General features: G+C 48.0%; 3 protein-coding genes across 3 annotated transcripts; 1 reads left to right on the plus strand and 2 right to left on the minus strand.

The window, feature by feature from the left end:
• Window positions 1-7,234: 7,234 nt before the first annotated feature.
• SLC7A5 (solute carrier family 7 member 5) lies at window positions 7,235-36,593 on the minus strand (the record flags this gene model as incomplete). The annotated part of the gene is made up of 10 exons (XM_082289822.1): window positions 7,235-7,591; window positions 9,276-9,453; window positions 10,320-10,469; window positions 10,924-11,020; window positions 11,642-11,745; window positions 12,914-13,037; window positions 14,482-14,526; window positions 14,859-14,964; window positions 24,507-24,632; window positions 36,011-36,593. 10 exons carry the CDS (start codon window positions 36,591-36,593, stop codon window positions 7,536-7,538), a joined length of 1,569 nt encoding a protein of 522 aa, XP_082145948.1. The 3' UTR covers window positions 7,235-7,535.
• Window positions 36,594-48,027: 11,434 nt separating this feature from the next.
• On the minus strand, window positions 48,028-57,861 carry CA5A (carbonic anhydrase 5A). The gene is made up of 7 exons (XM_082289778.1): window positions 57,703-57,861; window positions 56,416-56,613; window positions 52,463-52,581; window positions 51,355-51,450; window positions 50,839-50,901; window positions 49,370-49,525; window positions 48,028-48,416 (listed from the first exon to the last, which is right to left on the minus strand). The coding sequence occupies exons 1-7, from the start codon at window positions 57,818-57,820 to the stop codon at window positions 48,243-48,245; spliced, it is 924 nt and encodes a 307-aa protein (XP_082145904.1). The 5' UTR covers window positions 57,821-57,861; the 3' UTR covers window positions 48,028-48,242.
• Window positions 57,862-71,569: 13,708 nt separating this feature from the next.
• BANP (BTG3 associated nuclear protein) lies at window positions 71,570-186,531 on the plus strand. The gene is made up of 13 exons (XM_082289773.1): window positions 71,570-71,650; window positions 82,647-82,790; window positions 83,638-83,732; window positions 84,957-85,156; window positions 97,869-97,991; window positions 98,698-98,873; window positions 107,465-107,704; window positions 121,725-121,892; window positions 129,479-129,609; window positions 131,643-131,705; window positions 133,578-133,622; window positions 182,350-182,493; window positions 185,851-186,531. Exons 2-13 carry the CDS (start codon window positions 82,721-82,723, stop codon window positions 185,920-185,922), a joined length of 1,527 nt encoding a protein of 508 aa, XP_082145899.1. The 5' UTR covers window positions 71,570-71,650; window positions 82,647-82,720; the 3' UTR covers window positions 185,923-186,531.
• The last annotated feature ends 94,837 nt before the right edge of the window (window positions 186,532-281,368 follow it).

The raw sequence follows: 281,368 nt of genomic DNA on the forward strand, positions 1-281,368 counted from the left end.
TGAAGCTGCTCCCGGTCCGTGTCACACCCCACCCTTCAGTGGCTTCTTCCCAACCCAAACAGATTTAGGGCTTTTCATCTTCCACACAAATCTTCAAAGAAACAACAGTTTTATGGCTTTTGCAATTCCCTCCAGTCCTGGGACATTCCCACCTGCTGCTCCAAGGGCTCACCCTTCCTTGGTGGCATTCCCACACAGGAGGAGAAGAAAAATTTGAGGAGAAAAATGTCCTGGTTTTGGTCGAAGGGTGGGAAAATGTCAGCCTTGCTCCATGTGTGTTTTCCAGAGGGATGTGCTCCCACGCCTGCCCTCTCCCACCACCTCCAGCCCCCAGGACAAAGCCCAGCAGCCACAAGAGTGGAGCTGGGGACGTGTCTAGACAGTGCTGCGGCCACATGTGGCTCCCATTCCAGGAGTCCTTCTCAGGAAAAGCCCACCAGGAGGCTCCCTCGGCCACGGTGGCACCGTTGTGAATCGATGTCCATTCTCTGGAGGAGTTTCCCAGAGAAGATGTGGCTGCCCCATCCCTGGAAATGTTTAAGGCCAGTTTGGACGGAACTTAGAGCAACCTGGGATAGCTGGAAGGAGATGAGCTTTAAGGTCACTTCCAACCCAAAGCATTCCACGATTCTGTGAGGGCACAGTGGCACCAAGGAAAGGTCAGCTGGGGGGGAGCCAAGAGCCAGAAGGCCCCGTCTGCAGCAGCCAACAATGGTGATCTTCAGGGAATGCATGGAACAGGAGGTGAGATCCCTTCCCAGCTTTGCCCTGGGCTCACAGAGTGTCCTCGGGGCTCCTGCAGTCAGCAACAACCCCTTTTATCTGCGCTGTTTGAACTCTAAGGCACAAAGCAAAGCGGTCTGAGCACGTCCCCTGCCCCAGCCCCTGGTCAGCCCCAGGCCGTGCAGACACTTCCTGCCTTTGTTGGGTGTCCAGCTCCTCTCCTGCTTCCCTCCCAGAGCCCTGGAGGGGTCCCCGGCCGGGCTGGGGCAGGCACACAGAGCAGCACTGCACAGATCCATGGGGATTTCCCTCGCTGCCTTTGTGTTCATGGGCCTGCTCTCCAGCCTTTGCCACCCCGTCCATCTCCTCTTCCAGGCCCTGTGTGCTCAGGTGGCCCAAAGCAGGAGATGACCCCCAGGAGAGCTCTTCAGACCACCTCCCTCTGTTATTAACTACTTCTATCAGTGTACTTACCACCTCCCTCTCTCCCAAACAATAAAACTGTGGCCAAAGAAGGAAACCAGGGGAAAGAATAAACTGGCAACTTAAATATAAATAAATATAAAACCTCACTAAGACAATCCATTGGGACATTGACCAGTGGGACATGGAAGAGCAGGGCTGGGATGCTCCAGGATGCCTGGAAGGGGCACAGAGGCTGCAAACTCCAGGCAGGTAAGGCAGGAGCACAGAGATGAGTTATTCACATCCCTGTGTGCTCCAGGCTTGCTTGGAAAAGTTCCCATGCTGGAGCATTTCTTTCCAAGGAGAAAGCCCCAGGAATTGCTGCCACACAAAGCATTGTGTTTGGGAGCTCCAGCTGTGGGATCTGAGGCCTCCAGAAAAATTAACTACCTCAGGAAAATTAACTACAATTTAAAGGAGGAGGATGGACATGGAGGTATGGATGCTGTCATTGCTCTTAAACCCAGCTGCAACAGGAATACTTGGAAACCAAGGGCCCAGGTGCTGATGGATGTGGGATCATCACAGAGAAAGAAAAATTTCCAAGGCAAAGACCAGCAACGAGAGTGTTGTAATTCAGCTTTCTTTGTTAAAAAAAAAACGAACAAAACAAAACAACCCAAAACATGGAACAACCCAAACATTGAACAGATCTGTTAAACCACAGACATAAAAGAATCGAGAATACATTGCAAGAGACATCTTGTTGTCCAAGGCCATTGGATTCAGGAGCTACTGGCTGACTAGCCCTCAGTCAGTGGAATTCTGTGTTGCCAGGAACACAAACGTTGGGAATACACAGCACTTACTGGAGAAGAATTAAGACTAAAAGATATTTACCCCTTTCAAATAAATAGTGTCATCTACTGCAATATTTAAATTAGTAAAATAGGTTTTTTTAAAGCAACCAAATATAACAAAATTGTAACTCAGGTCTAGGTTTTCTTGTGTGTGTTAAGAGGATTTTTTTTCTGTGTTTTTAAAATAAAAAACAACAAAAATACAAAGCGAAGTGTTTCTGAAAAGTCAGATTCTTCACCAGGAGTGAAGGTCACCCTCCCTTTGTTCTGAGGGTCGGAGCGAGGTCTGGGAACCACTCAAGATCCTCCCTCTCCAAGGATTTTGGTGGGACATGGACCTCCCCCTGTCCCCTGAACAAATAGGGAATTCTTTCCCTGTGTTTGACGTTGATCCCAGCGCAGCCAGAGCCTGGCACATCCCACAGGCCGGGATGAGGGAGAGCCCCTGCACCGGGCTGAACGTCAGCCCTCGGGAAGAACTCCGGTGTAGCTATAAAGTCTCTTTTAGGCAGTTCAGAAATTAATTCAGTGTTTAAAAAAATACTTTTGTTTTTACTCATTACCACTCCCACAGCTGGAGGAAGCAACACTCCTGCTCAGGCAAGGAATGGGGGGTGAAAAGCATGAAATTATCCTCTGGGTATCGGATCCTTTGGGATCACCAACCCCAAGCCACCTTTCCTACCCTGCATCATCAAACTGGGAGCTCTTGGTTGCACCAGCAGCACCCCCCACACGTTCCCAAGCCAGCTCCAGTTCCAACTGGGAAGAACTTGAGCCCAGGCAAACCCAGCACAATCCTGGCTGTATCTCCTCAAGGAGCCACCTGGAATGAGGAACCCCTGGAACATCCCTCAGCACCGAGCTCCCCTGGGATGTCCTGGCAGGGATGAGGGAGCAGATTCCCATCCCTGCAGGATCTCCCTGCTTGGCAGCCAAGCGTGGCTGGCTCTGGCTCATCCCAGAGCCAGGGATGCTCCCAGGGCCAGCACAAGGCTGGGATTCAATCCCTGGGGTCACGGCCAGAGCTCGGCACCAGCCCGGAGCTGCCTCACCCTAGGGCTGCCCTTTCCCAAGCTCCAGGAGCTGCCTTGTTCCAGCCCTTTCCCAATCGCCCTCCCCTTTCATGTCATGAGCACTGGGGTTGCACAACGGATGCTGGAAAAGCTGGCATCCCATGGGAACAACCCCAAGCAGCCGGAGCGTTGTGCAATGACAACATTTGGCAGTTTCCTTACGGGTTTGGTTTGGAATTTTATTTCTTGTTAAAGCCCGAGAGCACCGCGGCCTTGGCTGAAGGCACAGGTACCTTCCCAGACCGAGTGGAAACACTCCCTGGGATTCCCTGCAGCCAGCCCAGGACCCTGCCACTGGGCACATCTCTCCAGGGTTGGGAAGGCACAGCTCAGGGAGCAGCTCTGCTGCAACCCCACTGCCCCTGCCCAGACCCAGCATGGAGCAGCCCCTGCAGAAGCCCAACTGATTCCCATGCCTGAGACACCCACTGGGAGAGGACTTGGAGAACAGCAAAGCCACTTCCCAGGAGTTTCAATCCAGCTGAAGGGCCTTCAAAGTTTGTTCAACTGTGCCAGAGTCCCTTTGAACTCTGTGGCCACCGAGGGGGCTGTTCCAAACAAAAGCCTGTTTACCAGAACACGGTGTCTGAGATGGGAAACACTGCAAATTCGGCAGGAAGTTTAAAAAAAAAAAATCATTTAAAATCCACCAAGATGACATAGATCCCCCTGATTTTTGCAAGGCTGAGCAGGGCTGGCTCCCCTCCCAGCTGGAGGAAGGGTTCATTTAGAAAGAGGAACCCAACGGGCACGGAAGTGCCTGGCCAGCAGCTCCTGCTCTGTTTAGCAATCCCTGCAGGATGCAACTCTGTGAACACCCCAAACAACTGCCAGCCTGGGAGCCTGAACTCGAAAACAACTGGAGAGGAGCAATAATTGAAAGCTGGGGTCAGTCAAGGAGCACGGGATCGCTGCGGCACAGCCAAGGCGCCGCCCATGGGTTCTGTGACCTTCAAGGTCTTTTCCAACCTGAATTCCATGGACACAACAGCCCAGGCCATACTTGCAGGAAGCTGTCAATGCAAGAGATTCCCATGGAACCTCGTTTAGGTCACTGTGGTGGCAGGGTCCTTGTGGGGATGGTTCATCTCCCTCCATGGGTGCAGGAGCTGTGACCGACCACGGGCTCCAAAGACAATGGAGAAACAACAGGAAAAATCCCACCTCCAGTGCTGGGAATGATGGCAAACTCTGGGAACTCTGTCGCTCTCCCTGCCCTCCCTGACACATCTCACTCTGGGGTTGAAGATAACAAGCAGCAAGGAGATCTTTCCCAGGGATGTGTTCTCCCTTTTCCACACCCAAATCCATGGGAACAGCGCAAGCCGAGGGCGGACAGCCGCTGATCCAAGGGAAAAGCTGCCACGCAGGACAGCAGAGGCTGTGGCAGCTGTTTCCCTGATGGCAGGAACGACTTCACTGTCTTTTCTACATTAAATGAAATTCAGTTGTACCCCCTCCCTCATCATCTCCCAAACCTCCAGGGAAAACCAACCCAAGCTCTTCCAGCCGTGTCACCAAGCTCTGGTGGAGGAAAACTATGGGGGATCAACAACTCCAGGGTGAAAGAAATCAGCTTTTTGGCAGATAAATTTGAGATGTGAGCTGTGGCTGACCAAACTCAGCCTTTTTGTGGCCCTGTGCTGGTACCTGGTTCAGTTTCTTCCTAAACCTCTATTGCTAAGGAGATGCTGGCGAGATCCCCACAAATGTGGGATCAGTGCCAGAGCCTCAGGTTAGTACAAGAGAAAGATCTTCAGCAGCAAGTGAGAAACCATGAAAATCCACAAAAAGCAAAGCGAGCGAGTTAAGGATTTAATTCAAATCCATTAATTGATAAAAAAATATTTTTTAGTGTGACAGCTCCTCTTTCAAACCAGTGTCAAAGAGTCACCAGGAGGACACTGTGATGGCCAGCACCTGATGGACAAAGTGGCCATCCCTTGGGAGCTCCGGCCCCAATCCTGAGCTCTCTGTGGAGGGCCCTTGGTGCCAACTGACTTTGGGTTGAGGTGGCTGAGATTCCAATGCCTTTGCTTTGCATCCCAAGGGATTCTGCTGGTGGGTTTTGGCACTGAGAGCCCCCACGCTGAACCCAGGCCCTGCAGGAGCTGCCCTGAGACCCTCACAGCCAAAAAAACCTGCAGCCTGAGTGGCAGGTGACAGACTGAGGTCCCCTCTCCATGGAACAGCTCCAGCAGGAGCTGTGATTTCCCATCACTGCTCAAAACCATCTCAGCCTTCAGCTGGAAGAAGCCAAAAATCCAGTTGAGGTTTTGTGATTCATGACCTTATTTATGCCAAAGCCTCTCCACAGGCATCGGATCCGAGATGCACCAGCTCATTGCATGTAGGTCCCTGCACAGCCAGGCACTGGCCAAAAGCTTTGGGTTCTGCCCTCTGGATATTCCCAAACCAGCTGCAAATCCTCATGGATTAACTCAGCTCCCGGAGAGCTGGATTGGGAATCTCCACGCCGTCACTGAGCTGGTTTGGGAATCTCCACCCCAGCTGCCAGGGAATAAAGAGCTGATTGTCTCCCCTATTCCTGCCTCGGAGCAGGACACAGGGCTGGCAAAGCCGGAGCGTGGAGCTGCACCTGGACACGGCCACACAGCTGGGCAGGAGCTGCCCCTCCCCTGACACCCCTGGAGTGCTGCAGAACTTCCCAGGACAAGGCCTGAGCGAGTACCATGGTGTCCTTAATGCCCCTTCATCCCAAAGAACTCTACGCTGCGAGGAGAATCCAGCGGGAAGCGACAGCTCCCGAAGCATCCCAGCTTCCCAACGGCCAAGTTTACCAAAAAAAATGGGAAATAGTTCACCAAGCCACCTGCACAAAGCACGAGCACAAAGATCTGCAACACAGACAGCAAAGCAGCTCCAGTGGGGAAAAGATCAGAATTCCAAGTGATGTCGGAGCGCAGAGGCACAAGGAGCAAATGGTTCAGGAACTGCAGCTTTCCCAAAGGTGACATTTTGGACCAGAGGAAGCAACGTGTCCCTAAGGGGACAATGCTGACTACTCGGGAACTACAGGAATTCTGGGAGTGCTCAGGGATGGGACAGCACCACCCACGACAGCAAACCAGGATTTCACATGTGGATCACGGATTGTGCTCCAGGATCGCTCCTGAACGGGAGGGTGGTGCTGGGATCTCGTCAGGCCAGACCTGATGCACGAGGGAGGATCAGGCCCAGGCCCTGCTCCTAAGAGCAGAACTCACTTTCATTTCTCACAGGGTGGGGAGGCCCTGGCACAGGGTGCCCAGAGCAGCTGTGGCTGCCCCTGGATCCCTGGCAGTGTCCACGGCAAGGCTGGACAGGGCTTGGAGCAACCTGGGATGGTGGAAGGTGTCCCTGCCCAAGAGCTTTAAGGTCTCTTTCCACTCTATTCCATGATCTCCAGCAGCCCGAGGTGGCTCCAGCCAGCCAGGACATCTGCCCTTCTCCACACCGCAGAGCCGGTTGGTCCCATCTCCATGGCACATTCCAGAGGAGACACACACAGCAGGACAAAGGGAACAGCGCCAGGCAGCGCATGGAGAGACCCCAGGGAATGTGCCAGGGGAATCCCACCCTTTATGGCTCTCTGCAGATGGTTTAGGGGCAAACACGGCTCCCTGAGCAGGGCTGTGAGGAGAGCACGAGGCTGCTCATCCCACACTGGATGAAAGCCTGGCACAGAAAAGCAGGGAATGAGCAAGCCAAGGACTTGGCCTTCTGCTGAGTGCAGTTCCTGGGCTTCTCAGCAGGAACTCCCCCCTCAGTGCTCATTCCCAGGGCCATGGGATGGGCATTGTGGGGAAGAGCATCCTGGAGGACTGGCTCAGCAGCAGGGAGCTGGCTTGGATCTGGGAGTGGTGATCCAAATCCAAAGGGTGGCAGGGCTCTAGGGAGGAACACAGTGACACTCAGATGAGGCCCCCCCACGTCACTGGTCCTGCTCTGCCTTGTCCCGCTGCCAGGTGGGGTCCTGCAGCACGTGGGGGTTTTAGTTTGGGGGGGGATGAGGCAACATCAGCAAAGCTCCGCTTCCCAACCCCACCCCTGGGCCAGGCCAAGGTCCCCCCCAGGGCTCTGTGGCAGCCCCAGCCCCCCCCCAGGCGCTCAGACCACTCCAACCAGGCTCCAGCAGATCCCAGAGGCAAAGCAAAGGAGCCCCCCAGAGCCAAGCACAGCCCTCACACACACAGAGGGCACAGGCAGCACCTCTCTGGAATTGCCCTTTGGAATTCATCCTCCTGGCTCGTGCTCGTACCAAGAACTTCTCCTCACTGGGCTGCAAGGCTGGGCGGGGCAGGAGGGGCTGCAGGAGGCGAAGCAGAGCCTTGGGGCCGTGGCGGCAGCAGGAAGCAGCTCCCGCGGGGCGCTCCGGTGCCTGGGATTCGGGAGTGAGGGGTCGGATCCTTGTGTCATCTCAAAATCACGTTGTGCGTTTCCTCGAGCTCAGTGTCCCTGCTTTTCCTGCCTAGGATTCCTGAGGAACCACTTCCATCAGTTTCTGGCACAGGACTGTGGCGGAGACTGCGGAGAAAGCAAAGGAAAGGTCACGGATTACCAACAGAAATCTGGGTCCATGAGGGAAGGGCTGAGCCCACTGCCTCCCCACCCTGAGTCCAAGTACAATTTAAGGCTTGTAATATTCCATGGATACTCCCTACTCCATTCCCAAAATGTAAACCTCACACCAGCAGCCCTGCTCCTGCAGCGAGGACTCCGCACTGCCCCACCACTCCTGGGCACAGCTTCTCCCTGCCTGCTGATACGGGACCTAATTCTGGATGCTCTGAGTGTGAGCAGCCAAAACTGAGTCAGGAATGGGCATGGAAAATCCAAGGTGAAGCTTTTGCTTCTGATTCTGAAAGCCATGTGAGCCCACAGCCTCTTCTGAAGGACAAACCCACCCAAAGCCCCCTGGCCTGCACACAGGGCAGAGGCCACTGCCTGGCCCAGGGCAGGTGGGAACCAAGGGACATTCCAGGTGCAGACTTCCCAGGAAAAGATGCTCAACTGAAGTCATTTTATTATCCCACCCATCCAAACCCTCCTCTGCTCCCTGCTGCTCCACTCTGGTTGGAGATCACAAAATATTCCTGCCTGGCCAAACTAATTCTAAGCACAACCAAGTGAGGCTCAGATCAGTGGGAGGTGATCAAATTATCTGCAGTGGATTAATAAGTCACATTTAAAGTTCCTGTGCTTCTCAGTGGACGTTTGCAGGATTATCATTGTCTGTTCCCAGAATATTTTCAATATTCTCCTTACAATCCTTTGGTGGAAGAAAACAATGAATATGGTAATTTACCACCCAGGCATCGCAAAAATGGCTTTTCCAGGAACTGAGCCTAAACTCAGGATAAAAAAGTGAGTGTGGGGGAGAGGGAGAGGGAGACAGGGGGAAAAGAAGAACAACGAGTGCTGAGTGCTGCTGAAAGCCTTTTTCTTCCTCATAAAACACCCAGCTAAGGCTGGGCACTTCTCCTTGTCTGCTTTTCTAGGTCAGCCCCTTGCAGGAGAGCGGGGAGGAGCCGCTGGGTTCAGTTACTTGGACAGCAGGGATTGACTTTGTGGGCTCGGTGGTTGAGGCAGAGGTTCCGTGTGCCAAGCACGGCCTCTCCATCCCTCCAAACACACCCTGGCCTTGTGGCAGCTGGTGGGAAACCTTGGAGCAGATCCCTGAAAAATAAACCTGAGAGAACACATCGAGGGACCTTCCCTTCCCTCTGCTCCACGGCCACAGGGGGATGCCAGGGCAAGCTTTGCCTGGATCCCAAATATTAGCACTGGCTAAGCCGTGGATCGGGACTAATTGTGGATTTTCAGCAGTCAAATGGAGGCCAGCTGTCCTCAATCCTTCCTCCACCACTGGGAAGGGATTCTCTGCTGAGCAAAGGCTTGGCCCTGGACTTTTCCAGGAGCAGGGAATTATGCTCTGCTCCTAACAATCTGTTTGCCAAGATTAAAAACCCCAAAAAACATGGTATTGGTACCAAACTTTGCCATAATTGCAAATCAGGATGCATTTTGGGTGCTTGGTACACATGGCATTCATCAGGATAAACTTGTTACGGTGAAAGAAAAATGGATCAGAGCCAGGAGTTTGGAAGCTCCTCCACTTCCACAGGGAGGAGAGCCAGCACTGCCAGCTGCAGCACAGCACTGGGAAACTTCTTGGGAGCCAAAGCTGCTCCTCACTGCAGATACTCACAGATGCCTTGGAGAACCCACTTGGGCTTGTTTTGCCACCAGACCCCGAAGAAGTAAATGGGGATCCCACTGAGGATGATGGCAAAGCCGATCCCACATTCCTTGGGCGTCATCCAGAAGGAAACGGCGATGAGGAACAGGCAGGCCAGGATGAAGAAGATGGGCAGGCAGATGTTCACCTGAGCAGGGAGCAAGGGACAAGTCAGGAGATGTGTCAGGGGAGCAGGGGAGGCTCTCCAGGAGTTTATCCAGCCTGGGGAGGGATGGAATGATTGTTCCACCATGGCCAAGAGCCTTTCTCAGCACCGTTTTGGACCGCAGCTCCCTAATCCCGTAATTCCTTATCCAAGTCATCTGCACCAACAGCACCAAACCCCACAGAGGCACAGCACAAGTTTCCCAGGGGACTCCAAGCAGGGCACCCACGAGAGCAGCCCAGCTTTGAGAAGAAAACCCCAAAACCTAAGGGAACCCCCACCAAAGATTCCCTTTGGGAAGGCGCCAGTCCTGGCCCGTGGATTTGCTTCCCTGTGGGTGCTGCTGCCTGGCACGGACCCGAGTGTGCTGTGGGATGAGGGAAAAGCAGCCTCTGGGGGAGAAGCATGGGGGGCTGACAGGATCTTGGCCTCCTCCCAGATGGGACACGGGGCTGCCAAGCTGGCCAAGGACGCCAGGGACAGAGCTTGGCACGGGGCCAGCTGCTTTAGCAGGAAACTATTTTAGGGGAATTCCATGGGGGTACAGAGTGTTACACTGAGAGCCACAGCCTGGGATCGGGCCTGGGGAGTGTGTTACTCATGGAAAACGATGCCACCACAGCACCCTGGCCCTGTCACCCAGAGCTCCCTCACTGTGCTGTCCCCAAGGCAGCTCTTTGTGCTCCTGCAGAGGTTCAGCAGCAGGAACACCTCCTTTAGTGGCACACAGCAATTCCCTGCAATCCCAGCCCCTTTTCCATGCAGGACCAGCAGCTGGGCCTCCCCTGGTGCTGGGAGGGGATCTGGGAAGGACCCACCCACCCTGGCAGTGCCCACCCCACTCTCACCTTGATGGGCCTCTCCAGCTCTGGCTTCTTGTACCGCAGCCACATCATCCCGATGATGGCCAGGGCCACGCACAGCCAGTTGAAGAAGCTGAAGAAGTTGATGACTGAGAAGATGTTGTTGGAGAAGGCATAGAGCAGGGTCATGACACACTGAATCCAGGGAAAAGGCCATTAGGAAAGGAAGCAGGCAAAACCACCTATGTTACAGCACTAAACAGGGGGATTTAGAGAAAATAGCTGCCAGGAGAGGGATCCCATTGACTATTTTTTAGTTATTTAACTCATTTTTAATTGGTGCCTGGAACCATTTCATAGGATCATGGAATGGTTTGGGTTGGAAGGACCCCTCAAAGCTTAAGGGACCTCTAGTTCCAACCCCCTGCCACAGGCAGGGACACCTTCCACTATCCCAGGCTGCTCCAAGCCCCGTCCAACCTGGCCTTGGACACTTCCAGGGATGGGGAGAATTCAAGACGGAAGTGGACAATGAGGACATGAAGAGGAGGGTCCATCTCCTGTAGGCACATGCAGGAATGGCTGTGGCTCCATTCCAATGGGATCCCAGCCCTGATCCATCCCCCCCAGCCCGGCCCCAGGGCCTCACCGTGAACACGAGGGACGGGACAGGGGTGAGGAGCCGGGGATGGATCATGGACAGGATGGAAGGCAGGTGCCCCTCTCGGGATCCCACGAAGAACAGCCTGGGAGGGGACACAGAGAGGGAACACAGAGCAGTCACACCCCTGCAGGGCTCTGTGCTCAAGAGTGGGGCCAGCCTGAGCTCAGCCCTGGCAGCCTCGAGGCAGGACTGGAACACCAGGACTGGAACTCTGGCCCCTGACTCACAGGGGAGGCTGGAGATGGCCAAGGAATGCAGGAAGGATGGATTTACATCCTGCTCTCCAGGGACAGCAATTCAGTGACTCCCCAGACACAAGGATGTGTCAGAACCGGAACCATCTCAGTCCTGCCCCTGCCCAGCCTTTCTCCCCTTCCCGAGGGATTCTCATCCCATCCCTGAAGTCTCCCAACTTTCTGCTTTTCATTAAAGCCACTTTCTCATCAGCCCTGAACGCTGTGTCTGGTTCTGGTTTACTGACCTCACTAGAACTTTGCCTGAGGAACAGCAGATTAAGAGCACTGAAAGGTTGCCTTTAATCTGGTTTTAAAGCCTGACTTTGTCTTCTTGCATTCCCCACATGGCCTCCAGGCCCTCCAGACTTTGTGTCTGCCCACAGCCACTCTCTGGAGGAGAACTCCAAAGGAAGAGGAACTAAGCACAGCTTGTAAACAAAACCCACAGGATTGAGCAAGGAACCTACCGGGAAGAAGTGAAGAGAGATCCATTGACAGACCCAAAGCACGAGAGGCCAACAAAGACAGGGATGATCCAGGACATGACACCGAGGTGGTAGTTCCCAAAATCCTAAATGGGGGACAACGAGACACATTTCACACCCACAATGTCCCAAAAAACTCAGAGCTACCTACAAAGAATATCTGGAGAAATCTCAACAAAAGAGATTTCAAATAGCTCAGTGCTGAAGCTGTGATGGAATTTCCCATATTCCCATGTGCTGCTCCTCTTTCCTGAAAAAGCAGATTGTGGAATTGAATTGCTAAAACCCATCAGCAGCCAGCCCTTCCTTCGGGGCCAGGACACAACATTTGTCCAACAGCTATCAGAAAGTTCAAGACCAAACGGAAACCGTGAGGAAACTCAGACAGCAGCTGCTGCCAAGTGCTGAGTCAGGAGCTGGGACACAGCCCTGGGGACATGCAGGGACCTGGCCCTGCAGCTTTTTGTCGCAGGCTGAGCCTGTGCTGCTCCACTGCGGCGTTGCACCAACAAGATGGGATTGATTTCCAGCCTCTGCTGCTCCAGGCCAGGACGGACAGGGCTTGGAGAAACATGGGATAGTGGAAGGTGTCCCTGCCCACAGCAGGGGATGGAATGGGATGGACTTTCAGGTCGCTTCCCACCCAAACCATTCCAGGATTCCCTGCAGCACAGACTGAGGCTGGAGCAGGGCCTCGGTCCCAACCCAAAGGATGGAGCAGTGTCACCTGAGGGGCTCAGCTCATCCTGGGCTGGCAGATTCCCCCCGAAGCCCTGAACAATCCTGGTCAGGCTCAGTCTGCAAGGTCTGTTCCCTTCTGAAGCTATCAGGGTTCCTGACCACACTGGCATTTTAATTAATAGAAGTATTATTTTTCTCTCTTAATTAAAACAAGGGAGACACAGAGAGAGAACAATCCAGTTCAGTGTTGACTGAGTGACCTTTCCCCATAAATATCGAGCTCTGGTAAGTGATGGGCAGTCACTGGGAAGTCACAAGGCCTGCAGCAACCTTCCCTAGCTCAGAATGAAGAGCAGCACCGAGTGCCACCCTCCCTGCTGCCCGGGATAATCCCCTCGGGATCATGCTGTTCTTCCCTGCTCCCGTCACGGCTGCTCTTTATCTCCAGCTCAGCATCAGAGTTTCTGTAACAGCCCTGACCAGTCTGGAACAAAGCAGGAGATGTGTGCAGTGATTCCAAGGCTGATTTCACCTGCCCTGGGATGAGTCAGGCTGGAGCAGCGAGGATCTTACCACAGCCACGGCCTCGGACATCAGCATCTGCTCCGTGCTCAGCGTGGTGAAGTAAGCCAAGTTGGTCAGCACATACACCAGAGTGACGACAGGCAGGGAGATGATGATAGCCAGAGGCAGGTTTCTAGGAAAAAAACATCCATTGTCCTGGAGCAGCTGGGAGCAGGGAGCTGCTGATCCCAGGGATCGCCACCCCCTGCGCTCGCTCGCTTTGTTCAAGCTGCTCTGTTCTCCGGCTTTTCCGTGTGGCCGGTGGCCCAGGCACACGCTGCTCCCGTGGGAGAGGGGATATCCACACAGGAACAGGCTACCCAAGGCCTGGTGGAGTCCCCATCCCTCAGACAACACGAGGATGTGGCACCTGAGGACATGGTTCACAGTGCCCATGCTGGTGGGGCTGGTTCATGGTCTCAAGGTCTTTTCCAACCTTAACGACTCCATGATTCCCTGAACAGCCTGGAGGCTGCAGCTGGAGAGGGAAGGATTAGGGCAGAAGGGACTTTTTTCATGGAGAGGTTCCATGCAGGAGCACGAATTCAGGATCCCTGCAGAGGCGATTAATTAAAATACCCAGTGGCACCAGCACAGGGATTCTCTCTGGGCAAAGGAGCTCCCTTGTGCTGGGGGGATTCCTGTGGGAGATGGGAACCTCAGGGGTGCAGGGGGCAGTTTTAGGCTCTAACTCTGTGCAGCTGGCTGGGCTGAGGAACTCAAAGAAAAGGGGTTCAGGCACAGCTGAGTGGGTCTGTGACCAGCCTGTGTTGGTACAAATTTGCCTTTCCCAACAGTTTAACTTCATTTGAGAATGGAACGTGAAAAAGGAAACCCTGCTTGGTGCCACTCTAATTGGTCCAGCAGAGCTCCAAGCTGCAGGAGTGGAGTCAAATACCACAACTGCATCCAGCAGACATGAAAATAATTGCAAAATGCAGCCCCTTTTTGATGTTTCTCTGGGAAGAGGCAGATCCAACCCTGTGCTTCCCAGCAGGCACAAAGCACCCCCAGGGTCAGCCAGGACCGGCTCTTGCACAAGTGGCCCCAAGCCTCAGCTCTCAGCAGCTCCCAGGCACCTTCCCAGGAGCCGAAGGGACTTCTCAGCACCATCCTGCTCTGCTGAGGGCCCCAAATAACCCCGAGAGGCACGAGCAGAGCAGGAAGCAGCTCTCACTCAACAGGATGGGAAGAGCACGGGACAAATACACGGAGAGCAGCACAAACACATGGAGAGCAGCACAAATGCTCGGTGGGAGTTTAACCAAGGCAGCAATAAAGCCCTGAGTGCTCTTTCCTGGCCCATAACTCACAGAGGTGTCAGGCCAAGGAAGCAGAGATTTCTCCCAGCGCTGATAACACGGCATGGGAGAGCAGAGAAAACAACAGCTCTGCTCCTACAGGCATTAATGTTCCCTTTCCCTGATTCCAGGGAGGTGGAAGGTCATTAATCCATCTTGTTTTCTCTTTTTCCAGATAAAGACCTTGGCTTCCTCCTCTGTTAAACACACAAGGAAGGGGCTTCCCCAAAACAACAGCTTTTCCCCCAGGGAAGTCATCCCTGCACTCACACCTACCTGTAGGGATTTATCATCTCTTCTGTCACAAAATTCAAGTAATTCCTGCAATTTCAAAGGGACAGGGGTTAATTCTGGTTAGTCCATGGCTGAAATAAGTGCCATTCAGTTAAATTCATCTGCACAGGGATTCCAGGAGGGGCACAGGGACTGATCCTGTGGGGAAAATTAGGATGACTGACATCCTAAAAGGCCAGGCTGGACAGGGCTTGGAGCAACCTGGGATAGTGGGAGGTGTCCTTGCCCATTGGACTGGATGATCCTGAAGGTTCCTTCCAACCCAAAACATTCCATGATTGCATGATCAGGAGCTCCAGTTTGGAACTGGAGTTGGAACTGAGTTCAGTGTGGAAGGAAGAGAGAGGGCTGTGCCTTACCATCCTCCGTAGGCAAAGAGGCCGCTGTACAGAGCCAGCACGATGTTCCCAACGCCCACCTTGGTGCCCTCGAAGGATTTTTCAGGGGTCAGGTTTTCCACATCACCTGCAGGACACAAACCCCGCTCAGTGCCACGGGCTCTGAACCCCAAAGGCATCCAGAGAAACCTGGAGGCAAGAGCTGCTTTAGGATTAATTATCTTAATTATCACCCTGCTGCTCTTCGGGTTATGCTGAGCACGGGCACGTTTTCCCTCCAGTTTTTCAGGGATCAGTCCAGCTGGGTTCATCCCCAAATGATGACCCCCAAAAACACATCTCAAGCAAGGACTGACTCCTCCAAACTTTCTCACACTGCAACGTGCTGTCACCAAGGTGATGTCCCAGAGACATCCTGGGGACCTTCCTGCTGGAAGATGCTTTGCAAACAGAGATTGTCACATTGTCCTCTCAACTCGAGGCTGCTGGCCTTCGATAAAGCCCCAGGATTTCCTGCACTTCCACCAGCCACCCAAACCCCCAGAAACCCAGGATTTCCTCCAGTTCCACCAGCCACCTGATAAAGCAGAGGCCCGTGGCAATCCCTTTGATTGAGGGAAGTCAGGTTCTGGGGGTTTGGATATCAGAAGTCACCTTCTTTAGGGCCTGATGATCAAAAGTTCCTGTTGTGGATCTGCTTTTGAAAGAAAACGCCCGAAATAGAAGATTTGATTGTCCCTCTTGTCCCAGCTCTCCCTGAGCAGCCCCAGGTTTATTTATTTTGCTTTTAAGCGCTCTGCAGTTGTTTTGTTCCCTGTCTTTGATGCAGGGGTCTGGCTGTGGGACAGGGATGGCAGAGCCACGCTCCCAGCCTGGAGCGCAGGGAATGTGGTGGGAAGCAGAGGGGCACCTCTGCACCCAGCGAGCCCTGGGGGAGCCCATGTGATTCCTCTTAGGGCACAGATCTCTCCTAATCACCCCAGCAGCTGCATCACAAGGCAGTCAGCAGGGGCTGGAGCTTAAACCTTCATCCCTCTTCACAGGGCACCCAGGAGGTGCTGCTGGAAAAGCACAGGGATGCTCCAGCAGCAGGAGTTTTCCCTCTGGATGGCCTTTCTTCTCGCCTCACTCTGGAAATTCTCCCTCCCCTGTGCCACTGCTGCAGAGGCTGGGTGACAAATGTGGATGCACCGGCCCTGGAACACCTCCCACTCATCTTCCCAGTGCTGGGAAAGAGGGATTTTTCCCAGCAGCACCATCGGCCTCCCGGAGTATCTGTCACTCATGGGGCTGCTCCAGACCTCTGCCAGTGCCATGGAGCTGCCCTGTGTGTGTGGGAGAGCCCCATCTCCTCTTTCCTCCTCCTTCCCTGACCCATCCTCATCCTTTCCTTGCAGGGGGATGCTGTGGCTGTGAGCAGCAGGCCCACGGCAGCAGCTCATCCACAGCCTGGGAATCCATCCAGAGTGGGAAACCCAAAGCTCCTCCTGCTCAGATCCCGATCCCAATCCCAACTGCTGCTCTCTGCTGGAGTCACCTCTTTCCCAGCAGCTCCTTGCACCAGGAAGGTCTTTCCTGCATCTCCCTTGGGATGTGCTGGATGTTTTTGATGCCCTGGAGCCCGTGATCCTCCTCAGCAAAATGCACCAATCCTTTGTAAAAACACACCCCAGTGCAACAGCAGAGCCAGGAAATGCAGAGACTGGTAACAGGCTGAGTTTAACTTCAATTTCTGCCTTGCAGGTTCTGCCCAGAATCCCAGTTTAGCCCAGGTGAATCAAAGGGCTGAGCAGGAGGGGCATGCAGGGGATCACATTCCGCTGCATCCCTCGGGCTCAGCTTTCCCCACCTCATTCTCTGCCCTTCCTGAATAATTACCAGCCTGGTTCTTTCCAGGCCTTTTGTTCTGGGAATAAGAGACACTTTTCGTTCACAGTGCCTGTAATTAGCTACTGGAACAGCACAGTATGGGATGGACTGGGAGAGCAGGAGGCTCTCCAGGCATTTCAAACACTCCTCGGGATGTCTCTTCTCAAAGGTTTCAGGCTCTCCATGCTCCCACCCCGATCCATGGATCATCACCTTCACCACCCAGGAGAATGCTCCCATGTGGGAGCAGCACAAGCACCGCTCCATTTTTTTGTCCACAGCTGGACACCAGCTCTCCCCAAATCCTCCTTCTGTCTGTCACAGGCAAAATCCTCTCAAGCCAAACATTCCTTTCCCTGAGGCAGCCAACACCTCACTGCCCTTCCCACCTCACCTTTAGAAAGTTGGATCTCCCCAAAACCTCCCAGTGAGTTGTTGAACTTCCCATTTCTGTGCCCCAGGGTAAAATGGATTTAGCAACATGTCAGAACACAACTGAATAACCAGGAATGTCCATATCTCACCACCATCATAATAAAAAAAGTCTTCCTTGTATCTCATCTAAACCTGCCCTCTTCCAGTTTAAAACCATTACCCCTCAAGCCATCAACAGGCCCTGCTAAAAATTCCCAGAATTATTTAGGTTTGATCCTAATTTGGATCTTTGATCCAACCCCACCTTGTCAACCAGACCAGGGTGTGCTGGACCATCTGCAAAACTTCCCAGACACTCCATCCTTCAAGCCTCGACAATTCCAGCCCCCAGGCTTTTAGATCTGCAGCCTTTAGATCTAACCAAGGGTTACAAATGTGCAGGTGAGGCTGCCAAGCACGGCCTCCGGGGCACCCCAAGCTCATCCTGAGCTCTGCCCGCCCTGGCTCCCACCCGCTCTCCCCAGGCCCTGCCCGTGCCCGGCACCCCGGAGAGCCTGAGCCTGGTTTGAACCGGCTGTTCCACCGCACTCTGCTCTACAATTAACCAAATTAAGGTAACGAGCTGTGACACAAAGCCCATTTGCTGCTCCTCCAGCTGCCAAGACTTCGGTAATTGTGCCGGGTCAGCCGGGGCCCTGCTGCGGGAGGGACCCGTGTGAGGCGCTGCGTGTTCAGGCCCTTCCTTCAAAAATGTTCATTTGCTCCCCAGTCATGCCTGGTCTGGTTTTAATAGCACAGCAATCTTCTCCTGCACAAAGCATGGCAGGGTAATTAAATATTTTCAACTTGCCCCAACAGCGAGGAGAGGGAACACAGCCATGGAGAGATGGGGCCCTCAGCACAGGGTGTCTGTACCCAGAACCCCAGAGGAGGAGATGCACTCGGCTGCTGAGCCATTTCCTGGGAAAAGCAACGAGAATTCAGGGGGCTGAGTCCGGAGAAGAAGAGAGAGACAGGGGCCAGGGTTGGGAGAGCATCCCTGGGGACTCGGAGCTCCTGGAAAGCACAGCTGGGCACCCACAGGAGCTGCTGGGTTCTTCCTTTCTGGCTGCTCCTCTCCGGGACCAGGCCAGCTTGGGGCAGCCCCTGAGCAGCAGCCCCTGAGCAGCAGAGGAGTTTCTGGGCTGTAACCCTGGAGCAGGGAGGGAATCCAAGGAGCAGCCGCAGCTCCCGGCTGTGTCCCTTCCCCTGTTCCACGGAAAAGATCCTCTGCTCCCAGGGGTGGAGAGCTCTGCCAGAGACATTTGTGACATTTTTCTCCTCAGGGTGACCCCAAGGCTCCTGGGCTCACCCCTCATGACTCCAACTTCACAACTGCGTTTCCAGGGCTCCCCCAGGACACTACTCAGGCCACACAACGTGCTGTCACCTTTCCCACCTCCTCTGCATCCTGCTGAGCCACCAAAAAACCTCCCAAACAAACACCTCCTGATTTTCACACCCTCTGTGCTGGCAGAACATCTGCTTAGGGGAAATAAGGCAGCAGAGTCAGAGGCAGCATTGGGAGCTCTGGAGTGAGGCCTCTCCAGGAGCCACTCCAGTCACTGCAGAACCCCTGGATGGACAAAAAGGGTCCTTTTGATCCTTGGAATGAAGTGGAAAAGGCAATTCTAAAATGCCCCCTTGTCTATCCCCATCCAGGCAGAGGAACAGCAAGGTGTAGGCCCTGAACAAAGCACCCAGGGGTTTTCCAACCACTTCCATAAGTTTGTTTTTCCTTTTCAAGTCTGCACAAGAGGTTCAGTCCACATTCATAAAAACCTGTGATGGATCTGAATGAGCCACCGGAGGGGCTAATGGAGGCACCAAGCTGGATGTGCAGGAATATTTGGGGAGGGCAGATGCTCCTGCCTGTCCCTCCAGCACCACAGGCACACTAATCCCAACCCAGCAGCCAAAGGCAGTGGGAAAGGATGGATTTAAAGTGCCAGGAGAAGTCCATGTCTACACAGAGGCATGGAGATAACAACTGCCTGGATCCACCTCTGGCACAATGAGTGCTCCTGCTGCCACCAGAGACTGGAAGGACATACAGAGGCAAAGGGACAAATACCAAAGCATTAACTGCTCTCCCTTAAATCCGTCTGCATTGCTGGATAGCTGCACCCAGAAAAATGAGCAGCCAACAGAGCCTCCTGGGTCAGCTGCCTTAAAACCCACCCTGGGCAAGCAGAGTCCTCTCTGCTCTCTCACCCTGATCCAGCTCAGCACCTGGAATTTCACCCAGGATCCCCAAAATGAACACACTACAACACACAACTCCTTGGCTTAAACAGCTTTGGGAACATCCAGGCACATCCCCACCCTGAGGAGTTAAGGCAGCGCTGAGCCTCCATCCCCAGTGTCCAGCAAATATCCTTAACACTGGTATTAAACAAACAACAGCTCCCACCATCCTTAAAGGCCAAGCCTCCAGGTCAGAGTTATCAAAACAGGCAGTACAGGTCACTGCCCCACAGCTTCTGTATTTTTGGGCTGGTGTTCTTTCAGTTTGGTTCTTTGCTTGGTTTGGGGTTTTTTTGTTGCTGTTTTATTTCTTTTTGGACAGCAGCTCCACACTTGTCCAAAGCAAAAGCCCAAACAGGCTCAAATCTGCCCTTGAACCTGCAATTGCCAAAACTTTTCTGGGCAGAGAGGGAGAGGAAACAACTGTGTGAGCAGAACTGAGCTCTGCTCCAGCAGAGCTCCTCCATCCCCTCGGGCTGGAGAACTCCAGGATTAGGGAGTGAGGCCCATAAAACACAACTGTGTGGGATCAGCCCGGCAGCGTTTGACACCTGACGAATCTGCAGCACGAGGCTGCTGTGAGTTGGAGGGGCAGGGTGTGGCAGCTGTCCCAGCTGCCCTGGCCCTTCCCTGTCCCTGCTGCCACGCTCCGGGAACGGGAGGATGAGGAAGGAGCCTCCCTGCGAAGCTCCCCGCTGGAGAAGCACTCCCGGCGGTGGCATTTGGGATGGCAGGGGGCCGGGCAGCAGCAGCGGCGGCTGCAGGGAGTGCTGTCCCTGCACGCCCTTGTGCCCCAGGGACACACCGGGAGGGATGCTCCCTATCCCTGGACTGGGCTCCAGCTGCCAGGGAGGATGCAGGGCGGGAGTCAGGATGGGCTGGGTGGGGAACACCCCCCTGCTCTGGGCTCCGGACTCCTCTCACAGCTCCAGCCCCGTGTCCCAGGCTGTGGCCAGGCCCTTGGCTGACCACGGAATCTTGGAATGGTTTGGGTGGGAAGGGACCTCAAATTTCATCCCATCCCACCCTCTGCCATAGGCAGGGACACCTTCCACCATCCCAGGGTACTCCAAGCCCCATCCAACCTGGCCTTGGACACTTCCAGGGATCCAGGGGCAGCCACAGCTTCCCTGGACACCCCTGTCCAGGGTCTGTCCCAGGGCACAATCCCAGCCAGCTCTGCCACCCCCACCCCAACACTGTAAAAAGCTGTTTAAAGGTGATGTTGTGGCTGGAAATCCTGAACTCTGCTGGGAGGGTTCTGGAAGTACCAGAAGGAAGATTCAGACCTTCAGAGTGCAGAGTTTGGCTCTTAAAATGCCATTTTTAGAACTCCAGGTGCAAGACAACGTCTGGCACTGTGGGGTTGAGACATCTGGGTGCTGCTTTCATTTATCAGATCCCTTTTGCTAGAAAGTGCCCCTTTGGCCTCTGGCTTTCTCCCTGGTGGTTATTTTGGTAGTTTCCTGTCCATATATTTTTCCCCTGCCTTTTTTTTTTTTCTTTGGTGACGAATCCCATTTTTGAGAAAGAAGGAGGGAAAATCGACTCCGTCTTCCTTTCCTCCCAGGCTTGGAGCAGCCTGGGATAGTGGAAGGTGTCCTTCCCCATGGCAGGAGTGGCACTGGATGGGTTTTAAGTCCCTTCCCACCCAAACAATTTCATGATTCTCAGAAAAAAAAAAAAAAAAGCCCAAATTAAACCCAAACCTCCTGCCCCGTCTAAGCTCTGCTCTGGAGTTAAACCTGCCTGCTCTGTCCTTAACTGACCTCACGCTGCTCTGGCAGATGCAGCTCTGCATCCCTGACAGCCCAAAGGAGTCAGGGAGAAAAATGCTGCTGCCACCAAACAGCTGCTGGAGGCACCACACACCAGGAATTTCACATCAGGAATCAGCCAGGGAAAGGGACAATAAATTCAGCAAAAGCAATTCAATAAAATCAGTGTTAAATTCTATTTCTCTAAATCCCAAAGGCCCAATTCCAGGTTTTCAAGCAGAGCTGCTGGTGAGGGATCACAGCAAGGGCTGGAGCTGCACCTCCCTGCTCCAGCTGCACAAGGACAGAAACACTCCAGAAACCCCAAGGCATCATTCACAGGGAAAAAAAATACATGTAAAACATCTGTGATGTTTTTTTCTAATTCTTTGACATCAAAACCTTTCCTCAACTTCCTCACTTGTAAAAAGCATGAGGCTGTCCTTAATACCCGAATTTTTTGACCATCCCACACCTCAGTCAGTTTTTAAGGGGCAGGTATGGAGAGGACATACCCACAGACCTCTGTATCACATCCAGGGCAGAAATACCCCTCAGACCTGCTGTCCAACCCTTCTCCATGATCCAGTCCCAGATATCCCAGGAATATGGCCAAAAAATACCCAGTTGGACAGAAAGCAAATTGAGAGAGCTGGTAAAGTAAGAAAATCAAAATAAACCTTGTTTTTATAATACTGGAGTAAAAAAACTCTGATCCTATGTTTTAAGTTATTTCTATTATGTAAGTTATTTCTAGAAGTATTTAAATAAGTTATTATTTATTTAATTGATTTATTTCTATTATTTCCAAGCTGTAATCTGGGGGCCACATAGAAGGTTTTACACACCAACACCCAAATCCAGGACTTTTCAAACCACTCATCTCCAGCCCCATAAAGGCTTTTAAAAGTTTCATTTTTGTATTAATAAAATAACTGCACCCCAAGCAGCTCAGTTCCACTGAGCCAACCTTCAAGCACTTAAAAAGGCTGAGTAGGAAAGCAGCTTCCAGCCTCCTCCTTTGGAAAGGGCATGGAAGGAGTGATGGGAAGCAGCTGCTGACAGGGAAATGCTCTTTCCAGTGGGGCAAAATTGCCACAGAGTCCTTTGGCCTTGAGAGATTCCTGCTCTTCTGCAAATCAGGAAAAGAGCCAAGGAAAGGATAAAAAGAAAAAAAGCCAAGAGCTGAAGGTGGGAGGTCAATGCAGAGGGATTTCTGTGAAATCACAAAAATTTCCCCATTTCAGCAAGAAATGTGGTGTTGCTTCTCTGGTCTGTTTATGGATACAGGGAACACAAACCAGCAGTGGGACAGGAACCAGTAAAACCAGTTCATTGTCCAGATCATCCTGGGAATATACAGCCCCATCCCCCCTGAAAGGGCAGCCCCAGACAAACCAGCACCCCAAAACCAGCTGCCAGCTTGGCTGGATTCACCCAGCTGTGGTGGGAAGAGTCCTCTTTGTCCAAAAACAACATTGGAATGGGCACAGCAGAACACAAGGGCATGGAAATGTGGTTCTGTGTGGGACAAAGCAGTGTTTTCCCATGGTCAATGAAAATGGAAGCTTTTGTGTTTTCCTTGAATTAAAAAAAAAAAAGAAGAAAAGAGACAATTTCTTGCTGTATCCCTGCTAAAAGCATGGAGTCACCTGGAATGACTGAAAGGAAAATGGAGCAAGGTGCAAACTGCAGGTGGGAGCTGAGGAAGGGCCAGGAAAGGAGCTTGCATGTTCTTAAGGACTTAGCAGAGAGCCTGGAACTTCCCTAAGGAGATTAATGAAATCCATGTTGGAGGCCAGGCAGAATCCCAGCTGTGGCACAGGGACTCAGACAAGCAGGAATGTTTCACTTGGGACAACAACCCAGGATCTGCTCTGGATCCCAAGGATCCCACTGTGGTTTGAGTGTTGGGTGCTCAGACAGGGAGAAAAGGTCTTTGCCTACAGGTGTTACTGTCCAGGAACTGTTTTCCATCTCCCTGCCAGGTGGTTCAGCAGGAAAATAAATCCCATGGAATTCCCTGCCCTGCAAGGTCTGCACAGCCACAAACACCTGAAACTGCAACAAACTTCAAGGGAAGTAAAACAACTCCTGGGACACGGGAGGGGAGGAGGGATTTTTATTGTACACAGGGCAGAAATCCCTTCTCAGTTACAGACAGGAGTCAAGGGAAACCTCGTGGATTTCCACCTGAAGAAGCAGGGCAGAAAGAGGCTCAGCCTCCCCCAAAAAGGCCAAAAGAACAGCACATTCTGAAGATGCAAATTAAGATTATATCTGCAAACAAAGCCCAGTTGTAAAGATCTTCATGGTAAAATGTTAACCAACTAAAAGAGATTTACAGTGATTTATCCTTCTCCTCCTGGGAGAGAATCAAAAGGTTCAGCAGAGCAGGCTGGGGAGCTGGGCAGAGGGAGGAAGTGTATTTTGTGATAAGCCTCGAACAATGTCCCTGTTGAGTGTCTGCACTGAGCTGGAAGAAAATAAAATCTCTGACAAAGCAAGAAATTCTGCAAAGACAGCACTGGCTCCCAGAGCTGGGACAGGAATTAGAGACCCACGAGCACACACAGACACACCCCCTGTGCAGGGACAGGATTCCCTGGAGATTTTATCCCCTTTTGAACCAAAAATAAGGACTGGACTGTTTCCCAAGAAATGTTTATTTCCACAAAACTTGCATGAAAAAACCACACTTGGTTTAACTGTGAGTTAATCAGGTTTGGAACAAACTCAAATGGGTTTGGAACAAACCATCTCCCTGCTTTGAGAGGATTTTATGTGCTCATGAAGCAAACCAGCAGAACCACCAGAAAATCTGCTTTATCTTCCCATTTTTATCTCCTTTTCCAGGTGCCAGCGCCAGCTGAGAGCTCCAATCTCTCTGCTCCTCGTGGGCTCTGCAGCCCTGCCTGACCCAGGTGTCCCTGGGTGACCCAGAGCTGGCCTGAGCCACTCCACACCTGGAACAGGATGAAGGGAAATGTGCAGGGGGAGTTTGTGGAAGGATTAGGATGACTGGAAGTGGTTTGCACATGCAGATAATTCTCTGTGAGCAAAGAGATTTCCCAGTGCAGCAGCACCAACATTTTCACTCCCTGCAATCCCAAAGGGAGAAGCCACAGTCTCTGTCCAAGTAGGAAAGACTTTAAGTGGTTTCAGTAGCATGAAATGAAGCCTGACAGTGACAGAAATACAAAATCCCACAAATAAAATGCAAAACCTCAGCCCTTGGCAAAGCTGGAAGCATCCCCCAAGCATCTGAGAGAACAGAGGAGGTTTGCAAAGCTCTGAAACACCTGGGGTTGGATTCCTGGGCTTTGTCCCTCATCCTGCTTTACCTGCACGGTCCCAAAAGGAGAAAAGGAACAGCACTCACCCTTTGCCAGCTGCACGAAGCCCAGGATGATGATGAGAGCCAGCGCCAGCAGCTTGGCCGCAGCAAAGGCGTCCTGCACACGGGTGGCAGCCTTGACACTGTAGCAGTTCACAGCTGTGAGCAGCACTGAGGGGACACACAGGGACAACGTCAGCACCCAGGGAGACACTCCAGATGCACCAAAAATCACAAGGAATCTTTAGATGGGATATTGGGAAGGAATTCCTCCCCGTGAAGGTGGGGAGGGCCTGGCACAGGGTGCCCAGAGAAGCTGTGGCTGCCCATGGAGCCCAGGTTGGATGGGACTTGGAGCATCCTGGGCTATGGAAGGTGTCCCTGCCCATGGCAGAGGATGGAATGAGATGATCTCCAAGGTCCCTTCCAACCCAAACCATTCTGTGATTCCTTTTTGCTAAAGCAACCAACCAGAGCCTCTTCCCAGAAGAGAAACTCATGGAAAGCTCTGCAGCCTCACACATCTCAGTTCCACCCTTTATTTTGGCAGTAAGTGGTGTGAACAGTGCCTGTGGCCCTCGGGACATGGAATGGCACTGCTGCATTGGAAAACACTTCTGAGGGCTTGGAAATATCAGCCCTGACTGCACCCCCAGCACCAATGGCCACAGCCCCTGTCCCATCGATCCCATTCAGTGCTGCTGGTGTGTGGAAACACTCCAGGGATGTCAGACCGAGCCTCCAGGACTGATCCATGGGGATTTTGTAACAACAGCACCCCAAAGGCTCTCGAGGCCACACCACATGACCCTGCTGAAGGGAAGGGAGCCAGCCCTGCCCTGACCCCGGGCTGGACACAAGCAACACCTGCAGGTCACTGGGGCAGGGGGGAAGGGAAGCTGGAGCTGCGGAAAGCCCCGGTGCCAGGGACAGCTGTGGGCCTGTGCCAGGGCTCCTGGGCATGGAGGAGAGGACTTCCCAGCACGGCATTGCCTCCCCAGCAGTATTTGTTTGCTGAGAAGCTCCCGCAGCCCACAAGCTACCCTTTGGTTAATGCAACTACTGGGGTTTATCTCCGACCTTTTTTTGCCATATCCCTCCCCCTTTCTCCTCTGTATCCCTCTCCTGCCAGCATGCCATTCCTGCCAGGCAGGGCACAGCTTGAACCAGGCCTTGTCTGAAGCCCCAGAGCTGCTCCTGGCTGAGCTTCACCTGCTGCAGAGCAAATAATGGCCAAGCTCTGCTGCCCTCACGAATCATTGACTATTTTGGTGCCTTGCTTCCCCCCCACACCCTCCTGCTTGTTATGGACACAGGCAAATGTCACACCGAGGGTGACTGCCCACGTGCTGGATGCCCCTTCTCCAGCCCGGTGACCCCCTGGCTGTGCCCTGGCCAGCCCCAGCCCTGAGCACTCACCGGCAGCTCAGGGAGGAGTAGATCCCAAATCTCCTCCCGGAGCTGGAGGCTTTTCCCCGCAGGATTCTTTCCCCACTGGCCTCTGCCCTCACACAAAGGGTCTTTCCCAGAGCCTGCAGCTCTTTTTCACAGGAGCCCAAGGCCTCGACCAGAACCAAACAGCTGCTCCCCAAAACATCCCAGTCCCACTCTCCTGAGGGTATGAGCTGGATGTGCACTCCCAGCTTAGAGCCCAGAGCATCTGATCCCAGAATCACAGAAGAGTTTGGGTTGGAAGGACCTTAAAGATCCAGTTCCACCCCTGCCATGGGAAGGGACACCTTCCACTATCCCAGGGTGCTCCAAGCCCCATCCAAGCAGGCCTTGGGCACTGCCAGGAATGGGGCAGCCTGTGCCAGTGTCCCAGGACCCGATGGCTTTCAGGATCACTGGCTCCTTCCCCCACCCTGCCATCTCCAGGATCCGCTGCCATTTCAACACAAGAGCATTTAAAGTGCGGAGAAGCGAGAGCTGGATGTGTCAGGAAGGAAAGCGCATGATCCAACCCAACCCACAAGAGTGACAGCCACAAGTAAACAAGGATTGGAGATGGATTTTGTATTGTGCCCTTGGAGCCCCTTTGGGAGTGTGGCTGAGACTGAAATGACCCTGAGCTGTTTTTGAGGAAGCAGAGCCGTGCTGGAGTCACAGGACAGCACGAGCTGGGCTCTGGCCAGCAGCGGGGGTGAGTGATTGTGGTGACAGATGTGCCACACCACTGTCCCCGTGCCAGGGCCCTGCGCTGCTCTGGGAGATAAGGGACAGGGACAGACACACCATGGCCAGGCCTGAGGGTTCTCAGCCCCTAGAGCAGCGCTGTGCTTGTGGGGTCACAGCTCTGTCACCACACAGGGACACTGGGACATGTCTGCCTCCAGGGACAGGGCAAGGGACATGGTCAGACAGCAGGGAGGAGGAAACACAGCTTAACCAAGTGACCTTACAGTGCTACAAGGGACAAGGAAACACAGGGAATGTCACCCAGCAGAACTCCCACCTCATCCCTGAAGGCACCTCCAGTGAATCCTCACGGTCAGGGAGCTTTGGGGCCAGGATTCCCTTTGACCAGCAATTATGCTAAAAATAAATCTGCCCTTGTTTACAGAGGGATATTTAAAGGATGTGCTCACACGTCTAAAACCACGCTGCTGCTGCTGCTGCTGCTGCTCCTGTGGTGAGGACAGCCCTGAGAGGTGTGACAGTGACATTCCCTGCCCCATTTAGGCATTCTGGGTCTGTGACAGTAACTGCTTCACCCCTACTTCAACACTGATTTTTAGGGGCTGTTTGCCATGTCCTGGTTCTGTACAGAGTCCCCTGGAGGGTGGTGGTGAAAATAAAAGGAAAAAATATCCTACACTGTCCAAGTATCCATGTTCAGCCCCAAAACCCCATCAGTGCCAGATAAACAGGCTTCCTAAAAATGAGAAAACACTTTGGGATCAGAGAGTAAACACGGCTGGAAGTTTCTGCCATGGTTGTGAGTCAGAGCCCTTGTATCACATTTCCCTCTGTTTTGCTTTTCCCACTTCAGAGTAATATTTGTCTTTCCTAAAGGAGCACGGTGGAGTTACTCCACTTCAATACTTCCAACATAGGAATGGCCAAAAATCCCCCAGTCTTGCCCATCAGGAAGAATCCTGCAGATGGCAAACAGGACGAGAGCCTTCTCCGTAAAACTCCAGGATAAATTCCAGTGGCTGCTGAGCTTCTCAGGAGGCTGGGATTTCTGAAAGCAGTGAGTTTGATTGCTTTGATCCCAGATGCTGCCCCACCACGCAGGGGCTGCGGGATCCTCCTGGCAGCGCTCCCTCACCTCGGCTGAACCACTCCAGGAAAAACACAGCAAAGCTGCACAGCTCCACCACAAATCAGGGCAGTGATACAGAGATCAGGCTGTGCTGCCCTAATTCCTGCAGTGTTTTCCTAAGGCTCCAGTCCTGTCAGACAGCAGCCAGGCAGAGCTTTGGAGTGACCCATCAGGAATCATTCTAGGAACAAGGATTTCAGCATGACCTGACGTGCCACGGCCGGGCTGAGCCAGCAGCCCCTCTCCAAAGCTTTACATAATTGGGATAATAAGTGTTAGAAAGCTGAAGGGATGGCAGATAGATGGGGGGGGACTTTTCATAGAATCCCAGACTGGTTTGGGTTGGAAGGAACATTAAAGCTCATCTTGTTCCAGTCCCATGGGCAGGGACACCTTCTACTCTCCCAGGGTGCTCCAAGTCCATTCCAGCCTGGCCTTGGGCACTTGCAAGGATCCAGGGGCAGCCACAGCTGCTCTGGGCACCCTGTGCCAGGGCCTGCCCACCCTCACAATAACAAATGTTTCCCTTACATCTCATCTAGCTTGACTTACTTATCACTTACCACTCTGGCAGGAGAGATCCTGGTTTTTGCTCTCCAGGTGCATCCCTTCATCCCTTCACCCCTCCAAGGACTGCTCCAGCCCAGCCTCATTCCAAGATTAACTCAAGCCACAAGGGAAGCCAGAGGCTTTCAGAGGGAAATCTGGCTTTCTAAAGACAACAGGCTTCAATATTTCCTCTGTCCTGCACTGGCTTCAGGCATCTCACTGAACCTGCTCCACTGGCACTCACCTGCACAGCCAGGGAATTCCCCATTCCTGACAGGAACAAGGACAAACATCAGTCCCAGGACTTTACCCCCCCCCCAATTCTCATTTTATGGCTGTGTCCCTTTGAAGTTGCCTCCCAAGTTCCTTCCCAGACACCATTCCCAGATGACAACAGGAAAAAATGCCTGCGAAGCAGCCAGAGAAACGGCTCAATCCCACCTAGAACACATCCAAGAACAACAGCTCCTGTGTGTTCAGGGGAAAGGCAGGATGGGGGAGAGCTGAGGCTCTGCCCAGAGCAAACAGTGGGAATGGAGCTGGGCACAGGAAAACCTGGGCCGGCCACTTCTGATGCAACAGCCTTGGCAAGATTCCTGTCAAACAGGCAGGGCTGCAGCTTTCCCGGGATAACCGAGGGGAGATGGAGCAAAGCTCCAATCCCAGCCCCACGTGGAACTGCCTGGGGGTGACAGGAGCTTGCTCAACCCAAGATCCTCAGCAGCTCTGCAGGTGAAATGATCCTGGAATGAGCACAGGAATTCCTGAGGTACTGGCATGGCTGCATCGTGCTGCCTGTGGGGTCACACACACTTGCACAATGTCCCTTCTGTCCTTAATTTCACCTCCTGTAGGGTTCCCTGGGCCTGACCTGTGGGGCTGCCTGTGTAATTCCACGTACACCTCTGGAACAGGGATAAAGGTCTGGAAGTAGCTGCCTTTAGAGGACTAAACTCATTAACTTGCTCTGAATTCCCCAGAGACTCCTGTTTGTGGTATTACAGGACCCAGTGAAAACGCACGGCAGGTTGGGAAGTTGTGGAAAATAAAGGGAAAATGAAGGGAAATCCCCTCCATCAGCTTTCCTGCCAGGAAAACAAGGAATGTGAACTGTTCTACCATGCATAACTGTGTCTGTAACTCACATTTCCCAAGTGCCTGGCCCTTGCCACTGTAAGATGATGCTCTCCCATTTACCACCTGCCACTGGCTGACGTTGATTTTCCCTCACAATTACTCCCAGAATCCAGCTCCTTTCCCTTCCTCATCCCACAGAAAAGGCTGCTCCTTTCCCTCCCCATGAAGGGCAGGTGACAGACCAGCAGTTTTCTCTCCTACCAACCGTGCTGAAAGCAGGTTTCAGGCATAGACAGGCCAAGCTGAGCCTGTGGGACCAAGGAACAAATCCCAGGGATGGCAGAGCACATGGAACAGGCACAGAACATCCCATGGCTTTTAGGGAATTGCTGCCTGAGCCCACCAGAGGTTGGAAGAAAGTTAATCCACATAGGACAAAGGAAAAATTAAGTTATACTGACTAGAGTGGGTTAAACCCATGGGAAAATCAATTCACCAAGGCAAGAAACCCATAGTAGTTTTATATTCCAGTGGTTGGGATGCCACAGTGCCTCCCAAAAGTCTCAGGTGTTTCCAGCTGCACAGTCCAACATGAGACAGGCAAGGTCACAGGCAGAAAATGCATCAGGAATTTCAAGCTGACAGGTATTGATTGAAGGCTTTGTGCCCTGCAAGGTGGGGAAGGGTAAAAGCAGAGGGAAAAACTTTGCAGATATTTCTGCAAGGACAAATCTCTGGAGAAACTTAACACCAAGGGCAATCAGTCAGGAAAGGCAGAGGCCTGGGGGCACACGAGGCTGTTGGAAAGCATTTGGCCCCAGAACAAACGTGTCTATATTAAAATCTCCTTATAATAATCAACACAGCTGGCAACGCTTTCCAATTCCCTTTTTGTTCCTCTTCCCAAAACAGCAATCAGGGAATGGTGCATCAACAAAGAAGAAAGCAAAGGAGAAGGCAAACTGCCCTACCAAGGAGTTTAAGAAAAGGGATCATCTCCAAATCTACCCCGAAACCAGGAGCTCTGGATGTCCCAACAAACAACCCCGGACACCTTGAACACGTCAAATCTGTGCAACACCCCTATTCCTGTGGTACCAACATCCCATAATGACAGTGGGACACTCCGACACAGGAAAACTCCAAAGAATTCCCCAGTGTTGGGCCAGGTGGCTCCTACCTAGAGGCAGGAGTTGCTATTTTGTCTCCTTAGGAAGAAGCTTGTGATTTCCTGCCAAGGTTTCCAGAGGACATGACACAGCAGTTCCACAAACAGGACATTTTACAACAGGAAGACAAACAAAATATAGAGAGAAAAGATATGGAAAAGCTCTTTCTCCCTATTTCTTCCATTCCCAGCAAATTACCCATCCCAAGCTAAACATCTCCTCCATGCTCACCTCACCTTCCCAACACTGAGCAGCACTTGCTGGTATTTTATGTGCACAGAATTCAGCTCTGCATCCTGGCTGGAAAAAGTGGCTTTCCCACCCTTTGGATTGGCCATCTCTGGACCTTGGGACTATGAGACTCTTGGAATACTCCAAACAAGTGATGCTGCTTTGAATGAGGCTGACCCTGGAGGGGTTTTCCACACAAACCTTCCCAATTTGTTCATGCCAGAGGAGAAAGGCTCTGAATGATCTCAGTGATAACATAAATCATCCAAACACAGGAACATTTAATGGGATAATTGTTGTGAGAGCCAGGAGAGGGGTGCTGGAATTGCAGTGGCTGCTCACTGTGTGTTTCAAGAGCCCTCCAAGCCCTCATTGATTTCTGGAGAGTCCTGCGAGTGTCAGAGCCTGTTTTCATTAATGCTGCTCTAATTAAACACAGATTAAAAAAGCAACCTCAGCCTTGCAGGCCCTGCCATCCAGCAGGGATTCCACAGACCCCTTCCTTCCACTCCACTCCAACGAGGGCAATTTGCTGATGGAGCTTTAGTCTCTTAATCCCCCCTTTCTGGAGGAGAAACAATAAATCTTCAAAGCTTCACACCCAGCTTGTCCCGACTGATGAATTAAAAGCAGCAATGCTGCAGCATGAACCCATCTCAGACAGACAGGCCCTGGGTGTGTTTTGGGGTTACTTTTCACCAGTTAACACCTGATGAGGTGAAAATCCACCTCCTCTGCCCTGCACACACCTGGACAAAGAGCCGAGCCTGGCAAGCTTGGAAGCAAAACCTTAATGTCAAATAAAGACATTCCTGCTTCCCACGGAATCCGTGATTCCTGGGTGGAATGCTGCCACTGGATATTCCCTTCCAGAGAACTTGGCAGCTACCCTGGGCTGGATTCCTTCTCCTGACTCCCAGGTTCCTCAGAGGAGTGTCAGGCACTTCCACAGGACAAGGGCTCTTAGACCTGGCTCAGCTCTGCCCTGGCTGCTGCTCACTCTTCCACTCTCCAGCTGCTCAAAACAAGAGAGACAAATGAGGAATTCATCAGCATTCCCCTGGAATTCCATGCCTGCAGGAGTGCCCAACAGCAGAGTTCAGAAGCAGTGAAGAAAGTTCAGATAAATTTTGAGGAAGATTAAAAATTCTCTGGCTTTGGAAGCAGCAAATATTGCTGGGCTGGGGTGATTAGTGCCAGATTTGCATACCCAATTAACAAGTGAGACAAGAATTCAGAAGCAAACTGAAACTGCTGACTTGACACTGAAGAGCAAGAATAAAATGATACACAACAGAATATTCTGCTGGAAGGGATCCACAGGGATTATCGAGCCCAATCCCAGTTTTCCACTGCAGAGCAGATCTTACTGTCAGGAAATCAGGGAATTCTGGAAGCTGTGTGGGGCACTCGGGCTGTGAGGATGTGTGGGATGAACAGCTCAGGCACTTGTGGAACACCAAGAACCAGCTCAGAGCTGGGAGCAGCTTCATCCCTTGTCTCCCTGATCCAATTTACTGTGCCACAGCCCAAACAGCTGGGAAGGTGCCTCTGTGCAAGCAGGAAATCTGCAAATTACCAGGGGGAAATGAGGAATAGCCAGGGTATCTTTAACAGATCAGTTTAACCCTTTCCATCCCTGAGCCCACTCTGGAACACACACGGTGCATTGGTGAGTTTTAATGATTTTTGTTAGGGTTTATCAGTTTGAATTGAAGAAATGTTCACATCCTGGTAGCAGGATGGGAAAGACAGCCTGATCCCCTCACACCTGAGACAGAGCACGGAATCCACGGTTTAATTCTTTGCCACGTCCAATACTGACATTGTAATACAGACCTTCAAATATGCAAATTCAAGATCTAATAACTGTCCCTCCACCCACTATAGGAGGGGAAAACTAGTTTAGATGAGATCAGAAGTGAGAGAATTCAAATTATTGCTGGATTTTCACGCAAATGCACAAACTCTGCTTCCCGAATTTTCAATCCTTGCGTTCCAAACACTTGGATGGATTTTGTGTTTGCTGTCCCTTGGCATTTGCTGCTCTGACTGATCAGTTTTAAAGTACCAAGCATCCAATCTCACAGGTAAAAAACATGTTCCAGTTTCTGAATCACCCAAGTAACCTACAGCCTGGAAAGCCTTCAGCCAAATCTTTGGGGAGCATAAAATGAGCCAGGCTAAGGATGAACAGCCTGACCCATCCTGCTCCAGGAACACTTCCCTGTAGTGGATTCCCAGCCTTTATTTGGCAAACACCACAGGCACTCCCGGTGCCCATGAAAGAAGCCCTGCATACCAACTGTGTGTAGATTACAATCTCCAGAGCAGAAAATACTTATTTGTAGTTAAATTCTCCTTACCACCCACCTTGTTTTCCTCAGCACCTTTCAGGGCAACTAAATTCCCTCTTCCAGCCATTTTTTCCTTTCACTCAAGCCTGTGATTTAGATTCTTTTAATGCATTAATTACGTCTCTGAAGTTCATGGTGGCAAACACTGAACAACACATGATTTATTCAACTGTTCAACAGCAGCAAAGTGGAAACAAATAACTTGTTATTCCTCCTCTTACTACAAAAAACTGTGCAGCCAAGTGCATTTGGTGTGGAGATACAAACTTTGCAAGGAATAGAGCTGGGACTGTTCTGCAAGGCTGGATTTTGGCTACTGTATTCCAGCCCCAGGTCCCAAATTACTCTGCTGCTTCCCAAGCTGCTCTCCCCCATTCTGAGGTAACTCAATGTATGTGCTACAGCCTATGCACAAATAGGTCATTTTTTTCTACTCTAGAGCTTTTGAAAGGAATAAAGTCTCACCCAGGGCAGTTAGTGTTTGAACAAAGCTGTTTGTTAGTCCCCACAAGTGTTGTGTGACTCCCTGAGCCCTTGGAGCAGATTTACTTCATTTATTGTTCCTGGGCCACGGTGTGGTTTTGGCACCGGGGAGATGAAAAGCTGATTCCAAAAATCCAAGTTCCAAAAATCAAAGTTCCCGAGAGCTGCCTTGCTGAAGGCGCTGCAGGATGAACAAACCTCTTGGAGCAAAGGAGACAACCCCAAATTTAACCCAAAGCATAAACAAAGCAAGACCCAGCGGTGCAGGGGGGAGCAGAGTTTAAAGGAGAAACACATGGGAATGATGCAAATCTGGAGAACTCCAAACTCTTGCCTTGGCATTTCAGGATAAAAGTTCAAGAACAAATTCTGCCGCAGGCAAACTCCTAATTGCTACCAAAGGAAGGCTGGAGACACTTCTTGGAGAAGGATAAATGGGAATGGGACCTGGCTTCAAGGAGTTTCATGCTGCAAATCCCCCATCAGTGCCCAGATCCCAACATGGGCAGGTCTGTTTAACCTTGCACTGGGTTTTGATCAGTAAAATGGGAACAGAGACCAGTTTTGGGAATGATCCTGCAGATGAAAAGTCACAGCTAGGAACACGTCCTCAAAGGCTTTGCCAGCTCCAATCTGTGCTTGCACAGCAAAACTTTGAAAATCCTAAATTATGCCCCAATTCCTTGGTTTTTCAGCAAGGAACACAAATGCCACGTGAATCCATGCCCCTCTCCTGTGTGCCCCTGAGGAAACCACAGTGCACACTGGCAGGAAAGCTTGAAAATCAGATTTTCAAAAGGCAAGACACCCATGAGCAGCACTATTCCCTGACCACGTTACAGCTTTCTTAGTTAAATGAGTGCATTTCCCTAATAAACACCCTCCACGCTGTAAGAAACTTGGATGGAAATGCACGTGCCTGCCTAGGTATCTTTATATTCCTAAAAATTCAGCCGGGGACTGAGAAATTTCAGTGTTTGCCTGAAGAAAGCACAACCCACTGCCCTGCCTGCTATCAATCCTATAATTAGCCATATAATTTACCTCCCAAAGCCTGGGTCAGGTCGGCTATGAGACATTTCCAGACAATATATCTTCCCATAACGACCATGTGCTGCAGCTTTGGGATGCCTGAGATCCTCAGAGAGGGAAGGAATCTCACACAATCCCCTGGGAAAGGGCAGCACGAACGAGCAGCCTCCTCTTCATCACCCAAAATGCAGAAGTATGGAGATCACCTGGCTGTGGTTTTGCACAGTGAATAAATGCTTTATAAATCCTTCACAAAATTATATCCTCTCCCAATGAACATCTTTATAAAGGCATTACATTCCAGCGGAGCAGAACGGATTGAACGGGAAATGAGGAGGGAAAGGCAGGACACGGACCTGTATTTAAAGGATTGAGAATTTCAACGGGGTGACTTTGCAGTCACCACAGGAACGAAAAATAGGATTTGAGTGACAAAACTGCAGAGCCCAAAATACCAGAGAGGTGATAAAAGCTGCAGCAGGAGCTGTGTGCCCTGGCAGGGCTCTGTGTGCCCAGGTTGGCACCCCTGGTCCTGAATTCATCCCACCGTGACTGAACTGGTCTGCACGGCAACGCTTCAGAGACAGAAGGGTTGCTAGCGAAAAGAAACCCCACCAAAGCAGGTTTTGAGCTCGGTGTCAGTGCACACACGGCCGGGAAATATCTCCTCTCGCAAGTGGTGCTGAAAGCAGCTCAGGGGCGTGTTCAGCACCGGCTGCTGGTGAGAGATAATTGTCCCCCTCGCCCAAACCCGCACATCAACGCCCATCCCGGCCCTGCAGAGCCTCGGCACAAGGGGCTTTTACCCTGCCCGGGCACAGTCCTGATGGAGAGCACAAGAAATCCTATCCCAGCTCCCAGGAAAAAAAGCACGCTGTGTTTATCACACGCTGCTCGCTGCGCTGTCGGGAATCAGAGAGCCTCACTAGCTCACAGCTGGCATTTGGGGAATTTTTTGCTCAATTTTATACGGATGGGGCCATATTTTCTGCTGTGGCTATTCAAAACAGCCAAAAAAATGGAGGCAGCATGCAGCCACAGTATCACAGGAGAGATGGTGCAGATCTGCTGGGGAGGTGATGGTGAATGAGGAACCACGTGGAGCAGGGCAGCAGGAACCTGCAGCGGGTCATCGAATCACGGAATGACTTGGGTAGGAAGGGAATTTAAAGCCCATCCCGTTCCATGGGGCAGGGTCACCTTCCACTAGACCAGGATGCTCCAAGCCCTGGCCAAGCTGGACACTTCCAGGGATGCAGGGGCAGCCACAGCTCCTCAGAGAAACATGTGCCAGGCCCTCCCTACCCTCACAGGGAGGAATTTCCTTCCAATATCCCATCTAACCCATCCCCTGTCAGCTGAATGCCACGAGCGGCTACTTACGGACACACAGACAGGCCACCAGCTTGGCAGCCTCATCGGGCACGGGGCACGTGGGGAAGATGGGCTTGAGCAGGTACGTGGCGAACACCAGAGCCACGATGTACTGCGAGGAGGGCCGGATGATGAGCAGCTCTATCCAGAGCTTCAGGAAGGCGGGCAGGGAGCCGTACACCTCCAGCATATAGGCGTAGTCTCCGCCGGACTTGGTGATGGTGGTGCCGAGCTCGGCGTAGCACAGCGCGCCCACGATGGAGAAGGCGCCGCACACGGCCCAGACCACGAGTGACAGCCCCGGCGAGCCGGCCTCCCGCAGCACGCCCGTGGGGGTGACGAAGATGCCGGAGCCGATGATGGTGCCCACGATGATGGCCACGCCGTTCAGCAGGGTGATGTTCCGCTGCAGGGTTACCCCCTCCGCCGAGCCGCAGGGCGATGGCGAGCGGGCACAGCCGTTTTCCTGCGCCCCTTCCAGCATCTTCTCCATCGCCTGCTTCTCATCTTCCTGCGCCAGCGAGGCGGCCGAGCCGGCGGGGCTCCGCTTCTTCACGGCATTGCCGGGGGAGCTGCCTCCGCTGGCAGACATGGTGGCGGAGCAGAGGAGCGGCGGAGCGGCCACGCCGCCACCTTCGGCCGCCCCTTTTGTTCCGGCGGCGGTGGGCCGGGCTCCGTTCCGGGGGGAGGAGGAGGAGGAGGAGGGCAGGAGCTCGGGGGGGATGGTGCAGCCCCCGGCTTACGCTCGGCCCCGCTCTCAGCCCGGCCCCCTCTGACCGTCCCCGCGCCCCAAAAGGGGACGGCAGGAGCCAAGCGGCCCCCCCGCAGCTATGGCCCAGCGCCGGGTGCAGCGTGCTGCTCGCTCCCCGCAGCGGCCCTTCTCCTCCCTGCATGAGCGCTGTGTTCTTACCGGCAAGGGCGGTGTGTTCTGTGTGATCGTGTAAACGAGAACGGGTCCCTCTGTGTGTGTCCAAACCCGCAGATCCTGCCTCTCCCAGCTCCCCCCCAGCCCCATCCTGCTGGGCTTTTCCATCCAAATACACAAGCACAGGGCAAGGCCCCGGCGCTGCATCCCCTGCACCTCTGCAGAGGCGCTGCAGGAATCAGCTCCTCCTGTCAGACACTAAAATCGCCAAAAGGGCTTGTCTGCAAAATAAATAATTCACCAATCTCAAATCTGACAGATGCCAAAGTCACCAAAAATGCTTGTTTGCAAAACGAAAATATAAAATAATTCACCAATCTGGCAGTCGTGCAGGCAAAAAGGGCAGTGCCTGCTCACTGAAGGCAGAGGTGCATCCACGGAGAATCACTTGGATGCTACAATAATGCCCAAGGAGCCAATCCTTCAGCAAATTCATACTCCCTCTAGGAGAGAAGCTCGGAGGCTCCAGCCTGGAAGCTCTGATTCCAAGCGTTCCCTCTGAGAGTGGAAGTGGTACCTGCGAGGAGCTGCTTCCCAGCGAGTGCTGCACACGAGGAGTGGAGCCCAAGCTCCAAACCCCAAGGTTGGTGTCCCTCCTCCCGGAGTACCCTCCTCTGTGCACGTTTCAGACAGGCAGGAGATGGGGTGGAAGATTTTATCCAAGAGAACTCCAGGGAAACGTGAGATCGACATTCTGGGGAAAAAGGGCACATTTCAGTTACATTTCATTTCCATCACGACCGCTTCCCGCCATTCCAGGAATCCCAACCAGCCCAAGCCTCGGAGCACTAATCCGAACCTGACATCTAGTGGCTGCTCAGGGGCTCAAAAACCTGCGGCTGACTTTATGTAAACATCCAGGTTTAGGAAGAGAGCAAAGACAGAAATTACCTTGGCACCGAGCACGTTCTTCCAGTTTTCAAGGAGAAATGGGACCTGAAGAGACTGGAAAGACTCTGACAATTAATTAAAAACAAACAACAAAACATTTATCATGGTTTTTCTGTAACCCCAAAAGCCTTTATTTGACCTTACCGGTTTACCATTACAGGCAATTTTTAGAACTGCATTTCATGATTTATCCCAGGTAAAATGTTCACAGGACCACGAAGTCAGGAAAAGAAGCACGTACTTACAACATTTAGGATTATCCCTGTGTCAGCCTTGTTACATCAGGATCCAGCACACAGGATTGGGATTGAAATTAAGTATTTGCTTCAGGTGTTTTCAGAGGAATGCTCAAACTCAGTTATGTATTGGGGGAATAAAATCATTCATCAAGGGATTCACTTCAGGGCTCCAGGCCAAGCTCCTCAAGGCCAATAATGACCTAGAACCGGATCTCCCGATTTGGAAGAGCCCCACAGGGATCAAGTCCAACTCCTGGCCCCAAGAATCCTACCATGGGTATTTCACGCCTGACATGAACCCACACAGGCATTTCCATGAACTCTCACAAGCATGGGACAGAGTTATCCTGTTCTTATTCTTCCAGAAGGGAATTTCTTACTGGACTCACAGCCAAGAACCCAGAAATCCCAGGCTCCAGAGGCAGTGGAGCAGCAGCCACTGAACTGCCCTGTTCCAAGCCCAGCACATACTTGACTCTCTTGCAACTTAATCCATGGAAGTTAATTCTGCAATTGTTTTTCCATTTGTACTCCTGAGAAAACACCAGCCTGGCATCGGGGTGTGTTCCCAGAGTGCTTGATATCTTCAAAGCACTTCCCAAATGCTGAGTGTTGTTATCAGCCCGGCCACGAACATTACCTCTCCTCAGGCCCCCAAGTTATTCCGCAGGATCTTTGAAGACTATTTGATTATCCAATCAGTTCTCCATGTGCTAACACTCAGGCACTCGGAGTTTGGCACATCAAAAAGGAGGAGGGAAGGAATGATTTGTCAGGAGGACAAACAATGAGCAGGAGCAGGAGCAAATTGGCCATTTGTGAGGAGCGATGGGGATGTTTTTAACCAGTTCTTTGGAAAAGCTGCCTTGATCCAGCCACCCTGCTGGCAGCAAATCCCCCATTTCTTCAGCAAACACCTCGGCTGTGCTGATAAAGAGCTCAGAGCTGGTTTTCCTGGGTAAATGGAAGTGGTGGCAGCTTCTAGAACCATTAAGTGGTCACAAGAGCAGAGCTGGCCTCACTCCTGACCTGTGCCACTCTTTCTCCAGAAGAAAATGGGCTGCCCACCCCACAGCAGAGTTGGGGAGCCTTCTGTAAACATAATCTACAATTATTTTAGGGGGATTCCTTAACCAGGAATAGAATCTCCTGGGTTTTCCTATCAAAAGAAACTTCTTTGGATTAATCCAGCTAAACAAAACCTGTCTGTGTGACAGCTGGACTCCAAGCGTGGCTCAGCTGGGAGACAGAGAAATTAATGCTTATTTCACCCAATTTTCATAGAATCATGGAATGGTTTGGGACGAAGGGACATTAAAGCTCATCCAGTTCCAACCCTGACACCTTCCACTGTCCCAGGTTGCTCCAAACCCCATCCAGCCTGGCCTTGGACAGTTCCAGGGATGGGGAATCCACAGCTTCTCTGGGCACCCTGTGCCAGGGCCTCCCCACCCTCACAGTGAAGGATTCCTTCCCAATATCTCACCTAAATCCACTCTTACATCAACTTTTAATTGATATCAGTAATTTAATTTATTTAAAGGGGTATTTTAGGGTTATTTGAGAGCATTTTTGTAGCCACAAGCACTGAGTCACACCACACGTGGGCTCAAGGCTCAGTTTTGCCAAGGCCTTTGACAGGACAGAGGAAGGAGCTCAGCTGACAGGTCCAGTTTAATGGGCAGTGTCCAGTGAAGGAGTTCAGCAGAGATCCTGAAACCCTGGGATCCTGCTGGAGATGGCCTGTGGCATCTAGCTGGATGTGGTCAATCATGAGATACCCTTCAGCAGCACAGAGAGCTCATTGTGCTTTCATTCTAACACAGTTCAGCAGAGTCTTTCAGAGCTTGGAATTATCACAGAACATCTGAGAGCTGATCAGACTCCACTCCTAATGAACTGGGGCATTCCCAAAGAGGAATTTGAGTATATTCTTTCACAGGAGATCTGATTGGTTTTTTTTTTTACTTGAAAAGCTTAATTACACAACAAGATACAGGCACGGGTTTCTCTGTTCCTTTATTGTAGTTGCACACTAATGTAACAGTGTAAAATGCAGCAGCTGAAAGGTTCTATACATCAGGGGAAAACTCAGGGAAAGGGCCTGTATCCCAGGAAAAGAAAGCATTCCCTGTTCCAGGTGTTGTCTGCAGAGACAGTGATTTCAGTCACTTATGATCAGGCAGGTACCAGACATTAAATACACAATGTAATAAAGGCCACAGAAACGAGATGCACCAAGGAAAAAAAGCCAAGATGTGCCAGGAAATAAAAGTTAAAACATCCCAGATTAAGGCATGGAGGGACCCTTCCTCCAAAGCCGAATTCCAGTCCTCTAAAAACCTGTGGAGATCAAAGCAAACTCCAATTCTCAAGCTTTCAAAACGAGGGGAGACCCCTCTGTGCTGACAGAAGGCAGCACAAAAGTGGTCAGGAACAGCTGAAGAGTGAAAGTTCTGGAATGTAGGAACAGGGCTCAAACATTCCAACACCAGAGGAAGTTGTCCCAACTATGAAGTCACCAAGGACAAGGTAAGAGCAGCATTTCAGAGAAAGATTGAAAGGCAGCTGGAAGTCAGGCCAGCGCAGACACAGCTTTGTGCTCCAAACCTTCTCCTCCCTTTCCAGGGAGTTGTCCCAGAATTATCCCTGTAACAGCCTTTAATTCCTAGGATTTGCTGCCCCAGGAATCCCTCCCAGGGCAGTATTTAGTAATAAAGTGACTCTTCTGCAAGGAAAACACAAATATATGCTTTGACCCTTTCGTATTGTGCCACCCAAAAGAGCCCAAAGATTCCTCTTTAATTTAGTTGTGCAAAATCATCACAAAAATCAGCTCTAACCCAACCATCAAATCATTTTTCCACACAGAAATTCCTGAGAATTCCTGAGAGAATAAGGCACAGGGATTCCATCCCATCTCTTGCCTTACACACATGTGCAGGCACACAATTATTTTCCCCAAGTTAAAATTCACAAGGTCAATAAAATCATTGTAACAGAAAAGTTAAAACTGAAAAAAAACCCCCCACCCAAAAAAACCCCTTTGTGTTCATTTCCAGATTAATTCCAACAATCTGCCCTGCAGCTGAGCTCAGCCTGCCTTAAGGAGATGCTAAAACACTACACATAAATGCAGGACTCCAGAAACAGCAAAATAAATGTAACAAAACCCCTGTAAATTTCTTTTTGTAGCACAGCAGAGTTATTTTTTTTTATCTACATTAAGCCTGTTTCCAAGTATTTGAAGTGATCAGTGCTGAAATTGGAATTTATTCATTTTATGTCAGTACAAATAGGTGTGATGTAAATATGGATACAGCTTAACTGTGTGAGTGGATAATTCACTGTTCTCTAACAAAGCTTCCATGCCAATACTTGACCAAAGTAAATCTCTGTGAGAACTTTAAATAAATTCTATGAGAACTTTAACTGGATTGCTGGGAAGGGAATATCCCACATCCCTTTTGGTGAATAAAGGGTGGTGAGTGTGTTCAAAAGGGATTTACACATCCAGGAACAAAATCTGATTGAGTGGAGCAAAGCATGGAGAACTCAGTGGGTGTGAGGCTGCTACAGAGCAGCTGAAGTTGAACAGTTACACCCTGGCAGTTCCCTAAGAAAATCTGAATTTGGTGTTTGTTGGGAAAGCTGGATTAACTGGTGATTCTTCCAAACTCAGTGGGAATAGCAAAGGCAATTAAAAAACTGAGAAGTTACAAAAGCTTTCTAAAAGATCCATTCATAAATGATAAGGAGATTGATGTACCTACAGCCCAGTGCTGCTGAGGCAGTTCTATTTTTAATTAAAAGGCAACATTAAGATGTCTTTGTATTACTTTTTTTTCTTTCAATGAGTAGAAAATATCTGAGCTGCTGCCGTCTTTCTCCAGGGTCCTCCTCAGAAAAGCGTCTGCAAGGACAGCACTGAACAAAAATCTCAAACTTAATGACTGGACCATTTTTATTATTATTATATATTCAAGCAAAAGGTAGAAGAATCCTTTTCCTGTTGCCAGAACTGTAGATATTCCTTCCAGCTTTATTTTGGAATATATCATTCTCCAGCAAAATCATCACTGATGTGTTTTTGTGGCTAAGAGTCTGTGTGATGATGGCAAAGACTGCAGAGTTTGACTGAGATCATGGAATCATAAAATCATGGAATGGTTCGGGTGGGAAAGGACCTTAAAGCTCATCCAGTCCCACCCCTGCCATGGCAGGGACACCTTCCAGTATCCCAGGCTGCTCCCAGCCCCATGGGAAGAGAGATGGCACAACCGAGATGGAAATGTTCCCCCAGGCAGGGAGGGCTTGGGGGAAGTGGTGAAACCAAAGAGCTCCACTGCCACTGAATTCCCTACAGGAAAAATATCCTACACTGGGATAAAAGGAGATTTCCTTCCTTTTACCACCCAGAGTCACTCCAATTGAAGTGGCCACAGTTTCAGGGGACAAAGGCACAACTGTTGCACCTTAACAACAGCCTGAGGTACAGTTATTGAGGAAGGAAAGGCAGGATCTGGGCACTTAACTGGTTCAACAAGATTATCTCAAACCCTTAAAATCATCAAGGTCACACTAAAAAGTGTTAAGGTGCTTCGAAACAGAACACTTGGACTTTAAAAAAACAAAAGTACCTATTGGAAAGGTCTGAATTTAGCATTGCCAAGCCAACTTGGGATCAATTGGACATTTTCACCTAATTTGCTGCGCTTTCCAGCCTTGAGATACTGGTGAATTCTCTTCTCCTCCCTTCTCCTGATATATTATTAACACAGGACAACAAAAGCAGCCAAAGCCAAAAGCTTCTACATTTGTTAAAAGGTTTTAGAAAAAGTCTTCTGGCTCATGGTATAGTTACAGTGGGCGTTCTGTGGCACCCACATCAAACACGGAATGTGGAGCCAACAGAATGGAAAGAGATCCTGGAACTCACTTTTGTCCTCTTGTCGTCCAAGGAAAAAGGAAGAAGGTAAAATGTCTCTGAGACGAGCTAGTTCCCTTCCAGCTCTCTTCTCAGACATCAAACAATTCCCCCAAAGGACCTGATCAGTACTAATAGTTTTCATTTCTTCTCACTTCCTCCTTCCTATTTTTACCCGGGACTATTAATTCATGCAAAGTGTTACAAATGTACTGTGGTATTGGCTTCTCGCATGTTACATAATTGTTATCTTTTAGATGAAAAGGTGTGCCTCTGGCTCTCTGCCGAAGCACCCGCCGTAGCGCCCTTTTTGCTGTTGTCTCCTAATTTTATTAAACTTTTATTAAACTGTCCCTTTTCTTAAACTTTCCTTCAAATTCTACAAAGAATGAAGCTCGTTTTTCACGGCTGTGCGGTTGGTGCGGATTCAGCGCTGATCCCTCCGCGGGCAGGATCGCATCACAAATAGTCCCTCCAGCGGATCCCTCCGCGACCGGGCCGCATCATCGCTAATACAAGTATTGGTAAATTCAAAAGAACTCGTTAACACAGAAGAAAGCAAGTACGCTTCATGCTGGGTGGGAAACAGAGTCTAAGGGGATAAGAATTTTAAAGCTGTCCGAGACCCAAGGAAAGGAACAAAGGGAAAGCAAGAAAGAGAAGGGCTGGGAGCCCCTGGAAGCATCGCCCCCTCCACTCCCGCCTGCCTCGCCCCAAGCCCAGGCTCCTGTGGCGCCGCTCGCAGCCGCAGCGCCGCTCCCGGAGCCCGAGGTCGCGCCTGTGCCGGCTCTCAGGCACCGCCCGCGGCTCCACCGCTTGTCCCGGCGGCGGCGGCTCCGCCGGTAGCCCCGCTGTTCCCGCCGCCCCCTGCAGCCCCTGCGGCTCCAGCGGTAGCCCAGCCCCCCCTTACGGTGTCCCTGGGCCCGTCCCTAGCCCGGCTCTCCGCTCCACACCAGCCCAGCCCGCCGCTTTCGGTGTCCCCGTGCCCGTCCCCAGCCCGGCTCTCCGCTCCACACCAGCCCAGCCCGCCGCTTTCGGTGTCCCTGGGCCCGCCCAGCCCCGGCCCCGCCCCGGCCCCAGTCCCGGCTCCGGCCCCGCTCCCGATGTCCGCGGCCGTTCCAGCAGCCCCTGCCCCCGCTGCGTTCTCTGCCGCGGCTCCATTGAACCCGGCTTCGGCCCCGCGGGCCGCGCTGGGCCCGCCGGCAGCTCGGCCTCCTGGCGCCGTGGCTGCTGCGGACCCGTGCAGAGGCTCCACGCCAGCCTCTGGTACCGGCCCCAAGAGCTGCTGCCCTTGGCGGTGCCGGCAGCAGCCTCCGCCTTTGCTCCCCCGCTCCTGGAGGAATCGGCCTCCGAGAGGATCCCCACCTCCTACCCCCCCTCCCTCCCTCGCCTGCACCGTTCCCCTGGCAGCGACCGCTGCCGCTGCTCCTCTTGAAACGAGAAGCAAAACACCAAAGTTCCAGCTCGAGGAACGAGCCCTTGCAGAAGGAAATAATAGCTGTAGACGGTTCTTGCAGATGTGTCCAAGGAAAAAGAATGTCAGGGTAGGCTTTAGTTGATGGGGGGACTATGCACACTGGAATATTTAGCACACAAGAAGGGAAATAGATCTACAGATTCAAGGTACGCTTTTGGAAGGGTGCACGCCTTTAGGAAAATGTGGGAAGAAAGGGGATTGCTTGGTTCAGAGGGAGAGGGGCTGATGCATGGGAGATTTGTTTTGGAGGTTTTAGAGGCATTGGAATTGCCTGAAGAGAGAGCTGTGGTACAGATGGGGGGACAGCGGGGGGGATGGCCTCAGAGATGGGAGGAGGCAGTTTGGCAGATCAGGGGGGGCTGAGGATGCTGCAGAGAATGGGATAAAAAGGGTTGTGTTAATTTTGACCTCCAAGAGCAAAAAATTAGAGACTCCAAAATTCAGTGAAACAGGAAAAAGAATTAAGTAAGAAGGAGAGAAAGCCAGACGAATGTGGAAAATGGAAACTTCCTGACGGAAGGCAGTTACTTAATAAGTCACTCACCAGAAAAATATTAGAAAACATGCATCAAAAACTCATTGGGGTACTAAGGCTTTGTGTGATCACTTTCTAAGGAATTATGGGTGCATTGGAATCTATGGGTTGGCTAAACAAATAACTGAAAGATGTATGGTTTGCCAAAAAGTAAATAAGAAGGTGATGAGAAAAACAACTTCAGGAGGTCGTGAGTTGGCTCTCCGACCATTGCAAAGTATCCATGTGGACTTTACTGAACTCCCCCACGTGCAGAGGTGGAAATTCTTGTTAGTAATAACAGACCATCTTACCCATTGGGTGGAAGCTGTTCCCAGTGTCAGAGCCACAGCCAATGTAGAATGTAAAACCCTCTTAGAACACATTATTCCCAGGTATGGAATGATTAAGCAGATAGACACACTTTCCATCAAAAGTTTTACAGCAACTAACTCAAGCCTTAAGAATAAAATGAGAACTACATAGCCCATGGCACCCACAGAGCTCAGGACGGGTAGAGAGGATGAAACAAACTTTGAAGAGAACCTTAACTGAATTAATAATTGAAACTAGTAAATAAAGAGGCAAAGCCAGCACAACAATCTAACTCTGTATCGACCCCAATTGAGTATGTGAAACTCAAACAACAATTAAAAAACTGAAATCTCAAAATTGAGAAAAAAAAAATCTGTTTGTGGAATTAGGGGAAAGGACAGGTAAGGAGCTGAATGTAACCAACTGCTGGGTCTGTGGAGGGCCTCTGATGACAGAGGAATGGCCACGGAAAGGTAGGAGCTTGAGCCCAATAGAACTCCATACGTGTTTTTCACAGCTCCGCGGCCGGACCTCCAGCTCCAGGACACGGACAGGATCGCAGCCGCCTCTCCCACATCCCTCAACCAGATCCAGCCTGGAACACTCACCCGGCACCAGCACAGCGCCAGCCTCTTCCACGGGGTGTCCCTCAACGGAGATTTTTCACCCACAACCGGAGACTCTTTCCTTTGACCCTCCTAAAGGCCACCAAAGACACCGCGTGGCCCCCGGGACCCCCCCGGTCCAAGTCCCGACCCCAAAAGCGCTCCCGGGCCCCAAAAGCGCTCCCGGTTCCCGCGGCTCCTCTGCCCGGACCGAGGCCCCCTCACGGCCCCTGTGACGTCACCGCCGCCCCGCCGCCGGCCCTTGGTCGCTTCTGGCCCCGCGCCTGCGCACTGCGCGCCCGGAGCACCGCTGCTTCTGGGTTGCGGGGGGCCGGCCCCGCCGCTCCCGGTGCTCCCCGTGCCCGCGGTGTTCGCGGTGTTCCCGGTGCTCCCTGTGCCCGCGGTGCCGGCAGCCGGGAGGGTCGGGCTCTGCTCCCAGGGAACAGGGACAGGAGGAGAGGGAACGGCTTCAGGTTTGGCCAGGGGATGCTCAGGGTGGACAGCAGCAGGAATTTCCCCATGGAAAGGGCGCTCAGGCCTTGGAAGTGCCCAGGGAGGTTTGGAGTGGCCATCCCTGGAGGTGTCCCAGCAAGGCCTGGAGGTGGCTGGGGACAGGGCGGGGATGGGGCACAGGCTGGGTTCGATGGTCCCGAAGCGCTTCTCCAGCGCAGCGATCCCTCAGGGGATGTGAGGGGCCCGCGGGGTCCCGGGGCCGCTCCCGCCCCGCGCCTGACGGGCACCGACCGCGGCCGCCAGGGGGCGCCAGGAGCAGCGCCTCACGCACGCGCTGCGCCCGCTGCCGTGTTCTTTTGTTTTGTTTTTTCCTGAGTCCAATACAGAGATGGTTTCTCGGGGACCCACCAGGAAAAAGCTCCAGACCGGCAAAGCGGTCGCTGCCAGGGGAACGGTGCAGGCGAGGGAGGGAGGGGGGGTAGGAGGTGGGAATCCTCTCGGAGGCCGATTCCTGCAGGAGCGGGGGAGCAAAGGCGGAGGCTGTTGCCGGCACCGCCAAGGGCAGCAGCTCTTGGGGCCGGTACCAGAGGCTGGCGTGGAGCCTCTGCACGGGTCCGCAGCAGCCACGGCGCCAGGAGGCCGAGCTGCCGGCGGGCCCAGCGCGGCCCGCGGGGCCGAAACCGGGTTCAATGGAGCCGCGGCAGAGAACGCAGCGGGGGCAGGGGCTGCTGGAACGGCCGCGGACATCGGGAGCGGGGCCGGAGCCGGGACTGGGGCCGGGGCGGGCCCCAAAAGCGGCGGGCTGGGCTGGTGTGGAGCGGAGAGCCGGGCTAGGGACGGGCCCAGGGACACCGAAAGCGGCGGGCTGGGCTGGTGTGGAACGGAGAGCCGGGCTGGGGACGGGCCCAGGGGCACCGAAAGCGGCGGGCTGGGCTGGTGTGGAGCGGAGAGCCGGGCTAGGGACGGGCCCAGGGACACCGAAAGCGGCGGGCTGGGCTGGTGTGGAGCGGAGAGCCGGGCTAGGGACGGGCACAGGGACACCGAAAGCGCATCACCGCTGATCCCTCCGCGGCCAGGACCGCATCACCGCGGGTCCCTCCGGCGGTGCCTCTGTTATCAATGGTATTGTGATGTTGGCTTTTCGCATGTTACATAATCGTTATGAATGGATTGTGATGTTGGTTGTTTTCATACTCCTTAATGTTAGAAAAGCTTTGCCTGGGTTCTGTAATGTAGTGCTGTAGAAGGTTTGTAGTTTGTGTAAGTCAGTTTAGGGAGGATGGGGGGGGGGTCTTCACATTCCTGGAAAATCTTATCAAAAGAATCCGAAACCAGACGGAATGGAGCCAAGGAAAAAGATAAGACTGATAAGATGATACTCAGCAACTCCAAAGAATTAATGAATTCTGCATGACGGCTAATGAATACGAAATAAGCGATGTACTTTTTAAGACGATCTTTTGGATGTAGAGGTGTGCCTTTGGATCTTTGCCAAGCACCCGGCCGTAACGCCCTTTTTGCTGTTGTCTCCTAATTGTCCCTTTTATTAAACTTTCCTTCAAATTTTACAAAGAGTGAAGCTCGTTTTTCACAAAGGCACTGAAAGAGCATTTGAAGAGACACAGAACAATTCCGAGAAGGGGCAGGGGAGAAGCTCTCCTGTCCTTATATTTCCTTTAACTGTCAAAACATTTCCTCATATCAATCCCTGCCTTAGAGCAAGTCAATTTGTTACGGGTTAATATCATTTACTTCTTAAAAAAAAAAGCATAACTAAAACACCCCACAGCTTCTCTAGTGAAGGTCAAGGGGCACTGCCTGCGAGAGGGCTGCAGAGAAAGGACAAATCCTCCAGGCTGCTGTGCTGTGCAGCTGGACTGAGCGTGCTGGGCCATCTACGGCCCGAGCTGCTCAGCGCGGGGCCGGAGCGCGGGGTCGCGCCGGCGCTGCGGGCGGAAGGACGAGCGCACCGTGCGGTTCATCAGCGGCTGCAGCGGGCGGAAGTTATCCACCATTCTCTTCTCCTCCTCGCCGTCCGACGTGAACAACAGCATCCGAAAGGCCTCCAGCTGGGAACCACAAAGGGCCACTTGAGTCACTTCCCAGTTAATTCCCCAGGTTGGGAATTCATGGCAAAAGGCAAGCATTTATTCTTGGAGAAGAAAATAAAATCGAAGGTAGCGCTACGTTTGCATTCTGAGGGATTTTAGCACCAACACCTTTGGCACCTGCTGGTAAAGACTATCCCATTATCCACACCAGCATGGGAGAATTATCAGTCATCTGCCATCCTTAGGGAAATTAAACCCCAAATGTGGCACACCTAAGAGCCATTTCCATTCAAATACTTCATCCAACCTCTGTTTACACCCTCGCTGGCACCCAGAAAAGAGGGAACCCCAAAAAGCACCAAACCCCAGAGTTGTTCTCTCACTGGGATTAAAATAAAGTATGCAGCAGATCAGCTTTTAGTGCTCACAAGGCCATGCCAATGGTAAGTCACTGCTGTGCCATGAAAAAAGGAGAGTAAACAGCCAAGAAAAAAAGAAAAACTGAGAAAAATTTCAATTTAAAAGAATGCCACACTATGCCTGCAGTTCTCTGTTAACAATCTCCATTTCACAAAATCTTCTCTTTTTCCCTTCCCTCCACAAAAAAGGCTGCATCACACTAAGGAGAGCAAATTTACGCAGTATTCCAGTAAATTCCTAAAACCTCCCAAGTTTGCAAGGGGCAGGTTTCAGAATTGTGTATCACAGGTGAAGATAAAACTCTTGAGAATAGTCAGAAAAGTTCAATAAAGCTGCAAAAACATCTTGGAGAGGTCTTAGGTCTTTCAGTATTAGTGGCTGTTAATGCCAGGATTCCTCCCCAGATCCTGGGCTGAAGCAGTCATAAATCTCTGTGAAAACACAGTGAAATTTTGTGTTTTCACAGAGAATTGCTGGTAAAGAACTGGTTCTGTGCATCTTCCCCTCTGTGGCAGGAAGAGGGCTGTTCTGAAAGGAAAAGTGAGATTTACCTGGTCTTCATCCACCTCTATGGGCTTCTTCTTAATGATCCACGTGACTGATTCAGTGAGGGGGGGAGTGGTCAAAGAGCCAGCGTAGGTCCAGTAATCAGGGCAGGAAGGGATCAAACAGGAGGGATCAAAGACATCAAACTCGATCACAGTGTCCTAAACAGCAGGAAAAAGCATCTTTAAGGATGGTGTTTAGAGAAAAAAATGACAAAGTTGAAAAAGATCTTGACAATGAGATTAAAAACTGTGTTATGTGTGTGCACGGGAAATGAGGTGTTGGGAATATTAATAATGTAATAATTTTAAATCACATAAACTTGTATAAAACTGGGTTTGAGGTGTAAGGGGCAGCTGCTGAGCAGACAAAATTTAAGTATTTCTGCGGTCCCCACAAGGCATGAGGAATTCAGTGGAGGAAAAACAAGGAGTGAGAAGGATCCATGGCCTAAGGCTTTGTGGGAGCTGGATGCAGCCAGGAAAAAGAGGGAGTAAGTGGTGGAATAAGTTCAGGTAGCTGTGCCAGATCCTTAAAAGACTGCAAACAAAGTGTTTTACTTTTTACCACGTGATTTTAGGCAGCAGGAAGAGGACTAAAATTTTATTTAAATTAAATATTCCCATCTCCAAAATGTTCAATCCCACAAGTGGGATATCAGACAGAATGTAGGAGCTTCAGAACCCAGAACTTCCCACACAAACATTGCTCCTGGGGGATTTTCAGGATATACTGGCAGCTCTTGGCTTAGTTTCTTTTAAATTCACGTGCTGTAAATTATTATCGTTTCGTAATAGATGTATATTCATATTTGGGGAGGTCTTCTGGCACTGAACTGCCGTGTTTGGTGTTTATCTGGCAGAACTGTCACTGCTCTGACATAAAAACTATTTGGATTTTAGAAACTCCTTCCTGTGAGAAATAGTGGCACAGCGACTTCAGCTGGATGTGAAGAGCAGTTGAAAAGGTAGATGTGTTTTTTTTGTGGTTTTTTCAGAAGTGGTTTGTTCAGTCGATGTGGTTTTTCAGAAGGGAACTGGCACGGGGAGGAGCTGCTTCTGAGCACTGTCAGAGACTCAGCGCTCCCTCTCCTGGCAGGAGTCTGCTAGGAAAGATCCCGTTCACCCAGCAGAAACCCAGAAGTGTTTATAAAAAAGCAAACAATCTCCCCCTCAAAGAGCAGACAAAAATCAAAACGCCTTAATCCCACAGTAAATAAACCCCACTTCAAGCATGTCCTTGTAAAGGGAAACAATCTCAAGAGTAGCATTTCTTCAAGTGGTTTGGAAAGCTTAAAGTATCCAATTCCTCCTGAAAAATCAGCTTCCCCTCCCACTTCCCCTGTAATCAACAAGGTGTCAATCAGCCCTCCCCCTGGTAAAATATAAGGAAGAAAGCTTTTCTCGGTGTTTTGTTGTTCTCCAAGCGTTCTTTCTGTTGGGTGGCAATGGGTGGCACACCTCAGAGCACTGACCTTGTGTCTGACTGCTGGCAGGGCATCCACCAGGGTCTGCAGCCCTTCGTGCCGTGCTCCCAGCTGCAGGGACAGGGAGGGGTTGGACAGTCAATAAGCTGATCAATAATCAATCAGTTCTACTTATCAGCATTAGTGGTTTTTGATAACAACAATCACAGAATGTTTAGAAGGGAGCTCTGGAGATCATCTGGTCCAAGGCAGGGGACCTGGAGCAGGTGACACAGGAACACATCCAGGTGGGCTTGGAGTGTCACCAGACAAGGAGACTCCAGGTCCTTCCTGGGCAGCTGTTCCACTCTCAACATAAAGTTCTTCATTTTGAGGTGAAACAGGTTTTAGTTTCTGGCCATTGCTCCTCATCCTGTCACTGGCACCATCCTCTGACATCCCTTGGAGACATTTGTATGGATTGATGGGATCTCTTTCCAGCCCTCCCTTAATTGCCCTAAATCAGCTTTACCAGAGTGCAAACAGAAAGGCATCATTACAGCTGGTCATGCAGAACACAATTACCTTTAAGAACACTCCAATAACAGCCAAGCCATTCCCTTCCATCACAGCGTCCTCAAAACTCGGGTACTCCACAGCATTCCAGTGCACCAAATGCAGCTGAAAATGGAATGAGGGAGAGATCAACCCCTACTCAGAGCACAGACAGCACACCTGACTTCCAACCTTGGCTGCATTTGCTCCTTGGTAGTGTGAGGCACTGCAGTGAGCTGCCTCAGAAACCACACACCACAAAAACAAGGAACAAAGTGCTGTTGGTAAATAATGGTCCTTCCCTTCTTTATTTTTTTTTCCTTGAACAATAGCTAAAGACCCATCCACTGCATTTCCCATGTGTAAAAGGGATTTAGTCTGTGGGAGTCTGTCTGCAGGAATGCTGGACAAAGGCACAGACAAAGCTCAGTATTGCTGGAGCTAAAGGGCTCTTCCATCTCTTCCCAGGAAGAGCAGAGCACAGTGTCCTGAGGAACATCCTCCTGCACGTAGCAGTCTTCCTCTGCACTGCTGACAGCCAACACACTGAAGAGTTTTGTGTGGTAAATAAATACCCCAGCCCAAAAACTTAGTCAGTCTCGCTGTTAATGAGGATCTTGCCAAGCTGGCAGCACCACTATGAACACACCAACAGGAGATAAACGTCTCCCTAAAAATAAACCATCATCACTTGACAAATTCTCCTCCTTTGGCAAAGAACTGTGGTCAAAGCTGTCACACTTTCACATTTCCCCCCACCGACTCCATCCTTTTCATTGACATTTTCTTCCTTAGCAGTTACCTAAGCATCAAAGTTTTGCTATTTTAGTAACTGTTCAAGAGCTGCAAACAAAATGAAGTGATGGTTTTTTAGAGTACTTAGTGGATGCTTTGTTTCTCTGAAAGTTTAGTAACAATAAACAAAGTGATCTTTAACTTCCAGTAATGGGGCCAATGTCCAACTTTCAGGCTGTTCTTCTCCAGAAAACACAGTGAATTTTTATAGAATAAAACAGCAGATGAGCTGCAACACCCACCAGGTCTGATCCTTAAAAATAAACTGCAATTCCTCCATTTGGGAGTTTTCACAGACACACCTGAGACAAGTATTTGCATTGTTCAGCATTTCATCTCATACCTCTGCTGGGTAAAATTTACTGTCAACAGTGTGCTCTGAGCCCCAGTCGTTTATAGCTCCCCAGTGGAAGTGGAACTGCTTTAGCCTGTACTGGTTTTCCAAGGGCCCTCCAATGATGACTAGAAAAAAAAAACAAGACACACATGTTGATAAATATGAGTTAGAATCGGCCAGACAAGTAAATCCTTGGAAAAATTTTGCCCAGGAAAAAAGTATCAGGTGGAGCAACTCAAGGTTGCCCAGGAGAAAATTATCAAGTGGAGCCCTATTGCTTGGTTACTTCTACACTTTGCTATGACCAAATTATTCATGCAAACACATTCCTGGTTTTCCCTGCATCAAACTGGAGGTGAGCTGAAGAGTCTCCTCATCCATATCCCCTCAAGGGAATGTTGTCCCAGTTGACACCAAGTTTGGCACGGTCATGAGTTTCACACTCTCATCCCTCTGTCAGAGCAGGAGTGTGAGGACTGCCTGACCAGGAGACACTTGGCAGGTGACACAGCAGTGACACATCCATTGAATGGATTAAATGACATCCCTACAAGCCTCAGGATCTGTGAAAAATATTGACATTTCTCATGACAAGACTTCAAAAAGCAAATTTTGCCAGACAAATCAGTATATTGAGTCAAATGTCCAACTCCTCCAAGCTACAAAAATCCAAGCATCTCACCCTGCTTCAACACAGCTTTCAGACTGCACAACCAAAGGTCAGCCAGAAATATGTTTTATTGTGCCTACAAGCTGTGCATGAAGTATTTAACACCCAGTCTGCCTCTGGGCAAGTTTGTGGAAGCTTTAATGCCCTTTTTATCAATGAGTAAAGGTAAACCTCCAGTCTGTTCTCCTGGTTTCAGAAGGCCTCCCATCCCTTTGCAAACACATGAACGAAGAAGTCCATGCCCAGCTTTCTGCTTCCACTCATTCCCTCCTACCTGCACCAAAAACATCCTGCAAAGTCATCCTGCTAATTATTATATCAGAGCATCTGGTAAATGAGAAGCCATAATTACTTCCCGAGGGCTAATAACACTTACGGAATCAGAGAATCATTTAGGCTGGAAAGAGCTTTAAGATCCTCGAGTTCCACTGTTCATCCAGCACTAAACCATCAGCATCTGCTGGTTTTTACTGAACTGTAGGACATGGTGAAGTTTTACAGCAAGCCATGGTATAAAGCACCTAATCCCAACACTGCTTCTGAAAATAAGTTAATCACTTTCTTGCTAAGGAGAAAACAATGAGAGGAATTAAAAGATTTTCTTGTATTATTTTTTTTTCCTGAAAGCCAGCCAGCAGGTTTGAAATTCTAACCAGACAGGCCTGGCTGTGATAAAGGAATAAATTAAAACAAGCTGTGCAAAGTGACATTGAATTCATTTCATCCCCTGCTGCTGAGCTCTGGGCATGAATGCAACACTGACCATCGCTGGAGAATCACAATGCCCCATCCCTGGAGGTGCCCAAGGCCAGGATGGACGGGGCTTGGAGCAAGCTGGGATAGTGGAAGGTGTCCCTGCTCATGGCAGGGGGTGGAATGGGATGGGCTTTAATGTCCCTTCCCACCCAAACCATCCTGGGATTCTGTGATGGAGAAGGGGTGGGATGAAGATGTGGTTCACCCAGCCAAGCCTTTCAGAACTGAAGTTTCTGTGCTCCAACACGATCCACTCCTGATTATGTGATGGTGCAAACCCACAAGTGACTATATTTGTGTTAATAACTACATCCACTTAAATGTTTGCCTCACAAGTAACTTTAGGCACAGACACACATATGGAGAGACTCAGGTTCCCTTAGTGGCCACCAGAAAGTGACAGGAAACAAGTAGGAACTTCAGTCCCTTTAGAAGCATTTCTTCTCCAATTACAATCTGGATAATTTCAAAACAAAATAGAAGTTTAAGGGGCTCTAACAACAAGAATCACTGCACTGTTTATTGCAGCCCTGGCTCTGTTTCAGCCTCATTTCTGATGACACCACACACAGACAGACCACATGCTGTACATACCTTTCCCTCACCCTCTTCCTCCTCTCCTCCTGCTCTACCTTCAGCTTTAGCCCAAGTCTTGCAAACCCCATCTCAGGATTCAGGCCTTTTTGTCTATCCTGGGTGTCTTTCTCATCTTCTGTTTCAACTGTGGTGCTTTTGTTTGTTCCCAGGCTTTCTTCTCTGGATTTCTATGATTGTTAGACAGAAGCTGGCAGGGAGAAAAACCAGAAATAGCAAGAGTAAAGAAAGAAAGGTGGAGGAGAAAGGCAGGCACCTGAAAACTGGGTTATACAGCAACACCTCACTAGCTGTTGTTCCTCTGTCATTTTTCAGCCCTGTCACTGATTGTTTGATGCCATCCCATCATCTCATGGACTTTAATTCATTTGAGGAAGATGAGGATGATGGAAAGCCAGCAAATGCTCACAGGGAAAGATCTACCTTGAGAAAAGTCTTATAGACAAAGCAGGTAAGATCTTTCAGAGGTGAGCACCTGAGTCCTGGTGATTCCAGCCTACCCTGTCCCTGTACAGTTAATTATTGCGTACTTCTGAGCCCCCTAATGGCAATTCCCCTTTGCTACATCAATTCTTGCAGAAAAAAATCCGCCTTTGTTATCCACTAAACACTTTTCAGCATCATATCCTCAACAGATAGTGGAGTGTGGCTTATAAAGCAAGAGACTGTTAAATTAAAAGCAAAGCCAATCTAAAGTTAATAAATTAAAATCACTGATGAGGTAACAAGTGATGTCTCTCCCCTAAACCAACCTCACTAAAAAAACCAGAAACAGAAATGGATCTTCCCTCTTGGAAATGGATATTCCGAGTGAACAGCTAGAAACAACAAAAACAAAACAAGCCCCAAGCATCACACAAGCTCCCTGCATTCCACCACTACCATTTCTGCTGCACTGTTTTATCAGCCTCTTTCCAAACATCAACCGAAAATATTGGTGTTGTGAGGACAAAGTGTTTGTTTGTGTGCTGGAGGCTCCCTTCCCAAGGGCATTGCTAAATCCCTCAGGAATCTGGAGGATCTCTCATGGTGAGCAGCCACCTTAAACATCAATGACTCCAATCCAACAGGTTCCAACTTGCTCAGGGTCCCTCAGTTTTTCCCTGCAGGACAAGCTGGGCAATCATGTGCTTCACAACAGCCCTGACCAACTGCTACCAGCTCACCTGCCCTTATGAAATATCTTTAAATTCTGCAATATCCTTTGGTAAAGGCAGCTTTTAGCAGGAACAGTGAACAGAAAATCTGGAATTTGGGAGCAATATCTTGATTTTAAGTCAAATTTTTTACTCTATTAAGTTTTAAAAAGGTTGAGCTACTCAGGTCAGAGGCTCATTCACATGAAATTGCTGGAATGGTTGGATTTTCCATGCACTCCTGCTTCCCCTAAAACAACAGGGACACACACACACCTGCTCCCTAGGGCAGAGCTCAGTGCTATTTCATTCCCTAAAACCCCATGGAGATAAGCATGTGTGCCTTCCAGCTGCAACTCATGTGGCTGCTGATTATTTCAAGTGCATTAAATATCTCTATTAACACCACAGAAGATAAGTGGCAGATTACTTCAATAAAGAGCAGCGATGGAATCAGGTTTCAAATTGAGTAGGTACACATATAAATGACTGAGGATTGACTCACGTGGTCAAAGCTTATTACAAAACCTACAAGACAGGGCACCGAGGCTTGTGAAATGAGTTTCAACATCCAGCAGGGGATTTGTGCACAATGCCCATGGTAACAAAACCACTGTAAATGTGAAGTCTTTATAGAATTTCTTCTTTATGATTCCCACCACTGTAAACCCACATTTAACTCCAGCATTTTTTTTACTGTACATTCATTTTCAACATGAGGACTTACATCACACGAGTATTTCTCCTCTCTAAGCATTAATGAGACGTTAAATAGATTTTTTTTTTCCCCGAGTTTTGCTTACTTGATCTGTCAGTAGAATCATCAAACTCCACCAGGAAGGAGTAGCCATTGTTCCAGATGTGAAGACAGGTGGTTGGGTCATAGCTGATTTTCAGAGGCTTCAGGAAGGGATCATAAACACTGTCCCTCCACTGGATGTTGATGGGAGACTGCCGGGTGCCTCCAGGAATTGTCAGCGGGCTCTGCCACAGCGGATGCACTGGAAGATGAGGAGGAGAGTCAAGCTCTGAGGCAAGATACAGAACTTTCTGCCAAGGGAAGGTACTGTGTCACCAAAGGCTAATTCGAGTCAGCTGGTGCCCAGGAAAGTAGAAGAAAAATAAAACATTCCAGTTGCATGACTCAAAGCCATACGGGGGAAGCACAGTAATTTGACTTAGAACCAAGTCAGTACCTTCCTGCCTTTGCAGAATGCTCTGAAAAGAAACTGTCCCCCCATTTCCCAGAAAAAGAGAATGTTTTCCTATTATTGCCAGATTTTAAGGCGGCTTTGTTTTAGAGCTTTCATGACACACCACTGCCATGAGCTGAGCTGGGAGCGCTCCAGACATGGGATAATTCCCACTGGGAAGCAAAACATTCTCTAGAAGGCAACACAAGCACAAGGGTTACAACACAAAGGAGGATTCAGAGCTCCTGCAGCAGCCACACCAATCCTGACCAAAACTGCTTTGTGCAGACACATCCTGCTGATCCCACACCTGTAAAACCCAAACCCAGCAATTCTGGGGGCAGCTTGGGCACCTCAAACTGGCACAAGCTGGGTAGGTACATAAATAGTTTCCACAGAAATTTATTCTGCTTAAAACCAGAACAGAGGCCTGTGTGAACCTGTTCACCTGGTGACCCACACGCAGGTTTTGGTGTCCTGTCCCTCTGCTGAATCCTAAATCGTGATGCTTCGAGCATCACCTGACAGGCTACTTCACTGCATACGACCGTTCAGGGTCTTTTACAACGAGGAATTAAAAATAAGTTAAACCTTCAAACCACTCACGTGAGGGGTGGCTGAACAACTTTCCCCCCGTTTTCCCTCAGCGAGGAGCAAACTACGGAACTCCATAAGGTCAACTCAGGCACGGGCGCTGCAAAAACACTCCCTACATTTCAAGCACTGTCATTTCCTGCTGTTTCATCCGAGGACAAAAGCAGGCTGAGCTCGGCGTCCCTGCAGCTCTCACACAGACTTTGGCAGCGCGGGGGGCTGCAGGCGATGGCGGGGACAGGGCGGGGAGAGCCGGGGCGAGCGAGCCCCGCTCTGCTCGGGCTGAGGGGGAGCGGCACTCACGGGCGTCTCGCAGGCGGTAGGAGCAGCAAGCGCCGAGGCTGCACCGGCGGCTGCCCCGCCGTGAGGAGCAGGAGGAGGCGGCGGCGGCCGCCCAAGCGCGGCGGAGCAGCGGCAGCATCGCGGCGGAGATCGCGGAGCCGCTGCCGCCCAGCCCGGCCCGGCCCGGCCCGGCGCGGCCCCTTCCGGCACGGCCCCCCCGCCATGGCCCCGCCGCAGCGGCCTCGGGGGCGGGCCGGGTCTGCCCTCACGCTGTGACAGGCGGCTCCTCATGCTGTGATGGCCGGGGAGCAGCGGCAGCAGCTCTGTGCCGGGGAAAGTTCGCTATTTCCCGTGTTCAGGGTGGTCCCCTCACACCAAAGTGATTCCTTCGTACCGAGTACCTCACCTCAAAAAAGTATCGCCTCACGCAAAATAGTGTCCCCTCACACCAAAATAGCACTTATTCCCTCACACCGAAGCGTTTTTCCTCATATCAAGTATTTTCCCCTCACATCAAGAGAGTATTTATTGCATCATGTCAAAAGGGATTCCTTTGCCTCAAGTACATCCCCTCACAACAAATGAGTATCGCCTCACCCAAAAAGTGTCCCCTCACATCAAAAGTGCATCCCCTAACGCCAAAAAAATGTATTCCCTCACACCAAAAGTGATTTCTTTGCACTGAATACATCCTCTGATGCCAAAAGAGTATTGCCTCACCCCAAAAATTGTCCCCTCACACCAAAAGTGATCCCTTTGCACCAAAAAATGCACAGAGATGGGCGGTCCTGGCACAGCGTGATCCCCGCTCCAAGCCACATTTGGAAAAGTTATGAAAAGTTAATATGATGTTTACTTTTCTTGGCTATCACAAAGGCAGGAGGCCAAAATAGTCCCACCTTGGATGATGAAAGGGTCAACTCAACTCAACTGAACTGGGTATTCACCTGCCACTGCTTGAGGCAGTGAAACCTTGATGAAACTGGTTAAAAACCTTGGTCACTCCTCACACTTTTTTGCTGCTTCAGCTGCCAGTGAAGAACACATAGCAAAAAAAAAAAAAAAAAATTAAAAGGAAGGAAAGCCTGTAGAAATCTAAAAGTGTCAGTGAAAGCACAGAGATAAAGCAAGAGTTCATTTTTGCCAGTTCTCTTGGGCAGCTGGGAGAAGAACACCACCCTCAGCTCCTGACCTTCATCTTATGACCATGAACCATTAGTTACTCTCTTAAAATCCTTTTTCAAATCTGCATTTATCTTTTGGGGATTTTTTAATCTTGTTAGGATGACTTTTGCATTTTCACAAGGAACCTGACGTAACATTGAGAGTGTTTCACTGAAATGGAGACAGGAGCAGATACTCAACCAGCATCAGCCAAGAAGTGTTTGCTCTGTTTTACCGACATTGTGTAAGAAGTTTCCATTGCATTCAGGGTATAACATGTTTAAAGTACTCCTGAGTTGAGTAAGAGCAGGTTGAAATCTGGCAAACGATTTGCTTTGAGTGGCTACACGATCACAAGCAGATCATCAGGAGATGTTCAAACAGCTTGTGATGTCAGGATGTTAGACTGGGTTTAAATTTCACTTTACTTCACCCCTGCAGTCTTTTTTTGTGTACCAAGATTCAACTGCAAGCAAAATGAACTCTTGGTTTGATGCCCAACATTTTTTAGGATCACTAATTTACTATTCTCAACACAATTCTTTCTGTAGCTTAAAAAGAAGAGGTGAATAATCAATGAAATTGAAAAGACCTGCTGCCCATGAACATCATGATTCAGTCAGCCTTAATCACAGTTTAACAGCCTGTTGATCATCGTTAGGCAACTCTTTAGCACAGACCTGTCTTGCTGAAGCTACTGATGAACAACAGGGAGCTCCTGGTCATCAGGACAGCCCAGACAGGCTTCAGGTGTTTTATATTCAGCATAAACAAGAGACCCTGGGGGTTATTCTCATCTACAGACAAATTACTGGCATCCCTTCACCGTTCATCCTTGTTCCATTCTTCCAGGATGTGTCCTCTTAAGTACAACTGATAACCTTGGGCAGCTTAGAAATTACACCTACACCTGGTTCTGCAATTATAGAAAATCACAGAAAATTGCAACTATTTCTTTTCTGTACATTAAATGGATGAAATAAAAAGCCTCAAAGTCCACTGCTTTACACAGTGGAATTAGGACAACCCAACTCCAGGAAGCTTTTTGGAGGTTTGATCCTGCAAGATTGTGAGAAATATGAAGTTTTTTACAGAGTCACTAAGCTGAACAGAGTGAATCACTTCTTGTGGGCTGAGCAGCGCAACCCAAAGGAAAGTTTATGGCACGCTCTCAGAAATGATGGGCTGGTAAGGCACAAAACTAAAGAGAAATAACTTAGACCTGCAGTACTTTCATTTCTCTCCTGAATCATTCATGGAACCTCCATCCAGCTTTTTATGTGCACATGCTACTTCTTCCTGAGCATAAAGTTCAGTAGAACTCTAGCATTTAATTCAAAAAATCCTTCAAAGAAAACCCTTCAAAATATGAGCTCAGTGGCAGGGAGATGGTTTGGAAATTGCAGACAGAAAGACAAGAACTGCCTGTGCAAAAAGGAAACCTAAGCCCTAAACCTTGTTCCCAGCACTTCACCAATGTAGCCAAAATCTTATTTTCTGGACCATTCCAGAAACAGAATTTTCCCTTGGCCATGCCCCAGCTCGGAATGGTGATTTATGCAAGAGAGAGACATGACTCTCATGCAGCAAGAGCTGGAGAGAACAGCAGCCGCCAGAATCACAATATCCCTGTTGTTTCCCCCAAATTGTTACATTTCTGGGCCATCTGGGAGGTTGCAGCTGGGCACTCCCTTATTGCTGAACCCAGAGTGGTTTCCTCAACCAGAAAGAGAAGAGCCCAAGGGATGAGCTCAAGTCATGCAGAATCTGCGTGGAAAGAGAAACAGAAACCTCACCTATGAGTTTCGCAATGTCCAAAGTGAATTTTAAAAAAAGGGTGAGCATTGAGAAATAAATGTGCAGTTTGCAGCCTTGGCTCACTGAGGAAGGGCCTGGTCTGGCATTTGCCTTTGTCACACACCCATCTCTGGTACTGTCAGAGCAGTTAAACTAAATTTTATCATACAAAAAGCATCACCAAGATGTGAATCACCTGTGAAAAGGGATCTGCCACAAACAGCCCTAATCTGTGCCTGATGTATTTGATTTTTTTTTTTTTTAAACCTCCCCGACAGACACAGTGATGCTCCATTTAATTTTATGGTGTTTGGGTGCTTCTTACATTTGCACAATGGTTTTTTCCCCCACTTTTCCCAGATATATAGAGCCATCCAAATATTCAGAATTACTTTCTGTAATTAATTGGACCCTTTGAAGTATTTATTAAGAAGTCCATTTAGGATTGACACAAGTATCAAAATCTTCAGGGTGGGAGTTCAAGATCCAGATGAAACTACAGGTTTTAATCTTTGAAAAGAAAAAGACCTGTTGAATCAAGTGCTTTGATTTCTTTAGACATGGATTTTCGAATGAGATAAACCAGGATAGACACTGTGGTGGAAGGAGCTGAGAAACCACACCCAGGGGAAGGAAATAAGGCCCTGCTTGCCATAGCAACACATTCTGAATGAGAAAATAAAATACACACAGTCCTGAAACTCAGTAAAGAGCCGTTTTAAATTTAAAGGACCACGGCTCTGCTTCAGCCACTGGGATTGAATATTGCAGAGGAAATCCAAGATAGGTTGATTTCCTTGAAGCTTTTTTGTTCTGAATCAAGATTTTGGGGGATAACAGCACTGGTTGGCTCAGGCCCATAGTGACGAGGTGCTGAAAGTTGTGCTGAATTGATGTCAGATGGGGACTGTGATTCAGGCCAGTTTATTGATAAACGGCCCAGTGTTTTTTATCAAATAGATGTAGCTGACAGGGTGCTCCCAGCTCGACAGGGGAGCAGCAGCAGATTGTGAAATGCTCAGCTTTTCTCTGCCTCCACAGTGTTTGGCTGAGATAGGAGCCTGGCTGAGGAGGCAGTGGCTGAGCCCAGATAAGGGGGAGGTAATTCCAGCTGGCAAGGTAAAGCAAACACAGGCTTTATCTTCTTCTGTATGAAAACATTTGCTGAAATTATGCATGCAGGCTTAGGAACTCAGCATGGAAAGGGCTTGAATGAGAACTCCTGGACAATTTGGGGAGGCACTGCAGTTTTATGTGCAGGCCTGGAGATGGCACACCTGGATTGTGTGCCACTGCTGGACTCATGTAATTCTTTGGGAAAAAACCCAAAAACTTGACAGATTCTGCTTTTCTTGTGACTGCTCTTAAAAGGATAAGAAAGGAAAAAGCCATTTAGGTCTGCTCTGGTAATTAGGCTTAAAAATCCCCATGGAGAGCATTTCTAGCAATTATTCTAAAAAATTTATGTCTGAGACCTCCACCTCCATGTGTTGTCACGAGGTACCTCAGAGCTCGGCACAGACACCCGCTGGGAATTTTGACATCCATGCCACAAGTCTCACCAATGTTTCTACAGTGCTTTTCCAGTGAAGTGCAGGAAAAGCCCTTTGTCCTTGCAGGGTCACAAGGGGAAGCCAAAAAGATCTAGAAATTGTCAGCCTTTGAGTTGTTTAACCTTGGTCTGAGTAACTGTGGAGTAACCCACAGGCTGCTCCTCAGAGCTCCTGTCCACTCCCTGCCTGCCAAAAACAGCCATTCCAAAGACAAGGTTTTCTTGATTCAGTTTGTTTTGGCATTTCCTGCATGAATGGCACAGAGAAGAGAAAGATTTAAGGAATAAACAGTAACTGTCTTAAATTGAAAAGAGGAATGTGAGTAAAAATAGATACCAATTGTAGTTCATTTAATCAGCAGTGGTCCTTGGATGAAACTACCTGGTCTGATCTCTTCTTGGAATGGGATCCCCTCTTACCCTGGGTAACCATAAAACAATTCCTGTGTCCATCTCACGTGGAAATCCAGAGCTCAGCTCTTCTCCAATTTAACTTCTCACTCCACTGAACAACTTCAAATCATTTTCCCAGAGTGACACCTCCTCTGATAAAACAGAAACAGAGCACTCAATTCCAACACACTCTATCCCAGAAGTTTCTAATTCTATGGACCATAAATTTTGGTGGTGCATTAATACTGAACAAGCAGAAAAATTGGGATTGCCTGGAAGGATTCTGTGCTGCTGTTCCATGGATTTCATTACTTTGTAACAATTTAGACTGTGCTTTCCAAACTGGAAGTTGTTGGACTCGCCATAAATATTCCCTTGCAATCCTGGTTCATGTCTTCAGATGGAAAAATAATGAATAAAAATACAGACTAATGGCAGAGCTTTTTAACCACAATTCCAGTGGATTCTCTGGATTTCCCCTTGGAAGCAGTAACTCCTGTCAGTGCTCACCATGAGCAGTTGGTGCGAGCCCAGTGCTGCTCTTCCTGGCACAGGGTTGGGGTTTAGCTGTTCAACCTCTCCTGAATTGCAAAAGTTTGCTGATAAAACGGAGAAAAAAGAGTGATTTAGGCAGTGCTTGGGAATAAATCCTCTCTCGTGTGCACCCACCCATCTGTGGAGTGGGTGTACACACAGTTGGACAGATTAATTAACATCTAATTAATACAAATTCATTAGGAAAACTACTATTACATGCACCTAATTGATACTAATTTAATGGAAAGGCTATTATTTTATAAGGTTGAATCACTGTTTTTCTAAACGTTACAGTAGTGCTTTTCTTTGAAGTACAAGGTCTTTTTCCTTGTTTTAATGGGAAAAATGAAGTTCCTGAGAGTGCCTGTAGAGGACAAACTGGGAGCTAATGAATATTTCGTGGAGTTTCCATATAAAAGCCGTGTGCTCATCTCCACTCTGCCTTGGTTTATATCACAAAATGATCTGGTTTTCATAATTAAGTAAATATAAAATTTGCCATTTGCTAATTTAAATAGAAGGGAATCACACCTCACTGTTCATGGAAGAACCTGGCTCTGTTCTTTGGGAGAAGTTATTATGCTGAATAAATTTACAGAGGAAAAAATAGGAAACAAAAGGTTTTTCTAGCTATAAAAATTACTCTTTACTATTCTCCAGCTAACATTATCTGCACAGCAGCAAGTAGACAATCTCTGGCTGGACCCATCTTATCTGTAAGTAAATTAATCAGTATTTTTAATAACTAAATCTTTAACATCTTCCAGGAGTATCTTGCACCTCAAAGTGATTTATTGGAGGTAATTTATGGAGCACATTTGGAGGGGGTTGTGGCTTGTACTAGGCCTCATTTTCCAAATCAAACATTGCAGTGGCTACAAAATTCTGAGTCAGAATCAATTTGTGCTAAATGCATTTTGAATTATGCTCCTAAATGCAGTTTTCACTGAAAGCCTCCCAAGTAATGATTGCATTTTGTTACGGGTTGGAGTCACAAACAACCCAGTGCCACTGACACAGAAGAAATAAATAACAAGTTTGAACCCAGAAATTCCATAAGTATTTCCATTTCTTTCGTTCTATTCACTTGTTTCTTCAATCTCTCAGCCACATTCTCCAACTCCCTTATTATTTAATTCGCTAATAAATAAGAACAACACTCAACCGGCCCCAGCTCTCTTCCCACCTCAGCATCTCCCGTTTTCCACCTATTTGGATGAAATGAAGTGACTTACAGGCAGCATTCCTGGCTTTTTTCTGGGAGCAGGCAGCCAGGCTGCAGGGCCGTGCTGGCACAGCTCGGAGGCTTTGCAGCTGCTTGGAGAGACGCACCAGGGCTGGTACCTTCGCACCATTCATCACTGCCACCCGGGCACTCCAAACCTTCACTGCCTCCCTCAGCAGAGCCTTCCACAGCCTAACAACCCATCAACATAATGGAGAACACAAAATCCTGTGGCTATAGAGCTCCACGGGAACTGAGGGGTCACCAAGCTTATTTAGAAATCATTTTGAGAGCACCTTTTGCTGGTTAAGAGGTGGAGCCAACCCAGGAGTTAATTTTCAACTCGCCCCTGCTCTGTCTTCCTCATTGGCTCTCCATTCCCAACGAGGGGCTGGCTGGTTGATGATTATTCCACATGTGCTTTCCAGGGGAGTTTTTCCCCCCCTCATCTGGCTCCAAGAACACCAAAGGGTTGCAGAAAACTCCTCTTTGGTATGCAAGGAGAGAGTTCTTATCACTCCTTTGTGCACGCACACTTTGAATTTGAAGAGTTGCATATCTGAATACTGATAGCCAAGAGGTGCTGTCAGAACAGCTGAATTGCCCCGAGCTGGGGCTCAAACTGAGAAATTCCCAGAAATCCAGGAGCTATGCAGGGCTGGGCACAGGGGAACACAGAGAGAAGCATTTTAGCTCTGAGCAGTGACTTCAGCAGCATTGCAGCCTCCTGGTGGGTGAGGAGCTACAGAACAAGGCATGCCAACAACAAATTATTTGACAAAAACATCCCCTAGTTTTGTACAGACTAAAATTAGTAACATAAGGACCATTAATTATTCCTCTGCTCACACTTGGAGCCAGATAAAGTTTTTGTCTGGAAGAAAACAGATGGAGATATTTTCCTGACCCATATTTCTCAGAGATGAAAGCAAGAATGTTACTCTCTTGCTGTTTCCAGGGGCACCTCCCATAACTTAGTTACCTTATGTGAAAATGCTGTATAGAAATCCCACACTTTCATTTTCTCTGGGATGTTTGCTCTTCCTCCAGTGGGCAAAATCCACGTCGATGGTACGGGCACATCTAAGTCAGAGCTGCAGTATCTCAGGCCAAGCACAGAAACACAGGAAAGGAATTATTCCTATAAATTTTTCCCAATATTTCAGATTATTACAGGCCAAATGGGAATACAAATGGAAAGCCATTGAAGATGGAATCACCCTTCCCAAGGACAAACCAGCCCAGCAGTGCCTGAACCAAAGGGTCCCCTGGCATTCCCAGCCCCTGTGAGTGACCAAGCAACAAACCAGGCCCAAGGTCCAGCCCAGGAAGGAGCAAAAGGAAACAGGGCCAAAGCCAAACAGCAGAAAAGGTCCCAAGTCCTTCCTAGAGACAGGAATAAAGGCAAAGAAAAATTCCACCACCAGAGCTGAGGCTTAAATAGGCTCCTGGCTCATCTTGGTGGGTGGAGGCTGCAGGTGAGGATTATTTGGGGTCGTTAAAACTTAATTAAACAAAATGAAAATATTTACAAAACCCACGTGATTCTTCTTCTCCATTAAATACATAAGTGGGTATATTTTGAAAACTATAGAATCCATCAATGACAGAGCAAGAAGTGATGAATGATAAAACTATTAACATTCTGCTGTTTTTCAATAGTTTTGAAATGTGTTCTGGTTGTTCATTTTGTTTTGGGGTTTTTTTTATTGTTGGGTTATTTTTGGTTGGGTTTTTTTTGGTTTGGGGTTTTTTGTTTGTTTGGTTTTGGGGTTTTTTTTTTGTTTTGTTTTTGGGGTTTTTTTTAAACAAACTCTTGTTTTGAATTAGAAACTTCTTGGTGATGTTTTCATGAAACATCTGCCTGTCTATCATCTCTTATCACACAGGGTGTCAGTGCAGGGCTCAGGCTCAGGGAATCCTCTTTAGTATCCTAAAGTGGCCAGCTTAGCTGTGCTATTTATTATTCCATCTCCTCCTACTCAGCAGAGTCTTCCTTACTACTTGTCATTTATTCCCTGGGCTGCCAGCTCTGGAGTGAGAGCACAGCCTCCATTGTCAGCTCGGAGTTGTGCCCAAAAAACTGAAACATCAACCGTTCACAATTGGGGAATTTGGGTGAGGAGTGTGACTCTACACAGTGAAAATGGGCTTTTTTTTGGCTTCACAGAAATGAAACAAGTGAAAATCTAGCAATGTCTTGCCCTCACCCATCTGACTTTTGCTGTCAGATTGGGCAGAAAGGATCAATAATTGTTTGGGTTTTTTTACTGGAGCATTGCCAGTACCTACTTGTTTTTACATTACCATTGCTCATATTAATTGTGTTACTTGCAGAGGGAAAATCACCTCCTCCCTGCAGTGTGTCCAAGGAATCTGATTCCCCAGGCATCCTGCTTGGAAGGCTGTTCCTGCCCTAGTGCTGCCTCAGTTGCAAGTCACACCCAATAATTCAGCAAAAACACAGTGTTACAGCTTTACTGTAATTAGATATCATGAAAGTGATTCAATAAGGAATATTTTCCTCACCTAATTATTGTCTTATTGGCAGGACAATCAGTCAAGTCGTGGGAAGCTCCCTGGGAATTTTGCTGCTGAGGAGTGGAAGCCTCTATGGAGCGGCTGAAAATGTCACTTAGGGTAGGCTCAGCTCATTCCTGGGTGCCTTTGCCCCTCATTTCCCCATGGATTGGCTCTCCCTTCCCATGGCAGATTTTACTTGAGGGAAGCTTTTTTTTGATGTCCATGTTTTGCTGGGATGCTTCATCCAGCAGAGCTCAGCAGCCTGGGAATCACCTCTGCTTCTTCATTCTCTCTCTTGCATCGGGGTCCCCAAACAGGACAGAACATTCCAGCTGTGTTCCCATGAGTGCTGAGCAGGGGGAATTCCCGAGATGTGCTGGAATGCTCTGATACAGCCCAGGGACCTTCATCCCTGCCAGGGTGCACTCCAGGACCTACAGGAGAACACCTGGAATGGGAGAAAAACTCTGTCTGCAGAGCTTTGCAGTCCCCAGGTTGGAGTGAAGCACAGGATTACACCATCCCAAGGGGTTGGAATTTGCCTCTGTTGCCCTGGACAAGCTTCCGAGTGACCTGGGTTGCCCGGAGTGCCCCTAAGGGCAGCCTTGCCCTCCTGCCTCTGCCACGTGGAAACCTGCTCAGGGACATTCTGTCACCTCAGCCACAGCTGGACATCTACACTCGGTTGATTTTACCTCTCACACCTGAAACGTTTGGGTTACATTACAAATAATTTTGGACGTGTCTTAATGGATAGAGGTGCAGAATTAGGAGATGGTCAAATTCTGCTTAGAATCATAGAAGGACAAAATCCTCTAAAATCTGTAGGTGGAATGAGCTCCCCTTCAGGCTTTGATAATCCCCCCAAAAATAGTCAGATGATAACGGTATCTGGGAAGATCCCAGCCATGCAAACACAGGGCTTGTGCCCTGTGCACATTTCTCAGAAGGGAAAGAGCCTCACATCATTTTTTTTTTCCATGGAAGAGTCTGTAAATAAATAAGAGAACATTGAGATCGTGCCTGACCCTTCTCACCTCATTTCTCAGACTGGCAGAAATGACCCTACAGGACCATGGACTTTGACCAGCCAAATGGCAAAACGTGTTTTCTCTCTGCTGAGGGGATTCAAGGCCTTTCCTTCCATCCCTGTTCATGAAAATTAGGAGTATTCTCATTGAACAAAATGGAGTTTGCTCAGCATAAACCAGAATGAGATCAGGAGTAATGATACAGAGGTGGCTGAAGTAGGTTCAGGAGCAAAACCCACTCGATCCTGCCTTGTTTTCTGTTACAAATCACAATTCTGAGAGGTTTGAAAATGGTTGTGGTGTCTGAAAATAAATGCTGAGCTTCTCCTCATATGCTGCTACAGCACATTTACAAATAATATTAATATTCTCTTGGTTAAAGATGTATTTTATCTAACTTTTCCTTAAGCATCACTGTCACAATATAGGACATGCTGTGTTCATAGGGCTGGGTTTGTTTCCTTCTCCAGTTACAAGAGATATTACAGAGAAAATGAATAAACCCAAACAGAAAGAAATGCATCAACAGGGGAGCTCCAAGCACTCTTTTTCCTTGGACATGATTGAGGATTTTATCCTTAGGAAACAAAATTCTTCTTCCAGACTTCTTCCAGCAAATACTCTGGAGCGACTTCTGTGCCCTGCTCACATCTTCCCCATCCCTTTGTCCCTGTATCCTCATGCTCAGCAGTGAGGATAATTATGAATGTCTGTCACTTGTTTAAACAAATGCTTTGTTTGGCAACCTTTGTTTTCTTGCTGCTGCTGCTGCTGCAGCTGCAAAATTGTGTGCACAGTGTGTTAATTTTTTACCTTTGATGCTATGGGAAGGTTTTTTTTCCCCTAATAAAAAAAAAAAAAAAAGAAGCCAATGAATGAGATCCCAATCTCTCCTGATCCACACAAAACATGTGAGAGCAGCAACTTCCTTAGAAAACAATAGTAAATGAATGCTGATACCAGGGTGAAATAAGCTGGATACTTCCTGGAAGCAAATGATTCCTCAGAAAGTGGCAAAGCACAGACATAAAATGCAAGAGAGGGGCTGAAAAAAAAGAGCATGAAAAGGTGAGGAAATAAAGAAATCCTTTGTTTATTTGGGACAACAAACTAACAGGGCAGCAGGGGGTATTTTCTGCTACAAAATTAAAAGATTAAATTGATATATTGGCACCCTGAAGTTCTCAGTCATTTTTACATGGGGGAAGGAAATTAAGAATGGATTTGATGTAGGCACTTGAGCAAATTATCATGGTTTAAATCAGAATAAACCTTCCTGTGTATCAAGTTTTTCCTGGCATTTGCTCATAGGCAGACCCTTATCCCAGGGTAAAGCGAAGCCCTCATTCACTAAATGGGGATTACACTGAATTTCATTCAATTATTGCAGAAATAGTCATGGGAGCTCAGTTTTGGCAGCTCCTGAAGCTCAGGAGACTGTGAAGCACAGGAAGCAATTACCCTTTGGTCAGTCATTCATTGGTACTGGGAATCCAAGATTGAAAGCCAAATCTGGGCCTTCAGATTTAACAGAAAGATCCTTTTCCTCCTGCTGTTTCCCATTGTTTCCAGTCAGACTTTCTGCTGCATGAAGTGTTTGTCATATCTGGCTGTGCAGTCTCAAGGGAAAATGGGATAGGCCATGATAACGGAGTCCTTTCATGATTTATTGGTGTCATTCAGAATTTTAAAAGGAAATGCCTCCTGGTTTGGGAAAAAATCCAGAATCATTGCTCTGGTAAAGAGGGAAAAGCTCTTACAAGAGGTAAGGTAATTGTGGATTCTCAGCTGCTGGATCAGAGTGGACTGGCAGGAGAAGGTGCTGCAGCCTCCCTTGGTGATAAATGGTTTATTTGTTTATTCTGCTGTTATCTCTGATCAGACTTGCAGACATCACTTGGATCCTGACAGTATTTCCTGCAGTTGATTTGAGATAAATTAACTTTAGGTAAATACTGTAACTGGTTTATGACAATGACAATTTTTGTGTTTGTGTTGTGACGTGATTCATGGCTCTCCAGAGGAGCAGGAGCCTCCAGAAACAGGAGTTAATAGGCTTTGGGATGGGAATATGATGAAATTATGAGAAATCAGGGCAGCTTTCACACTGGGCTGCTTTAGGATGGCAAAAGCTTTTACCAGCAGCTCCCCACAGCAGGTGGAACATGGATATTTGTATCCCTGTTTTTCCACCTGGGACCTGCCATTGCTTGAGTCCAGCAGAAATTCTTTAGCAAAAGTGTTGCAGGGCGAATCCCTGCAGCAAAGTGTGAAATAATCCGGTGTGAAAAAGTCAGTTTCTAACTAGTTTAACCTTTGAACTGCCTAATCTGCTTGTGAAGAGGGAGAACACGGTAAATAAATCAACAGGCTCAGCTGAGCATTACAAACCTGGATGAGGGAGCAATTTCCAAACACACCAGGTTTGCAGCTGTCAGGACAACCAGTTCCAGCTGAGCCAGAGTGGATTCAGCTGTGTGACATGACACTGGAGAACCCCATTAAGCATCTTATTTAAGGAATATTTCAATGCAGAAGTCTGAAAGTCACTGCTGGCTATGCTGAAGCTGAAAAGTGAAGTGTGGTTGGTCTTTATTGGGCAACGCTGTGCTAAATAAAGACAAAATCGTCTAATCTTTGTCCTCTTTCAGAGCCATTTGCATACACTTCCTCCGTGCTGCTTTTCTGGGGCTTTTGCATATTTTTGTCATCCCCAGAAGGTTCACGGAGCGTTCCCCACCTTCACCCAGCCCTCCTGTTCTCACACCACACACAGGAGCACAAGTGACAGCAGAGTGAGGCTGATTAACTAATTTAGCAAATTCCCACTTGCTGCCTGCTGCTCAGCTGTGCTCTGGGCACCGCGACATTTCTCTCCTTAACATGACAGCTGACATCCAGCTCATCCTAGCTCAGCACTCGGGAGCTGACGGAAGGGGAGGAATCTGATGGAAGGAGCAGAGAAATGAGTAGGGGATGGGAATGGTGTGAATGACTCTCGAGGTGCAGATCCCCATTTAATGTGCGGGCTGACAGCTCTGCTGGCCGAGTGCTGTGGACATTGAGAGCCTGGAGCGTGTCCAGGGAAGGGGCTGGAGCACGAGGAGAGGCTGAGGGAGCTGGGAAGGGGCTCAGCCTGGAGCAAAGGAGGCTCAGGGGGGACCTTGTGGCTCTGCACAAGTCCCTGACAGGAGGGGGCAGCCGGGGGGGTCGGGCTCTGCTCCCAGGGAACAGGGACAGGAGGAGAGGGAACAGCCTCAGGGTGGACAGCAGCAGGAATTTCCCCCTGGAAAGGGAGCTCAGGCCTTGGAAGTGCCCAGGGAGGTTTGGAGTGCCCATCCCTGGAGGTGTGCCAGGAAGGGCTGGAGGTGGCGCTGAGTGCACTGGGCCGGGTGACGAGGTGGGGATTGGGCACAGGTGGGACTCGATGATCCCGGAGCTCTTTTCCACCCTCCCCGATCCCGGGATGCTGTGATTCCCTGACTACACTTCCCGGCACGCCCCGCGCCCCCCCCGCGCGTACTACAGGTCCCGGCGTGCTCCTGCGGGGGCGCGCGCGCTGCCCTCTGGGAGTCGTAGTCCGGTCCTCGCTGCGGCGCCTCGGCGGGGAAGGGCGGGGGCATCGCGCGGGCGCGGCGCGTGCGCGGCGCGGGGGCCCGGGCCCGGGCCGGATCTCTCGCGAGGAAGGACGCCATTATCGCAGCCGCCGCACAAAACACCACGAGAACTCGGCGCCCGCCTCACACGGTAACGCGGCGCCCCGCGGGCGGGAGCCTCCGCTGCGCGGCCACCCCCGGCCGCCCGCACGGCCCCGCACGGGGACACCGAGCACACACCGCGCACCCGCCGCGCTCCCGCCGGGCTCCCCGGGCCGCGAGCCGGCGGGGAGGGAGCGGCCGAGGCGGGGGGGCCGCGCGCCCCCCTCCGCCTCCCCCCATCACTCTCATGGGGGTCGCCCGTGATTCGATATCGGGGAGAAATTCCTCCCCTGTGAGGGTGCTGAGGCCCTGGCATAGGTTGCCCAGAGAAGCTGTGGCTGCCCCCATCCCTGGAAGTGCCCAAGGCCAGGTTGGACGGGGCTTGGAGCAGCCTGGGATGGTGGAAGGTGTCCCTGCCATGGCAGGAGTGGAGCGGGATGAGCTTTGCTGTCCCTTCCACGCAGAGGTTTGGCTCTTCCCCGCCCCGCTCCGGGGGCCATCCCCTTGCCGGGCTGCCCAGCGCTGGGCTCGGTGTCCCGCTGTCCCCCTGGGATGTGCTTGGAGCCGGGCGCTGCGGGCTCGGGCTGGGATGGGAGCGCTCCTCCATCCCCTGTCCTGGTGCAGCAGCGCCCGGGCTCGGGGCTGCCGCTGCTCGCGGGAGCGGGCACGGACAGGGAGCGGCCCCGGGATGTCTCCCGGCCCTGGGAGCTGCTGTGGTGTGCGGTCATTTAGTGCCAGACAGGGTTTTTCACACCCATGTTAGGAGTGGTGTTTTCTGTCCTCTTCCTACCAGTTTGACATAGGAGAGTGGGTTTAGATGGGATATTGGGAGGGGAATTCTTCCCTGTGCGGGTGGTGAGGCTCTGGCACAGGTTTCCCTGGATCTGCCCCATCCCTGGAAGTGTCCAAGGCCAGGCTGGACAGGGCTTGGAGCAAGCTGGGATAGTGGAAGGTGTCCCTGCCCATGGCAGAGGGTGGAATGAGATGAGTTTAATGTCCCTTCCCACCCGAACCATTCCAGGATTCCATGATTCCCTGAACACGCTCGGTATCCCTATGCCCTTATTTGCAATTCAAGTGTTGCCTCCTTTTTTTTTTTCTCCCCCCCCCCTTTTTTTTTTGTTTTATTTTTAAATCCATCAAAAGTGGCAAGTTGTGTACTTAACCAAATATAGTCATTTTATCCTGCCATGGCACGGATAGTTTATGGATCAGTTTATTTTTGGAGCTCTCCAGGGAAGACTTTTTGAAGTAAACAAGGGTTGTTAGCAACTGAGAGATTGCTTTGGTGGAAGCAGCTTTAAAATGATATTTTGGAGTGGGTTTTGGTACTTTTTTGCCTTCTGTGTGAGGTTACCTGAGGTGTGGTGCCCTGTCCATACCAAGATTTCAAGAAGGAAACCTGAAATTTGTATAGCTTTGAATACTTAAACCAAGATCTTGAAATATCAAGCAAAAAAGTGCATTTGAATTTCATAGCAGTGACTCTTGAAACAGAGGGTTTTCTCTGTTAGGAAGTATTTATGTATTTTTTAAATACAGGAATTTTATAGATGTGCACCTGAATAACAAAACTTTGATTCTGAAACCTGAACACCTTTTTCCATCCCTAAATGACACCTCGGCTGTAGTTCCATTTTCAGTAGGAGATGTTAGGAAGAAAGATTAATTAATTTGTTGAGAGCATAAAAAGATGGAGGTTGGATTTAGGAAACATTGCATCTTCTCCAGAGGACAAAAACATTTTACAACTTTGTTTTTTTGGTTTTTCATCTCTTTTACAGCACCTGGGTTTTCTGTCTGAATCACCCAGCCATGTGAAAGTTGTGTGGTTCCAGAGCAGGTGTTAATTAAGGTTCTTTTAAAGGACTAATGATTAATAACACGCAGAGTAATTGAATTAAACCATTAAGGGCGTGGTGCTAATTAGCAATGCTCACAGCTGCACGGCTTCCAGCAGCACCTGCTCCAATAAATAAGTTTGGAAAAGGCTCCTTTCCTGCCTGTGCTGGTTTTGGAGTCCTCTTTCTGCAATTTTGGGTGTTCAGGTGAGGAAAAATGAGCTTTTAGTCGCGGCTCAGTGTCACCAGAGCTGCCGATTCGGGATTTACCTTGGCCTGCCACGGAGCTGTGCTGTCCCATGGGATTCACACCCGCGGGAATTCCAGGAAGAGGCTCCCGTTTGCAAGGACTTGACTTTGTCTCTGGTTTTTCTCTCGAGCTTTCCCCTCAACTTGTTAAGCTTTGTTGGTGCAGGAACAACACGTGGCTTTATTTTGTCCAAATTCCAGGGTTTTCATCCCTTTCCTTGAAGGAACCCTGGAATTGGAATTGCTGGGATTGAACCACTTATAGGAGGAGACAGAGCAAGGCCAGTGGTTGGAATTAGAGCCACAAAATACCTTCGTATATGGAACTTTTCCAATAAAATTTTAGTCACAGGTTGATTTCCTTTAGTTTGAAATTTGATATTTAGTCATTAATAATTGAAGTAATCTTACTTTCTCTTTTACCCATACTCACTGAAAGGTTAATCAGCATAATTTTTCTTTTTTTTCCCCCAAGTAAAATAAAAGGAATAAAATGTTTTCACAGTCACATAAACCACTTGTTTCCTTGCAGGTTTAGGTTTTTAAAGGTGGTGTAAAATAGTGAATTTTGCAAACAGTTAGACTGAAAAATACACAAAAGGTTTAACTTCGTCACACCCTTGGTACGTGGGACTTGAAATAAAATAATTTGTGGTGTTGTCTGTTGAACAGAATCATTTTATGTTGTTTCCTGTTTGTGACCCCTGACTGAGAGCACTTAAGGGAAAAATATATTCAGTTCAAACCTGTGAAAACCTGACTTTTATCATGGAGAAGGATGGAGGGAATTGATGGCAGCTGGGGAGTCACCCTTTACATCCCTGCTTCTCAACTCTGGTGCCCTCTAAATTTATGGTTTGGGGAGTTTAAAGCTGAATTTAGTTGGGGTTTTTGTTTTAACTACAGGGAGGGGAGCTGACAAGCCAGGATCAGGTGGTATAAATGAAAATTCAAAACTCGGGAGGCAAGATCTGGGGGTTTGGGCTCTGCTGCCAGGGAACAGGGACAGGAGGAGAGGGAACAGCCTCAGGCTGGGCCAGGGCAGGCTCAGGGTGGACAGCAGCAGGAATTTCCCCATGGAAAGGGAGCTCAGGCCTTGGAAGTGCCCAGGGAGGTTTGGAGTGCCCATCCCTAGAGGTGTGCCAGGAGGGGCTGGAGGTGGCACTGAGTGCTCTGGGCTGGGGACAAGGTGGGGAGTGGGCACAGGGTGAACTCCATGATCCCATGGCTCTTTGCCAACCTAAATAATCCTATGAAAATAATTCAGAATTGAAAGAACTGCTCACTTAATGTTTCCCTGCTGAAGTGATGCTCTTCAGTTTATTTTTCATTAATATTTTTGGCAAGAATTTGAAAATCCTGGTATCTCTGTGTTACAAAGCAGGGCTGAGGTCTGGTTTGGCAGCTGGAATGGTTCCTTTTCCTTGATGGCTACAGCAGGAAAATCCATTAGAAGGCTTTGGAGTGAGCAGGTTACTTGTCTTTGGTGTTGGCTTTCCTGCTTTTTAGTAGTAGGAAAGTGCCAGCACTGGGGGCTGTCCTTGTCTCCTCTGGAATTGTTGGATCTGAAACTTTTGCCAGTGTATTGAGGCCTAGCAGTGCACATGTTAGGAAAAATATGAAATGAGAAGAAAATAGTAATTATTAATGTTGCTATTATTACTCTCTTGTTGCTAAAGGTAAGCTGACAGGCCGAGAGGGAATGGCCCTATGCTGCAGGTGGGCAGGGATAAGTGGGATTTTGGGAAGGAATTCCTGGCTGGGAGGGTGGGCAGGCCCTGGATCCCTGGCAGTGCCCAAGGCCAGGCTGGGCACTGGGGCTTGGAGCAGCCTGGGACAGTGGAAGGTGGATGAAACCAATCCTGGAAGTTTGTTCTTTGAATTTCCTGGAATAATGGAATACCCTGAGTAGGAAGGGATGCAGAGGCATCATCCACTCCAGCTCCTGGTCCTGCACAGGACATTCCCAACATCCCACTCTGGCCCTGGGAACGGTGTCCAAAGCTCCTGGAGCTCTGGCAGCCTCGGGCAGTGCCCAGCACCTTCTTCTGGGGGAAGAACCTTTCCCTGATCTCCAGTCTCACCCTCCCCTGGAAGTACTTGCAGGATTTTTGGAGGTGTTCCCAATAAAAATCCTCCATCTAGTGGCTGAAAACAAGAAAACAACGGGACAGAATTTGCTGTCTGGGCAGGTCTGGCCTCACATTTGCTGCTTTTCAGCAAACTGTACAAATTGTGCCTGGTGTGAATGATCCCTGTCTGGGATAATCCCACCAGGATACAGAATCCAGCCTCTGCCTCAAGGCCTGGGATCTGCAACCACTTAGATCCCTCCCCGGGGGTGGGCTGCTGGAGTTCAAGGGGATTAAGTGTCTGCAAATTGAATTCAGGCTTCTCTGTGTGTGCAAGCACCTGAAAGCGGAGCTGTGACACGTGTGAACATATCCTTCCCAGCTCCCCCGGGAATAATTACATCCAGGCTGGGCCAGAGGGGGGTTGGCACACGGCAGCAGCGTTTGTACAAGATCCACAGGGAATTTGGGCTGGAATTCCTGGGCTGTGTGACCACCCACTGCCATTCCCTGTGCCAGAGCGCGTTCAGCGCCTGGGAGGACACTGGGAAGCAGGGAAGGCATTCCTGGATTATTTGTTGGGTGTTGTGTTAGGATTGGTGCCAGGGTTAGAAGAGTTGGGAAAAGACATCCAAGCAAAACAGAGCCTTATACCAGGAATGAAATAATAATAATAATAAAAAAAACCCTAAAAAGTGAATATTTCTGAAAGCAAAACAATAAACCAACAATAGTAACGGGAGCTTTCGTGGTAATACTTGAGAATTTCTGCCTCCCTGGGAGGTTTTGTACTCCAGAAAGTTTCCTGCTCCTTTATTCCTGGAGCAACCATTTCCTTTTTTTTTGGTTGCTATCTGAATTTTACCACTTGCACTGGAGTCCATCACCACATTATCTCTGTGAGTGATATTTATTTGATATATCCATCTCCAGAATGCTGTGGCTGTTCTGGTTTTCGCAGATAAGGAATATTTCTGTCGGGTTTTTTGGGAGAATAGACGTTTTCCCCTGATCTTTAGCTGAACCAAAGCTGCTTGTCTATTATTACACTCATTTTTAAACAGTTAAACTGAAATGTTTGTGTGGTTTTACTATGAAATTTAATTGAACCCCATGTTTTCCCTTGCCTTTTAAAGCAGATTGAGAATAAGGGTGACAGCCAAACAGATGCTAAGAAAAAATATTCTCCTTTGTAGTTTTGGGTAGTAAGAAGGAAGTGTAAATCTGATCTCTTCCTCCCCAAAGGAGTTTTAACTCACGTTGTGATGGGCTGCAGAGAGCTGGGGCTCAAAGGAGGCTCTTGGATTTACAGTGCAGTGAGCCCTGCGTGCTCTCAAATCGTTGCTTTTTATTCTGTTACATTTGCACTGGTGTGGCTTGTCTGGGAATTGGGAATCAGTGCAGGAAGGCTCCGTTGCAGCTGCCAACCAAAGGGATTTTATCATAGAGGAGAAGCCAGGCTCAGGATTAGAAAATTGCTTCAAGTCACAGAGCAAGACTGAACAGAGAATTGTTGTGTCCTGAGCTTTGTAACTCCTGGGAATAAATTCATGTACCCACTTATCCCGACATTCCCAGTTGTGTCCCTGGAGCTGCTCCCAGAGGTTGTTCCCCAGGACACGCCAGAGGGGTCACAGCTGTGCCAGGTCAGCCGGGATGGGAGCCTCCAACAGGAGCTGGTTCTTCCTGAAGACCTTCACAGGGACAGTTCTGTGCTGTTCTTGGGGTGCTGCTTTGCTGGGATCCCATAGTTTGCTTCCCAAGTGGAGTTAAGCGTGGATTATTCCTTGCCCAGACACAGCTCAGTGCTCCTCTGGGCTGTTTCCCTGCAGGGATGAGACCTCAGGGATTTAAATAAAAACCCAATTAATGAGTGTTTTGTCCTCTGCATGTTCCCCGGGGAGGGTGGCTGATTCTTATACCATAATCCCTGTACAGCCTGGGGTCATCTCTCTCCTCATGGAGATCAGCCCTGGCCTGTGCTGGATTCATTCCTATCACTGGGCTGGGCTTTGTGTTCACTTGCTTTGGAAAACCTTGAGAAGTGTCACTAAATCAGAGTTTTTGCAAGATAAGGACCTTTGTCCCATTGGTTCAGGAAAAGGGGCTGCTGGGCTGCGTTCATCAGCTGAATTCATTCAAGGAGAATGGTTTTACATGGACAGAGGCAGGGAGAGGTGGGATTTTGGGAAGCAATGAGAGAGGTCAGGCCCTGGGATGGATTTCCCAGGGAAACTGTGGCTGCCCCTGGATCCCTGGAAGTGTCCAAGGCTGGGCTGGACACAGGGACTTGGAGCAACCTGGGATAGTGGAAGGTGTCCCTGGGATGGAATGGGATGATCCTCAAAGTCCCTTCCCACCCAAACAACTCCATGATTCCAAACGTGGTTGTATAAAGATTTTTGTAACAGAAATTCCATATTTGAGAATTGCCTTTAATCACTTTAAAGTGGAATGAAGAAGAGGAAGAACATTTGGGGCTCTTGGGTTGGGCAGAGGGAAATGGCATTTTCCAGCTTTTCCCACACAATCAGCAGGGAATATTTGCCATGGTGCAAGCTGGAATCGGAGGGAAGTTACTTAATTTATCCATAGCACTGGGAAATGTCCAAGAGAGCTCAGCTGCTCCAGCCAGAGCAGTGCAATTCCACACTCCAAGCAGAGCTTTGGAATATGTTTTGATTTTTTTAAAGATAATGTTTACCCTCACTAATTAATAGGAGAGAGAAGATTTATGTTTTGTGCATGTTTTCCTATGTTAACAAGGCGTTGGATAGGTTTGATTATCCACTTTGGAATGCTGCCCCGTGACTCGGGAAAGCCATCAGATATTTCAGTAAATAGCTTTGTTTACAAGGGACTGCTCGGAAGAATTATTCAGAATTAATGTTTTAAAATAGATTAATTAAATTACATTAAACTTGTGTGTGGAAAAGCTAATCTGGAATTCAAGTGAATTTAATTTAGTTGCTTACAAATATTAATTTACTTAATTAAACAAAGGCTGATTGAATTCTGTGCAAAGTGTATCAATTCTGAGTAAGAGTATTGGCAGAGATATTTAATGTAATTTATCTAATCAGCTTTAAATTTATATCTTTAGTTGTCTGTGATGAGTTTTTTTGAGTGTTCCAGTACTGGAGCCACTTCCAGGCAAGTGCTTACAGGGATGCTCAAGGTTTTTTGCTCCCCTTTTTGAGGGAAAATGAGATAATTTTTAGTTGCAGTTTCATTTATCCAGCAGGAGCAGGTGTCTGGTGGGATTATTGGATCAGGGCACAGTGGAAGAGCTGCTCTGGGAATAGGCTCCAAGAGCTCTGAGGAGTTAGAAATGTTTGGGGTAACCAGGATTTCACAGAATTGATCCTTGGAAAAGAGCTCCAGGATCACCAGCCTGTGCCCCATCCCCACCTTGTCCCCAGCCCAGAGCACTCAGTGCCACCTCCAGCCCTTCCTGGGACACCTCCAGGGATGGGCACTCCAAACCTCCCTGGGCACTTCCAAGGCCTGAGCTCCCTTTCCATGGGGAAATTCCTGCTGCTGTCCACCCTGAGCCTGCCCTGGCCCAGCCTGAGGCCGTTCCCTCTCCTCCTGTCCCTGTTCCCTGCGAGCAGGGCCCGACCCCCCCGGCTGCCCCCTCCTGTCAGGGACTTGTGCAGAGCCACAAGGTCCCCCCTGAGCCTCCTTTGCTCCAGGCTGAGCCCCTTCCCAGCTCCCTCAGCCTCTCCTCGTGCTCCAGCCCCTTCCCAGCTCCATTCCCTTCCCTGGACACGCTCCAGCCCCTCAGTGTCTGTCTTGGAGGGGCCCAAATCTGACCAGAAATCCAGGTGTGGCCTCAACCGTGCCCAGCACAGGGCACAATCCCTGTCCTGGGGCTGTGGTCACACCAGGGCTGGTGCCAGCCAGGTGCCAGTGGCCTCTTGCCCACCTGGGCACAGCTGGGCTCCTGTTCAGCCGCTGTCCCCAGCACCCCCAGTGCTTTCCCAGCTTTCCAGCCCCTGTGTCCCAAGCCTGGAGCCCCAGGGGTTGTTGTGACCCACGGACCCTGTGGAACCTCATGGATCCAGCCTGTCCCTCTGGAGGCACCCAGGGAACTGGGACTGGAGGTGGGAGGACATCCCTGCAAGACACACCACAACCTGTTCCTCAGCGTAGGAATTGAAGGAGGCACTTCCAGCCCCTGGAATTCTCCAGGAGATCCACCAAAAGCGCTGGGCTGGAATTGGTAGGAGCCTGGCTGGCCAGGACCTCCTTTAATGGGATATTTTCCATTGCCTGGCAGAACCTGTCTCGCCATCCCCTCCCCCAGATAGTGGCAAAGTGACTGTAAAATATTCCTGTGTTGATCCAACTTCCACGGGCTGCTTGGGGGAGAAGTGGGCACGTTCCTTGGTCCTGCTGTGGTTTATCCCCAGCTTCCCGGCTTTCTGTTAATATTTCTTTTTTATAACTTAATATTTGTTCCTGGGAATAGTTCAGCACTGGTGGCTCAATGCCAATGTACATACACTTAATTTAGATTTAATGGGGACTAGAGTTTCAGACAGGAGGTGGAAATTGGGGGGGGGGGGGGGGGGAGGGGGGAAAGGAGGGAATATAGAGCAAATTTCAAGAAAAAGAGTGTTTTATGTGAGGAAATGCTGGTAAATACTTCACCGAGTAAAGTACGTGGAAACTATCATGGAGAGTTATTCTGAATTTGTTGACTGAAGCTTTTGGAAGCTGATAAACTCCTCTAACTCTCATCCTGCTACATTTTATCAGGCTTTTCCCCTTGGTTCTGAAAGCAAGGTCAGCCCACCTGTAACATTTACTATTAGAAATGGAAATGGTGAATTTGGAAGAGGGGCACTTTATTCAGGGTGTGATAACTGCAGTGGCTGCAGCTTCCTTGGACGTTGCTTTCCTAATCCTCACACCCAGCGTTGATAAGGAATTTATTTGTTTTCTCCTTATGTTTTGATACAGGATGGCAGCAGAAGGGAATTTTGTCCTGGCTTTGGAAAGGCAGAATTGTGGCTGATTTCTCCCAAGCTGTGTCTGACTGGGTGAAATTGGAATAAAATTAGTTTGAATGGAAATAAATAGTGATGTCATGAACACACATTTCTCTCTGTGAGTTGTAGCTGCTCTACCAGTTGTAGGTTGGTGGTTGTGCCTTTGTTTCAAGGCTCTGGGACAGAATATTTGGGTATTCCTGAGGTGAAGTTGAACACTTTCAGCCTATGGCCTGTGAGAGGTGGAGAACAGGTGTTGGAAATGTGAAATTATTTTGTGTTGAAAAAAGGTTGAGTTTAGTGATGTTTTAATATTGAATTTTGAAGGCACGTGGTGAGATCGTCGGGGTGTCTGCGCAGGGCCAGGAGTTGGATGATCCACGTGGGTCCCTTCAAACTCAGAATTTTCTGTGCTAAATATGCAAAGCATTAAAGTGCATTTATACAAAATCATTGCAATTCCTTCAGATTGCTTTAAAAATCTGGAGAAATTTGTAGCTATGAGTGGTTTCAATGCAACACGTGCAGTGTCAGTGAGTCCTGTAAAGAACCAAGCGAATTACAGCGCATCCTGTCAATGAGAAACTGTTTAACAGTTGGGATTTGTTCTAATTTGGCCTTTTTTTAGTGCTTGGAGTGGTGGATGTCTCCTCTCAAGCTGAGGGCAGGGCCCTGCCTGTTCCAGGCAATGTGTGACACGATGGAACAGCGAGTGCAGCACAGCTGCTTTGTTCTGCTCAGCCTGGCTGGGCACCAGGACTTCTCAGAAATGGCAAATTTTGGTTGCCAAAATGGCATCCACAAGCACGGAAGGACTGCCAGGTTTTTTGGGCCTGCTGCCACAGTCTGTGCTGGCCCAAAAGCCTTTCACCATGAGCAGAATTTCAAGTGACTCAGTGCTGGCAGTGCTGGTATTTTGAGTAAACAGTTTGGAGATGTGGGGAGGTCTCCTGGATGGGCTTGCTCAGAGTTCTTCTCTAAGTTGTGTTGTTCTCCTAAAAGTTTATCCTCTCCACGTCTGGCTTAATGGATTTCTTGGGCTCAAGTGGAAGAGGAAAATCATTATGCATAGCTGGATTTGATTCCATGGCAGTGTTAATGGATGAATTACCATTTCCATCAGGAAGTCTTGGTTTATCTTGCCAGCGTTTTTTACTCCAGGTTAAAAAGGAAAAAAATCCACTGATGTCTTGGTATTCCTTGTCCAGCCCTTTGTAAATGGGGAGAAAGCACAGCTAGGAGAGATTGCAGTGATTTTTTTTCATTTTTACAGGTTGAAGGTTTCTCTTAAAACACTAATAAATAACCTGGACTGAGAATTCCAGGGGAGCAAGGCTGAGAGATATTTTGACTTTAAAATCAGGACCATATCATGAAAATGCTTTTGTCAGAGCTGAGCTGTAGAAAAACCAAGCAATTTCATCCTGAAGAAAAAAAGTCAAGTTTTGCTTTAGTTGTAATTAGATGTGAGGAAACTCCTCTTTCTTACTGAGTTTAGGAAGATTTTAGAGCCCTGTTAAGATTCAGAATTTGCAGTTCTTGCCAATCTGGTGTGGTTTGGAGCTTCGTGAGCCTTGTGAGTCTGCTCCCTTCCATCTCTGAACCTGAATGTTTTCATTATCCATTGGGAATGTGCAAGGGAAAGCAAGGAAAGCTTGAGCTGCTGTCTCAGTCCTGGGGCAGGAAGATTTACTTGTGGAGGTGCTGCAGGGCTCCATGAGGTGGCCAGTGAAGGAGCTGTGGATGCCACTGGATAATCCCTTTGTAGGATGATCATTCCTCTCAGAACTGAATCTTTCTGTAGATGCAGAATGAAAAATGAAAGGCACTGTTGCTGTATGAAATATTTCATGAATACCAACTCTGTCCTTGCTGCTGTTTTCCAGGGTTGCATGCCTTGGCCAGCCCCTGCCCTGGGGAGCTGCAGTGCTGCGTGAGGGGTTCTGCTGCCTGGTTCTGAATGATGTCAGAGCAGGATTTGGCAGATGTGGTTCAGATTGCTGTCGAGGACCTGACTCCAGATAATCCAGGTAGGAAGAGATTTACAGCAGTGCCCATTAACGAGCTGGAAAGTACTGCTGAGCTTTTCTTTAGAACACAAACCAGGCTTTTATTCCAAATGGTGCTTTTTAAGACTATATCCCATGTTTTCCATAGCTTCACTTGTGTATCTCCAAACCCTTTAGATCAGATTATTTTATTTATTTCACTTTTCTTTTAAAAGCTTTTTTGCCTGCTTGTTTTTTGTGCAGGGGTAGGGTAACCCCAAAAAACTGAATGAAATGTTCCTGCACTCTTGTTTTTCTCTAGACCAAACACGTGGTTTAGGCTTTCCCTCAAATGGAAACTGTCACCCATCTGTTAGGAATTGGTTTAGGTGTAAAATAGTTTATCTCAGCCATTATTAAAATTCTTTGGACAGTACAGTTGAAGAACACTTCTCAAAGCAAATATTGGGATATCCCTTGCTCAGAACTTGACCTCCTAAGTGAAAATATATTGAGATGTTGATCCTTTTTGGCCAGTGCAAGTCAGTGACTCAAAGAACAGTGATGGAAACGAGAGACACGGACCAAAAACTGCTTTTCTGATACAAAATGAAAAAGTTACCTCAGAAATGTTCCCAGAGAGTTGGGGGAGAAGCTGGGACCTGCCAGTCCTTCATAAGTCTTTGCTCAGCTTGGTAGAGGAACTCAAAGCTGGTCCCATCCCCACTGGTAGATATTTGAGAGAAACCCCAAAGAAGTGTAAAAGAACACGTGAAATATCTTAATTAAATACATTTGACATGCTTTTGTTTTCTCCACTTGAAGTGTTTTTAATCAGAGGTTTTTCCTCTTGGGTTCTAAACTCTGGCAATGCTCTTTTCCTTTGCAGTTGTGTTGGAGAACCATGAGGTGGCAGATGATGATGTGGAACCTGCCCTGAAACGTCAGAGGATAGAAATCAACTGCCAGGATCCCTCTATTAAGGTTATTTAATGCCCTTTCCTGGTTTTATTTCTAATTCCAATGAAGTTTAGGGAAAGTTATCACAAGAATGTAAAATGAACTGTTTATACCTAATACTGGAATTATTCTTGTAAATGCTTGTGCATTTTTAGGCATAAATCTTAAAATGTGGATGATTATCTAGATTTCCAGTGTAGAATTAGTAAAGCATTTAATATACAACATAAAATATCATCAGAATTCATTCCACTGACTCAAACCATGGGTATTGGTACATTTTTTGATAAAGTAAATGAAATTGACCAAGTAAATTATTGTAAAGTATGGTAAACTTGAGGAGGTATTTGTGTTACAATTTGTAGACACTTCCAGCATGTTTGAAGTTATTATTTGAAGCTATCAGCATTCTCCTGATAGATAATTCATATTTAATTCTGGCTCAGGAGCTCAGAACTCGCCCTGCTGTTCTCACTGCTGTGATTTAGGGTTGGTTTGTGCCCTGCAGTGTGAGTACCTGATGAATATTTTACTGCCATCTGTGTAATTCTGTCTTTTTGAGATGATCCCAGGAGCTGGAGCTCTGTGAAGGAGGGATTTGGGGTGCTCAGTGATTGCAGGGCCACAAGATGGCACAGCTGCTGTTTGCAAAGCACACAGGGTGGAACTCCTCCCTTTCATGGCCTGTTTTCCCAGGAGAACCCAAGTGGAATATGTTTTCTTTTCAAAAAGATTGCTTAGCAAAACAGATTTTATTTATTTGCTTTTCTTGATTTGCTGTTCAGCAGGAAGCCGAAGTGAGTGGCATTAATTGTCTCAGAGGTTTTTTGTGTTGATACAATTTCCACTGCAATCATCTGAATTTATCTGTTTGGGCAGGAAAAAAACTTACTAAACTTTATCCAGGAGGATGCATTCAGAGATTTATAATCCTTTTGTTTTCACATATGGAGTGCAAGGCTTTGGCAAGTCATTAGAAATGATTTTGTGGTGGATGAAATCATCCTGACAAAGTGCTTAGGTGAAAATGGCTTTGGCTGGGCTGCTTTTGGCTCCCAAAGAAAGATCTGGAAGAATCTGAGCTTGCTGAAACGCTCCTGGATGTCATCAGGGTTGGATTTTGTCACTAGACAGGCTGCAAGTTCCTTTAGGATGGGTTCCCAGTCACGTTTATGTGGAGCTTCTTTAGGAGCGAGGATGAACGGGATAAACGCCGCGTGTTTAATCCCAGTTCTTCTCCCTTCCCAGTCATTCCTGTATTCCATCAACCAGACCATATGCCTGAGGCTGGACAGCATCGAGGCCAAGCTGCTGGCACTGGAGGCCACCTGCAAATCCCTGGAGGAGAAGCTGGACCTCGTCATGAACAAGCAGCACAGCCCCATCCAGGTGCCCATGGTGGCCGGGTCCCCGCTGGGCGCCACGCAGACCTGCAATAAAGTGCGATGGTAAGGGCACAGCACTCCCCACTGCTCTAAAACCCCCCAAAGCCAGGCTTTGGCCATTTCCTTCTCTCTGCACAGCTGGCAAGAGGCTGTTGGTGCAGGTAGAATTGATTTCTCTGGAAGGTGATTTTTGTAGCAGTTTCATGATGTTACTCAGAAGCAGACACTGGTCCAGGGACACTTTGCAGCTATTTCCACATTTCATTTTAACTTAAGCCAGACTCGTTCGTCCATCCCCTGGAAAAGCCTCAGCTGCTCTTTCAGACGGGTTTTTGAGGCTTGCTCTGCTTTTATTCATAGCTGTTTTGACTTAATGAGTTCATCATCATTCTAATTGCTTCTCATTTTACTTTCCTTCACCAGCAGTACAATGGAGTATGTTTTACGAGCTTGTTTGCTAGAGAGTCCTGCTAGAAAAATATCTCTGCTTATTTTGGAGTTAAAAGCTGGAGATGGAAAATCTGTTGAATAATCTAATGGCCTTTGCTGAAAGAGCAGGCTTGACCTGCAGTCCCTTTGTGTCTCACTTCCCTAATGTGGTTTTAAATACCTAAATCTTGATGTGTCTGTCATCTTATCATCAAGGTGAGCCCAGCCAGAGAAATCTGCTTAACAAAAGACTCTTTTCTCCAACACTTCTTCCTCTTCTTTCATATTTTTAGAGCTGGAAAACACTTCATACTTCTCTAAATAACTACTTTTTATTCTCCATTACAAAGGTGTGCAGGCATTTTTAATTTTTCTTTTAAGTAGGTGCTGTGTCTGCTTTTACCTCTGCTTTTGAAGGCTTCATGCCTTGAAAAGATTAATGATGGCTGAGTTGTGTAATAACAGAAACAAAGTTCATGGAATAAGTACTCGGATCACAGAGCAGGTAACCCGAGTTTTACACCAGGGTTTTTGCTAAATACTCTTTTATCAGTAACTGTTTCTTAAAGAATCTTCTTTAAATCTGGGCTGATTTTTTTGGTCGTTATTTCAGAGATCTTCAAGTTCTTGTACACGAGCTGAACTTTTTACTGTGGTTTGTGCACAAAAAGCTTCAGAAACCTTTGCAGGAACCCGTGGCCCCTTTGGGACCCCTATTAATTCATGCTCAGTGAATGCTTTCCTCTGTAAATTGTACTATTTTGAGTTTCTGAAGGGATTTGTCAGACCTGAGCTGCTTTGGTTTGGTTTGAAATCTCTGCAATTATCAGAAATCTGTCTTGTGTGTTGATGCTGCTTCATCTTTTGGTTTGGGTTACAAATTTTTGCTGACAGCTTCTCAGCCAGTCTGACCATCGTTTAGATAGAGGTCTTGAAGACAGCAGCATTATCTGCCCCCAATATTTGTTGCTGTTGGTCTGAAGTTGCACATTATCAAAGGTGTGATGCCAGGAGAGCACTGAGGGCTTTTTGTTCTGGAGCACACTGTGGGACTTGAGAGAAAATAGGGCTGGATGTGTTTAATTTGGCATTGGGGATGCTCCAGTTGCACAGGGACAGAATGTTTCCCTGAATTCCCTGTCTCTCATCCATAAAACCCTTTATCACTTGTTGATTGTTTCCAGTTAAAGGCTGTTCCATGGTAGCAGCTCTGTGTCCTTCCCTCTCCCCTATCCATCACAGAAGGCAGAGCTTCCCAAAAGACTTTGGGATAGGGATTTTCAGATTCTCCATGGGAATGGGACTCTCCAGCCTCCTTCCCCTATTTCTGCCATCAGACCAAGGCTGGGTTTGCTGCTTTAACAAAAAGTTGTGGTTATTGGAGGCTGTTAGGGAAGGTGGTGCTGCACTGCCAGGAGAGCAGCTCCTGGGAAAGAATGGGAGTAAATCCAGTAAACCCCTCGGGATCCTGGCTAAGCCTGAGAATTGGGCCTGTGGGAATGCTGTGAGTTGGGGGTGCTGGTGGGGGGGAGGCTGGCCATGGTTCTGCCCCTCTGCCCCACTCAGGTGAGACCCCACCTGCAGAGCTGCCCCAGCCCCAGAAGGACCCGGAGCTGTGGAGAGTCCAGAGGAGGCACCAGGATGAGCAGAGGGATGGAGCAGCTCTGCTGGCAGGACAGGCTGGGAGAGCTGGGATTGTTCAGCCTGGAGAAGCTTCAGGGTGATCTTATTGCAGCCTTCCAGTGCCTGAAGGAGCCAACAAGAGAGATGGAGAGGGACTTTGGACAAGGCCTGGAGGGACAGGACACAGGGAATGGCCTCCCAGTGCCAGAGGGCAGGGATGGATGGGAGATTGGGAAGGAATTGTTCCCTGGGAGACTCTGGAATGGATTTCCCAGAGCAGCTGTGGCTGCCCCTGGGTCCCTGGAAGTGTCCAAGGCCAGGCTGGAGGTGTTCAGAGGTAAATGGAGTAAATCCAGAGGTGAATGGAGCTCAGGATTTTCCTTGGCCCATTTATATGATACAGGTGAAATACAGACCACAAACATCTGGTTCTGTACCAGTGGCTAACTGATAACAAGTGTAGAGATAAAAACGTTTATGTTTTCGTCTGTAATGAGAATGGGACAGTTAAATGGAACTGTAGATTAATTGCACTCAATTAATGAGCCCAAAATCCATCCTGGTGTCCTTGAACAAGACTTGTTGAGGGTTGAACATTGTCTTATTAACGTGGAGGTTCCTCAGATGCAGTTTTGTACCAGATGGGACATTTGAATTTGCTGTATTTTTGTAGGTGTGGATCATTAAAATGTTTCTTTTACCATTCAATTGAATCACCAGAACAATTTAATTGAATTTGCAGAACAAGACTTGTCCACCCACTTCGCAATGTGCCATTTGGCAAAACCTCCTGGCTCCAGATCCCCCAAATTCCAGAGCTGTGTTTCTGCTGTGGGATTGTTTCCTTGTTTACAAGTGGGTTTGGGGTCAAATAATGCAAAATTGAGAGTTGAGATGATTTTAAACGAGGTCATAAAGCAGGGAATGTGGTGTGGAATGAATTGTAGGGGACTGTTCTAGATGTAGCAAAAATATTGCTGCTCCTGCATGAAACCTTTAGGAAAACAAACAAACCTAAGAAATCTAATCAAGGTATTGGTGCAGAAAACCTAAAATAGCCGGAATTCTATTTTTTAAATTTATCAATATCTATATATTTATTTTTTCTGTGAGTTACAAATCCCTTGGCCAGCCTAATTGCATTTTTATCAGGAGGATTTTTACAGATTATAATAAACTATCCCACTATGCTAATCCAGAATTGTAGAAGGAATGATAATTCCTCAGCCCTTATCAGTGAGCAGTGGCTGCTGAGCCTCTTCCCTGTGTTCAGTGCCGTTGATATTATAACTCATTAGGGGATGTAAACCACTTCCTTTCCTTTTATTTCACTCAATGATAAATAAATTAACGCTGTGAAACCTTCAGGATTTTTGCTGGTTTTAACTTAATTCAAGAGCTAATTGTCCCTGCTTGGAATTGCTTCTGAAGACCCTGCATTTGCAGGAAGATTTGAATTGATTGGTTTGCAAACAAAGCATGGATTGAGGAGCAGAGGATCCTGCAGGCTGGAGGGTGAAGGGTTTGTTTTCAAGGTGCAGGTCTGTGAATCAGCCTGAGCTCACACACTGAATTCCAGGCCTGGAAAAAACATTTCCCTGGAAGCAGATTCAGCCCTGGAGACAACTCAGCAGTGGCTGGGCCGTGTTTGGGGGTGAGAGGGAGTCAGAGAACAGAGTCAGCAGTTTGGGGTGGAATCAGGGCGAGTTGTCAAGGTTTGATTTGGAGAAGCTTTGGAGTTCCCCAGATCCTCAGGAATTCCTGTCACTCCACAGCGATCCAGGTTTATTTATCCTTGGGTGGATCTGAGCCTTTCCTGAGGCCTCACCCAGCAGCCAAAGTGCAGACAGTGAATTCTGGGAGGCCTGGACACAACCACAGCTGGACTTTTGTCCTTGCTTTGGATGGACCCTCTGGGATCGATGAATTCCCAACCTTTTCCTTTCTGTCAGCAGCCGCTGGCACGGGGAGCAAACGTTTATTTTGAATTCCCAGTTCCAGTGTCCCACCTGGGGATTGTCCCAGGTGGAGTTCTGGGGCCTGGGCTGTTTTTCTGAAGGATTGAGGAGGAAGGGGCTGCAGGAAAATGCCACAATTGTCTGGGATCTGTTCTCACCAGGTTCGTTTTGGTTACACTCCCAGCTGGGGGACAAAGTCAATATTGACACAATGGAAAGATCATCATTAACACTTCATGAATTTCAAAAATCTGTTTAGAATCACAAGATTTTTAAAGAGCACAGAAGAAGTAGAAGCAAATTGGATATTTTTGAGAAAAATAATTTGGTAAAGGGGAATTTCAGTCAAGGGAGTCAGAATCCGAATGGCTGTTCATAATTTCGTGGATTGGGCCCCAGAAGTGTTACTTTTCAAGCCTTTTGAGGCCCCTGTTTTCAGTTCTGAGAAAGAGATCAAGGGCTTTTTACTCTGTTTTCAAGCTGAGTTTGTGAAGTATGTTTCGTATGGTTTTTACATGAGGGAGGTCAGTGTCTGTCACCTCAGTGCCAGCCCTGAGCACTGTCTCAGCCTGGAAGAGTCACTGTGCCTTGGAATATGTGATAAAAACCCCAAATTCCTTCTTGAGGTGCAGTAGAGAAGTTTCTCTGAAAATTACAGTTCTGCCCTGCATTCAGAAATTGGGTTTATAAACAGGACTAATGAAATAAAGGCATTATTAGATTATCTGTCAGCTCCTCTTTCTTTATCCAGGGTTCTGTTGTTTCTTTGGCTCTGGTATGGAAAAAAAAAAAGCCTCCCAAAACCTGACATCTTTAATTCCTTGCAAAGCATAACAATGCTTTCCAAAGTCTCCTAATTTGTCACCAAACTTGTCAGCCTCAACCTCTTGAGGTTTAATTTTATTTTGCCTTCCTGGCCACGTGGATTTCATGGAGAAGGCTCTGGATTTCTGTGATCCATTCTATTTGTGAGCAGCACAAGTTGATACTGAAAATAAGGGCTGGGATTTTTATTAATTCCAAATTCCCCCAGGATTAGGAGGAAGTGGCATCTTGCATTAAACAGCTCCCACAGCAGAGTTCTGGTGGAATTTCACATTCCATGGGCATTGCACTCGGATATGGGGGAGCCAAGTGTCCAGGAATCTGCTGGTGGGATTTGATAAATTGGGAAGCAATGTCTGACTTCCAGACAGCATTTCAGGGGAGAGAGAAAGGTCAGCTATGGAATTAAAGCAACAATTTACCAGCAGCGTTTCAGCTGCCTTCTGGAGAGTTCAATAATTCCTGCATGGATGGGATGGAATTAATCTCTGAAACTTTTCAAACTGACCAAGGTTTGAACTGTGGAGTCCTTCTCCCCAGTGCAGTTTTTCTACAGTTAATGGTTTCTGATGAAATATCATTTCTGAGAGTCCAGTAATTCAAGGGAGAGCAGGGCAGGTAGCAGCTGATGATTTAGGGCTGAGAAAAGGATGGAAAAAGCGTGGCTTGGATCTTTTTAATTGTGGTGGTGCTGTTTCAAATGTGCCTGTCAGGCTTAAAACACTCAGATGAACTTTTAGAAAGAGGTAGTTTTGAAGTCTTAAAAGAACTTACACTGAAAATCAAACTTTAGGTAATAAAGTTCCCTCAAGTTATAGACAAAGGTTTCAGATGTGTTACAAGGTTTGGTATTCTGCTTTTTTTTGCCAGGAAATTGTACATTTTCCCTGTTAACTTAGCCCAGGATAAATGTGAAATCCTTTAATTTGGGAGGTTTGCAAGATCCCTGTTCACTCCGAGCCATGTGTGGATAAACAGTTTATTTATTCCCACTGAGCTGAAACACTTGCTTTGGGTCAGAGACCTCAGGGAATCCTTTTAGTTTCATTTAGAATCAACATCCTTTAATTGCAAGGATTTCTGGGAAGGGAAAAAAGAGGAATACATGGAATCAAACAGGATTTGAGTTTAGACACAGATTAGGGGGATATTTACTGGTCTAATTAATGTCTAAGAACATTTAAAATCAATTATAACATATTAAAATGTGGGTTAACCTCCTCCCTTGCCAAATCCCATCAATGAGATGAATTCCAGGGAGAGCAGAACATTTAATTCCATGGCTCCATGAGCACAGCCAGCTCTTACATTCCAGGAATAAATGGAAAGGTGCATGACTTGGTTCAGGCCAAACGCCTTCTTAGGGTTCATGCTTTGCTTTCTGCCTAAAGAAACAATTAAAAAATGATTGTATTTAATAAAAGCAGGCAGTTTTTACCTCATGGACGTTGGAAAATGGGATAATAGTTCAATGAAACTAAACATCTCCACAGAGCAGAGCAGTGGGCTGTGAAAGCCTGTGTTACACACAATATATTTAATTTATTGAGCACACAATGAACAGAAGGGGGCAGAAAAGCCTTATTTATTCTTTTGGGTTCCAGCCTTGCAGAATTGAAATATTTTGAGTGGTACAGTCTCTGGGAATTTGAAAATCCAGCAGTAAAAGCACCCCCAGGAAGCTTTTCCTGTAGCTTGGGAAAGTAATTCTGCCAGGGCAAGAAAATGAATGAAGAGAGAGCAGGTAATGAGTCAGTGATTAAAGGAAGAAAGTTTGGGAATGACAGGGATTTAGGGGTTGTGTTCCAGAATAATCTGTGGACCAGTTAAGAGCAGATTAAAGTAGCAGCAGTTCTATTTTAAAAGCTGCAAAACCAACCAGTCTTGCTTTTGGAAAATAACACAATAATTGAAATTTAGAGTCATTTCAAACCCTCTGGTTTGAAAAAGGAATAATTTACAGTGGGTTTGGAGGGCCCCAGTTTCACTTGAAGCAGGAGGGAAAGGAGCAATAGATGGATTCCAAGCTTCCCAAGGATGAACCAGCCCAAAAGGATGGAATTGCTGATCCTGAAGGTCTTTTCCAACCTTTGTGGCTCTGTGACATCTTCCCAGGTCTGGGTGAGGTTGGAGCCCTCGTTCCATCTGCTTCCTTTGGCAGCAGCTGCCACTTAAACTGCTGCATTCCCAGCCCTAAAACCCCTCTGCTTGTACTTGGAATGTCTTTCCAAACAGCATTTTTCCCCCCTTTTTTTGGGAGCCGTACATTTTTGCATATCTTGAGCTCCATCTCTTTGTTCCATAAGCAGGAAATCTGCTCCCAATAACTCCAGAAATTGTGTTTTCCATACCAAGGGAAGAGTGGGATTTCTTTAACGTGCCCTCAGGGAATCTGGAAATTAGGGATTCAATCCCAGCTCTCCAAGAGCAGCATCCTTGGCCTGGCTGGAAAATGTCTGTGTGGTGGTGAGGGCACAGAGCTGGCTGGGGACTTGGGAAAAGCAGGAAAAGCAGAGCTACCTGGTGGAAATGATTTCCAAGCCCCTCAGAAAGAGCTCAGTGGTGGTTGCAGGAACCTGATGTTGTATTTCTTTGTTATCTGGTGATCACTGAGGCTTCACTTCCTGTAATTACTTCCTGTAATTAATACCTTGAAAGCCAATTTATAACCCTGCCTCCTCCACCCTCAAGATTTTAGTGCTTAAATCAGACTTATGCTGATACCAGAATTTGTCAGAAAATCAGGAAAACCATCTCAAAGTAACTAATTGTGTAACGAAGGATTCCAAGTCTTTGCTCCTGTTTCAAACTGTGTTCTCTAAACATCCAGAATTTCTATTTTAATCAATAATTTCACTCCTGGAACGTGCTCAGGATCAGTGCAGCTCCCTCATTTCACACTGAGCACAATCTCCACTTGCTGCAGTGCTGCTCCTTATCTGCCTCAGGAAGTTAAGGCTCAAAGAAGGGTAATAACTGTAAATTTCTATCCAGACTGGCTGGAAACAAGATATCTTTGCTGTTGTATTTTTATGAGTACATTTATCTTCCAAAAGGGTGGTATTGACTTGGTAAGTTATGGCACGACCCAGCCTTTTCTTGGCCATAATCAAAAGTAGAAGGCTGATAATTAATGTAATTTCTAGCACTTTTCAGTCCTGGTTATGTCACACGTGGGCTGGATGGGTTTTTTGCTATTGTTTTCTAATTTTTTTCCAATTTTTTTTCTATTAAAAAAAATTAAATTTTTTTTCTTTCCTCTTTTCTGATTTTTTCTATTCTAATTTTTCCCTCTTTTTTCTTTTAAAAATATTTTTTCTTCTTTTTTTCCTATTTTTCCCTATTATTTTGCTATATTTTTTGCTCTCTTTGCTGGGTTTGTGTATTTTGTTAAAGGCAAAAGGTTCCTTGGACCCTGTGTCACCACACTTAATTTTTCCTGTTTCTATTGTGTTCAAAATGAGAATTAAAAAAAAATTTTATTGTGGGGTTTTAAAAACCAAGATCTAAAATGGTTTTGTGTACCCACAGAGGTGCTGTAAAATCCCTGGAGGAACCAGCCTGGCTTGGGAAGGGGATGGTTTGGGGTCACCTGTGGCTCCTGGGGAGCTGATGAACTCCTTGGAAATGGGTGTTGTCATTTTGGAATGACTCCCCTTGGTTCTCCAGGTGGATTCAGCTTTCCTCAGAGCACAATAATCCCCAAAAGAGATGAAATGCTTTTAAATTTGATGGGTAAAATTAATCTTACAGTTGGTAATTGATGTCCTTCTGACTCCAGCCAACCAGAGGCTCCTCTGTAGGTGAGGATGGATTTTGTCATTTAGAAAATCTCTGATTTTACTTACTTGAGTTGAAAATTCGATGCTGACTGTTCTTAAATTGTTTGGATAAAGCCTCATGTGCTTTATCTTTATTATAAATTGATCCCAGCCCTCTCAGCTCCATGAGTTTTTCCAGCTGTGGCTGGGCTACTTTGGCTTGTCTTGTCCCAGGACCTCATCCCGGGGCTGTCTCTGTGGTGTCTGCTCTGGGGGATGTTCAGAATCCAAAGAGAATTTTTACTGCCTGAACTCTCACTGAAAATGATGGATGGCACTGCTGCTTCTTTGGCAATTGCCTGTGACTGGGCCATGAATTTGGGAGTTTAGATTCAATGCCTGAGGTGCCTGAGCAGCCTTGGCTGCCCACCTGCTCGGTGAACAGTGTGCTTGCTGACAGGTTTGTTCTCTGGAGGAGCTGTGTTAATTTGGGGGCATAAATCCAATGTAATTTCTTCTATTCTTTGCCAATTTGTGGTTTTGTTTCAGGGTGAGATCCTGGGTGGGTTTTCTCACTCCCTTTTGGATAGGGATCCTTAACTGTGGGAGCAGCAGGCAGAGGAAGCAGGTGGCCATCAGGAGGAAGGAGCATTTTGACATTATCTTCCTAAATAATGATGAAAAGATGCAAAGAGGGGCTGCTGTGAGGGATGAACACGAGTGTTAGTGGAAGATAAACTAGAAAAGAACTAAGGAAAACACCACATTGTAAAACAATATTTGTTATATTTAGATTTTCTCCCTGGTAGGGATAGTTGTGATATTCCTCCACACATGAACTGGACATTGAAATCTTCATCCCCAGCAGTAAACTGGGAAATACCAGAGTTTAAATTCTCTTTCCCAGACTTGCTTTCCTTAAGGCTGGAGAGTTTGCCAGCAGCAATTCCAGCTCCTCTTCCCATCAATGCCTCTCCATGAACTGATCCACGTGAGCGAGGACAAGGGGAACAACAAACCTGTCTGAAAATCTCACTCCAAGCTTGCTCTTCCATTTGGAGAAACACTTTTGGTCTCGTACCTCGTGGAAGAGACAAATATCAGTTAATTCCTTCTGCCTGATTGTTCTGTCTCTCCAAATGGAAAGCTCAGCTGGGAAGAGGAGGAGAGGTTGGTCCTGGCATTGCCAGAAGTTCTTTTCTGTCACTGGCTGCACTCTGGGTGATTGGCAGGTTATTGGCAATGGGACCCCAAGCGTTAAGATGAATGATCAGATCTGACTCACACGTTTTCCATACTGAAAATGACCTTTGGCAGCAATTTCCTCATGCAAAATATGGACTGGCCTCTTGTATTTAAGAAAAAGAAAATATCAGAGGCTAATCACGCACACTTGAAAATTATTAGTTGGTGTGTTTACTTTTCAGGAATATTTTCACCTGTAATTTGGCAGATTATTCAGTAAACTGCATTAAAAATAATTCCCCAAATATCCTAATAGCTGCAGGTTGCATGCATTCCCATTTTTTTAGAGAGTTGTGTCCAAGAATAGGCAAATTGCTGCTCCAGTCTCTCCAAGTCCTGATGCTTCTGGGGAAAGGAATATGTGAGCACAAGTGGAAACTTCTGGGGCCTGTGCAGGCACTCTGGGTTTGTGAAACTCCCCCTGAGCCCCGCAGTATTTTCCTTCCATCTTCCCCCTGAGTGCTGGCAGCACTCAGGAATTGCTTCCCTTGGGATCTGAGGGAATATCCAAAGCTTTCCTCCTCCTCCTCCTCCTCCTGCTTTGTGTTTTCTGTATTGTAGTACAGCAGGAATGGTTAAAGTTGTTTCAGCTTCAAAAAGAGATGGAGAAATTGAAGAAAGGAATTGGAATAATCCTGCATGAGGATGCACTTGGCTGTAATGAATTTTAATAGATTTTTGTTGGGGTGGCCCAGTATTTTGCTTTTATGTAGAATTCCATTTTAAATTTCGTGTCTATTCAGCAGATTTCTAAATCAATCTGAAAACAGGGACTGGAACATCTACAGGGAAGTGAATGGGAAGCTGTGAAGCTCCCTGCCAGGTGGGAATTGGGCTCTGCTCCCAGGGAACAGGGACAGGATGAGAGGGAATGGCCTGAAGCTGCTCCAAGGGAGATTCACTTTGGACATCAGGAGGAATTTCAAGCAAGTCCATAAAAATGAACATTCCTAAAACAAAGCAACCCCCCCCCCCCCCCAAATTCCTTAATGTATGCTAATTTTTAGTGCTAAAGCTTTTTTTTTTTTACCCCCCCCCCCCCCCCCCCAAAAATATAAACTTAATAAGAGCAAAATGCTAAGGACTTTCTAAATGTAATTTTATTACATTTATCTCTTGGGCTGAAATTAATTATTCAGAGTCTTCATTAAAAATAAGCTTTGGTAAATGACATTTTAACCAGGCCCTCAGAAGTGACTGCAAGGGGGGTGCTGATAAAGGACAGTGTCTAAAAGGAGGTGTAAAATACTTGATGTGACGACTTCCAGGGGAGTTGTTTTGGACAATTTGGGAAATGTAATGAGCACACACACGGTGCTGCTGGCCTGGGAGCTGCCAGCACTGTTTTATCGAGTGTTTGGTGGGGTTTTGAAATGTTTGGTGCAGAGAAAAGAGATGGAAGTTGTCTTTTTTAAAAATAAAAAGGTGTGGGTTTGAACAGGTGACTGTGGAAGTGCCCTAAACCCTGATTCTCCAGAGAATATCCAGGAAACCAACACATCCCCCCATTTCTTGATTTCTTTCTAAAATCTGAGCTCCACGTGCACAGGAGGAGCTCTGGCAGAGCTTGCACTTGTCTGGGATGAGCCAAACATCTTCCAGAGCCTCCCTAGGTTTGCACTCCAGTGAGATTCCATGAGGAATCCCGTATGTTGCAAGCAGCACATGCAGTCCCTGGAAGTGGGAGGCAGGGCATTGGAGCCTGGGGCTTTTGGAGCCAAAAAATCTGGGGTCAAGCATTTTATCTGTGCCAAAATTGGGATCCATTCATTGTTAGCTCCATGACAGGGCCTTATCTTTCCCTAATGAGGGATAATTTGGCACTTCAGCATTACCCAGACACGTGAACGTTCCAGTGTGTGCTCTGCTACAGCTGTAGAAACACTCTGGTTGTCACCAGCTTGGCCTAATTCGTGTTTCAGCAATTAGCCAAGGGGAAATAAATGAGCACCAGGCACGTTTGGGATGTTGGAGCAGTGCAAACAAGAGCGAGCTGTTTTTTCCTCCCCTAAAAAAACCCTTTTTTGGGTTTTGGGAAGCAAAGGGGAACACAACCAGAATTTCTCTCCTGAAGTTCTCAGTGAGCACAGCAGGAACAGTTTAACCATCAAACCCACACCTCAGAATATTGAGTGATGGTGTGGCAGTAATGTTAATGATCCCTGCAAACAGATCAAGTGCTAATCTGCATGTACAGACAGTTGTTTACTTCATATTTACTTTTGCAGTCCAGTGTAAACTTAGCACGTCTCGAGTTATTTCCTTCTCCATTGTCATCAGGAGTGATAAGAGGTTTTTCTGGTTTCTCACACACTAAATGCTTTTTGGTGTTTGGTTTTAGGTTTTTTTTTCATGTGTGAAATACACACAAGAAGTAGTTGGGTCTTGTTTTTATTTAAAGTTACAGTCTGGCCCCATTTGCTCTGATGCTTCTTGTGCTGTTCATCTCCCTGCCCTGGAGGACAACAGATGCTCTTTAACCAAACTCATCATCCACTTTTGCAATAAATCCTTTCAAATTCTTTTTTCCTGGGAATTACCCTACTGAAACTGGTGCATTACCATGTAAATTGGCCGCAGTACCTCTGCAAATGCTCCAATTCTCCCAGAAAGAATTTGGTGCAGCTGTGATTTACAGACTTCCCCCTGTGTGTCCTGAATTGATGAATTCCTTATTGCTTCCCCAGGGGTCATGGACCCTTATATAATTCCATTGGAGCCATCCATCCTCTGAAAAAGCTGGAGCACTCGAGGCGGTGCAGGTGTCAAACTCGATGGATTGCCGGCGTCAGCGCTTGATCCGCGCCCGCGATGTCGGGAGAGGGAGTGAGGCCTAGAGGCCTCCCCAGATTATTTAAACCAGAAACCTCTTCATGGATTATTTATCAGCTTTTCTCCTTTACATTTCCATTCCCTCTGTGATTTTTTTTGCAGTGTTGTCCCTCAGACCACAGTGATCCTCAACAACGACCGGCAGAATTCCATCGTGGCCAAGATGGTGGGGCAGGAGGAGCCGCTGAGCAGAGCAGCGGATTCCCTGGAGAACATCCTCAGCAAGTTAGTAGCATTCCCTGGAATCCTCCCTTCATTCCCTCCTTGGGCAGGTCCAGTTTCAAAGGCAATTTGATGGGAACAATGAGGAATGCTCGAGGTAACAATGAGGGGAAACATTGAACTTGGGCTTGGATTGTTTCTCTTGCTTCCCTTGTGATGGGAGAGAACATCCTGGAGGAGCTGGGATTTAAGGAAGGCTTTGCCCTAGCTGTGGATTTTTCCATGGATGCACAATCCCATGGATGCACGCACCAAAATCCTGTATTTAACCAGCTGAAGGAGGAATGTGCAGTTCAAGGAAAACTTGGACTATCTAAAGCAAATTTTAAGCAAGTGGTACTGCGAGTTCTGGGTAAAAAATGGCCTTAATTAAAATGCTTTCATAAATTACTTCAGTATTTCTTCTGTTTTGCACACAGGGCCTAGACTTTTCTATTGAGGCAGGTGTAGGAAGTTGATACCCAAGATCTTTTTTTCCTTCTGCTGTTTTTATTTTGCTGCATAGCTCCGAGTTACACAGGAGCAGAATGGTTTAAAGGAGCTGATTTGATAGAACACATTTGTTTTATGGATTAGTGCTTTTAATTCCCTCCTAACAACGCGCAGGGCCGCGAGTTGAACTCGCTAAGCCTGGAATTTGGATATTCCATGCTTGCATTCCTGCTTGAGGGGTTGTTTCCCCGAGGTCACCTCCGTTCCTTGCCCGCAGCGCGGTGCCCGGGCGCCGGCAGAACACCATCGTGGTGAAGGTGCCCGGCCACGACGACAGCCACAACGAGGACGGCGAGAGCGGCTCCGAGGCCAGCGACTCGGTGTCCAACAGTGGCCAGGTGGGCAGCCAGAGCATCGGCAACAACGTCACCCTCATCACCCTCAACTCCGAAGGTACGCGGGGATCGCCGGGAGGAGAATAAATGTGGGGAGGGAATGATCTGAGGGACACCTGGAAAATTGCTGCCTCATGTCGTGGGTCTAAGCTGGAGTTTTTAGGCAGTGATCAGGCAGGAGTGAGGATTTTTGAATTATTTGCTTGCTTTGCCTCCTGAAAATATTTTTGAAGGTATCTGAACCCAGGATTCTTCGATTTTTGTAGATGTTCATGCAACATAGGAGTTATTAGAAAGAGATTTTGGGTTCTGTCCTGTTTGTTTGGGGTTGTTTCCAAGGGTATTTATTTCTTCTGGGGTCACTGGGGAATTACAGCAGGCTGAGACGGTGAAATTAAATATCAAATGTGCTTTTTGTGGAGTCTGTTAATGTTCCTGTATCAGAAATAGTGTGGCCAGCAGGACTCGGGAGGGGATTGTGCTGGGCACGGCTGAGGCCACATCTGGAGTTCTGGGGTCAGATCTGAGCTCCTCCAAGACAGACACTGAGGGGCTGGAGCATGTCCAGGGAAGGGAATGGAGCTGGGAAGGGTCTGGAGCATGAGGAGAGGCTGAGGGAGCTGGGAAGGGGCTCAGCCTGGAGCAAAGGAGGCTCAGGGGGGACCTTGTGGCTCTGCACAAGTCCCTGACAGGAGGGGGCAGCCGGGGGGGTCGGGCTCTGCTGCCAGGGAACAGGGACAGGAGGAGAGGGAACGGCCTCAGGGTGGGCCAGGGCAGGCTCAGGGTGGACAGCAGCAGGAATTTCCCCATGGAAAGGGAGCTCAGGCCTTGGAAGTGCCCAGGGAGGTTTGGAGTGCCCATCCCTGGAGGTGTGCCAGGAAGGGCTGGAGGTGGCACTCAGTGCTCTGGGCTGGGGACAGGGTGGGAACTGGGCACAGGGTGGATCTGATCCGGAGCTCTTTTCCAACCTCAGTGATTCCAGAATTCTCACTGCTCTGTCAGCTGTGCCAGGAGCAAAGCTGCCAACATCAGGAGGATGTTTGCTGTATAATTCCCTTTCTGCCTTGGTCTGGCACAGCTTTGCATGACAAACATGATGTTTTACCCACTGCTGTGCATGTAAATTCTGAAGAAACACCTAATCCATTAATGTCTGCGGATCTGATTTCCCTCAGACCTTTGGAACAGTCATCCATTAAAAATCTCTGAGATTGATGAATGCTTTGAGGATCAGATCAGTGATGCCCCCTCCACCTGCCCTTGCCCTTGCCCGGGAGGGAATTGCTAAGTGACTTCACCTGCAGAATGGCACAAATTCAGTTATTAATAAAGAAGAGATGGAGAATAACAGGGCTGGTGTGCTGGGAGAGGCAAAGTCACAGCAGCCCTTGGCTTTCATCAGCTGGGACAGAATTCCAGGTGACTCTGAGGGGTGCAGAGGTAAAACCTGCAGGGCTGAGGATGAAGAAGCCAGCCCAGGACTGAGACCACACACCAGGTGTTCAGCACAGCTCCAATCTGTCCTCCTGGCTCTGGAAAGCAAAACTAAGCTGTGTTTATAGTTGGATTTATCTGACTTTGTGGCACTGAGCTGTGGATGTTTTCAGGATTTAGGGAATGGATTTCTGTGGAGGCACTGTTTGCTCTCTGCTGGGCTGCTTTCATGTAATCATGATAATTTAAAAATTAGTGTTATTGCCTTTCTACCCTTGAAAAATAATTGTACAGGAGCACTGAGGCCAGTTCCAGTAATGGTGTAGAACAAGGCTGGGTGTTTTGCTGACTGACCACTGTGACTTCATTCCATGTGTTTTTTTAAAGTCCAGTTAATTTTGGCATGAATGTGTTCTTATTGTGAGTTTTGGAGTGCAGCATCTTCTCACTTCAAACACAGCAGTGCATTTTATTTAATTGTGAACATTCTAATTAGCTGTAAAACCAGTGAGCTTTGTACAGTTCAGTGTCTTGTGCAAAACAACGAGCACAGGAAGAGCTTTTTTAGTTTCACTGATACAGCTTTGGAGTGGGAGAGCCATTAAGTTTTATACACTAAACATGAGGAAGTTTATTTTTATAATGGTTTATTTTATAATGGTTTGTTTTATAATGGTTTATTTTCTAATGGCTGCATGGGCTGGATGTGATGGCCCAATTTTCCTCTTCAGTTTTCACACACTGCACTTATACCTTCAGGGCGGCAAGAGAAGGAAAAGCTTGGTCTGTGCAGTTATTTTGAGACTATTTTCCTGTGCTTTCCAGAGTTCTTGTGCATTTATAAAGTTCTGAAGATTCTGAATTGGATTTCCCCACCCTAAAATGCTGCAGGTGGTCTTTAGTGTCCTTCTTGCACAGAACTTCTTTTGTGAATCAATTCTTTAGGCCTTCATAGCTCTGAAGATACTGAATCCTGGAATGGTTGGGGTGGGAAGGGACCTTAAAGCCCATCCAGTTCCAACCCTGACACCTTCCACCATCCCAGGGTGCTCCAAGCCCCAATGTCCAACCTGGCCTTGGACGCTTCCAGGGATCCAGGGGCAGCCACAGCTTCTCTGGGCACCCTGTGCCAGGGCCTGCCCACCCTCCCAGCCAGGAATTCCTTCCCAATATCCCATCTAACTCTGCCCTCTGTTAGTTTGAAACCATTCCTTGTCCCGTCCCTCCAGTTTCTGATGCAGAGAATCTCCAGTTGGGAATGTAAACATGTATTTTTTGAGCAGATAAGGGCAGACTGCTCTGCACTGTGTGCTAATTAAAGGATGACTGATATTTTTTCCAGAGAAAACTCCTCAGTCGCATTTTGTCTCTTCAACTTGGCATCTGAAGCAGTCATTTGATAATGGCAGCATTAAACAGCACTTAGGATTTGCTTTCCAAATGGGAATCCAAGCAGCTCTCTGTACGTGGCCCAGACTTATCTGTCCACAGGATTTTCCAGTCCAGGGCAGGATCAGATCTCACACATGGGATGAGCCCTTGGAGCACTTTCCTGCCAAGCTCCTCAGACAGGCACAGTGAGAAGGAACTGGAGCAGAGCAGGAGTGAACCTTTTGTCCCCTAAAACAAAATGATGTGGAGCTGATGTGAAGACACTGATGAGGCTTCAGGACTTGGTAAAGCCAAAGAAAATTATAACAATTGAATTGCTATGGGGTTTTTTTTTCAATTATTGGGAGCCAGCAGATGAACAAGAGTCTCTTGCAGGTGTCTGCCACAGTGATATTTGGAGTTATCACTGGCTCACCTCCACCCAAATAATACAACGAGGCTTTAAACAAAAAAAAGGGCAAAATCCAAACTAGAAATCTGATTTTCTGACATGAAACACATTTTCCAAGGTTTTAAAAAGCCCTCTGAGTCCATGGCTTTTAATTTTCTGAATTTTATTTGGATCTTTTTTTATCTGAACTTTTAATCTGATTGCATCCTTCCATGAGTCATAAAATAAGGGAATCTCCCTTGGATTTAACCAAAACTGAGGCTTATTCTTGACAAACAAGTGACCTCAGTGATGTTGTGCTGAGCCTGAAGAACCTGTGAGTGCAGGGGCTGTTTCCAGACTGTCTCCTGCTCCTGGATCCACAGGGTCCTGGGAGTGAGCTGGGATTGTGTCTCCATCAGCCACAGCCTTTGTGTGCTATGGAATATTTACCTGGAGCACCAGATTCTTCTGGATTTAAACTGAGATAGGGCAGGGAATCCATCCTGGAATGGATTTTCCAGAGCAGCTGTGGCTGCCCCATGATCCCTGGAAGTGTCCAAGGCCAGGTTGGATGGGGCTTGGAGCAACCTGGGATGGTGGAAGGTGTTGGGATTGGAATTGGATCATCTCCAATGTCCTTTCCAACCCAAACCATTCCATGATTCTGTGATTTTTCTTTGATATTCACAAGGAAATGAAACCTTTCTTTCCCCCCACAGAAGAACAGTCAAGTGAAAATCTCCATATCTGTGTCCAGGCCGTGTGTGTTGCTCCTTTTCCAGAATTCCCAGTGTCTGATCTGCATTTTGTGCTGGGAGGAGGTTTTGGGGAACGGCACTTTAAAGCTCTTTAACCTTTCTTTTAGCACAGCTTTCAATGCCACTGCTGCATCTGGAGCTGAATTTACAGCCTGCTTGTCCCTCCCTTCCACAGAATTAATGATTTCTAATTAATAAAGTCAGTGCTCTGGAGTCTCTGCCAATTAATTACAGCCCCCGTGAACTCTTGCTAATTGCCAGGAGCTCATTTAAAAGATCACAGAATCATGGAATGGTTTGGCTTGGAAGGGACCTTGAAGCTCATCTCGTTCCAACCCCCCACATGATGCTGATGTTGAATCTTCTATACATCAGCCAAAATATTACTTAATTTCTCTAGAAATGGAGGTTTATTTTTGTAGGTTAAGATTTATTTTTTGGGGGTTTATTTGAATTTTTTAAAGATTAATTCATCTTTCTGCCTCTCTGCACCTACCAGCCTTTTGCTGCCACTGCCAACTTTGCACCCAGCCTAGAGAGTAAAATAAACACAACTTGGAGTGATGGAATGTGTTAATTCAAGTGTTTCTGTGGGCAGGTGTTTCCTTTTGTTGTCCCTAGTTTTAAAGGAATGACTGACAGCTCCTAGGGAGAGAGCAGAGCCACCCTTTGCTTTTAGGCTCCCATGTCAGACCAGGGCAGCGTATCCCCATGGAAAAACGTAACAGCTCAGTGGCTGTCCCTTCCCTGGGTGGGAGAGCACATCCAGAGCAGCCCCTGTCTGGTTTTTGTTCTCTTGACAGGGCTTTTCTTGCTGCTGACCCCAGGCTGGCTCCTCCTGTTCCCAGAGAAATCCTCGTTTGCGTGGCAGCCCCCGGCACGTCCCCATGCAGGGGGGGATGGATGATCAGCTGTGCTGAAAGATAAATGCACTTAAATGCAGTGAAAAAGGGTCAAAAGCAGCACTGAAAAGCAAACTGGGTTCAGTAGAATGGAGATACAGGCAAATTTTGTGAGGTTGAAAAAAGAACATTGAAGAGGAACTAGAAATTAGTGTGGCGTGGAAAGGAGGCTGTGAGGGCACAGAGGGAATCTGATAAAGCTGCCAGGACTTTCTGCACTGGAAGTAGAAATGATCAAGAGCCACTTCTGTGATCTAATATTTGGTGTAAAAAAAGGCAAGGAAGCACCTCTCCTCTCAAAGGGCAGCAGGGTCCTCAGGAAAATTCCCAGGATCACAGAATGGCTGGGATTGGAAGGGAGCTCTGGAGATCACCCAGCCCAGGCAGGGCACCTGGAGCAGGTGGCACAGGGACCCATCCAGGTGGGTTTGGGATGTCTCCAGACAGGGACACTCCCCACCTTCCCTGGGCAGCTGCTCCAGGGCTCTGCCACCCTCCAGAGAATGAAGTTCTTCCTCAGGTGATTAAGGACAGAAAAACAGGGCAAAATGAGAAGGCGTGTGATGAACTGAGCTGCAGCTGAGTGTGTGCAGTTGTGCTTCACTGAGCTTAAGGGAAATGTGTTCCTTGACTCTGTTCTTCCTCCCCAGCTCAGATTTATGGATTTTTTGGGAAGTCTTTAAGGAACAGCAGCAGGTGGCTGTGGCTGTGCAGTGCTGGTGGGGTTGGAGTCTGGCTCTTACAGTGGATGCACTAAATAACCCACCTCCCCCAGATTCCATCCAGATACCACCTGTCAAGCCTGCTGCTGCACCCAAAGAACCATTCCAAATGCCTTAGAGGGTGTCTGAGTGCTGGGAGCCTCCAGTGATCCCTATTTAGTTGATAGTGTTTATGTATTTAATTGTTCAGAGAGAATTTCCATCCAATCCCCAACCTGATTTCTCCTTCCTTATCCATTCTCTCTCCTCCACACCACATCAGAGCTCGGGGCATTTGTGCCTCACCCAGAACTGGCCCTGGATTTCCTCTTTTCACCAGATTTTTGGGTGCCAGTCCTGTGTTTGCTCCCTGCAAAGTACCAGATGTGTTGGCAGCCTGGCAGGAATGATTTTGATATCAAATAAGGAATAATTCAGCTTTTGTGCCCTCACTGCAGTGAGGCAGTGGATTCATGGTTAACTTCAGTCATGCTTAATGCAAAATGGTTATAAAATAAATTCCCTTTCTGTTGAAACTTTGAAAGCAGGAGGAAAATGCAAGAGATAATTTAGTGGGGGGATTGTGGTCATAGGTCAGAATAACAAGATAATGTCTTTTTTTCCAGGCTGGGATCAATAAAAGAACAGTTGCATGTGGTAAAAACAGTATGTTCTGGACTCTGTGCCAGCAGAAAAAAAGAGAGGATTTTGCAAATTGAACAAAATCTTTGGTTCATGTAGGTTAACAACGTTTGTTAAAAAAGTCTGCAGGCAAAAGGTGTTCCATAAGGAAGAAAAATTCCTATATCCAGCAGCAATCCTGTGAGCTTTAGGGAAGTAAGGCTGTGATAGGCTGGAGGATAATTTATTCAGGCTTCCTAGAATTTCTTTGAAAAACGTACACATTGATCCAGAGATGTTTTTGCTTCGCCACATCTGCCCAAAGTTTTCTAACCCAGTCCATTTATCTTGAGGAACAGCCTGTTGTTTTCCCTGATAATGGTAACCAGACTTGTGGTAAGGCCAGACACAGTGGCATGCAAAACAAGGCACAATTCATCCAAACCACTTTATTTTTCAGATGGCACCTGGTACTGGGAGCAGAAAGCAGCCAGTGTGACCTGTCCTGGCTTGGGATAAAAAGAAAAGGATCAAATTAAAAAAAAAAAAAAAAACAACAACAATTTGCAAGTGTATAAAAAATATATTCAGGACAGGAAGTTCTGATTTCAGCAGAAAAAAGCTTGAGGGATGAATTGCTACATACAGCAATAATAAATATTTTTTCTTGCAATTACTAAATATAAGATAGAAATTCCTCTCTGTGAGGGTGGGCAGGCCCTGGCACAGGGTGCCCAGAGCAGCTGTGGCTGCCCCTGGATCCCTGGCAGTGCCCAAGGCCAGGCTGGACAGGGCTTGGAGCAGCCTGGGACAGTGGAAGATGTCCCTGCCCATGGCAGGGGTGGGAGGAGATGAGTTTTAAGGTCCCTTCCAGCCCAAGCCATTGCCTGGTTGTGTGTGTGGCTCTGTTGCAGCTGATAAAATGCTGTTGCAGTGATAAATCAGGATTGCACAATCCAACGTTTGCCTCATCCTGTCGTTATTCATCTCTATAAACTCGCCCCTGACATGTGGGGTGACTCAACCCAAAGGTCGTGGTGGAAAAGCAGTTTGGAGTGTTTTGAGCTGCTTTTATGTTATATTTTATTGAGTACTTCTGGCTTGTAGAGTGATAAACCCCAGTGCAGGATTTGGAAATCCAGATGGTGCTTGCTCTGGGTCCTGCTCGGTGTGAAAAGGAGATGCTGCTTGGCCTGAACTCTGTCACCTTCTTTGGGGACTGCAAGGGTTATGGAAAGCAGGAACTGGTGACTTTGTCTATACCACAGAGGTCTCCTTTAAGGTCATCTAATGAAAGAAAAGTCCTGTAATTGGATGTTGTTCACAATAAATGACTGTAAAGCTCTCCATGGAAGGGCTGAGCGACCCCTGAGTCAGAAAACCTTGTTTTACTCCACAAAGCTGAGCAAACATGGAAATCAAATCCAAATGGTCCGTGTCAGTGGACACTGAAATACTGCTGGAGTGCTTTCTGCCCAGCTCCTATTAGCAGTGTGAGGAATTCTGGAAGTTTGGTTTGTGTCTGGAATGGGAGTCTCATCCTCAGCCCTGTGTTCCATCCTCCACTTGAGTGAGGACTGGTCCTGAGCTCTGTTCCAGTTTCTGGTTAGTCTTGAATCCACTACTTTTGGCATTGCCTGCACAGGTTAATTGAAGTGAGGGCCTGGTATTCCTTTGAATTTGATTTATTTATTTCATTAGATCCCTAGTATTCCTTTTTTCCCCCTGACAATCTGACAAACTGGAAAGAAAGAAAAAAGCTTCTTAATATATTGAATGTGTGTGTAGGTGGGTATAGCTGTGCTGCTGATGATCTTATATTTGAATAAGAAGGAAGATGATTAGTGATTGATTAATTACCTTTCTGCTGGGTCTGGTCCTTGGTAAAGTGTTATCTAGAAAATAATGCAGCCAGTAAATATAAGGAATAACCCCAAATTCTGATTGGGATCTCTGGCTACATCCTAAATGATTCTCATTGCTTGATGGACTCCTTTTAAATGATTAAACAAGTTCCTGTTCACTATTGATTATCATTTCTTAACTCTGTAATCTTGCTTAGCCTTGTTTTAATCTCATGGGTTTGGGGTTGGGGAATAATAAGGTTCAAAGCTATTGGCTGCTTCAAATTTGCTGTGCTTTGAGAATATCCCAGAGGTGCAGTAATGTTCATTTTTAGGGGATGAGAACACTGGGCCTGGAGTGGTTTCTTAATAATAAGAGATCTCTGAGGGCAAATTGGCCATCTGGACTGGCTGCACCAGTTCCTGTGTCGGCCAGAACATGAATGACAATAATTTTTGGTCACTGTTGGGGTGAATTTGGGTTTCTTTCTCTCAGTAGCCGACATCACGAGCCCGCTGTGCTCAGCTGGGAAGCAAACTGGGGGAGATCCATGCAAACTTCAGGAATGCTGGCTGTCTCCTGAGCCTGCCTCTCTGCTCAGGCTGTCCCAATCTGTGTTTCAGAGGATTACCCCAACGGGACGTGGCTGGGCGACGAGAACAACCCCGAGATGCGGGTGCGCTGCCCCATCACGCCCGCGGACATGCTGCACATCAGCACCAACTGCCGCACGGCCGAGAAGATGGCCCTGACCCTGCTGGATTACCTCTTCCACAGGGAGATCCAGGCCATCTCCAACCTCTCGGGCCAGGGGAAGCACGGCAAGAAGCAGCTGGATCCTCTCATGATCTACGGGATTCGCTGTGAGTGAAGCGTGGGAGTTGGGAGGGCGCGGGTAAGGCAGAAAGCGACGCAGGAAATGGTGTTTGAAGAGTGTTTGATGTGTGTGGAGATGTTCTGCTGGCTTCTGCTTGTGAAGGAGGTTTAGGATTTTTAGGAAGAAATCCTAATGGGCTGGTTTGCTTCACTTGGTGGGTATTCACCAGAAATTCCTCAGCCTTTTATTCTGAGTTCTGACTTCTTTGCAACCGCCGTCTGTGAGCGCAGTAAATATTGTAGAAATAATACGTAACACAAATTTCGATGCTGTTCAGGTGCTCAGACCAGCAGGGTCCTGAACCTTCGTTTCTGACTTCCCATTTACGTCTCTTTTTTCAAAAGGCTTGCTCAGATTGTGATGGAAAAAGTTGGCAATGTCAGGATCATAAAATCTGTGGATTCACAGCAGGAGTGCACAGGGTGCTGATGGATTTCTGTCTGCTGCATGTGCACGAGTCTTTGGATGATTTAAGCTGTTAGGGAGCTCTGAACTGATATTACCTGTGTTAAAGGCACAATATTTGTTCATTTAAAAGGAATCAAATGTGGAACAAAGGCACAGCCACTGGTTTGAAATGAAAAGAGGAATCTGGACATGTGCATCGTGTTCTGGTGTGGCGACTTCTAGGGAGCACATTGAGGACAGCCAAGTCTGTTCCCTGTGCTTTATTTCTAGGAAATTAGGATAACCAGGATTTTGGGAGAAGGTTCTTCTGCCAGGTGGTGGTTGAGCACTGGAATCAGGGAATGGGCACGGCCCAGAGCTCCAGGAGCATTTGGACAGCACTCCCAGGGACAGGCTGGGATTGTTGGGGTGTCTGTGCAGGGCCAGGAGTGATCCTTGAACTGGATTCTAATAAGCCAGGAGGTCTCTTGTTGCTCTAAGATTCTTTATAGTCACATTTTATGTAGGTCACCAGTGGACCTGCAGCAGGAATAGTTTGTTCTCCTGGTGAGTTTTGTATGGAATTGGCAATTTGAAATGCCAGGTAAGGCTTAAAAGAATGTGTCAGCAAGGGAATATTTGGGGTGGTGTTTGAGGAACTGGCTGTGTGGTAGTTACAGGGAAGGGAGTGTGTGAATGGTGTTTGATGTTGGCAGGAAGCATCCTGTTGACCTGCTGTTGTTTCCAGTGGTTTTCAGGCTATTTTGGGGACATTGGAAACTAAATCTAACCCACTCAGGTGGCTGCATTAGGGCAATTTTTGCTTCATTATTTACCTGAAGCAGAGGACCTCAGGCTTCTTTTACAAGTACATTAAATATGTGTTTTTAAGAGAGATGGTAATTCAAATTAGTGCTGCTCTCCAAAGCCTTTTTGTCTGCTGATCTCATCAGCATCACTGATGCTGTTCCTGTGATTTTTTAAAACAGGGATTTTCGTTGGGAGCTTTTAGAAACACTAAGAAATGGATCTTGCTCCAGTGTTAAAGCAGTTCCCAGGTAGTTCTTTCCCCATCCCTTAAATGTGAGAGCACAAATCACATGGGTCAGTTTGTGACTGGTTGTGGAGGAAGATGAGATGTTTGCCAGTGTGAGCATGGGGAAGGAATGTGTCCATGTGACCAAGGGCTCAAGCTGGGGATTATGTCATTGCTGTGAGGCATTCTGACCGTGACGAAATCGGATTATGGAAGTGATCCCTGCAGCTGGAGAAGGTCTGGAATGGCACAGATGTGAGAGCAGGGGATCATGAGCAGCAGTCAGTGTCTGACTTGATGGCATGAGCACGGTTTGGGATCCAGGTATCTGAAACAACTTCATTCCTTCCTAATGTTGGCTGCTGTGTTGCTTTCTTTTGGGAGCCAGGCCATAAAAAACCGGGGATTTCTGGCAAAAAGAGACCCTGTGTGGATCTGGCCAGAGATGACTGGTTTGGGTAGTGAAATGTTGATGCTTCTTGAGATTTGCTACCAGCAAGGACAGAGAATCCTGTGGCAACCAGTGAAGAAAACACACGAAAAGTTGATGGAGCAGCAAATTTAACAGCAAGAACAGTGCTCCAGAAATGATGATTTCACTTAATAACCTCATATGTCATCACTGGGAGTAATTAAGTGCGAGTGGAATTGGATTCCAGCAGCCTGGTGAGGAATGTGGAGGACTCAGCTCTCGAGGATGGGATGGTGCCCATGCTCAGCTCAGTGGCAAAACTCCCGCTGAGTTCACGTGTGCCATGATTCCATCCCTGCATTCCCTGACTGGGAAGAGCCCTGCCATCCCATATCCCCTTTCCCAGTCCACACACATCTGCTTTTCATCCATGAAGTGTTGTCCCAGCAAATGGACCCGAACCCGAGTTTCCCTGGCATGGGAACCCCTCAGTGCTGCTCCCAACAGTGGGATTTGCTCCTGCTTTGATGCCTTAATTCAAACAGAAATGAAGAATCCAATGTCATCAGCCTGGCCTGTGCCAATCACAGCCAGAGGAGCCCAAGGAAATAGAAAGGATTTTATTTCTCCTTTCGTTTCAAGTTTCTTGCAGTTTGTCAGTGGAAAGATATTCCATCCTTTTTTTTCTTTCTTCTGCAAGAAAACCACCAAGCAAATCTGTGTTTAATAGAGAAAGTATTTTATATAATATGCAGAAAGTATAGAAAACGAAGAGATGTGTGCTTATTAAAAATTCTTGATGCTCTGCAAAAGGTTTACCACAAGAGGAGAGGAAAGTTTATCTTTGCAAGTCTAAAGTTTCACTTGGGGTAGGAATTTGCTTGTGGGGTGGCAGTGGTATTGAGGAGAGTTTTTGGGCAAAAAACCAGAATGACTTAAACACAATCTCTGTCATTAAATAGCTCATTACCTCAGCCCTGCTAAAAATGGAGACGTTTGCTGGTGAAATCCGATCCAAGAACATCCTCAGCTGTAATTTTCTGTGCCTAGCAGAAAATACAGGTTTAGCTCTTTGGAGATTTTACAGCAATTTCCACGAGCGAGTTGGAAAATACCAGATTCCCAAATTCAGAATTTTGCAGTTACAAGAAACAGTGTAATAGAAAAGATGATTTTCCTTGGAAAAAAGGGAGAGGGCAGTTCTGAAGCTCAGAGAAGAATATTTATCAGTAGCCCTTATTCTAAGTAATTAAATGAATTAATGAATTACGATCTAAGTAATTAAATGAAAGCAAAAGAACATTAGTTATTTAGAATATATTTTTGTATCTATTTTATACATACTGTTGTGTGTAACTTTGTGTATCATTTCTCTGGAAGCCTCTTGCTCTGCCCCTGGCTTTTTGCAGACTCTCACCAATCATTTTTCCACTTATTTGTCAGTTCTGGTTAATTTTAATTTTAATTTTAATTCTGGTTAATTATTCCAAGAGGATGGAAGAGCAGAACCTCCAAATTTAATGCAGAATTTGTGCTCAGGTGGAGGAAGGAGATCCAGATTCATGAATGCATTAAGGGGAACCTTGTGTTATTGGACCCCAAAATTCCTGTTTTGGCTCCAGACAGCATCTGTTGCTCAGGGAATTATTTATGCACATGGAAATAACTCTTGTGTTAGGGACAGGATTATTGCTGAAAAAAACCCCCTCAAAAACATAAATCCCCCACCCAAACCCTCCCGTGCTCACAGAGGGGAGGAAACCTTGGTGAAAAATGTTGGCGAATTTTCCCATCTCCTTCCAAGACTATTTCATAGTGTGAATTTTCCCATTTTTCCTTTCAATTTCATCCAGAATACACCCCTGTCTTTTAAATACCACAAAACAAAGTGTTAGCTGGGGATACCTAATGATAAAATTGGATTTTTAACTCTGAATGGTGCATTTTCTGCTTCAAATGCCAAATAACTTCCCTTTTTAAGACACGAAAACGCAGCACAGAAAGCAATCCCTCATCAAAGCTTGGTGTTGCTGTTATATAAAACATTGCTTCCAGGAGGGATGGGAGCACTGTTCCTACTGCAGGAGTTGAAAGAGATGTTAATACACTCTGAAAGGAGTTGTGTCCTCAGCAGAGGCCAAATGGAATTAAACACTGGCTCTGCTTCCCAAAAATCCACACACCAGTGCTGGGGCTGCAGCCCACACACGGCTGCTTAATAGGAAACACATTTGGCTGTGGAATTGATGTCAGTGAGATGAGTTTATGTATGGAGAGAGAAACAGAAACAGAAATGTTGGTGCACACACCTGAGGCCAGGCAGGTTGGGCCGGTTGAAGCCGCCGCCGGTGTCGTGGAAAACGTGTGGGGAGCTCAGCACTGCTGCTCCAGCTCTTAATGAAGAGTTTGAGCTTAATAACAACACAGGATAAACAGCAAATCTGTCACATTTCTGTCCTCCTCGAGGATTGTCCTGCTTGTTCTCATGGATGGACTGAGCTCTGTTTCTCACCAGAGGATCTGTGTTGTGAGGCACTCCAGGCTGGTGCTGTTTTATGGGATGTTTGTCATGGAATTCTGGAATGGTTTGGGTTGGAAGGACCTTGAAGATCCAGTCCCACCTCCTACCATGGGCAGGGACACCTTCCACTGCCCCAGGCTGCTCCAAGCCCCAATGTCCAGCCTGGCCTTGGGCACTGCCAGGGATCCAGGGGCAGCCACAGCTGCTTTGGGCACCCTGTGCCAGGCCCTGCCCACCCTCACAGGGGAGGATTCCTCCCCAGTATCCCATCCATCCCTGCCCTCTGGCAGTGGGAAGCCTTTCCCTGTGTCCTGGCACTCCAGGCCCTTGTAAATCATTTCTCTCCATCCTCTGTCTCCCTTCAGGTGCTCTAAACAAACATTGCAGTTTGCACTGAAAATATAAAATGTCATCAGTATTTTCTATTCTTTTACTTTTCCACCTCCAAAAGCCTTTTTTATTACTGCATTTTTATTAACTCCACCAATTTTTCCTTGTTCCTCATTTCCTTCCTAATATTTGCACCCTTTTTTTGCGTTTTCTTTGTCTTCCTTTCATTTCCTGTTTATAATTTTGGGCTTCTCGTGTCTCATTTCTGAATGTCCCACAAGTCACTGGCTGTTAGAGTATTTAATAACATCCCATGGTTTAAAAGTGTGACACCTACATGCTGCAATCCTGAACGTCAGCAGCTGTGGATGTGCATCCAGACCTTGGATTCCGTCTGGAGATGCTGGAGAGCCTCAAGGAAAATGATCCAAATTGGCATTTTGTCCCGTGTCTTTAACATTTCATCAGCACCAGAAGCTGATGGATTTCTGTGATTAGGATATCAGTAATTGTTGTTTCAATCCCTCCCCTTGACAGACAGGGATCAGCCATGGGTAGTCTGGAGGAACAGGACAGTGGCACTGCTCAACGCAGGAATTTCCTGAGCATCCCTGAGCTGTTGAACCCATCTGCTGTTTCCTCATGATACAGGATAATAACTCCTCTTCCCAGCGATGGTAGCCTGAACAGGAGTCCTGTGGTTTGTGTCTGATGGATGAGCTAATCCTGTGGTCCCTGGATATACTTTTTGCCAACATTTTCTTCTCCCAGTGATAAATACCACAGGCTGTAGTTCTTGGGAAATAAAGACCGACTTCAGCCTGTTCCTGTGGTGTTATCACAGAATCCTGGAATTGTTTGCTCTGGAAAGGATGTAGATCAGTCCTTCCCAACGCCCTGGATGGGCAGGGACACTTTGCACTAGACCAGGTTGCTCAGGTCAGATGCTGTGGGACATTTCTCCTCCTCTGGATGGCTCAGGGGCAGGACAGGTTTCATTTGAGGTTGAAGGGTTGAGTAAAAGCAGAGGAGAATTTGCCCAATTCTGCAGCATCGTGCCCATGGCAGATGAGGGGAGTTGGAGCAGGTCCTGCTGAGCTTTGTGCTGGTCAGAACCTGGACTCAGAGCCTTGCCAGGGCTCTGCTCCCCATGGCAGGCTCAGGAAAGTGGGGCTGGGCTTTGCTGGGAAGACCACGAGTGCTGGCTGTTGTCAGGGGCAGAACAGAGGAGAGGCTGCAGAGCTGTTGACCTCTCCCCTCCTCAGGAGTGAAGTCTGAGAGCTCAGCACGTCTTTAAAAAGCAAGAAGTGAAAGAAATCATTTCTGTTGGGCTTTTCTCCTCTCTGAGGAGCTTTAATTCCTGTGGGTCCAGTGCCCTCGGGAAGGACCTCGTTCTGCTGCTCTCACACGTTGTCTCCCTCAGAGCTGCACAAGTCTGGCTGCAGTTCCACAGAGCTGCTGCTTTGTGAATCAATTAAATGCTGCCACATGCAGGGCACTGATAACCTCTTTTGAGGCCAGGCAAGAAGATAATGGGAGAACCCACCGAGTTTATCTCAGCACCACAGTTCTCATCCATGGCATTCAATGCTGGCACTTGCTTTCAGCTGGAACTCGGTGCTGCCTCCAGTTTGCTTCTTTCCTGGGCACTTCTCTTGATTTCAATTATTTTTCTGGCCAGTCCCTGTTAATAAACTGAAAAAAAAAGGCAGCAATTTTGAGGAAACAAAAGAAATGGTGTGTTTTCTCTTCCCTCCTCACACTTCTCCTGTTGTCCTTGCATCATACAAGGGAGGAATTAAATTTTCCATTCTTGGAAAAGCAGCAGTAGAGTCTGTCAGTCCCCACTGATGTGTGTGATGTGCTGTCAGGCACTTGTGAGTCCTGGGCTCTCCAGAAAATAGAAAATGAACGTATGAGGTCACTTGGACCATCTCTTTCCACACTCCTTCCATCCCTTAGTGCTTTTTCCCTTTTGGCCAGACGTAGTTCAAGTATGTGCTGAAGTGTGCAGGTCTTCACTGCTGGAGAGGCAGCTAAAAACAGTGCTGTGAGGCTGGGCATAGAAAAGCAGCTTTTTCAGGGGCTTTAAGTGTTGTTTCAGGAGGGTATAAAGAAAAAAAGAGCAACTTGGGTAATTTGAAGATGGGCTCTTTGGGAAAGTTTCTGCTGCAGCTGCTGTAACTCAATTAAGTGCTGGTTTTTGTAACGATAATCCAGGGAGTTTGCATGGATTTCAGAGGTCATTAGATATTAGATTATCATTATTAGATTAGATATTGCTGTATTAACAACCCCTGGTGTCAGCAAGGAGCACTGGGCTGCTCAGAACTCATGTCTTGGGTGTGATGTGCAAGGCTCCCCTTTATCAGCACGGAAGATCCACCCCAGCTCTGGAGTTCCAAGTGGAACAGAGGCTTCTTTGTGTCCCTGTTGTACCCAGGCTGTTTTCCTTGGGCTGATTCCTCCCACATGGAACTTCCCCAGTGTTTTGACTGTCTGCAGTGGAGTCACTCCAGCCCTGCTGTCCCTTCAGGGCTGGTTCAGAGGGTGCAGGGTGTGCTCTGCTCTCCCCACGTGCACAGGAGGCTGCTGCTTCCCCACCGTCACTCAGGCAGAAATAAAACCTCCCCCTGAACTTCCAGCGGGCTCCAAACAAGAAATATTTGCTATTGAAAGCCTATAAATGGTAAAAACTGAGTTTTTGTGGGGTGGTTTGGGAAGACACTCGGAGTCCGAGGAAGTATTTGATCCCTGACATTTGGAGAGAGGAAAAGCAGCTCAGCCTGGGCATGGACTGATCAGCCCCAAACTAACCTCCATCCTTCTGGAAAAGGCACTGCTGCCTGTGGGGAGAGCTGGCACTTCTGGGACACAATTCCAGAAAGCTGCAGAGCTTTTCCTTCCCTGCCTTTGAACTTCCTGCTCTGCCTTTCCCAAGGGCTAAAACAGGGATCGAGGAGATGCCTGGAGCTGGCTGTGAGTTGATGAACCCATCGGGATGAGCCCACTGGGATGATCCCATCAGGATGAGCACAGGATGATCCCGTTGGGATGGGCCCACTGGGGTGAGCCCATCAGGATGAGTCCATCAGGATGATCCCACTGGGATGAGCCCACTGGGATGATCCCATCAGGATGAGCCCATTGGGATGATCCCACTGGGATGAGCCCACTGGGATAAGCCCATTGGGATGAGCCCAGGATGATCCCACTGGGATGAGCCCATCAGGATTAGCCTGGAATGATCCCACTGGGATGAGCCCATTGGGATGGCAAGCGCCCAGCATGTGCCACCAAGGAAAACTCCCTGCTGGATTCACACAGCCCCTGCTGCCCTTCCCAAGCCTTTGGAAAGAGCTGGCACAGCTCAATTCCATGCTGGGGGGATTTCTTCCCATTCGACTCGCAGCCTCCCAGACTGGGAATTTGACACCCCACTAGATGGCAATATTTGAATGCTGATGGCTCCTTCCATAAATCGGAATAAAACAGGTTCTGCTTGTTGTAAAATAGGTAAAAATAGCCTGGCTGCGTTTCCAGAGAGGTGTTGAGGTGTGAGTGAGTGTAGGAGCTCTCCAGCTCTGGAACAAGATTCCTTGGTGGAATTTGGAAATTCTAGGTCCTAATTAACTTGAATTTTTTATTTTTGCAAGTTCTGGTAGGGTTCTTCTAATTCGAAGAACAAAGGCATTTAAAATAATTAAAACTTTCCCATCTCCTCTGAATCTATGACTTGTTAAAGATGAAAAACTCAGACAAATATTCTAAATAAATATTAATGAACAGAGTAACGACTTGGTAGCTGAATTTGCTTTTCCTCCTCCCTCTCTCCAAGTTCCCAACAGCTCCTTCTGTCTCTTTCTGGACGTGGTGGGTGAGAGCAATGTCATGGAAAGGGATTTTTGTTGACAGGGTGGATTTCCAGGCGTGTGACATTGGAGGAGCCTCCAAGGCTCTGCCGTCCCCGAGTTTTCCATGAGCCCTCCCCTCCTGCATCCCAAACCCGAAACATCCCGAATTTCCAAGGGGGAAGTGCCTCCCAGCTGTGGAGATCATCCCCCCCAGCTGTGACACGAGTAAACAATTCCTGTTTTCCAATGATTTCAATATGGGCAGGGCAAGCCCTGGATGAGGTTTGGAGAATCAAAGCCTGAAGGCTCAAGGAGGAATTCCAGAGGTGCTTCAGTTTTTCCTCTGCTCCCCCAGTGTTCAGAGCAGCAGATTTTGCTGTCATGTGCTCTTGGTTTAATCAAAACGACTCCAAATGTATGACCCTGCTGAGAAAAAATGAATTTTGGGAGCCAAAACCCCCAAAAATCAGCCCCTTCTCCTCTCCAAGCAGGCAGGAGCTGAAGCCTTTGTTTCTGGTAGTATCCATCATATTCCTGTCAATTTAAAAGGATTCTGTCCATCACATTTAAATGATTAATTTCCCATCCTGTTGCTTTTCTTTAGATTTTAAAAGTTAGAGGGAATTGGAAAATGAAGGAGCAGTGACCCAAATCTGCTTGGATTCTGTATTTAATATAAATAAATCTTTATTTTATACACGTGGCTGTCGGATTCTGTGCTGCACTTTCCCAAATCTTTCCAAATGCACCCAAACCAGCAGGAATTTCTGGGCCACCTCAGCCTAACTCTGCCAAGTCCATGAAAATACTGATTTACCTTTTAATTTTCTAAGGAAATCTGGGATTTGTGGAGACTGGGAAGCAGCACAAACTCGGAGTGTGCACATGGAACTCCTGACGTGGAGTTTGTTTTTTGGGAGCTGGTTCTGAGTGCGGGATCAGGATGGATATTTCATGTCTGGTTTTGATCTCACAGATGTCTTCTCCTCCTCCTCAATTTGTTCTTAATTGGATTTCTTTACAGTTTCATGTTTTGTGGAGATTGTTTTGTCTGCTCCCTGACTTCTGACCTTTAAGAAAGAGAGGATTACTTCCTCAGGGACGTTGTTTTCCTGGGATTTCCTTAGTTTATAATTAATCCTGGTTTTTAGAAAACCCCAACCCTTTCTCTCCTTATTTTGTACATCAGATCCTCCAAAAATTTGGGAGCGTTGAATCATTTCCGACACAATCTCTGTGTTTGCACCAAACCAAATCTTTTTTTTTCCTTTGCATTTCCAAGGTTTTTTATTTCCTTTAAGAACCATTGAAAGGTTTATTTCAGAACTGGTTGTGTTGCTTTTTTAATTTTAATTGAACTCCCCCAAATCTCTCCCCGTTTCTCTCATCCAGGCAGTGGAAGGCACTGCTCAGCATGCTGCACCTGTTGGCTTTTAAAGCTGACTTGAATTTCCCTGATTTTTTTCCTTCTTCCTGAGCTTTTCCTTGCTAAGATTGGAATGTTGATCCTTGATTTCCCCCTTTTTTCCCCCCTGCGTCTCCCTGAATTCTCTTTGCAGCCCTTTTTGTCTCGCGAGCTGCAGCCAGGATCTCTCTGGTCTGTAGAAATCACCCAAACTCCTGCCATTTATTAAATCACTGAATTATTTTTAAGTCTCTGGTGTGTTTTTCATGGAAAGCTTTGTTTAGGAAATGAGGCTCTTCCCCCAAAAAAGCAAATTTGGGGCCTTTAGTGTTTAAAAACAAGGACGCTTTTTTTTTTTTTTTTTAGAGACACCATCGATGAAAAGATCCCTAAAAACACACTCAGCCAGTCTTAAATCATCTTAATCTTGTACTTTTATTCTTCTTTTATCTTCCAAAATACTGTCTTTTTGTCCAAGTGCTGATTTCTATTCCTGACTGGATTTTTTTATGTGTTGTTCTGGGGCTCGTGGACGCTCTGCTCTGTAAAATGTCCATATTTGATGCTGCTTTGGAGAGTAAATGGTCCAAAAAAAGTCAAATCCCTTCTCCCTGAAGCATTCCTGTCTTTTCTCCTATGGCCTTCCCTAAGTGAAAGGTCTCATTTCCAATATCCTGCTTTTCTGAGCGTGTTTGGTGTCTGACATGCTGGGAATGAGGCAGCTGGGAGCTCTCCTGCCTGGAATCGTGTGTGGATAGGGAACAGAGTCAGCACGCTCCACTTCTCTGCTATTGTGTGCACATGTTTGGGGGATTTCTCTCTCTGCTGCAGGTAAATCATCTTTTTAATGGCACTGGGAACTTTTTATCTGCTTGAAAATTCCTCCACTGCCGTTAGGCTGAGATTTTTCCTGGTAGGAAATGTCTTGATGAGGAGCTGGTTGTGAAACAACATTTTAGCTTGTGATAGCAGCTGCAGTGATTTTACACCTGAAGTTAATTTCACTTTTCTATCAATTATCTTTGTGCTTTAGGGTTAATTTTTCAGGCCTGATTTGCACGTGGCTGGGTCTGCAGTTGTGGTAAAAACCAGTTTGACACCTCTGACAGCAACTGGGAATTTCATGAATTAAGGGAAAGAAATGAGGATGCCTGGTTTGGTAAATCTGTGCCTGATGTTTTAGGGCTCTGCAGCCAAAATCTTCCTGTCTGCCCCTGCCCTGGTTAGGTTGTTGTCTGTTTTCCATGGTTTCCTCTGGAGCTGTGTTCTCTCCATGGAGGTGTCTCTGCCAGCATTTTCTGGCCATTCCTTATCACACTGATTAAATGATCAGTTGGATCAGGAGGGAGAATCGTGGAATGGTTTGGGATGCAGGGATTGAAAATTTATCCAATCCCAGTCTCTGCCACAGGCAGGGACACCTTCCACTACCCCAGGTTATTCCAACCCAGCCTTGGGCACTGCCAGGGATCCAGGGGCAGCCACAGCTGCTCTGGGCACCCTGTGCCAGGGCCTGCCCACCCTCCCAGGGAAGGATTCCTTCCCAAAATCCCATCTAACCCTGCCCTCAGGCAGTTTGCAGAAGGTTTTTTCCTGCCTTCCCTCAATAAAGCACTTTAGGGGATGTTCTGTGTCCCACTCTGGTGCTCGGCCTGTTCCTCACACTGCACCTGAGCCTCCTGTCCTGAATAATCGATATCACTTTGATTCCTCTTTGAATCAAGTGGCATCCTGGAATATCCCATGGATTGAATCAAGCAGCATCCTGGAATATCCCATGGATTGAACCAAGTGGCATCCTGGAATATCCCATGGATTGAACCAAGTGGCATCCTGGAATATCCCATGGATTGAACCAAGCAGCATCCTGGAATATCCCATGGATTACACTGGAATAGTTAAAATTCCCAGCTAGGCAGCTTTTCCCTGGGATTTTCCCTGCCTGCAGTCCAGCCCCTGACCAGGGCAGCACACACCATGAAAGCCATGAAAATGCAGTTAGGAGTGAAATTCGGGCTTTTTTCTCCAAAGGCCCCCTCAGAGCCCGTGCTGGTGTTTTCTGAGGGACTCCCAGGTGCCTGTGTAGCTCCTGAGGGTGGGGCAGGAGCTCAAACACAGCTCTGCAAACACTGCTGGGCATTTCCTCCTCTGGGAACGCTCCCTGGGAGAGGCTGAGGCTGAGCAGGGTGGGCTCAGGGGTGAAATGCTGGCACAGTGGAAAGGAAACTCCTGCACGGCAGCACATGGGAATTTCAGCCCATTTCCCTCCTTCCCCATTTTGGAGACACCACACAGGGTCGTAAAGTTCTCTGAGTTCTTGCTGTCGCTTAAAAGTGAGAAGTCTTGAGGTTTTTAAAGCACTTTTGGATTAGATTTTTGGGTTCCAGTGTCTTCCTCCTATGTGCTCTCTCCTTTATTTCAAATTGCTCTGAAAGCATTGAAAAAATTAATTTTATTTTAAAAAAGGATGCCACAAGAGATCCAGTTCTCCACTTGGCTCTGTTAAAGCCTGCAAATTTCAGACTTTCAGGACTCTGGGCTCATTTGTGATTTAGAGGAAACTACAGAGCTTTTAGGTTGTGCAAACCTGGAATTTTGTGGCTCCAGGCTTGAAACCATTTGTCTTGCAGGAGCAGCCCATATCCTGTTCTTTAGATTCTGTATACAACAGCTTAAGCAAGTCCTTCACAGGATTAGGAGCCCATCTGAGAGCGAGATGGAAAGCCCAGTAGGTGGAAAAGTGGAAAAGATTCTTTTACTTTGCAGGGTAGAGAAAGGAAAATGAGAATTTTAGAGATTCTTTAAGCTTTGTCCTGTAGAGTAAAAGCATCCAAGGCAGCCTTGGCACATTCAGTGCTGCACATCTGAATTCAGAAGTACTGAAGGTTTAGGGACTGTTAAATGTTCAGAGAGTTCTGTTTGGATTTAGGGGGGTTAAACCTCACAGAATCAGAGAATCCTAAGATGGTTTGGGTGGGAAGGACCTTAAAGTTCATTTAATTCCACCCCTGCCATGGGCAGGGACACCTTCCATCATTCCAGGGTGCTCCAACCTGGCCTTGGACATTGCCAGGGGCAGCCACAGCTTCTCTGGAAATCTGTGCCAGGGCCTCCCCACCCTCAAAGGGAGCAATTCCTTCCCAATATCCCACCTAACCCATCCCTTGTCAGTTTAAAACCATTCCCCCTTGTCCTGTCCATATAAAAAATCCCTCTCCTTCTTTTTCAGATGGGCAAATCATGGATTTTTCAGGGTTTTTCTTTAAATTCTGCAGCCATGAGGATTAGGAGGTGTTTGCTCTCAAGTGTTGGTGTCTTAGGAAAATCCAAACCCCTCAGAAGTTCACAATGAAATGGTGAAAGTGTGGAATAATTCAAGGCCCTCAGAGCAGCTGACAGTGCACAACATTCCCAGTTAAATTCCCAGTTTTAAAGCCAGTCCTCGCCGTGTTTATGGAACATTTTGGCAACTTAGCACCGAGGGCTGCAAAGGGCATCCTGTGGCTCTTAAAGTGCCTCAGTCCTGGGAGTGACTTTGCAGAGGATCCTCATTTTGTGTTGTGTTTTTACTGGATTCGGGTCAATTTTGAACTGAGCTTTAAAAGAGTTGATGTTTTTTCCCTTTATAGGGCGTTTTATGCAGTTTCCTACTTCAGTAGGAAGCAGTTTAGTACTCCTACAATCAGACTTATTGTGGGGCACTATCAGTGAGAAATAATCCTTCATCCAGCTTTGGCTCTGGAGTGCTGGATCCTCCTGTTGCCTTGGCACAGTTTGGCTGGAACAGCAGAGCTTCCGTGGATCCCAGTGCAGGTGATAGAATTCCATGGACTGCTGGCATTTTTTACATCCAGAATTGTGCAGATGAACGATTACTGAGTTTTGGGAGTAAATTTTGTTGAATTCACATCACTTCACAGCTTTGGGGGGGTCTTTGCACAGGCACAGAGCCTGCTCAGAGCTGCTGGTGACCTCGTGTGTGGGACTGGCTGTATCCTGTCCATGTTTTCTGGAAAATCCAGGTCTGTGCTGACTTTTATCCCTTTTTTCCATAATTCCAGGCCACCTGTTTTACAAATTTGGCATCACAGAGTCGGACTGGTACCGCATCAAGCAGAGCATCGACTCCAAGTGCAGGACAGCCTGGAGGAGGAAGCAGCGAGGGCAGAGCCTGGCTGTGAAAAGCTTCTCCAGGAGAACACCTTCATCCTCCTCCTACAGTGGCTCAGGTAAAAACCAAACCTTTCCCCCCAAACAATGAATCCCAGTTGGTTTCCAAGGGGCCTGAATGCTAATTTGGATGCCTGCCTTTGCTGAGGTGCTGAGAATGGGGAATCCTGGAATGGTTTGGGTGGGAAGGGGCCTCAAAGCTCATCCAGTGGGCAGGGACACCTCCCACTATCCCAGGTTATTCCAGCCTGGCCTTGGGCACTGCCAGGGATCCAGGGGCAGCCACAGCTGCTCTGAGCACCCTGTGCCAGGGCCTCAGCACCCTCCCAGCCAAGAATTCCATCCCAGTATCCCCCCTAACCCTACTTTCTGTTCACCCCCATGGATCCAGCTCCTGCAGCTTTGTTTGTATTTTTACCACACTCAGTTCTTTGAGTAAAAATTCCAAATATCCCTGAAATTGTTGTTCCTAAGAGGAATCAAGTGACTAAATCCTTCCCAGTGTGTTCACACCATTCACTGGGACGTGCTAAATGCTGTTCCTGAAGTGTTTTCCTCTGCAGACGTGAAATGTGCTGTAGGTGATTCCATATTTCCATCTAGGTATGGAGGCCTGAATAATAACAACAACTGAAAAACCCTGACCTCAGGAGTGTTCTCTGAGGACATTTCTGGCTCATGCTTTTAATATAAAGCAGTGTTCTGGGACATTTGTACATTATATATTAAAACCAGGGCTTTGGAAGGCAGCCCAAAGAAAAGGAAGTCAGTTTATTTGCCTGCATAAAATTTTTGGTTGCATGTTAACACTAACCACTGTAGCTCATGCAAAGAATGACAAAATCTGCTTTCAATGGAAAATTTTATGTGCTGGAACAGGGAATCGCATCCAAAATTCTCGAATTAAAACAACTAATCAATGTAATGATAACCATAAGCCCTCTATGTTGATGGGCTTTTTACTTTCGGTCTTTTAGCAATCAGTATTTCAGGATAAAAAGGCAGCAGTAAGTGGATGTTACAGCCTGTGCTCATTAGCCTGTACTCCTCAAGTGGTGTTGAGATTTATTATTCAAATTATTCAGCTTTAATCTGTTTTGGAGGTTGGGAGACACCTGTGTAGAGATGTAAAACCCAGAGTCAGTGGGTTCCTGTCTCTTGCAGGCTGTAGGATCATAAGTTTGGGTGGGTTTCTTGTGGCTAAGCTGAGATTTTTCCCCTCAGTTCCACTTTTGGATCAGATTTTGGGTTCCAGTGTTTTCCTCCTGTGTGTTCTCTCCTTTATTTCAAATTGTTCCTATAAAAAAAATTAAAGCATTGAAAAAAAAATCAATTTTATTTTAAAAAATGATGCCACAAGCAATCCACTTGGCTCTGTCAGAGCCTGCAAATTTCAGGGTTTCAGGACTCTGGGCTCATTTGTAATTTAGAGGAAACTACAGAGCTTCAGATTTTCCCCATTTTCCCCCTCAGTTCCACTAAACTGATTTGTGAGTAAAATGTTCCCTGGGCACAGAGACACCTGAATTCCCTCCTGAGGAACCTGAGCTGTGCAAGGTGTCCCTGCCCATGGCATGGGATGAGCTTTAATTCCTTGCCACCCCAAACCATCCCAAACCTTTGGGATTTCAGCAGTGCTGTGGGAAGCATGGAGGGACAGACACTCAGGGGATTCTGCAGGAGCCACCTTGGAATTTTGGGGGGTGTCCAGGCTGCCTCATTTAACCAGAGTGGAGCTGGCTGCCCCTGCTCCATCAATCCCAGGATTTCCCAGGAGTTTTTATGGTACCTGCTCATCCCACCCATCCCATGGTAGCAGGGAGGTGGCTGCCTGTCCCTGTGGAGGTGGCTTTGTCCCAGCTCAGCCGAGGCACCTTGGCCTGTCCCTGGCAGGGCTGTCTGGGCTGTGCAGCAGGAGCAGAGTCCAGGCAGGAATATTAAAAGCTGCCTTTGGTAATGTCCTGGGAACTGTTCCCGTGGATCCAGAGGCCTTTGTTAATTCTCTTTAAAATATTGCTCTTACTCAGAGTGGCTTTGGCACCGTTTTTTGGGCGGCTGGAAAGGTGGGGGAGGAATTCAGTGCTGTGAAAAACAGACTTTATAAAATCTGAGCACTCTGCAGAGTCAGGGGCGCTCTGAGAAGCTCCTTTTCATCCCCAAACCCACCAGGAGAGGGATTTCACCTGGAGAGAGAGGAGGGGTGATGAGGAGAAACAGGAGAGCAGGCTGGGAGGCTGCATGAGTATTTAGGGAAAAGAAAGAGAAGGAAAATGTGGATTCCCACAGTTTTAACTGCGGCCTGCCAGGGCTGTAATTCCACCTCTGTGCTCAGGTAACTTCACAAACCACTCAGACTCTGCCTCTGTGGTTGGACATCCCTGGAAGCCCTCGGTGGAATTACAGCATCAGCATCCCCAGGCATCTGTTGCTGATTATCCTGTGCAGCAGAGGAGCAGAATTCCTGCTGCCAGCTCTCCGTGGCACTGCACAGCTCTGCAGGGAAGCAGCTCTGCGTGGCCGAGCTGTGGCAGCAGGGCTGTCCCACGGGGCGTTGGGCAGGGTGACACCAGCTGGCTTTTAGGGCAGGTTCAGGGGGCCATTTAAGGTGAGCCTGGAAATTCAGCTGCTTGAGAAGCTGCCTTTGCCACTGTCCCAGCTCCCAGTTCAGATTCCAGGTGCTCCTGGGCCGTGGTCGCTGCTGTCTGCAGCAGAAAACCTGGATCAGGTTTCCCTGGGAAGGATGTGGGGATACAGCACTGGAGTTTCTTCCATAACATTCTCTGAGCTGTTCCCAGCTGCTCTTACTTTGGCTCTCCTCAGGCTCCTATTCCAAGAATCATGGAATCCCAGATTGGTTTGGGTGGGAAGGACCTTAAAGCTCATCCCATTCCAGGGATGCCTTCCACCATCCCAGTGTCCTCCAAGCCCCATCCAACCTGGAACACTTCCTGAAATATTCCCAAATCCTGGTCACTGCAGTGTTGGAAACCCTTCCCTATTGATGGGAGGACTGGGATTTCAGAGCTGGTTTTAGAAGCAATTAATTTACCTAATTAAAAAAGATATAAATATGGCAGCCTGAAATCACTCAGCGGTGCCCTGACTTTGGTTTCCCTGGCTGTGAGGAATTTTGAGGATGACTGAACCCAGTAACATGTTGTCACCATCCCTGGAGACATCAAAATCCACCTGGATGCAGCCCAAAAGCATCACTTCTGGTTGCCCATGGTTTGAGGAAGGACATTGGATTAGGATAAAATAATCTCCAGAGGCCACTTCCAACCTCATTTATTTGGGATTTTTAATTTTTTAATGAATTATTGCCCACAGCATAAATAATTCTGAATTATTTGCATCACAGCAGGATTGTTGTTCAAATTCACTCCTCTGCACTTGTTGGAAATGTCAAAGCTTTGAGGCTTTTCCTGCTTGTTGGGATTAACAGTTCCTGGAGCACATGGCTTTGATTGGAGTGTGGTTAAAAGTGACAACAGATTCCCTCTCTGCTCGTTTTATCACGTGGAAAAATTAACTCTGGAAGTGACAGCAGAGCAGGAGGCTGAGCCCACAGACCCTCCAAGGCTTTGGGCTTGGAATTTGGTGTTCAAGGGGGATCAGCCTGCAGGGAAAATCATGTCTGGGGAGCCTGGTGGGAAAATACAATGGATTTTCTTTATCCTTCACCCCCAGAGATATTAATTAAGATTTTTCTATATTTAATTGACTGTTAAATCTAGGCAGAAGTTGGTTTTCCTGATTTTCCCTGGCTCTTTGCTTGAATCCATTGCCTTTTGTTTGGAAAGGATGTGTTGATTGCCATGGTTTGCTCTGCTCTTGGAGCCAACATTTCCATACCTAAGGTGTGTTTTTCTCATGTTTTTTCCCAACCAGAGACACCCACATGGCTGCCATGAAAATTTCACTGGATGTTCCTTTGGAAAGGGTTGGAGTCTGTGCAGGGAAGGCCATAGGAAATGAGGGGTCTGGGAGGAGGATTAATTGAAAAGTGCCTTCTTCCTTCCTTTTCATTTCTCTTCAGATTGTTCAAGCTGTTATCACCGTTTTCCATATTGGAATTTCTAATTAGTTCCCTGACTCTGGGATTTTTGTGTGGGTTTAGGCCTGTGCTGAGGTGTCACATTAAAAATGGGATGTACAGCCAAATCCTCAGAGCTGTCCACACAGCTGGGGGCTGAGGCAGAGGCAGGCGATGGTTTGCAGCTCACAGGTTTTTTTCCATTGTCCTGGAATGTTTTTCCTGCTTTTTTGGGTTCGAGGATGGTTAATCCATCCATTAACCTTCCCTTGCTGGGACTACACCAAAGAGATACATCCCTGGTTGTGAGGAGAGGTGTGAGGGTGGAGCTCTGGGTGCCAGGAAAATGATTTTAAATTCCAGAATTCCTAAGCATGAATCCCTCCTGCTGTGGAATCTGTCCCTTCTCCCAGGGAACAAGCGACAGGATGAGAGCAAATGTCCTTAAAGTTGCACCAGGGGAAGCTTGGGTTGGATATCAAGAAAAATTCCTTCTTGGAAAGGGTTGTCCAGCATTGGAATGGGCTGCCCAGGGCAGGGGTGGAGTCTCCATCCCTGGACGTGTCCAAAAATCCCATGGATGTGGCACTAGGGGATGTGGTCGGTGGTGACCTTGGTGGTGGAGTTGGACTTGATGATCTTAAAGGTCTTTTCCACCCTTAACCATTCCATGATTCTGTGAAAATGAAAATGCTCAACTGATAAATAGGAAGCGGAGTAGGGACAGATTAGAAAATGCCAAAGGTTTTGCCTTAAAAAGTGATTTTAACTGAGAGTTGAAGCCACCTATCCTTGAAGGCTCTTTGGGAATGCCATGGATAACGTGGCACTGCACGGGCTGTTGGGTTCGTGTCCAACTTGGCCTTTGGGAACTCGTGGAAAATTTCTGAGCAGGAGTTCAGCTGTGGCTCCTCCTGCCAGGGATTCTCCAAGACTCCAAACTGGAAATGTGAAGCTCGATGGTTTCCAGGGATTTATCACTGCTGACAGCTCCTCTCCCCAAGCTGTGTGTGCTCCTCATGGTTGTGTTTGTTTGTAGTGGGGAATGTTTATAAAGATGGATAAATATTCCCTTTGTCTGCTTGGAGATGAAGAGAAAAACAAGACTCATAAAGGATGTATTGTTTTTAGATGTGGCTGAATCCTCTCTCTTCTTCCTTCCTAAGAAGAAAAAAAACCTACAGAAATTTCCAGAAAATAAAGAAAAAACCCAATTTTGGTTGTTGCAGTGAAGCCAAAATTAAATCAATTTATAGGTTACCACAGGAGAGGTCCATATTATTCCACCCAGGCTGTGGCTCCTCTTGCACCTCCAAAAAGCACAATAATTTCTGTCCTCTGAAGCCAAAAATGACTTAAAAATCAAGACTTTGGGGCCTTACAGTTAAAAATGTATTTCAATATGTGCATATCATAAACCCATATAGATATATATTTACCTGCTGCGGGTTTTATTTCTTTGATGATCTTTTATTGCATAACTTAATCAGAAAATAAATATTATAAATGAAGGATTTGGTATTTGCACACTGTGGTTTGACTGGGGGCGAGTTGTGACTCAGCTCAGTTGACTTCCATAGGGAGAGACTGGGAAATATGATGGAAAGATCAAATCCTGAGGGAATTTGTCCCTCAAAATCCTGAGGGAATTTGTCCCTTGGAATCCTGGGGGAATTTGTCCCTTAAAATCCTGAGGGAATTTGTCCCTCGGAATCCTGGGGGAATTTGTCCCTCAAAATCCTGAGGGAATTTGTCCCTTAAAATCCTGGGGGAATTTGTCCCTCAAAATCCTGAGGCAATTTGTCCCTCGGAATCCTGAGGGAATTTGTCCCTTAAAATCCTGGGGGAATTTGTCCCTTAAAATCCTGAGGGAATTTGTCCCTTAAAATCCTGGGGGAATTTGTCCCTTAAAATCCTGAGGGAATTTGTCCCTCAGAATCCTGAGGGAATTTGTCCCTTAAAATCCTGAGGGAATTTGTCCCTCAGAATCCTGAGGGAATTTGTCCCTTAAAATCCTGGGGAAATTTGTCCCTTAAAATCCTGAGGGAATCCTATTGGGAGCCCTGAACTAGCAGATGAGTAGAAGTGGATTTTCTCAGTCATCCCAACAAAATGCTGTTTGTAAATTAAAAAATAGAGAAATTAATTGCATCAAGTATTAGGAATAAAGTAATGGAAATGGGAGAGAAAGACAGAGACTCAGGTAAGGACTTTTTTGGGATATCCATTCCTTCCAGTGACCATGACAAAGCCACTGGTATCCCAACTGGAAAAAATCCCAGTTTTATTTGGTTGATGGGGCAATTTTTATACAAGGTTCAGCACTTTTCAGCCAGTTGGGATTTCTCAATGCCACCTGGAATTCTGTGCAGTAAATTCAGTGCAGGAAAAGCTGGAATTGCATAGGGAGCAAGCAAGGCTGCATTTAAGGAATTACAAACAGTGCAGTTACCTGCTCAGATGTGAGGGATTAAAGGTGTGAGTCCAACAGGCAGCAAAATCATGGATTTGTTGTGTTTCCCTCAGTTCCTGTGGAAGTTTGTGCCTGGAATTCTGTGTTCCAGCTTGTTAGAGAACCAGAGCTGCCTGAATTGTTAAACAACTCAACTTTTCAACAAATAAATAAATATTAACTTGGTGGTTTGGAGTTCCCAGTTCCCATGCTCAGACCTAAACCTCAAAATTATCTCCTTGCCCAAACATTTGCAGAGAGGAGGAAAAAAAAAACCCCTTAAATGGCTGATTTTATTAAAGAACATTCCCATTAAAATATTTGAGTGGATTAAAACTCATTCCTGCAGAACTAACAGTGTGTTTTCAGAATAAATCTTGGAGTATTAAGTAGAGATATTAAAAATTAATGATTTCTGTCCTTTTTACTTGCCTTTTGCCTCTTTGGTTTAGAAGAATCCTTTCCCTGCAGCTGGAAAACCTCAAAATGGATCTGTGATGTGTCCAATGCAAGTTTTTACCCTCTGGAAATCCCACTGAGGATTTCCTGGTGGTTTTTGTCCCTGTTACATGAAGATAACTCTCATTTTTTTTATGTTTAACATTCCCTTTTCAGGGGCATTTCCACTCTGCAGTGGGAGGTGTGTTTAAAATCAATAAATCAAGAAATCCACCTGTCATTTTGAGGTTTAAAAATACAATTCCAGATGTCATGTGTGTCAATATGAATTATAGGGGATGGATCTTGGAAAACAATTGGGCTTTTCCCTTAATTTATCTGATAATTTCATTTCTCAGGATAGGCAGGGTGGGTTTTTAAAGGTGTCCTTGGGGTGGTGGTGGCAGAAATTGTTCTCAGCCTCTCGGGTGAACAAAAAACCATTGAATTCCTTAGGAAACCTCTGTGGTTTTGTTCTGATGTGACTTCTACAGCTGCAGAACCTGTGATTTAGATGCAAAAAGGGCTTTTTTTAAACAGGACCTGTCCCAGCCTTTGGAATTCTGTGGGATTTGAAGCAAATATCCACTATGCACAGGGATATTAATGGATAAATCCACTGACCTGCATCCACTGACTGCATTTGTTTCCCATGGGTTTTAGGAACAGTTTGGGATATGCACAGAAAATACAGCTGGATTTTGGTCTCTTTTTTCCAGAGGGATCCCAGAGCTCGGTGTCAGCTTCCAGTGAGATGCAGCAGAACCAGCCCCAGGCCCTGCACTATGCCCTGGCCAACGCTCAGCAGGTCCAGATCCACCAGATTGGAGAGGATGGACAAGTCCAAGTAGTATGTCCTCAACTTTTCCTGACTTTCTCCCTCCCAATCAACCAGAACTTTGCTTCAGCTGCAGTGTAATGTTTGATTTTTAAATCAGAACCTGCCATCACTTCAGGTTTCCAGAAAATAAACACTGGAGGCTTATGGGAAAAAACCCAAATTCGAGTTATTTGAAAAAAAATTCCATGCAGGATTTCCTCACACAATCAGTGCAAATTAATGCACTTTGATTATTATGTAGAGAATTATCAATCTTCTCCTGGCTGTGTTTACTCACTGTACGATTTACACTCAGAGGGAGTTCTGGGGTGACTTCTACAGCAAAATCACATTTATTTATTTGTTTTTCTGTAAAACTGCATTCTCAGGCACTTTTGAACATCTGGGAGCTGAGTCCTTCCCATGTGTGTTCGTTTAGCTCCGTGTCTATCAGTGAAAGTTCTAAATATTGACATTTTTTAAGCCTGACACTCCCACCACAACTCAGGCCTGATGATTTTTATGTGTGGCTTTGGTGTACCCTGAAAAAAATACCTTCACTTTAATTCTTGTGTCCCACAGGGCACTACAAGGATTGTTTGAAATTCAAATTATTTTTAAAAGGTGCCCTCAGTGAAATAATTCCCATTCTGCAGGAACTGGGTGGAAATCTTCCTTTTCCACTTGGCTTTTGCCATAACTTTTCAATATTACCCTGGGAATTTCTTTGTCTTTTGAATTCCATGTAGATTTTAAAAGTGTATTTTCTTCTGGATCTGTGGGTGAGATGAAATTGATGGCTGGAAAGTATTTTTCAAGTCTTGAAAGACAAGATAGAAAGGAAAATTATAAGACATATATGACTTTAATAGAACAAATGGTTTGTTTATAGATGGAAGTGATAAAATTTTGCCTCATTAAAAGATCTGGACACACTAATTATCCTTCAAATTGTGGACTCCAGGAAAAAAACCCACTATAAATGGATCTTCTAAACATTCCATCTTTTTCCTGGGAGCCCTGAGAGTTTGGTGTGAAGGAGGCAAAGTGATTTCAATCTCCCCCTGGGCTGGGCAGTGCTATAATTTTCTATCCAGCCCCTATTGTCAGAGGGACACTTTCAGTGTGGTTTTTCTCCCTATAAATAGCCAGTTTCCTTCCAGAGGAAATGAAACTGTTGGAAATAGAGGGATCAGTGTGTCTTTGAAAATCACAGGCAATTGTTCTTGTGTTATAAAATCAGAGGGGCCTTTGACAGAATTCCAAATGATTATCTTTAATCTCATGCAGGCATATTAAAATGAACACAAAGCTTTATAAAACCTCGAGGAGGTTATTTAGAATCCAATCTCCCCTCAGGTAAATCACAGTGGCTGGGCTGGGCAGGATGCACAAGGAATTCCAGCCACTCTTCTCCATGCTGGGAACAAATGGGACCAGGCTGGAGTGGTGGCAATGGGCAGCAATACCAAATATTACAGGATTGAAACCATCAGGGCAGATTATCACCAAAATAAATCAGGGGAATAGTTCAAATTAATGATTTCCTGCCAAATGCCAGCAGCTCAGAGCCCTTGGCGTGGTCTATGCTCTACCAGAGCTGTGTGAATGAGCAAAAATAGGTGGATAATGAGATACCTTTGGAAATCTCCCTCTGGGTGGTATTAGTGTCGCTGTGCCTGTTTTAAAACTGAGTTTTCCAGGTCTTTAAATTGAATTAAAGTTTCAGTCTACAAAGAGAGTCAGCCCTGGGCTTTGTGTATCAGTCAAAAAGGCAATAGAAAATTGCACTTCTTCAAAGTTATTTATTATTACCGTGCCTGTTTTCCTTCCCCTTAAGTGGAAATGAACCATTCTTTGGTCCAAGTCCCTCTGCTTTTATTTCCATCCAAAGCTGGGGCAGTACAGGTGCACTTTGCTTTTTAAAGCTTCCTTCAATGGTTTCCTTGCACATTTTGCTTCTCTCCATGAAACTCTGCTGACTCCAAGGCAGGAGCTGCTTCCTCGAGTCGTGATTTTCCTCTGATGCTCCTTGGTGTTTTCTTTTGTTGTGGATCCCACAGGGCCATCTCCACATAGCCCAGGTGCCCCAGGGAGAGCAGGTCCAGATCACGCAGGACAGCGAGGTGAGCAAAGCCTGGGGGGTCTCATTGTGGAACTGGACCCCTGAGAACTGAGTAAAAATGAGAAAATGTGCTGGAACCAGGATAAAATGTGGTTTAGAACCTGCTACTTCTGTCTCTGGGGTTTTTTGGGGGGTTCTTTGTTAATATTATTATTTTTATTTATTTTATTTTTAGCATTTTGATTTATTTTTCTCTCCCTCAGCAGCCAAGACATCTCAGTGTGTGTTAATTGTTCCATAAGGCTGATGATCTTTGGAAATTTAGTACTTACAGAGTACAATAGGAAACCAGTTCAGGTGCTTGCACTGCCTTGAAAATGAAATTATTCTATTTATGTTGATGAACTAAACGTGGTCAGAACACTCAGGGCCTTTAATGGTTGAACAGGAGTTGGAGAAACCTTCAGCCACCATCTAATAAAGAAATATTCCAGAAGGGATTTACCCTTCATTCCTGACCAACTCAGCTGGCACTGCAGTATTTGCACTTCTTAATTTTTTTCCTGAAAAATAGTTCAGTGGAATTGGATGGATAAATGGATATGGATAAATGGAAATGGATAAATTCAATCCTAAACCCTCCAATTTTGACTCAGGCAAACCAGTTCCCAAATCCAGGTGGATTTCCCTGTGTATTTGCTGCAGCTGTTGGTTATTGAGGAATATATGGATGCTCCCGACTGCTAAAACTGCTCTTGGATTTCTTGTGCACTTTGTTTAAATGAAGAAGGAATAGAAAAATCAGGTTTAACATTAATACAGGCAACAATTTGCATCTGTCCCATTTCCCTGTCAAGGTTTTTCCCTCTCTGGGAAGTGGATCTGCCTGGGTTAGTTTAATCCCTGTCCAAAGAACCCAAATCACAGCTCATAAAACCACTTTGTGAAGGAATATTGTTAACACAGGCAGCTACTGGAGAATAAATATTATCATAAAAATTCTATAAATATTATAGTTAAAGGCTTGTCCTTTGAAGGGCCTGTCAGGCCTTGAGAGAAAGAAGAAAGGATTAAAATAACCTGGCTCTAATGTGTGGGGCTGCCATAAAACTGGGGGAGTTTTTGGGTAAAGAACCACTTTAAAAACTGATGATTCAGCCGATTGTTGGAATGGCTCCTGAGGTTCCAGCACACCCTGGATCCTTTGGCTCTTCTTGTCTGTGGGACTTTCAAGGGCTGTGTTTGTCCCTGACAGATGAAAACATCTGGTTTTAAATTGATGACAATGTACACAAGTGAGAGAGGAGCTGCCAGCAGGAGAAGCTGCACAAAAATTGGGATTTTGTCCTCCAAAATGTGCTGTTTCACTGCAAGGCTCTGCTTGGGCAGCTGCCTTCCCTTAATCCAAGTGTACTTTTGGAAAGACATCTGTGAGCATGTGAATGAAAACTTCATGTCATAAAGATTTCCTCATTGGACTTTGTAGCTTAAAATACTTTATTGAGAATGTCTGGGGGGGGGTTTTGTAATAGATGCAATCCCTGTAATAGAACTGTGCTGGTTTTCAGTATGGAATGAGGATAAAATAAAAAGCAAATACTAAACAGCAGCTCTGCAACCCTGTAAAAGTGTTACATTGCTAATTCTGGGTTAGGAAGGGTTGGATTTCAATTTGCAGGTTTATATAAAGAAGGAAAACCAAAAGCTTTACCTCAGAAAAATTTTGCATAAAAATACATTCTCCAGTAACATCCAAAAGCAAAACGTGCTGGGTGTGAGACTTCCTTGCTTTTGAGGCTGGTTGGAGCTTGGCTGCCTAAAGAACCTTCAGCAGAACCCCCTAAATTCATGGATTTCCTTCATATTGAAACAGATTTTTTGCAGCTTTTGAAACCCCAGACTTGTGCTGATTGTCCATTCTCTCCTTTTCCAGGGAAACCTGCAGATACACCAAGTCCACGTGGGTCAGGATGGGCAGGTAGGACCAGGACTGAGTTTAAGCAGCGTTTTCCTTGGTCTTTGATGTAGCATTGGGATAACCCCCCATTTTTAGTGCCTGTTTTAAGAGTCAAACCTGCTCTGGGGCCTTGCTGTTGAAATAAGGAACTTGCAAAATGCTAAAACGTGATGGAAACATTTGAAGCACAGAAAGCATTTGGCCCAGCTTGGTTCATCATTCCTGCAGAATATTTTCTCCCTCTGTTTTCTCCTTCCTTTGGCCTCTTGCCAAAGGAGCTCGACTGATGACAGAGTGTACGGGGTGTTCTTGTCCGCCTCAGCCCCTGTGAGCCCAGCATTTATTGCTGCCCTTGAAGCAGTTGCTCTTTTTTCCCCCATTTTTTCATTTCTCATGGCATGGCTGTCCTGGGAGAAGCAGATCTTCCCCACCTGCTTTTGTTCTCGTTGCTGAGGAGGTTTTTCTGAGGTGCTCACACAAACGTGGAAGTGAGCAGGATTCCCAGGTCAGGTGCAGCAGCACTGCTCATGTTTGATCCCAGATGTGAAACAGAGCACAAAAATCTTCCTGCAAGAAGCCTTCGGGTCAGGCCACTGGAATCAGAGTGTGAGGAATTGTTTGGTTCCTGGTGAATAGGAATAATTGGGAGACATCCTGGATTCTGCTCGGGATGCAGGCTCTGCCTTCAGCAGGGTTTGGAGCTCAGAGGAGCCCCCAGCACTCTGAGCTTTGGACCATGCACAGTATTTGGATTTCAACAAGAAAAATAAAGCCCTGGAAGTGTGCTTTGCTCAGGGCTGCATCAGAGGTGCTTTTGCAGAAGGAATCTTGGACAGGTGATTTTTTGGAGACGTCATTTCAGTATTTATTGGGTTTTTTCCCCCCCCTCTGTGAAATATTGCTGCCCAAAGTGCACCTCTTTATAGGACCAATACTGGGTGGTTTTATATCTCTCTGAGTGTAACACGTAGATTAAGTTGAATTTATTTGTAATTAAAACCTCACAGCATTATTTTCCCCTTGAATGATCTATTCCTGTGTAAGTTAGTGTGTCCACGTGTCTGTGCATGCACAGGGCTATGTGAGATGGGGAAGAAAACCATGATTAATTATCTCTTTTGGGATTTCAATCATGTTATCTATCTGTCTGTACTATCACACAACACACCAGATTTGGGATAATCTTGCTCCTGCCTAAGTGGCTGTTGGCTGTACACACACGTGTGGGAAATCAGTTTAACATCCAGTTTTTGTGGAATTTTTTTTTAACTAGCTGTGCTCTGAGCTGTGCTTTTAAACTTCCCTTTAAAACAAAGGATGAAGTGCTGGGATTTTGCTTTTCCTTCACTCACTCAGCTGCGTTTTGGTGCAAAAGAACTTCAGTGTCCTGAGCATCCCCAGCCAGGAGCTGCCAGGAACATTCCCAGGAACCCTCAGTTCCTCCAGAAGTATTTGCTGGGAAATGGTTCTTTTTCAGTGGATTAAAAAACAGGAGCAAAGGGATTTAAGGGATTTTTAGCTCTGTTCTGCATTAATTACTGAAAGCTTCATCAGCAGCTGAAGCACTGGAGGGGTGAGGAGCACTCCCATGATGGGGGGAGCAGAGGGGAGCTCTGGGGTTGCACTGTGGGGGCTGTGAGCCCCTCGAACTGCCCAGGAGAACGAGTTAAACGAGTTCAACTAAACCCTGCTCGTGGTTTAAGGCTGGGAGCTGTAACTGATCCGTTTTTCTTGGCACTGGGAGCGGGATGAGAGCAGGGAACGTGTCCCGGGATGAGGGGCAGGGAAACACAGAACAAAGCAGCAGCTTCCAGGCAGCTGCTCCAGGAGACTCCTGGAGTTTTCCCACCTGTCCATTATTTTCCAGGCTTTTTCCTGCATGTTTTGAAGCCTAATTCACCCTGCCAAGGGACACAGGAATGTGGATAATCAGGAATAACGTGGGGCTTCTGTGACCGGGTGTTTTCAGCTGAATAATAAATATATCCTCACTAAGGAACTGAATGTGGGCCTGGCTGCTGAGAATTCCCTGTGAAATCCCTGCTGGGCTGCTGTTTGCCACGATTTACTGTGCACAGAGCAGATGTTGGGGTTCCCTTTGCAGGTGAGGTTTGGTGCTGCTGCAGCTTTTCCCTCCCAATCCCGAGTGAAAGGTTCACAAAGCAGGAATTTGGGAATTTCCTGGGACCGAGGCAGAAAACGGCACAAACCTGCCATGAAATGGTAGCAGGGAAATCTCCAAGGTGCCAGAGGTGCTCAGGCACCAAATCCTGGCTTTTCTGCAGACTTTTGCTGGTTGTAACTTCTCCCCCTCCTTGCCTTGTCTGTCCTGGTAGTTGCTCTGAACTCAGATTTTGTTTTTCTGGCATCACTGTCCGTGGAATTAATGAACCCATTCCAAAAGGAGCTCTGTCTACCTCCACATGTGTTCTATTAGCTGGAAGTTTCGGATTTCAGTGCACGTTTAATAAAAACACCAAACTGCAAAAATAATTAAAGCTTCACATTAGCAAAGGCTTGAAACCCTGGAAAAGTGGGAATTGGTTTTTTTGGTCTTTGCATTTTATCCTTAGGAACTACTTGAGGTTTTCACATTTGTCTCCTCTGATTACCTGCCCTGCTTCTTCCCCACCTCCATCCTTTTCTTCCTTGGAGTTTTGATCGTCCCAGGAAATGTTCAGTGTGTCCTGTGCCTCAGGGATACACCTGGGATATAAAGAACAGGACAATTCCTTAATTCTGCTTTTTAGCCATTCCACGTTCTACACCCTCACATGCAGTGTTCCTCCAATTTAGGGATTAATTACAGTGGCACCAGGAAAATGGTCTTTAATTAATTGCCTTGTTCTCAAATGGAAGAGTTGATGTCCTTTAAAATAGGATTGTGTGTGTTCCAGGAGAGCCAGCAATTTGTTCTGCTCCAGGAAGGAAAAATCTGGGATGATTGCAGCATTTAATTCACTGTAGGGGAGTGGGGAAAAGCAGGAGAATCCGGGATAGGTTTGGCAGGAAAAAGCAAAGTGCAAAGAGCTTTTGTAGGATCTGTCTGTGTGTGCACAGGAGATAAATCTGCAGGATTGCTTCTGCCACGTTGTTTTTCCAAAAAAAAGTTGGGATTTTGTGTAATTGTGGACACAAGCGTGTCCCAGGTGAGTCTGGAATCAAAGGGATGCTCTGAGACCCCTCTGGAAAGAGGGAAGGGATCCCATTCCCACACATTTTCCTGCTGTTTGATGAGGTTTTTGCATGGAGCAGGAATTGCATTTTCTTTTCCTGAACTTTTCCTCTGACAACTTCAATATTAGGACTTTAACCAAAACTCAATCTATTATCCCAAAACTCAATCTATTACCCAAAATAAGGCAAGAACCATCTTACGCAAATTTAAATTAGTATATAATGCATTTAATTGGACATTTCGAGGTTTAAATACACTGAAATCCTTTCTTTCAATTGCTCGGGCACAGATGAATCCAAGGCTGGAAGTTTTTTCCCCTATCCCTAATCCAGGAGCAGTAGAGGGCAGTAGCATTAAGATGATCCTCGTTTATTTTCTGAAGGAATGAGGAGGGAATTTGGAATAGGAGAAATGAGCTGCTCCTTGTAAAGGATCCTTTGGTGGGGACAGGGATGCTCCCAGTGGAATTTCTGTGCTGCTGGTGCTGCTTTGGGATTCCAAAAGCTTCTCCCTGTTCCAGCACATCTCCTGGAATAACTCACATGGAGGAATGGTGGTTAGAAGAAAAAAAAATGAAATTAAAAACTCAGTGCAGCTCAGCTGGAGCTTAAAAACTCCTTGATTGGCTTGGAGAAAAATGAATTATTATTTGTAACTGAGATTTCTTCAGGAATTGTAGGAAATTGTCCTGAATTTGCTCCTGGTTTCAAGAGCAAAAAGGAAAAGAATAGTTTGGAAACAATTGTGCTCTGTGCAAAGTCCCTGTAAAATCCCAGAGTATTTATGGAAACACGGAGAATTTATGGAGACTCTATTTATGGATAAAATAAAAGTGTTTAAATACTTAGTTATACTTAAATGGAAGCATTTGACAGGCAAGACTTTTTGGGTTTGCTTGAGGATTTTTGTGCACAAACTTTTTAATTTGGTGTTCATAGAGCTGTTCTCAACTTTGTCCCTCAAAGTTATTCATCCAAAACACAGAACTCACCATATTTACTTCTGAACACTTAATTTTTAGGCAAAGTAGCATTTTAGCAAATGAAAATGCAGACATTTTCTTTCAAAGCAGGCCTTAAATTCAGGATTAAAAAAGCTGGAGGGAAAATCCTGTGACTTGGTGATCAGTACCATCCAAAATATTGCTAGGAAAATTAAATTATAAAGAAAACAGGAATGTTTCTGTTAAGTCTGGCTTAAAAAGTAAGTGGAATAAAATATTTAGGTTTTATATATATATGTGTGTGCGTGTAGCACAGATTTCTGTGTGGTTCCAGAATTCAGGCTGGGTTTGTAGAACGGTTGCACTTAATTTGTAATTTTAAACCAGGACAGAACAGTGCCCAGGAGGATAAAAAGGGAGCTCCAGGCTCTGGGAGAGCCCTGAAAGAAATTAGGCCTGGTTTTAATCCAGGTTCTTCTATTCAATGATTTAATGAGAAATGATAGAATTCTTCTACCCCAGTATGAAGGACAGACCTGCAGTGACACTCAACCAACCAACCATAAAACGGGGAAAACCTTCAGGGATTCTGATGGGAAAAGACATTTTCTGTAGTTACAGAATTCAGATCTTTAATTGAAAATGCTGGGTTTGCTCCATGACAAAATTTATCCATTTTGGGGGCAAATGAGGGATTTGGGAGCTCATTAAAGCTCCTCAGCTCTGCTCTGGGAATGAGGGAAGGTTTTTGATAAATTCATTGATGGCAAATTCAGGGATTCACTGTTGTTTCGTTTGAAAATCACCACGAAGCTCCAATTTTTATTATGTTCGACATTTAAAAACGTGTGAAGTCTTTTCTGTGTTATCTTTAGCGAATGGCAAACTGGAATATTTTGCTACCAGTTTGTGTTGCTTTAATTTTTTAATTCTTTTGAGATTTAAGATAAAAAGGCAAGAGTTTGTTTCCTTTCCTTTCCTTTCCTTTCCTTTCCTTTCCTTTCCTTTCCTTTCCTTTCCTTTCCTTTCCTTTCCTTTCCTTTCCTTTCCTTTCCTTTCCTTTCCTTTCCTTTCCTTTCCTTTCCTTTCCTTTCCTTTCCTTTCCTTTCCTTTCCTTTCCTTTCCTTTCCTTTCCTTTCCTTTCCTTTCCTTTCCTTTCCTTTCCTTAACTTTCCTTTCCTTAACTTTCCTTTCCTTAACTTTCCTTAACTTTCCTTAACTTTCCTTAACTTTCCTTTCCTTAACTTTCCTTAACTTTCCTTTCCTTAACTTTCCTTTCCTTAACTTTCCTTTCCTTATTTCATTTCATTTTTAAATTTTATTTCATTTTGTTTCATTTTGTTTTATTTTCTTTTTTATTTTATTTTTTAAGATTTTATTTTATGGGAGGATTTCCATTAACCTCATGACACCAGGAATTTTTTGTCCCTTTCAGAATTGCTGAAGATGTATTTTACCTTTTTTTCTCAAACTGGGATTTGTTTAAAAGGGAGCAAGAGAGGCAAATTTTGAGCAATGCACAAAAAGAATTCCAGTTATTTCAGTTCATCCAATGTTTTCCACTCCCAGACTTGTTTAGTACCACGTTTTTATTCCAACCTGCAGCAGGCATCCATTGGCACTCCCTTGAAGTAGTTTAAACCTCCTGAAATTAAACTTTATTTCATTTATCGGGATGGATAAATACTCTCCAAATGTTTAGTGAGGATTTCCAGAGCTTCTTCTCCAGATTTTCTGTCAGTTCACAGGGAATCAGTGGAAGAACAAAGGCAGAATGAGTCCTGGTGTGAGCAGAAGATCCCCAACTCTGCTTTTCAGGGAGTTCTGTTTGGTTTTATGGAGTGGCAGCACTTCCCAACCTTTTCCACCCCAAACTCAGATCAGCTCCCTGAATGCCCTGCTGAGACATCAAACCAGCTCCAAGAATTCAGATTGTTTCTGGTATCTCCAGCTATTGAAACAAATCTCTCCCTGGCCTGGTACTGAGCCTGCATAAAGTTAATTTCATTTAATCAACCTGGAGCAGGGGGTGATTAAAAACTGCAAAATGAGCAAAGATTTTGGCATTTTCTCCCCCTCAGTTTTCGAGCAGCCTCAGTGTGAGGAGGAAAGGAAAGGCAGCATCTTGTGGGGTTGTGCTGTTGTGTCCTTAAATGTGCAAATAAACTGAAATACAAATAACAGAGGCTGGAAAAAGGAATTTTATGGGGCTTTTCAGAGAAAGGGATCCAAGTGGGTTTTCCATGTGGGAAAGGAAGGAACCAGGGAGGAAAGGACCAGGCTTAACTGAGATTATCAGGAGTGGAAGAAAGGAGATAAGGCAAATATGAAGTTGTTTTATTGTGCTTAAAGGTTCAGGGTGGGGATATTTGTATGTCGTGGTCTATTAAAGGTTGTTAATTGTTGCTAATCTGCAGTTCAGGTTTAAAATGGAAATAGAGGAAATTATGGGCACTAGAGTTTATCTGCTCTGAGGTTTATAAAGGCATTTCTGCTTTACTGTGAGGTAGAAGAAGCAGCATCTTCCTAAAAATGCTCAATTTAGTGTTGAATTCCTCATCAGTCAGGTGATTTTTATTTGCTTTTCATGTGGAGTCCTTGATCTTGTCTTCACTGTGAGCTGGAATTGGGATAACTTGAATTTTATTGGGATAACTTTTATTGGGATAACAACTTTATTTTTATTGGGATAACACTTTGTCTCATCCAGGAGCTCAGTACAGAGGTAACAAATAAAGAACTTTGCAGTTGCTTTTCAATTCAAGTTGAAGTTTTCCCCCCTCTATTAATTATCATTAACTACCCCCCATTAACAGCCTCCCAGTGATTTGGTTTGGGGTTTTTTATTGTCTTTGATTACCTTTAATGCTGAAAAAACAAATCTCAGCTGCAGCAAAGTCTCCAGCAGCAAAATCTCAGATTTTGGGCATTTTTTGGGTACTTCAGCCCTTGGCACAGGTTCTTCCTGGGAAGAACTTCCCAGGAAAAGCAGGATCCAAACCCTTCCCTGGCCAGCCTCGCTCAGAGCCGCAGGTGAGGATTTGCTGTGGGAGCAGACAGGGAATTCCAGCAGATCCTTGGGAATGGGGTGGCTGGGCTGGAGCAGGGCTTTGCCTCGAGCTCCCCAGGATTTGGACATTATGTCAGGCAGCTGTTCCCAGCTCCCATTCCCAATCCAGAGTCTCTCCTGCTGGCCCTCTCTCACCTCACAGACCTCTTGTTTCCCTTCAGCTCGCTGATGAAAAGCAGCAAAATGCACAGAGGGATGGCAAAATCAGCTTTTATATTAATATTGCTATCAAACAGGGATTTATTTTATCCCCCTAAAGGACTTTTTTCCATTTGTAAAACATTCTGACTGCTGGAAAGAATTAATAGAGGTGATTTGTTAATCTGTCACAGGCATTTCTTTGATAGTCCCTCAGTTCACAGAGTGATCTGTGCTGCTTGTAAAACAAGATTGTTTAATGAAGCCTTTGGAAGAGGAGAATATTCTCTGCATATTTTTTGATTTTTCTCCTAAGAAGGTGGGTTCATTCCATTAAAATTCCATTCAAGCAGACAGGAGCATTTATAATGCTCCAAAGAATATGTTCCCTATTTTGGAGTATATTATGTTCTTTATTCACCCAAATCTTGTTTTAATATTGCTGTAAACTTAATAAGAAGAGATGAGATACGACGTGATAATCTTTTAAATATAAGGAAAAATAATTTTCTCCACCTTGATAGGAGGCAGAGGTCTAAGCTGCCTCTTATTAGAGCTTTTGGTAATAAAAATCTCTGCTTGTAGAATGGCAGAGCTCACAAAGCTATCAGGGCTCATCTAGAGAAATCATTTCTTTTTTGTTTTGTTTGGTTTTTTTCAGTGCTCTTCATTTATGATTTTTCTCATCATGTGATACCAGCCCCATCTCGATGCTCCAGCTTTTCCTTATCCCATCCCTCTGTCTGTGCTCCACTCCCACTTATTTGAAATATTAGGGATGGCTGGAGCATCCCCTGCTCAGGAATCGCTGCCCCAAATTGCAAATCCCAGCCGAGGGAGGATTTGGGGGATGTTTAACCCTGACAAAAGGAGGTCAGGGGAAATTCCCACTCCTTCCCACTCTGGGAAGCACAACAGGGAATCTGGAGGAGTTCAGACTGTTCCTGGATTTTGTGTGTCAGGGTTGAATGGGGTTTTCTGGTGGTTCACGAGGGGTGGGCAAGGCTTTGGGAATCTTTGGTGCCTAAAAATGGGAAATGGCTCCCCTTTTTCATCTCCTCTCTGTTCAAACAGTTGATTTTTGCCAACTTCAGGCATCAAACCCATCCCTTTTAAAAATTAAACCCCAGTGGCTCAGCTGAAGGACAAATTCATCTTTTTAAAAGCAAACCTATGTGATTTACAGAGATTTTTAACAAGACACTGTTAAATACAGTGAAATTGGACAGTCGATGGACTCCAGTTTGTGCTCCTAGATTTAATCCTTCACATAATTCAACTCGATTTCCAGGCCAACTTTCCAGAATCCTTCAAATATTTCAAACTAGCTGAGCAATAAATAAATTTTATCTACAGAATTCTGATAAACTGAAGAAGGATGATCCAAGATCCTGAATTTGGGATTAGGTTTGCACATCTATTAAAATAAAACCCTGCCAGATGAGCGCTTTGTTGCTTGATTTAGACATTCAAATCCCCCCTCAGCAGCAGAGTTTTAATTCCTGCTCTCAGCTGCTGTTTTAATTATCTGGGATATATTTCCTTTATTCAGGGAGGAACATTTGGAAAGTCTGCTTGGAAAACCATCCTCTGTAGCCATTTCTTCAGTGTTCTGTGAACAGAATTCCTCTTTGTGAAGTAGGGATTTGAAATTATTAACTTGCTCCGTTTGATTTGATGCAGTCTGCTGGGATTAATTGTCTCCTGCCTCAATCAATTATCCACTTGGAGCTATCAGTTCCTGCCTGGGCTGGAAGCAAAAGCAGAACTGCTTCACACACTTTGCCTTTGATACAAACTCTGGGCTCCCACAGGCCTGACTGTGAATGAATCTGGTTGAAAAATTGCCTTTTTTTTTTTTAATAACAACTATTTTTACTCCTGAAATATGTCACTCTGGAATGTTGCTAAATGTTTGTGTTGAGCAGCACAAGTGTCACAGAGTTCACCAGGAGGAAGTGTTGGGATTATTTCTCATGGCAGTGGGATTTTCCAGTTGACTGTTTTGGGAGAGGTGGCACTGGCCACGGGGGATTCATCCCACAGGAATGGCACAGGGGAGGCACCAGGGGACTTGGGTCAAGGGCTGGAGGGACAGGACACAGGGAATGGCTTCCCATTGCCAGAGGGCAGGGCTGGATGGGAGATTGGGAAGGAATTGTTCCCTGGCAGGGTGGGCAGGCCCTGGCACAGGGTGCCCAGAGCAGCTGGGGCTGCCCCTGGATCCCTGGCAGTGCCCAAGGCCAGGCTGGACATTGGGGCTGGGAGCAGCCTGGGATGGTGGAAGGTGTCCCTGCCCATGGCAGGGGTGGCACTGGATGGGCTTTAAGGTCCCTTTACAACCCAAACCAGTCTGAAATTCTCTGAAATCCAGCCTGTCCTGGTCCTACATTTAGTTTGTGTTTTGTGATGCAAATTCAGCCAGAGGCAAATGCCAGTGGGTGTAAGAGCAGCGAGTGAAAAAATGCTGATTAGGAATTCCCAGTGCTGGAACTGCGAGATTTTTGGTCTTTGAGTTCAGGTCAAGGCCAGGACGTTTGTGAGGCTGAAAGTGTGAACAAGGAGATGTTTGTGGAGAGAGGAGAGAGAGAGAGACTGAGCCACAGGCTCTGGGGAATGAAGGACATCGTCCCAGGGATGGCACAGGGACTTCCGGGGTCAGCTTGGATGGGATCATGTCGTCCTTCAAGGTAAATTTGATTTATTACGGATCAGTACATAAAAAAGCTGTTGTCCGAATAAGAGCAGAGAGAACAGAATGTGTCTGGGTGTTGCCTCAGAGCTCCACCACAAGCCAAGAGAGAGAAATTTGAAGAGAGACGATCAGTTTTTCCCTGTGATCCTCCCTGTGTGGCTGTCTCACCCATCCCTGCGCTCCTGGGATCCCCTTGGGGTGAAGTCACCCCCAGGAATGGCCCCTGTGCCTCTGGGTGCTGTGCCAAGAACGGGCCGCGATCCCCAAACCCCCTGGCTGTGCTTGGGGTGTGTCTGTCCCTGTGGGGCTGTGCCAGGGACACGGAAACCTGGGCAAAGGAGGGATCAGGGATCATCTGTTGTGGTGGAACAAAGCACAGCTGCACTGTCCCTGGGAAGGGACTGCCAGGAACATTGGCCTCTGGCCCCCTTCCGTTCCAAGAGATGGGAGCAGATCTGCCAGGATTTGGAGGCTGTTCAGTCCAACACGCCAAAAATCCCTCCTGAATTCCATGATGGAATTTTTGTGCCAGCGTAGAAAAGGCCCAAACTCAGGGAATTTTTCTCCTTATTTCATGGAGACTTTCCAGATTCTAATAATTTGGGTCCCCCCTCATTTGGGTCCCTTTACATTATTTGGTGTAGAGAAGTAGCAGCTGAGGGAATCCCGGATTCTGGATGCTGGAAATGCAGGATTCGGAGTGATTGTCCTAGAAATGAGCAGGTAGAACTGTCCAGGAGTTGCTTTCTCGTGTTCTTTTTGGAAATATCATTATAAAGGACATTTTTGAGGTACTTCAGTTGTAAAAGTCTTCGTTAGAGCTGCTCCTTTGTGGAGATTTAATTTGGAGGATTTGCTTTGAAGTTTTGGCGGGGTTATTTTATTGAATAAATAAAATCCTTTCATTTTCCACGTGTCGAGTAATGCCTTGCTCATTTTTATGGGAAGACAGTGGAATACATTTGGAGGCTGCTGTCAAACTTGATTTCTTTAAAACTCTGTCCCTGATCTTTAAAAGAGCAGAATTTGGTCTCACTGATGACAGCTGGATAATGAAAAAGGAATGACACCCTTCCAGAGTTTTCCAGAGTGAACATTGCATGTTTTTAGCAGTTTTAATCTTATTTCCTGTTCTATTAATCAGGCTGAGCCAGATTGTTTTGTAAGTATTTGTTGTTAGCTTGTTTTTTCCCCTGCCTGAAATATCAAATAGGAAAGCTCTTCCTTTCAGCCTCGTATCTCAGCTCAATATAAATTACGAAATTCGAGCAGTGGGATCCAACTTCCCAGACTTTGTCAATACTGAGATTTTGACATTCCTCATGTTCACTCCTTAAATTATTGACCTTGCCAGGGAAATCTGTGTTTTTATCTCTTCAAAATTTCCTAGAATGAAAAACTCAAATCCTTTTAACTGTGGATTAGTGCAGAAGTGTAAAAAAGGGAAGTAAATTCATAAAGAAAATCAATGATATTTAAATTATTCCTTCAAAGTGAATAAGATCTCTTTAAATCTGTTTTGCTTAGATGGGAAAACACAAGTGACTCTACATCCATGGCATCCAGCAGCCCTTAATCCAAACATTTCCAAGCACTAAGGATGAAGAAAAGGACTTTAAAAGTCACATTCTTGAGCCATTGCAGTTAATTGGGTTGGGCTTTATTAGCCAGACCTTGATGTCAGGACAAGAAGTGCCATATCTTATGATTTTTTTTCCTGAATTCATTCAAATGCCAGATGAATTCCAAATGTTGAGTTTGTGAGGGATTGTGTTTTCCATTTCAAGGCAAACATTTTATTAAAATGATAAATGGGTTTGTCATCTGGTTGCATTGTGCCTGTAATTATGATTAAAGCAGAAACTGGTGCAAAATGTTTGAATGAACTAAAAATCACTGGGTTCTTTTCGACCCAGCAGAGTGCAAAAAGCAAAAGCTACAAAAATTCCCAGACTTCCTTTTTTTCCTAATTTGGAAAGTTCTTTGTTTCAGGGAGAAAAAAATGTGATATCAGGGAATGGTTTGGGATAAAGGGATTTAAAGATCATCGGGTTCCACCTCTGCCATGGGCAGGAACACCTTCCATTATCCCAGCTTTTTCCAACCTGGTCATGGCCACTTCCAAGGATGGGACATCCACAGCTTCCCTGGGCAGGATTTTACTCCTCACAAGCAGTAAAAGTAGGGAAATACAGCAGCAAAACCACACAGAATAATTCATTTTCCAGTATTTAACCCCAAACAGATCAGAATTAAATATTCTGTGAGGGGAAAAATTAAAGTAAAAATTATTTTCAGCGTTAAAAAAATAATTAAAAATCCAGTTTTCTTCAGAATCATCCTAAAAAAGGATGAGATATTAAAAAATGAGGAGATATTTGGGAGCAGCTGCCTGGGACATGGATGTGTTTGGCTCCATGCTCCATTAAGTTTTATGGCTGATCTGACATTATCTGCTCCAGAGGATCCCACTGGCAGGAATGAGCCATTCCAGGCCCATGTTCAGGACTCTGTGTTCAATTTTCCTACCAGATGGTCCTAATTCCTGTGGAATCAGGAGGAGGTGGGATGCAGGTGTGCTCAGGTGTGTGTCCTCCTCAGCTGTGTCGCAGCTGCTGTGGAGTTGGAATGAAAATCCCAGGAAAACAGCACCACTGCTGGCATTTTGTGACCTATTCCTAGAGAAAATCTCTTTAAAATTCAACTTTTTCCTTCCTCTCTGCAATTCTGGGCAGTGCAAAGGTCTAAGTGTAACAAAGAGGAGAATTGCTGTGAGAATGGCTCCTTTGAAAGGAAAAAATTGGGAGCAACACTTCCCGGTGTTTTTTCTGACCAGTAAATAGGTGCTGCAAGGAATTAAAAGGAGGATTTGAAGGAATATTTGGTATCAGGACTGTTTGTGCTGCTCCAGTTGAACAGAAATATTTTGTTTCACTGAGCAAAGTTTCACAATTAATTAAATGAGGTTTACAATTAATTAAATGAGGTTGTAGGTTAACACAGAATGGGATCCTGGAGCATCCCATGGAATTTGCATTCCTCAGCAAGGGAGGTGATTCTGGCTGGGATATTTTGGAATACAAACAATGTTTTCTAAGCATTCAAACCATCAATATGAGAGTTCAGCCCAGCCCTTATCACTGATCAAAGAAAACTGGGCTCCCTCCATTAGGAAATCCTGGAAGTATGGAAGAGTTAAATAGATACTTAGGGTTATAAGAGAATTTGGGGGGCCAAATTCCAAAGAAGAAGCCCAGGGTTTATTTTTGGTGTTGGACTCAGCCCTGACAGGCAGCAGGAGCCTTTGGGTTTGAGAGCTGACAGAGTTTTTTGGGCTGACAGAAGTCAGTTCTTTGGTTTTGCCCAGACTTTTTGGGACTCCAGTATTTTATTCTGTGTATCTGATTCTGTATTCCAATTTTTAAGCTGGTTTAGAATTATTTTGATGCTGGAGTTTTGTTACCTGTGGAAAACCAGGTAACAAATGGATTTTCTGCTCTCAGAATTATCTAGAACTGCCTTGAGACTCAGCTTAAATAAACCCTTCATTTGTGTCCTGTTCTTTAACCTTTCTGAGCTGCTCTTTTTTAGGTCAAACCCCAGACTTTCCCTACTCCTACATTTAATTTACAGTATTCATCCATATGTTTAATCAGGGCCTGGTTTCTCCCTCAGGAGGGTCTTTGGCATCTTTTTTCTTGAGTTGCTCCAGGAAAAATTTGGCTCCTCATGGATCTTTGTGTGTTGGCCGTGCCTTGGTTCCCCTGCTCTGTGTTCTTTAGCCCATCAAAGGCTAAATGGCTTCCCTGCCATTCCTCCTGGAATTCCTCCTGCTTTTAGCTGGAAATTCCTGACCATGCTGGGTTAGTGCCTTTGGAATCTGCTCGTGCCACTTTTAGGGAACAACTCCCAAAGACCTCAGAGCTTTTCTTAACTTCGCAGGGATTTGGGCAGCTCCGCTCCATGGCGATTCCAGGGAAAACCTTTTATCCCAGGCAGGTTCTGGCACAGATCACAAATGTGATCTCAAGTGATGACCTCATGTAAAAATCACAGCTCTGGAATGAGATCAGGAAACACCAGGATGCCACTGGGATTTTTCCTTCCCATTTTCCACGCCATGGTTTGATATTCCCACGTTGGTGGCGTTTCCACTGAATTATTTGAGGCCATTTTCCTCATCAATATCAGATTTTTCATTATAAGTCAGCCCTGTCATGTTCTGTAATCAATCCTTCCCCCACAGCTTCACTTGGGAGCAACATGAGAGCTCCAAAATCTTTATTTCAGGAAAAATCTGCATTGTGTCAGGTCATCCCTCTCCCCCAGCAAGGTGCAATATTTTGGGGACAGCACCTTTAAAAGCTGAATTTTTGGGACAAAATACACAGAGTGAAGGTTATTTTGGTTTTTGGGGGTTTTTTTGTGAAGCCAACTTGGAACAGGAAATACAATTTTAAAAAAGCCCAGCCCAAATGTGCACATGTGATTTTTCAAGGATCTCATGGATGGCTGAATTCCATGAGGTCCAAGGCATACAAGGAAAATAGAGGGATATCCTCAGTGGGAAAGCAGAGGATGTAAAACATGCATTGGAGTGGAATCTTGGTACATGAGGAAGTTGGAACAAGAAGGGACTGAGCCCAGCTCCAGGGAATAGAGTTGGGCAGGAATTGCTGCTTTGGACACACTTGAGCCACTTAATTCTTTTAAGTCTGAAAGAAAAAGGTAACTGGGAAATGGAGTCAAAGAAATGGAGCAGTGCTGCATTCCAGGAGCATCTGAAATACCAGGAGATGCATTTTTACCCTCGAAGGCAGGAGGTGCTAAAAGTTGTTGGAATCACAGAAAACCCTGGGACTGAGCAAAATTCCAGAACCGTTTTTTCAGTTGTGAAGGATTTTTTTTTACCGTTTGTGTGGTAGGAGATGAGGTTGTGATAACGAGCTCATGGAAGAGCCTCAGGAGCAAAAAGCTCTTTAAAGCATTTTCCCATCAAAGCAAGACACTGGCTTAGGGGTAAAACTGTGGCTGCAGCTCCAGAATCATGGAATGGTTTGGGCTGGAAAGGACTTCAAAGCTCATCCAGTGCCACCCCTGCCATGGGCAGGGACACCTCCCACTATCCCAGGTTGCTCCAAGCTCCAGCCTGGCCTTGGACACTGCCAGGGATCCAGGGGCAGCCCCAGCTGCTCTGGGAAATCCATTCCAGGGCCTGCCCACCCTCACAGGGAAGGATTTCTTTCCAATATCATATCTAACCCTGCATTCCTTCAGTTGAAACCCCTCATCCTGTCATTCCATGCCCTTGTCCAAGTCCCTCTCCAGCTCTCTCGGAGCCCTTTAGGTGCTGGAATACTGCTGGGCTCGAGGAGGAATTCCAAATACTCCAAGAGGAGAGACTTGGAGCCACAGAGCACGTGGATCAGAGAGCTAGAGCTGAGCAGAAATAGATTTGTGAAATATTTCATTTTGTTTAATCCAGCAGCTCTTCCTCCTCACAGGGGCAGGAAGGGTCACAACAACAGCCCCTGAGAAGCACAATTATATTTTCAGTTGTGTTTTAATCTCTTTAAACCAGACAGTTTTCTCAGATTCTCATTGGAGCTCAGCTGAAGCCCTGTTGAGTTGTGCAGCCTGGTTTTGCTCACACAGAGCAGCGATGGCCAAGGGACAGCCCAGGGGGACAGTTTGGGCTGCCAGAAGGATTTCTGGACTGGATTCATGTTTGTTGGGATCTGTAGTGTTGGGTTAGAAAAATCTCTGTTGAGCCTGAGCAGCACTGTCACTGTTTTGGAAGTGCTCTCAGATGGGAGGAGTGATAAATAATCCTCTGGAATGATGGCCAGTGGAGCTTGTGCTCTGGGAAGGGCCCCACGGACGAGGCAGGAGGTGCTGTGGGGATTCAAGCCAAGATGTCCAGGTTGGGGGCAGTTTGTGCACTGGGAGAGGTCTGGAAGCAGAAGGAAAAGGGGATTCTGGAGTAGGGTGAGCCTGGGGCAGAGCAAAGAGTGAAAGCAGAGAGGAGAAAGGAAGGAGCACTGATTTTTCATGTGTTCAAAAGAGGTGTTAAATCTTTTGAAAGAAGCTAAGTTTAAAGAAGGGACAAGGAAGAAATCTCCATGGAAGGCAGCAAATCCATGAGTTGGATCTGTAACCCCTTTGGAGAAGCTCAACAGAGGGTGCAGAAGTGTCACTCTGGAGGTGTAGCTGCCACTCCTGAGCTGCCCTAGACAGGGCAGAGATGCAGAAGAGATTCCTGTGTCTGAGTCAGCAGCCAAGGAATGTGAGGGATAAAGATAACTTGTGGGATAATTATAAATCCACAAATTCTTCACCCTGCTCCCCTCAGAGCAATGAAACACAGGAAGCCTCAGGACTGTGACAGGACCAGAATGGTTTCAAAATTCTGCATTTTTGTGTTCTACCTTGGTGTAATCAGGAGCCGGAGCTCAGGAGTTGGGACGTGGAGTTGGTATAAAATCAGGAACTGGGATGTGGAGTTGGTATAAAATAATTATGCACCAGTGTAGTGAAAAGGAGGAGGAGGGGTTGGCTCTGCTGAAGCTCTGGGAAAAGTTTCTGTGCTCCACTGGGAGAGTCCAGCGGAGCACTGGCCATGAACTGGTATTGCCAAGGAGAGCAAATGGGTGATATCCCAGTGGAATATGGAGATTGCTGTTTTGACTGCTGATACGGGAGTCCCAATGAAACACAGAACTGGGACACGCTGGATGTTTGCAGACCTTGTTCCTGGAGCTTTTGCCAAGAGCTCAGTGGAACAAAGAGCAGAGTTAAATTTAGTCCATGACAACCTGATCAAAACCAACTCGCCACAGGCAAAGCCTGTCCAGCTCCAGACCCAGCGTGGCCTCTGGAGCTGCCAGAGCTACCACAGAGTTGGGATCTTGTGGAAAATACTTCCACCTCTTGCAGCAGGAGGCTGGAGGCAGCTGCTCTCCAGTGTCAGTGTGAGCTCAGCAGGCCTGGGAATGCCTAAAGGTTTTATTTAAGGTAGAAAACCAGGGGGGTTGTGGGATGGTTTGGGTTGTAAAGGGACCTTAAAATTCATCCCATTCCACCCCTGCCACAGGCAGGGACACCTTCCACTGTCCCAGGCTGCTCCAAGCCCTGTCCAACCCGGCCTTGGACACTTCCAGGGATCCAGGGGCAGCCACAGCTGCTCTGGGCACCCTGTGCCAGGGCCTGCCCACCCTCAGGGAGGAATTCCTTCCCAATATCCCATCTAACCCTGCCCTCTGGCAGTTTAAAGCCACCCTTTCCATGAGGAAATTCCTGCTGATGCCCACCCTGAGCCTCCCCTGGCCAGCCTGAGGCTGTTCCCTCTCCTCCTGTCCCTGTTCCCTGGCAGCAGAGCCCAACCCCTCCAGCTGCCCCCTCCTCTCAGGGATTTTTAGGGAGCAGAAAGGCCCCCCCAGAGCCCACTTTTCCGCCTCTGGCTCCAGCAGTGGCACAGAATACTTTTCCTTCTCAGACAGAAATAACGTAGTAACCGCGAGGGCCGCTGTGAATATTCTGCGTTATGTTAATGTTGGGGCTGAAATCTGCTGGAAGCGTTGCTAAGCTGTGCCTTGGAAGGGGGACACGATGTTCAGGCCTTGGACCAGCTGGGCTGGAGCCTGGGCAAGGTGCTGGGAAAGGCTCCCTGCACCACGGAGCCAGCTGGAAAGGAAGGCCCAGCCCAGCCCAGCCTTGCTCCAGCAGTGGGGAACACAAACCCACCACACGGGGCCCAACTCCTTGAATTTTCCTCTTGAGCCGATCTTTTCGTTCAGGAGGAGTCGGCTGTGCCGGCTCTGCACGAGCACCTGTGTTACCTTGTCAGCTCTGAGGGCTGCCTGCCTGCCTCTGCCCAGGAGCAGAAAATGACACTTCTGGAGGCCCCGCAGCTTTCATTTCTCCCTGCTAACGAGATCAGGCTGCTGATAAATGTTTTCCCTTGTTTTGTGTCAATTAACACTGGGAGGTTGCCCTCCGAGGAGCCTGGGACAGCCTTTATCTCCTGGATCTCCAGGCCCTGTTTGTACATCAGTGTTTGCAGGGAATTGTCTTCCCGACAGCGCCGGGATTATCTCTGGAGCAGATTTTATTCATTAGGCCCTTGCAGCCCCAGAAGTGCTGGAAGATGAAGGATTTCACAACAGAGTAAACAAAGGCGGGTTTGTGGTGGAGAGGATCCGCTGGAGAGCTGGGAAGCATTGGCTCCACGTTCCTGTCAATCCTGTGGCTTCTCATTCCCGCTGCTCGCAGCCTCGTTGGAGCGGGCAGGGTGAGGATGGAAGATGCCACAAATTTCTCAGCATTGCAGCCCGGCGAGTGTGAATCATTCCTTTCTTGGAATAACTTTAATAGAAAACCAGGATCCAACCTGGTGAGAAAAACGTGCAAAAAACCTTTTCTTTCTTTTTTTTTTTTTTTGCCTCGATGAAATAGTTTTTTTTTTCCCCAGACTATTTTTATGCATGAGCACTTTGAGAAAGCTTTGAAACTTCGGAGTTGTAACACTTGTGGAATTAGAGCACTTGGAGGAGGTTTTTTTTAAGGAGCAGTTAAGTTCCAGCCAATTAGAAAAGAAAATTATTTATGTCTGGGATAGTTTGCTTAAGATTTTAAACAACTTCTGCAGTTTATGGAGGGTTAGGAAATGGTTGGATTTCCTTCTGAAGAGATAGAACATCCTTTTTAATATATTTCACAGCAACATCAGATGGTAAAGGCATAAGAGGGTTTCTATCTCAGCAATGGACTCAGTAATTCCCTGGTTTTGCATGAAGCACTGGATTATATTCCCTCAAATCTTCCTCAGTTACTCTGCCATTCTTTGGCCATTTTCTCTTGATGATTTCAAAACCCTGAACAAGTGAAAAATACAGGTTTTTCACCAGTTCAGTGAAGAGCAATTTAGTGACTCCCATTTGTAAGAGAAATATTGACACACTTTGTTGTTTTAGGACTTGGATTTATGGTTCTGGGGGATGGAGTCCATTCCTTAATGCCATATAATCCATGGAGTGTTGGACAGGAAGCCAAAAATTGCTGCTTCTGCACTCCTCTGCTGCCACTGCAAAATGGAACCTGAGAAAAAGTCTCTTCACTGATGCTCTGAGGGAGAACAGCCACTGAAGGTGTTCACAAAAATAATATTGAGGCTGTTCCTGCCTGGTGGAGCTTCTTAATATGTAACATTTTATCAATTTAAAAGCTGATTCCGTCCAAAAATTTACTTATAAAACATGGACCCACACAATGTGCAGCCCGTGGCAGGGAGCAAGGGTTTAGTTTGGATATTGGGAAATATTTCCATGTGGAAAGGGTTGTAAAACAGCTTCCCTGGGCAACCCAGGGCAGTGGTGGATTCCAGTCCCATCCCTGGAAGTGTGGAAAAAACATGGATGTGGCACTTGGGACACGGTTAGTGCTGCTGGGTGATGGTTGTTGGTCTTTCCCAATGTGAACAATTCCATGATTCTCTGATCACTGTGTCCTCGAATTCTTTCTGGCAAATTGAAGGAATTTGAGGGCAAAACTGGTATTTTATAGAAAAATTGAAATTACAACATTTCCAACTCTGGAAAGGACCCTGATGCTGCTCTATCCCAGATTTCTGGGCTTCCCTGGTGCTTCCAGCCTTGCTGGTTTGACCCTGTTGATAATCAGGAGATTGTTCATCTGAATTCCACTTTTGAGTGGGGTTTTTTTATCTCTTGAGTGTCCAGCAGCACTTTTTAACTCCATAGGATTATCCATGGATTTTATGCAGCAGTGAAAAGAGAAAAGAAAAAAAGAAAAAAAGAAAAGTGAAAAGAGGGAAGCACAGCTGCGATTTTGGCCCCTCAGGCATTTTTTTGTGGGAATGGCTCCCCCATTTACGCCCAGGTTTTTTGGCCTCCCAGGTTGCCCAGTGCAAACCCCACTGCAGACAAACCTTGGAAGTGGCTTCTCTGCACCATCCCATTTTTAGGGCACCTCGAGCTGCGTAGAAAAAATTGGGAAATATCCTATGTGGGAATTCATAAAGACCAAAGAAAATGGAGCAAAAATTCCCTTTGATTTACAGGTTTACAATGATTTTCCACATGATCTTTTACTCCTCCGTGTCAGGCACTCGAGACAAAATCCTGTCTTTGCTGATGAGACTTGGCCAAAAGTCAGCTGGAAAACTCTGCTATTTATCCATTGAGGAAGCAGCTTTTACAAACTTCCCTGAAGGAATTCAGCTAAGTATTTTCTTTAAATGAATATATTTCCAGAGCCACATTGTTACAACATCTCGGGCTTCTGGAGGTGCTCAGCTGCTTGTTCCAGCTCCTTTAAGATCTTCAGCAATTAGGCTGCACTGATAAAGCCAGGGGGGCTTATCTTGTCTCTTCTTTTAGCTCAGAGGAAATAATTTGTGCATTATATCAGGGATAAGAGGTGGGAAGTGTGAAATCTGATCCCACTCCTGCCACTTGGTGACCCGGAGGAAATTGGTTCCCCACAGCATTTCAGTCCTGCCTGTGTGATAGGTGCTGCTGGGCTCATTTTCCAGGGAGTTCTGCAGCTCCTCAAGTATTTCAAACCAATCCCAAACCTTTTAATGAGCTGCTGTGTATCACTTTTATTGAAATAAATGAAAAATTAGGTTATCTGGAGCTTACAATAACTGTGAAATCTTTCTGCTGGAAATCAGTGTGTCCCACTTGTTTGGAAAGATTTTCTCTTCCATTATTCATTACAGGGGCCTTAAAATTATACTCCAGTGACAAAGCCTCTATTTATTTTTAGACAATTGGCATCCACTTCTGGCTGACCTAGAATGTTTCTTTGATGACAATGCCTGTGATCCAGCTGGGTTTGCTGAATGGTTGCATAAACAAAGGCAGATAGTAAAATGTGGGAAAGAAAAGGCTATTTTTATTATATTAGAGACTGGCCAGCCAACTCCAGGCCCAATTTGAAATGTCATGTCTGTAGCACTACACTTCAACAAAATGCCCTTGTCATCTGCAGAATATCTCTGGAATTTTATCATTATTGGATTGTGAGGTTATGAGGAGGCTAAGAGGAAAAAAAGTTCAGAGTGGAGGTGATCCACAGAGAAAGACAATCAGTTTGTTATCCAGCCTCTTCCTTCCTGAGGTATGTAGGTTAAATACATGGAACTGGAAGGATGAGTCTGATCTTGCTGTTTTCTCCAGTCCCGTTTTTTCATTTGTTGGCCAGTTCTTGTTTCCTTGCAGCAGCTTCAAAGGCAGCTTCATTTTTAATGGATAATAATGCTGCCTGTAGGCAAAGAATTCCAGGTAGGACAATAAACAGAAGTCTCATTTGAACTCAAATCGTGGAATCACACAGAATGGTTTGGGTGGGAGGGATATTAAAGCTCATCCTATTCCATCCCCTGCCATGGGCAGGGACACTTTCCACTATCCCAGATTGCTCCAAGCCCCATCCAAAAAAATTTGAGGCTTTTACTGCATCATGGAGCTTCTTAATATGTACTATTTTATCAATTTACAAGCTGATTCAGTCTAGAAACTTACATATAAACATGAACCCATACAATGTGCAGTCCATGGCAGGGAGTGAGGGTTTTGAACACTTCCAGGGATCCAGGGCAGGCGCAGCTTCTCTGTGTGCCAGGGCCTCTCCGTGCTCCCAGTACATCCAAAGGGAATTTCACTGCATGGCATCACCATCCAAATTCCTCCCACTTGTTCAAAAGGAGGATCCTGAAACAGTTACTGCTGCAAGAAAGTGTCAGAGGGCAAAATTTGGCCACAATTCCAGTGTAAATTTAGGGGAAATTTCTGTGTTAATGAGACTTAAGACCAAGTGGCAGAGAACTTTCTTCCACAGATTTACATTTAGGTTCTACATTACAAATAATAGTACTGGAAAGAACCTGCTGGTATTCCAGTTCTGGCCTCTCTTTTGTCAGTGTTAACCTGTGCCAGGGGAGGGATTGGCTGGGTTTCAGGGAAATGTTCTTCCCTCAGGGAGACTGGAACAGGGAATGGCCACGGTACCAGAGCTCAAGGAGTGTTTGGACAACGCTCCCAGGTGCAGGGTGGGATTTTGGGATTGTCCTGTGCAGGGCCAGAGGTTGGATCAGTGATCCCTGTGATTCCCTTCCAGCTCAGGGTATTCTATGATTCTGTGAGCAAATGCAGGTTCTCCTGGAGCTGCCGGCAGAGAAGGAGACCCAGCAAATCCCGGCCTCCTCCGGGGTGTGGCCACAGCCTGGCCCAAGAAAAACCATTGCTGCCACTGGAAAAACCAATGGCAGAGCCCAGGAGTTGCAGCAGGAATAGCAAAAGATTTTAGCAGGAAAATCAGTTGGTTGCACAGGTTTTTTACATGCCTGGACAAGGATGTTTTTAGGATGTGTGGATTCCCCAGAAGTGCCCCAGCTTTTAACCACGACCCATCAGCAGAGATTAATTTCTACCCCATAAAACAATTAAAGCACCCAACAATGCTCTGCAGGAGCATCCTAAAATCATAATGATCCTGTTTGTCTTAGACTGGGAGCTTTACAGGATTTATTTAGGAGCCTTTTTGTTTATCTGTTAAAAATGGCTTTTCAGTCAATGCTAAGCTCGATGGCTTCGGTGTAATTTTCCATGGTTCAGACTTGCTGAAGTAATAAATAAAATGTAATAAGAATAAATTATAAATATTTATAAGACTATTTTAGGCTTTTATGAGGTTCTTAGGATTTTGAATTTAATATCCCAGCCAAAGCTCCACTCAGAGCTCTTCTCTTTCACATCCAAACGCCTGCTCAGGGTTTTGCAGCCGGGGCCGGATGGAGTTGGCTGCCAAAGCTTCACCTGTGGGGATGCCAAGGAAAGCATCCGGTGGGACAGACCCAACACAGGCAGCAAACCTGCCACCCTCAGCTGGGCACGGAGTTCACATCCCCCAGCACATTCCAGCTCCCATCCTCGTGCCCTCGGCTCTCCATCTCTCACTCCCACGGACTTGGTTGCACACCAGGTGTGTCAGATGCGGCTTTTTGAAAAATATTGGGGAGAAAAAGGGAAAAAAGAGGCAAAAATAATGGTAAGGTTTTTTAAAAAGTTGTTTTTTTAGAAATGACTTTCCGTGCTTACATTTTGATCAGGAATAATTCCACACAGTTTGCTTTCACCAATATTTTTTCGGTGTTTTCCTTTTAAATTTGAACTTTGGATGGAAAAGAATATGAGGGTTGGTGCTAAAAAAAGCAATAAACAATCTTCATTTTGGCTTTAATTGAAGGGCCCAGTCCTTGCAGCCCTTCTCTTGAAGAAGTTGATTACATTCACTATGAATTAATAATAAGCAGATGGTTTGGGGCCAGTGGTTTAAGGTCAGGAGTGGCCAAGCCCTTGGTGAGACACGAGGCAGGTCCTGGTTGGAACGAGATGAGCTTTAAGGTCCCTTCCAAGCCGAACCATTCCATGGTTCCATGAGATTTGGGGGATGATGGATCACCCAGCAGAGCCCTCCACCTCTCCCTCACGTTGGGCAAAGAAAATACTTTCCCATCAACGGAAAAAAGGGAGAAGCCTCGTGTTCTTCCAGAATTATCCTGGAAAAAGAGATCACTGGAGTTTAGTACATCATTAAACACCAAATCTAACAAACAGCTGATTTTTCATGTCAGCCTTTATTTGGGGAAAATAAAATCCCACAGCCTACGTGGAAAAAAAGGAACCCTTGGCAATACCCTTATTAAAGCTGATTTTTGCAAAGCTTTAACGAATTGCTGCCAAAGAGCAGAGCAGGTTGGATGTTTTTTGTTGTTAAGAAATGGGAAAATAACGAATGTTTCTCTGATCCCCGAAGTAATTCATTCTCTGGGTAACATTCTTCATTGATAACTCCATTTTTTATTGTGAAGAATGATCCCAAACCAAGCCAGAAGTTAATAGATGAAGGGAGACTTTGCAGAAATACTCTACTGAATACATGCTCTCTGTTAGGATTTGCCTATTTATTAATATCCTGCATAAAAATTTCTAAACCCATGTGGGTGGAAATAGGATTTCAGTGTGTTGGTAAAATCCACAGACTTACATAAAAATACTCCCTAATTTACTACCAGGGCTTTACTGCTGTGTCTAAGCTGAAGGATTTTAAAAGAGAAATTTTCTTTTCTTGATGTCAAACAGATGTGTTAAAAATAAATGGGTTTTTTTTTAATTTTTCATGTGGATTTTACTGATATGGGGAATTTTTTTTTCCTGGATTAAACTTTGTGATTTTATCTGATATTGATACTTGTCAAACACGGGTACTTTGAAAAAGTGTTATTTGTGCAAAAATTCATAATATAAAGGAGGAATGAGATCTTTTTATTCAACTTGATGTAATTTTTCTAAACTTTTTGTACTTTAGAGAGTGATTAGAAATTAATGCTTTCCCCTGTAACCACTTTGCAAGGGGAGTCCTCTTGGTGTAACAACTTTGAAAGTTTAAGTCTTTAAAGTCTCAGTTGTGTGGGAGCTGCATTTCCAGCTGGGTCTGCTTTATTTCAGTGACAATGTTTAGCTCTGCTCAGCAATGCAGGGAGAAATATGGATTTGGAAAGAGCAGCCTGAAAATTTGAGCAGCAGATAGAGAATTGCCGTGAAGAGGGTGCTCACATTTCAGGGGGAATGTTCAGGATGAGCCATTTTAGAGTGAGGAATCCTCCTTACACTTAGTTTAGCTTCTGCATCACTCCCCGAGATAGTGGAGAGCATGAGAGGGGTAAGAATTTATTTTCTAATATTTAATAACTGTGGTTTAGTCTCAGTTCTCCCAGTTGTTTGTTGCTGCGGGGGCAATAAATTCATCTGGCAGGCTGTGAAATCCAAATCAGCAGTTTTTAATAGCCTCAGCATTAACCAAAATTGATAATTTGGGGGTTCTTTTTGTTGGTTGATTTGGGTTTTAATGGATTAGTCATTAATATTCCTGTCAGTCTCTTCAGCTGTCACCAGTCATCGTGTGCTGAAGATCTCTGTGGCATCAGCATCAGGAGTTTTGTCACTTCTAAATAAAACTAAGTGCCAGTGCTTAGATGTGGGTTTCAATTCCACAACAAAACCTTTCACTTCAAAACTCATCTTCTGCTGCTCGAATTCCTCTTGGAATTCTCCTTAATTTGCAGCAGCAAAGCAGAGCAATTGAGTGTTCGGGAGCCCTTTCCAGTTGTTTCAATGGCTTCATTTAAAGAATATTCCACTCTTTATCCATGATTTTCCCCCTTGGCTCTCTCATCCTCTGTACCTTCAGCAGCCCCACCTTGCTCAGGTGATTCTTGATGTGGATTTTGTAGCCAGGGGAGTTTTGTGGCTCGGGATGAGCCGAAGAACAAGAGAGACACGGTGGAAACTCGGATGTGAGAGCTGGAGTGGTGGTGGGGGATACACGAACCAGCTGTGCTGCAAGAGCTCAGAAATGTCCCCTTGCATTGGACAAAGACTTAAAATGCTGCACATAAAAGCAGCAAAGCTGAAAAATGTCTTAATTAAATCAGGCAAGTGTCAGGAGATGGGTTTTTTCGGCACAGCCGTGCAGCAAATGCAGCCCTGCTGTGCCTGTTTGTCCCGGGAATCCTTAAAATTCCTAACCTCTCTTCCACAGAAAAGAACTTTCAGGTCTCTAACATATTTTACTGCTTTCCTCTGGGCCAATTTCTCTATTTTCTTTGGTTTGTTTCTAAGGTTGAGAAGCTAAAATTGGACAGATATTTATTTATATGCATAACACTAAATTCTGTTTTCCAAAATGGCATTTCCTTGTTTCCCAAGCCTTTCACATCGGTTTAGGCTGACATTACAAACCTGTTCTTGGTTTCTTTTGCATGAATTTACATGATTCGTTGGGAAATCGTTGTGGCATTAACTTGTGCTCATTGGGGATGAATTTCGCCTGCCTTTGTGATGCTTTTAAGTGTTCCTGCATTGGTTTGGGTTCAGTATCTCCCAGGGTGTGCTCCTTGCACCGGGATCCACTTTTCTGAGGGTTAAGGTTAAAAAAATTCCTGACAATTTAAAAATCTTGACGTGTTTCTCCTCATGGTTTTGATACAGAGTTTTTGACTAAAGATTTGCCCTCTCACAGATAAGCTAACTCCCATTCTCAGCAGAACTTGTAATTCTACTACTATTAAGTTATATTTAAGAAGATAAATATGCAAGCAGTATATTTTAAGTCAAAATACTGTGAATTACTTCACCATATTCTCTTTTTCACCAGTAAATATGATACAGCTGAAACAATGACTGTTCCCCCCCCCTCTAAGTTGTTAAACAGATACACTCCGTGCCTGCTGAATTGTGTGTAAATTCTGGATTTCTGGCATTTCTCTTTTTTTGGGGAGGGAAATCACTCAAAGCACCCCATAGAAATTAATTTTGTTGACTCACTTGAGGGGAATTAGGTCCGTCTGCTCGGAGAGTTCAGCCTTTCTAAATTCACTTACACAAGAAAGAAAAAGGAGTCATTGTTTGACTCGAGAGATGCTCGTGCTGTGAGCTGGGGTGTGTTTTTGTAGCACTGGCTGTGAGCTTTCAGAGGAAGAGGATTGTTTGTGGAAGTGTCTTTTATTTCCCTGCCGATAAAAATAGGTAATCAACACATTTTTAATTACATGTGTAAAGTAATTAGTGCAGTTATGGACAGATGATGGGCAAGCTCAGAGCTGGAGACAGAATTCCAAGCAAGGAGACACAGAATTCCAAGGAAAGAGACCTAAGTTCTGCTCATGTCTGTAATTATTCCTGTGCACTTACTAAAACATGAATTAAAAAAGATACGGATACTCTTTGCCTAATCCAGTTCATATAAAACACAGAGTTGAACTAAAATCTGATTTGTGGGCCACAGCTGAACCCAGGGGGTTTGTCGAGACAGAATTAGGACTGAATCCCTTCAAAATGTCTTACATTGATGATTAAAAATAAGGAACCTGCTAAAAAAACCCTGTGTATATTATATATATATATAAAACTCTAGCTTTGCTCCAGCACCTTCAGGTTGATTTTCAACCTGTGCTTGAGCTCTGGTGAGACAGAAAGATTTGGGGAGTTAAAAGTTTTGCTGGTGAGTTTTCCCTTTCAAAATCTTGCATTTCCAACCCCAAGGAAGTTCCCAATGAAATCCCTGTTTGCCTGAACCATCAGTGCAGGGACAAAATCCAAAGTGCTCCAAAACTGCCCTGGTTTCATGTCCAGATTTTAAGGCCTAATTAAGTAATGGCTGCAGGGGGTTTCAGATCCTTTGCTTGCAGCTGGATTTCGAAGGGCAGAATAACAGTAGCAGGGTGCTAAAGAACTGCTAAAGATTTATTTTTGTGGCTTTGTGTGGCTGCTCTGCTGAACTGACAGTTCCAAACTTGGCATCAAATGAAAAGATGAACCTTGGAGTTTATCCAGAGTCACCAAGGCCTTGGCTTCAGCCTTTGAACTAGGCCTTGCTAAAAGGGCCTACGTGGGACCTAAAGGAACTTCAATTTATCTGTGGTGATTTTTTTTTTCCCCCCCTTAAATCTTTTGTTTTCAAAATTGTTCAAGTAGGTTTTTTCTTTGTAGTTTTTTTTCCTTCTTTTTTCAAGGCCTTGGGTTCAGCCTTTGAACAAGGCCTTGCTGAAAGGGCATACGTGGGACCCAAAGGAACTTCAATTTATCTGCAGTGATTTTTTTCCCCCCTTATATCTTTTGATTTCAAAGGTGTTGAGTAGGTTTTTTTTCTATGTAGATTTTCTTTTTTTTTTTTTTTTTTAATAGTGTTTTTCCTTTTTTTTTTAAGGCCTTGGGTTCAGCATTTGAACAAAGGCCTTGCTAAAAGGACTTACGTGGGACCTTAGGGGACTTGAATTTATCTGTGGTGATTTTTCTTCCTTAAATCTCTAATTTTCAAAATTGTTGTATTTTTTCTACACACGGACTCCTATACTGTTATCTCTGATTTCATTCGGGTCTTTTTATGGAAAAAAAAATCATATATGTGAAGCTTTTTTCCCTGTGAAAACACTTGCCAAGGAAATCTTTCTTGCAGTTATCCAAAGGAAAGGTCATTTTTACAGAGAGACTTCAGATCTGTATTTTCAGACAACTCACAAACACCCAGCCAACAATAGCAGGGGCATCTCTCAACTTTAACCTTGTGTTCTTTAAATTTGTTTAACCAAAAAAGAAAAAAAAGAAATTGGAAGAACTTTCATCTTTTCCATGGAGTAATTCCTTGGAAAACTCGGATAACGAGGAGGGGGAGAAATAGAAATGTTCAACTTTTTATTTTGAAATAAACAATGGATTTTTGAATTTAGATAAAAACATTAAATTCAAGCCCCCGTGAAATATATAACTTGCTCCTGGTTTTTTAGCCATGTGACTTTGACTGGTGTTTATTTTTGTAGATTAAGGCATTAAAAGCTTCAGCAGGTTTTATTCCAATTTCTATTGAAACGAAACCCAAATGTTTCTTTATGAAAACCATAAAACCAATATTTCAGTGCAGTTTTTCCTGTAAATATTTTTCCATGAGTTATTTCTTGCTGCCTTTGGTTACAAGCATTTTAAACGAGAAACAGAGCTCAGGAATCTCCTTGAAAACAATTCTTCATTGGGGACAGGCAGCAGCTTCCAGAGAGAAAAGGAAACCTGAAACACTTAATGCCTCTATTAATTAAATTTTTAGTGATTTCGCAGGCTGTTGAAAGTGTGGAGATGCACATGATGGATGTTTTGGGATACTCACTACAGGAGGCTTCCAGGTGAGGGGAGAGGTGGCTCCCATTTGGCTTTGGCTGTCTTTCAAAAGGGGTTTCAAGGAGATAAATGGAAAATACAACAGAAAATCCACGTAGAAGCTGTGCTCGTACAGGAGCTGCAGGGGCTTTGCTTTTAACACCTGAAAAGCTGTTTTGTGCTTTAGCTGGTGGTAAATAAAGAGTGGATTTGGGATCCAGGGGCTAATTTATTGCTGTATGTTGTGCTTTTCTGTTAATGATGATTTATGGAGCAGAGGCATGATATTTGTGGTTTGTAACAATGGACGTGGCCAAATTCTGTGGTTATTGAAGGGGAACATCAGGATTTTAAGTTATCATTTGAATATAATCTTTCCAAAATACCTCCTGACTTTCCCTTCTCCTTTATTAAACCTGTCACATTGGAGGTGTGAGGGATGAGGGAGGGAATCAGGATGTCCCAGCAGGATCTGGGATCGTGCTCCAGCCGTGGGATCTCAGGAACATTTTCCATTATTCCTCCCAAAGCAGAGGGTCCAGACCTGAACTTGCTTTTGGCATCAGTGCTCACATTCCAGGAACATTCTCCTGGAGCGAGGGGAATATCCAAGGAGTTTTGCTTGGATGTTGGGAATGTGCAGTGTTAATGGAGTGGGAGCTGGGACCAGCCCGCCCCCGAAATATCAGAGCCTGATATTTGTGTGCTCCCAAAGCTGGGGGTGGCATGGGAGTCCTTTTCCATGGCAATTTCCATGGCAAATCCAGAGCCAAAGTGAGGATTAGAGCCAATGGACAGGGCGTTGCTGTACCCAGTAAATAAAGCTCCTAATTAAAAGGGGACTATCATTGAATTAGAGAGGAAAATATCTGTAGAGGATATTGATTATAATAATCTTTAGGGTTATGTTCTAGAAGGGCAGATTTGTCACAAAAAAAGGGGGTTTTTGTATCATTTTATGGATGTTGGGACTCCTTTGGTGATGTGGAAGAGTGAAGAATAACAGGGGAAAAGTGAAATTGTGTGAAGAGCGTTTGGGTGGCTGTTACACCCAAAAAACTTAATTATCATTGCCAACACTCAGCACAAACTGGAGCAGGTTAAAAATGCATAAAAAATGTGAATATGTTAATTTTTATGTTATGTTTTAAAAGCATCATCCAAAAATTGTAAATAATAAGAAGAATACCTTCAATGATTGTTCTAAACTCATCCCTCGGACAGAACCCAGATTCTTTTGGGCTGCTCTCTGCAAGAGTATTCCCAAAAGCTCCTCTAAATTAACAAAGATCTACATCCTGTGGATTATTTTAAACCACACAACAAACCCCTGTGTGGGCAGTATTTGACAGAATTCCAGAGGGTTTAATGCATAGATCTTAATTCACTTTTGAGTCTAATTAGATTGAATTTAATGAAAGTCATTTGAATTATGAGTGAGAGTGCTGAGGGATTTAATGGAGTTTACCCCTATATTTTATCCCTATATTTATATATATATATATCCCTATATTTTATAGGGACAAAAAATATGTATCCCTATATGTATCCCTGTATTTTATCCCTATATTTTATATATATATATATATATATATATATATATATATATATATATATTCCTATGTTTTATAAGGAAAAAATACATATCCCTATATGTATTCCTGTATTTTATCCCTATGTTTTTTTATATATCCCTATATTTTATAGGGAAAAATATATATGTATCTCTATATTTTATCCCTATATATATATATATTTATCCCTCTATTTTTCCCGTTGTCCTGCTATGGATAGCCACCCTGAAATTTTCACTTTTCCATGGAACAGGACAATCTGTATGGCAAGAACAGGATTTTTTTGGAGCCCTGGCTATAATTCCAACAGATCAGAAGCACCACACGATTCTTTAGTTTGCTCAGCACCATGTAAAACCAACAAAACATTCCATATATACTCACTCTTTGCAGGAGTGCAGCTGGAAAAGGAAATATCCAGGATTTTGTGGGGGTATTTTGTATCTGTATTTTATCTTAACTCATCTGTGGCTGCAGCTTTCCCGGTAATGTTATATGGAGTCAGGGATTCGGGAGGCAGAGCTGAGGAATTAAGGAATATGGAGTTACACACTTGCAGGAAAAGCTGCTCAGGGCTTGGACAGGATCCAACTTTCAGTGTTTGCCTTCATTCCAGAGGTTCCACCAAACTTTTGGGAAGGGCACCTTGTGTTTCCCTGCCTTATCTCATGTGCCTGTTACTCATTTTCTCAGCTGAATTCGTTTTTGGGGGTGAACATCAGTTCCTCACACTCTCCACGCTTTTGTTCCGTGTTGTTGCCTTTCAAACTATTGGGAATTTTGCCATTGGGTTTGACAGGACCTGGATCAGACCTTGAAGTTTTCAGCTCCAGCTCCAAAACTCGTCACTGCAGGGATTTGAAAGCCACGTGGATGCGGAGCTTGGGGACTTGGCAGTGTTGGGAATGTTGGACTCCATGGCCTTGGAGGGGCTTTTCCAACCTAAACCAATTTAGGATTCAGGGATTATTTGAGTTCCTTGGTATTTTCTACTTCAGGGGCTCAGGAGTCATCAATAGTTGAATCCAGCGTTTGTTGTGTGATGTGGAGGGAACAGGGCTGGGAAGGGTTTGGAGCACCAGGAGCAGCTGGGGGGGCTCAGCCTGGAGAAAAGGAGGCTCAGGGGACCTGAACAATTCCCTGGCAGGAGGGTGGAGCCAGGTGGGAATCAGGCTCTGCTCCCAGGGAACAGGGACGGGATGAGAGGAAACGGCTTGAACTTGTAGGGGATGTTGAGGTTGGATATTGGGGAAAATTCCTTCCTGGAAAGGGCTGCCCAGCCCTGGCACAGCTGCCCAGGACAGTGGTGGAGTGCCCATCCCTGCAGGGATTTAAAACCATGTGGATGTGGCATTTGGGGTCATGGATCCATTCCCTCGGCAGTGCTAGGAATGCTTGGATTGATGATCTTGGAGGGCTTCTCCAACCTCTGTGTTTCCACGTCCGATCAGGGATGCATTTTCCAAGGTCCAAATCCCTGGGCTGTTCCTGTTTCACTGGAATTTTTGTCCTGCATTTGGAGCGACACAACCCTTATTTCCATGGGATTTCAATGGGATTTTGATGGGATCGCCTTCCTGTGCTTCCCTCTGGAGCTGCCAGGATCCCGCAGTCCCGCTCCTGGCCGACCTCACGCTGCCTTATTGGTTCAACCCTTAAGCATTCCCAAATATTCCCTGAAAACCCTTTTGTCCGTCCTCTCAGGAGCCAGAGGAATGAAATCCCTGTGAAATTCCCCGTGGGCTTTGGGAGGAGGGAGAAAACGCTTCAAATTGGCAAAATGCGCTCGTCTGACACCACCAGGGCTCCCAAATTTATTATTGTTTTCCTTCAAAAGAGAAATTAAGGAGCATCTTGAACCACTTGTCCTAATTGGCCGAGCCAGTGAAATATGTATGGATGCACATTATCCATAGAAAAAGTGGAGGATTGGAAATATTTCCCCTTTCTGGCAAATGGAAGCATTTGTTCCTCATTTTTCCCTATCTAAACAGTGCTCCCGAGGCTGGGAGAGCCCTGGGGAGGGAGAGGAGAGGATTTATTGTCACGGAAAGATCGGCTCTGCCTGGAATTTTTCCCCCTTTCTTTGCTGTTCCTGCAAATCACCTCGAAAAAAGGGGAGAAAATCCCCGAGATAAATCAAGCAAGAGATAAAGCCCTTTTATTCTTACAAGGGTTTTTAGGTATAATGCAGTAGAATACATGGAAAAATGCTGGATAAACCTTCCTGTGGTGGTTCCCAGAAAGATTTTGAGGGGAAAAAAGTAGGGAAAATGGTGGGAAACTGATACAAAAAGTTAAAAAAATACAGATAATAGCAATTCTTACAGACCAGGTGGTGTGAGCAGAGCGAGGAGGATTAAAAAATTAAGTTTAAACAACAATAATTTAAATTAAGCAAGGATTCCACAGGCAAAGTTGATCTTTAGGCTTTAAAAACATGGATTTTTTTTTTTTCTTGTGGAGTTAATTCCATGAAGGTAAAAGTTGTGTGCTTTTTAAGGAAGATTTTAGAAGTGATTTTAAAACTCTTGCTGTGTGCATGTGCTGATTTGTCCCATAATATTCCCACATATACTGAATTTAAGAGCATCTGAAAGAGGAGAAAAACTTGGGGTTTGTGGTTATTTCCCTGGGTGTCACATTTTTGGTTTCAAACCCAGATTTTGGGTTGATTTATTTTTTATTCATTGCCGGTGCAAATTAAATAGTGCCCAAATAATCATAATGAGCAGATTAAAATTGATTTGCTTTCAGCTGAATGGTGAATTTACATTTAATGGAACTTTTTAATACGAGCAAAGAACATTTGAGGTGCAGAGTAAGGAATATAAAATTGCCAGTTGTAAAGCAGAACTATTTTTGCTCAATGCTGCAGGATTTAAACTCCATAAATTTGCAATTAGACAGTAATTAAAGTGTATCCCATTAATTAGATTTTTTTATTCCTTTAATGATTTTTACTCCATGAATGACTTCTACTCCATAAATTATTTTTACTCCATTAATGATTTTAACTCCACCTCTTGCATTTTAACAAATCTCAAGGAAGAACCTTGAGGAGTTATTACAGATACTCCTCATTATTGTGAGATCCTAATATTATAATTCCAGGGGTGAAACAATTATTTAATTAAAGTTCCTTCCCAATGCAGTTCTTTGTAAATATGGATTTTAATGGGAATAATAATGATTGTCCCAAAAATTGGCCAAATTTGGGTGCACTCATGTTCACAGGATCCTGTATAAACTGAGGGGTCAGGGAATGTTCTGGGACATAAAACCCCATCCCGGATAAAATTCCCGACAGAGGGGAACTAAGAGAAGAATTTGGCAATTCTGGGTTTCTCGTCCACGTTTTTGGGTGTTTACTCTGATTTTTAATAGATTTTCTCCTGCCTTTACCAATAGATTTTCTCCTGCCTTTACCAAGGAAGGAGCCAAAGGAGGTTTCTGCTTTTGGAGGAAAGCCCTGATCCCTTCTGGCTGTGTTGAGATCCGATGTGACCCCGCATTCCCTGCTGAGGAACGGGAAGGAGCACAGAACCCTCCTCCCGTTTTCCCTCTCTGTCAATTAGCAGAACGTGCTTTGCTTTACAGGGAATGACCAGAAAAAAAACCTTCCAAAATCCACAGTTCCCCGAGCTGTCTGTGACAGGAAAACCGTGGATTTTCACGTTTCCTTGGGTTTGGAGTTCTCTGCTCCCAGGGCAGCTCCGCTTCTCCCAGCTCTGTTCAAATACTTGGGATTCAAAAGGATCTTGACATATTTGTGACGGTTTTTCCCGCAAAATCTTTGGGATGGATTTGATTTCGCTGTTCCATTTCAGATGAACAAATTCTCCTTTGTGCTGGTGAAAATTAACAGGAAAGTTTTAATTTCATTTTAACTTTTAATTTAATTGACACAACAAAGTGCCTTGTTTTTTGTGGTGGAAAATTTGGCATTTTACGACTTCTGTGTTTAATTTCCAAGCGGAACAATCTGAGTTTTGTGCTCTTTGTACCCTTTTAATAGATGAGGTTTTCACTATTGATTTTTGATGTGCAAATTCCTTAAAGTCTCTGCAGCGAGCTCGAACCTCCTCGAAAAAAACTCATTCGTGATCAACCCAAGTCCAAAGATTTTGAAAAATATTTCATGGATTCTTGGCAGCCCTTCTGAAGTGGGAACCAAATGCGAGCAGGGATAGCCCTAGGTCAGCTCTGGGTGTCTCTTAATGAGTTTTGGGTTTAATCTCAATATCTCAACTCGAAACATTTGCTTCTTGAAAGCAGAATATTTAATTTCGCTGAGCAGTTGCTGACAGCTGCATGTAAAGGAAAAAAAAAACCAAAAAAACAACGGAATTTGTTTCCAGCTAAAAAAGACATGCTTCAAAATGTTTTTATTAAAAAAAAACCAACTCCACAACAGCTTTGGAATATCTTCGTCCTGGGGTTTTATTCGCTCTGTCCCAGCCGGGATTTACAAGCTCATTAAAAGGTTACAATCCCAATAAAGCGACGCGGAGCAGGGAATTACGGAGCCCGTAAAACCTTGGCAGTGTTTAGTGAGGTGTGAGGTGAGGTTAAAAAAACCAGCAAACAGGGACAGGGAACCCCTTGGAGTTTAAGGCTCAGGTGGCCAAAGGTCAGGGTTAAAGTCTCTCGGGGTTAAGCAAGCTCAGCTTTGTTGGGTCTGGGTTAAACGGAGCCGCAGCCTTCCTAACAGGGAAGTGCAAGGAATGCACGGAATAGGAATGATCTGACTTCATTGGAAAGATAAATATTGGCAAAACCTGCTCTTGTCACTGCTGGGGTGGTGCAAAACAAGTGTTTAACACTGAATTTTAATTTTGAAGATCTTCCCTCTCAAAGTTTTCTCCACATTTTTGCCTTTAAGGAATTCTGGGAATGGGATTCAGTGTCTTTCCTTTGGAATATCTGCTCAAGGCTTTTATATTCTTCTCCTATTTTATTTGCTTTGCCTTTGTCACGGTCCTGTGCTGCTTCCCCAGCTTTCCACGAAATTCTTTATTTCCATGGAACAAAAACCCCACCACCCTCATTTAGGTAAATGTAAAATTCCGTGTTTTCCATAAAAAATCCAGGTGGATTCGTTACATAACAGATCTTTCATAACCTTTGAACATTCCTTGAGCTCAGCCTCTCCCAGAGGAATCCTTCCCCAAGTCCTTCCTCGGCCTCACGTCTCTGCAAGCACGCGGCTCATCTGGAGCCAGCTTCCCAAATCTTGGACATTTACTGGGAACATTCCGTAACTGGGCAGTTCCTATTATTTACCTGGGATTGCAGGGATGGGAGCCATGGAATTACTCAACAATTAAGTCACTCATTAGGCAGATATTTCAGAATCCTGATGGTTTTCAGCACCATTTGGGGTGATTTTGCCACCCCATAAATAAAGAAATAACGGCATCGGTGTGGGATAAACTCCCTGAAATATTCCTTGCTGGAAATTCCAGGTTCTTTTTAAAAACAGCCAATAATGCTGGGCAGGGATTTGAAAACAGGACTTTCACAGTCGGAAAAAATCCCCTAAAATCGTTCATCTGATGTTTTTAGCACTTAAAGTCATAAGTGACCAACAGACACAATAACTTCATAAAGAAATTCGGGAACCATTTCCTTTTGTTACCACTGAGAGAGTAAAAACTTGGAAAAATGGAGGGAATTAGCAGCTTATTGCTCGCTTTTGTTCTTGCTTTTGAGGTGTACGAGGGATTTTATCGAATTAAATTTGAAAACAAAATCACCCACCCTTCCTAAATATCCCAAATCAGGATTTTAACCCTGCCTTGGCTCTCCAGGGTGCCTGGCACTGCTCCCTTTGACTCCTTGGTGGCCAAAATCCACCCGTGCTCCGGCTTGGAGCAGGATCAGGGCCAGAAATGTTTAAAATGTGGGATAAGCGTGAGAAATGTTGGGCTGTAAAGCTGAGCTGCCTCTTTATTTCCAGGGAATTTCACATGATTTGTACCCTCAGCATCACCCAGGCTCGAGGCTCCCTCACCCTTTGGCTTGGTAGGATTTTGTTTTCCTTGGATAAAATCCTTCCCCAGTTCCCAACCAGTGAACAAACAGATTTAGACAGAAACCCCGCAATTGTTTGTTCTTTTCAGGCTCAAATCTCATTTCCAGCCGCAGGAAAAACAATGAAATTGATGTTTGCTTTCTTTTTTTGCCCCTCTGGTGATAAATATTATGTATTTCAAATTTTCTTGGGCTATCTCAGATATTCCAGTGGAAGCTTTGGAAGGAGAACGTTGCTTTCCCTGCACAATTGGCTGCTGCTCAAGTGGTTTAAGTTTGTGCAGGAATAAAGATTTTAATTCTTAAATGAAGTATTCATCTTTGTAATTTCCATTTTGAAGTCAGTGTAATTCCTCACATTTTTAATTATTTTAAATATTGTAATTGTTTCTCACTCCAGAACTTTCCCCCCTCTGTTTTAAGCCTTCATGACTCCAGCACACCAAAAATAAATTGGAATTCTCCCTGCTGCAGAATTATCTCACACTAATATTTCCTGCACATCGTGTCCGTGGGTTTTCTCAGCTGTTTATCAGGATAGAGATCCCATCCCCTGGATATAAATCCAGCCCCCTGTGCCCTGGATTTATCTCCACATGGAACGAGAAGTTTTTATCCCGGGCTTTGTGTAACTGCAGGAATGGCAGCGCTTGGCAGTGCTGTCTCCAATGTTTCATTTTCCCTGAGTGCTCCATATTCCGCTGGAATTTTTATCCTGAAGATTGCCTTGGATATATCCAGGGGGGCTTCAAACTCTTCATTTTCTCCCTTAATCCCTTTTGTGGCGTTTCTGTCCCTGCTCTCATCCTCCCCCTTGGATTCCTTACGAATATTTAAACGCGTGTGAGCACCGGGATCCGCTCTTCCCACGTGTTGTGTGTAAACATTTCCAGATTTATCCCTGTGCCATTATTAGAATTATTAGGGATTTATCCATGTTAAGTATTTCCACGTGCACCTTTCTCCCCTTCAGTGCTGAGACCTTCGGGCTTCTTCTTTTTTTTTTTTTTTTTTGCAGCATCCAAATAATTCCAAACTTCCCTTGGTAAAGAACATCCAGAAACTCCAGCTGCGTTTTTCTGACATCAGACTGGATTTTTATCATTTAATCCTTGCACTTCTTGGTCTGAAGAAGGAATTTTTATCAGTATTAATGTTAATAAGCTTGTTAATTTATAGTTTTGCCAATTATTGAGGAATATAACAGGGTGCAAACCTCTGGTGGAATTTACTCCTAATTTAGTCCTTCCCAATACAGGGTCAGGTACAGAAGGAGCAAAGGGACCCATCTGTGTCTCTCTCCTGATCTTTTGCTCATTTAGTAATTCCCTTAAAATTCATAAAATAACATTTCATTGTATAATATATATGGTATATTAAATTATATATTATAATTTCTTATATAATAGGAAATAATTCATATCCTACTATATCTAATACTGTTAGCTATTATTTCTATATAAAATAAATATTATACTGTCAGGTATATGATACAATAAATTCTAGTACGATTTTATAGATTATCTATAATAAATAATAATGTGCTGTATATGATGTTATTACATATATCTAACATATAAAATAAATCATAACATGAAATTATATCTAATATAAACCAATAGAATAATACTATTCTTGTATGATATAATAATATATTCTATGTATTATACAATAACCATTTCCCTGTGCCCCAACACTGGAGATATCCCTTCGGGAATGTCAGCAGCAGCAGCTTTTTTATGGAATGGGCTCTGGAATGGTTGAAGCCATGCATTGATCCCGACAGAGCCTCGAGCTCTCAAAGGGGCTCTTTGTAAATAAAGCTGGGAATGGCCAGGGGGACTCTGGGAATGTCCCCACCAATCTGGGGAATGGCAGCCTGTTTTTCCAGTGGCAGAAGTGGAAAATGCTGCACGGGGTGAGGAAATGTCAGACGTTGTCAGAAAGCATTCCCATTGTAAGTGGCACTGGGCTCACCCCAAAAAAGCTGATTTTCCCCTGGAATTCCCCCCTGACATTTTGGATGTGTTAATGCAACATTCAGCAAAGTGTCAGGGGTGGCCCTCAGGAGGTCACGGGCTGGAACAAGGCTGGGGTTTGCTGCTGCTGAGCAGGAATTCCCGGGAAACTGGGAATGGGATTGTTCCGGAGGGGCAAACGCACAGCTCCGTTCCCTGGGCTCGGGTCAGTGCCCAGCAGGGCAGGGCAGGGAAGTGTTGGCTCAGAGAGCCCTGACACCACAGCTGTGGGGATTGCAGGTGCAGGAGGAGCAGCCCGGGGCAGTGCTGGGCTTTGCTCCTCTCCAAGCAGTGGGAATGTGGATTTGGGGGATCTGCACGAGCTCCAGGAGGGTGGGACACGATTCCAGAGTCGGCTCCAGCTCCTGCTCCATCTCTCTGGACGCTCCAGCACTGGAATTAACCCCTGAGCAGTCACGTTCAGGGTGAACATGGGCAGAAATTTTCATTTCCGTGGATTTGGAACATGAAATTTCTCCCAACTGGAGACTTCCAAGCCTTTTAAAAGTTCCCCTGTTCGTTCTTTGCCTGCTCCGTCCTGAGTGCCACCATTTAAACTTTAAAAATCTAATTTAAAATCTAATTATTAACTTCTCTTGCTCTTCTTGTAGCACTGCCCAACCATACTCTGGGATGTCCAGTGCTTTCTTATTTATCTCCAATTTTAGGATGGATAATTCCTAAAGATCTTTTAATCTGACTGCGCATAAAAAGGAGAAAAAAAAATCGAAATTGATCTTTTTCAGTGCTGTTTCATGACTTATCTCCTCTGTGGCTTATTTACTGTACAGTGGCTTTCTTTGTGCTTTGTGTGATCCAATTCCTAAGTGATATATTCAGGAAAAAGCTCTAAGTAGGTAAATAAAAGGATCAGAGGGAATTCTTGGTCAGCTGAAAATCTCCTTGGAGAGTCTTTTATCCCTTTCTTTCCTGTGCTTTTATCTCCTTGTTATGACAAAAGCTTAAATAGCACTTACTGCCTCCTTCTCCTTAAATCCCATTTCTCCTTTCTCTTCAAAAAGTGTGAAACTTGGATTTAGCAGGGGTTGGGAAATGATTTTTGAGGGATAAAATTCGGAATCGTTGCACTTGGGCTGTTCCATCCCAGCAGGATCCAACCCCAGATTGCTCCAGAGGAAAATGCTGGTACCAGGAGGAGAACAGGCTGCAAAGAGCACCTCATGCTCAGCGAGAAATTGCAAATGAAGGGGAAATATTCCCAGAATCTCCTTATGAACTGGGAATTCAGGGGGGAATTCGGCATGAAGGGGCTCGGTGGCACCAGGGTCATTCCGGGTGTCTCTCCACGAGCTGCTTTTGCTGAACTTTTATACTTTTTAAAGGATTTTTAAGGAAAAAAACTCCAGCATATTCTGTGTTAGCTGTGAAAAACTGCTTTTTATGAGCACAGGCTCTATGGAATCTTTATATTAACGGGATCTTGGCATTTTGCACTCCCCAGGCAGCGTCTGGATCCATGCGAGGGCTGGAAATGCTCTCATTTGTATCAGCACCAGACTTGAGCAAGGCCAAGTGTGGGTGGGTTTTGATTTTTCCTTAAATGCTGAACCCATTTGCAGCCTTTCTTCATCTCCATAAACAGCCAGACAGAGTCAGGCTCAGACTGGACGATGTGTGAAGAAAAATCTGCTCATCTAAGTCAAAATAATTCATCCCTTAATGGGCTGGGAGGAGGAAAAACTTTCCCTGACACTCTTGAAACTCCTTCCCCATCCCACAAATCCCTGTCAGACAGCTTGCTGTGCTCCTTGCCTCTGCACAGCTTTTGGGATAACCTTATCAGGTTATCACTTTTATTGCTGCCCAGCTCCCGATGGATGTTTGGGCCACCAAAGCTGCCAAAAAAATGATGGTTTATATAGAATTATTCCATAGATTCAGCTCCCTTTGTCCAGCACTTCCCTCTGTACTCTGACAGCTGGAGTGTCCTAAGAATTACGGATTTTCTTACCAGACTTCCCACAGATTAGACAGGAGAAAGTTTGGAGTTGTGGAGGGAGAAGATTCCCAGCAGCCCAGGGAACATTCCATGTTCGCTGCTGGGGTCATTCCGTTCTGACGCTGGGAGAAAACTGCATTTTTGCTTTCAAAGCTGAGGGGTTGATTGTACAAACAGGGCACTTTTACCTTCTCAAAGTGGATTTTCTACAGCTCTGGTGAGCTTTAGTTCCACTTCCCACTCGTGTGGCCGCACACACGCACAGGGCCCGGTTTGGAGTGGGATTTTCCCCCCTTTTCCTTTCATTGAGACAACATTTTGGTGGGTAGAACATGGGTGAAGCTGAACTTGCTGCACACAACTATTCCTGAACACAAATATGCGTTCCCAGCCTTTATTTTAGGTTCTATCCTCGTTTTACATTATCCCAGCTGGGTGTTAAAGTGAGCTCCAGAACTGGCAATGGCTTGGGGAAAAGCAGATGTGGACTCGGAGCAAACAACAGCTTTGGGTCCAGAGCTCTCCTTGATGTCTGCTTCAAACTCACACTGCAGGAAAAAAAAATAAAATCACATTGAGAGGGGTTCAAAAATGCCTTTTCAAACATGCAAATGATACTGGGAAAGTTTAACATGTATGCAAATATAATCTGGAGAGGGGAATTAAAGACCTTTGGCTGGCCTGGAGGCTCAGCTGGTAGCAAAATAGAGCTTTATTGCTGGATGGGAGAGTGAGGTTCAAGCACAGGCCAGGGATGGCTGGGAGCTCCACAAAGGTGAAACTTGGAGCTCTACAGCAAAGCCAGGGATTCAGAGATGGGCTGGTTCCTGTAATTCCATCCCCTGGATCTGGCTGGAGTGGAAAGGGAACACAAAGGGTAAACAAAGGGGTGAGGAGAGCACAGAACCTCGGAGAGCCCCGGGAAGGGTAAAACTGCCCTGACAACTCACATATGGTTGGAGTTTAATCCACAGGGGAGAACAGGCACTCCACGCCTGTGCCAATTGTTTTCCACCCCCAAAGCAAAGAGATTTTAATGATTTGTAGCAGAACAGGGTGGATGTGTTACCTAATGGCTTTAGAATGACTCGATGCAGTTTTCGAAGCGATGCAGGAAGTGGAGTGGATAAACAAATCCCTTCTTATTCCTCTTTGTTCCCGTTTGAAATGGAGCTTTGGTTCTCTGCTAAAATGTTAATTCCTCTGGGGATGCTTTCCCATGCAAGCTGAAAAAAAATGAAATTTTAAAAATCTCTCCCAGAAAAAGGATTTTATTTGCGGCCTCAACGTGGAATGTAATTGGCAAATCCCATTTTTTAAGGATTCGTACAATTCTTACATGTCAGGCTACTGGCTTCAACTTGAGACAAGTCCATAAAGGGGGAAATCAATTCAAGGAATCAGGAATTCATTTGCAAAATTGGGAAAGCATCATGAGCTTGTAGTACATGACTTAGTCAAACAAACTGACACTCTCTTAGGATTCATTTCCATCTTATGGCTGGAAATTAGAAAAAGAACATTTGCATCATTGCAAAGGCTTGGTGTGAAAGAAGCACCAATTCCCAAGCTGTTCTCCAGGGAGGGGATGGGAAACATTTGTCCACTTAGTGCCTTGGCTAAAGGGAAGCACATGTGGAATTCCAGCAGAAATGATGTAGCCTCAGGTGGAGAAAACTGAGATCATTCATGTCTTATCTGGGAGCCCTGCTGGGAATCAGAGGGTGCTGATTTGTGCAGCTCTGAGGTTATTAAATCTATCAAAAAGCAATATTTTAAAAAATGACAGTGGCTGTGGGGAAGAACATCCACCTCCATGGAGGAAATCCATCAGCTTTCCTAATTGCTTTTCTTCAGGACAGGGTTTGGACATCAGAGATGATTTTCTGGGGTGGGAGATGATGGATCACTTTTAATATCCAGCCCATCTGCTCCTGATTCTGGTCACCACCAGAGCCACACTCACCTTGCCCAGTGCCAGTAATTGAAATAAAATAGATAAAACTTCTGTTCCTTTGGATTCCTTGGACATGAACTTTCCTAGGAGATAAAAGCCAGGATTAGAGCTGGAGTTGGGTGTTTTAATTCCTTTCCTACCAGTATCCTGTAGCCTTTTGTAGGAGTATTTGGAGAAGTGCAGGTGTTCTCTCATATGGTTTTCATTCTAAACCCCAGCCTTTCCATATGTTTATTTTTAGCCTAAATCCTGGGATTCATATTCCCCTTCCACATGGAAATACCCCCTGTAATGTGGAGAACTCCTCGTGTTCAGTAGAGCTCTGCCATTCCTGTCAGGAGATTTGGGTGGAAAAGGAAAACTAAAGACAACAGACAGCTCCAGGTTCTGGATTCCTTCCCTGTCCTGGAAATCAGGGAGCATCTTCCCAAAGGAGTGGGGCTGTTAAAGAGAACAGACCCTGAGGGGACCGAGTCTGCTCTTTAACGTGGGTCAAGTTACCACTTTGCCTTGCCTTTGGGAACTTTTTTCCATGAATTATGTCCAGAGCAGGTTTTTTTGGTGCATGTTTCTGTTAGAAACTCGTTAATGTAATTCAGGTAATTCTCCAGAGCACTGTTTGCTCTTTAAGTGCTCTTTAATTGACAAGGACTGGCTTAGAACTTTCTCCAGCTGCTGATTTATAGCTCAGGCTCCTCACTCTGCTTTTTCCTGCCATCCTCCTCCTGCTTTTCCTTTGAAACCACCACAAACTTCTGATCCTGATAGATGGAACTCGAGCCGGTGACATCATCCCACAATTAAAGTGGAGGAGGGAGAAGATTCATTTGCTTAGGCCTTTTCCTGAGCTGTGCAATCCTAGAACTTCTCTGTCGCTCCGTGCTTGTTTTCCCCATCCATATTTCTCCCGGTTAATGGGATCCTGCCGGGGACAGTAGGAGCAGTGTTTTGTTACTCTGGCAACAAGAGCCAAACTTTCAGATGTTATTTTGCTTCTACTAAAAAAAAAAACCCCACTGCCAGTTATGATGTAAACATTTGCAGCTCCCCCTAAATCTCTTTTCTTTCTGGAGTTGAAGCGAAATGGCCCTTCCGAGGGCAAAGTGAGGGATTGGAGCAGACATTTCCAGCTGGGTGGGATTTGGGGAGATCCTCGCTGATCAGCTCGGACTCTTTTGAAGTGGCATATTTACTGCCAGCCTCATTGGAGGGGATGGAGCTTCTCAGCAGCACTGAGAGGCCAAATCCTCCTTTGGATTTCTTTAGGAAAAGATTGGATGCTCTTCCCGCTGCAATTGCCTGAAGTCTTCAGCAGAATTTCATAGGAAGTGCTGCAAATACTCCAGCATTTCTCCTGAGAGAACCAATCCCACCAGGAATTTGAGGCCAGGGTGCCACTTCAAACCATGTTTGTAGTTTTCAGACGAGCAGGGATTTGCCACATTCAGATGGAGATGAAGAGGGAGCCATTCCTTCAGGAATGAGGGATCCTCTCCCTCTTGGCTGGGTTATGGCACTCCAGCAACTTTCCCACCCAGGCAGGTGCTGTGTGGGTCACCCTCAGTATTCCCTGGAGTGACCTCTCCCAGTGCTGGTCGCTTGCAGGAGCCTGGGTCACCCGTCTGTGACTCGTTCCTTGAGCTCTTGCAGCCAGCAGCTCCAGTTTAGGAAGATTTCCCTGACACTGGAGTGTTTTTCTCTGGATTATCCAGCCATTCCTTACTTAGCTGTACATTGACTAAAACCCAGCAATAACATTCTGCTGAAAAAAAACCCAACCCCAACCATTTCAGCCAAAGGCTTTTTTGGTATTGCTCAAAATAGTGAATTACTGTAGAGATCTGGAATTGCCCACTCCTGAAAACTCTTCCTTTGGGAAGCAGTTCCATGGATTTTGCCGTGGTTGCTGCTGGCACCGAACCATTTTTCACAAACTTTTGCAATTGTGTAGATTTGGGGACTCCTAAGGGACCTTAAAGTTCATCCAGTGCCACCCCTGCCATAGGACATCTTCCACTATCCCAGGTTGCTCCAAGCAGGAGCAGGGGACAATTCCAAGGATGGGGCAGCCAGAAATTCTCTGGGAATTCCATTCCAGCACCTCACCACCCTCACAGGGAGGAATTTCTTCCCAATATCCCATCTCCTCCTGCCCTCTGGCAGTGGGAAGCCATTCCCTTTGTCCTGTCACTCCATCCCTTGTCCAAAGTCTCTCCCCATCTTTCTTGGAGCTCCTTCAGGCACTGCAAGGCCACGGTTTGGTCACCCTGAAGCTTCTCCAAGTCGAACAATTCCAATTGTCCCTTTAAGCCTTTCCCTGCAGGAGGGGTGCTCCATCCCTCTGAAGCGCAGGTTGGTTTTGGGAAGTGCCATCAGGTAACTCCAGAGCTGTCCTGAGAAGTTTCCCTTGGAGGACAATTCCCTGGGAGGATCTTGGAGCAGGAGATGAGTCAGAGGAACCATCCCCATTTCCTTTCTTCCCCATATCCCCTTGAATGTGATACAAGGAGCTGAGATGAGGTAACTCCTGTTTCCATAACCAGTCATTTCTCCTGAAATTCCATCTGCACTCCAACTGCCAATTAACTGTAATTAACCTTTGCACGTGTGCTGGTTTCAAGTGGATTTTCAATGGAAATGTTTGCATTTGATGCATTTGACGTCATTGTTCAGGGCCTGAACCCATCCCTGCTGGAAATCAAAGCAAAGCCACACTTTGCCATCACTCCTCTCACTCCAGCCGCCCAGGGCAGAAGGAAAAGGGACATTTGGGGATGTTTAGGTGACTCAGGGGCTGCAGGTTGTGTTCCTGTGTTTCTCCGGGACGGGAAGGGAATCTTGGATCACCGAGAAAGCAGCTGGGATGGTTTATTCTTCTTATCCAATTAAATAATGCCCCTGCTAAAAACACACTCTGGAATTCTCCTTTTGGTTTCTCCCCACTCCGTGGAGCTGAAATCAGTTTCCCTTGCCCTGCCTGTAATTTTGGGGAATTTCCAGGAGGTGCTCCCTGTTCTATGGCCCTGCAGGGGGTTCCCTAATGAAGCTTTGACAGATTTAAGGTCACTTTTTTGCACGGTTCCACTCAGCACTCCCAGAAATGCACAGCAGGGACAGTTCCCCTGCTCTGAGCTGCTTTTAGGAGTGCCTTTGATTTATGCTGAATTTCTTTTCACATTTCACGTCAGAAAGAAATAACAAGTTTAGGTAGAAGTTGTCATTGGGGAAGGGAGGGTCTCCAAGTGAAGCTTTAGGAAGCAGCTCATTAAATTCCTGGTGAAACCCTCACTTTAAGAGCAGTGGATGATTTTTATTTTGTTTTCAGCTACCTTAACCCAACACACTTTTATTTTCAGAGCAATTAATTGGGACATTAATGGGAATAAAGCACCTGCAAGCTCTTGCAGTGGGATTTTCTGCAAAGCCCTTATCCCACAACACTGCATTTCCTTTATATTGGAATCTTTCAGGATGTGAGCCACTAAATGAATGTTTTGTTGGCACGAAAGGCAGGAGATGGTTTTAGTTTAAGGCTCCAAAAGTTTCAGACTGAAAAGAATCAGGGACAGGGAGTTATCTTTTCGAAGAGGACTCTTATCAGCAGAGCTTCTTATCATTTGAAGGAGCTGTGTTTGTCATTGGAATGTGTTTGGCCATCAGTGTCCCAGGATTTTCAGCTTCCAGAAACATCCACTCGTTCTGTGATTCCAAACCTCACTTTGGTTTAAAGAAACATTCCTGCATTCCTGCTGTAGAAATGGGGAAAAAAAACCATGGAAAAAAGGCACCAAGATCCTGATGTTCTTGGTTTTGAGCTTTTTATAGGTAGGCAAACAGATGTGCTTGCCCAGATTAATAAAAGAGCTCAAAACAGTAGCAAGAATGGGGTTTAGAAGGTTCAAAGATGGGGTTTAGAAGGTTCAAAGATGGGGTTTAGAAGGTTCAAAATGTTTTAGAGGGTTCAAAAATGGTGTTTTAGAAGGTTCAAAAATGGAGTATAGAAGGTTCAAAATGTGTTTAAAAGGTTCAAAATGTGTTTTAGAAGGTTCAAAAATGGGGTTTAGGAGCTTCAAAATGTGTTTAGAAGGTTCAAAAACGGGGTTTAGAAGGTTCAAAATGTTTTAGAAGGTTTGAAAATGGAGTTTAGAAGGTTCAAAATGTGTTTTAAAGGTTCAAAGATGTGTTTTAGAAGGTTCAAAGATGGGGTTTAGAAGGTTCAAGCTGCCAAGGCCCAGCCTGAGGAATGGGTGTTTTAAACAAACTTCACTATCCCCAAACCTTTACCTGTTTTTGGAGTTTAAAGTCTTAAGTGATTCCCAAAGAATAAATCTCAGGGGTAAGTAAATCAGCAGAGGATGTGATGGGAATCAAACCATGGTTGAATAATTTTGAAAGAAATGAAAAGAAAACTTCCTATATTTTATTCTTTTTTAAAAAAAATTCCCTTTCATGCCCAGGCAGTTGAATGTTAAGTGGGAATTATTTGTTATGGGATAAAATGGACATGGAAGGAAAGGGAGCAGAGAGAGTAGCTGCTTTTCATCATTAATAATAATTTTATTATGTTTGGTGTGGGAAATAGCTCACTGAAGAAGGGTCAAAATCTAGAAATTTGGGAGATCAATTGTTTTCATGTCCCAAATCATCAAGATTTGAAGAGAGAATGATAGAGGGGGAGAAAAGGGGGAGAGGAGAGAGAAAACCCCCAAGAGAAAGGCAGAGATTCAGGTCAGTGGGATGACACAGGGGGAGAATCCCAGAATCCCGGAATGGTTGGGTTGGAAGGGATTTTAGGGTCATCCCATCCCACCCCATGTCATGGACAGGGACACCTTCACTCTCCCAGGTGCTCCAGCCCAAAGCATTCCAGGATTCTGTGCCCGTGGGGTTGTTCAGTCACTCCCAGCCCTGCTGAATTTGACAGTTGAGAAATAAATGAGAAAAAAGTCCTTTCCAGCCTGCAGGTGATCAGTGGGACAGGCTGTGGTCCTGACAGCATCGGGTGCTTCCAAAACTAATACCGTGGGATGAGAGAATTCTGCTTATTCCTGTAAAACCAGACTGGGACATCCTTGAGCAGCTTGGTGCTGATGCTGTCTCAGAACACCCAAGATCCCAATAAAATCCTGACAACACCCTGGAGGTCATTTCTGGAGGTCACCTCCTCTTCCTCCCACACTCTCTGGGGAAATTTGGGTCCACCCCCTCATCCATGGCCACCCACCCGCAGATCAGCTGAGAAATCATTCTTTGTTCAGCAGAACCTTTGTTAACAATGTTATTTTTGCTCTTTGTTCTCTTCCCTTGGTTTGAAAGATTCCTTTTGTTCATTATGTTCGATGTTTAAAAATCCCTCATTTGTGGCTCATAAAAACTGAACCTGAGTGTGGGGCTGGGTTTGAGAAATGCAAGGGGGGCTTGTTATTAATTACATACATTGATTTTATTCTGATTTTTGTTTCAAGAAGGGAATTAAAATGAGTTTATCCCAAAGCCATTTTTAAGTGCTTTGAGATGGATCAACTGTTGTGGGGTTTGAAGCCTCTGAGGGACTTGGTGTCTTCTCCAGCCAAATGCAGATGGGATAAACATAAGCATTAATTAGGAATTCCTAAATCCACACCTTCCTGTTGATAGGAATACAAATGTTGCTGCAATGAATGCCTTGGCTGTGGGAAGGAATGTCTTGGATTTGGGTGTTCACGCAGGAAAATCTTGCTCAGTGATTTCTGCTGGGCTGCTGATGTTATCACGCTCACAGTAGGATCTGTCACTCTGTCCCAATTAATTTATCATAATTAACATAATTATCAATCCCACAAACCCACTATGGGAATCCATATGTGCTCCATGTCCTGGGGGAAAGCCTTGTGGCTGGGAGCACCTGGGACTGAAGGACAGCTTCTCTCATGGTTCCTTTAGTGGGTTTTGGTGTTGGAGCTGGATTTGTTTGGATGGTTCAGGGGGTATTCCTGGTTCTGTTTGCTTGGATGGTTCAGGGGGTATTCCTGGTTCTAGCTTGGGTGGTTCATGGGGTGTTTCTGATCTGGGAGTGCATCTCTCTTGAGAGGGTGGGATGAGGGAGCTGGGAAGCCTCAGGAAGAGACAGATGAGAGGAGATCTCATCCGTGTCCATCTGCAGGGAGGGGCAGAGCATGGACCAGGCACTGCTCTGAGGGCCCAGCAATGGGAGAAGAGGGAATGGTCAGGAACTGAGCATGGCAAGTTCCACCTGGACATGAGGAAGCACTTCTCCTGTGTGGGACCAGCTTGTCAGAGAGGGTGTGGAGTCTCCCTCAGGAGACATCCCAGACCTGGACACAATCCCATGCTCTGGGCTGGCCCTGCTGGGCACGGAGCTGGGACCAGCTGCCCCTCTGTGCTCCTTGCAGCTGCCCCTTGCTGGCACTCCCTGGTTCTCAGCCTCTCTCTCCTGCCCTCCCCACAGGTGCTGCAGGGGGCTCAGCTCATCGCCGTGGCCTCGGCCGAGCCCGCGTCCGGCGGCGTGGACGGCTCCCCGCTCCAGGGCAGCGACATCCAGGTGCAGTACGTGCAGCTGACGCCCGTGACAGACCACTCTGCCACCAACCAAGTACGGAGTGAGCCCTTCCTTCTCCAGCTGTCTCCATTTCCCCCACTGAAAGTGCTTAACTTGCTTGAAACATCTGTCAGATGTGTTTTGTATCTACCCACAAATACAGGGAGCTCGTGATCCTCTTTCCAAACCATAAAAACCATCATTTATAATAAGAAACATCAAATTTTTTTTTAAGGTAGAAATGGTCCTTGACTGCTCCTGCTCTTCTGTCCTTGCCCAGTGCCTCTGGAGAAGTTATTTTGGTCACCAGTGTGTCCTTGAAGGCTGAGAGCCATCGCGAAGGACAGCACCAAAAACGTGTCTGCAATCAGCCAAAAAGTATTTTCATACTGAGGTTTCCCTCAGAAGAGTTATTCCTGTTCTGACAGCAGCTTTCCAGTTGTTTTGATGAACAGAAATTCCTGCAGCAGTTGGAAGTGAACACTTGATCCTCTCCATTATGGAGGAGGAATTATTGGGGAATTTTTGGTCTTTTTTAATCACTTCGAACAGTTGCGAATCGGAGACAGGAAAAGTCTGTCATCAGCTTGAAGCTTCGGTGACAGCACCACAAAATTGATTTAAAACAGTTGGAACAAGTTTTTCTGAATTTGGTCCCACGTAGTTTTGAAAATCCCACTCCCTGGGGAAGCCAAGTGCTTGTGGAATTTTTTTTGCCTCAGCACCGCCCCTGTCAATATTTTGTTTTTAATTGCTTGTAAGAGTGCTCTGGACACTGAGGGTGTTCTGCAGGGATTGTGCCTTGCTTTTTATGGATTCTCCATCACTGCTGCTCCTGTGGATTTAATAAATCCAAGAATAACGGGATACCCGGAGTTGGGAAGCGCCCACAAAGATCATGACCCCAAATAAGCGAAGCAGGTGCTGTGGAATTCCCACTTTTCCCTCCCATGGGGTTTCTCCTCGTGCCTGTGCTCCCTCCTCATCCAGCTCCTCCTCAGGAAGGAGTTACGGAGCAAAGTTCCCAAGAGCAGCAGCCACCCCAGGAGTTCCTCCCTCTTCAGGGACACTTTGCACCGTGTTAGATTTTAATGCTGTGGTTAACCAGAGGGGTTTACAGGGAGCCCAGGGAAAGCAGGGAAGGAATGTGACAGCAAAAGGGATGAAAGGAAAAACAGACAAGCCCCCAAACAAGTTGGCCATAAATATGGCCTCACTTTGCACTGAGTGAAAGCCGAGGATCTGGAAAGGAGTTGGAGAAACCAACTTGGTGTTTGCATTGCTCTGAGTTTATCCATAGCTCAGGAGCTTTTTTTGTGGATAAAACTACGCAATTGTCCTGTGGAGAAGGATCTCTTATCTGAAGGGAAAAGTCTTATCTGAGGGAAGGGAAAACCCTCCGAGTGAGGCTGCCCTGACACTTCCACCTGGTTCTTTGTCGAGGTGCTGAGATGTTCCTGAGGATTTTGTAGCTCTTTGTCAATCAAAGCTCATTCAAATGGAATTTGTTTTCCACCTGGCTTGGATTCTGTGCCAATTCCCTGTTTGAAACAGCACAAAGGTGGATTGATTTCATGTCTCACAACAACGTACCAGTTTTCTGCAACTTTTTTCATGAAATGAATCCCTTCTCTGAGTTCCACTGGAGCAGAGCAAAATCCACTTCAATTCTGTATTTTCAGTGCATTCGTGAATGATTTTTGCTTGGCTTCTTTTCATGTTTTGACAGCAGTTTGCGAAGTCTAGAAATACAGAATATTTGGATTAAAATTCTGTGCTCCAATGCAATGCTGGTGGTAAATTTTGTTAGATTTGGAAAAAACCCCACCATCATTCCAAATACAAATCCTTGTAATCCTTTCAGGTCTGAGTGTTGGATCAATATTTGGTGTTGCTCTTGTGCTGATATTTGATAATATCAAAATTCTGTTTACTCAATACACTTCTCCTCTAAATGGGAAAGAAAACTTGGAGGATTATTTAAAAACTTTTGTGCTATCAAATTTAGCAATCTCATAGATTTTTTTCAGCACCTTGGCATGAATTCATTGAACTTCTAAGCAAACACAAAATACCCTTCAAATTAAACAAGCAAAAAACATTTCCTGTGGCCGAATGCAATTACTGGCAACAAGGCAGAGGGAAATAAATGAATTTAGGAGCAACACTTGATGGTTTTGAACCCCTGGGATTTTAATTTGAATAATGAGTAAGTTGACACTGTGTAGTAAAACCTAAAAGCTGGGAAATCTGGTGGATTTTCCACCCTTGTGGATCTTCTGGCAGGTTCAAGGCTGGGAGCACAAAGCAGGGCCTCAAATGAGGCTTTTTTAATCACAGAAATCCTTTCAGAGAGAGAATTCTGTGTCCAGGGTGTTGCACAGAGCATCCATTCCAGGGGTTTATGAGGGAAAATGCAGCAAGGGCAGATCTCTGGAATCAGGGGGAGTTGAGAGGGGAAAAGTGCTGAATTCCTTGCCCTTTGCTGGGAGTTTTCCCCGTGCTGTGATCCCGGCTGCTGGCAGGGGATGCTTTCCTGGGTGTGAGGGGCTCTCTCCAAGCCAGTGCAGCTGTTCTGGATGCTGCTCCTCTCACAGCTCTCGAGGTGTTTTTCCTGCCTCTCAGGGATTTGGGAGTTTGCCATGGGATTATCCCTCCCCAGCATCGTTCCTGGTAGGCAGCGAGTTGGTTTGTGAAGAGATTTCCTTTGAAGGTTTCAATCAGTCGTGCTCACTTTTAATTCTTCCTGGTTTTCCTTGGAAAGTGAGGAGAGTCAGGAGGAATTTTCCCTGAGGAAAAGCTGACTGTAGTTGTGCTGTTCTCACTTCACCCAAAATAGGGAAAGGCTGCAGTGGGGAAAATCAGCATTTTTAGGCACTATCCTGCTCCAACTGGGAAATTCCAAGGACAAGGCCAGCAGGTGATTTCACTCCCCTTACCCCAACAGCTCTGGCACTCCAGAACTCCCTCCTGTCTTTTCCAGGATCATCCTTGGTGGCCTTTCCTTGCAGATCCCTGCCCAGCTCCCTATTCCCAAAGTCACTCCGTTGGGATGAGCCTTCCACAGCTTTAGCACGTTTGGTGCCAGACCCTGGGTTTATTTCCTTTATTTGGAGCTCGTTCTTTTCTTGAGGAGAGAGAGGGAATAATTGCCTTGGTGCCACTCATGATTTTGTAGATCTTTATCATAATTGCATTCTTTCAGCCTCCTCGTTAGGCTTCATGGGGACTCTTGATGTTATTTTTGGTGCCTCTGTCACAGAGCCCACATCCATGTGGATTTTGCTCTGGAATTTTTTCCTCTGGTATACACAAGCACTTTATATTTGTATAATAAGTTCACATTCGCTTGGTAACACCAAGAGAAAGCACTGTTGGATTGATTTCCTGCTGTCCTGTTCCCCTTTGCAGGGCACTGATTCCCTTCAATCAGCAATCCAGCCAGAAATGCAGATAGAACACGGAGCAATCCAAATCCAGTAAGAGGACTGAGGAATCTTGGGGAACTGGCCGTGAACTCCAGCCAGAAATGGAGTGCCAGGGGCTGGAAATTCCTCCCAGGCTTGTGGCCACACCTCAGAACCTCCAGCCATGCCCTGCTTGGCCTCCTGGAATAATTCCAGCTTCATCCGGAGCTGCATCACGACACCAATCGAAGTCCTGGCCTTCAGAAAAACCCCATGGGCTGCACTTCGAGCCCCTCAGAGAGGACAAACCAAACCTTTCAGAGGGAGAGGAAGAACTCTCCTGCATCCAAACTGTGAGACTCAGTCCCTGCCCATGCCATTGGTTCCTCCTGTGAAAGCGCCGTTGGAATGTCCGCAGGTGGTGCAGGTGTTGCTGCCCTGCAGCACCTGCTTTACCACAGAGAGAAAGCTCCAGAGCTCAGATATTTTTCACTGTTGGAACAACCTTTTTTTTTATTTGCTATGGTGTTTATAACAAAAAAAGAAAAAAAAGGAAAATATTTCAAAAAAAGGAAAAATTCCTTGACAGCAAGTCTTGGCCTTTTGCTGGTGTTTTCTGTTCAGTGTCATGAAAACTGTATTTGCAGAAGACTAACAATTCTGTTTGTACTGTTGCTTAACTACTTTTCTAGGGGAAAAATGCTTTAAAAATGCTGTAATTATGCATTTCTAATGAAAAATAAATGTGTATTTATGAATAGTGCAGCTCTAAATTGCTCTGCCTGGGGAATGAGTCCAGGTTGGCTGGGCAGGAATGTTGTCCTGGAGGAGCTGGGAATGGATCCACATGAAGCCTCTAAGGAAGAGCCTGTCTCAGACCATTTTATTATTTAAATTCCCAATCCCAGACCATTTTGTTACTTAAATTCCCAATCCCAGAGCATTTTGTTATCTGCATTCCCAGTGCAAGAAAAATGGGATAGTTGAGTTTTTGAGTCTGCCAAATTTGATGAATTTATGAAATAATTTTGTTTAATGTGAACAGTTCTGAGCTCTCTCCCTTTCAGTTCCTCCGGCCTCCTTTGTCCAGCAGTTCCTCCGAGTGGCATTCATCCATCTGAACCCAGCATCCAAGAGCCAGGTGAAATCCCCTCTCCTCTGGAAGTTCTGGGAAATTTAATCGGGATTTTGACAAAGCACCATTGTCTGATTTGCTAATCATGAGTGGAAAGGAAACCTGTTTGCTGTAACCTGGTTATTTTAATGATGCATGTTTGGGAAAATAGGGCTTGGAAACTAGAGCTTGGAAAATAGGGTTTGAGAAACAGGGTTTGGAAAACAGAGTTTGGAAAATAAGAGAGGGAGGTGCTGCTTTGTATTTGATTTTCAGCTGATTTCCCATCTGATCATTCCCAAGATATGGCTCAGAATGCATTTAAGGAATTGATAAATGAGATATAGCCACAAATCCCAGGTGGCTGAATCCAGGAGAACTTGAATTTTTATGGTTTTTATTACCAAAGGAAGGGTTAAGCACCCCCGGCTTCTGGGAATGTTGTCCCTGGTAAGTGTTACACTTTCCATAAATTCCTCCTTCTCTTTGGGATATTTCTTGACACAGAAGCACAATGCAAACAACCACAGCTTATGGAGCTCGGGCTTTGCAGCAGGCCAAGAATTTGGCTGTTTTCAGCTCCTTTTTGGAGTGGTTTTTCTCAAACTGAGGGATCTTTGAAGAGCTTGGCACCCAAAGAGAGGCCTAAAAATAAAGCAAAGCCTGGACATTTTAATAATCATGGCTTTATGGAATGGTTTGGGTTTGGAGGGACCTTAAGGATCATCCAAATCCACCCCTGCCATGGGCAAGGACACCTTCCATTATCCCAGTTATTCCAGCCTGGCCTTGGACACTGCCAGGGATCCAGGGGCAGCCCCAGGTGCTCTGGGAAATCCATCCCAGGGCCTCCCCACCCTCCCAGGGAACAATTCCTTCCCAATATCCCATCTCTCCCTGCCCTCAGTGGGAATCCATTCCCTGGGTCCTGTCAGGCTGAGTTGGGAATTCCCCTCCATTCCTCTGGTTTGTGATGAGCTCAGGATTTTGTTCTCTTTGCATTTTCCAGCCGAGGTTCAGGAGGAGGTTGAGCTCAGGAGACTCCAGCATTGAGCCAGGGATTCTGGTGAGTATTCCCTGTCCCTTTTCCCTCTCTCTGGGTTCAATCTCCTTGTCCAGGCAGGAAATGTCTCCAGGAATGTTGGATGTGTTTTCCAGGCATCACAGGCTGTGCCACCAACAAATAAATCATTCCCAAAAATGAATAATTCAGGGATGAATTCCCTCCTGGGAAGGTCTGTGAGGTTCTGTGCAGTGGGAAGGCACCTGCACCTCGAGGTTGTGCCAAAACCACATCCACAAAACAGGAAGAAATCCACAAAACAGGAGGAAATCCTGCAAGTATTACAAGATAAGGAAGCAGGAGCTCCTGGGGGCCCTGAGGGTTGAGAAGGTTGGTGTTGGTTCCCCACAGATGTGGTTCCATCCTTGAAGATGATTTTCAGTAAATCAACTAGGAGCACTCAAATTACATCTCCTGTAGCTCCCAGCCTCTGCCTTTTTCACTAATAATGTTCTTTTTCCCTCAGCAAACCTTCCGACATCCTCATTTTTCACTGTTCTTTTCCTCCTCACGCTGCTTCTGTTCAAGAGAGATCGAGACCAGGCGTGTTCAGAGGACATTTCTTGCATGGTTAAACTTGGATCAGCTGCTTATTTTATTGGAATTCATCTCATGCCCTGCAGATTCCAGTTTTCCTGGGATGATTTTGGTGAGGGCAATATTTTGATGTGCAGATTTTGGGGGGGAGAGAGCCTCTGGTTACCCTACTTGGCCCTGTTGGTTATTTTTAATATTCAGTTCACTAGAACCTGGACCATTTATCCTGATTTTGGATTCAAATTCTCTTAGTGGACCATTATTAAGACCCTTCAGATCACTTAATCTTGAATCCCACCTGAAAAGAAGAATCCTTTAGGGTTTCCATGCTCCTGATTAAAATATTCTGGTTTGGTGGATTGTACAGCAAGAAACTGGCCTGAGAAAAGTGCAGGGTGTTGGGAATTCCTTTCCTGGTTTTCTTTTTCTTTCTGTCTTTCCTTGGTAGTTTTATTTATTTATGTTTGATTTAGTTTTATGTATTTGCAAAACAAATCTATAAAACCATCACCCTTCTGTGACCCAGCTAACTGGAATGTCCTCGTTAGCTGCATTTTCAGCTATTTCAGCATCGACACTTTGCCTGTAAAGCAAAGAATTCCATCCAAAAAGCTGCTCTGGTGCTTGTCTCCATCGTGGAGCTCCTGCTGCGTGGAGATCCTCTGGTGGCCCTGGATTTTATTATCCAATTCTATGGCTATGGAGTTTCATGTTAGAAAAACACTGGGAGAAAACCAATCCCTACAAAAAACCCCCAAGCCTGAATCGCTGCAGGATCTCAAACTCCTGTTAGCAATCAGTTTTCCTGCTGAATTCCCAATTATCCCAGCAGTGCAAATCTCGAGCTGTAACTGTAATTCGGCACAAACTGTTTCCCATTATCAGGGATAAGAATGTTCCTTTCATTCCTGGTGATCCCAAAGCTCTGGTGGGAGCTCTGCTGCTTCAGATGAGCCCTCGGCAGTCAGAGCTCATTTCCTGGGATGGAGCTGGGAAGAAGGGAATCACTGAGCTGGGAAACTGAGATCCCTCTTCCGTGTGCTGCTGCAGACACACAGCCCCGGGGCTGCTGCCTGACACTGCTGAAGGTGGGTTTGTATCCCAAAAAATGGGGATTTCGGCAGCGAGGGGAGGCACGAGGAGCCCTGCAGAGCCCACATGCCAAGGCAGGGCTCAGCTCTCTTCTTCCTCCAGGTGATTTTTAATCGAATCTTGTTTTTATCATGGTAAATTGGATGGAAATGGAGAAAAACCTATTTTTCCCCATTTGTGTCTTATACAAAGTTTGATTCAACAGCAAATGTTTCCTTTGTTTAAATTTTTTTGGCCTTTTTTTAAACAGAATTCCACTTTTCAAAGTTTCCTCCTCTTCCTTTTCTATTTGATTTTTCCTTTTTTGCAAAGGAAAAAATGCCTTCTAGTGATATTTAATAAAATTTCATATTTTGGGCAGAAACTATATCTTCTCTCTTTTCTATATTTTACCTTTTTTTATTCATCATACAGATTTTTTAATTAACCAAGAGGTTGAGAAAGTTCTGTAGATCTGATCCCTCAGGTTAATCTGTGTTTTGGATGTTTAATTAAACTGCCCGGTTCCATCTCTCTATCTCTGTGTTATGAGATTATCTTTTATATAATTATTATAATTCATATAATTTCCCAGTAAATGCATTATTCCACGTCTTCCCTTTGAATTAAAGTGGTGGAGAAACACAACAAAAACCCGGATGGAAAACTGAGTTTAGGCTGAGCTTGTGCTCATTGTCCTCAGTGTTCCATGCTGGAACATGGACCTGGACTTTGATGGGATTTCAGAACAGAACCGTGAAAATGAGAAGAAGAATCCCGGTGTCCCCCACTGATTCCCTGCTTTCCTTAGGGAACCTTTGGGATTTCTGTTTTCCAGGTGCACTGGGCTCGTTTTGCTGAGCAGGATGTGAGCACTGGGCAGTGCAATCCACGGGGCTTTGCTGGTTCCTTGTTGGCCCAGGGAGCGCGGCTCTGCTGTCTGCAGGTGGGAGTGATTCCAGCTGGGAATGGGGGACTCCATATTCCATTTGCCATTGGCTTGCTGGGAAAAGCAGGAAAAAGCCTGGGAGCTGCCCAGCATTGCTTGAGAAGCTGAAAGGTATATATTTTAATATATATATATATATGTGTGTGTGTATATATATATATGTATATAATAGAGATATATTTTATATACATGTACACTTATTTCTTTATTTTTATTTACTTGTATAACTATACACTTATTCCTTTATATATTTATTTATATTAATAATAGAATATAAAATATTGATATATTGATATATTAATATAAATATATTAACATATTCATATATTAATATTAATATATGTATATATATTCATTTATATATATACACACCACATATACAATATATGTATATTTATTGATATGTGCACCATATATAAAGTATCCATTTATTGATATATTTACAATATGTACAATCTATAATATATAATGGATAATTTATAAATACACACCGTATCTACAATATCTGTATTTATTTCGATATATGCACCATGGATACAATATGTATATTTATTTTTATATTTATACACCATATATACAACATATGTTTCTATTTCTATATCTGCACAGCGTATGTGTTTATATTTATATATAATTATATTTATATATTTATGTTTATGTTTATATTATTTATATTTCCATCTATATTTATTTGTATTTATGTTTATATTTATAATTTTTATTTTATACATTTATATTAATATTTAAATATATTTTTATTTTGATCTATTTACATTTTTATTTTAATTTTATTTATATTTATATTTATGTTTCTATTTTATATTTATTTTTATTTGAATTTGAATTTTATTTTTTATATTTATGTTTCTATTTTATATTTATTTTTATTTTTATTATGTTTTTATTTATATTCATACTTATATTTAAATTTTTATTATTATTTATATTTATACTTATATTTAAAATTCTATTATTTATATTTATTTTTAATTTTTATTATTTATATTTATATTTATTTATATTTTTATTATTTATATTTATATTTATTTATCTTTATTATATTTATATTTATATTTATATTTATATTTATATTTATATTGACATGTATGCTTTAATACATATTTATATTTCTTTATATGTATGTTTTCATATATATTTATATATTTACAAACCCCTTGCTCTGCTGCATTCTGAACTCCATTAATCAGGAAAAACTAAAGCAATTTTAGCCCGAAGTGTCATGCACAGAGAAGATGCTTTTTGCTGGGCTGATTTAACAGTTCCCAAAACCCACAGTTGGAAATTCCAGCGTTTGATGTTAATTAGGAACATTTTCAGTCAATCACCAGATTTCCCCTGCCGTTCCCACGTGGCGCTGAACTGAAACCTCCCTCAGGAAGCAGCCAGGTGATGGCACTGGGAATTCTGTCCGCTCCCGGCTTAGGCTGAGCAGCAAACTCCAGCTTTGGTGCCATTTCTCGGCTCATTGCTGCTCGCAGCTGCCCTGGGGCAGCCCTTCCGTGCCCATCCCAGCCGGGCTCCCTTTCATCAGCCCCAGCCCACGGGCTTTGTCCAGCTCCGCTCCGTGTCCCAGCCCGCGAACGCCGCGCTCTCCTTGGGGCCATCTGCCTTGCACAATTCCCGCGATTTTACAGCCATTTCGTTACTCAATCCTCCCTCAACTCTCTCCATCCCCCTGCTCTAATGGGCTCCCTGCTCTCCTCAGCAAAACCAGCGGAGAAATCAAAAAAAAAAAAAAAAAAAAAAAATCCGAACGTTCGGAAAAGAGGAGGCGGGAGGAATCCAGGGAAAACCGAGGCAAAAAAGCCAGGAGCAGTTTGGTGGTTTGGTTGGACCCCTCCCTCCTTTTCCAAGCTCAGGTTGCCTTTCCCTCCTCTCTGCAGCCCAGGGAGGGGGTTCCTGGGAAGTTCCTCATTTTCTGTCATCAATTAGTGCCCAAATCTCCTCATTTATCCGAGGAGCAGCAGCAGCGCTGGAGGTAGGCAGGGGCGAGGCGGAGGGGAGAGGCTTGGGGGGGATTTTCCATCTTTTTTTCCTTCCCCATTTTGTTTATCCCTTGCTGGGTTTTGAAGGAGTCTGTAAACATCTGGGGGGATTACATCTGGTTTGGGTTCTGCCTGGAATTCCTGGGAGTTTCGTTCCGTTGAGCGTTAGAACGAAACCAGCAGCTCCTCTGGCAGGTTCTGCCTGAGGATTTTCCAAAAATAAACTGTGCATCCCCACACTTCCCCCTCTGACACTTCCCTGGGTTTTCATGGAAGTTTTCTGGTGTGGCAAAGGGCTCAGTGAACCTTGGGGTTCAGGGACGGGAACGATTCCCTTTTGGTTTTTTTATTCTAAAAGGGGGAAAGTCTTCATTTTTCTGCCAGAAAATCGACTTGGTCAGAATATTCCCTTAAAAAACTTGGAATGTCTTTGCATGGATTGACAGTTTTCCATGCTGATCCCTGTCTTTGAGCAAATGCAGCACTCTTGGCACTGATAAAAATTCATTGATAAGAAATGGTTGAACGTTTTGAGGTGGGGTTTTTGTGTGTGGTTTTGGTTTTATTTTGGGAGTTACCTGTGTCATTCCCTGCTCCAATCCCGCTGGAATCCCAGCTCTGTGCTGCACAAGTGTCCTCGGATTTGAGGTCCCTCAGGCTCTTGGCTCCAAGTCCAGATCTTTGCAGCTTTAATCCATGTGCAGGTCTGTCGAGTCGAGGGTAAATTGAAAAGCTCATGATTGGAGTTTGCTGTTGGGAAGAAAAATTGGAGAAAAGCTCTTTAGTTTGGGCAGGGAGGGAATTGCAGGAACTTCCAGCCAAGAAATCCAGGTGGGAATTGAGGCAGAGGATTGGGAGTGTGTATGGAGAAGGAGGAGGAGTAATGCCCAAGCAGCTCTGGAGTGCTGGATTCCTCATCTTTAGATCCCTTCTGGCACTGCCAAATGTCACCAGATGCAGCCCCACAGGGCCATGAGGTGCCTTGGGACAGGATGGGAATGGGAATGGGAATGGGAATGGGAGTGGTGTGTGGCAGCCTGGGGTGGGTGTGCAAGGCTGATCCCAAGGAATGCCCCTGGCTGCCAGCGATGGATCCGCAGAGTCCACAGTCACTGGATCCATTCCCAGGCTCGATCACAGAACGTTCTCCCTGTTCCCTCCCTGTGCCAGAAAACACCACCCAAAAATGGGGGAAATACCCTAAATTTAGAGAATCAGGATTCATTCAGGTTGGAAAGACCTTTAGGAGCATCAAGTCCAACCATCCCCCAGCACTGCCAAGGCCACCACTGACCCATGTCCCTGTGCCTGGGCTGGACAATCCTTTTGGGGAAGAAATCTTCCCTAATACTGAGGAATTGTCTTGCTCACATGAAATTCTCAAAGTAGAAGGGTTGAGTTGGGCTAAAAGTGCTTTTTACTGGGTTCTGACCAGAGAAACGATGGATTCTTGTCCCCCTTGTTTGTGGGGGACAGCAAATTTCTGGCTGAGAACCCAGGGACTGATCAACATCGTAAGAGAAAGAATTCGAGATAAAAGCAATTTTAAAACACCTTGAAACCCTTAATCCTTCAGGGCTGGTTTCTGAAGGTCCAAAATTAAACATTTTGTAATTAAAAAGACCTTTCTTACAGCACAGAACATCCAAGAAAACCCTGATTTTTTTCTCTTAAAATGCCACCTTCCCCCTCTTCCTTTTGCACCTGAGATTTCGGTGGGTGCTGACCAGACAGACCCTTCCAGCAAAAGGAGGGTTAACTCCTGGAGAAAGGGGGTGGAGAGGGAATCCCAGCTTGGAACTTGAGACTTTCCAGCTGAGAAAGAAAGATTTGGAGATGCAGACGTAATCACGGAGCTCTGCAATCAGCTCCCTGTCAAAGGAAGTCGGGAAAAGCACAGAAGTGAGTGCCCGGGCACGCTGGGTGTAGGGCAGGACACGGAGCAGCAGTGCCACCACCTCCTCCAGGGTGAGTATGGAAAATCTTCCTGTCTGAACGCTCAGAAAATGGTTGAAATGTTGGAAATGCCTCGGTGGGAAGGTCAGGAGTGGAGGTGAATTGGGATTGTTTGGTACCAGATGCAAAAGGTACTCTCTTAATTCAGGTTTTCCTGCAGAACAGGCTCCAGGAATGAGCTGGGGGGGTCTGGAACAGAATCTCTGCTCTTTCCTGCTCTAAATCCAAAAGTCCTCATGAGCTGCCAAGGACTGCAAACAAACTCATGGAGCGGGAATGCAAATTTGTGTGGATTTCATGTCAAAATGGGAGCATTTTGATTTTTGGGAGCATTTTGATTCGCATGGCTTAACTCCTTCCAGCTTGAGCTGCTCTCCTTATCTGCCTGCTCCAGCTGCAGCATTCCAGGTAATCCACATGTTCAGGATGCGCTTTCCTGAACCTTGGAGCATCCTGGTGTAGCTCCACACTTTATTTGCTGCCTGTGTGATGCTCCACGGCTTCTGCACTGAGTGTGGGGGGTTTGTGCTTCGAGGGATCCGAGGATTTCCTGATCCAGACACGATGAAGGATGGAAGAGGGAAGAGATGCTGCTGCCTTGCTTCTCCATGGGGGTTTCCAACCCTGCCAGGTGCATGGGGATGGGATGTTGCAGCTGGGGTGTGATTTCTTGCATTGTTATTATTATTGTTGTTGTTGGTTTTATGGTTATATAATAATAATAATTATTATTATTATTATTATAATAACAACAATAATAACATTCCCAGGCTCTCTGGAGCAGCTCATGGTTAACGTGCTCGACTTCCTGAACTGTTTCACGCTGGGTTTTGTGGGGATGTGTTTGTGAAATGCCTGTTTTCCATTACAAAACCGGGAGATAAACGAAGATGACAGTCACATTTTCCTAACATAAATTTCTCCCTTTCCCAGTCCTCCTTGGAAACCATAAATTCCAGCAGCCTGGCTGCCTGCTCCAGACATCAAAAGGCCCCGTGGAGGCCGCTGGGTTTACAAGCCCTGCTCGCCTGGGTCAGGTCCTGTGCAGGAGAGACACAGATGATCCAAATCATCCAAACGATAACAGAAAGCTGGGATGGGAAGCAGAGTGAAAGGAGGAAGCTGGACAATGTGGGAGGGGAAGGAAAATCTCCTGAGGGGCCTTGTCTCAGCTGATACAGTTCAGGTGGTGGGGAGAGATTTTCCTTCCTTTTCTGGCCAGCCAACATCTTCCTGTTTTCCTGCTCCTGCCCTAAGTGTTTTCAGCCCTAAGAACTCAACCTTTTGAGCTCAGACTCATGTCCAAGTTGTTGTCTCATCACATCTCCATGAATGCAACATCCTTTGCTCTTGGCCTTGCTGGATGCTGCCTTTTGCCCAGATCAGATCCATTCACAAACTTCCTCTCCTTGGCTTTTTCTTCCCTGTCACATCAAATACTCATCCAGGCTTTTGCTCTCCTCCCTGACCTCAGCCCGTTCCTGTTCTCATTTAAATCTGCTTCTTCCCCCTGCTGCCCCTTGCCCGTGGCAGGACCAAAATGTCAACACAAACAATGAAAATGCAAAATTTCAATGCAATTTCAATGCTTCACGTCTCACCCTTTAGTCCCTCCCTGCTCTGCATTCCTGGTTTTCATGGACCTTCTGTCCCTCTGAGCTTGGATCATCCCTCCTTGTGCAGCACCTACGACCTTTTTGTGGATATTAAGGGTAATTCATCCATGAGTTTCAGCTGTCGCCAGCTCAGAGCTCTGGATCAGTGATATTCCTCTTTTTATTATAATTATGCTAAGATTAAACATAATTACCTCAGAGTTATGACACTGAATAAACCCCAGGCTCAAGTTACAAATGAGAAACCTTGTTCTGGTTTTTGCTTTGCTTTCAAAACTTCCCTGTGCCCTGAAGAGCAGCTCAAACCAACTGATCTGTTGAAATAAACCCTTTTTTCCACCTTCAACCTGCTGAGTCCTCATCACACAGGGAAACCTTCAGTAACCAACACCCCAATGGATCAGGACAAAGAATTCTGTAGCACATAAACATTCCTAGCTCGTCCATTATTATAGTTCTTAATATTTGCCATAAATAAATTCCATTTCTAAGTAATAATAATAGTAGTAATAACGATAAGAATGATAATAACAATAATTATAACATCAATAACAATAATAAAAATAACAATAAAAATGAGAAAAATTTTTTTAAAAAATTAAAAATTTAAAAATGGTAGTTCTACATTGTGGGGCAATGTTTGTCCAGCAAGTCTGAGCTCTTGTCCTCCTGTGGCTGGAAAATGTCTATTTATATCCAGTGTGCAGAGGCTTTTCCCAGTTTCCAGGTGGGGATTTGCTGGAGGCTGCTCTGGACTGAGCCACCCTCCTGCTACAAGCAGCTGATGCACAGAAATTGGGGTTTCTTTTGCACTTGTTGCTCCCTCTTTTCCTCCTGGGTTTGAAATTCCCTTGGTTTATGGCAGGGAGGTGAAGCCAAGAGCAGCTCCGCTCCCTGAACTCCTCCCAGAACTTGGGGCTGAGATTTCAGCTCCTTGAACCAAACTCTCACCTCGTTCACTCTTCACAGGGCAAGGGATGAAGTGCAGGCCTCCAAATTCCCTGGTTTTATGATTTTTGTGTTTCTTCTCATCATTATCAGTTCCCTAAGCCCTTCTAGGTCTGGCCTAGTCCATTCTCTTATTAAAAAATCCACTTTCAATTTGGTTTGATTTCATTTCCTGCGTTCCCCGAACCGAATGTTTCCCTTCAAGCTGTGAAAGCTTCCCCTCAATTCACTGAATTCCCTTTTTATCTGCATTCCCTGCTCCTGTTTCACTCATTTATAAACTAAAAGTGTTTCAGTTCTATCTCAGAATTCATGGACGCTGCATTTTGGGATTCCAGCTCCTGCTGGAGATCCTTTGCCATCGTGAGGGCCCTTGGCAGGAGATCAGACACACAGATCCAGCCTGTCCTGTGGGGATGTGTCATTCCCAAGGCTCCCAACACAGATATCCGTGCCTATCACCTCCCAAAACACGGAATTTCCCCCTCTCTGCCCCACCAAAAACATGGACACCACATTCTTTCAGTGTTTTTCACCAGGACAGCTGGGAAAGGGGCATGTGGCACTGTGGACACAGCTTTGTAACTGCGGTAATGGAGCTCAAGGAATGTTTGGACAACACCCTCAGGCACAGGGTGGAATTATTGGGGTGTCCTGAGCAGAGCCAGGGCTTGGGCTGGATGATCCTGATGGATCCCTTCCACCCCAGGATATTCCATGGTTCCGTAGCAGAAAGTTCCCTACTCACGGCAGATCCTGGAATAAGATGAACTTTAAAGTCCCTTCCAACCCAGACCATTCCATGGTTCCATGGCTGTGATCCATGTGGGGATAAAACACTCTGGGAGCTCTAAAGGGCTCCAGCAATGGTGGCTGAACTCTGCACTCCCCTTTTCCCAGACACACCTGGGGCAGGTTATGCTCAGTTTTAAACCTCCTTCTTGCCCATGAACTCTTTCATTTGGTCTCCTCTCTGGGGAAGAACTGAGTTCCTTTTCACCCCCACTTGGATGATTTGCTTCCACACAGAAGCCAGACATAAAATCCTCTCTTCTTCCTCATCCACCTCTTTTAACCCAGTCATAAAATCCTCTCTTTTCCCTCAGCCACCCCTTTTTCATTCTCCATGGATGTCCCCTTCCCTCAGTGCTCAGCCCCGGGGTGTTGGGGTTTTGGCTGCTGTGCTGCTCTCAGCCCATGGCTCAGCATTCCCATGTCCTGCTCCTGCTGCTCTTCCCGAGCCTGGATTGGGACCTCTCCTGAGGAATTGTCTGGTTCCTGAGCCTGCCAAGAGCTGAGGCAGCTCCTGCCGCAGGACACGGGAGCGTGGCAGCGTCTGACCTTTGCAGTTCTCTCTTGGGAAAGGGGAGACAAAAAGGCAAGAAATAAAGCAAACAAAACAAGGAACAGCGCTGCAAGTGCCAGAAGCAAAAGGCAGTTGAGATAGCAAGTTGTTGGAGTTTATTTTTTTTCTCCTCTTCTATTTTTAATCCGCTCACTTTCATTTTTCTCTGGAACTTGTGGAAAGGACGAGCTTCTGGATAAGGAGAAGTGACTGAACTTGTGCTGAGACAGAAATAATCTGGGTAATCAGCAGTGCAGGGAAGGGGGACACAGGACTACGTGACCACCGAGCTGAAGTTTGGGCAAATCCCTCGTTGTCTGGGAGGTTTTGCCTGGTTTGTGGAGAGCTCCAGCCCCCAGTCCAATCCCAGTGCAGTGTTATTACAGGAATTCATCTTTGAAACCCCAGCAGAATTTGTTTGGATTGCTAATTTCCTCGAGGCCTCGGGATATGCTGAAGTGGAGGAAATCCACGGGTTAGCACACGAGGTATCCAGTTGCAGGGTCTCTGGGGGGTGGGAAATCACTTCCCAAATGTGCCTAATAGCACTAGGGTGGAGAAATTATTAGTGCTGATTACACCCTGAACCAACAAACGATCAAAGCAGATCCCACCCAGGGATGTGGGTGCTGAAAGAGCAGGAAAATGGATGGAGGAGAGCGGGGAGATAAAGGCTCCCTGCTGCTTTTGCTGGGTTTTGTCCCTAGGCAGAGCCCCATCAGTGGCTGAATTACATTTATTTCAGCAAAGGTCTTAGTGAGGACCTTGCAATTGCCAGGATGGGGGAGTCACGTGTGACTTTCATCCAGTTCTCTGCTTTTTGGGACCCTTGGAATGATGGAAACCAGCTCCATTTTACCTTCAGACTGACCTAGGAAATCCTGACTTTCAGAACTAAAGGGACTCTGGGAGTGGCAGTTCCTGTCCTTGCTGTCCCCTGCAGATGGGACGTGGTGACACCGCTGCTCATCCACCCCTGAGGTCATGGTGAGGGCCTTCACCAGGCCCGGGACACTTCCAGGGATCCAGGGACAACCACAGCTGCTCTGGGAAATCCATTCCAGGGCCTCCCCACCCTCACGGGGAGGAATTTACAGGAATTTAGGATGGCTCTTTCCTCAGGGACATCAGATTGGAAAAGGGACTCCAAATCACCACCTACGGGGTCTTAAATCTGCATAATATTCCAGGAGAAACAGGGAAACTCAGGGGCAGCGAGGGCTGAACTTCCTGCCTCAAACAGAGGAGTTTTCCTTGAGAATTTGAACTGAATCCCTGCAGGGACACCTGCACTGAGTTCTGGCCCTCCCCTGGGTGACCCAGAGGCTGCTCAGACACCTCCAGGAGAGCTCCATGTCCTGTGGATCTCCCAGGTTTCCGGAGGGAGCTGCAGGGACACTCTGGGGTGTCCTTGTGGGTGACTGTCCCTGAGAACAGCAACATCTCGTGCTCCACAGCACCCCCCAGATGGGACATTCCCGAAGGAATGGCATCTTCCCTGGAAAACCTTGTTTTTCCAAGGGTGGGGATGAAGGACAGGCATGAGTAGGTGGCACCTGTGGTTGGTCCAAGGAGGTTTTGTGCTCCCGTCTGGTCTCGTGAAATCCATGTCTTGTAAACAGCATCCCAGGGAAAATCCTGGAGAATTTAACAGAAGCCAACTGTTCCCACTTTTTTCAAATCCCCCCTTCACTGATTTAATGTTTGAGGTGCAGCTTTGTCCCGGACAAACCACGTTAACCCAGTTCTGATCCTTCTCACCAGGCAGTCGTGCTGTCCCACTTGGAAAAAAGGGATTCCCTTCAGGAAGCTCTTTCAGGAGTGAGAGATCTACAGAGGGACCTGAGCTCCCAGCCCCCAGGGCCTCAAGGTTAGTGGATTTTATGTTGCATCCTTTCAAAAACCATTGGAACTGCAACAGGATGGGAAATTATTTGGGAGGATAAATACCTGCTGCAAGGAAGCTCGCAGGGATATGGAAGAGTGTTTCCAAAGGCAAGGTAAGCAGAGGAATCTATTTTCCCTCATTTATTCTCTCTCCACCATCCTGGATGGAAGAGGAGCCTGGGTTTGTTTGCACCTTAGAATTAATTTTTTTTTCCTAATGATTGGAATTTGTATAAACTGACAATATCACAAAGGACAGGGTGAGAAACAGGGCTGGGTGTTAATTATTCTCCTGTTAAAATTTGCTGTTGAGCTCACGTTAGTTGTGTTTAATCACAGGTTTAAGGACAGGTTTCAGCTCTACCAGGAACGAGGGAATTCCCTGAGTCTCTTCCCAGTGCTGGGTTTTCCTTCCTCAAGGGCTGCACTCACCAGAGTTTGGATTTTCTCTTATTTCCTATTTTATCCACACTGTTTTAGGAGATGCAGTGCAGAAAAAGGAGGATTTCATGCAAATTAGGAGGTGAGGAGGAGAAAATCCAAACTGCTTTGGCTCCGGGAACTCCCAGGGTTTCCCTCTCCAGCCTGTGGAGACAGGGAAGTGAAAAGAAGCAGGAAAGGAAAATGCAAGGCAGTTGTCAGTGCCAGGGAAGGCACTTGAAGGCCTTTCCCATCCATCCCTCCCCTCCTGTGCAGCACCCCCCACTCCAGGCTAGGAAAAGCACAGAAAGTCAGGAAATAGTGAGGACAGAATTAGTTTTTAATTTGCTTTCCTCAGTTTTTAGTAATCCCCGATGCCGTTAATAATGCATTTCTATTCCTCCAAAGAACAGAACTAATAAACTCCCTTTGTTCCAAGGTAGTGCTTGTTCAGGGGGTTCAACCTTCTCCCAGGTGCCATTCCAAAAAAGAGCAGGGATTTAAACTCCAGGAATTTCAGTCTGCAGGACAAAAAAAAAAAAGAGACTTATTTGAAGCTTGGGAAGGTCTGGTTTTTCAGTGTCTCCAACCTTCCTCCCCCCTAAAATAACACTTGAGCCATGGTGAGGGAAATCCTGGGCCAAGTTTTACAGCTGAACCACATGCAGAAGTGCTTGTGCAACTGCTGCCTCCAAACTGAACTCAGATTTCAGGCGAAAAAGGAGAGTTTTGGGACACTGAGGGTGTCAGGCTGCTCTGGAGATGTGCTGGCACCTTTGGGGGTTTCACACCTTGGCTTCTGTGCTTTGTGGTGGTGCCAAGAGGGAGCTCAGAGGGTTTCCTGTGTCTCCCTGGATGTCATTTAAGGTTGGGGCAGGAGGGAACTTTAGGAGATGAGCAGCACCTCCTCGAGTTACTGTCTGCAGGTTAAAGCAACACCAGAAAAAATGGAGAGATTAAAAAAAAAAAAGAGAAAGATATAAAAAATCCAGGCCCTTTTTCCAGCTGGTTCCATCTGTGTGGTCTGCTCTGCTGGGGAATTCCTGCTTTGGGAGATCTCCACGGCTCCCAGAGGGCTGAGGGAGATGTGTTGGAGGGGTTCATCAGCTTCTTTCTTCTGGAGACCTTGAAATTTGGTGCCTTCGAGGTTCTGGTGGCCCCGCGGCCTTTGGATGTGTCTTGGCTCTGAAAACGAGCACAGGACCAACACACAGAGTGAAAGCAGAGGCCTGGAGCTGGAGTCCTGGCTTTGCCCCAGCCTAATGGATATTCAGTGCTGGCCTGGAGCCTCTGGGATTAGCAGAGAATTGTTTTCCTCAGGGATTGGGGAAATCTCCAGCTTGGCTTCTCCACGGCCTGTCCGTCCCCTGTCTCGTGACAGGTTCATCCTGTGAGCAAGAGCAGATGATAAATCCATCACCTCCTGAGATTCTCAGCCTCATATTCTGTTTTTTTTTCCTTTTTCCCTTTCACACTATGGCACCAGGGCCTTCCAGAGGGAGCTGATAGCTGTGGGTTTCCAAAGGAAAGGGACAGAGTTAATGGGAGCACTGTCGGCCTCCCCTCGGCAGCAGCGGATTAGAAATCATTACTTACAATCAGTGGGAGGCTCCAGGGGCCTCTGTCCTGCCTTGTGGAGCTGGATTGGGATGGGCACAAGCTCTTCCTGATGGCCAGGGCACTGGGAATGACTCCAGTGTGGGCACACTGTGGGATCTTTTGGAATAACAGGGAGGGTGTAAGCTCAGAGCTCCGCACAGGGATGGCCTTGGCTTTGGATGTTGTTTTCCTGTGGAGAGCGAGCTGGATTTGGACATCACAACCCTCAGGAGACGAGCTGCTCCCTCTGAGTGCTCTTTTTACATCGCCCTCCCCCAGCTGGGCCCAAGCAGGACAAAACAGGGGGGATTAATTTGGCTTTTCCCTGTTCCAGTTGGTTCAAGTCACTCTGTAGTTGCCCCATTCATGTAGGAAAGGCCTGGCCCATTCCAGAGCAGGAGGTGGCACAGGGAAGCTGAGGGAAGGGGCAGCTCCATCACTGCATCCAAGTAATGTGTTGGATTTGTGTTTCTCTTTTCGGGGCCATCTGGAAAATGATTTGCTCAGAGTGAGTGGAAATGCAGGGAAGGATTTATGGGATAAAACAGGGAGCACTGGGACAGCGCCGGCAGATGGATCCAGGGAAATGGATCCTGTGGAACAGCCTCGTGTGTGCCACACACTCCTGTTGTGGCTCCTGGGAAAGGAGCCTTGGACACAAGGAAATGGATCCAGGCTTTAATGTAAAACCTCGTTTTTGGTGAGTCAGTGGGGCCAATTCCTTCCAAGTGCCCCCCTCTGACCTCTCCCAGCAGCCATTCCCTTCCCTTTGGGATCATGCCTGGGATGTGCCAGCTCTGCCCTCTCAGTGCCAGCACAGGCACAACCCTGAGGGATTGCTGGTGTGGAAATCCATCCCATTTCCAGCCTGGGCTTCTCAGGGAGCCTCTGGGAATGCTGCAGGCAGGGAAGGGCTGTGAGCAGGCCCCGAGGTGGTGCTGACATCACCAATAAAGCTCGGGGAGCTCCCTCCAACTCCTGAGCCTCAGTGCTGGGCTTTAATGAGCTCCAGAGCTCCAGCACGACCCCACTCTACTCCCAGAGCTCCCAGGTCATGGAGAACGGAGGATTTCTTTCAACACCCCAGGAAAACCATGAAAAACAATCTCCAACTCATCCAGAGCCCACCCTGGCTTTCACCCTCCTTTCCTGCCTCGGAGTGTTTGCCAGGAACCTCCTGGAAGAGAAGAACCCCAGGGCTGCTGAGCAGGCTTTGCAGGAGTTTGGGATGGATGGATCTTTGATCCCCTTGGATGCTTTGGGGGCTGGAGGAGTGGCAGCTGCCAGTCCCACCAAGCCCTGCTCTCCAAGCAGAGACTCCCTGGGAATTTCTCATGGGCTCCAGGGTTTTGTCTGTGCCCTACTTTGGGGGCAAAGCTTTGCTTTGCTGCACTGCTCTGAGTTCTACTTTTGCCCTATTAATTCCTGGCAAAATAAGGCCCAACCAACTCTAAATAGGGCTGGATGACAGCGGGTGCCAGAGGTTGCTCCTGCTGCTGCCATCTGGAGCAGCATCTCCCCTTTATCTCCCCCTTACTTCCCCTTTATCTCCCCTTTTCTTCCCCTTTATCTCCCCTTTTCCTCCCTGTCTCCTTCCAGGTCTCAGCCTGTTCAGTTCCTGTTCTTCCTCCCTCACACTTCATTTCCTTCTGCTCTGCTCCTGTTTCTGCCTCACCCCAGTCCCTGCAGGCCCCACAGGCCCCATTCCCACAGAAATGTTGTTAAAATGAAGCCAGGTTAATATTCCCTCACTGGAATGTGCATGGAGAATCCCTCCCACTCCGTGATGGCATTTCTGAGCTTTCAGCATTTGTAGGATGTTGTTTTTTGAGCTGCTTTCAGCTGTCACCCAGAACCCAGAAATGGGGTGAAGTGAGGGTGGAAATGGTTGCCTGGTTGTGCACTGAGGCCCAGAGCTGAGGGACCTCCTCCATCCCCTTCCCTCTGCCCTCATGGCACTGGAGATGATAAAGGAGAGCTTCAGACCCACCAGCCTCGTCCCAGCCCCTTCCACCAGGGAATACTTCCCATGGATTTGTTCCCAGTGGAGCCTATTGCAGCATTTGTCTGATTTTAAAACAATAAAACACCCCAGGGCTGCTCCATCTCAGAGCCCCCAAATCTGAGGTTATTCAGCCCAAAGTTGCCACGTCGGTGCCACTTTGAGCATTTCAAGGTCGCTGCTGCCTTCCCCAGCTGGGCAAGACCCAGAGGTGACAGCTAGCAGTGTTTGCCATGGTGGGAAGGACATTTCCAATGGGAAAAGGCCATGCCTGGAGCCTGGACCTTTTCTCTCCCCTCCCACTTCAGTCACAGCAGATGAATGATTTGTTTGTCATCAAATTAAGGCCCAAGCTGGGCCTTTGGCTTTGCTGGTCCATTCAGCAGAGTTTTTTGCTTTGTGTCTGGCCAAAAAGTGACTCAGAGGAGCCATGAGCGAGGGGCACGAGCCTCCCTGCAGCCAGGCAGGGACTGCAATTCATCCCTCGACAAATCCGAGGAGAGAGCTTGGTTAGGAAGCAGAGGAAACCACAGGCAGGGAGATTGGAATCAAGAGTTGCTCCACAGGGAGCAAATGGTTAGGAAAGGACAGGCTGTGCTGATCCAACACCCAGCATAAGGACCTGGCTGGGGTCAGGCGTCCCTGGAGAGCTCTGGGAGCTCCCAGACAGTTTTGCAGCTGGGTGGGATCCAGATGGAGCAGCCGGTGGGAGCCAGACTGTGCGTGGGATGCTGAGGATGTGTTTCCATTCCTCATCTTCTATCCCAGCAAGAGTTTTTATATGGCAATAAACTGAAGGAGTTCTGCACTTTCCCAGTAGCACCGGGCTCCTGTTGGGGGTTTTGGGAGGCCTTTTGGGGGCTGGGAATGTGGGGTGGGAAGGGAAGCCCATGCAGGTGGTCCTGAGGAGAGCTGAGCAGTGTGGGAGGGATGGGAGCTGCACTTTTGGGGAGAGCAGGATCCCACTGGGAGCCACTTTGGCTTCTGGAGCCGTGGACGGCAACTGCTGCCTTTGGTATGGAATTGTCTTGTCTTGTCCAGCTTTTATTCCAGGGCAGCAGCTCCTTTCTTCCCCCATGGAAATCCCTCCCAAAGTCCAACCCCTGGCTGCTTTGAGGGAATTTTCACGGAATGGGATTGAAGGATCGGGATGTGACCCTTTGCTGGGAAAGTTGGGATTCATGAAAAGGTGGGAATGTGCCGAACCAAGTGAGCTGAGCTGGAAAGTGCTGCTGGAGCTTTGGCTGCTTCTGTGGAAGGGACCAAACACAGGGAAAAGTCTGTGGGATCAGGGAACAGGAACCAGGAGAGCTGAAACCAAACCTTGGCTCTGTCATGGACTCTGCATTGCACTGACAGTGTCACTTAAGGTCACCTCAAAACAAATCAGCTCCTAAGATGGGGAGTTAAGTCAGGCTTTAGGAGTGTGGGGAACTCCCAGGGCCTGGAGCTGTCCCCTTTGGAAAGGTTCCAAAGGGCAATTCCTCAGGCTGGGACTTCAGCTGCCCGTCCACTGGAAGATATCCATGGACAATTCCAGTATCTCGGCTTCCAGGGGTCAGTGATGGCTGACTTGGAAGGATGGGGGAGGAGGAACCCATGTCCTGATTGCTGGAATTTCAGAAGTTGGACTCCTGGGATCGTTACTTGCCTCGACCCCAGTGAGAGGTGCTGGTGCTCACAGCAGGGAGGAGAACATCCCTTACTGGGACAGCTGGGATTTTCCATGGAGCTTGAGCTGTTCTTGCACATAATTCCCACCACAGTTTATGAGCCCTTGGTGCCTGCTCCTTTGCAGATCCTGGGAAAACTGCTGCCAAAACCCACCAGCCAAATGTTCTGGGAGCTGGTGCCACCCGAAATCCAGCCAGGGGTGAGGAGCAGCTGAGGAAAATCCCCATGGAGTGAATGATCCCAGAGCTCTTGGATCAGCTGTGCACACGTTCATTTAATCCCAATAAAAGTCTCTCCTCTTGCTGGGCAGGGAGCAGCTCCCGGCTGGAAGGCCCCTGGATGACTGGACTGGGAGGGAGGCTGAGCTCAGCCAAAGGCAGAAACGCTTCAGCTCTGCTGAATTCCATGTGCCAGATCTCCAGGTGCCTCTCCAGGCTCGGGTCTGGCTGGTGGGGAGGGTGATCCGTGTGTGCACCTGCCCTTGGGATAATCCCAGCCTTGGGCAGCCCCACTGGCTCCGCTCAAGGTGAAGTAACGGGCTTGGAAACTTCTCCTCTAAAACCAGGGCAGCCTTGGCCGTTGTTTCCTTGAGATTGGTTCCACCAGCTCCCAGGACCTGTTTTCCACGGGGCTGGCAAGCTCTGCCTGGCCATTTGATCTTGGAATGATGGGAGCAGAGCCTGTGCTGAGCCTGTCAGCTCGGGGGAACCATAAAAAAGGAACCGAGAGTTCAAGCAAACAAAACCTGGAAGCCTGGAGAGGGGAAGGTCATGGAGACACCCCCTCCATGGCTGGACACTGTGTTTTTTGGGGCTGCGCTGCTCTGCCTGGCTGCAGATCTCTGGCACATCCCAGATGGATTCTGTGGAGCTGCAGGAAGCAGCTCAGACTCGGGATAAAGCAGGAGGATGTTTTTGAAGCAAAACCAGGTGTTAATCAAGGCTCAGGGTATGTTTCAGGTGATTCCTCCCTCCCTGTCCAGAATCCATCTCCAGCAGGATGGAGAGTTCCTTAGGAAAATGGATCCAGGCTGCAAACCCAAGATCTCCATCCCAGGCAGGGAATTTGCTTTCATTCCCTTCTGTCCCTGGAGCAGCCGCCACACTTATCCCACAAATGGGGAGATCCCAGCTCTGCCCGAATCCTGATTTGTGGTGCATTGTCCCAGCTGCTGGATGTGTCTGGAGCCTGTGGGATTGGTTTCCTTCCTGCAAACCAGTTTGGGACTGGTGCTGGCAGCCGAGGAGCTGCCACAAACCTGGTGGGAACAATTCCCAAAATCCCCCCTCGCAGGGCACAGAAGCCTGAGGCTTTAGGGAGCTGCTCCATCATTCCTGTGGCATTTCCCCATCTTGACCAGGGCACAAACCCCATCCTTGGCAGTGTCCAAGGCCAGGCTGGACAGGGCTTGGAGCACCCTGGGATAGTGGAAGGTGTCAGGGTTGGAACGAGATGAGCTTTGAGATCCCTTCCATCCCAAACCTTTGGGCAGAGGGTTCTGTCCAGGTTTACCAGGTGGAAATGGGCTGGGAACCATTTCTCCAGCCTGGAATGGGGCAAAGGCTCTTTCACCTCCTTCCCAAGCCTTGGGAGACCCTCCCCACTGACCCCCCAGTGCTCCCGCTGAGTGAATCCAAAGATTATTTCATCCCTGTCCTGCGGCCCAACCGGCCCTGGAGCCAACAGGAACGTGGCTTCAGGAGCTGGGGAGGGCCCCCAGGATCCCAAACATCCCAAAAACCCCCCAAGCTCTGTGCTCCGTGTGCATGGCCGGGATCTGCTCCGGCTCCCGCCAGCCCCGCCGTGCTGGAACGATGCCGGAGCTCCACGTGCAGAGGGACAAGCTGGAAGCAAACGCTCCTCTCCAGGATTTCACCCCCAGCTGCACCAGCTCAGACCATCCATGCCCTCCTGGGGCTCGTGGCCTTTTCCTTTGTCTCCTTGTTGGGGAATCCAGCTGATTCCTGTCAGGAAGACAAATGGTGTCTCCGAAGCTCCGATAAGAAGGATGAAATCTGTCCTTCGCCGAGGGCTCTGCAGAGGTTTGGGGGGATGCAGTTGGAAAATTGGGATTAGGCTTTCCAAGAGCATGGAGGCTGATCCAGGGGGTTGGATTTTTGGGGTGGAAGTGGATGTGAACCCTTGATTTGGAGGTCATTTGCCCGTTTTCATCCCGTTTCCATCCTGGTGGAGCAGCGTTCGTGTGGGATCAGTTAAACTCAGGGACATTTGGGTGAGGAAACTCTTGGAAGCACAGGGGCACATCCCAAAAGGTCTGGTTTTCCCTGGATATGGGGAAGCTGAGCGTGCTGGCCTCCATCCCATTCCCACAGCCAGTGTCCACCTGAGGAAACCCCATTAAGATCTGTGGGGTGGAGGCTGTGGCACTTCTGGCTCCCCAGTCCTGGCAGAATCCAGCCTGGATTCACCCCCTCTGCCATTTAAGCAAAGAAATTCGCTGCAAGCTCGTGGTGAGCCCTTTTTAGTGAGTGTGGGTGGTGAGAAACACAAAGCTTCCCAAATAAAATCAGCAGAATGCTGGGTGGCAGCCCTGGTTCCCTTGGCTTCCTTAAAAACCCAGCTCTTAATGGATCTGCTGGAAAGTTTTTGAGATGTTCTGTTTGAAGTCTGGGCCGGTTTTATGTTTTATGCAGGAATTTGGCTGCGGGAAGTCTCAGTTCTTTCACGTATTTTGTATCAAAATCCCTTTATAGACCAAATAATTCCTTTTCCACTGCAGAGCCTCTGCCCCGTGCCCAGATTGCTCCAACCCGCTCCTGCTGCTGAGATGATTTCTGCCTAAAAGACAAATTTGTAGCTTTTTTTGTTAAATTTCCAGCCTTTTGCTGTTTTCCAGGGACATTTTCGTGGGGTGGGACTTCGAGGGCTGGGGAAGCGGGGGTTCATGAGTAGCTGGGAATGCACTGAACACCTGTGAGCTGAGCTGCTCGGTGCTGCTGGAGCTTTGGCTTCTCTTCCAGTGGTGTGTAAGGGACCAGACACGGGGGAAAAAAATCCTGTGGGATCAGGGAACAGGAGAGGGGAAAGAGGAGAGGAGACAGCTCAGCAGAGCTGGAGCATCCCTGAGTGTGGAGCGCTCGGAGCACGGAGCCGCTGACCTGGAGTCACCTCCGCTGGCACTGAAGGGAAAGCCTCGCCAAAAATTCCTGTGGTTTCCCAACCCCTGGGCTGCCGGCGGTTCGCACCATTCCCAAAGGCAGCCGTGCCTTCAGGAATTCCCCTCTGGAACCGGCAGCTGCGGCTGCTCCATCCCGCCCCGCACACGCTGATAACGAGCTGGGCGAGGCTCTTATCAGCATCCCGCTGACATCCCCGCCACGGCGATGAAGGCTCGGGCGCTGGAGGCACCGGGAGCCTCCTGTCTCCTCCCGGGACACGCGGGATTGATTAGGGATGTGCCGGCTGCCGGGATGCAGCGGGAATGTGACGGACACGGAGCGGCGGGCGCTGCCCTCCCGGCAGGAGCCAGGGAAACGGGAATGAGCTGCGGGAGATGGGATGACAGCGGCTGGCAGATAAGGATGTGGTTTTCATTTCAGCATCCCATTAAACGGGAGGAGAGCGTTCCCATCCTGCAGCTCGTTCGCGGTTCTGCGTCGGGATGGAGCCGGCAGGGCCCCAGATGTGGCCGGGAATGAGATCCCAGGGATTGCAAATCCCGGCTGGATTTGTCTCCTGAGCCTTGCACAGGCGTTTGTGCTGCGTGGAAAGCGGGGAAGGACCCAACGTGGCTTTGCAGGGCTGGAAAATCAGGAGAAGGCAAATCCCTGACTGTGTTTTTCAGGGAGAATTTGGCTCTTCCAGCGCCGGAATCCGGGCTCTGGTGTAACACCAGGAATTTGCTGTTTCAGTGGGAGCAGGCAGAAATCAAACTCTCGGTGATGACATTTAGTGAAGGGGCAGGGAAGGCACCAGGGACACCCCTCGGCATCAGCCTGGATTTCCTGTGGGGCTGGAGGGTGGGAAAGTCTCCTGGACACCCAGCTTGGTGGGATGGGATCAGGATTCCCAGTATGTCCCAGTATAGTGCCAGGCTGGACTGGTCATCCCTGGATCTCATAGCCTCTGCCCAGCCACTGCAAGGCTTTCCAGGAGGAAACTCTGCATCCACGTGATCCTTTGCCCATTCCCAACTGTGTGGTTCAGTACCAACCTCGGATTCTGGAAAAATCCCTCAGGCCAGCCTGGGGTGTGTCAGGTCTGCAGAGTGGAGCATCCCTGTCCTCCCAGCTTTTCCAGAGCCCTGGTTGCCAGGACACAGAAACTGCTGGACAGACTCATTCCCATTTCACAGAATCATGGAATCAGGATCACAGAGGGTGGAAAAGAGCTCCGGGATCAGAGTCCAACCTGACCTCAATCCCCACCCTGTCCCCAGCCCAGAGCACTGAGTGCCACCTCCAGCCCTTCCTGGGACACCTCCAGGGATGGGCACTCCAAACCTCCCTGGGCACTTCCAAGGCCTGAGCGCCCTTTCCATGGGGAAATTCCTGCTGCTGCCCACCCTGAGCCTGCCCTGGCCCAGCCTGAGGCCGTTCCCTCTCCTCCTGTCCCTGTTCCCTGCGAGCAGAGCCCGACCCCTCCAGCTGCCCCCTCCTGTCAGGGACTTGTGCAGAACCACAAGGTCCCCCCTGAGCTTCCTTTGCTCCAGCCTGAGCCCCTTCCCAGCTCCCTCAGCCTCTCCAGAATTCCAAATGAAGCCAAACTGAGCTTCCATCGGACACAAAACTCTTGAGACTCCACAAACTCAATTTTATTTCACAAACAGCCCAACACTGCTGCCCTTGACCAATCCTTTGTCCCAAGGCTGGACTGAGGAGCCAGGTTCAGCTTTGCTTGAACTCTTGGAAAGGCAGCACTTGGAGCTTGGGCCTCTCCCGACTTTCCTGGAGCGCTCACATGTGCGGAGCAGAGCCGGAGCCTCGCCCGCTCCGAGTGCATCATGACCTCAGTTAAGCAAACACTTGCTGTAATCGCCTCCAGATCTGCCCTGGCTTTGATCAGCTGCAGGATCACTTTATCTTATGATATAAGTATGTAAAACATCCATTTGTTTTCGGGCAGGATGCAAATAAATCATTGCATAAGTTCGGGCCCGAGCGAGGAAGCCGAGGGAGGGGTGCGGCCATGGCTCCACAACTGCTCAGGCTCCACCTCCTGGAAGGTCATTCCTGCAGGAACACGGCGTTTCTCTTCCCACCAAGGCTCTACTTTGCTTTATTCCAACGGTTCCTGTCACCCATGGACAGCTCTGGCTGTTCCCAGCGGAGCGGTGATGCCGGTGAGGATGTGGTGTCCCATGGGAGCAGCGCCTGTCCATCCCTCCCAGTCCCACCCAGTGATCCCCAGTGCTCCAAAAACAGCCTCAGACTCCTCCTGGGATCACTCCGAAGGTCTGGTGGTCATCAGTGTGGTGGTCGTCGCTCTGGTGGTCACCTTCCAGCCCTGCCACCCATTCCACGTTCCGCTCGTTCCCAACACCCCTTTGTGCCATTTCCACAGGAGTAATTTATCAGGGAAAGGGGGTTTATTTTTATCCCTCTGGCTCTTTCCCAGCCTTTTCCCACAGCCTTTCCCCATCCCAGCCCCTGATCCCATCCCCTGTGCCTGCTCCTGGTGGGATTCCATCCCTGGATCCCATTGGCTGCTCATGGCTGTGACCCCCCAGCCCAGAGCCCTTCCCCAGGGATGGCCACGGGTGGAGCTGCTCCCAGCTGGAGCTGATCCCCTTGGAAAGCAACGATTCCCAGTGGGAAGCTGCTGGGAGTGCTGTCAGGGTGGTTTTACAGAGGTTAAGCTGAGCCCAGAGCTCAGCAGCTCCTCCGTGGTGTCAGCCAGTGCTTGCTTGGTTGATGGGAAATCGGGATTTGGGCTTTCCCCGGCTGAGATTCCTCAAAATCAGTTTCCTCTGCTTGTTCCCAACCCAGGCACGAGCACAGCCCCTGTTTAAGATGTCAGGGAAGGGAATCTCTTGCCAAGAGATTCAGGAAAAATTATAAAAACCAACAGCTGATGGCTGGGGAATCTCATCGGCTGAGCCAGGAGAGGCAGATGAATATTCCCAGTTTTCCAGAGCTAAGGAACAATCAGGGTCTCCACCAGCTGTGTTCTCCAAAGGTCTGGCAGCACCTTCCCAAGAGAGAAGGGATTTGGGGCAGTTCTGGCTTCGCTCCCACTCGTGGCCTTGCATCCCACCTTCCTGCAGCTCCTGGATTTTAACTGGGTGCCCAGAAAAGCTGTGGCTTCCTCATCCCTGGCAGTGTCCAAAGCCAGGCTGGATGGGCTGGGAGCACCTGGGATAGTGGAAGGTGTCCCTGCCTGTGGCAGGGGTGGGATGGGGTGAGCTTTAAGGTCCCTTCCCCCCCATTCCATGATTCAATGATTTTTTCCTCATCATTAAAAGGATTTTCTGGCCCTTATCCCAAATGCTCTGCCAGTGGCTGCATTTTGGGGCAAAGCCACACCCGTGTTCCCATTCCCCTAAATAAGAATTCCAGAGAAGAACATGGATGCAACAATAGGAATCAATATTCCAGTGCTGCTCCAGGATGTCCTGGAAGGGGAGCTCAGGGAGCTTTGGGAAGATAAGATTGGGTGCATCAAACAGTGCCAGATGATTAATGAACCTTTGTCCTGGCGAGGGAGATAAAACCCCTGGAGCTGCTGCCCCCTGCTAACAGCTTTTCCATCACATTGGAAATATTCTTCCCCATTCCAGAGGTATTTCATTATCTGTCTTTATCCAAGGGCAGATGGAATTGGAAATGTCCCCCAGCCCCGTTCGGCTCTCACATCACAGAGCTCCTCCCTTTCTGTTTGTTGTTTTCACACCTCTGCAGGCTCCAGAGCCCGAGAAATCCACACCAGTTACTGATATCCCACTTCTCCTCCTTCCCAAATTTCCAGCAGGGTGTTTTCTCTCCAGGCTGCCACTGCTGATGGATTCCCTGGCTGTTCCCAAGTGTGGAGGGAGAGGTGGATCCGTGCCAGAGCTTTGTCATTCCACAGAGTGATTTGCACCTGGAAAAGAGGGGGAATGAGGCAGAGCACCCAGGGCACTTCCCAGGAGTTTAAACTGGGATGGAGTGGGAGAAGACACCGGGATTTGGATGGGCAGAGCTCTGGAGCTTTTGGAGCTTGGAAAATCCCTGGTGCCTGAAAAAACCTTTTCTCCTCCTCTTCCTCCTGCTCTTCCAGCTCAACTTTCTCCTCTCTTCCTTTCAATTTTGCCACAGCTGATCCAAGGGAAACCCTCGTGACAGGAACACCAGGCTGGCATCGCTCCCTCTGGGAATTCTCCAAGGAGGCAGCCGGGCTGGCAGGTTGAGGACACTGCTGAAAAGTTGGGAGTGGGATGGTTTGGCTGCAGAAAACCTGCCTGATTCTTGCCTTTTACCATGGAATTCCCTTGGAATTCTTGTCACTCCATCAGCACAACCCGTGGCACTGTCCCTGGGAGGTGGAGCTGTTCACCCATAAACAAAAATTGTATTTCCTGTCTTTGGAATGTTTTCTCCACAGTTTCTGTTGCAGAGCAGGTTGTGTTTTGGAACTTTATCCAGCAATATTCCAGACAAACCTGTGGATACTGGAAATGCCATTTCCCTCAGTTTTGGCAGGTTTTGCAGAGTCCAGTCAGCCTCCAGCACAAAAATGATGAGCTCAAGTTCCCTGTAAGGTGAAGACTTCAGCTGGGACAATCCACAGGAACATTCCCTGCTGGAATGAGTGGTGCTACTTTTATCCCCATTAAATTCCTGGATTTCAGCGAGTTTACTCCCGATTTATTTCAAGGACAGGGCTTGGAGCAGCCTGATCTAGTGGAAGGTGTCCCTGCCCGTGCAATGGGATGAGTTTTAAGGTCCTTTCCAACCCAAACCAGTCTGGAATTCTACAATTCCACAGCCTGGCTGCTCGGGGAATAAAAATATCCTTAAATGTTTGCTGCCCGCTTGGATGAAAGGAATGGCAGGGCTGGAAATAAATTCCAAGTGGAAAAAAATCAGACTCTTTTTGGAGAGTTGGGAAGGACACAACAAATCCAGAGACAAAGGCATGGTCAGCAAAGGGGAGTGAGGTGCAGGGATAGGGGGGCTGTGGGGAGAAAAACGGGGATTTGACAGCTGGAATGGCTTCCCACTGCCAGAGGGCAGGGATGGATGGGATATTGGGAAGGAATTGTTCCCTGTGAAGGTGGTGAGGTCCTGGAATGGATTTCCCAGAGAAGTTGTGGCTTCCCCATCCCTGGAGGTGTCCAAGGCCAGGCTGGAGCCACCTGGGATAGTGGAAGGTGTCCCTAATCTGGCAGGGCGTGGCACGGGATGATCCTTTCCCCCTTATTTTGGAGAAAACCCACAGAAGCCCCTGGAAAACGGGATAATTCCAGTGAGGACCTGGCTCCGGGGGATTCTCTGTGCAAGGCTGATCCCTGCCCAGGCTGGGCTCAGCACGAGGCGGGACCTGAGCGGCCCTGGAGCTGCTGCGGCTCCCTGAGGAAGGACGAGGGAGGAATTCATCCATGGAGAGAACAGCCAGGGAGAACAGGTCCTGGAAGGACTCTGAGGAGAGGGATCCACAGGGATGGGAGCTGCCAGGCGCCCTCCAGGCCCTCAGCGCTGCCCAGGTGGGGCCATCAGCGCCCAGGAGCAGCTGGAGGGGATCAGTGGGATGGGAATGCCCCGCCCATCCCATTTTCCCCACCTGGCAGCGGGACTGAACCCACCCAGAAGTGCCGGGGGCAGCGTGGGGTGCAGGCGCTGCCCTTTATTCCTCACTTTGGAGTTTGTAGGGACATTTAGGGAACTGGAGGATGAGCTCCCTCCTCCTCCTGGGGGGCTGCAGAGGTCTTGGTGACTCCCTGGATTTTGGGGATGAGGTGCCATGGAAATTTTGTCACCTCTTTTGGAAACCTGGGCATTTCCCAGCGCTGTCCTTCCCTTCGTGAGCAGCGGCCCCGGAGCTCGGCAGGTCAGTGAGGTCTCTCTGTCCCCAAAGTTGGGGTTGGTGGAATGGAATGGATTGGGATTTCCCGGGATGTGCGGGAGGGAGGTTGAGCTGTGCCTTGGGCTCGGTTGTGCTCCTGCTCGGAGTTAGGAGGGATTGGAGCTGTCTGGGATGCAAAGCTCGTCCTGCTCCTTCTCCTCGGAGCAGCGTTTGGAGCCAGCCCCTCAGCCCTGGGGCTGGGAATGCTCAGGATATGGAAACCATTCCTGCTTCACGGGCTGTTCCCTGCTTGGGTCTGTTTTCCCCTCCATTTCTCCCCAAACCTCATCCCTGCGCTCCGCTGGCACCCCAAGGTATGGCTGTTATTTCTCCTAATCCCCTTTTTTTATCAATTTTGGGTGTTAGCAGGTGGCTGTGATGGACATTTGGCTTTTATTGGGCTGGATTTTGCTGTTTTCCTCTTTTATTCCTCTCCTTGTACCCCGTGAGCTCAGCCTGAGCAGCGTCCCCGAAATCTGAATTTTGGGGTGTCTCTGCTTTGGAAAAACTCTATTTTCTGCCACTAGAAAGCCTCTTTTTTATTGCTTTTGCAATTAAAAAAAAAAAAAAAAAAAAAAAAAAAAGTAGTTCAAACCCTTCTTGCTCTCCGGACACGGATGGGCTTGGTTGGTTGGGTTTGGTTGGATGCCTCCCATCCACGCTGGAATTTTTGGGGGAAGCAGGAGCGGCCCCATCCCAGGCTCTGCCACCGTGACCTACTCCAGCTTTCCCTGCCCCTCACATCTGGAAAAGGGGAACAAAAGGGTTTTGTGTTCCCCCCGGAGCGAAGTCCTTGTGAATTGTGGAGGAAAAGCAGCGGCTGGGGCTGAGCCAAAATCTTGGGAAGCTGCCTGCGAGATTTCCGTGGATTTAACGGGCTTTGGAGGCGATGCCGGGACGATTTTCCTCCCTTTTGTTTGCAGGTCGCTCTTTGCTCTCCTTCCCCAGCTGAGCGTCCTCTGCTCCCAGCTGGAATCACTCGGGATCATCAGCGCCCGGCCCCGCCCAGCCAATTAAGTAATTAACCCCGGGCTGCGCAGGTGCCGCCACTTTGGAGCTAATTAGCGAAAAACGGCCGCGTGCCTTCCCAGGGATCCTTTCCAGGCTATCCTGGACCTGGGCTTTCTGTTCCAAAGGGAATTGTCCTAAAGGGACGGGGAGGAGGAGAGGGGGTGTGGAACACCGAATCCGTGCTTGGAGTTTGTCTGCGTTTCCTCCTTGGCAGGGGGCGCAGGGAAGCCCCGATCCCGCTTCCCTGGGTGTCTCCTGGATCGGGATCTGGTGGAATCTGGAAATAGGGGCTGAGCTGCAGACTTGTCCCAAATAAATCCGTCCTGGCCGACTGGATACTTGGAGAGCCTTAAAGTTCTTTTTAAGTGTCCACAGGGTCTGGATAGTTCTAGGATGAGGGAGTAGCTGAGCTTGGGCTTCCTAAATTTCTTTTTAATTTCTTTTCTTTCTTTGAGAACCTCTGACTCGGTTGTGGGCTTGCCTTCACCTGTCGGGCGTTTGAAGAGCTTTAAAAACCTGCTTTAGGGTTCCTGGAATTTCTGGCTCCATTCTTGAACCTCTGCAGCAAGTGCTTGTAGCTGTCCTTTTCCTACGGTAGGGGGAGGAAGGGAGAGGTTTCCTAGGGGGGTAAAAACCCCAAAAAATCTGTGTTCTCAGGATTTGCTTTCCTGGTCCTCCAGGGGCTGCTGCTGCTGGAGGAGGAGCTGGGAAGAGGGCGCTGGTTTGGGAATTAGCGCTGCAGGACACTGGGATGGGGAGCTGCTGGTTTTCGTGGGAGGAAGGGGGGAGGCAGGAGCTGGTGCCGCGATGGTTGTCCATGGTTGGAACCTGCTTCGGGAAGTGGGAATGGCTGCGTTGGTTTGTTTTCCTTACTGGAAAATTCTGCTCCTTTATCCCGGGGCTCCCATTTCCTTCTCCACTGAAAATAGAACAATCTTTTGAGGGGGGGAAAAAGTAAAAAATCCCATGTTTGGTGAAGGATTTTGCTGCTGGAGAGGGGCCGGGCCTGGCTGGGGGCAGAGATTTGGGAATCCTGTCCCTGAGGGAAGAGCGATGTCCCTGCTCACGGTGGCATCCCTGGGCTGGGTGTTCTGGAGTGAGATGGAGTCCAGGATTTTACTGCATCCTTGTCTGGGAGGGTGCAGTGCCTTCACTGGCACCTGAAAAGTGAATTTGTTCACACCTGGAGTGCTTGGGGATCTCAGGGAGAGGAATGGAAGTGGAGAATTAAGAGCTGGAAGGATGGGCTGGAGCAGGACCTGGCCGATCCCGTGTGGATCCAAGTCCTGGCAGCTTTTCCAAACGGCTGCTGAGCTCCATTTGTCCCTGCTGAGACCAGATTTCCCGTGGGATGTGCAGGAAGAGTCCCCAAAATCCCGGGATGGTGCTCAGGGCACGATGGGCACTGCCAGGGGGGCAGGAGCAGCACATCTGCAGCACAGCTGGCTCGGCATCCTGGGCTCAGGGAGAGGAAATGTGGAAATAAATGGGTTTTATTTGGGATCAGGTTGCAGCACAGCCCTGATAAATGACCATCCCGCTTCCCCCAAATGGGGGAACCCAGTCCTGGAGGTATCAGTGCATCTTTTAATGGCCTTGCTCTGAGAAACACAAGGATTCTGTTGAAATGGGATTTTAATGGGTCCTCCTTCTCCCCTGCTGCTCCCTGCAAAGCCTTTTGAGCTGGGAAGGAGGCAGGGGATGGTTGGAATGCTGTTCCTTTGTGGGCAGCCCAGTTAAAATCTTAATTATGCTGGTTATCAGTCTGTAAAAAGCTCTCCAAGAGAAAAGGGGGTTTTTATTTCTGGTTGTTTGACAGCAAACCTGAAATGCATCACTTGATACCATAACTGTGCTCCATTCACCCCGTTCTGCCATTCCAACAAAAAAAGGGGAGTTTGATGCTCCCTTTAATGGCCAGAACTACAGAAAAGGTCATTGGAAGTTTTACTGGCTCGTGAATTCCAGCTGTTCACTCAAAGTGCATCTTTCCCATGCCTAAAAATGTGCTTTATTTGGGTTTGGAGATAAACGGCTCATCCAGGGAGACTGAAGCTCTGGAGAAGATCCTGGATCTGAGATACGTGTAATAAATCCAGGAAAGTGGGCATGGAATGATGCAAATGGGGAGAAGTTTGCTAAATACAGGATGGGAATGTGGATGCAGCCACGTTCTGGGGCTGGGTTTGTCCTTCAGGATTTTTCTTGCTCACATGAGGTAAAACTTCCCAAGTTGGGCTCTTCTCCCAGGGAACAAAGGACAGGACAAGAGGAACCTGCCCCAGGTTTTCCAGGGGAGAGGTTTAGGTTGGATTTTGGGATAAATCCTTGCCCAGAAGGGTTGGCCAGGCTGGCACAGCTGTCCAGGGCAGCGGTGAAGCTCCCATTCCTGGAGGGATTTAAAAGCCACGCTGAAATAGCAGAATTTACAAATTTATACTCCTGGCTGCCACAGAACTGGTAACATCAGGGAATAATGTCCTTCTCTTCCCTCCCCATCTTCCCGCCTCTGTCTGCCCCAGGTCTCCCAGGTGCTGTGGCACAAGCAGGACCTCCCCAGGGTCCAAACCTGCAGCTTCCCAAATCCACCCCAAAAAAACTCTGGCCCTGGGAGAGGGAGGAGGGCTGGGAAGCTCAATGGGATGGAGCTGGATCCCGGTTTTTAAGGTGAAGCTGCAGGGAGAGAGGGCAGGTTATCCTGGGATTATTTTGTCTTTAGAGAGGTTGAAATTTGGGAATTGTCTTTAGAATCAGAGGGGTTTATATCCCTATGGAAAACAGGTAATGCATCCCTTGGGCAGGGTCAGGGAGGGAGTAAAAGCCTTCCTGGCTCTGCAATCCCTCCTGCTGGGAGCTCCACCTGTGCCTTGGAATGGGAATGGTGGTGGAGGGAAAGTTAGAAATGCCCAGAAAACAAAATCTGTGCTTTGTCCAAACCCGGAATGGTTGAGTTCCACACAGGAATGAAAACAAGACCTTGGAGGCTGAGGGCTTGTTCCTTTGGTGTTGGGATTCTTCCCTTTTTTGAATGGAATGGAGTCAAAACATGAGGGTTTTGGATAGGAAAGGCTCCCCCTCCCACCACTCTGCCTCCCTTCATCCCTCTGGAGGCAGCCGAGGGATCACGCTGGACCTGGGATTCTGTTCCACCAAATATTGTTGGAATTAATCCCAGTCCCCGTGGACTGTTTGGGCAGAAAACATCAAGTTCCTTCCATGCAGCCAAGAGGAACCATGTCCTGAGCCCTAATCCCAAAAAAACGTGGGATGAAAAGCTTCACTTCCAGCCAGCAAATATGGCCCTGCTTAAATTGAGCGCCATGGAAAACTTCCCGTGCCTGCTTCCCTGTTTTAAATAGGGATGGTGCAAGCACAGCTGGTGGCTCCTGGATCTGCAGCCGCCTGTGGGACCTGGAGGGGCTGGAATGTCCCCACCTGCGAGGAGAGGAGCCCTGGGGTGTTGGGAATGCCGGCTGGGAAGCGCTGGTACCAAGGATAATCCCATTGCTCTGCTTTCCCTTTGGATAAGGGCACTGCCTTGTTTTTCCAAGCCTTTCCAAGTGTAACTCTTGGCTCGTGGAGGCTTCGGGAGAGGACGGAGCTGCAGGAGGTGGTGGCTGCCAGCTGCTGCATAAAAACACTGCCTTGGTCCAAAATGCCTCCGGGAGCGCCCCGGGCTCATCCCAGCATTCCCAGGGGATCACGCTGACCTAGATTCCGCTGGAGCGCTTGAGGTGGAGCCTCGGCTACAATGTGGCTTTTATCTGTTCCCAGAGTGGATCCAGAGGGTGTGGAATGTGCGCGGAGCTTTGATTTCCTTGGAAAGCTGTCGTGGCCAGACCTGCTGCCACATGGTTGGGTTGTTTTTTCCTAATCTCCCTCCTTGATCCTTTTGGAGGAGTTCAGGAGGAGCTTATCATCCAGCTAGGAATGGCTGGGAGAATCCATGGATTTATCAGGCACCTGGAAGGCTCTGGAGGCAGGAGCTGGAGCAGATATTTGCTGGGAGAAGCAGCTTTTCCTCTTTGAAGTCCCCACGTGTTCAAGGCAGACATTTCTTATCTGGATTGTTTTTGCAGGGGGGAGGTAATGCCATGGGAAATTATGGAATTGATGGAATTCCTGGAATAACATTTGACAGGCTGGGAAGAGCAGGATGTCTGCAAGAGTCCCCCACTGTGAGTTTGCAGGAGGGGCTCTCTGGGAAGAAGCTGAGGGTCGGTGCTGCTCCACAGGTGGAATTCCTGCATTCGGGAGTCTCCCAGCACTTCCAGAGCCTTGGGGGTTTGCATTCCTGAAGGTGCCACCTCCTCATCCTGAACTGGGATGAAAAATCGGGCATGGGACTCGTAGGCTTGATCAGGGGATCCCCAATGGCTGAATCGTGGAATGGGGTGGGTGGGAAGGGATCTCTGAAGGTCCTCAAGTCCAACCCCTGCCATGAGGATTCCCAGCTTTCCTCCATCCCAGGCTGCTCCAAGCCCTGTCCAGCCTGGCCTTGGGCACTGCCAGGGATCCAGGGGCAGCCCCAGCTGCTCTGGGCACCCTGTGCCAGGGCCTGCCCACCCTCACAGGGAACAATTCCTTCCCAGTATCCCATGAATCCCTGCACTCTGGCACTGGGAAGCCATTCCCTGTGTCCTGTCCCTCCATGCCTTGTCCCCAGTCCCTCTCCAGCTCTCCTGGGGCCCCTTTAGGCACTGACAGGGGCTCTGAGCTCTCCCTGGAGCCTTTCCCTTCTCCAGGTGAGCACCCCCAGCTCTCCCAGCCTGGCTCCAGAGGGGCTCCAGCCCTCAGAGCAGCTCCGTGGCCTCCTCTGGACTCACTCCAGCAGCTCCACATCCTGATGTTGGAATTCCCAGAGCTGGAGCTCCTTTGGGGTCTCACCTGAGCAGAACAAAGGGAAGAATGCCCTCCTTCCCCTGCTGACCCCAGGGCAGGAGGATTGCCTTTGCTCCCCTCCTGCAGTCCCTGGTTGCCGTCTCCCCTTCCCAAGAGGCTTTTCCTCCCTGTTTGTATCTTGGACAACATCCAAACCAAGGGAAATGGGGTTGAAATCCCAGCTGTGCTCAGGATTGGCCCAGTTCAGGTGTTCTGGTGACATCTGCACACCTGGGCACTGCTGGCCAAGGGTTGCCTGAGTTCCCTCTGCAGCTCCTGGAAAAGATTCCCTGCTTTGATGTGCCACGTGTGCTGGCCCTGCCACGGAGCAGGAATTGTCTCACAGAGCAGGAATATTTACATTCCAATCTTCCTCCTTTTGGGCAAAGGACAGTCGGGGTCCATTTCTCCAGCCTTGCTCTCATTAGTGCAGGGCTGCAGTTCATCAACCCTCATAAATATTTATATCCCGAGCATTCCTTGTAGAATTCCAAGCCCTGCCCGGGATTTCACGGGATGCTTTGTGCTGTTTATTGTGCAACAGCTTTGCCATGGGTGCTCGGACAGGGAATTCCCTGGTGGCCATCGGGGCCAGGGAGGCCCTTTCCCCTCTGGATGTGTTCGTGATCCCGGTGGGAGCTGCCCTTCCCTCGGTGTTCCCTGAGTGGGCGTGGAGCAAAGGGCGGTTGGGGATTCCCCCATGGATGCTGGGAGTCCAAAGGATTTGCAGCTCTGCCAGCCCTGAGCACTCAGAAATCAGGAGTTGTTCCCAAAAAATCAGGGGTTTGTAATAAATGAAGGAATGGAGGGGGGTTCTGGCTCGTTTCCCAATAGCTGTGGCGCTGGGTGGGAAGGGACCTTAAACGTCCTCCAGTGCCAGCCCTGCCCTGGGACCCCTTCCACCATCCCAGGGTGCTCCAGCCTGGCCTGGAACACTTCCAGGGATGTGTCCCCTCACTTCAGAGGCAGGAAAAGACAAAGGTGGCTCTCATGGATAAGGATTTATTTGGATTTTGTGTCTTGTTCTTGCTGCCCTGATGAAGCTGGTTGGCTGCTAAGCCATCAGTGCCTATGGAGAACACTGGGAATGACAATCATGGAATTGTGGAATCATTTAGATCGGAAAAAACCCTTTAAGATCGTTGAGGCCAACTGCATCCTGAAATTTTAGGTGTTTAACTCTTTATTTTACTTTTTTAAACTGAGGAAATTAAAGCAAAAGGGTCTTTCCTGAAGGTTTTTCCAGAGCTCTGTGGAGTAAATGGGATGTGTGGCCATTCCTAATATTTGTATTCCCAAAAAATTCCCTGATGTGATGCCTGAAGGAATCAGCTGATCAAGAACCTTGTTCAAGTAACTTCCACATAATAGAATTCCTTCAAGACTTTTCCAGATTTTTTTTCCAAGCGTTTTATTTGTTAGAATGAGCTATTTTTGGAGAATAAAAGGAAGCATGATCATTAATTATTAACAATTATTAATTACAATATTATGTTTAAATTATTGCTATTAATATCAGAAAGAAGTTCCTGCTGTGAAGAAAAATACAAACCCAAAGTCTCTACTACTTAATAAATAGTGAATATTTTACTTAATAAATAATTTTACTCAATAAATCTGCTGAAGCGTTGACAGCTTTAACGAGTTCATTCTTTTACTCAATTAGAGAAGATCTTTATTTTGAATTTTAACAGAATATTCATTTTCCTTCTCTCTTTTTCCAGGCAGGATTATTGACTCCACGCTGTGGGAATTCACCTCCTGAGCACCTGCACCAGGTACTGCGTTTCTTTCGTTGCATTTCTGGGCCGTTTTCCCATGGAATGCCGCTTCCCAAGGTTTTCATGCTGGAATGGTTGCGCTGTGCTTGAGTTTTAATTTTACTTTTGGAGGTCTGGGCTCCGTATTTTGCTCACCTCCCACTGGCATCCCAGATTTTAATTGCAGGAAGAGGTGATGTGGCCTTTGGAAATGGGGAGAGTGTTGTGCAGAGTGGATCGAGGTTCATGGAGGCCTTGGAAAACCTCGGATCTTTATTCCTGGTTGTTCCCAGAGCACATGGTGAAGGCCTTTGGAATCGTGGAGGCCTTGGAAAACCTCGGATCTTTATTCCTGGTTGTTCCCAGAGCGTGTGGTGAGGGCCTTTGGGAATGAGGATGTTGTTGTGCTGGGTGAATCAAGTGGTTCACGGAGGCCTCGGAAAACCTGGGATTTTTATTCCAGTTGTTTCCAGAGCATGTAGTGAAGACCCTTGGAAAGAGGGATGATGTTGTGCAGAGTGACTCGAGGTTCATGCAGGCCTTGGAAAATCCGGGATCTTTATTCTGGAGCACGTGGAGAGGGCCCTTAGAAACGGGGATATTGTTGTGCAGAGAGAATTGAGTGGTTCGTGGAGGCCTTGGAAAATCCAGGATCTTTATTCCCAGTTGCTCCTGGATTCTGTGGTGAGGGCCCTTGGAAACAGGGATACTGGTGTGCAGAGTGACTCGAGGTTCGTGGAGGCCTTGGAAAAGCTGGGATCTTTATCCTGGAGCACGTGGGGAGGGCCGGATGAGCACCTGGCTGTCTGCGCCGCTCCGGTTGCGCTCTGCCCGTGCCTGTGTAACTCAATCCTCTTCCCAGCTGTTCCTGATCCCAGATGGAGCCTGTCAGGAGGAGCAGCCCCGTGTGTGACCCGAGCCATCGCTGTGGCTGAAATCCTTTTGTGCTCCTGTCAGCCTGAGCCCCCCCGCCCGTTCCATCACTCGGAGTTCTGGCATGCGCCGGCACCGCAGGGCCCGAGGCAAACTGGGAAGCGCTTGACCCATTTCTGGGATGGCTTTCAGATGGGATTTTATTGGTTTATGAGTTGTTACCTCTGTTTCCTCTTCTAAACCAAGTTGCAAAAGTGGAGAGGGAATCAAGGCCAATTCTCCCTCTTTCCCAACGTGGGAAAACCGATCCCATGTGTCGGCCCCGCTCCCATCACGTGCTCGGGCTCATCCTCCGCGGATATTTTTCCATCCTGAACCCGCTGCTCTGCTTCACTGGTGTTTTTCGCTCCTTTGTTTATTCCCCAGCCGCTCGGGATGAGCGCAGAATCCCGCTGGCAGGAACATTTGTGGGAAATCACATCACCCTGCACGTTCGCGCGAGGCCAAATCCGCCAGAGAGCCCCCGGCGAGCGCTCGCGTGGCCACGGAGCAGATTCTGTTCCCATTACTCAGCGGAGAGGCTCGCTGGCTGTTTATAGCTGTTGGGTGGGCAAGAAAGTGGGGAAGAGTCGGGATTTGTCAGAGCCTTTGATGGTTGAGGCTGGGTGGGAATGAAAGCAGCTGGGCTGGGTTGAGTAATGGGGTGGCACTGGTAGCCGTGACTCGTTTCTCTCGCTGGAGTGACTCCTTTCTCTCTGTGGTGATGGGGATTTGCCTGCTCAGCCCGTTCCTCAGAGCTGCAGGAATTGCTGGAAGGCTCTGAGTCAGCTCATGGATTGTTATGACTCGGCCTAAGAGCTGGATTTGCCTAAAGGAGCCAAGGCTTCTTTGTTAGGGAAATGTGAGGACTTTATTTAGCAATTCCCACTTAATGCCTGTGCTCCTGGAGAGCTACTCCTGAGTGATGGTTGGTCCCAAATTCTCTGCTCCCAGTGCCCTGCACTGATGGATAATTCTGTGTTTTCCTGCTTCTCTCCTTGGAAAAGCAGCTGTGGCTTTAATGCTCAAATTGGACTTCACAGCTGAGTAAAGCATCCCTTGATGGCTCCGTTTTCCTGCAGGGGAACAGAAAGCCCCAATAAACGGTTCCAGTTGTGGTTCTGGAGATAAATGTGGGCTCTGGTGGATGCTTTTGAAATGGAGGTCAAGCAAAAGTTGCCTCATCCTTGAAGGATTTGCTTGACAAAGGTAGCTGGAATAAAGCCGGATGTTTTTCTGGAGGGCTGGCTGTGTATCTGAGGAGAACAATCAGCATTTTACGGGCTGAAGCCACACCAAAGGGATTCAAAACTGGCCGAGACATCTGAAATAAAAATATTCCTCATCAGGGAGCTCTCAGGAATTGGGAGGTTGGTGCTTGGGCTCCGTGAGCTTGGCCCGCTCTTATTCCGTCCCCTCATCAGCGAGCCCAGGTCCTGATAAAATCCCTGCTGCTGGAGCTCTGCACGGCTCCGCCTTGGCTTGGAAGCGCAGGGTGGTGGCTCAGGGAGCTGTGCCGTGTGCTCTGGGAGCCTTGGCAAGCTCAGCCCACGGACATCAGATGGGCTTGGGTGCAGCTGGAGCTGGCATTGAGGCAGGAGGGCGCTCCCAATGGCACTGCCACGGGGATAAAGCCTTTGGGAAGGGCAGGATGAGCTCCCAGCAGGGCAGGGAAAGGTCAGTGGGGTGCTGGGATGGGTGTGAAGGGAAGCCTCATGTCCCTCACCAAACCATGGGGGATTGGTCCTAAATGCCTTTTCCGAAGGCTGTCAAAAAGTGGAAGTTAATATTAAAAAAGGGGAAAAAAAAAAAAAAAGAGAGCAAGAGATTGGAAAGCTCTTAGTGCATTTCTGAAAAAGCCTGAAATTAATGGAGTGCCTTGGTATTTATGCACTGGGATCGTTTTGAGAGAGAAAACTTTGGAAACAAAAGGATAAGATAGAGTGAGAATCCGAGCTGGAAGCGAAACCCCAGCACGCCGTGCCTTGGCCACAGCCCAGGGCTTGTGATGGAGGTGCCACAGAGGATTTGCTGTCCCCTGGTGCTCCTCAAACCAGGCCTGCACGGGAGGGGTGCTCAGGCAGGACCCCAAGAAGCTTTAATTTTAGGACTTGATGTAGTTTTGGGGTTTTATGGAGCCAGGTGAGTGGGGGAAATGGGATTGTTGGGGGGGGGTGCAGGAGATCAGCACTGATGAGTTCACGGTCCCTGCAGGACTCGCAGCTTTGTGAAGAAATACACTTGAAAATCCTCCTGTATTCCAGAGGAAAGGACTGTTGTTCCTGGGGATTTACAGGAGATTGACACTTGGAGCCACAGGAAGGTCCTTGCTGGCTGGAGTGTCCCACCAGGAGGTGCTGCCTCCCCTGTCCCTGGTGTGTCCTTCAAGGGAGTGAAGCTCTTGGAGCTGATGATGCTCGTTGCTCTAACGAGTTTTCTCTCATTAAACATCCCAAAATGATATTTAGAGGAAAGACTGGTCAAGGACAGCTGTTGGATGTTTTTAGGTGTCTTTCTATTATGACTGTTTGAAGCTGAGGGCAGGTTGGTGCCTTGCTCTGAAATGGGCAATGGATTTTAAGGAGAAGGAAACTTTCCCTTCCTTTCCTCCCTGATTTCTCTCCAGACATCTCCATAGGTACTGCTCCATTTGGCATGTGCAGAGTTCTGTCAGAACAGACAGCTCTGATGGGACAGAGGCTGAGGGTGGTGATAAATCCCCCCTGTTAAACCCCACTTACGCACTTCCCAAAATAAATCATTTGGGGAGAGAAAACAGTTCAGATTTTGTGTAGCAAAACCAGGGAAAAAAATATTTCCATGGCAGCTGGGTGATTGGTGATGAGTTCTTGTTCTAATCCAGTGCTGGCAGATTGATCCCCGTGATTCCGTGCTCCCTGGAATCCCATTTTCCCCCGGGCTGTGCCGTGCCTGTGCTGCCTTTCAGTCCAATCCCATTTTGCTTCTAGCATCATAAACCTTAAATAAATATCCTAAACCATAAATATTATCATATTAATGAGCTGAGTTGCTTCCAGACCAGAGGTGAAGTGCCTCTGAGAGCAGGTAAATCATGTTCTCCCTTTTGTTGTTTTTGTTGATTGAGCTGGAAAGGAAACACCTCTGGGTGTCCCCTGGAATGTAAACAATGTCCATCATGGATCAGGATTGTTGGGATTCATCTGCTCTGGCCTTTCTTGGCCACGGGAGGAGCAGAGCGCTGTGAAAAGTCAGCGCTGTGTGCGTGAGGCTCAGGGCACAGAGAGCTGAGCTGGTGTTCTGAGATCCCTGTGAAACACAGCTGAGCATGGAACGACTCCAGAGCCACCCCCTGGCAGGGGAGCCATGGCTATCCCTCGGTGCAGCACGTGGGATGAGCTCCTGAATCCTGGGAGGAGCTCAGGACGTTCTCAGGCTGCCTGAGGACAAAGGATTGGTGTTCCAGGCCTTGGGGACACAGCTCTGCTGGCCTGGTAGCACCTCCAGGTTCTGGAAGTTGGGAGAAGCCTCCCCAGGACCATCAGCTTGGAACTTGCAGGAGGGATTTAATCCCAAGGTTTATTCTGCTGTGAAGCTCCTTTTGGGGCAAAGCAGTTCCTGGGGATGTCCTGGAAAAGCAAAAAGTGGCTGAGGAATTCCTGGGGATGTCCTGAGCTGCCTGTGGCCACAGGGATGGCAGAGGGTGGTGGCCACAGGGATGGCAGAGCAGTGGTCCCCCCCCAGGATGGCAGTGACAGGCTGCCACAGTGGGCTCAGGATGCCTAATTCCAAATAACATCCAGCCCTGGAAGAGGGAAAAGCCTCCAAAGAGCAGCCAGGATGACCGGACTGGAAAATGTTTTGGCCATTTAGCTCCAAGATTTGAAAAGCTTTAATGGGAGGGAAATCTGCTCTGGGGGGCAGGAAATGGGATCTGGAGGCCCAGTGCCTCAGTGGGAGCATTGCTGTCCTCGGAGGAGCCGTGCAGACGTTTCTTTTTATCCCAAATAGAGCAATTTCCTGCCTTCCAACTGTTGCAGTGTGCCTGTGCTTCCCCAGGAATCCACAGCAGCAGGAATGTGGCATCTGTCAGCACGTGCAGCAGGGGCAGCACAGGAGCTGCGAGTGGGGCTGGGCAGGAGGGGCTGAGTGTGCTTGAAATAAAAAACCCCTGCGCTCCTCCCCGAGCCTGGGGGAGCTGCAGGAGCAGGGAGGACGTGGGGAACACCAGGATTTTGGGCTCAGAGGGCAGAGGAGGTGGCAGAAATGTGGCTGACAAGTGTGGCAGGCTGGGCACAAGAGCAATGCCCAGCCTGTGGTGGCACGAGGTGGATCTGGAGTTGCTGAAAGGAGCAGATTTCAGCGGGGTTTAGTCCGGGGTGGCTTCAGCTCTGTGGGACTTGGGAGCTCTCTTATGCCTGCTGGTTAATTTGCTTTTGTGGCCAGAACCCTTCTGCTGTCCCATCTGCCCCTCCTGCATCCTGAGGCGTTGGCACCTCTTGGAATCACAAATTGGAGGCCCTGGAATGCCACTTGAATTTCCAACTTGCCCGGTGGATTCAATCTGAGTTTTTGGATCAGTTTATTAAAACCTTAAATACCAGGCTGAATTGGAATGAATCCTCCCTCCTGGGCTGGAGCTGGGAGTCTCCTGAAGGTTTTTATTCCCCGTGGAGTCTCCAGCACACCTGATTTATGCAGTGCAGCCCAGCAAGAAAAACTTGTCCTAAGTCAGCTCCTCTCTTGTAGTGCTGAATTTTGGCATCAGTTTATTTAAACCTTAAATACTGGGCTGAATTGGAATGAATTCTCCCCCTTGGGTTGGACCTGGGCATCTTTTGCAGGGTTTTGTTCCCTGTGAAGTGTCCCTCACACCTGATTTATGCAGTGCAGGTGCCCCCAGCAAAAAACCTTGTGAGTCAGCTCCTCTCTTGCAACGCTGGGTTTTTGGATCCATTTGTTTAAACCTTAAATACGGGGCTGAATTGGAATGAATCCTCCCCCTGGGTTGGACCTGGGAGTCTCCTGAAGGTTTTTATTCCCTGTGGAGTCTCCAGCACACCTGATTTATACCCCCAGCAAAAAAATAAACCCCTTGCTCTGAAAAAGGAGACTTTTGGTAAGTGGGGCAAGATAAGCGCCTTGATGAGCTGCGTTCCCTGCAGGGAAGAAGGGAAGGATCTCCTGGAAGGTGGTGAGGATGCCGATTCCATCTGTCTCTGGCTCCACCTGGGATTCCCCAGAGCGGCTCGGGCTGCTTAGGCTGAGCGCAGGGCTTTGCTCTGTGCTGAGCCTACAGCACAGTGCCCTCTCGTGTGCTGACAGGGCTGGGAGCTGCGATCCCGTCCCAAGCTCCTCACGGGTTTGGGAGCGTGGAGAAGGAATTCAGCCTGACCCGTGTGCACGGGTTGTTGTTTGTGGTTGTTTTCCTCTGTGGGGCACAACGGCTCTAAAGGTTTTTGTGGCCTTAAAATTATGTAACTTTAAATTATGTAAATGAGATTGGGGTTTTTTTGTTTGGTTGGTTTTTTTTTGTATGGAATGATTTTTTTTTTTTAAATTCTAATAAGGAGAAAAGCCTAATAATTCAATTTTCTTTTTTACTTTCATGCTCCAGCTGGCACAGATTGCAGTGCTCTGTGTGCACTGAGCTCACGTGCCAGGAACTGGAGGTTTAAGGTGTAGATCCCTATTTCAGAATGGCCCCAAAAGAGAAAATTCACCGTTAATATTTGCATTTCTGGGTGGTGTTGGTTTGGGTTTTCCCCATCATTGTTTGTCACTGCAGTGGGACTGTGGGAGCTGCTCTGTGAGGTTCAAATCCTCATCTTGCCAGAGACTTTGCAGATTCCAAACCTGTGTCTTCTCTCTGCTCACAGCCTCCCAGCACAGCCCAGTTGCCTCCATCATTTCACTGGCTGGGGATAATAAATCCCATTCCTCATCTCATGGAATCCTCAAGGTTGGGAAAGACCTCCAAGGTCATCCATTCCAACCCTGCAGCCTGTGGCAGCGATGCTCCTTGTGCTGTTCTCTCTCCGTCTGTTATCACCTTTTACCCTTGGCTACTCTTTGCATGGTCTGAGTTTGGTTCTTTCTCCAGGGATTTATCCGGATGAAGTTATCCAGCCTGGAGCTCTCATCTGCTCCGGGGACAGATGGTGTTCTAGGAATGGGGAGATGTGGAGAAATGAACTTCATTCCGGGCCCGTAGGTGGGTTGGAAAGGCTGTGGTGCTTTTAGGCTGGTCTAGAATAAATGCACCTGCAAATTAATATCCTTTGGAATTGTAGGAGAACCCGTGCTGGGAATTCACTCAATTTGGGGCAGTGCTTGTTTTCCAAACATGCTTAAAAATAATTAATCTGGGAAGACTTAAATCTTTTTATGAGGTTTTTAACCCTGCTTTGCTGGTGCCTCCTCCCTGCTGCAGGAGAGCAGAGCCTGCCTGATTTTTCCCTGGGATTTGGGAGTGTTTTCCATTGGGATGGCCGGAGCTTGTCCCGAGGTGGAGGAATGTGTGTTAAATAAACAGCCAGCGTGGGCCCTGCTCGCCCTGGGTGTGTTTGCCTGCTGTTTAGGAAGGGGGGTGTGTTTGGATGAAGGATTTCTATTTTGTGCTCAGGCTCCCTTTGCGCTCGCTCCAAGGGCTGAGATCCCGCGCTTGGATCCAGCCAAGGGCAGTCAGGAGGGGACTGGAATTGCATAAACCAGAGATGATGTCCATGTGGATGAGCCTGGAGAGCCAGGTCCTGTCCAACGGCTTTAGGATCTTGCTGTTGGGGGTGGGCCTGGATGACCTTTAATGTCCCTTCCAACCCAAATTATCCCAAAATTCTGTGGGATCTGGGTTGTAATCGGTGCCGTTTCCCCGTGGTTGGTCCTGTTTTGCTTCCAGCACAATTCCAGCATCAGTTCCTGGCTCTGAGGATGGAGATTCCAGACTGAACCTTGTGGATGCTCCTCTGCTCACAGCCCCACCTTGGTGGGGGAAACAATCAAACCTTTCTTTTGAGAAGTGGAATCATGGAAATTCCCGTTCCAAGGGCTGGGTCCTTCCAACCCAAATCATCCTGTGGAAGCTCCGGCCTTGCAGAGGAGCTGAACCTGAACCAGCTCTGGGCAATCTGCAGGGTTTTCCCAGAGAGTGGCTGCGAGTGGGGCTGGTGGAATCTCTGTCAGAAGGAAAAACCCCTGGGAATGCCGGTGCTGTGCCCCAAGATGATGCCAAGAGAACAAGAGGCTGCTCAGGCAGAGTGTCGGATTTAGCCTGGAAATGTCTGGGAGGGAGTTTTCCTTCTGTTCCCCCTTGAGCCAGGGAAGGTGACTTGGTGTGCACACTCTTCAGTCCGAGTCGAGTCGCTTCCCATTTTTCTCTGGGAAGCCGGGCAGGAGGAGCCTGGGCATTGGCAAAGCAGGGTGGGAAGGGCTGGTGCTGCACCTCTGCTGCTCCTGATGATTGATTCCAAAGGTCTTTGCTCTGAGCCTGCTGCTGACCCCAAAGTGGGAAGGCAGCGCTGATCCCACTGTTCCGACCAAGGCAGGTGCCAGGATCTTGGGATATTCCCTGCTGGGAAGCCCAGCTGGTGCTGCTGGGTGCAGGACTGACCCATGGTGGGCTGCTGAGGCCTCAGAGCTCTGAATTTCTTGCCACAGCAGAATTACGTCGCTGCCATTGTGCCTGCACGCAAAGGCTGCACCAGTAATTCCATGTTCCTATAATCCCCCCCGCTCGGATAAAAATCAGCTGGGAGCAAATGTGCAGCACATGAGGACTGAAGACTTTTATTACAATATCTTTTTAATTATCAAGGTGGGGAATCACGTTTTACAAAGTCCAATAAATTGACTTTTATTATGGTTTGTGTGAGGACTTATTTAATAGCAGATTACACGAGACGCTGACACAATTCCTTTTTCTTTGCCGGAGGTTTATTTGTCGCTCGTTGAACTCTGGGAAAACGAGCTGGGAATGGAAGCAGAGGGTTGCAGATGTGATTCAAGGGATGGTTCATGTTCATGATTTAGATTAGCTCAGCTTAATTCCAGACTGTGAGCACTTGGAGCAGCTGGGAAACCCAACCCAGGCAGTTGGGCTTTATTAGGAACAAGCTCCTGCTCTTTTCAATGGGTGCTTTGGGAAGTCTCAAATTCTGTATTATGGCTCTGGCTTTGGAAGGAGCTCCAGTTGTTCTGTCTGCTCCTTGGTGTTGGAACTCGGGGCTTCTGTGGGGCCTCCTGCCCTGGGCAGGTGTGGAGAGGGGATGGGTTTGGTTCTCTAAGCTGGGAACTGCTGGATTATCCATGGAATGGTTTGGGTTGGAAGGGATCTCGAAGCTCATCCAGTTCCACCTTCCGCTATCCCAAGTTGCTCCAAGCCCCATCCAGCCTGGCCTGGGACACTTCCAGGGATCCAGAGGCAGCCACAGCCTCTCTGGGAATTCCATCCCAGCCTCTCCCCACCCTCTCAGGGAAATTTTCCTTCCCAATCTTCCATCTAACCCTACTCTAGTGAAGCAGCCCCAGGATTCTGTGGTTTTGTGCTTTGTTGGGAATTTTTTCACTGGCACTGAGGTTTGTTCACAGCACATTCAGCTCTCGGTGATGAAAAGTTCCTCTCTTGGATTTCGGGTTTATTATTTGGATTTATTTGGTTGTAGTCCCTGTTTCTGACAGTTTACAGTCTCTGGGAGGGTCAGTCCCTACAAAAACCCTTTTCAGTTCTGGATGCAAACAAAAGCTGGGAGCAATAGTTTGGATATCCAGTTCTGTGTGTTGAGGACATGCCAGTTTGAGGGAATTGCACATGGATCCCCTTCCCAAATTTGTCTTTGGAAAAGCGACAGCCAAAGCTGCTCCCTGTGCTGAATAAGAGGAAACACGAGTTACAACTTGCACAGAGAGGTTCCAACACGATCAGGTTTATCCTCCCCTTTTAACTCCTAGGAAAACTTTTGGGGGTGAAAATCAATCCCATAAGCCCATGAAAGACCTTTCTGGCCCCATGGCTACAGCGAGCACAGACATTTAAGGGATGATTTTCATACGTGTGGAGTCATCTTAGAATTCTGGAAGGGAACTGTTTGTCTGGGATTCATAATAAATTATTCATCCTTTTATTACCATAATAATCGCTTTTTATGGTTGCCCAAGTCAATGTTCTTATGAAAGCACAGAAAAATCTGTAATTATTTTCCAGGATTTTATAGTATTTAGTTTTTTCCTAGAGTTTTTCCCCATTCTGGGGGGTTTTTTGGTGTTATCAGAAAGCAAAGCAGATATTTCTTTTTTTTTTTCTCCAGAGATAAAAGTCTCTCTGCACACTTGTTTTGTCTATCAGAGCTGGAAGAACATGAGAACAACTTATCCAGGGCAAATGCCCCTCTGGAGGCCTCTTCCCTGCTTTTTTAGTCCCTACGGATTCTGGGGGTGTTCCCTTTAAACTTATGTAGGTCCATAATTGATTTATAGAGAATAAGAAATGTTGCCTTGTGCCAGGAACAACTGGAAACAGCCTGGAATGGAGGATTTTCCCCTTTAACAGGAGGAGGGTTTAGTGCTGATTAATAAAGAGCCTCCAGGGCCTACATTTGTGTTAAATTTAGAAATTCTCATTCACAACCTGGTTGTTGGAGGGGTGCACGGTTGTTGGTTGGTTTTTCCCAAAATAAATGGTTCCTGTGTGCATCAGCTGCTCCCAATGATGTTCATTTCCATGGTTTTGACCAGCCTGGTCTATGGAAGTTCAGCCTCAGCAGGGGGTTGGAATGAGGGGAGGTTTGAGGTCCTTTCCAACCCAAACCACTCCAGGAGCTTCAGGAAGTTGCTCTGAGAGCATGAACTGGGTTGTTGCTCTGGGCTTTGGAGGGAAAAGCTTTATGGAATGTTGTTGAACGAGGATATTTGGTGGTGTCAGAGGCTGAGGGAGTGTGAAAAGGACGGATAAATCTTGATCTTTGTGTCTCTTTTGATGAGCTGAGTCTCACCTCATGCCAAGTTCAGGGTTGCCTGTGATGCTCTTTGGGTCTTTAAGTGGTGCTCAGTCTGTGGAGCACTGAGCACCAGGGAATCTTGGAATAATCAAGGGATAACCTTGGAATTCTTTAATGAGTTCAGCTCCATTGGTCAGAGCCTGGTGCTGATGGCACCAAAGTCGTGGTTCAATCCCTGCATGGGCCACTCACGTAAGAGTTGGACTTGATGATCCTATGGCTCCCTTCCCACTCAGAATATCCAGTGGCCTGGAAATAAAGTGGGAATGAATCACACTCCCAGAAGTGTTTAAGAAAACCCCTTCTGCACGTTGGATCTCCTGGGGGGATCCTGCTGGATGTGTCCGTGGGGTTCCTGTGGGACCCCACACGTGAGGAGGCTCCAGAGTGGGAAATGATGATAACAGCCTGGCCCAGCTGGAGGCTGGATCCTGGTTCATCCCCCATCCCTGATTTCCTGCTTGTGACCCAGGGTGGATCCGACAGGACTGGGCTCAGCGGCAGAGCTCGGCTCATTCCTGAGCTAAGGCATGGGACTAACCCTGTGGAATGAGGCTCCTGGACTGCAGCCTCGATACCTCAGGGCAGATATTCTCCAGGAACCCTTGCCTTTGGAGCTGATTTTATCCTGGGCCTCCATTTGGGCTCTGGGTGCTGGAAGGGCTGGGAAAGTGTCACCTTTTGGGGCCCAGCCCAGTGCACTCAGACTCCCCTTTCCATGGTGTTCAAACCTTTCCTACCCCCAGAAAATCCCGGATAAGTGCACTACAGTTGCTTCCTCCTTGGTCCTGCTTCATCCATGGACCAGCAGACTGGAAGATCTAGGAGCCCTTTGGTCACCTGGTTTTGGTGTTGGCTCCTTGTCACCTGGAATGTGGCCCTGGGAGCTGAATTCTTCCCTGCCAAATGCCAAGGAGCTGCTTCTCCGATTTTTTTCCTGTTCTAAGTTTATTATATTGATGGAGAAGAAGTGCTTAAAGCCCTCAGTGGTTGCTCAGTGTAGCCTTTGGCACCACACGCAGCAGTGGTGGAAAGAAAGCAAACAGAAGTGTGAAGAGCCCGACAAAACACATGGAAAATATCTTGTATTATATAAACGGGCTCAATGCCTGTGCCTCAAGTGCTGCCTCTCATTTGAGTAAATTCCTCCTACCAAGGAGGCAGAAAAATCAGGAATTCAGAGGCAGGAGCAGTGAAAAGGGAGAGCGAGTGAGTGTTTTGGAGGTGTTCTGCCCATAGTGGGTTTTAAAGTGGCTGCAAGGAGTGTAAAGGAAGGAGATGTTCCAATGTCCCTTCAGGGAATACAGAATAAAAGAGGCGCTTGAGCAGGAAAATCACCAGACTGGGTTCTCAGATTGCAGAATCAGGCTGGGACTATGAGCTCTACAGGTTGCCACTGAGATAAGAGTTAAATGAGATTTAAAAACCCTTCAAAACCCCAACAAACTCCAAAAATAAAACTCCAAACAACCCCTGAACAACAGCAAAAACACCATAATGAAGACCCCAACTGGATGATACCCAGGAGTAGAAATCCCGAGGTAGTTGGAATAGGTTTTAGTGGTGAATGGGCTGGTGCTGGGTTAATGGTTGGATTTGATGTTCTGAGAGCTCTTTTCCACCATGAGCAATTCCCGTCACTCAGGATGGACACAGGGATTTCTAATCGAGCAGGAAGGGTTTGGGTTTTTTGTTTGCTGTCATAATTTGGGGCAGTTTCTTCCTCTCTCTGTGGTGCCAGAGGCAGAGATGCTGGTGGTGCACAGGTAAAGATCCTTTCCAAGACATCTGGGGTGGTACCTCTGGTATAGCCCGGTAATTTCAGGAAAATTACCTTTGGAATTTCTTCTGTGATCCGGGGTTTTGGGGCTTTAGGGAGTGAAGGACCCTGTGGGCTCTCACTGCAACCTCCCCTCTCCATCCTCCAAGGAACATCCTGCCTCTTATCCATCCCCTCATATCCATTCTCTGCCTCCATCATCTTTCATCTGCCCTTAATTAACTTTTCCCGTTCTGCTGAGAGTACAACATCCCAAGATTAACTTAAGAGGGAGTGCAAGGTTCCTGGAGAATTGAAAATCAATTTCTCTGTCTTGGTGTACCTGTCAAGGATTGAGTGCCAGGGCTGGAATTCATCCTCTGGTAGCTGATGGTATCGTGTCCACCTAAATCCCCTTTCCAGCAGGGCTGGAGCTGTGTTAGGCTGAGGTCCCTGGCTGCCATCCAGCTCTTGGTGGGATAGGGAAGCAGCGGGCTTGGAGTCGACGCCGACTCCTCCACGTCTGGCAAAAATCTGGTTGTGGAGCAAGAGGGAAACGCTGGCTGGTCAAAATTCCTGGGTGTCCTCATCCCTGACAAAAGCTGAGCTCTGCTGTTTATAAAAAGGATTGAGGGCCTTGAGTTGGGCTTAGTCAGCTGCTGGTCCCTGGGAACGAGGAAGGGGGGTGTTGTTTCTCCATCTAATCACTTGCAGGCTTGTGATTACAACATTTAATGATGATGGCCGAGGTCAGTTTTTAATTAGCTGAGCCACATGATGGGCTCTCACAGTGCCAGCAAAGCCTTTCCTCATTGATGTCTGGCGTGATGTTCCAGAAGAGCAGCTGTGCCAGTGAAATCCTGGATTTATGGGTTAAATCACGCTGTGTATTTCCCAATCCCGAGCTGTTTTGCTCTGATCTGGATGGGACACGGTGGGTCCAGATTGCAGCGTGCAGCAAGTCCCTGTCTTTGTCCAACATGTTGAGGAGTGAGCAATAAATAGGAAAAAAAATCCAAAAGTCTTGGGAAGTTGGCAGACGTGGCTGTTACCAGGACTCACATGATGCTGTGGCCCGGTGGAACCGAGCTGTTGCCGATTGAATCACATGTTTTTGTCCTGGTAACAACCAATAGCACCCCGCTCCTTCCCCAAAATCCTAAATATAGCCCTGAGAACCTCCAGCCGGGGAGGATTGGCACCACACCGTGCCTTTTCCACAAGCCCCGTGTGATGGCCGGGACGCAGCAGGGCCCATGCCAGGAGCAGATGGCAGAGCAGGCTGCACATTCCTGAGGCACTCAGCTTCTCCCTCTCCCCTTCCCTGCGAGGAGGGATGGATCCCGGGCTGGATTCACGCATGGCTTCGCCTCCAGCATGGATGGAAAGGTGTTGGAAAAGGCAAACGTATGACTTGGGTTTTCCTGGCCCACACGTGGATGATAACAATCCCCCCAATTCCCTCCCTGCCGTGGGATGGGGTGGAGGAGATGATTCCCTCAGGGATGAACCAGCCCCTTCCAAGCTGAATGCACACATTTGTTTTCCTGAACGTACATCTCGACACGCTCCGTGCACGCTCTGCCCTTGACCCTGCTTGCATGTGAGCTATAAAATTTTCCATCGATTTCCTGGAGGTCTGGAGCTTTCAGGCAAGGCTGTGTCCCTTTGAGCCATCCAGGTCTGGAGTGTGTTTAGGGGATGAGGTTTAGCCAAGTCTGAGGTCGCTCAGAGCTCTGCACGTGAGCAGATCTTCCCTTATCGTGCTGCTTTACTGAGCCAAGGACGCGTCCCTGGGGTGTTACTCCTCAAGCTGGGGCGAATTCTGGGGGGGTTTCACCTCCCCTCAAAGTCTGGGGCTGGTCCCTGGTGAAGGCAGAGCTTCCAACCTGTTGCATCGTTCATAAATTCATCAGATTTGGCTCTCAGACGTTACTGCTGGGATAATTTTTTATGTTTTCCTGTAACATCACTGTCGAATTATGGTGCCTCAGTTGTTTTAGATTTGCCTCATTTTTGTAATCAGATTTAGCCCAGTTTGTGCTCTTTTCCCTCACTTTTGTCACCAGGTTTAGCCCAGTTTGTTTCTGCCTTCCTTGATTCCATCAGGAGCCAGGGCCCCCACCAGGAATCCTCCAGCCCTGACCTCGGGCACATTTCTGCTCTAAAGAGGGAGGAATCTCCTGCAAACCTTTTTGCTCCCCACTCTGACCAGCTCCTGGTGCCCACTGGTCCCATTCCAAAGGAGATGTGCTGAGTGAGCTCCCTCCAGTTGCCTCACACTCAACTTTGAGCCTCTCACAGCACCCAAGATTCCCGGTGAGAAAAACTTGGAATACGTGGGAGTTTGTCCCATATCTCTGTTGATTCAATACTTGAGGATTTTTCTGCTGAAGTTTTGGTTTATGCAAAGCTGAGTTAGACTAAGGCTGGGTTTTGCCTCGAGGATTAACGTTGTGCTTCATGAAGTTGAGCAATGTTTTGCACTCTGAGCCTGACCTGGAGTTGCAATTCCTGGCGGAGTTGGAGGGAAGAGCTGTTTGGAGCAGCAGCGGGCTGAGGTGAGGGCTCTGTTTGGGGCGTTCCCCATACTCGGGGTGAGAGCTGTTCCTCCTTTCTTCTTGGCACGCAGGAAATGAGAACAGCAGGAAAATCCTCTGGAAAACTCAGAAGTGAACTTGGATAATCTGAGGTTTGCTCTGTCGCTTTGGCACTTTCTGTTTAACGGGGTTGGCACAAGTTTGACTCTTAAAATTCCTCAGCATCCCTGTAAAGATGAGGATGAATCCATTTCCTTGCATTTTTGTCTGGAAGGTGCTTGCTCGATCCAAGCATATCCATTTCTGCCCGTGGGGAAGGACAAAGAGCAGACTTTGGTGATGTTTGGGGTTTTTTCAGGCCACTTGGGGTTAAGCTTTGATGTTAATGGTTGTTCTGCTGGAAACCTCAGGGCTTGTGCAAGGAGACTCCAGGGAAGTGTTAAATCCAGCTGGGTCTGGAACAGGACACGGCTCCCACTGGGAGGTTTTTTTGTGTCTGGACAACACCAGTGGCTTTCATGAGGATCTCATCTTTTCACCATCCTGACTTCCTTTTCTTATCACTACTGGCTTTACACGTGAATTTCCATCAACAGGCGAGGGCTTGGAAGCTCTGATCGCAGCCGGATCAATTCCAGGGGTTTCTGGACGTGCCAGTCAGGAAGGCACTGTAGCGTAGCCTGATATGAAATATTTTGAGTGTCCTGCTGTAGGTCTTGCCTTTATAAACAAGAGCCAATCCAGAAGTTTAGCAAGGATTGATAGGATCAGGATGTATTTGCAGGGAGGGCTGGCTCAGATGGAGCAGCTGTAACTTGCCCTCAGCGGGAAGTGGAATCTGCTGCTCTCCCTGTGTGGCTGTGAGGGAAAAAGGGCCTAAAAATGAGGAGAAACCCTTTGAGTTGAGATGTATGTTCAGAATGAAGTGTTATAGGAGGGATTTGGCATGTTCCAAGGTTATGCTAAATTAATGCCAGTCTTAATTAGAAGGATGTACACAACTCTTAATGAGGGCAAGCACATACTTGGGGTATGGAGTGAAATGGAACATTTGGGATTTTGGGGAGAAATCCTTCCCTCTGAGGGTGGGGAGGCCCTGGCACAGGGTGCCCAGAGCAGCTGTGGCTGCCCCTGGATCCCTGGCAGTGCCCAAGGCCAGGCTGGACATTGGGGCTTGGAGCAGCCTGGGACAGTGGGAGATGTCCCTGCCCATGGCAGGGGGTGGAATGGGACGATCTTTAAGGTCCCTTCCCAAACCATTCCATGATTCCTTCAGTGCTGGGTGTGCTCTATATCCAAGCATCCAGGACCTTGGGATCCAGCTGCTGTAGGACCCTTTGGGAGCCCATCCCGGCTGGAGAAAGCACTGGAAGGTGTGGTGTGGGCAGACCCGCCCGGACACGGGTGTTGGGGTGACATTGGAGGACGCACACTGGAAGAGCTCCATCCCAGGGCATCTTTCCCTGGCCCTCACTGGGATCAGCCCCCGAGCTCTGCGAGGCTGAGCGCGGCTCTCCCGCGTTCTACCGAGTCCCGCTTCCATGGCGTAATGCCGCCACACCCTTTTGGAATAACGCGGGATCCTTGGGGAAAGGAGAAGGGGATGGGGTGGGGAGCCCTTGGTGGAGCTCCACACCCACCCTTCAGCTGCTCCACTGGCCATCGCCGTCCTGGGGAGCACCGGACCGGGCCAATCAATCCCGGGCTGCTCCATGCCGGCCTCCCCGGCCCTGCAGCTGTATCGCAGTTACAACACAAACACCCTCAGTTATCCCAGTTGGATGCGAAAGCAGCCGCGCGTTCCATGGGAAGCGGCGATGCCAGAACGGGGAGGTCAGGGCTGTGCAGTGTTTTTCTGGCAAAGGAAAAACCTATCGGATGGAAGGCGGTGCCTGGGGAATCTCCGGAGCGGCGGGATGAGCTCCGAGCACGACTGGAGATAATGGGGCTTGGGGAGGGGATTGAGCCAGGGAATACTGGAGAGGATCCAACCGTCCAAGCCCAATGGCCACCCTTCTTCGGGATGAAGTCATTGGAAGCAGCACAACCACTTATCCACAGGGCCAATCTGCTTCCAGGAGTTTTGGGATCATGGTTTAAACAGGTTTTTGTGTTCCCAGCCCTCCGTGCCCACCGGTGCTGCTGGCGCTGCCTCGTCCCCCCTCGGAGCAGCTCCAACTCAAGTTCCCTGTCTTCTTTTTATCCAGGAAAAGGCTTTTAGCTCTTCTTCCCTGCACAGAATGGGGTGCTCAGAACTGTCAGCACCACACTATCATCCCTCCAGGAACAACCCCGCATCCAAGGGGATGGAGGCAATGTGTCAGAACATGTGGAAAAATCCCCCGGAGCTTCCAATTGACGCTGGAATTATTAACAACAAAAAGCGGAGAAAGCGTTCATGGAACTCTGGAGAACGCCACAGATAAGGATCTTTTTGGGGCTATTCCACCTTTCTCCCGTGAAAAGGTGAGCTCACAGTACCAAGGCTTGGGTGTGGATTTGCAGTTTTCCAGACTTTGAGGGCTTTGGAGCTTGGAATAATCTTTTGGCTTCTTGCACAGTGTGAGAGGGACCAAAGCTCCAGCAGCAGGAGGCACCTGGAAGCTGCTGGAGATGAGCATGGAGCTGGTCCCCTTTTCCTGGAGAAGGATGAAGCCGGTGTCCAGGTGACGGCCACAGCCCCTGGAATGGGCTCTGCTGAGCTTTGGATGAGTTTTGGTTTTTCTCGGCAGAAATCCGCAGCTTTTCCTCGTCACTCCGCAGACCTGGATCCATTCTGAAGAGCAGCAATACATGGAAAATGGAATATTTTGCTTATTAAAGTCATTTGGAGTCGCAGCTCCGAGGTTGGCAACCAGAGCTCGGAGAGGCTGAAGGAGCTGGAGAGCTCATTGTTCCCCTTTTCCAAGAGAAACTTCCATGTGTGCCAGCACTTTTATTTATAATGCTGAAATAAATGGAGTCCATTTAAAGGTATTATTGAGGGAGCAGCACTTCAAATATATCATGTTTATGTTATTAGGCTGCTCAGAGTGAGGTGTCCTACTGCAGGCGGATAATCCATCCCCCTGCCTGGATTCCAGGCTGGAACTTACTGGAAGCTTTGCACCACAAGAATCCGAGCGAAGGGATTATTTTCAAGGAAAGAAAAGGGAGCTTGAGGAAAATCAGGCTGGAAGGCAGAACCTCAAACCACGGTGGAGAAATTTCCCGACAGCAGCTCCACGTCTCGTGACCACCTGATGGCTCCTGAGCTTTTCTGGGATTTTAGCAGATGCCCAAAGGGGAGCTCAGCTGGCTGGGAAGGGTTTGGGGTGGGCTGCACCTGGAGTTGGGGCTGGCTGCCCCCCTTCCTTCATTCCATCCGTTCTTCTTTTGTTGGAACAAGGGAAATCCTGAAGGAATCCAGGCGTTTTGAGAACATCAAATGAGTGCGCTGACCTTTGCAGGCTGTTCCTGGTGCTGGGATCCATGGAGTGAGGGAACGCTGCTGGCTGGGACGGCGCTGGGAGCAGGAAAGGTGCTGCAGGGAGAGCCAGGACAAGCAGCCCGATATTCCAAGGAACAGGAGAGAGGGAAGATGGACTTGCTCAGGAGCACCGAGCTTGCAGAGGATCTCGTGTCAGAGCAAGATCCCTGTGTCCAGCTGAATTCCCTACAGCCAGGAATTCCCAAGGGCTGATTCTGTGAAATCCATGGGATTGCTCAGTAGCACCAGGGCCCTGGTCAGAACTACCCCAGCAACTGCTGGAATCTGGCAGGAAGAGCTTTAAAAAAGTGGGAACAGGACTGATGTTGTACCTGATTTTGTCAGAGTGGAGTTAAACTCCAGCCAAAGGGAAGCCCATGGAATTACGGAGAGGAGCAAAACAAGATGCAAATGTGTGGAGTGCAGGGGGGATTGGAAAGTCCATTTAATTCCCAGGTTTTTGGGAGCAGGGGGTCTGGGAGCTGGTTTTGGTTTTCATCTGCTCCTGGTGCAGCCTTGTCCAACTTCCTCCAGGTTTTCCACTTCTCGGAGTTCCTCAGGAGCTAAGAACAAGCCTGAAGGGGTTTTAGCCAAAAAGGGATTTTCATGTGAACTTTGGAAGCTTAGGAAGGAACTCCTTCATCTCGAACTGTGCATCTTGGTGTGAGGCTTCCAGGGAACTCCAGGGCTGCACCAGTTGGATACTGGAGGGAAAAGGGCTCGGGAGATGAGATGGAGGGGGAAAGCTTCCTCTGGAGGCTCTTGGATGAGCTCTGTGTTATTAAAAGTCATTTAGTGCTATCAAGGAAGCGCCTGGAGGCCGGGGCTGGGATCTGTCATTCCCAGTGTGGTGCCCAGGCAGAACAAGAACCAGAGGGAAGAGCAAATGAGGTGAAGGAGAGGAGGCAGAATCCCAGATTCTGGCTCAGGGTATCCAACACCATGATTTCCCAGGATTTTTCTTCCAGTTCTGGTATCCCTGCAGCTGCAGGAGGGACCCATCCTTGTGGCGAGGCTCAGCTCCTGTCTGGTGTCTGTGAAGTCCCATCTCAGTGTTCCCAATACCCAGCAAACGTTCGGTTCTTAGGGAATATCAGAACCTTGTGGCCGTGCTGGCATGGTTGGAGCAGTGTGGGAAGCAGAGGTTTGCCACTGGAAATGAATGGATTGGGGGAATTGCAGATGGAGGGAAGTCCTGAGTGTGGCTGGGAGGCCGAGGGGGATTTATCCATGGAAATCTGTCTGCAAGGGCCTGTGTTCCTGCAGAAAGGGTTCCTGGAGCTTTGGGGTGAAACCCGCCTCTCCCAGAGCAGCTTCCTCAGCAAACCCCAGGCTGAGCTCGGGGTGAGGTCCGTGGTGCCCTGGGAAAGCTCTGGAATTCTCTTGCTTCAGTGGAGCTGTTTTCCCTGGGCCTGAGGCTGTTTTCCAGCTCATTCCCAGAGCAGCTGCTGCCCCACTGGGAGCTGTCTGGAGCTGCTTGGCCGTGCTGTGGGGTCGGAGCAGCGTCCCTGTGGGAGATGGGGCTTTGCAGAAGGCATTCCCTGGATTCAGCTCTCCTTCTCCTGAGGGGAAAACTGGAGCTTTCCATAGGTCTGGGACCTCTTCCCAGTGCTGAATCCCAGTGCAGGAGTGGGGATGGGGAATGCTGACAAACCCCAGACCTCGAGGCTGTTTGGGATCCAGACCTGAGGGCCAGCCCTGGCTTTGGCTTTGGCTGCCTCCACCTCTTGTGCCCAGGGAATCTGTCCCAAAAAGCTGCAGGTTTGGATTCCTGGTGGGTTTGGAAAAATCTGCCTGTCCCTTTTCCCTGGTGTCCTCCAGGTGAGTCCTCCCAAAGATTTCAGCTGGAGATGTGGCACTTCTTCCCTCATTCCCTTCTCCAGGATCTCCTGGGAGCCTCTGGGAGTTCAGTTTCCCTCTCTGGTGCTGCAGCTCCAGCTGATTCCTCCTCAGCCATGCAAACAATAATTAATAAATGGGATTTCCATCAATCCTGGAAGGGCCATGGCGTTATCCTAAAGCATCCCGAGGCTCAGAGCGGCTTTTTCTTTCCAAGGAGGATAAAAATAACTGGTTTTCCTGAAGTTTTATGGATTTCTGGTGTATCTCAGTGCCTGTCCTCTCCTTCCTGTGATACCAGCAGAGCACTCCATTGCATTTTCCTTTCCTCCACAAGGATTTGCTGGAATTTCGAGGTTTTGTGGCACTTTCACTGTCCTTGCCATCTCATCCTCTCTTTTTCTTCCTCGTTTTTGGCCTCAGCAGCTGTGAGATCTCCAAAATCCTTGCAAAAGCTTCAGCTGGGAGCATTCCCTGAGGACCACATTCCTTAGGGATCCATATGATTGGCATAAGCTTCAAATTTGCTGCATTTTGTACGGCCATTCCTGGGCAAATGGTTGAAAGAAGGGAAGGCTGAGGGAACAGAAGTTTGCTTTCCCTGTTACTATTTTCATTTTCCTTTGGCTGGGTGGTCACAGGAGAAGAAATCCTCATTCTGGAATCGCAGTGTTTTCTTTCCCTCTCCCCCCAATTTAAGATTTGAGCTCCCCCCACCCCCCCCCAGCTCCTTCAGATGGGGAAGATGAGGAGGTTTCTTAGGAATACCTTGTTCCCTCCTTGTTCCCTCCTTGTTCCCTCCTTGTTCCCTCCTTGTTCCCTCCTTGTTCTCTGCCAGTTGGCATCTCTGCAGCCCCTCGGCTGCTGCGTGTTTGGGGATGCAGGAGATCCCTCCCGTTCTTTGAGGTTTGCTGCTGTTTGCTCACATTTCCCTGAGCCCCTCTGGGCAGAACCACCCGGATTGAACTGGGGAAAGCCCACATGGAGCTGGACTGTCCCTGGCTGTGTTTGCTCGGGAAGGAGCAGCCGTGTTTTGTCTGGGAATTGGAGTAGACAGAATGGTTTGGGCTTTTATTTGCATTCTGCACATCCAGCCCCTGGAGAGCTCCAGGGTGGCATTTTTTTATCCCGATCCAGCTGTTTGCAGCTGTTTTCCTGCTGCTTGGGCTCCCAGATGTGCTGGGCAGCTGCGTCCAGCCCCGCCTGTGCTTCCGTGGAGCTCGCTGGGAGCGCGGCAGGGAGAGGAGGTGGCGGATGCCTGAGGGGCCTTCTGGACGTGTCCCCTCCAAGCTGCATTCCTGGAGAAATTCCCGTTCCCTCGGGTGCTCTTGCAGCTCCTGGGATGCCTCAGGAACGGCTGGGGAGGGATCCCAGCGTTGGTGGCCCTTTCCTGGGATGGGCACCTGGCAAACAACCATGGATGTGCTGATGTGCGTTGGGGTTGGAGCATTAGCTCCAAATGCCATTCCCAGCTCCCTGGAAAAACCCCAAATTCCTGCTCTGCTGAGTCACCTTCCGCAGGGGTCCTGCCCTGAGCTGATTCCTGCCTCAGGACAGGGCATTTGAATGCTTCTGTCTCCTCAGATTAATGGGAAGATGGATATTCCTGACCCAGGCTCCAGGGAATTTAACAACCAACAGATTCCACATGGTGGATTCCCACAGGGATTTCAGCACCTCATTCCAGCCTCCAAACCATCCAGAGCAGCTGCAGTCAGGGAAAACGGGAGAGGAAGAAGAAACATTTCCTTAAGGAAGTGTCGGATCCAGAGCACGGATCCAGCTCCAGAAGAATTCCTTCTGTGGGATGAGCCATCGGGAAGCCCGGAGCATTAGTTTAGATTTTGACTTTGGATCTGAGCTCTTGTTTGGCTCAGTTCCTTCCCTGGAGAAGATGGATCTGATGATTGATTCCCATGAGGGCTGCGTACCTGGAAGCATGAAGATCATGGAATCCTGGAATGGTTTGGCTGGGAAGGGACCTTAAAGCTCATCCAGTTCCAATCCCAACACCTTCCACCATCCCAGGGTGCTCCAAGCCCCAATGTCCAGCCTGGCCTTGGGCACTTCCAGGGATCCAGGGGCAGCCACAGCTGCTCTGGGCACCCTGTGCCAGGGCCTGCCCACCCTCCTAGGGAAGATCGAAGGGATACTTTGGAATTGGAAATCGGCTTTTTTCCATTCTTTAACCCATCTGGGATCTGGGGCTGCTCTGGGTTTCCCCCTGGACCTGCTGATGGAAAGCAGGAGCTGGGATGACATCACCCCACCCTGCAGGCATTGAATCCCACTCAACAGGGGCAAACCTTTCCCTTTCCTTTTGTTTCTCCTTCTTTTTCTCTGTGCACAGAATCCCAGTCCTTTTTCAGAACGGGCAAAGGATGAAACCAGCTTGGAAAGCCCTAAAAGAGCCTCCCTGTCCCTTCTCCAGCTTTTATTTCCCTCTGGCTTCAGCTCCAGCCTTTTCCAGTCGCATCCTCTCTACTCCCTATTGTTGATTAGAAACAGGACCTTTGCCAAATCATATTTAGGGTTTTAATGACCCCGAATGCATCCTCTGAGCATAAAAACCATCCCTGTGGGAAGATCCCAGGTGAATCCTGGGTTCTCAGGAGCCAGATATTCTGTGCTGCTGGCTGGCCGTGGGATGAGGGGTGCAAAGAGATGGAAAATTCAATTCTTTTCCTTGGAAACTTCCTGTATTTTAGGGGAAAAAAAGGTGGAATTGGCTGCACAGTGACAGAGAAGCTGTGGCTGCTCCATCCCTGGAAGTGTCCAAGGGCAGGTTGGATGGGGCTTGGAGCAACCTGGGACGGTGGAAGGTGTCCCTGGGGTGGGATGGGATGGGGTGATCCTTAAGGTCCCTTCCCACCCAAAGCATTCCATAATTCTCTCTGGAGGGAATAGCAGTGCACTTGAGGAAACGGATGTGGAGTGGTGTCTATCCCAAATATGATTGGGAAAGGGGTAATTTTTCATTTTCATGCCAGAAATGGAGATTATTAAATTTTAACTGTGTAATTCTGTGAAGAAAGGGAGCAGGGAAATTCCTCCCGTGAGCCTTTAATTAAATTTTGACAAGAAAAACAAACCAGATCCTCTCAGATTGGCTTTGAGTGAGGGGTTTTTCCACTGGATTCACTTGGCAAACACATTTTCCCAGGTGCCAGACATCTTTGTGCACGAGGAGCTTTTTTAAAATGATAATTCAATTTTTTTTTAATAAGCTGTGGTGATTTAAGTGAAGAATCGAATGGTGGAAGGTGTCCCTGCTCCTGGCAGGGGGTTGGAATGAGCCGAGCTTTGTTCCCTTCCAACCCAAACCATTCCACGGCTCTGTGGAGGTGAGGTCATAGAAAGAGCCTGGACTTTGATCTCTTCACTTTTGGCTGGAATCTGGAAATCGTGTGGAGGTTAAACTTTTCCAGAGCGTTGGAGCGACGGCTGGTGGTGCCGCTGGGAGGGAACAGAGCTGGACCTGGCAGGACTGGGCTGTCACTCCTTCCTTAAATATTGTGGCGGAGGATTTTAGGATCACCAGGCCTGCGTGACACCAAATTGCTGCCCCAGGGGGAGTTGGAGGTGACATTTGGAGCAGAGCCCTGCCCTCATCCCGCTCTCCTCCGGCGCATCCATACGGTGTCCGCGCCACTCAGATGTTCCCCTCCCGTCCTGCCAACTTTCCAGCTGCTGCAGATGAACGTTGAAGCTCCTCTGAGCTCACTGTCGAGGCAAACAGCTGGCCCTGTTGGAATATGGGTTTGGATGGGGTTCCTTGGGATGGGAATGTCGTTAATGCCTTTGTGTGAAGTGAAATGAAACGGAATTTGTGCCGCGTGCCCCGCAGGATTCCAGCGCTTGGAGTTCAAGGGGAATGGGAAAAATCCCTTTAGTGGAGCTCTCAAAGTTCAGCTCCCACCAGGGACGAGTCAGTTTGTGACCTGGGCATTCTGAGTGTCTGAACATCCTCCCAAAATTCCAATTTCCTGCTCTTTATTGCTCAGAGAACATTCGGCCCAATGGGAGTCGGTAGGGAAAAGGCAGAGTTAGGAGGATGATGATGATGGAGCTGGGATTGCAGCTTTTCTGGGAGTTTCCCTCACATGTGTGAAGATGAGGCATTTCCTGGTGTCTCCTGGGCTGCCAGCAGGCTCTAAGGGCTGGAATGAGCTGGGATAAACCTTGGGATCCCCCCTCTTGCTGGCTGGGCTTTCCTCACCTTCCTGCAGGGAGGAGTGGAAGGGGAATTGCACCAGGAGGAAAAATCCTGTCCTGGATTCCGAGCTCTCTTTCCAACCCTGGCCATGTCATTCACCATTCCCAAAATGCTCTCCCTAAAATGCAGGTGCCAGCTCTTGGGAACATCCCCACAACTCCCCCCTCAGCAGGGAGAATCCAAGGTGGGAATTCTGCTGGCAGGATGGGCCGTGGGGTGTGCAGGGCCCTGTAACAAATACTGGTGTGTGCAAAAATAAAAGGGGGGGGAAAAAAGAGGTAAAAAGGAAGGAGAAGCCCACCTGCCTCGTTTGCAGCAGCCCTGATTCCATTGTCTCTCCTCAGCACATCCTGCTCGGCAGCTGAGCCCTCTCCCCAGAGCCATCCCACACCCCCTCTCCTTCCTGCCCCGAGAACGTGGCTCTGCAGATGGCAGCTGTTTGCTTTGTGGTTACAGATCCACAGAGAAATTAAAAAGGGAGGGAAAAAAATCCCCAACTTTTCGTTTTTTTAGGTTTAGGGGGTGGAGTCTCTCGGTCTGTTCATCTCGGGTGTTCACCCAGCTCCGGGGCTGGGATGGGAGGCGAGCTCCCAGCGTGGAATCCCAGCCTGGATTGGGTGGGAAGGGGCCTTAAAGCTCCTCCAGTTCCAGCCCCCTGCCGAGGGTTGCTCCAGATTGCTCCAAGGCCTATCCCTTGAGCACTTCCAGGGATGGGGAATTCCCACCTGTGAGCATCCAGGGGTGGGGAAGGAATGTGAGCAGGCAGAGAGGAATTGGATGATAATTCCAAGGGAGGAATTGCTCTCCATGACCTTCCCCGTGCAGCTCCCAGGGCCTCCAAGGATAATGCACTTGATGAGGATTTTTAGGATGGGAAAGAGCAGGATAAGCAGGATCGAGGTGTGGAGGTGTCCAAACTACACTCAGAGTATCCATTTCCCAACAAATGAGCGGTATCCCAGCTTCCCTTGGGATCCATGTTTGCATTTGGCATTCAGGGATTGCAGCACCTGGAGCTGCTGCCCGCACAGCCCTGAGCATCCAGAGGCTTGGGAAAGCTGGGAAGGAGCAGCCAACTGTGCCAGCCTTGTCCTTCCTTCTCCTCATCCCTCCTGGCACAGCCTCCCAGCAGTGGAAGGGGGCACGGATCCCATCTCTCTGCACTGCAAGCGCTCCTTTGCAGCCTTTGGGAACGGGATGAACGGGAGAGCTTGGAGTAGCCAGGGAATGTTTGTAGGATGACACAGTTAATGACTGCCCCACGAATTTTATGGATGTGCTAAAGTTCAGGACGTCCATGGGAGCCGGGGTGGGAAGTGGGCGAGTGGAGATGCTGTCAGGAGTGTGGGGCTCCCTCCAGGACCACCCAGGAACGCTCCATCTTCCGGCAGATGTGGCTGGAGATTCCCGCTCCTGGCAGCGGCTCTGAGCGAGGATGAGTGGGCAGGATGGAGGAATCCCAGGGGCCGGAGCTTCCGGATCGGCCCCGCTCGCGTCAGCGGGATGCTGGGTGGGAGCCGGCGGGAAGCAGGAGCAGGGATGCTGGGATAAAGAGGGATGGAGGCCGGACACTGCTGTGGGAGCCGCGGCTGAGAGCAGCGGTGCCACTGCCCTGTGCCGGCAGAGGGATCTGGGAGAGATCTCCACGAGAATCCCATGGGATCCCATCGCCGTGAGGGAATGTGGAGGCACTGACCTTCCAGGTGAGGGTCTTCCCGGTTTGCTGCTTGCTTCCAAGCCCTGGCACCCATGTGGAGCTGGAATTCCTCAGGAGGAACCTTGGAGTGAGGCCCGGGCTCTTGGGGTGGTTCACTGTGGAGATTCCCCTGTCCAGCACTCTCCTCATCCCACCCATTCCTCCTGGAAGGAGGGCTCATCCTCCTTCCTCCCATCCAGGCATCTCCAAGCCCGTTCCTGCAGGGAGCAGGCTGCCAAGGGGAGTCAGGATGGGTTTGGGGATGGGTTTGGTGCTTTGCTGGCTCGGTTGGTTGCGTTGGGTTGGGGTTTGTTGGTTTGTTTGCTCCGAGTGGTTTTCCTCTGGCTCCAGCTGGAGCTTTGCCCCAAGCTCCAGGGGGTGTTTTGGGGGAATCAAAGAACCTTTCTGCCGTGAAATGCAAATGGGAGGGTGCTGTGCAAGGCAGGCTGAGGGCTTTGTACTTTCATATATTTATATTTATAAAGGCCCTTTTATTTCCTTGGAATCCTGTGGCCGTGCTGCTCTAACAAAGTGAGCTCTGATGAAATTTGTGGTTTTTATCCAACCTGCAAACAAGGCTGACTTCTGGAAGTGCTTTAAATCCCGTCAATTCCGGGGGGCTTTTCCTCTCAGAACTCATTACAGCATTTTCCTCCTTCATTTCGTCCTGTCCCACACTGTAACCCAAGTATCCTGCCCTGGGATGCATCTCAGAGGTAAAATTCCTGGAATTCTGCATGGGTTTTACCACAGGAATTCTTGCTTTATCGATAAGGATTTCTGCACTAAATGAATGTACTCAAGCCCTTGGTTGGTTGGGGATTTTGTTGTTGTTGTTGTTTTTACTCATTGTACATTTTTCACATCCTTTATCCTGCCTGGTTTTCCTTCTTTTACCTTTCCAGAGGTAAAGTCCTGTGCAGTGTCATTATTGCTGGAATGAGCCTGAAGGTTCATTATGGCTTGGGGAAAACGAGCTGGGTTTGGTCCTCTGGTTTATTATTGCACCTGTCTTGGCTTTAAAACAAATTAATGGGGAAAATGTCATAAAAACCTGGAGATCTGGGGCACTATTTAATTCTGGGCTGTTGTGCAGCCCAGGCTGGCTGTGAGGCAGGGCAGGAGCTGCAATTCCAGGGATGAGCTGGCGAAATCCTTCCCTGTGAGGGTGGGGAGGCCCTGGAATGATTTTCCCAGAGAAGCTGTGGCTGCCCCTGGATCTCTGGAAGTGTCCAAGGCCGGGTTGGACGGAGCTTGGAGCAGCCTGGGACAGTGGAAGGTGTGCCTGCCCATGGCAGGGGTGGAACAAGATCTTCAATGTCTCTTCCCACCCAAACCATTCCATCATCCCTCCATGTGAGGCCTCTGAACTGGAGACAGCTGGTCTGGACTCAGAGCTGCGGGCTGGAACTGGGAAATTGGGAATTCCAGGCTTAAAACCCAAAGCAAACTGGTAGGGGATGGATCCCTGCAGTGGGAGCCATGGAAAGCTCCTGTTGGGAGCAGTGGGATGCTGAGGAGCTCTGCTCAGTCCCTCAGACACAGCCACGCTCTCCCAGTCCCATCTCCCTCCCCCTCTGGCAAGAAGGGCCATCCATTGGAAGTGAGATATGCCAGAGATCTTCCTGAGGGATGTTGTGTCTGCAGACAGTGAACTCGGAGTGCAGAGCTTTCCCAAGGAGCTGTTGTTTTCCCACAGTGAGGTTCGTTTTGCTCTCCCTGTTCCTGGTAGCTCCCAAGTTGTTTGCTGGATTCGCAGTGCGTCCAATAAAATCTGGATGGGCTGGAGGAAGTCTGAGGGATTCTCTCTCCTTGGGAAAAGGCCTGGCTTGGATTCAGTTGCTGTTTTTAGCCCTAATGCAAAGGTGCTCGTGGTCCAACTGTGACAGCTCCTCAGGGAAAAGCGTTGGGACAAACCTCTGCTCTCGTGGGGTTTTCCTTCAAGGGCAAATCTTCTGCCAGAAAATTCCACAAAAAGCACCTGGGGTTGGGATGAAATGTCCCGGCCTTGCAGCTCCAAACTCTGCTGGGAAAGGGGGAGGTAGAGCTGGTGACCTCCTGATGCCCAGTGATTGAGCTGGATGGGAGGGAATGGGAAGGAGCTTTAGGGATGGTCCCAGAGTGTGGAGTGAGCCCTTTTGAGGGAGGATCCCTCCAAGCACTCATGGCTGGAAGTCTCTCGGGTTTGGATTTATCATCTTTTAACTTTGCTTTTTAATCAGAACCCCCCAAGCCCTGACCTCCAGGACACGTCGTTCCCTGAAAAGCTGGAAAAGCAGCTCCTTTTTGCTCCATGCAGTGTTTAAATCCCTTTTTCTGTGTGTGGAGAGCAGGATTTTGTCGGGGTTTGGGAGGAAATTTGGAGACCCTTTGCCTGAGGAGATGCTGGAATCCTGAGTCATCCAGAGCATCCCAAGGACTCCATGTGCTCGCCTGGAGCTCCACCCTAGCTCTGAGTTATGGATTGGAGTTACAGCTTTAGGTTTGAGCAGATGGTTCATCCCGATGGATCCCAGAGCAATAAACACAACAAATAATTCACGGATGCACCGAGTCCCCAGGGTCCTCCTAAAGCCCTTTGTCACTGCCTGGGGCTTTTCTCCTTCCATGCCAAGGAGCCTTTCTGTTTTCCATGGATGTATCTCCTCTGCAAGGGTGCTTTAACTCAAGAATTCCAGCTTTGAACCGAGACAGAGTCAGGCTGCGAGGCTGCAGAGCCAAGTGCTCCTCCTGTCCCGAAAAATTTCTCGGGAAATCTGAAAGGGATTTTTCTCAGCAGCTGTTTGTGTCTTCGAGGCTGGAATTAGGTGACCTATATTCCATGGAAGGGCTGCAGGACAGGGCTCGTCCCGAGGCAGGAATCTCACTCCTGATGAATAACAATCAAATCAAACAGGAGGAAACCACATCTAACTCCTGATCCCGATCGGACTCTGCCCGCTCCCAGGAGCCAGCGTGACTAATGGGATTGCTCCGGGGCAAGCTGGATGTTTCACTGGAGTAAAAATAAAATCCAGAAGCCCAGGCTGATGTGTGTGACGTGAGTCATCCCCAGGCTTCTGCAGCTCCGTCCCCGCTCCGTGGGATCAGACAGCAGATCCCTGCTGAGCTCCGTGCCGGGGGCAGGAAGGGCACGGAAAGTCCTGGAAAAATAACTGGGAGGTGACTCAGCTGTGCTTGGATCTGCTCTGACTCCATGGTTGGAATATTGGGGTGTGTTGTCCAGATTTTGGCATGGAGTACAGAGGGCTACTCGGCCTCTTTGTGATCCCAGCCTGGGGTTTTCCAGCTGGGGTTGCTCCTTGCACAGCCGCAGGCAACGCGTGGCATTCCCACCTTCCCAGGAGGTGCTGGGGCTTGGAGCAAGCTGGGATAGGGAAGGCGTCCCTGCCTTCTATCCCCATGGAACAGGATGAGCTTTGAGGTCTTTTCCAACCCAAACCATTCCATGGTGGCCGCTGGAATGGCCAAAGGGAACTGGGGTGACCAAAGTGTGATGGCTTTGCAGGGAATTGGGGAATTGGCCAGTGGGCCTTGAACTGGGAATGGGAAGGGCCGGGAAGCACTTTTCATGCTCTCTGCGGACAGCCACGGCCCATGGAGACACAAAGGCACCTCCAAGACCTTGGCTCATTCTCCAGAGGTGTCCTGGTTTTGCTCCAGGAAGGATCTCACCCAAAATAGACCCAATCTGGCTCCGAGCGGAGCAGGAGCCATCCCGAGCCGGGCCTTTGAAGGCGCTCAGGTCATTTCACACTTGGGGGTGAGAACTGGGCCAAAGAAGGGAAATTATCCCAGATTTCCACCCAAAAGCAGGCAGGAGTTGATAACTTGGACTGCGCTGGGATTGAGTCATTGAGTCCGGCTCCAGGAGAAATTAGCTGGAATTGCAGTCGGTGCAAACCAAACTGGATGGAGGCACAGGGCAGATGCCAAAAGTCGGAAAAGGTGCCAAGATTTGAAGGGGTCGGGCTGAATTCCTGCTGGGATGGAGCTCCCCTCCATGAGGGATGGGGGACAGTGACCTTGAGGGGCTGCTCTGGGGTGACACAACTGAAATGTCCTCAGGGAACACGATCATCCTCCTATTCTTTACGCAAAACCGGAATAAAATCCTCCCAATAACTCTGCTCGGGAAATGTGTCTCGGGGTAGATAAAAATGAAGCTTGAAAAAAAACTTCTTCCAGTAGTTTTTGGTTGTATAACACTGAAGGCATCACTTATTTCTTGCCAAATCCCCCTGATAAGACCCCTCTGTGTTTTTCCTTTTAATTAAAACGAGGCTTTTTATGTACAAATAAAACATCGGTGCCATATTTTTCTTTTATGGAATATTATGTCATGGCAGGATTTGTGGCTGCTCCAGACACTGAATTCCCGGCGGGAGGGAAGTAAATCTCCTCAAGTGCATTCTCCAGTCGTTCCCTCCACCACTCCTCGCTGATATAAAGAGGCCCAATGCCTGCTCATAAATATTCCCGGCTTTCCAGAGGATCCTGGATGCCTCTGCTGCTTTAATGCTTCGGATTAAGAGTTGCAGGAGGGACATAAATTTAATCTCTGGACCTACAGAAAGGAAAGGGCTCTCTCAGTTTAAAAATGTTTTTCTTTGTAATAAAACCAGCAGAATTATTGATTTGAGTTGCTGGGACTTGCAGGGTTTGGGTGGTTTGGTTTTTTTTTTTAGTTTTTATTTAATTTTATTTTCATTATAAATGCCCTGGAGCAGGGGGTGTTTATTATGTGCCAGCACAACCCCAGGCGGGGCTGCTCCCAGCTTTTTTTGGTGGCATTTGGATTTGTTGTCCAGGAAATGAGGAGAAGAGCAAGAAATGTGGGAATGCGGGGGATTTTGTGTGGGTGACACTTAGATAGGGCTGGATCTGCCGCAGGAGGCCTGGAATAATCCAGCTCTTCTTGGTGGCCTTCCCCAGGGAGGGAAAAGAGAAAACCACTGGACAGGAGTGAGAAATCTGTGGGGTTTTGGGAATTATAAGGAGATGGAGTCAGCAGTCCTGGAAGTGTTTATTTAGATTAAAGGGAGCCGTGACTCAGATTTGGGGACATCCAGGAAGTTCTTGTCCGGTTCAGGATGTTCATCCCTTAGTGGGGAATCTCCCACCCTGCCAGGGAGGGAGAGCAGAAATCCTGGGAGTTTGTGAGTGTGACTCCTGCAGATTTGTAAGGAAAACTTCACATTGGAGAGGGGTTGGTGCCACTTCCTGCTGAAACCTGGACTTTGGAACATCAGGAAGTCCCCTCCCAAGCCATGGATTCGTTGCAAATCATTGGAATTGATTTGAGGGGGGATCCTGCTGTGCCTTGTGGAGGGTGGGGTGGGGTCTGCTGCTGGAATCATCCCATCCATCCAGAGGAGAACACACTCCCAAATATTCTAATGGCTGATCCGGGCATTCCTGGGCTTGAATTCCAGCCAGTTTGCTGGAATGATGTCATTTGTAGAGCTGGCATGAGGAGAAGTCTCCTGACTTGCAACCCTAAACCACTTTCCACCTGCCTTTCTATCTTGGCTGCACATGGAAGGGAGGAAAATCCATTGTTTCCCATCCCCCTCCATGTTTTGGGGCTGGAATATGAAATATTCCTGCTTTCCCTCCCAGGACAGGTGAACTTGGAGCATTTCTCATGTGGTTTTTGGGGTGTCTTTGAGCGTGGCCCCCCCCCTGCTGTTGGCAGGGTCCAACTCCTGCCCAGAGGAGCTGCTCTGGCCCCCTCTGCCCTTTCTCCATGAGCTTTTTCCAAGGGAAAACTCATAAAACACAAACTCTTTTCTTCCCTGCTCCCCTCATCCCCTGGCTGCCCCTGGCTGTCTCCCCAGAACACGTAATTGGATTTCAGTGGAAATGCTCCGGGAGCCCCCCGGAGTTTCCAAGGGATCTCTCAGCTCCCTGATGCTGCCTGGGCTTCCTCTCCTTGGGTTCTTTTTCTGCACTCTTCCCTTGTCCAGCTCCTCTTAGCCCTGATCTCCAGAACCCTCTTTGCTTTTCCTCTCTCAGCCTCCTCCTCCATCATTATCTCTGTCACCATCCTCTTCTTTCTCAGCGTTCCTTCCCTGTTTGGAGATTTTCTTTATTCCATTGTCACCTTTTTTTGGGGTTTTTTTTGGCTTTTACTGTTGCTGCTTTTCCAGCTCAGGACAAAATTTCTGCAAATAGCTTTGAAGTCATTTCCTCTTCCTTGCTCTGATGGCTGTGGCCAGGATTAGGGCAGTGCCAAGCAAACTTCCCAGAACTTTCCCGTAGTTTCCTTTAACCCTTAAAGTCCTCTATTGTCTCTTTATTTAATTATCAAACTTCCAGGGTCATGGAATCCCAGAATTATTTGGGTTGGGAGGGACCTTCAAGCTCATCCCATTCCACCCTCTGCCATGGCAGGGACAGCTTTCACTGTCCCAGGTTGCTCCAAGCCCTGTCCAACCTGGCCTTGGGCACTGCCAGGGATCCAGGGGCAGCCCCAGCTGCTCTGGGCACCCTGTGCCAGGGCCTGCCCACCCTCCCAGCCAGGAATTCCTTCCGAATATCCCATCCATCCCTGCCCTCCTTCTTGGACTGCTTTGTGTTGGCCAAGCTTTGGTCTCCTGGAGCCATCTCGAAGGGAAGAATTTCCTTTTCTGTATGAAAAATCGCCATTGATTGCCAAGGAGCTGATGGGATCTAAGGTCAGTGAGAAGCTGAGGGCAAGAGAGAGCCTGCAAGTGTTGGGATTGAGATCAGGCAGTGGAAAGGGAAAGAGGAAAGGGGGAAAGGAGAACAATTCCACCCGGGAACATGTGGTTGCTCTTTTGCCTCGTTGTGCATTGTCAGCGCAGTGATTTACACTGGGTGAAATCCATTCCAGAGCATGAGAGCAGATTAATAAATACGGGATTTTGGACAGATATTTGTCTCGAGGATGGCTCCCTAAAGGTGTGGCCAGTGTTTTGTGGATCAGGCACTTTCCGGGAGCAACGTGCTCCATCCCTGACACGGATTTGTGGCGTCAGCAATTCCTAAAGCAGGGAAAAGGTGTGGTTTGGATTTTTTTTCTTTTCTGGCTCCGTCCTTTCCAGTGTCTATTTTTTAACCTAAACTACGTTCTTGGCTCGGCCAGGAAGGCCAACCAACTTTTCTTTTTATGATCCTTCATTTGCCAGAGGTATTCGAATGTATATATTTCTATATATTTCTATATTCCTAGAGGAAGTTGCCAAAGCAAACTGTCCTCACTGTGTGTCTGCTCCCGGACAGCTCTGCCAAGGAGCAGCTCTGGAAGCTCCTTTCCAGTTGGATTTTCCTCCTAATTTAGCCTCCATCTGTGACAAAAGCGAGGGAATGGGAGCAAAATCCAGGTGTTCCCAGATTGCTGAAGCAGTACCTTCCCCTCTCATCCTGGGGCAGGGAAAAGTGGGAGTGTGGGCTTGGTGTTCATGATGATGTCCTGCCAAAACTACTTGGGGACATCCAAAGCTGAGCATTCCTGATGCATCCATGCTAAACTTTGGGACATTTCAGTGGCCAGCGTCTCAGACCAACCCTGTGTGGATGCAGGGATGAGGGGATGGAGCTGCTCCCAAGGGTGAGGGGATGGAGCTGCTGCTCCCGGGGATGAGGGGATGAAGCTGCTGCTCCCGGGGATGAGGGGATGGAGCTGCTGCTCCCGGGGATGAGGGGATGGAGCTGCTGCTCCTGGGGATGAGGGGATGGAGCTGCTCCTGGGGATGAGGGGATGGAGCTGCTGCTCCCGGGGATGAGGGGATGGAGCTGCTGCTCCCAGGGATGAGGGGATGGAGCTGCTCCAGCACTCAGGCGGGTGAGTCACGGCCCCTCTGAGTCACATCCCAGATCCATGATTTCATCGCTGGAGGTTCAGGCTGAAAGTGCCCCAAGGAGGGAGATGGATGACCCTGGAAGTCCAGAGGAGTGGGATGTTTATGGGGAGTGGAGCTCCAAGCTGGATGGGACCCGCACGTATCGGGATGAGCTGATGTCATTGTGCTGACAATGTGTGTTGGAAAGAAAAGCTCCAGGCCGCAATCTCCAGGTTCCTGGAAATGCTGAGGAGGATTTATTGTTCTGTGCTGCTGAATGGGGCTCTGCATCCGCCTTTGCCTGCGTTATCCCAAGGTTTGGATGCGTGGTTTCGGTGCTGGCCGGGCCGAGGAGCGCGTGGCTGCTCCATGCAGCCCCAATCCCTGGGGAAGGAAGGAAGGCTGAGAACTCCCAGGAACAAAATCCCCTCTTCAGCAGCCTCCTGAACTCCCTGAGCCTTTCCCGACCCTTCCAGCTTCCCCGAGCCTGCAGCCAATTAACGAGCCTTTGGAAGCTCATCCCTTTAATTGTTTTGTGGGATCGGCTTCCGCCGCTCAGCTGCTGCTCCTGATGTTTTCCTTGGCTCTTCCTGCTGGGAACACCTTGAGGCAGGCGGAGCACCACGCTCTGGCCTGATGCGTTTTGCAGCGAGGATTTCCAAAGAAATCCAGACTCTGAAATCCCATAACTCTGCACCTGCTGTCCAGCCTGGAAAAGGGCTCTAGGGGCTGGAATATTCACGGGGATGTGGTAACTGAACGGTAAAAACAAGGAATGGGACAAAGAGCAGATGGTTCTGTGCGGTTTTTCCTGGGATATGAGGGTTTCTCCATGCTGTGAGGGAATTGGAGCAGCCCCATCATTGACCTCACCCAAAAACCAGGGATGAGCTCGAGATGAGATACCTGTGGTTTTCCCAAACCTTCCCAAGGGTAGGAATCTGGGATTGCCTCTGTCTCTGCTCCACGGACAATTCCAAGAGTTCAATCCCTCTGCCCCGAGCCCCTGTTTTGGCCTCTAAAGCAGAAAAGCAATAACACAAAAGTAATGAAAGGCTGGGGAGCTGTTCTGGGGAGATCTCTCTGGTTTGTGTCAGAAATGCAGAGCTGGGCCTGGGGGTCTGCTTCAAACCTGATACAATCAGAAACAGCCCCAGAAAAAGGCCGAGTAATGAAAGAGCTCCTCAGTGCAGCTCCAATAAAACACAGCAGCTCAAAGCCAGGGGATCCTGGGAGGAGATAAAGGCACGGGGAGAGGTGGATGCGCCGTGGCCTCGGGCATGAACAAAGCCCAGAGCAAAGCCAGATGTGGGCTGGGCTGGCCCCGCTCCAGATGTGCGCTCTGAACTCTGCCTACCTGGGGCTGTGCTGGGGTGCAGCTGGAAGGGTGATGGGATCTGAGGAGGGTGGCCAGGAGGGGGAGATTTCCAGGGAGATCGGGATCGGAGCGGGCAGTGCTGGCTCGCTGGCTGCTGTTCCTTAGAGAGGGATGAGAGGATGGAATTTGGTCCTGCTCTTTTCCCTTGGGTGAGGCTTCTCCTTCTATTCCTGTCATTCATTTCTCCTCCAGGACCTGGCACTTGCAGATCCCCAGTCCTGCCCACTGTGTGTCCTGAGGATCCCTGCTTGGATTTGGCCTTGGCTCTGGGTAGTTTAACTTTACAAAAATCTCTGGAGCAAGAGGGGCTGCACAGCTCTTCCAAACTCCAGGGTTTTCCCTCAATATTTCACTTAAGAACTCCCAATATTCCTACTTTTATATATTCATATACAATCCTTTAGAATCCCACTGCCTTGGGCTTTTTCCTGCAGTAACTCCCTCTCCTTTGAATCCAAAGGTTCACAGCACCGTGGCTCTTGATCATTCTGGGAGATGGGTGAGAACTCCCGTGGTCCTTCCCAGCTTTCCTGGCCTTTGGATACCCCTGTGGCCTTGCTGGAAAGCTGCCCCCAGCTCTTCTACCCTTTGGTGAGGGCAAGATGTGCTCCGTTCTGTTCATGCTGAGCTTGCATTTCCTTCCTCACTCTCCATCCCTGACCCTGAAGCTTTTGGAACTCCCTCCTGGGAAGGAGAATCCTGTGTGTGGAGTGTGAAATGATGGGAATCCTGAGGAGCTCTGGATGAACCTGGCTGGAGCAGCAGCCAGAGCACAGCAGGTACCAGGCCCCCACCTGCCATTCCCGGCTCCCACAGCTCCCACTCCCAGCACAGATGGACCAGGAGCAGCTGCCAGGGAGGACGAGAGGAGGAGGAGGAGGAGGATGAAAAGCCCATTTGGATGTGAAAGCAGAGGAGTTGTGCAGATCTTCCCCCAAAACAAAAATAGCAGCTCCAAGTGCATTTAGAGGAGTTCTGGCACCGCTCACCCGTGGATGGGAAGCGCATTAGGAATTGTGCCTGGGCTGGAGCAAGCAGCTGTTATTGTGTCCACTGGAATCGTGGCAGTGAACACAGAGCACAACTTCCCTGCTGCCCTGGCGTGGATTGGGATCTCTCTGGAGTAACTCAGGCTCCAGGGAGGGTGCTGCTGTTGCTCCGTCTATGCCAGGCCTGGCCTGGCTTTTCCAAGTCCCACGGGTGGTTTTTGATATCCAGAAAACGAATCCTCGACATGGATCTGACCCAAGCCCCTGGATCCGAGCTCTTTGCAAGTCGAGATCTGGATGCAAACTTCCCAGCTGCACCCTCTTGTCCCTGAGCCCAACCAAACCCTGTCTCTGAACCACCCACAGGCTGCAGGAAAATGGGGATTGAGCTCAGCTCAGCGGGGCCTGGAGCCAGCGCTCGGAGCACCCCCGGCCCCTCTTCCCTGCTCTCCGTGGTGAGAACTGAGCAGTTCATGGAAATCTGCTGGATTTCCCCAGCGTGGGCTCAGCTGGAAGTGGGAACAGAATCAGACCTTCCAGAGTTTGGGGTTTGGTTTGTTTTGAGGAGGGAGTGAACTCCCATCTTGTGCTGGCCGGGTTCGGGAGGTCACCGCTGCCAGGAGGAGCCCGGCCAGCAGCTGGGGCTGGACCAGCCCTGCTTATCCAGGCACATTTTTGGGGATGTCAAGTCAGGGCTATTTCTGTTCCAGCCTCAGCCCTCTCGGTTCGTTGGGAGAGCTGATGAAGAGGAAGGAAGTCCTAAGGGAGAGGAAAGAGGGAGAAGGAAGGACAGAGCAGAGCAGTTTGGGGGGATTTTATAGAGGAAACTGCAGCATAAAACTCCTGAGAAAACTTTTCCCCTCGGCTCCTGCTGAAGTGGGAATTTTGTTTTCTGCCATCTCTCAGCCCTCTCTTTACAGCGATGTGCAAAATGCTCAGACTGACCCAGGTGCAGTGGAACATTTCTGTGGTGGCTCCAGCTGAGAGTGGTTCTTGCTGCCTCAGCCCTGAGCTGGCTGGGTGTGATTTAAGTTTCCCTGGGCAGGTTTTCCCACCTGGAACGGGAATATTTCATTTCCTTAACATTCAGAAGATCTAATCCTTGGCTATAACCTTTTTCTGTTCCTGTTTAATCATTAGTTTCTCAAACTTTAGGGGTTTGGGGCGCGTATTTTATTTGTTGTGTTTCTTCTGGGCAATATTTTCGTGATAAAAACTTGATGTCTGCAGGTCAAGCCCATCTTTGGGTGGCAGGAGTTGTGCTGGATTTAATTTCTGGATATTATTCCTCATGGAATGTGTCACCTCTTGAGATCTCCCTTCCCGTAGGAGCAGATCTTTGCCAGGTGTGATGCCTGTGTTTATTTTGCTGTTTAATAAGGGAATTTTGGGTGCTGCCTCACCTCTTCTCCGACTCTCCTGGAGCTGCAGCAATTCTGGGAACAGAGGAAAAGCCTTGGCTTGCAGGGAGCAGAGTTTGGAGCACTTCAATTCCCAGGGTCACGGGTTTGCTGTTTTATGGGAGACCATGTGCTGTTTTCCCAGCAGATGAAAGGGTTTTGCTGTCAGCACTTTGAAAAACACCCAGAACAAACCAAAACCAAGTGGGACTCTGGGTCTGCCTTTGGCATCTCCTGGGGTTTTTTGGGTCAAGCCACCACTGGAAAAATCCCCCAATTCTTTCCATCGGGAAAACCCACAAAATGGGCTGGCAAAGGGAGGACAATACAGGCAGATTAACAGCCAGGTGGTGGGGCCAGGCCTTTTTAGGGATGCTCCCATGGATCATTTAACCAGTTTAAGCACCTGGTAGGGCAAAATTCCCATCTCCTACACCTTTTTTTTTCCTGAATAAAGGGGAAAGATCCCATTATTTCTCTTATTTTCCTCTTGAGAACAAAGCTAAACACCATTAAATCACTTTTATCAAAGTCCTTCTTAAAATGTTTCCACGCTGTGGCTTGGGAACATTCGGAGAGGATCCAAACCTGGATGTGGTGATGGAGATTTAAACTGAGCTCAAATCCCAGAGCTTTGTTTTTGGAATCTGCGGAGATTTGGGCAACTTCTTACAGGATGAGGAGTTGATTTGCCGAGAAATGCAATTTTGGGGTTGACTGCAGCTCTTTACTGGGTTGGCAGTGGGAGCTCCTCTTCCTCTAAAGGACAGCTCTGTTTTGTTCCTACATTTGCAGAGCTCAATATTCCCCTTCTTCCATTTCCCAGCAATATTTTAGAGCCTCCAAACCTTTCTGCAAAAGGGGAAAATGATCAGGAGCACCAAACCAAAACGAAGGGATTGGTCATGCTTTGGGGTTGACCTGGACTTGAAGGATTATTTGGGGTTTTCTTTTGCCGAGCAGAAAACTAAATCTGGAGCTTTTCACTCCGAGTGCAAACGTAACCTTCCCTCAGCCCTGGAAGGAGCCAGGGAATCTCATGGTGGGATCGGCCTGATTGGGAGTGCAGAGCCAATCTTCACATCCCAGGTTCTTTCTCAGCTTTCTCATCAGGAGGATGAATTAGGACTTAATTAATGCTTTGATCTGGGGAAGCGGCGCTTCCCGGATCCCCGTTCCCGGTGCCTGCTCCCAGAGCAGCCCCTGTCCTTGTCCATGCTCACTTTGTCCTTGCGTGCAACCAGGCTGAATTCTCGTGAATGCCAGAAGGGCAGATTCAGACCTCAATTAATGGGGTAATTAACTCAATTAGCACACTGAGATAAAGGTCAGGATGTGCTTTTAGGAACTCGTTGCATTTCAGGGCAGCACTTTGAGCTCTTGGAACGTGGCCATAAAATTCACCTCTTTTCCAACAAAGGTGTTCCTAAGGGTTGAAGAGGATCCCTGCTGGGGTTTGGGCACAGGGGTTGGAGGTTCCTGCTCCACGATATTGATCCTGACTGTGCTGGTCTGCAACTGGAAGAGTTATGGGATAGAATCACGGATGGGTTGGACTGGGAGGGATCCCAAACCTCATCTTGTTCCATGGGCAGGGACACCTCCCATGGAGCAGGCTGCTCCACAAGAACATTCCATGGAGTGATTCGGTCTGTAGCAGGCTGGAATCCAGTGCTGGCTTTATCCCAAAGCCTGGAACGTGCAGTGCAGGATGCAGTGGGACACGGGGACACTCGGCCCCGCCGTTCCCGCCCAGCCGGGAGCAATCCCAGCTGATGGCACTGGAGAATCCACCGAGGGTCCCTCCGACTGCCGTCACCCACGCACTCGGCGTTCCTGGGGGGATCAGCGCTCTGACGAGGAAGAGGAATGAGGGATTGCTGCTCTGCTGTCAGCACCTCCGCATCCAGGCAGCGCTGCCTCTTGGAACGCGGGAGGGAACGCTCGTCCCTGCCTGGGCGGGAGCTGGAGCTGAGCGTGGAGCTCGGGGTGTCACAGCCTGGGAGTTCCAGCAGGGCTGTGCTGACAAGTGATGGCTCTTTTGGAGGCGCTGACGGATTCCGGGGGAGCTCCTGGGGCCAGGTTCCGTTCCTGGATGTATGGAAAACTGGGACACTCCCATCTCCTCCTCTTTCCCTGCTGCTTTTCATTTTATTGCCATCTCTCCTCATTTAGAGACTCCCTTTTGGGAGATGTCTTTCTTCCATCTTCCTCCTGCTCATCCCTCATGTTGTCTCCTCCTTGCTTCTCCAGCCTTTGCTGTCGGAAGCAGCTTGTCCGTGATTTTCCGTGTTTAATATGACATATCCATTATCCTCGGGACTGATTTTTCTCTGCATCTCCCAAATTCCTGCTGCAGTGACATCTCCCAGCTTTTTCTCTTGTTTGGTGGAGCTTGGGAGCCGAGGGAAGCTGGGGAGTGTGGCACAGGGAGGTTTCTGTGTGACACACTTGGACCTTCCCGGCCTCCTGCCTCTTCTCAAATCCATGCAGAGCAAGATAAATATTCCCTGTCCTGCCATGAGGTGGATTGGAAACAGGCAAACCTCACTTAAACGGAAAGACAAAACCGTTCTGGGTTTGCTCAAGTCTCCCCCACGTGCAGGAAATAAATGTTCAACTCATTCCCGAGGGCAGCTCCCTCACGTGACGAAGCCACCAAAGAGTTTTAGGTGGCAGGAAGCTGCATCGGGGGAGGGTTGGGTTGGATTTTAGGAAAAGGTTCTTCCCCAGAGGGTGGAACAGGCTCCCCAGGGAATGGTCACGGCTCCAGCAGCGTTTGGGATGCACGGGGTGGGACTGTTGGGTGTCTGTGCAGGGCCACGTGCTGGATTTGGATGACCCCTGTGAATCCAACTCACTGAACTGCGTTGATTTCTGTATTTAGGAGCAAAAATGCTCCCAAATGCACCTGTGGGTGATCCTCCTGTTCCCATGGATCTCCACATCCCTCTGGGGATCCGGGACACGCACACTGCAGCCCTGCACTCGGGAATGTGCCTTTGTGGATGCTCCTTTTCACTCCGAGGCCCCACTATGTGGATGTCTGTGGCAGGGAGGCTCTGCAGACATCCAACCCTTTTCCTTGTTCCCCTTTCAGGTCAGCTTCGCCTTCCCTTGGATGGAGTGAAAACCACCAGATGTTCCCGGAGAGCCGGGCTGACCTGGAAACCATCAATTAGGGAGTGAGGGAAAGAGGAGAGCGCAGGGTTTGGATTTCCTTTGAGGAGAGCTATTTTTAGGCTCAGGACAAGTTAACAGCAACCTGCTGCTGCAGCCGGGGGGGAAATGAGGAATAATGGCTTCCTTTCAGAGAGGGATGGTTCCTGGAGTGCTGTGATTCCTGGGATTAGTTTCAGTGAAGTTTAGATATATTATAATTTGGGGAAAAAAGTGTGGATGTGTGTCCCTAGTCTTGGTCCGGAAGAATCGTAGGATCATGGAATGGTTTAGGTTGGAAGGAAACTCAAAGCTCCTCTCACTCCACCCCCTGCCATGGGCAGGGACACCTTCCACCACCCCAGGGTGCTCCAAGCCCTGTCCATCCTAGAGCAGCTCCAGGGATCCAGGGGCAGCCACAGCTGCTCTGTGCCAGGGCCTCACCACCCTCCTTGTACCAAACCTGCTTCGGATCCTAATCCAGTCACGGGTTTCTTTTTGTGGGATTGGATTTCCCACCAGCTAAACCAAGCTTGGTTTTGGACTCTGACTTGGTTACATTTTCTGGTGACAACCTGGCAGATTCCCTGCAGAGCTGTGCCACCTCCCTGCCTCCCTGCAGAGCAGGGAACGGGCGTTAATCCCGGTGTTCCTTCCCCACAGCTGCGTTCCCAAAGCTCGGCCGGGGTGGGAAACTCGTGGGCTTGTGTGAAATGACCCCAGCTCGGTTTGTCCTGTCCTGCTCAGCCCTGGCAGGCCAAAGGCCACACGAGCTGCTTTAGCTGCATCCTGAGCTCCCGAGCACCTGGGCCCAGTTCCTAGAAACCTTAGAGCCGTGGAAGCAGCACATGGAAGTGCTGGGGCTGGAAGGGCAGGGCTGGAGCGGCCCTTGGGAATGTGTGGGAGTCCTGGTGTCGTGTTCAGCCATGGAACCTCCCCAGCTCCATCCTCAGGGAGGGATCTGTGCTGTCCTGGAGCACTGGCCAAGGAGCAGTGAGATGAGAGCAGCACAAAGCCAGGAATGCGGAGCAGGCTGTGGCACTGGGAATAGCGGGAATGGCGATCCCTGGACATCCACGGTGATCCCTGGACATCCACAGCTTGGGCATGGCTTGGCACTGCCCTCTTGATGTTATCTGTGCTGCCCAGGGAGCTTTTCCAGCCCGAGGATTCAGGGAATTGTGTGGCAGCACTGAGGATATGCAGGCAGGTGTTAAAGCCTGGCTCCGTGTGCTCACAGATGTTTTCCAGCACAAGCACAGAGCTGGCGCCTGGGGTAGGTTCCCATCCTTAGTGAGGTATTTCTGTGGGAGTTTTTTCTCCTCTCTCCACTTCTTGGGGATGCAATTGCCGCAGTTCCTCTGCCACGTTGTGAGGGGAGCAGTGCAGGTCACAATTTCCTGTCGCCTTGCCCCTGAGGAGCCCTTGAGTGACTCGTTGTCCCCACCGGGACAGAGCCCCATGTGCTGCGGTTTCCTGGAGAACAGAAGGACCTCAATAAATGCATTTGACTTCTCTCAAGCATCACATTCCTGGCTCCTCTGGAAATCAATCATCCCTCTGTCAGAACCTCCCCGCTCTCCCAGCCCAGGCCTGCAGGTCTGGAGTTCCATGGAATTCAGTAACGTTTCTGGTGCTCCCAGCGCGTTCATGGGAGCAAGACTTGACTTGCTGCTCTGGGAAGGAGGTGACGGATGGGGATTGTTTTTGTGCTGTGGGTTCACCCAGATTTAATCATCACACAGACAAAGAATTCCCTTCTGCAGCTTAATCCGTGCCAGGCCTGGCAGGAGCAGAGGGGCTCTCCCCTCTGTTGTAGGGAAGGAGTTGGAGGATGTTTTCCCTTGGAAAGGCTCCTGTCTGTGTGTTGCATTAATCCTATAAACTTCCCACTTATAATGCTGCCATAATCCAGTCCCTGGATCATCAAAATCCCTGAATCACCATCCCTGATGTGCTGGTTTGGGATGGGGATGTAGCTGAGCCCAGGCTGGACAGGTGAGCGCCTGTGGGGGTGGGACACGATGGTCTCAGGTGCTTCTTGTGCAGCCAAGGAAAGCATCAGGGAGGATGGGATTGCAGGGGGAGAAGGAGCTGTGTCTTCCAGCACATCCTTAGAACTGTAGGGTCGTGGAATGGTTTGGCTTGGAAGGGACCTTAAAGCTCATCTCGTTCCTGTCCTGCCACGGGGACACCTTCCACTATCCCAGGTCGCTCCTGGCTTTGGACACTTCCAGGGATGGGGCAGCCACAGCTTCTCTGGGCAGCCTGTGCCAGTGTTTTACCACCTTCCTAACAAATCTCCACCTGCTTCAGATCCCAGTCCTGTTGTGGGATTATTTTTGTAGGATTGAACTTTCTCCCAGCTAAGACAAACTTATTTTGGGGCTTGGGGTTGCTTATAATTCTTGGGAACAACCTGGCAGATGTCCAAACACCCTCTGCAGGTGAAATACCTGCAGCAGAGCTTAGATCTTGTGTCCAAGTGATTTCCACTGCTGCAGCATGGATTTGTTGGGAGAGGCATGGAATTTTTTGTGTCATTGCTTGTGAGTGAGGAAAACTCGCGGCATAATCACGGCTGCTGAGCATGAATTGTGTTATTCTGGAGGTTCTCTCTTTTTTAATAAAAAATGGGCTGGCTGAATAATGTGAACAATTTGAGCATTTTCTATAGGGCTGAATTGCAGGGATGTTTGTTTAACCTACAGCAAGAGACCCCAAATCTGTGGGTTTTCATTTGGATGCATATTTTACATAGGTGAGATGACAAGGTTATTAAAAATGAAGCCGTTGTTGATGTAAAGCACAAACAGACATCAGCAGTGAAGCCTCTGAATGGGCTTTTCCTTCCCCTCAGCAGAACCCTCCACCCCTGGAGCCAAAAGCTGGGATCCCAGAATCCTGGAATGGTTTGGCTGGGAAGGGACCTTCAAGATATCCAGTTCCACTAGCCCAGGTTGCTCCAAACCCTGTCCAGCCTGGCCTTGGACACTTCCAAGGATCCAGGGGCAGCCCCAGCTACTCCGGGCACCCTGTGCCAGGACCTGCCCACCTTTATCCTTAGGGAAAAGACATAAGGACTGGATGTATCAGTGGGTCTTTTCCTCGGCATTTCGGTTGCTTTGGGGGATGAGCCAGATTGAATTTCCTACAAACACAGGGTTGTCCATGTGGGAATGGATGTGGGGAGGAGTTTTCAGGGACAACCCCAGCTCTGGAAGCGTTTGGGACAAAGGACAGCTGGAGGTGGCGTGCAGGAGCAGAGGGAGGATCCTGGGGGGTTGATTTATGTTCACCTTTAATCAAACTCCTCAGAGCTCTCGGAGGTGCCGTATTTTTGAGCCGTGTCCATCATCCTGTAAATCAATCAAATCCCACCAGCTCTGCCTCAGAGCAAGGCCCAGCTGCAGCTGAGCGGGAACAGAACAGGGCGGTGCTGCAGCTCTGCATCTCCTTCCTTTGTTCAGATCTCCTTCCTTTTCCTCACCTTGGTGAGGAGAACAAGGACTCACTCAGCAAAGGGACGTGGGATGTAATTCCTGTGGCTCTGTGGGGTGACCCTGATCGGGTTTTATCCTTTCGCTGTTTCTCACCACCCTCTGTCCTGTTAATTCTGAGGAAAATCCGTGCTCACGCTGGAGGAATGCTCCCTGGAGCAGGTCTGCTGTGGGCTTTTGGGGTATGATGTACTTGTGGTTCTTCCTGCTTTGGTGCTGATGGAGATTCCCAGAGCCTCGGAAAACTGGCTCCGTAGTGCAGACCTTTAAAGGAATTTGGAATATGTGGGATGAGGCAATGAGGGCAGGGAGAGGGAGGTGCTGCTGGAGAGCCCCAGCCAGAAGCACTGAGGATGTGCTGGAGGACACAGGGAACGTGCCAGGAACACATCCAGGTGCACATCCCAAAATTCAGCTGCTCCTGGCCCTGGAGGAGAAGGAAAGTGGGAACATCAGGACTTGCCCTTTGCAAGGTGTGATATTTGTGCTTCCAAAGAATAAAGGAAAGAGAAGTAAATCAAGTGCCTGGATTTCAGTTCTGCTGGGATAAAAGCAGAACATGGCATCGTCCTGTTAATTAATAATTAATACTCTCCTTTAATTAATAATTAATATTCTCCTTTCTACCTTCTTTGGAGGCAAATGTTTGGTTTGAAGCATCTCTGTTGCATGTGTGAGAGAAATCTTAGGAGCAGTCCGAGCATTCCTGCAAATCTGAGGGGATTCCTGATTGCTTCCCATCCCAACAGCAGAACCACTTGGAAAAACGCCCTGTGGCCCCCTGCCCTCTCCGAAGGGCTGTGTGATGACATGTTCCAAGTCTCATCCCAGAATCCCAAATAATCCTGCTTTATGTCAGTTGGAAGCCGTTCTCCCTCATCTGTCACTACCTGCCTGTGCAAAAAGTCACTTTCCCTCTATTTTCCAATTCCTCTTTAAGCACTGGAAGGGGCTCCAAGGTCTCCCTGGAGCTTTCCCTTCTCCAGGCTGAGCATCTCTCTGCTCTCCCCTGGACCTGCTCCAACAGCTCCTTGTCCTTCTTGTGCTCAGGACCCCAGACCTGGACTCAGGATTAATTTTTGAGCTCGTTTTTCCAACGAGAAGACATTTCCATGGCACAGATCCAAACGTGGTCCTGACTGGAAAAAAACCCCTGGAAAATTTAAGGCGCCTCCTGTTGGAATAGCCCCTGAGCCGATGAGTCTGTGCCACAAACTGGGACCGTGTCACCGGTGTGGCACCACAGCTGGTGGTGACAGCTCTGCCTCAGGGCACTCATTCCAAAGCATCCTTGGAGCAGGAGGATGAGCAGATCCTCCTTCCAGATACAGTGGAGAGGATCCTCCTTCCATTCCTGGAGGAAAAACAGGGAGATGGGAAACCAGCAGCTCCCCACCACCGCTCTCCCAAACCCCCTGGTTGTCCCTTCTGGGTTTTTATCCATAGTTCAGGAACTCTTTTGTACTCCTGGAATATCTGAGAGCTCTTGGAGCCCCCGAGTTCCTGGGTGTTACCAATTGGCCGCTTGTTCTGAGTTCTCCCGGGATTTTTGCCTTAAGTTACGAGGCGGGGAATCCTGCTGACGCTCGGCCGGGGCTGTCCCGGCAGCTTTGCGTGCGGAGCAGCTTGTCCAGAGGCCTTGGCTGCTGCCAGGGAATCCAGAGGCTTCCCTGGGGCCGTGGGATTTGCACAGCTCCCTCCCCCCCCCCGCCACGGCTGGCTTGGGAAGAGGAGGAGGGAAGAGAAATCCGTGAGGAGCAAGGGTTGTCTCACCCCGTGTCCCTAATCCTGGGTGGTGTTGGGGGCAGGATGTGCCGGAGCGCTGCGTCCCAGCCAGTCCACGTAGCACCTCCAGACATCCCTGGAATGCTCATCCCTGGAAACAGTTGGACGAGGCTCTGAGTGAAGACGTCCCTGCTTATTTCAGGGCCTGGAAGTTTCCTTTCCAACCCAGATTATTCCATGATCCGCACCTGATGTGGATCCCAAAGTTTGTACCCAAAGCGCTGCTGGGAGGGAAACTCGGAGCCCGATATCCTCATGGATTTGGGAGCACAGCTGGGCTGAGCCATGCGGAGCTCCAGGCCGCTGATCCTCTGAACCAGCTGCTGCTGGGCTCTGCCAGGGCTGGACTCACATCTGGACACCTGATCCAGGCTTTTCCTCCTCATCCCAGCATCCGGCCGTGGGCGGGGTTGGTGGAGCAGCCAGAGGAGTGGGAAGTTCTCCCAGGGAGCTGAGACAAGGCCAGCTTTGCTCTGGAGGTAACACCTTGTCCTGAGGTTAATGGGAAACATTTGTGGGAATGCTCAGGGAAAAGAGGTGTTTTTAACGAAATTCCAGCTTGCTGCTGCCGCTTCCGTCAGGTTCGTCAGGATCCCTTTAATTCCCAGAGCAGCATGGTGGTGATGGCACAAGTAGGGGACTGGAACTAAAAAAAAGTGGGATTAGCCCGAGGGAAAACTTGGATTTTCTCCCGAAATGCAACAGAGAAATCTGTTCCCAAATCGCTGATATCTTCTGGGCAAAGGGATCATTGAAAAGAATTCATTAAATCCTGATTTGTCATCCAAGCACGGCCGTGACGTTTGTCGGGGCTTTGATCAGCTCCCACACCTGACTCGCGTGCAGCAGCTCCCTTCCCAAACATCCACAGCTGTCTGCTGGAGCTGGGAAGCGGTGCCAAGAGATTGGAAGGTGCTGCCAGGAAAAACTCAAGTTGACAAATGGGAATTACCCTTCCTGGGATGGCTGGGAGTGTTTTTAGGAAATCCAGATCTCTTGCTGGTCTCTGGCAAGTCGTTTGTATTCCAGGCAGGATCAGGCAGCGCCTCCCATTTTAGTTTATTTGGTTTTAGTTCCCTGGATTTTAGCGGAGCAGCCTCAGCTCCGTGTTTTCCTTGAGCAGGTGAGTGGGAATTGTGTCCATATCCCAGCGTGGGAGCTGCAGCTGGAGCTGAGGCGAGGTGGGAAGGAGGAAATTGCTGCTCTCCCCTGTGTGGCGACACTTAATTCCTGTTCCTTCATCTCTCCCGCCCTCCCAGCCTGGAATTCCTCCCTTCCCATCTCCCTGGAAGCGTGGCAGGTCCTTGGAAGTGCTCTTGAGGTTTTGATTGGAGTGTCACCTTTCAGTGTCACCTCCTCGTGGTTTTCAGGGAAGCCCTGGCGGGCTGTGCTTGGTGCGGGCAGTGTGGAGCAGTGAGGACATGGCTTCTCCATCCCTGTCCTCAAATCACTCACCCAGGCCGGGATTCTCCCTGCTTTACCTTGTGGTCCCCGTTCCCTTGGGATGAGCCTGGCACTGGCTCTCCACATCTGCTGCTGCCAAGGGGAACTACTGGAAGTTCATTCCTTCAGGGATATTTTGGGAAGTGACCGTCTCTAGGAGTAAAGCACCCATGAGCGGTATTTTTCCCTTTTCTCTGTTGCTGTCATCCCTGGGTATCCCTGAGTATCCCTGGATGTCCCTGGATATCCGAGGGTATCCCTGAGTATCCCTGGATGTCCCTGGGTATCCCTGAGTATCCCTGGATGTCCCTGGATATCCGAGGGTATCCCTGAGTATCCCTGGATGTCCCTGGATGTCCCTGAGTATCCCTGGATGTCCCTGAGTATTCCTGGGTATCCCTGGATGTCCCTGGGTATCCCTGGGTATCCCTGCATGTCTTGATGGATGCAAATCCCCCCTGTTGGGTGCTCTGCAAAGCAGCAGTGATGCCATAATTTGTGTTGGAATGGTTGTGGAAAATTGTTGTGGAGAAGGAATCCAATCCCTTGGGAGCAGGCAGGGATGAGATGGGGCTTGCCAGGGGTGAAAGCCAATGATCCCCAGTGATTTTCCTCCTTTTCCTCTTCCCTGGAATGCTCCAGACCCCTGGAGCAGGGTCTGGAATGCCCCAGATCCCCAGAGCTGGGTCTGGAATACCAGTGTGCTCCTCCTGCAAGTGCAGGACCCTGATTTTTGATAAATTTTTGTGCACAGGCATTTGAAAAAAAACCAAAAAAAGTCCTTTTTCACTCCATTGAGCACAAGAGCCAAGGAAAGGAAAAGTTCAAGGAAAGGAGCACTCGGCAGCGTGGGCCGGAGCCCAGGCCGTTGTCAGCCCTCCTCCCTGCCAGAAGGATTTGGAGATCTCTGCAGAAGAAAATGATCTTTTAATTTGCCATCGATATCTGCAGAGCGCAGGAGGTGGAATTCCAGTGCCGGGTGCAGATGGAGTTACTGAAATAACAGAAATGTGGGAAGAGGGCTCCCAAACTTCCCACGGAGCCTCGGTGAGGGCTGGGCTCGCACATCAGCAGAGCAGCAGTAGCTGCAGGGAGGATGGAATTTGTCTCTGTGGCGTTGTCTGCTCCTGGAGCTGGGGATGGAGAGGCCCAGACAGCCAAGGACGAGCGTGCTCCTCTCCCTGTGAATTTTGGAGGATATGCTACTGGAAGTGTGGAAAACGGCTTTGACTGGAGCTGGAATTGCTCACAGAGCTGCTCAGGGCCCTGTCTGGAATTAGGGAAGTTGTGGGTTTTTTCTTTTGTTGAAGAATTAACTCAGAGTCTGAGGGTTTTTCCCTTTCCCTCAGCCCTGGTGTAGCTGGAGTCTCCAATGCTTTCCCTGGTGATATTCCCTGACTTCTCCTGCCTCATTCCTGGTGCTCCAGGTCTCTGCCCCGGTTCTGTGCATGTTTCAGAACCATAAAGATGATGGATCCCTGTTTTTAGTAAGCTGTTGAATTATTTATGAATCTGCTGGGATGCAGGAGCTGCCAGCTACCAGCACGCAGCCAGCAGGGAACGGAGCCAAACTGGGAAAGGGAAAAGCTTCCACACTTGGAGATGAACTTGGGGAACGTCGGGGCTGTGATCCTCAGGTGAACATCCTCCAGGAGGTCTGGAGCATCCCCCAGGAGCAGCATCCCACTCCGGAGCCATGAAAATGCCAGCAGTGGGAAGGGCTGGCCTTGCAGCATGGTGAAATTCCGTGTGCTGTGCAATAAGATGGATTTAGTTCCTGACCTTTTAAAATCCCAGGAAAAGGCTCGTTGTCTGGGCTGAAGCGTTTCCCAGCTGTTCCCTGTCTGGGGGGTGCCACAAGCCAAGGCTGAGGTTTCTGAGGAGGAGCTGAGACTTCCAATGTCAGGGTGACATGCAGGGAGCACGCCCGGGGCTCCAGGACAGCTGGGATGTGGGATTTGGGGCAGGAAGAGGAGCTGGAGGGCTGGGAAAGCCATGTGTGGATGTGGGAGGTCTGTGCCGAGGAGTGGGCAGCGTGGATGGAATCCAGGCTGGAGGAGCAGGAGGATGAGGGATCTGGAGCACGTTGCTCTGGCAGGGTGGTGTGGGACACTCGTCAGGGCAGCTGCTCCTCCTCATCCTCCCTCTCCCTGCAGGATCAGCCCTTTGGGATCAGCCCTTTGGGATCCCTCTCCCCACAGGATCAACCCTTTGGGATCCCTCATGGCAGGAACACCACTCGCTGTTGGTTGGTTTTGTGGGAGGTCTCCTTGAAAATCTTTCGGGAGAGCAGCTCCGTTCAGCTCCAGGTGGAGGCGCGAAGATATCTTGGAATGTGCTCCCAGAGCTGTTCTAAGGGATGGTGTCAGATGGGGGTTGAGGGGGTTGGAAACTCCTGCCTGCTCCAGGCTTTGCAGTGAATCCATGACCATCCACGGATTTTGGGGCTGGAGCAAACCTGGGTGAAATGAGAATAGGCAGGGACAGACTTAGGGTGGAATCCACCTCCAAGACACGAAAGGTGGGCACAGGTGGGGTTTGCAAAGGGCATTTTCCAGCAAAGCCTGGAGCGAGGGGCCCATGGACGCAGGGAATAGCCTTGGAAAGGAGTCTGGGAATGGGAGCCGTAGGTAGGGCTGCATTCCGGATGCGCTACAGGGATAAAAGTGCGTTTTTGAGCTGAGCTCAGCCTCTGCCAAGGGACACAGGGCCAGTTCCAGATTCCTGCCCTGACCCTCCAAACAGCCCCACATTGTTGGGCCCGTGAGTCACCCTTGTGTCAGCAGCAGCACAAGCCAGGCACGTTATTCCTTCGGAGGGAAACGGCTGGGAAAGACAATTCCTGCTTTTTCAAATTCCCATTTCACCTCCAGGTTTGGCATCCAGGAGCCGGCGGTGCCTTTGCCGGGCAGCAGAACTGCGGGGTTGTGTGAGGGAAAGGGAACCACAGCAGCCCTGGGCTGGGGACAAAGCTGCCTTCTTAAAATATCCTCTGATGTCACCGCTCCTGGGTGTGGATGTCTGGAGGAGGGAGAGGACAGACTGGGACTTCTGCTGGGAAAAAAATAAACACGGAGGAGAAGTCTCCCATTGATTGGGTCTCCCGAGAAATTAGGCAGGAATTTGCTTCACATCCCTGCATATTTTTCTCCTTACTCCTTCTGAGGTTGAGGGAGGAATTTTAAGCCTCCCAAAAACTCAAGCCCTATTTTTTTTGAGGAGCAAAAGGAAGAACCAGACCGAGGGTGGGAATCCCAACGGGCAGAGGTTTATTGGAAACTCTGAGCAGCTTTAAAGGCTGGGGAGAGGTTTCAAAATTAAAATAAATAAACCCCAGTGCTGGTTGGGGGCTGGCAGGGCAGGAAAACCTTGGACATGATCCACCTGGAAGACATGGCTTGATCCACCCCTGCAACAGGACTGAGGGCAGTAATCATGGAAGGGTTTGGATTGGAAGGGACCTTAAAGCCCATCCCGTTCTATCCGTGGGCAGGGACACTTTCCACTATCCCAGGTTGCTCCAACCTGGCCTTGGACACTTCCAGGGATGGGGCAGCCACAGCTTCTTCTTCTCTTCCCTCCCAGGGAAGAATTCCCTCCCAATATCTCATCTCCCCCTGCCCTCTGGCAGTGGGGAGCCACTCCCCCTTGTCCTGACACTCCATGTTCTTGGCACCCTCTCCAGCTCCCTTGGAGAGGGGCACTGGAAGAGGCTCCGAGGTCTCTCTGGAATCTCCAGGCTGGACAATTGGTTTATCCCTGCTCCTTGCACAAGCCTCATCCTGCTTGAATGTTCTCTTGGGAAGAGTGGGTGTTTCCCTGCACTCCCAGTGAGGAACTCCAAGCTCTTTCCCCCACAGATTCGCCTTGGAGAAATGCTCCCACCTCCAGCTTCCCACCCATGTCCCTGCTGTGGAGCAAGCACAGTGCTTGGCCCATGGAACACATGGAAAAACCCTTCCCACAGGGCTGGAGCTGCCTGTGGAGGCTCAGGGTTCAGGGGTGTGTTGGACTGGACCTTCCTCCGGCTTCTTTTGGAAGCAAAGTTCTCCACGTGTTCAAGGGAGGATGCTGGGAAGAGCTGGAATGAGGGTGTGGATCATTCCAGGACGTGGATTGTGCCCTGCTGGGGGTTGGGAAGCAGCTTTAGTGTGACACCTCCAGAATTCCAAACCTCACGGAGCACATCCCTGCTCCCGGTCCAACATCGCCCTGGCCGAGCACTCCTGCCCTGGGAGACTCCCAAAGGTGTTGCTGTGCTCCATGGGGACATCCATGGAGCAAATCCCACCGTTCCAGCTGGGAAGCATCACAAGATGGTGCTGGAAGAGCTGACAGCTCCTTCCTTATCCAAGGGTGGCCTCACAAAAGTGGGATGAGCACGGCACCAGTTCCTTTGGCAGCATCCGAAGGAATGGGGAATGTTCTCCTGAAGGATGCAAGCTCAGGGCTCCAACACCAACGGGAAAGAAAACAGGGAGGGTGTTTGAGGAAAGCTGGAATGGCTCTGGGATTGAGGCTGGTGGCATCTGGATGGGAGGGAATCCATGCCAAGGGCGGGCGGGGAGGGTGAAGCCTTGGTGGCATTAGGAAATTCCATAAAAAATTCATATTTTCTCCTGACCTTTCAGTTTCTGGAAATGCAGACACAATAAACAAACGTGGAAGGGAGGAGCTGGCGCTGGAATATGAGGCTGGAGCAGAGTGGAAAGTGGAAAGCAAACAAGGAAGCAATTAAGGGCACAATGAAGGGAATTAAGCACCGTGCACTTCATTCCGGAGTTATTTATACTCCGAGGCAGAACTAAAAATAAACATAGGATTTCCACAAGGAAAACAAGCTCAGTTCCCTCTTTTAAACAGCTTTATGGAGCTGTGATGGTCATAGATGGAGAAATTCCTTGGATCTCCTTCTCCATGTCCTGGTTTTTGCCTACAGCAGGGATTTTATAGCTGGAGGCTGGGATTGCAGAGCTCTGGGAAGGCTCTGCTGAGGCTCCTGCAGCATTCCAGAGCAGGGCAGTCACTGCTTTCCAAGTGGAATCGCCACTCTGGAGCTTCTGGATACCACCAGGCTCTGAAGATGAAATAATCACCCTTGTGAGCCTTGGCTTGGAGCCAGGACAGCAGCAGGATCGACACAAACCTGGCGGAGGAGGTTCCAGTATAGCAAAGAGCAGCTCCCAGTGGGGTTGGGACTCCCTGGGATGGTGGAGGAAATCTGGGAAGAGCAGAGTTTTCTCTGGGATACCTGCAGGTGTGGAGTCTGAACCCCCTCAGGGATCTCCTCCAGGGCTTTAATGCTCATTGTGGCTTTGCTGAATTGGGATTTTGGGGGGGAAAGCAGGATTTGGAGGTGGTGAATACCCACAATGACTTTACCCAAAATTTGGGCTTTTGGAGTGCGTGGAGATGAGTGAGGAGATGCAGGTGGATTTACCTCCTTGTGGAAATTATCGTGGATGGGATAACATTGATCCTTCCACTGTGGGAGCCCTTCTCAGAATCCCTCTGAGCAGGCAGGAATCCTGGAATGGTTTGGGTTGGAAGGGACCTTCAAAGGTCACCTCATCCAACCCCCTTTGATGAGCAGGGACACCTTCCCGAGGATCCGGCAGCATTCCCATCTCCCTGTAAACACTGGGGTGTGTTCCCACTTGGAAACCTTTCCCAATCCTGGTTCCCCAACCTCTGGGGTCACATAAAGGTGGTTCAAGGTGCTTTTCCCATTCCGTGCTCCCACTCTGGCTGTCTGTAGGCACTGCCTGTATCCGTGCTGGGCTGGGGACGGTCACCATAATCTTGGATCATTTATGGATCCAGCTTTAGCTGTTAAACCCATCTTTTGGGAGTGAGTAGAATTCCCTCCTGGCATGAAGGGTTGGCACTTTGGATAATTCCCTTTTCATGTCCACGAAGACGGAGAACTCGGAATCTCCTCCCTGCTGCAAGTGCAGGGTGACAACTGCTTTGCAAACGGATTCCTTCTGCTCCAGGATTGCCCTGGATCCTTTTGGATCATCCGAAATCTGCGTTGCTTGTGGGAATCGTTAATTTGCATAAGGCTCGGGAGATGTTCTGGAAGGGCTCATCAGTGCTAGACATTGTTATTAATTCTCTGAAGTTTAGATTGTTGTAGTTTTGTCTGAGGGCAGGACTGTGATTCCCAGTGATCCCGGGAGGAGCACGGTTAGTGGAGCTGTGGTCCGTAAACACTGGGTGTACTCAGGAACACACGGGGAAAGGGGATGGAGGGGGATTTGCCTCATTTGCCAATCAGTAAAAGGTCTCCATGGATATTTCTGGAATGTTTATGCTTTTGCTCTTCTGAGTTTAGATGAAGGATGGGAAACATCCCGGACCAGCTGCTTTGGAGCCTTTAGAAGGGAGTGGAAATGAGGGGGGATAAAAAGATCAAGTGTGTTGAGTGCTACTTGTTCTAAATCCTTCACTCCTCGAGTATCCAGGCCCTGGATACTTTATCCAGGCACTTCAGTCTCTTATTAATTAATTAACTAACGTATTCATTTATTTATTTATTACCTTCCCACTGCTTTTCTCAGGCTGCCACTTTAAGGACAGAGATGTCCCAGAGAAAGAAAAAAAATCATCTCTCGCTTAGCAAGTTAAGGGAGGTGGGATCCCAAATCCTAGGTCAACTTCTAATCCCTCTGGACCAATTCAACTCCTGGGAACTCCTCCTGGCATTCCCCTGGTTATGGGATATCCAAAATGTGGTTTGTGCCTCTCTCCTACCTGAAGGTTTTGGTGTGGGGTTCATTGAGCCTGAGGTTCCCTTGTTCCAGGAAGGTGGGATCCTTCCTAGGGATGGACCAGGAGCTGTCCTTTGATCCACAGCCCCCAGCACTGACCAGCAGAGGTGATTCCCAATGTCCCCATCCCATGGCTGCTCCCTGGCACCAGCACAGACCCGCCCAGACTCCCTCAGTTCTCTCTCCTTGAAACCCCTCTGAATTTCCACCCAAATGTGGTTGGGTTTTTCTCCTCTCCTGCGCTGTTGGATTGTCTCGTTTGGGCTGTGAAAACTCCAAATTATCTCCAGCTAAGGAATAAAATGGAAGGAATTCTTCCCTGGGAGGGTGGGGAGTGCCCAGAGCAGCTGTGGCTGCCCCATCCCTGGAACATCCAAGGCCAGGCTGGAGGGGGCTTGGAGCAACCTGGGATAGTGGAAGGTGTCAGGGTTGGAAGTGGATGATCTTTAAGGCCTTTCCAACCCAAACCAGTCTGGAATTCCATAAAACCAATCATAGCTAAAAAGCCCCTGAGGAGCTTTGGGAGCTGTGCTGGCCCTGGGAAATGGGAAAACGAGCTCGTTTTCCTTGGATTTCCTGTGATGTTGTCCCAAACGTGCATTCACTGAGACTTTTCAGGAATGTGACACTGCCTGTGGAGCTTGCTTAGACCCTTGCTTAGACCGTGGTGCTGATGCACAGGGATGTGGAACAGATTTTATTCCTCTCCTCTGGAGTTTGCTCTCCTCTTTCCTCAGCTGGGATCTTTTCCTTCTGGTCTTTCCCTCAGTCCTTCCCTCGCCAGCCGCATCCCCTCCCTCTGCTCCTCATGTTTTAAAGCTGGAAAAGCTCAAAGAGGTGATTTATTGTCCTGTTCAGACAGGATTGCATCTCCTTACCTCCCACTTGGAAGTGATTTTTCCACTTGTTGTCCTTGAGCTGTTGCACAACCCCTCTGGCAAAGCCACAGCGCTGGGCAGGGATGAGGGATGTGCTGGGAATTCCTGCCAGGAGCAGCCTCTGGAGCCTCCAGAGGACCAGAATGGGTATTGTGGCAAGAGAGGGGGAAAGGGAGCTGGGTTAGGGTTGGTTATTTCTGTACCATGAGGATTTTGGGGCTTGCTGACACCATGTCCCCCTGTAAAATGTGTCCTTTGGGGACAGAGGAGGGAAAACCCATAGGGAATGAGGCACCACTTGTGGGGGGAATGCCATCCCAGCCAAGCTAAGCCTGAGCCTGAGACCGTTTTCCACAATTCCCTCCGTGGGCTGGCGTCACAGTCACCAACTGGGCCTGTCAGGAATGATTTACAAACCCAACCCAAACACTGGCAGCATCCAAAACTGCCACGGGAAGCACGGGAAAGGCAGGAAAGGGATGCTCTGCCCCTGGCAAGCCCCGCTCCTTGCTGCCTGCTGCTTTGCATTAAGCTGGGACTCACAAAACCAAACAAACAACTCTCCCTGCTGAGGGGAGCAGAGGGGAGGGCGTTGGAAGGGGGCTGTGTCTCGGAGCCAGGGTTTTCAGGGATCACAATCCATGGCAAAGCCGAGCTGCTCCAACGTGGTTTGCGTTAAATGTTCTTTTCCTCCCTTGCAGAAGCCATGGATGCGCAGGGAGCTCATTGCACACGCTGCGTTTGTTCCTTGTCTTTTCTTTTTATTCAGATCACATTTTTTAGAGGTTAAAGTTTTGGGGGTTTGAAGGGAGGAATTCTTACAATGGTTAGAACTGCTTCTTCCTTGGAAATTCTCCTAAATCCCACTCAGAAGTGGATATGGAAGAACCCAGTGGATGAAAGCAAAGCAAACCATTTGTAGCAATCTGAGATGAATTTATAAAGTGGTTTTAACGAGCTGAAAATTTGGAGGGCAATGATTTCCAGTCACTCAACATTTCGGAGAGGATGATTTCAAGAGGTTGTCAACAAATAGTAGCTCTTGTCTTGGTCCTGCATTCCCAGTGGGAATTTCCAGTCCCAAAAGTTTGAGATGTGATTCAGTCCAAGCTTTAATTTTCTGGTGCTTTTTGTGTTTAATGCGAGGCGTTTCTGGAGTCCCACCGCAATTGTTCTCCCATTAGCACTGAAACCCAACTCCTGCTCTGAAACAGCCAGACGTGGGGATGTGGGATTGGGAACGGGTGTGGGATCGGGAATGGGTGTGGGATTGGGAATGGGTGTGGGATTGGGAACGGGTGAGGGATTGGGAATGGGTGTGGGATTGGGAACGGGTGAGGGATTGGGAATGGGTGTGGGATTGGGAACGGGTGTGGGATTGGGAATGGGTGTGGTGCTGGTTGTTGGTGGCGAGTGCAGGTGGGATTGAGCTTGGTGCCACCTCAAGAGACACCGAGGGACATCGGGCAGAGTCATGGGGCAGAACTGGAGCAAAACCGGTTTGTAGGTCACCCAGATTTTGGGATTTGGGGAGAGAATGAAGCCCTGGGGGTGTTGTCTCCATCTCCCTCTGTAGGGTTTTGGTGCCTCCCCAGTGGGATGAGCTGTGTGGGGACAGCCCAGGTTTGCAGCCCCAAGTCCCTCCCCAGCCCCGCTCTCCAGGATCAACTCCAGCTCATAAACCTCGAGCTCAGCAGGGAGCACTTGTGCCATAAACTCATCAGGGAAGGGCTCAAATCCCACAAACACCCTCCCCCTCATTGGGGACCCCTCAGGATCCCGAGGAGGTGCCTCATTAACAAGGAGCGGGGCCTCGGGATTGTGGCAGCCCGAGGGGGCAGGAATTCCTGCCACTTCTTTGCACCCTGCTAACGAGGTAAATGGCAATTAGCCAGGCCAGTGCTGCGTCCATGCCCTGGGCTCGTGGATCGCACGGCCAAGGTGTGGAGATGAGCTTGTGTTTGCCATGGAAATGAGGAATTTGGAAGGTTTGTGTGATGAGGAGCCTCTTCTCCTCCTCTTCACCTGCCCTGCTGCAGTGTTGATTTAGTGCTGCTCTCCCCCGTTTTTCCAAAATCCCCTTCCCACCTCTCCTTTTGGATACATTCTCTTCCACGGACGCCGTGTTGTCCTCAAGGGCTGCCGCCCTGAGTTTTAAAGGATTTGGGTGGAAACCAGAGTCAGGTCACGTTTTTCAGCGAAAAATGGGGTTCGTGCCCGGTGATGTCATTGTGGGATCTGGAGGTGCCAGGCAGAAATTCCTGATTCAGGAATTAGGCTTAGGCAGGTCCTCTAGGCCCAGCCTTCTGCCCAGGCTTGCCCTGCTGAGTACGCTGGGGATTTCTCCAGCGGAGCAGAAAGCTCCAGCAGCATTCCTGGGATGCCATCCAGGGAGGGATGTGCGGAAGGGCAGAGCCTCTGCGTTCGCCCAGGTTGTGTCAATGGGAAAAACACAACCAATTCCTTAAAAATCTGGGATCGTGGAGGGGTGCAATGTGCAGCTGGAGCCCCTTCCAGATGTGTGAGGAGGAGGGGCATGCAAATGCCTCAAAATACCATTAAAATACCTTTAGAATACCATTTAAAGAGCATTTAAACACCATGAAATTCCACTTAAATTCCATTTATTCCCCACTGCTGGGGTTCACCCCAAAAGACCCTTTAACACTTCCACCCAGATGTTTGGGTGCTGATGGGTCCCCTCTCATTTGCTTTAAAAGCCAAAACTCGCTCACAGCTGCTTGAAAAAATCAAGAGGGACATTTTGTAGCAGGAATAATAACGCTGAAGGAAGGAATCCCTGGTGGATTTCCCCAAGCTTTGCTGCTTAATGAACCAACTGATTGAGCCTGTGGGGTTGAAATAATCCTTCCAAGGACCTTGGAGCCGTCCCATTAAGTCAGGGGAAAGATTTTACAGCCTGATTTTTGTTAATGAACCTGGACTTTGTTGTCAGAGGAAGAATTGGGGCTTTCTCCAGCCTGACTTGAGGTGCAGGTGAAGAAATTTAATTTCTTGCCCTGCGTTTTCAGCTGACACCTCATCATCAGTAAAAGTTGTAATGTTTCTTTCTCTTCTTTCCTTATGAACTGAGGGACAATGGAGAGGTTTGTAGGAGGAAAATCCCCCGAGCTCTGTTTAATGCAAAGACAACTCCTCCTTCAG

This window comes from Coloeus monedula (assembly GCF_965178545.1).
Source record: "Coloeus monedula genome assembly, chromosome: 13".
In the NCBI taxonomy this organism is placed as follows: domain Eukaryota; kingdom Metazoa; phylum Chordata; class Aves; order Passeriformes; family Corvidae; genus Coloeus; species Coloeus monedula.

Coding starts and splice junctions, on each gene's coding strand:
- CA5A (XM_082289778.1), bottom strand. CDS start 57,820: ATGCTGCCGCTGCTCCGCCGCGCTTGGGCGGCCGCCGCCGCCTCCTCC. Junction 56,614..57,702: donor CTACCGCCTGCGAGACGCCC/GTGAGTGCCGCT, acceptor CTCATCTTCCAG/TGCATCCGCTGTGGCAGAGC. Junction 50,902..51,354: donor TTATTGGAGTGTTCTTAAAG/GTAATTGTGTTC, acceptor CTGTCCCTGCAG/CTGGGAGCACGGCACGAAGG.
- BANP (XM_082289773.1), top strand. CDS start 82,721: ATGATGTCAGAGCAGGATTTGGCAGATGTGGTTCAGATTGCTGTCGAG. Junction 97,992..98,697: donor CTGGAGAACATCCTCAGCAA/GTTAGTAGCATT, acceptor CCTTGCCCGCAG/CGCGGTGCCCGGGCGCCGGC. Junction 131,706..133,577: donor AGATCACGCAGGACAGCGAG/GTGAGCAAAGCC, acceptor CTCCTTTTCCAG/GGAAACCTGCAGATACACCA.